The sequence below is a fragment of the Vitis riparia genome, chromosome 18 (genome assembly GCF_004353265.1).
Source record: "Vitis riparia cultivar Riparia Gloire de Montpellier isolate 1030 chromosome 18, EGFV_Vit.rip_1.0, whole genome shotgun sequence".
NCBI classification, from domain to species: domain Eukaryota; kingdom Viridiplantae; phylum Streptophyta; class Magnoliopsida; order Vitales; family Vitaceae; genus Vitis; species Vitis riparia.
In genome coordinates this window covers 11704054-11944479 of record NC_048448.1, presented here as the reverse complement: position 1 = coordinate 11944479, position 240426 = coordinate 11704054, and the positions used below count along the sequence as shown (strand labels likewise).

Below are 240426 nucleotides of genomic sequence, written 5' to 3'. Positions count from 1 at the left end.
TCTTTTTTAACCATAAATTTAATTTATAATAAAAAAAATTATTTTGCAAAATGAGTATATAAAAAAATATAAAATTGATAAAAATAAATAAATTTATGATACATTAGATATGCATATCACATATCTTAATATGTAATTAACATATCTCATTAAAAAAATTGATAATATATCTCACCATTTATTATATCCATGTTTGGTTGAACATAGGATAAGATAAGTGATTAGATAACTTATCATTATCCATCATCAACTAAACATGAGGTAAGATATAAAATATTTTCTCTTATTATGTCTTATATTATATTCGACCAATTAAACATGACTTTAAAGTAAAGGATGTGGAATAATAATGAAAAATGTGAAGTAGTAAAGGAGATCATTAAGGTAACTGAGCAAATGAAAATAATAAGGTAAAATGAAGATATAAACTTGAAAATACGTTAATTACTTTTACTTATTATTTAAAGTTATTTTTTACTTTAAGTTATACTATTAAATTATTTTACAAAATATACTTAATTTACTTAATAATTTAAATTAAGTTATTAAGTTAATTTTAAGTTATTAAAGTTGGTTTTCCAAACACCCATTAACAATTTGGTTATATTGAAATTAGGTTTTTATAATTGTTTGAATGCATATTTAAAAAAAAAAAAAACAAAAGTGATATGGTATTTTTGTTTTGGTGACAATTTATTTATTTATTGTTTGCACTATGAAAATATGAAGATCAAATATGTAACAACTAACTACAAGTACAATTAGATCTTGCTTCCACAATTTAATCAGACAAATTTTAAACTCTGGTTAAAATATCAAGATATTTGATGAAAGTGGATAGATAATTAATTTTTATGATATAGTAGATGAAACACAATCCATACAAGTACAAAAAGATCATTTGGAGAAATTTTTTACTTGTATCAATTGCAGCATAAGGCGCATGAGAAATCTTAATAAGTAAATAATGTTTAGATACATGCTTTTTATCAATTCAAGCTTCTTTCTATGGGTAAAATAGATCTTCTTTTTAATTATTTCCACTAATATTAGCTCTTAAGTCTTATTGATTAGGTGAAATTTAATTACAAAAACATTTAAGATCTTTAAGTTATAGAGAAAAAATTTTGAACCTTAATACTATAATCTGAGTATTAAATTGAATTGATTGAAGAATCAAAATATCTGAGTATCATGAAGTTGGATGAAGTAATAGGTTCTTTGCAAGTCTAAACAAAACTTCGACTAAATCATAAAAAAGTAAAATAAGAGCATGAAGATAGTTTTGAATCAAGAAAGAATGGTGAGAGTTGATAAAATGATCACATAGAAATTCTAGATTAGGCCAAAAAGGAAAATAAATAATGCTTTAACTCTAATTTAATAATTTAATTTAAGTCATTAAGTAAATTAGGTATGTTTAGTAAACTAATTTAATTGTATGACTTAGAGTCAAAAATAACTTTAACTAATAAGTAAACATAGTTAACTTATTTTTAAGTTTACATTTTTATCTCTATTTGTCCTAATTACCTTTACGATCTCTTTTGTTACTTCACAACCTCCATTCTCGACTTCTTTTGCCATAATTATAATTTATGAGGATAAATATGTTAATTTGATAATTTAAAATAAATTTTAAGTTAATTTTATCAAACAAATTTAATACTTAAAGTAAAAATTAAATAATAAGCTTAAATTAACAACTTAAATATAATTTAACTTAAAGTCAACTTAAGTCATTAAGTAATAAATATTAAGTTTTAACAAACATTCTTTTAATATCATTGCAATAGATATGAGTATTATAGGTTTGAATGCAACGCTAGAAGATCGAATCGAAAGAATCTCCATAGAATTAGTTCGAAAGTGATTATACTTAAAGCATTTTTTGGTTGTAACATTGTTATTAGTAGTATTTCTAAAAACACCTTTTTTTTAAGTATGATAATTTAATGTTTGGATATTAAAAAAAAAGGTTATGAAATGCCTGTCAAGTGATTGTTCATAAATCACAAATCACTTTAGTGAAGTTTTAGGTTTTAAAAAGTTTAAGAAGATTTTTATAATTTTTAAAATGATTTCAAAAGTTGTAACTAAGCATTCCAAGTAATAACTAATTGTTATATTCTCCTCAAAATCACTTCCAATACGTTTTGTTAGAAATTATTTTTGAAAGAAGGAATATTGGCACCACACCAAAAAAAAGAAGTTAGAAGATCATACAAGTTAAAGTTATATAATTTGCATACAATTGTAAAACACTTCTAAAAATTTAGAAAATCGCTTCATAAATTTTGAATTAGCATTTGGTGGTTACTGTTAGCATATGATTTTTCTATAATAAATTTTAATGATTAAAATACAAAATTTGACAATTTAATTGTGAGTTAAGCATTTTCTTTAAGTTTAAAGTTGTTAAAGAGATTAAAGGGAAAGTTGTGTTTGCGGTGGGCCGTTTGAAGGTAATATGGAAATCAGACCCAAAGAAACTGGAATATGGGTTTTGTCCGTTAATGACAAAACTATTATTCATTTTGTGCATTATATATTGTTTCGGTAACCTATTCCAAAATTGCCCTTTAGTTTTCCTTGTCAGCAGCCACTACGCAATTTAATAAACACTGAAATGTGAACCGGTCTCCATATCAGCAGGGCGGTGCTCAATTTTAGAAACACTAAAATGTGAAATTTGAAGTTATGAAGTTTGAAACCCAAAGCACTTGAACCGAGAAACATTTGAAACTTGAAGTTATCTCTGTTACTTTCTCTTGTTTTGCTTTAACCAGATCTCATAAAATTTCCATGTTCATAGTTCCTTTGATGCAGCCGATCTATTTATTGAGGTCTTGAGCAGGTGATGGATACCCATCTTTTGAAAGTCGGCTTCGTACCTCGGGTTTTGGGTTTTCAGAGAGTCAGGTCGGAGCCATCGTTGGTGCACCAGATCGTTATCTCGTTTATTTTTAAGGGTGAAAATGAGACTAAAATAAGGGCTTTTCTTCATATTTTCCTTTTCTATTTAATTTTTTTGGTCTTTTTTTAGGTTTCTGATGTGGACGATGAGCTGGCCCAAGGGGAAGACATTTTCAGTATGAAATAACACCTCACACTAGAGCGCATGAAATAGAGATTTTTTTTTCAATTAGTAGACATATCTTGGGTTATGTAAACTTGGGTTTTAAAAACAATATTATTTGGAAATGGCCCTCCAAAAACACAACTGTCCCAAAATTAAAAGGATCAACTTGAGAAGAAAAATCAAGATCATGACCCATGAAGGATCTAGTATATGTAAAGGCAGTGTTTAGGATCTCAAAAGTTGTAAGGTTGAGATACATTAACTAGGGAAGCATAAAAATATTTTTGAGACACATAATGATTCAAAAACTTATTCAATCGATTTCTAAATTGACTTAAATTCTTCAAATAAAAAATAAAAAAAATGATGAGAAAACCTATGCAATATAAAAGGAGTGATAATACTTTATTTTTCTGAATTTTTTTAAGCTAAGAAAATGGCATTCTTACATTAATAGAAGAATTCGGGATTTTTTTAGTCAATTGCTAGGTTGACTTGTTTGGGGGATTTTTTGGAGGTTACTGTAATTAGTCTTAAAGAGGGTAACAAAAACCTCAACCATTCAAGGATTGGTTGAACTAATAGAATTGGTTGAGTTGGAATTGAACAAAATTATGATTGTGGTTTACAAACTTAGAATAGCTTAGGTTTTACCTTAATCGGTTTAGAATCAATTAGTCGGACAACCTCAACCAATTGAGTTGTTTGTAGTCTAATGATTTCTCACAAGTGCAAGATTTCCTCAATTGTTAATACTTTAATTGATCCATGAATTGAAATTGCAACTAATTGTTAGTTTCACCGTTGTATTCCAAAACTTTAATTGAAATTCTCCAAGTTTATTTATTAATTCACCAACCTTGAAAAATCATTGCAGCATCATTTCTAACGAGTTTCAAAAGAGTTTGATGAGTGTACCAATCTTCAACTTTTAGTAAATCTTAACCCCACATGGAAAAAAAAATTCATAGCCTTTGGTTGAAGAAAACCTTGATACTAGTGGAAGAACCTTAATCTCATATTAAAGCAAAATGGCCCGAATATAAGTTACCATTAAACCACTATAAGTACTTTCTTTCTATGTCTCCATCCTTGTATTGATTTGAGTTGTATTGTATTCTCTTTTTATTTTTTATTATATCTTAATTTATCAAATTTTTTATAAAAGATACGGAAACACCCTATTCATGTCTTTTCTTAAGAGTCTGTCTAAGATTGATTAATATATTTTCAAAGTTACTTATTTCTAATATCATTTTTTATTATTTAACATATTATTGAAAATGACTAATTACATTCCCACCCTAAAAAAACTCAGTATAAATATATTAAGTCATTATTGGTTTCAAATTCATCATTAATATCCTTGTAGATGTATTTTATAAATAAAAATTTAGTTTTAAAAAAATTATTAAATACATTTATCTAAAATTTTTTCATTTAAAATATTTTTAAAAAATAAATTTTATAAATAAAATAAATTTATAGGTGTGCAGACTAACAAAATTTAAAACTAATAGTGGTTGTATTGCTTGAGTATTATTAAGGGCCACTTGCATGCATCAAATGAAAAATAATTATTAAAAATTGGAGCACAATTAAATAAATAAAAGTAAAACATAAAAAGTGTTAATTAAAAATAATAAAAAATAAAAGAAAAGAGGAGAGGAAAGACGGAAAGAAAAGGAAAGTAGTGAAGACTCGTGGAAGAGGGCAAGGCGTCGCTTTTGACTCAGGCGGGTTCGGCCTACCACAACTCGCCCTCAATTTCACTCACAAAAGAAACACAAAAACTGCCACGCTGGCAATCCTGATCTTACAGAAGCGGCCAATGAGAGACAATCACACGGATCGAGGACTTTTCAAATTAGTAGCCCCTCTTTCTAAAATGCCGTTGAAGGCCTCGGTTTCCTAATAAGCACCGACTTAATCTCTCTATATAAACCTCCCGTTATCAGCCCGTTGATTATTCTTGCATCAGGTACCCTAATCTCCTTAAGGTAACAGCCGGTCTCCTCTTCTCCTCTAGGTTTTCTCTTCCTCCATCTTCTGGTTCTTCCGGGCCGGGATGTTTTAGTTTGAAGGAAAGCGGTTCTTTTGCCGATCTGATCTTTTTATTATTTGTTTCTGCCTTGCAGATTTTGTGATTTCCCCAATTCTTTGTCGTCTATTGTGAAGCGAAATGGCTCGTACGAAGCAAACTGCTCGCAAATCAACTGGTGGGAAGGCCCCAAGGAAGCAGCTCGCTACAAAGGTGGGTTTTTTTTTTCTTGCTGCTTTTCCTCATTTGACTTCTTGTTCTCGTAATTCGTTTAATCTCTGTTTGTAAGAGATTACCTAGGATTTTTCAAAGCTTTTTTTATTACGGTTTTGAGATTTTTTTTATATGAAATTTATTTTACCCTAAAATCTAATCGTTAATCGTTCGATCTGAAATCACGGTTCTGAATTTTGGCTCCTGTGTTTATCGATGTGCAGGCTGCAAGGAAGTCTGCCCCAACGACCGGTGGAGTCAAGAAACCCCATCGTTATCGTCCCGGAACTGTCGCCCTCCGGTAATTTTTTATTTTTATTTTTTGCTTTTTTATTTTTGATATTTAATTCTAAGCATGCTTAAATGTTGTTACTTCTTTTAACAACAGAACCCTAACTCGTCTAAATTTTCAACAGTGAAATCCGTAAATACCAGAAGAGTACCGAACTCTTGATCCGCAAGCTTCCTTTCCAGCGCCTTGTCCGTGAAATCGCTCAAGATTTTAAGGTATCCCAGAACAAATTGATTCTGATTTGATCAATTCTGTGGGTTTTTACATTCATCGGATTCCTAACGTGAGTTTATTTGTCTCAGACGGACTTGAGGTTTCAGAGTCACGCAGTTCTTGCGCTTCAGGAGGCCGCAGAAGCATATCTTGTGGGGCTGTTTGAGGACACCAACCTCTGCGCTATCCATGCCAAGAGGGTGACAATCATGCCCAAGGACATCCAACTGGCCAGGCGAATCCGTGGCGAACGTGCTTGATTGTTAAATTTATTTTTCTTAGCAATGTTTAAACAAAATAGCCAGTTAAATCTGTATATAGGGTTTGCTGAACAACATTTTGTTTTTTAGTTTAGTATTATCATGTTCACAATCCTCTGAGACTGCTTGTTTCAGTAATTCATAGTTCGTTTCCTTTAAATAACTTTAATTAATATGTATTTTTGTTCGGCAGTTCATAATATTTTTGTTTAGATCATGAATTTTTCTCCGAGTTTGTCTATGGTTTCCACATCTAATTCTACTACAAGGGGCTCCTCTCTCACGTTGAGTGATGATGAAGTGGGAGGCTCATTACTATTGATCTTTGTTAGGTCCTTTTTCTGGGCTGTTAACCATGGCACTCCTCCCAGCATGGGGCGCCTCCAAGTAACAACTGTTTCATTAGGTAATAGATGTTTTAAGTTGTGTATGATCAAAGGGAATTGTTGCGAATCATTCTGCCAGAGGGAGTTGCCCCCACCAGGCAGGCCTTGATGGAAGATAATTTCATCCTGGCCTTTTGGGGCCTGTCCCTTTTTTACTCAAAAGGTAGTTAATCTTTACAGGTAACTATTTGCTCCCCAATGTGTGGGTAATGTTATCCGAATCTACCATGGTTAGGGATGTTTTCATAGTAAGAGTTTAGTAGCGTCCAGGCTGAACACGAGTTATGTGTCTTTCATAGCCGAGACTGCAGGATATCCATCCATGTTATGTGCGTATCATAAGTGAGTTTACGGTTGTGCACAACGCCTGGGGGAACTGGCATTGGTGGTGTGTATAAACTGGGTGAAACGAGGTTTCTTATGTTTGGGTAGCGATTCTGAAATCTGGTTTCTGCTCATCCACGTTTATGTGCATATGGTTAGTGATTTAGGTACGGCAACTGTGTGGGCTCAAATTTTGAACTTTGGTGTATATTTATGGGTTTCAGCTGCAACATCTCACGGAAAATCTAAATGGGCTTTTTTAGTCCAAGGTTGGACGAATTGTAGGCCTACCTCTAAATGAGTTCAAGCGAGCTGCGGCCTACAACCTGACCTTCGTTTAAGTGATTTTACCTAGCGTGGAAATTTTATGGGCCTTACAGCAGGCCAATTCACCCCAACACTATTTTCCTTGTAACCTTATCTCCCTCCGACCGTTTCATTCCCCAAACCCTAATTGATGAATTGCTCCTTCCGGTTTCAACCGCAACGCAAGATCCACATCAGACATGATGAGCAGCTTCCTTTTTGTAAGTTGTTACTTTATTTCTCTCATTATTCCCCAAACTTTGACTTTATGTTGTTTTCGTTTTTTTTTTTTTTTTGGTATTCGTCTTTTTTTCGTGAATATATCCTACTTCAATACGAGAAAGCACGCTTCTTGCGAAGAATACATATGTCGCGTTCTCTTCTATACTCGTGCTTAAGTTAAAAAGATGTCTTTGAAATTTGATTCCAGTTTCTAATTAGATATACATTTCTTTTATACAACTACTTCTCCTGATTGTTTGTTTTTATTTGTCATTAAAGATGCTAAAATTCTTCCATGAACGATTAAATTTTTATGCAATTGTTTGGTGAATATAGAGAGGGATTTAGTAGAGGACGACTTGCCCCTTTTTTTGGTAAGAAGAACCTATTTATGGAGTTCTCTTCATTGGATTCTTGTGAAATTTTTTACTTTTTATAGAACTCTTTCCTTTTGTAGTATTGATAGTTTTTTTGGCCTTGGAAACATAATCTTTGTTTTCAATATTTTTTTACACTTTACAAGACTTTTTTTGGTGTGGGGTTTTCTCTAATTGCTTGAAAGTTGTTTAGTTTGGAGTTCTTTTTGGTTGAGGTGAACCAAACTTTTAGCCCCATTGGTGCACCCCAACCTTCACTTCTTCTAGATGGAGGGCTTGAAGAGTGGAGGCTGTTTCTTGGGAAGTAGTGTTGAGCAATGATGGTTGTCTAAGCGGTTGCCTCTTGTGCTGGTCTTCCCTTTGAAAGAGGAAGCTTGAAAGGCTAAGTTGTCTGTGTCTTTTATGAGCTGTCTCAAGTTAAGTGGTTTTCTAAAGATGCTGAGCTTGCCCAAGTCGTCTAAGGAGTCATATTGGAGTGAGGAGTTCGTTTGAACTTGATTGAAAGTTGGTGTGAAGGTCTTTGCTTGAGATCGTTTGACGAGAAATATTAGATGGTTCTTGGTGGATTTATCTTAGGTTGAGGATGGTGACTTGTCCAGATCTGATTTCAAAGTAGCAGTTTTTCTTATCATTAGCCTTCTTCAACTTTCCGATTTGTACTTGGTCGTCTTCTGCTTCATTTAGGTACTTAGTATTGATACAATGGAGATGCCAAAGAGTTCAAGTCGGCTTTGCGGTGGTTTCAAATGTCGTCGTCAAAAAATTGCTTTGGGAAGTATTTGACATGTACTTGTGATGGAGCTAAGCATTCGACATGTCAGGAGATCTATTTGGAGATTGATAGGTTCCTTCTAGTGAACGAGCCTATGACTTAGCTAGACCTTAGGAAACAAGATTGAGAGTGAATGTTTGGATACTATGCCTTTGGTGGTGCCTTGTTTTAAGGATCAGGATGCAATCTGAAATGGTTCCTCTGGTGGGGAAAAAGAGCTTGATCTACCTTCATTTGAATCTTCCCTCATCCCTGAAGTACCTTGAAAAGTTATTTGCCTTTGTTGGACACTTTTGTCTCAATTGATTATTTGCCTTTGTAGGGCTTTTGCTATAGTAACCCATTGTAGCTTTTATTTTTTGTGAAAGTAGGATTCTTAATGCCTTCATTCTGTTAGTTAAATGCTTAGTTTAGGAAAAGAATGGTCGGTAGTAACCTTCTTTCCTTCTTGGCCAAGGGAGGAAGCTAGGTTGTGATCAAGTCCTCTTAGGGAGGTAAACTGGTGGAGTTTTGCCAACAGCTCCCTAGTTCAAGACATAGGGATTGATCACAACTTGAGAATGGTAGACTAGGTCAGTCCTTTTCCTTTTTGAATGTGCCAGGAGAGGTCGAGCTGTAAACCTACCTCAAGGAGAGATCTGACCAATGTTTCAAGAATAAGGGATAAAGGCTTGGTTTTTATGAATCTTTATTATGTTTGTAAAGATAAAGGTTCTGTTTGAATTGCTTACCCATTAGGCATAGTACCTCTTTACTTGTAAGTATCTTGACCTTTTGATCGTAAGTGCATCGCACATGGTTTTTTCTAGTCATTAAACAAATATCGAGCTCCTCATTTTGTGATCAAAATAAACCATAAAGTGAAAAAGAGTCCATAAAGATTGTTATCTTGAATTTTGTAAAAAAGGGATTTAAACCAATATGCCTTAACAACAAAGTGCAGAATTAGAACCAAGAAGTGATTCAATGAGTGTGAGAGATGTATTTGAAAATAAGGAGAATCATAATCTCGTTTCGCTTTCTATATGTATATGGGGTGATATCATTCATGCCATTAGAATAAAATAACATAAAATTAATGGATTAATTAGTATAACAATTAATGCTTTATAAATAGGGTTTATTGTCTTCTCAACATTCCATCAAACTTGTATCCGAGTTGTATCAAGTATTCTTGCTACATCACTTCTCATAGGGAGAAAAGGTTTGAATAGAGTTAAACTTATCAAGGCAAATTTCCCCCCACGTACTAATGTGAAAAAAAATCCAATTGGTATTCTATAAAGAGATGTCTTCCAGATTCCTAATTGGTGTGCTAACCATTAGAAGGCAGGTTTCAGATGGCCACAATAACAATTATGCCAAAAAAGGCAAAAATGTTTTCAGAAGTTGCATGTTATAAATCAGCTTCTTAGCACTACTAGAAAAAGGAAAGGCACAAGAATTATTTTCACCATGTTAATTTGCCGTTGGCTCAAGTGAAAGAAAACTAGACATCACATTGCAGCAACTGAATGTTGGTGGAAGTAGTAAGAATACACTCAGAAACTTGAAAATTAACGAGCTTTGACCAGAAGCAATTTTTTTTTTTTATGAAAAAAAAAATAATCCAGAAATTAAGGTGGTGTGTTTTTTTTTTTGGTTTTTTGTTGAAAGCAATTTGTTTTCAAAATTTAGGTCGTTTTATTTTCTACTTTTTTATAACTTATTATAAACTTTTTATTAAATAAAAAAAAAAACCAAAATATGTAGTTTTTTCTAAATAGAAAAAATAGTATATTAGTTTTTTTTTTTACTTTTTAATACTTAATAGAAATAAAATACTATAAAAACAAACAAACAAATATTTAACACTATTAATCATTAAGGTTCTATTTAGAATTAAGTAAAAAAACAAACACCACCTAAGCCTAATAACAAAATAATTGTCAATTTAATGTGTTTTCCTCATGTAAGCCTTCACATCATAAAATCGTAGTTGTTGACTAGGATTTTGAATTTTTTTTTTTAAATTGTCAAAACTATAGTCATCAACTAAGTTTATAGCCGTAGTTGGTGATTATTACTTTGATCATTTTAAAAAAGAAAAAAGTCAAAGTCGTAGTTATTAACTACAGTTTTGTCACGTAAGCCTTTATATCATAAAACTGTAGTTGATGACTATGGTTTTGAACTTGTTTCATTTGAAATATTTTAGTTAATTTTTTAAGATAAATTTAATATCATAAATTTATTATATTATTTTTATTTTCTATTTATTAATATGTAAGTGGTAAATAAACTTATGTGATTATTTTAAAATATATATATGGAATTAAATAATTGGTATTTTTAATTTGATATGAAAATATTTTTGTTTAATTTTATTAAAAAAAATTGGCATTATAAATTATTATATTAAATACATCTAATCACTTCCTAAAGGTACAAATGGACCATGAGAAATGGGATAGGGTCCTGATAGCCCGAGAATTAGATGTACTAAATTTTCTTAAGCATATACCAAATTTTCTTAAGAATGTATCAAATTTTCTTAAGAATGTACATAAGGTTCCAAAGTCTATTTCAAGGTGGGAAACGACTTCCAATAACTTCTCAAGGGTCCTTAAAAGGATAAAATGGACCATAGGAATGGATATAGGGGTCTCGGTAGCCGATGATTGAATGTACCAAATTTTCTGAAGGATGTACCTAGGGTTCCAATGTTCATTTCGACGTGGGGAATGACATCCAATCACTTCCCAACGGTTTTCAAATGGACAAATGGACCATGAGAAGAGAGATAGGGGTCCTGGTAGCCCGAGGATTGGGTGTCGAAATTTTCTTAAGGATATGCCTAGGGTTCCAAAGTCTATTTCGAGATAGAGAACAAGCTTCAATCACTTCTCAAAGGCCTCTAAAGGATCAAATGGACCATGGGAAGGGATTTAAGGGTCTGATGGCCCAATGATCATCAAATTTTCTTAAGGATGTACATTGGGTACCAAAGTTTATTCTAAAGCGAGGAACGATCTCCAATCACTTCTCAAGGGTCCCTAAAGGATCAAATGGACCATGTGAAGAGATATAGGGGTTTTGATAGCCCAATGATTTGATGTACCAAATTTTCTTAGTGATATATCAAATTTTCTTGGGGTTTCAAAGTCTATTCCGAGGTAGGGAATGACCTCCAATCGATTTTCAAGGGTCTTTAAAGGATCAAATGGACCATTGGAAGGGATATAGAGGTCTCGGTAGCCCGATGATTGGATATACCAAATTTTTTTAATGATGTATCTAAGGTTCCAATGTCTGTTATGGGGCAGGAAACAACCTCCAATCATTTCCCGAAGGTCCCCAAATGATCAAATGGACCATGGGAAGGGATATAAGGGTCTTGGTAGCCCGATGATTGAATGTACCAAATTTTCTTAAGAATATACTTAGAATTTCAAAGTCCGTTCCAAGGTAGGGAACAACATTCAATTTATTCCGAGGGCCCCCAAAGGAATATATGGACCATGATAATGGATAGGGGTCTCGATTCCCCTAGGAATGGATGTACCTAGAGTTTCAAAGTTCGCTCTAGGGTGAGGAAGGACCTTCAATCACTTACCGAGAGTCCCCAAATGAATATATGGAGAATGATAAGGGAGATAAGGGGTTTCGATTTCCATAGGAATGAATGTACCTATTTTTTATGAAATTAATATAAAAGGTTATATATAATCTTTTTAAATGAAAAACTGTATTTTATTTTATATTTTATTTTAATTAAAAATGAAAGATTTTAACCAAATAAAAAGTTAGATCTACAATCAAGTTAAAACCATAAGGAGAAAATATAAAAATATCATCATTGATTATGATTTTGATATGATAAATTTAAAATAAAAATAATATAAATCATAAAATAGTATTACAAAGATATTTTTATTTTTACATGTGATAGTATTTACAAAATAAATAAATTTTTTGTTTAGCATTAATATAAAAAAAACTCATATCATAACCTCTAAATAGTAAAATAGAAAATTTAAATTTAAACCTTAATTTATCAAACATATTATTATAATTAATATTTAAAATCATCAAGTATATTATTTGTGGGATAATATTTTTATTTTTATCCATTATATATATTTATGTTTTTATTTAATTTTTTATGTTAACTATTTATTATATATTATGATTTTAAGTTTAATATGTCCAAAAAATAATTAAAATCAATAAATATGGAGAGATTAGAGAGTGAAAAATAAAAATAAAATTAAAGAAGTTTTATAAGAGAATACATGAGCATATAATAAAAAAGTCAAAGAAAAGATAGAAAAATAACAAAACAAAATATAACATGTGAGAATGGATATAGTGGTAAAAGATGAAAAAGGAAAAAAAAAAAAAAAATAGAAACGTGGCAAGTGAGCTATAGTAGAAACGAGAGAGATAAAAAAAATAAAAAAGTGATAGATGTACTTGTCAATAGGTATTTTAAAGTGATAGGTGTACTTCTCTTTTAACTTTTGAGGATAATTTTGGAACAAATGTGAAAGCACCGTTGGAGTGCATGAATGACTAATATTTTTTCCCATTTTACACTAAAATTGAAAAGATAAAAGCAAAGTTCTAAAAACTTAATTATTTTTGGGTGATGTATGATTGCATGATTTCCCGAAGGTATAATGCATAACATAAAGAGAAATAAATCCATATTTATTACATCGTGTTATGCTTTTAAGAGTTTTATTCTAATAAGAAGATAGTCATGGTTTCCATTTGTTGTTAATGCATTCATTGTTGTTGTTTATAATGCCTAGCTTGATGGAAAATTTTGGTGTTGAACAATGGTACACTTAAATGGATTCAAACCTCATTCTTGGTCCTCTGTAATAGCTTTTCGTTCTAGCTAAGCAGGGAAAACTTAAGACTTTTTCACAAACTACGCCAAGGACAGATGCTAAAATTCTTCCATGAATGATTGAATTTTTATTCAATCATTTGGTAGTGCAAAAAGGGATTTAGAAGAGGAGCAGGACTTGTCTCCTTTGGTTGGAACTTGGAAGACGCTATTTATAGAGTTTTCTTCATGGATTTCTTACTTTTTACATGTCTTCTTTCTTTTTGCAGGATTTCTTACTGCTATCAGGGCAATCACATTAGATTTTGTAGTCATGTACATGGTGCCAGATCCCCACGTTTCAAAGACCATAAGGGGCCTGCAGAGAGAAATGAAAAGAGAGGCGCAGATGAAGCTCACTCTTAATAAATATAATCATTTCCAAATCTGAGCAGCAAAAGTGGAAACAAGAGGATAAGAAAATATAGAGATTGGGAGTAACTAGCCATCATGTGATAACGCCCCCACAAATGGTCGGTCATTTGATGATGCATACGTTTGAGGGCTTGTACAAAGGACAAGATGACAAAAAAGTTAAAAGGGCCATTTGCGTGTGTCTCTTCAAGAGGATGTCATGGACTGCAACCCCTCCTCCACAGTCCTCCCTACATATAAACACACATGCAAAGACAGGCCCGTGAACTTTGAAGCTCATGTTTTAGCCATCACCCGTGACCTCCCTCCACTCCCACTCCCAAACAAATTCCCTTTTAATGTGCTGCCCCATTTTCAACCCCCTCTTCTTCAAAGTGAACGTCCTTTCGTCTCCATATCCTTTTTCATACCTTGAAAATAAAAGGTTAATGACTCTTTATTTCATTAGTTTTCTTAAAGTTCTATAATCATCCTCATTTCCTTTTCCTTCCCATCAAATCCAAATACAGCCACACAGCCATACAGTGATAATGTTTTTAATTGGTCTCATCATCTTTGTCGTTTGCGTGTGTTCCAATCAGTTGAATGCCTCCCATCTTTCCCATCACCATCCAACGCTACTCCTCCGTTTTCATTTCTCTTTCTAGCAACCATGAAAAGTCTCCTCTTAAGCCATTCTGTGTTCAAATTGAGGAAGGGCGTAGGAGGCGCTGATGTTGTGAAACTTGTCCGCAACTGCTGATTTTAATGCTTGGGCTTTGGCAACTTGTGCCGATGCTTTTCCTATCAAATCCTTTCCCATTCACAGCCATATTCTATTAATACACAATTGTCTTAGACGTGTGATCTGAACATTCCCTAGCCCCACACAAAACGTTGCTTTTCTTTCCAGTTCAAGGCTAAAGTTGTCTTTAATTCGATGGGGTGACTGAAAAAAGTTGGAAGCAAAACCACTAGATTCATAGTAAAACTTGGCGAGGGTTTGTGAGGAACAGAGGGTTTGCAGTAAGAACGAATAACAAGGTCCCATCCTGGCATTACCTGTTGTAGAGCTGTACTGAGATTTGTCTCTTGTTTTACGCGACCTGCCTTTATTATTGGTATCAGGATTCACACTGCTTTTATAATTTTAGTATATGAATGGAGTGAAAATAAAATTACAAAATATTTGTAAAATTCCATACCTTGCTGTAAGACATAGTCGATTGGACCACTCTATGAATGCATCATTTTTAATGCATAGTGGCTTTATTTTATTTCACAAATTTAAATATTCAACGTATAATAATCCCTTTTCTTTTTCTTTTTCTTTTCTTTTTTTTTTTTTGACTGTTAACCCCCCGCCAAAAAAAAAAAAAAAATCACTGAATTTGGACCCAAATGCCCTCACTGGGAATACCTTGATGAACCACAAATAGAATATAATATCCCGATGGAGCAAGAATGGCCGAAGCCGGTGTGGTAACGGCAATGGAGAAGGTCGATTTCTCCGCATTTTTCACATTCCCACTTCCAAGCACCAGCAGTCTCTGGTTCATTGACAATGAGTGTGTGGTAAATGAAGGTGCCAGCATTGTTACTGACACCGTATCTGGATCCAAAGTTCCCGTCACAGAAAACCGAACCGTTAAGTCTTTCCCGTACCCGATTTTAGCTTGAGAAGTGGGAGATATAATGGTTGGCCGCAGATTCTTGAATCCAGAATCTAAATACTCCGGCGAGAATGCCTCCAAGCGCAGCTCTGTGGGATAAAGCACGCCGGTGAATTTGTAATAAATGTGAGGATTGCTTCCCCCAACGAGAACACGACCGTCCCGGAGAAGAATCGCCGTGGAGTGGTACATCCGGGGAATGGTGGTCGGGTTCATTACCTCGAACCGCGACCCGGTTGGTTTATCGGGTTTGTAAAGAACCGGTTTCAGAACCGGGTCTCGACCGTTCTCCCATCCGGCAGTCCCCGCGGACGCGCCGTTGATGATCAAAACGTCGCCGTTTGGGAGCAGTGTCATGTCGCCCATGACCCTAGCCAGAGGCATTGTCTCCATGACCCACTGCGGCGAACTGTCCGTGATTTTGATTCTCGCACAAGTTTTAAGAGCACCGACGAAATTACTCTTTGAGGCTTGGGTGTAGGATCCAGTGGGTGCACCTCCACACACCAGAACCTCGACTTCGATGGATGATGCTTGTAAGTTCAGTGGCAGCATGACTGCAGACCCAGTGCTCGGATAACACCGAGGATCGCCTCCGGGAATTGTTGGGAACGTCTTCACCACGACATTTTTGGCGTAATCGAACAAGATAGCTCGATTATTAGAAAAAATAAATAAATTTCCATCGGTATGAAGATAAACAAATGGATAGAGATTGTTCTCTATACCGCGGTCGTTGGTTTGTGCTAGGAATGGTAAACTGTACGCATTGCTAGCAGCGCCGGTCTTGGGATAAAACTCGTAGTTGAATTGCCTTCTGCCCCCGATTACAATTTGCCGGTCGTCGGGTAATATATGATTAGTCGCGTACCATCGCCGCGCAGCCAGTCCAAATGGAATTTCTTCCCAGTCGCAGGAAGAACACGGCTTGAAAATCCTAACCACACGGTCACCGTCGTTGAAGCCACCGGTTTGGATCAAGTTACCATTAGACATGACAGCCCCTGATGAACACCACACATCGGTTTGAACCATAAGGGCACGTATAGAGTTAGTTGCGACGTCATATTCAACAGAGTGTGCAGTGCAGTCAATGGGCAATACGGTGTCGTTTGGATCATTCCGACATTTCCCATCGGGCAAGGAAAGGTTTGATTTCCCAAAATCAGTGCGATCAAAGATGACGACACGGTCATTGTGAAGGAGCTGCATGTGCATGGCTGTAATGCCAATATTCTTGAGCAAGAGCTGCCACTCGCCGCCGGCAGCGTGGGTTAAAACCCGGCAGCATGGTCCGGGGGCAAAGAGTAGCTGCCAACAGAGAAAGGGAAAAATCAAAGTACGAATCATATGGGCTGGTGGGGTGGCCATGGTGAACTGGTGATGTCTCAACCCTGTCTGCTTTAAATCCTAGTCGAGGTCGAGGGCGGAAGTGTGTAATCCCACACGCCTGCTGGCGCGTGGATAAGCACCCGTGTAACGCGGAATGGGATATTTTGGAATCCTCAAACCATACCCTCTTCTTAGTCCTTAGTCCTTACTAATAATTCCTCTTTATTATTTTTTTAAATAAAATAAAAAAAATATTTACACATTTATTAACCGAAGAAAATTCTCATGTTCGATTAAATTAATATTTTATTTAAATAAACAATTGATGTATTATAAGTGACGTCATTTATTTAAATGTGTAAGAAAGTATATGAAGCAGATAATCATCTATGACAAAATGTAAACATCATTGAAGAATTCTACCCCCCGATCCAACTTAGCACCACGGCTCCACGCGGATAGACTGATTATTACAAAAATGAGAACTAATTTTGATCATCGATCCAGATAGGTACATGGTACTAAACTTTTCTGCGTGGGGACTCATAATATTGACACGTGTACCACTGGGAAATATTAATTGGAAATAATTGTTTTTACTAGTTCAACAAAAAAAAAAAAAAAAGGAAATTAATGAAAATGATTGGCTTTGGATGAAGCTAGGGTTTAAATGAATACAGCACAGGACAGGCCTCATGCTCAGAGCCGCCCTGTCGACTAGGCCAACACTGGCCTCATTTTAGAGAAGAGCCTTTTATTAATATTATTATATCGTTTTTCGAGCACCATTATAAATTATTTTTAATTTTTTAAAACACTTATTAATTTTAAATGTATTTAAAAGCATTTATTTAGAATAAGTGGACTTAAAAGCATCTTTAAACGTCTTTTTAAGTCCATCCTTAAATCTCACGACTTAATCTTGGATTGGTGATGGAAACTAGCAAGTTGAGTACGGGAATAGGAAATTTTAGGTGGAGTGGTGAAATGGATATAGATCGGAAAATGACACTAACGGACAAAAGCATTATATTAAATTGACATTGAATTGATTTTTTTCTTTTTAAATAATGTAAATCTGATTTTTCATGGAAAATATATTAGGGGTGAGAAGTGGGCACGGCAAAACGGAATCTTATTTAAAAATATTAGGGTTTGAAGGTGAGCTGCGAGCAGCCCTAGAGAGGACCACAACATGCCACCAACCAAAACAGCCAACCTAGAAGGTTAGAACCTTGAAGGGAGTTACAACGAAGAGCGGGTGCGGAATTTCACAAGTACACGTGGGAGAAAAAAACAGCCAACCTAGAACCTGGTCGAAATCAGCTTTTTATAATCTATCCTTTTGATCGAGTCCTCCATGTAGTGGTTGGAGACTGAAGACTGAAGAGAGAGATGAAAAGAAAAAGAGGTACAACATAACATCAGAGAGAAGGAAGATCACGTTAACGAGTGTGGTGGCCTGGTGGGTATTATGGATTTTTTAGTGTTTGGTTGACACTGCCAATCATAGGATTAGATTCTTTTTAAGCCCTTAAACCTCTTCAGCTTTATCATATAATAATCTCAACGGTTGCTTCTCTTCATCACTTAAGGGTGTGCTTTTGGCTCATTACTTGACTCTTTCTATGGTCTTTTCAGGCCAAAGCAAACGTGGGGCACTGTATTTTCTCAGGGACTAGATCAATTCAGCCCAATGTTTTGTGGTCATGACGCTTATGAATGGAAATTGAAAATTTTGATTAAGATTTTGGTAGATTTTGTGAAAACCATTTGCGAGCTACTAATTTTCTATACAAAGGTGTCAAGATGGTGGCGAAAGAGGAGAAAAAAACCAAAGAGTTTCCTAACTAATCAATGGGATTAAGCAAATACATGAAATCCATATGATATAATTGTATGTTGGGATTTTCTTAATTTCCTTGTCATGATTTCTTGTTTGTCCCTCGGACTTGACATTAGTTATGTGGGATAATCTTTTGTGATGTCATGGTGCCAAGACTAGAGCTATACAAGTCCCAATTGTCTAAGCAAGCATTTCTTGTAAGCAAATATTTCATTTCATAAATTTGTACGGTATTAGAGGATGTGTTTGGTATGTGATAAAATGAATGAAAATAAGATAAAAATAAGGATAAATCACAAAGAAAAGGAATAGGGAGAAATTAAAATCTTATTAATAAAAAGATTTAATTTCTATATTATTGAACTTTTTAATTCTTATTCCCATTTAAAAAACAATCCAAACATATTATTAAGTGACGATGAAATTAAATTTTCATTTTCATTATCTATTCCAATGTTTCAAATGTGATTTGAGACTTGTCTTCCAATGTTTCAAATGTGACATAAGATTTGTTTCGACCTGGCATAACTTTCCTCTCTAAAAAAGGTTGAGGTCAATATTATTGATATCATATGTGGCCCACACTAGAATACCATCATTTTTTTAAGTCATAGCTACCTTTAAATAGCCAAATTACGTGGAATATTGAAATAAAGGGAAAGACTTAATCAAGGTTGCGTCATTAGAAGACAATTGGAGATTGCTAAATGTACTTAAAATGTTGAAAGTTAAGCATACACATGGTGAATATAGTTTAATTCAATTTCTTGTTGATTAGCTGTACGATTTTAATTAGAAACGTTATTGCTTGATAGTCAATGAAAGCGAATTTGCCACAATTTGCAAAATTAGTCCTGATTAAGAAGGAAGACCAATTGTAATTTATTCATTATTTTTTTAATGTTTCGTGTAAGATGACAATGATCTAATAAAACCACTGGATCGGTTTTCCAAACCTGTTTTTCAAGGGGTTCAATAATTTTTTTAATGGCCCACAGACATTCGAGATTTTCAGTGGTGTCAAATATGAACACTGCAACTGGTTTATGGCATCATTTTCATTCAAAGGAAGTAGTAGCCTACTAAAGAAAGTAATAATAATAATGCCATATTGCAGTTGTACTTATTTTTATAATTGATTTGAATAGTTGAAGGGTGACATTTGTGGTGTCATTCTTTGTTTGTTTCCCCCTACAAATGTTTTGCTTATGGGACTATATGTTGTATGAGTATCAAAAGGGAGGTTATGAGCTTTACAAATGTTTTTCTGTAAGAGTCTTTGTTTCCCCTTGGGCACTTTTTATGGTATTTCTTAAATTCGTAGCAGCACTTTTTAAGGTATTTCTCAAATTGGTAGGAGTATTAAAGAAGCCTATTACCTTTCTTCCCTTTCCCCTCTCATGGATGTAGTGATTAGTGGCCAGCTTCCTCGAATGTGTTAACATGTAATTGGATTGTAATAAATTACTGTTGAAATTCTTACATGTTACCTGGAGGAACTTGGGAAGTCATTCTTGAACCTTGTGAGATGAATAGTTCATAAAGTATATTTGATACAAATACAAAAGGCTGCACACGTACAAGGAATGGATCCCAATGCAAAAGTTCATCTTATCCCATCAACATAAAATGTTGAGTTACAGGTATAAGGAACGAACCCTCAGCCAAAACTTGTCATGTCCTATCAAATGAGAAAAAGCTCCCTTCTTGGGATGGCCATTTGCCACCTAACACTCGTCTAATCAACCAATGACAAAGCCTGACATGTTTTGAGATTAGAGCAAATTCAAATAAACTTTTTTTTTGGGGCAAGGGAACTCTTGAGCGGAAAACACATCTAGTATGGTGGGATATAATTTGCCTTCATAAGAAGAAAAGGGGAAGAGTCTTTCCATTATCAATAAAGCTCTTCTGAGCATGTGGAGTTGGTGTTATACTACTGAAAAAAAGATCCTTTGGAAGCGCATCATCAATGGGAAGTATGGGGAAGAAGAAGGGGGATGGTGTTCTAAGGAGGTTAGGGAGGGGTTTGGGGTAAGTGTTTGGAAAGCTAAAAGGAATGGGGGCTTGTGAGTAGTAAAATCTCCTTCGAGGTAGGTAATGGACAAAACGTCAAATTTTGGAAGTACAAGTGTGGGATTGATCCGTGCGGGACTCTTTTCCATCTTTATTTTCCTTGGCATGTTCTAAGGATGCGTGGATGGAGAATGTTTATGACTTTTCTATCCCTAGGAAGGGGGGTTGGAGGCCCTTTTTTTCTAGACCCCTCAATGATTGGGAAGCGGAAAGTGCGCAATGAATAGGGAGGAGGAAGATAGGGTATGTTAGACAGAGACTAAGGATGAAAAGTTTATTGTGAAGTTGCTTTATATGGCTTTGGAATTGGGGACTTCGTTTTCTTTTCCTTGGAGCAATATATGGAAGGCATGAGTGCATCCTAGAGTTAGTTTCTTTGCTTTGGAGGCAACTTGGGGAAAAACCTTAACTTTGGATCAAGTCCAGAAAATGGGGTGGTATTTAGTGAATAGATGTTTTTTCTGTCATGCTAAGAAAAAATCCATAGACCATCTCCTTGTCCATTGTGTAAAGACAAGAGTCTTGTGGGAGTTGTTGTTTACCATTTTTAGGGTGTTTGGGTGTTACTTGCGTCAATTAGAAAAACTCTTCTAGGGTGACATGGGCCATTTGAGGACAAGAAGCATAGGAAGGTGTGGAAAGCCGAACCTTTATGTTTGTTTTAGATAGTGTGGAAGGCGAGAAAGAGAATCATCTTTGAGAGGAAAGAGCTCTCTATCCAAAGGCTAAAAAGTTCGTTTATTTCTTTATCTAAGATGATGTTCCTCTTAACTCTTTTTTGCTTTCTAGATTGGTTGGGTCATTGGTGAGGGCAGACTGACTGTATTTCTTTTTTTGTATCTTGGTGTTTTTTTGGTGGAGGCTAGTGGTAGTTGTATGTTTTTTGTCTACTTTGGACTGCTTTTTTGGTAGCCCTTTTTAATATATCTTCTTTTTTATCTATTAAAAAAAATTATCTGAAAATTAAAAAATAACTTAAAACAATTAAAAAATATTTTTTAATTATTATTATTACTATTTTGAAGAACAAAAAATCCTGTTAAAAAAATGGTCACAAAGAGAACCCAAGTAGCCACACGCCTCTCGTATGCGCAAATACATTGGTTTTGGGGAAGGCATACCTCAGTCGGAGGGGTGAAGCCATAACTCAAAGTTCAAGGGTTTTTTTTATCATTTAATGCTCTGATGGTTGCCAATCAAGATAAAAGAAGAAAGGAAAATAACGAGGGAGCTCAACCCCCACAATCCTGGTATTGAAGTTGGAGGGTAGGCATTTATTACGTAGCACATGATCAAGGGTTTCAATGGGACCACAGTTTCTTTAATTAGGACACCCTTACCTTTTGCTAGGAGATAATTTGTACCTTTTGGACAAGTTGAAGATGAAGATTGTAAGCAAGCACCCACTTAACCCAACACAACTTTATGCTACTCTCACAGATTTCTGCAATCACCCTGTGGTGGGTTTAAGATTTCTGTTGGGTTTTAATCAAGCTGATTGATTCCAAGGCTTTATCTTATTTTCAGGATTGAAAATGGAGGTGGAAAAGGATGGTTTAGAATCATTTCCCATTTTCTTTTCCTCCGGCTACAAGAAAACAAGAGGTGGCTCTCACAACTCAACTAAATATTGTAAATATTAATGAAGCACATGGGACCGAGAGAGATAACTACCACATTTAGCCACGTTAACATTAGAGTAGCTGGGTTCCACATCAAACGAGCAATCCCGTGATGTGACTAGGAACATACACAGGACTGCTGCCTGGCGGCTGGCTGTTTTGCTTGCCTCCGAGCATTTGTGCGTTATTTGGGTTGGCGGGATTCTTTTCTTGTGCTTCTTTTTCCTTGGCTCAAGAAATTTCCACAACCACTCATTAACATGGAAAAGAGATGAAAATGAAATTCAGGAGGGCCCTCCTAGGAAATGTCCCACAGCCATGAATGAGCTTGAAAAAGAATGATTATGGGCCTGATTTTAACTTCTCATATTAATTGTAGAGCAAATGATAATGGCACATGGTATTTTTGAGGCGGGTCTTTCAAAGGGCCTCACAAAGGTGGTGTCTCCTTTCTTTGGTGGACCACGAGTTTCAAAAACTATTCTTAAAAAATCCATTCGCTCTTCATTGTCGTTTTGTCTTCATGTTCAAACTGTTTCTCAGAAGCAAAGAGAATCTAGTCTCTTGAGAACCAAACAGGACTTGGATTGTAACTAGTACCAGTTTTTAAACCCAAACATAACTTAAAATATAGTAATAGAAACTGAGGATAATCCTCTCCATCATCTCTATACAATAAACAGGCACTATACGGAATTTTTACTACGATAAAGAAGATGCCCAGAATCAATGAAGATGCTTTACTTAATTGTAAAGAGCAAGTTCAATCTCAGAGTCAGATTTGCACCGAGAGAAACAGTCACAGCACATGTACCTCTTCAGAATTCTAGTATTTATACATACCATTCTGTCTATTAGGTTTTCAGCTGAGGAGTCTCATTCTTCATTCGGCCCCAATAACATAAAGTCTTGTTCTGATCCAATGATAATCTTTTCATCCCCAGGACGGGTAATAGAATAACACTTTGTAAGACTGCGTAATTCTCTTTGCTGCCCAGATCATTTAGGGCCCCATGCACCGATCAATTCAGCCCTGACTTACACGGAAGAGGTCCACACACCTGTTCTAGGAAGCCCACTTGTGTGTATTCAAGAGCTATTGGTTTATGAATGAATCAGAAGCATGGATCTGGTTCAGCATATTTCAGTGAGAAATTATTGGTTTACAGCCTTAAAAGCAAGGAAATAGAGTATCGATTTCAAACTTTATGCAAACCAACCTAACTGATTTAGAGCGCCGTGTAAAACACAGCAAAATTTTCCAGTCTCCAACTTTCTTTTTATACATCAAGTCCCCTTTGTATATTTCCAGCCTAGAAGAAAAACCGAAATAAATATGATCAATGTAGGTAACCCTCTTTACTGTATGTACAACACCTCAACATGAGACCCAAAATCTACTATTACATGAGTATAAAACAAAACAGAAATTAAGTGATGAAAATAAGAGAAACAAAGCATCTGGACCATGCCATTGACCACGAATCTCGCAATCCCAGCTTGGTGCATTGCAGTCTATATAATTTAAGTTCTGTATTAGGGAGGGTAAAGTTCCCACAGCGCAACTGTGGAGTCTTCTGAGGAGGAGGCCATTAGCTTGCAATCAGGTGAGAATGAGACAGCATTGCACTGCAAAAATGCAAATGTATATATTAACGTCAAGCACAAAATTGATTATGTTATGCTGTCAATCATCTAGGGATAGAGGCATTCAAAGGACAAGATGCAGCCAAGAACTCCCATCTTGAGACAATTTTCATGTTAGAAGGAACCCAATTCTAGATAATAAGATTGCAAATACTAGCCTCTTAGCTTTTCCATTTTTGTTCTCTTTTATTACCCAGAAGAACATTAAATTTGTAGGGCACAATCTAGTTATGGACCAGTAGACTAGTGCTTTAAAAGGTTCTGAAGCACACCACAATGCCAAAAATGGATTAGATTTGATGAGCCGTGCAAGTAACAGGAATGGCCTGTTTTTGACAAATCACCATAAGACGGGCTAAGTTCAAATTCTTGTAAGCAAATAAAATTAATGGGAAAGTTAAACACATGACTAAATACACCTCACTAATTATTGAAATATATTTTCATTGCATATTACACATAGGTTGCTTGCTTCCTTGAATGCCCTTTTTTTAATATACAAACATAAAATTATTAAAGAACACCTAATAATAGGGCACAGTTGAGGTACACAAAAAGTATGAAAACGGAGTAAAAAGGTGGAAAAGAAAAAGGAAAAAAGAAAAAAACAAAGGAACACCTGCCCACTAATAAATGCCCAACCAGTCAATAAAATCTAACATGTACACAGAGCCTAGATTAAGGAGCTTCTGGACCAAAGAAGCAGTCATTGAGCACTTGATTTGTGTTCCCACATCTTCAAAAGATGTACAACGTCTCTTCTGCCAAATAGTCCAAAATAACATAGCTGCATGGTTCATCAAACCTTTCTATGCATTTTGACAAGAAAGCTCCTATGTCAACACAATAAGATCTCTCTCACCAAGGAGGGAAGTACCCATACCAAACAGTGAGAACTGAAGATGCCAAAGACTACTGGCTTTTTCACAATATAAGAAAATATGGTCAGTTAATTCTCCTTCACTCTTGTAATTCGATTCATTAATGACCACCTTCTCCTTTTAAACATCATTCAAGGAAGATTAAAAAGATTTGACTGAGAACTTTCTAATCCTCAGTGTACCCCTCCAAACTAAACTATCCTTACAATTCCTCAACATCACTCCTTATTCCAGCCTCCAAAGAAATAACTCTACACTCCAACTCCCAATCATGGAACTGTCTTGGGAAGCAAAAGGATCCAATGCCTATCCCACTTGTCACCTCCCAAACATCCACGACCCAAGCATCATTACAGGCAACAATTAGCAAATTGGGGAAAGAGACACTCAAAAGCAAATCACCATGCCAAACTGCCTACCAGAACTTCACTCTATTGCCATTTCTCACTTACAAACTGGTTCTATCTTTCGAGCCTTTCTTCTCTCCTAAGAGCTATCCATAACCCTATCATATACCCTTTCCCTCCCAATACAAGAACACCAACTTTCTATTTCTTCGCTATACTTCCCTAAAATAGCTGACCTCTGCAAATAGTCCCTCTCTAATGCATCTCCAACATGACATGCCAAGTGAAGCCTTATTAAGAGAACATAAGGATATAATCCAAGCCTCTCTTTTTATCCAACCAAATGATCAACTGTTTCACCATATGTGGCTTTTTCTCAAGAGAATCAACCTCTCAAAGAAAAGCTCTATGAATCTTTTCAAGTCTCAAAAATGCACCAACCTATGAATAACTGGCTGAGACATGACATAAATTGGCATGCTGGACTACATACTCTTTAGCAATGTAAGGCTACCACCCTTCTACAGGTACCGAAACTTCTACAAAGGAAGCATTCTGTGGAACCTCTTTGCAACCACATCCCCAGCCTGTGAATACTTAAATGGGGCTCTCAAAGGGAGGCCTAAGTAAAAGGCAGGAAGCTAACCCATCCAATGCCCCAAAAGGATCTGAGATCCTCCACATTGGCACCCCTCTTACAGGGACTAATTGACTCTTATCCAGATTAATTGTCATACTTGAAGCAGCTTCAAACCAGAAAAGAATCCCACCTCGATACATCAGTTGATCCAAAAAAGCATCACAGCAGAGAAGGGAGTCCTCTTCAGAGATAACATGGGAAGACCTCCCCTCCTTCCCACATTGAGACCAGAAAACAAACCTCCACTGCCATTCCCAAGAAACAACTAAGCATCTCCATCACCAAAACAATATAGATAGGGGGAGAGGGGGTCTCCATGCCTCAATTCCCTCAAGATTTGAAAAGAATCTAGTAGGCCCATTCACTAACACAGAGAACCTCACAGTTGAGATGCACCACTTAATCTAATCAGTCCACTTGAACCCAAACCTCATTTTATCTAACACTGATACTAAGAATTTCCAATGGACATGCTCATAGGCTTTCTCCATCTCTTGCAAACCGCTTTACCTCTCGAGTCTACAACCTCAACTCTATGGCCACAATGGCAGTTAGCACCACATGAAAGATTCATCTGCCCTACATATAGGCATTCAAGGAATCAGAAGTCACCTTCACCACCACTTATTAGTCTATTAGCCAACACCATTGCTAGAAGTTTATACAAGCTCCATAGGGACTAGTAGTGTTGGAGAGAAATAGATCATTTGTAACAAATATGCATTGATTGTGTAATCACCATGTGGCCTATGTACACATCTTTTATTTTAAGATGGGTAGGAAGTTTGAGATTGGCCTATTTTGAGCCTTTGGGTTTGTTGGCTTCGACAATGCCCAAATCAGCATGGTATTTTCATGGTCTGCCAATTTAGATTTAGAAAGAACATTCTTCATTGACAGATATAACTTACATGAATGTTGCCATTCGAAATGGTTAACACTTCAACACTCCAAAAGCACAAGAAATTGCCATGTATGCCATATGCAGTTATCAAGCGTGAAAATTCTATTGCACTCAATTGCTAACTCACTTCTTGTACATATGCCTAACACTTGTAAAGGAAGTTATGATTAGTTCATAACCACCTTGTTTAGGAAACTAGTTTCATATCCCCAAATGCACACTAGATTTATGTCTTGGCATATGTACCAAGCTATCTAACCACTTTTCCATCAAGACAACCATAAATAATTTGTCTCGATGGTGTGCAAGAGCTGCAAAATCTCTTTAGACCATCTTCTCCTTCATTACATCTCTTCAATTTTTATGTAACAAAATTACGATAAATTTGTCCTCCCGAGATGTATTTCAATGTATCATTTTAATATTGTATTTTGTTAAGAAAGAATACTTTCAAAATTGTTTTTTTTTAAGGCAAATCATCGATATATTCCTTATATAGACAATGTCTAACAAAAGTGTGCATTAAAGTATACACAGTGTATACAAGGGCACCAAAAGATCACAACAAGGTGAGGGAGACACAAAAAACAACGCTCACCCACTAAATAAAGTTTGACCAATCAATAAAGCTCATCATGGACAAAAAGCCTATAATACACGAATACATTAATTTTAGCCAAAATACATGTGTTGACACGATTGATAAGGGTGCAAGTGTGAAATCCATATCGGATATGCTTATGTTGCATCAGATACGACTAACTAGCTCATGACTACTTTATCTTCTTTTTTTTTTTAAAAAAAAAGTTTAATTATACTTATATTATAGATACAACTACTTCGTTCTTATCTTTCTCTTTTCTTTTCTTTTTTTCAAATTATATATATCAGATAATAATATAAAATAAATTGTTATTTAAAAATAAAGAATTTTTAAGTTAGAAATTGAATTAATTTCTAACTCTTGTAATTGAAGAAGTGTTTTATCTTTTTATTACCAATTAATATCATATAAATTTAAAGATAAATATAATAATTAATAGCATTAAAAAACTAAAGATAAATATCAAATTAATATCTTAAAAAATCTAAAGATGAATGATAATAATTAATATATGAAGAAATATGACATAAAATATGAATTCTCTTCATTTACTAAAAAAAAAAGGAATTACACCAAAAATATATATAGGAAGCGGCTGCAACAAATCTGCCATTATTCAAGGGATGTACCCACTCACCTAATGAAGAAATCTCTCTATTAATCTAGGAAAAATAAATTAGAGATGAGATTGGGTGATAGATTGCCAAATCTTCTTATTATGGTACACAAAAAAAAAAAAAAAAAAAAAAAAAAAAAAAAAAAAAACTTAACTAAAATAACACAGCAGTTGTAAAGCACCAAGAAATCAAGACTAATTAAGAGTTGAATTTCCACACTCTCCCTCAAGTTGGGTTATAGATGTTAATCATACCTAGCTTGGAACTTAGGTCTTCAAAATTAGTCCTAGGAAAAGCATTGATGAGAATATTTGCTATTTGAAGACCTATTGGAGTGTCGATCAGATTTATTGTTCATTCCTCTATCTTTTCTTTGATGAAGTGATGGTCAATCTCCACATGTTTTGTTCTATCGTGATGAATAGGGTTCTTAGCAATGCTTATTGCGGCTTGATTGTCACAAGACATCTTCATGGACTTTTCAATGGGAATTCTCAATTCTACTAGCAACCTTTTCAGCCATATTCCTTCACATATATTGTGAGCCATGGCTCTAAACTCAACTTTTGTACTACTACATGCTACAACTGATTTTTTCTTGCTCCACCAAGAAACTAGATTTCCCCATACATAGGTACAATACCTCGAGGTCGATCTTTGATTTGTTATTGAACCAACCCAATCAGCATCAGAGAAGATTTCAATGTCATAGCTCGATGTCTTTTTGAAATATAGACCCTTGCCTAGTGTCATCTTGAGGTATTGTTGGATCCCAAACACTGCATTCATGTGCTCCTCGGTTGGGTTGTTCATGAACTAGCTCACCACACCAATGGAAAAACCAATGTCAAGTCTTGTGTGTGAGAGGTAAACGAGTTTTCCCACAAGTCTTTGATATCTCCCTTTGTCTATAGGAGCACTTCCTTCCATTGTTCCTAACTTATTCGTATGGTCCATAGGAGTATCAGCAAGCTTGCACTTGAGCATCTCTGTTTCCTTTAGCAAGTCTAGGACATACTTACGTTGAGACACAAAAATACCCTTCCTTGACCAAGCAACTTCTATGCCAAGAAAGTATTTAAGATTTCCCAAGTCTTTGATTTCAAACTCCTTAGCTAGACAACTCTTGAGTTTATACATTTCCTCCTCATAGTCCCCCATTTAGGATGACATCGTCAACATATACAATGAAAATGGTTGCCTTTCCCTTAGGTGAATGTTTGACAAATAGAGTATGGTCGGCCTGACATTAAGAATAACTATAGGTCTTTATTGCTTTTATAAACTTGTCAAACCAAGCTCGCAAGGATTGCTTGAGACCATATAATGACTTTCTAAGCTTGCAAACTTTATTAACATTTGCTTATGTCCCAAAACCCGGAGGTGTTTCCATGTAGACTTCTTCTTCCAAGTCGCCATTTAGAAAGACATTTTTGACATCTAGCTGATGAAGAGGCCAATCTAAGTTGGCTGCTAATGATAACAAAACTCAGATTGTGTTGAGTTGGGCAACTACGGCAAAAGTTTCCTAGTACTCAATTCCATAGGACTAAGTGAACCCCTTCACAACCAACCAAGCTTTGAACCTATCCATACTTTCATCTGCCTTATGTTTTATAGTGAAAATCCATTTGCATCTAACTGGATTTCTTCCGTTAGGTATTTCTGAGATTTCCCATATTCCATTCTTCTCTAAAGCCTGAATTTCTCTGAATAGCAGTCCTCCATTCTGGTAGTTTGAGAGCTTCTTGTATGTTGTTGGGAATTTGTATGTCGGTAAGATTGGTAACAAAAGCCCGAAAAGCTAGGTGACAGTCCTTTATAGGAGACAAATTGTAGATTGGGTACTTTGTACAGGATATAACTCCTTTTCTCAAGGCAATGGGCCTATCAAGATCATTGTTAGAAAGCTCATTATGGACAAATTCAGAACTAGTGTTACCTGAAGGAACTTCAATTGATTTTGAACTCATTTCAAGCTCCTGGACTTGTTGAGGAGGTGTTCATAGCTTTATTCCTTCTTAAGTCTTTGTTTTTCTTGAATGGACAATGAACTCACTGTTTTCTGCAAGTCGTGTGAAACTTAGATGTTGTGGAGGACTCGGAGGATCTGAGAAGGTGTTTAGAGGTTCAACTTGATGACTAGGAAGACTAGTTTGAAGGCTAGGAGAAGCATGTGACTCTAGTGGTTCAAATTGAGGACTGAAAGATGTGTGAATGTTTTGTGGCTTAGTGGTTTCACTCTCCCAAAACTGGTATTCCCAATTTAGAACTCACCCCCTGAATAACAGTTTTGGGGTAGTAAGGTTGATGTTCAAAAAATATCACATCCATGGAGTTATAGAACTTTTTGGTGATTGGAAAGTAACATTTATACCCCTTTTGATTTGGAGAGTACCCAAGGAATATGCACTTGATCAACCTTGGATCTAGTTTGCTTCGGTGGTGTTGTTGAATATGAACAAACACAAAGCATTTGAACAATCTAGTGGGAATAGTAGAGATGATCTGAGTACTAGGGTATGGATTGAGAAGGACTTGGCAAGGTATTTGAAATTTTAAGACTTGAGAAGGAATCCTATTAATGAGATAAGTTGTTGTAAGTATAGCCTCACCTCATAATATTTTGGAACATGAGTGGACAACATAAGTAATCTAGCAACGTCTAGGAGATGTCTATTTTCTCTCTCCGCAACTCCATTTTGTTGGGAAGTTTCAACACATGAACTTTGATGCACTATGCCCTCAGTTAATAGATAAGTACCAATGACAAATTCAAAGTACTCTATGGCATTGTCAGTTCTCAAAACTTGTATTTTGGCTTGAAATTGGGTATGAATCATGTTAAAATTTTTGAAAATCTTACCTACTTCGGATTTTTCCTTCATGAGGAATATCCAAGTAATTTTGGTGTGATCATCCACAAAAGATACAAACCATCTAGTACTTGTAACATTATCAACCCTAGAGGGTCTCCAAACATCACTATGAATAATGGTGATTTATATGATTGATTTGGATAAGAATTGCAAACATGTTTGGAAAATTGACAAATCTCACACCGAAAACACTTAAGAGCATTTATTATTGAATAATGAAGGAAAAAGTTTTCCAAGATGCAGGAAGATCATCTTTCCTGAAATTCATAATAGTTTGGGAAGAATTTAGTAATATAATTTAGTTCTCGAGTGAGTTTGCTAATAGATAGCAGGTTGCAATCCAAATTTGTAACCAAAAGTACAAAGTTAAGAGTTAGATCCTTTGAAATCATAACTGAACTTGTACCAGCCACCTTTGAGAGAGATCCATCAACAATTCAGACACTAAAATTCTTGTAACATGGGTTGTACTTACGAAAAATAGCAACATCTCCAGTCATGTGATCCGATGCTCCCAAGTCCACAATCCATGGACTCAATCTCTCTTTTTACTTTTAAGGCACTTAGAAAATTACCTTCTGTGCAGGGGATCCAGCTCCAATAATGGAGGTGACGGGACTTTGTTGTGACTAATTGAACACCTTTTGTAAGATTTCCATTTGTTCTTTACTAAAAGGACTTGGTTCAGTTGGTGTAGAATTCTCATTGACTGAGGCCAGATTGTAGTGGCTTTCTTTGTCATTTGAAGGTCGTGTTGGCTTCCAATATATCAGTTTGTTGTGAATTTTCCAGCAAGTCTCCTTGGTGTGACCAAGTTTTTGACAGTGGTCACACCATGGTCTTCCTTTCCTTTGTTTGTTATCATTAAAGTGATATTGAAGTCCTCCAGCAGCAAAGGTAGGCTTTTATATCTTTGGAGTGGTGTTTTGGGATCCCATCATTATTTTCTTTCTGTTTCCTTCTCTATGAACTTCTAAGATGGCTTCTCAAATGTTGGGAAGAGGCTTCCTTTCCAATACTCTTCCTCGTACTTCATCAAGATTCTTATTGAGTCCCAACTTAAATATTCTTTTTCTTTTCAATGATCTTCTTATACTTGATCCCATCTTCTGGACAATCCCAATCGTGTTCTTTGAACATGTCCAACTGTTGCCAACACCGAGTTAAAGTATTGGGTGACTGATAAATCTTCTTGGTGCAGGTCATGAAGAATGCTTTCTATCTCGAACAACTTCAACGTGTTTTCATTGTTTGAATAGGTCTCCTTAGTTGCATCCCATATCTACTTCCCTATTACATAGAGTAGAAAATTTTCTCCTATATCATTGTTCATAGAGTTGATTAACCATGACATTACAATGTTCTTCTTTGATTTCCACACTCTAAATCTCAGATCTCCCTTCTTTGGTGGTGTTGCAACTCCGGGAAGATAATCATCCTTCCCTTTTCTGCAAATAAACATCATTACAGATTGAGACCACTGAAGTAAGTTATGCCCATTCAGTTTGTGACCTGTAAGGAGGAGAACAGAGCCATCTGATCCTCCATTGTTGCTTGGAATGACAACTTCCTGATTAGTGACTTCGAAGGTTGAGCTTTGCCTCTTGATAGCCATCCCGTACTTTGTCATTTGAGGAATTTAGGTTTCAGAGGGTACTCTGATACCGTGAAATATGAGAGAAAATATGAATTCACTTCATTTATATTCAAAAAAGAAGGAATTACACCGAAGATATATATAAAGGCAGAGGTTGCAACAGATCTTCCATTATTCAAGGGATGTGCCCACTCACCTAATGGAGGAAATCTCTCCACTAAACTAGGAAAAATAAATCAGAGATGAGATTGGGTAATAGACTGCCAAATCTTCTTATTATGGTACACAAAAAAGACTTAACTAAAATAACACATAGCAGCTGTAAAACACCAAGAAATCAGGACTAATTAAGAGTTGAATTTCCTTAATATAAAAAATCAAAATTTTTGCAAGATAAGATGGTTGGGTAGAGGATGCGTGGGAATAGAGTAGGGAAGGGGGTGGTTGGAATACCCACTTTTTTATGCAGTTCAATGATTGGGAACTTGTGAAAGTGAAGACTTTCTCATGGAATCGCATTACTTGTCAATTAGAAGGAAAGGGGAGGAAAAATTGAGTTTGAATGAAACCAATGTGACAATTTCTCAATTAGATCTCTATATGCATCTTTAACCAAGGGAGATAGAGAACCCTTCTTGGCAAGCATAGAGTGGAGTATGTGGACACCTACAAAGGTAGGTTTCTTTGCTTGGGAAGCAACTTAGATAAAATTCTAACGCTTGTCAACTCAAAAGGAGGGGATAAATTTTGCCAAATAGGTTTCTTTTTGTGCAAAGGTGAGGAGGAAACAACAGATCACTTGCCACTTCACTGTTCCAAAGCTAGAATATTGTGGCAACTGATATTCTCTCTCTTCAGAGTGGTTTAGGTGACACACTCTTCTGTGAAAGGGAACCTTTTGGGGTGGCATAAAGTCTGGAGGGTCGCTCCATTGTACTTGTTTTAGACTTTTTGGAGGAAAAGGAACATAAGGTCATTTAATAACATTGAACAGTCAAACCAAGCAATCAAATTTGAATTTATGTATACTTTTGTATTGGGTTAGGGTGTACATAAAGAACCAATCGATATCTACGATATATCTTGTAGATTGATTTAGCTTCAAGTGAGTAGAGGGTATTTTTTTGTTTAACCTCTTCTTACTTAGATTCAACATATATTGTTTACATTGTATGCACTTTGGTATTGCCCCTCTTAGGTGCTCTTAATACTAAATCTCATTTGCCTATAAAAAAATAAAAAATTAAATATGAATCACATTTTATCAACATTTAGTACATTTGAAAACTTTTATTATAAAATTGATATAAATTTTCAAAGTTTTAAACTAATCATATTTTACTAATAATATGATATAATATTTTTTCAACGTCTTATCAAAATAAAAGGCTTATAATAAATAGGTTATTTATGTAAAATTAGTTGCAACATTAAAGTAAAATAACACTTAGCATCTTATTAAAATAGAAAACATATTTTCTAACTGCAATTAACCATTTAATATTGTAGGCAACTTATCTTATTGTGCTTATGATAGCGTTAGTTCATTTTTATTAATGTCATATACTAGGATTAAAATATCATGTATTGGTGGGCACTGAAATGATATATCCCATGGATATATTGGCGGTCAATGCGGGTCAACGTGAGGCCTTCAACATAGTCAAAGCTAAAGATTGAGCTATTTTTTTGCTGCCGTTAAAGGGGATTCAAACCCCCAACAAAAGGTTCAGCCAACACTTGTACTCTCCACTAGGGCAAGTTTGCCCTTTGATAGATAATGTGCACCAAATATATATATATATATTAAACGTTATCATATAAATAAAACATTAAAATAATATTTTAAAGAACAATTTATAATTAAATGAAAACATTTCATTTAATTGATTAGCAAAAATATAAAAATTATCATGATAATTTTCTTCATAGTGTTTTTAATATCATTGATATATTAATTAAATATTAAAAAAGTATACATTTATCATCATTTATTTTATAACATTTAATACAATTGAATTAAATATATTATAATTTTAATATTAAATATATTTTTAAATTAAACATACAATATTATTATCAAAAATGATAAATTATATCATATATATTTACATTTTTATAAATTTTGATCAATTTAAGCCCATCGATATTTTGTGTCAAAATATCTACCGATATATTTTTAATATATCCGTAAAATCGAAGTACCGATATATCCATAATTACCGATATTTTCATCCTTGATCGTATCCAAGTACCTATACTCATAGTTGATATTCTTTTCAATCAAATCCTAGTGTCCTAGGATTTTGAAACGCAAAGGATTTGACATATAGACACATACCTACACTAGACACCTATACCTGAGCCCTTGTAACATAGCAAAGAGTAATCTCTTCTATAAATTCTGACCCACTCTAAAAAATTATTCATAAATGATTGTTTGATTGTTTGATCCATTTTTTTAGCATTTTGAAACACATTTTTTTTCCTTCCATATGGTCCATAATACGCATAAAGGAGCAACTCTCCAAGCTTTCTTCCTCTTTTTCCTAACTAGTGATTTGTGTCATCTTAGGAGAACATTCTTTACTGAGGAGTGTTACTCGTTCTATTCCAAATAGAGCATAAATCAATAGCCGCTAGATGATTGCTTTTGAGTAGTAAAGGAGGGTGTAGTCAATTGTTTCTTATTCTCCTTTGCATATTTAGCATATACTCGGAAATGTTTATCCCCTTCTTTTCAGTCAATCCAGCGTAAATATCCTCCCACACATAAATTCTCAAGCAAAAAAGTTGACTCTTGACAAGACCCAAGGGTTCTAAACAACACTGAGAAGCAAGGCCTCCGTTCTTCCATTGGACAAAGAAGAGAAAAGAAATTTAACTAAAAGAATACCATCCTTCGAGTTTGCCAAGCTATTTTATCCTCTTCATCTCAATCAATTTTTTGTGCTTGCAATCTCCTAAAGAAAGCTTCCATCCTATCTAGCTCCCAATCATGGATCCATCTTGAAAAATGAGGATTCCAAACACTGCCTTCCCCTTCCTGCTAAGTCACCACACCACTTATCCTTCTAAAATTTTACTATCTCCCATTGCCTACACCTTAAAACTAGTTTTACTATTAAAGTCTCCCATCCACTTCTAATTGCCTTTTTATATTCCCACTCTATACCTTTCCTTAGCTACTCTAATGCACCATCCTCCCTCTTCCTCCCCATATTTCCCTGTAATCACCTTCTTTCAAAGGAGTCCTTCCCAAAAGGAAATCTCTAACACCATTTACTTGGAAAAGCTTTGTTGAGAATGGATAGATTTCTAATGCCCAAAACTCCCTCCCTCTTGCCTATGCAAACTATCAACCAATTTACTACATGAGGCTTATTCTCCATCGCATATCCCCCCTAAAAGAAATCTCTTTGGATTTTTTCCAACCTTAAGCTCGCCTTTCTTGGGATGACAAATAGTGACATGAAGTAAATTGGCAAGTTACAAAAGAGTACTTTTGATTAGAGTTAGCTCTCCTTTTTTTGATAAGTACCATTTAATCAATACAAAAAAGCAAGCCATAGAAATGCACCATTTAATCCACCTTATTCACTTGAAACCAAAGCCCATTTTCTTAAGATTGCCAACAAAACACCTCAATTGATATGATCACATGATTTCTTAATATTCCATTCACATATAATCCCACTTTCCACACTCTTCAATTTGAAATCAATTACTTCATTTGCTATGAGAATAGCATCCAAGATTTGTCAACTCCCCACAAAAGCATGTGGAGTTGAAACCACTTTACCCACACCTTCTTTAGTTTATTAGCTAGAACCTATGCAAGAAGCTTGTATAGTCCCCCCACCAAACTAATAAGTCTAGAAACCTTTAAATCTTCTACACCCCTTCTTTTGGAACTAGCACTATGAAAGTGGCATTTAGCTTCTTCTAAAAGAGCCTAGCTCAAAGAAGTCCACCAAAAAAGTCATTACCTCACTTTTCACAAAATCTCAACTAAACTACCAAAAAGCAATGAAGAAGACATCCGACCAAGGGTTTTATCTCCAAACAAACTTGAGTTATTGATTTTGTACCAAGTGTGTGCTTTTACGGTTAGTTTTGTAGTTGTTATGTAGCTTGCATATTTATAGTATCTTCATATACATTAAGTATGTCACTTTACTAATAAAATAAGACCTTATAATAAAGTGAAGAATTTCTGAATTCCTTTTTTGATCCTTTAGGTACACACCATACACATATATATACACAACTGACTGAATAAGAAAAAATCAATCTACCTTGATTCTCTCCTAAAATTAGGAAACTGAATCATCCTAAATGATCTCTCCTTCTTTATTCCTAAAATACTTTCTTAAATTAAAAAACCCTAACTTTGAATGCCAAATTTCAACACTCCCCCTCAAGCTGGAGAATATATATCATATAATCCCAGCTTGCAAGTTAAGTCTTCAAAGTTAGGCCTAGGTAAAGCTTTGGTGAGGATGTCTGCGGTTTGGTGCTTGGTAGGAACATAGTTCAATCTAACCGTCTCACTAGTCACCTTCTCTGTGATGAAGTGTCTGTCAATCTCAACGTGCTTGGTCCTGTCATGATGCACGGGGTTCTTTGCTATGCTTATAGCTGCCTGATTATCACACATCATCAGAATTGGAGATGAACTCGTTTGCCCCAGTTCACTAAGAACCCTTTTTATCCAAATCCCTTCACAGATTCCCTGTGCAAGAGCTCTGTACTCAGCTTCTGCACTACTTCTGGCTACAACTAATTGCTTCTTACTCCTCCAGGTAACAAGATTTCCCCAGACAAAAGAACAATATCCAGAAGTGGACCGCCTGTCAATGATGTTTCCTGCCCAATCCGCATCTGAGTATACTTCAGTGTCACGGTTCTCTATCTTTCTGAAGAATAGACCTTTCCCTGGTGTCATTTTTAAATATCTAAGAATCCTGTAGACTGCTTCCATGTGTTCCTCAGTGGGGCTGTGCATGAATTGACTTACAGCACTCACTGCAAAGCCAATATCTGGCCGAGTGTGTGAGAGATAAATCAAGCGCCCGACGAGCCGCTGATATCTCCCCCTATCTACCGGTGTACTTTCTTTCTCGATACCAAGTTTCTTCTGACTATCCATAGGAGTATCAATTGGTTTGCATCCAAGCATACCGGTCTCCTTAAGAAGATCGAGTACGTATTTTCTTTGAGAGACTACAATTCCCTTCCTTGATCTAGCCACTTCCATACCAAGGAAATATTTCAAATTTCCAAGGTCTTTAACTTCAAACTCCTCTGACAAATACTTCTTCAAATTCTGTAATTCCTCCATATCATTCCCAGATAGAATAATATCATCAACATAGACTATCAATATGGCCATTTTCCCGGCATGAGACTTCTTGACAAATAGAGTATGATCAGCCTGACCTTGTTTGTAGCCCAGCTTCAGGACTGCTTTTGTGAATCTATCAAACCAGGCTCGGGGAGATTGTTTAAGGCCGTACAAGGATTTTTGGAGTTTGCAAACCTGATTCTTTGTCATACTTCCTTCGAAACCAGGTGGTATTTCCATGTAGACTTCCTCTTCTAGGTCACCATTTAGAAACGCATTTTTTATGTCCAGTTGTTGCAAGCACCAATCTTGATTGACAGCCAATGAGAGAAGAATCCTGATAGTGTTCAGTTTTGCAACAGGAGCAAAAGTCTCCTGATAGTCTATCCCATAGGATTGTGTAAACCCTCTAGCTACCAAACGAGCCTTGAATCTCTCGACTGATCCATCTGCTTTGTATTTTATGGTGAAAATCCACTTGCACCCCACGGGCCTCTTCCCAACCGGCAAATCTGTGATAGTCCACGTCCCATTCTTCTCAAGTGCATCAATCTCATCTTGTACTGCCTTCTTCCATTCTGAAATTTTTAATGCCTCTTGTATTGTGTTGGGAACCTGAGTATCATCAAGAGAAGTAGCAAATGCTCTGTAAGATGGTGATAGCCCTTCATATGTAACATAATTCCCAATTGGGTGATCTGTACATCTCCTAACACCCTTCCTCAATGCAATCGGCAGAGTAGAATCATCAATGCTGGGAATTAACACCTCTCCAACCCTATCCTCACCTATGTTCTCTTCAGGAAGACTTGAATTGGAGTCAATATATTGGCCACATGTTGACTGTGATCCGTGCTCTAATTCCTGTCTTTTCCTCCTCCTGATGTAAACTTGTAAGTTCTCATTAGCAAGTTGTGGGGCTATAGGTTGAATAGGCATGGGAGACTGGATAGTCACAAGAGATGGCTGGACTGATGACGGTATGGGTGTGGACAACTCAGTGGGCGCGAATTGAAAAGGATTTGGTGACTCTGAGTGAAAAGAAGGTACACCCTCAAGAAGAGACTCCCAAACTTGATGTTCATTCATGCTCTCCCCCTGAACATGAGATTTGGGATAGAAGAAGACATGTTCAAAGAAAGAGACGTCCATGGTGGTGTAAAATCTTTTGTTGGTTGGAGAATAGCATTTGTACCCTTTTTGGGTTGGAGAATACCCTAGGAAAATGCACTTATTCGCTCGAGGAGCAAATTTGCTACGATTTTGAGGATACACATGAACGAATGCCGTGCAACCAAATACTTTGAGTGGTAAATCAGAAGAGGCTGCACGGGTGTGAGGAAATTGTTTTAAGAAAAGTTGACGTGGGGATTGAAAAGTAAGCACTCTGGATGGCATACAGTTAATCAAATAAGTAGCTGTGAGAATAGCTTCCCCCCAGAAATAGTTTGGAACATTAGAGGAAAACATAAGGCACCGGGCAACCTCCAAGAGATGTCTATTCTTGCGTTCAGCCACCCCATTTTGTTGTGGGGTGTCAACGCAAGAACTTATGTGGATAATGCCGTGATTTTGAAGATAAGTACTGAGACTACTAGTAAAGTATTCCTTTGCATTATCTGACTTGAGGACTCGAATTTTGGAATTGAATTGATTTTGAACCATAAGATGGAAGGTTTGAAAAATGTGCCCGACCTCTGACTTTTCTTTCATAAGGAAAACCCATGTTACCCGTGTATGATCATCAACGAATGTCACAAACCATCGAGTGCCAGAAATATTTTTTATCCGGGAGGGACCCCACACATCACTATGTACTAGAGAGAAAACAGTCGAAGGTTTGTATGGGATTTGAGGATAGACTGTTCGAGTATGCTTTGCAAACTGACAAATTTCACAGTGATAAGATGCTGGATTTTTATTGATAAATAATTTGGGAAACAATTTTGCAAGGTAAACAAAGCTAGGATGACCAAGGCGATAGTGTAACATTATAATCTCACTATCTTTATTGACCTTAGAATTTGACACAGAATTGAAAGACTCTAACATACTCTGAGACTGTACGCAACTTGCTTGAGAGACTTGGTTTGAGAATTGGCCATATGAGAGGAGGTAGAGCCCGGAACACAGTTCAGCACTGCCAATCATCTTCCCCGATTTCAAGTCCTGAAAAACACACAAGTTTGGATAAAATTTAGTAACACATTGGAGATCACGGGCCAATTTGCTAATGGACAAAAGATTACAATCCAAGTTTGGAACATGGAGAACAGAGTCAAGATATAAGTCTTTAGTAAGTTTTATAGAACCTGTCCCAGCAATTTTTGACTTTGAACCATCAGCAATATGGACGGATGAATGACCATTACTTGGCTTGTAATTTTGAAGAATGGTAGCATCTCCTGTCATGTGATCAAAAGCACCTGTGTCCACTATCCACGACTTCATTCCTCCTCGATTAGCAGTGAAGGCTACACCGGTAGTACTGTCACTGCCAACTTGGCTTAATAGTTTCTGTAGCATCTCCATCTGCTCTTTGTTGAATGAACTCGGCTCGGGAACAGATGTGCTCTCAGAGTTGGCAGCCATGTGTGCTCTGCCATCTCTGTCAGACCGTGGCTTTGGTTTCCAATCAGCCGGTTTGCCATGAAGCTTCCAGCAAGTCTCCTTATAATGGCCTGGTTTCTTACAATAATCACACCAAGGCCTATCCCGTTTCTGACGATCTCCACCACTACTATTAAATGACCGAGTCGCAAGGGCAGAGGCATCCAATGTTGGGGCAGGTTGCTCTTTGGATCCCATCATCACTTTCTTTCTACTTTCTTCACGCCTAACCTCTGAAAAAGCCTCCCTGAGACTTGGCAGGGGTTTAATGCCCATGATTCGGCCTCTAACATCATCCAATTCCCTGTTTAGTCCTAGGAAAAACTTGAACAGTCTCTTTTGTTCCACAATTTTCCTGTATGTTGCTGCATCATCAGGACATTTCCATGAGTGAGTCTCGAATAAGTCAAGGTGCTGCCAATACCTTGTGAGTGTGTTGTAATACTGAGTAACTGTCTGCTCTCCTTGGCGGAAGTCATGTAGGGCTGATTCAACCTGAAAAAGTTCTGAAATATTTTCAGAACTTGAGTAAGTTTCTTTGGCTGCATCCCATATGTCCTTTGCAGTCCTAAACAGCAAGAAATTTTCACCTATGTCATTATTCATGGAATTGATAAGCCATGACATGATCATGCTGTTTTCAATCTTCCACTTCCTGAAACCCGGTTCTGTAGTTTCTGGCATGACTGCTTCTCCAGTGAGGTACTCATCCTTTCCTTTACCGCAAATGAACAGCAACACAGATTGTGACCACTGTAAGTAGTTATGGCCATTTAATTTGTGTCCTGTGATGAGAATAGGAGAGGAATCACTACCACCAAGGTTTGGAATTTCAGATCTGCCTCCTAATTCTGGTGACGTGACGCTGGATACTTGTGATGATGCCATTCCGTATTTCGTCATGGACCGGAAAGGTAGAAGAACACTTCCCAAGGCACGTGCAGGGATTGGAGTTGAGAAAAAATAGCCGGAGGACGTCGGAAAAGCTGATCGGAGGGCTCGCGGAGGCAAAAAGACCCCAAAAGAGGCACGTGCAGAGCTTGGATGGCAGAAACAGGTACGTAGGGTGGCTGGTCGTGTCAAAATATTGTGTGAATGACCGAATACCTTGGCCTTGAGTTTTGTATATTATATATAGACTTTATAAGGATGCTTTACATGGAAAGCAAATAAAAAACAAATAAATTACAGCATGATTCTAGCCCTATACATGTAAACTATAATCTATCAAATAATATATGCTAACTGTACAGAATAATCAATGGAGAAATAAGGAAACATTGTGGGCTAAAATAAGGAAAGAAGGGTGGACTAAATTAAGGAAGGTGTGGACAGCAAGTGTGGGCTAAAATATGGAAGGTGTGGAGGGCTAAAATAAGGAAGGTGTGAAGGGCTAAAATAAGGAAGATGTGGACAACAAGTGTGGGCTAAAATATGGAAGGTGTGGAGGGCTAAAATAAGGAAGGTGTGGACAGCAAGGCTGTCCTTTGACAGCCCCCCTCAAATTGATGCAGGTTGATCAACAAGCATCAATTTGCTACTTAGCAAGCAATGTCGATGACGAGGGAGAGCCTTGGTGAAGATATCAGCTATTTGTAAGTCGGTGGAAATATGTGGAAGAGTGATAACACGAGCTTCAAAGGCTTCACGGATAGAGTGACAGTCCACTTCAATATGCTTTGTGCGCTCATGATAGACAGGATTGCCCGTGATCTGAATAGCGCTTGTATTATCGACATGTAGAGGTGTAGGATCGGTCTCAGAAAAATCTAACTCCGCAAGCAAACCTCGAAGCCAAATGATTTCAGAACAAACAAGAGACATCGCCCGGTACTCAGATTCTGTAGATGACTTAGAGACTCTGTCTTGCTTCTTACTTTTCCAAGATATCAATGCATCACCTAAGAACACACACCAACCAGTGATGGAGCGACGGGTATCCGCACAACCAGCCCAATCAGCATCACTATAAGCAGCAAGGCGAGTAGAATTGCCTGCAGGGAAGAACAAGCCACGAGTAGAAGTGCCTTGAACATAGCGTATGATCCTACGAACGGCAGCCAAATGAAGATGACGAGGAGTCTAAAGGAACTGGCTGACTTGCTGTACAGCAAAAGAAATGTCCGGTCTAGTAATGGTGAGATAAACAAGGCTACCCACCAACTTCCTGTATAAACTGGGATCAGCAAGTAAGTCGCCCTCCTCTTTGCGAAGCTTGACATTTAATTCCATGGGAGTATCAACAGAAGTAGCCCCTTGTAGACCAGCTGTAGCCACCAAGTCACTCGCATACTTATGTTGATTGAGGGAAATACCAGAGGGACTATGATGCACCTCAAGACCAAGAAAATATGTGAGAGACCCAAGATCTTTCATATGAAAGGACTCGGAGAGATGAGTTTTGAGCTGACCAAGTAAAGCAGAATCGGAACCAGTGATCACAATATCATCAACATAAACCAAAAGAACAACAATACCCATGTCTGATTTCCGAATAAACAAGGAAGTGTCATACTTGCTCTGCCTGAATGAAAATTGTAATAAAGTGGTGCGGAATTTATCAAACCAGGCTCTCGGAGCCTGTTTGAGACCATAAAGAGAGCGACGAAGCTTACACACATGTGAAGTCGGAGAGGGAAACAATCCCGGGGGTGGCTTCATATAAATACACTCTTTAAGATCCCCATGAAGAAAAGCATTTTTTACATCCATCTGATGTAGTGGCCAATCACTGGAAGCAGCAAGAGCTAGAATCGTACGAACAGTAGTCATTTTAGCCACAGGAGCAAAGGTCTCTTCATAATTGACACCATATTCCTGATTATTCCCAAGTGCAACAAGCCGAGCTTTGTAACGATCCAAACTTCCATCAGATCGGACCTTGACTGAGTAAACCCATTTGCAACCCAGAGGAACAATAGTGGGAGGACAGGGCTCAATGTCCCAAGTGTGATTGGCCTCTAGAGCGGCAATTTCTTCCTGCATAGCTTGTCGCCAACAATCATGCTTAGCAGCATGTGAGTAGCATGTGGGAATATCAAATTTGGACAATGCAGCAGTAAGGGCTAAAACAGAATTGCCAGAACTGGAAGAGGGAAATCCATACCTATTCGGAGGTACAGACACTCGAGAAGAGCGACGTACTGAAGGTGCTGCAACTGACTGCATCTGGAGCGTGGTAGGATCAGATATCGGGTGAGCCACTCAAAGAGACTGTGGGCGGGAGCGTCTCGTATACACAATACCTGGTTGAAAGCGAGAACTGACTGGATGAAGATCTGAGAACTGTTGCTCAAAGGAGGGAAGGACCACAATAGAAAAGGATGACACAGTAGAAGAGGATATAGGAAAGAAATGTTGATTTTCAAAGAAAATAACATTCCTAGAAATACGTGTACGATGTAATGTAGGATCATAGCAAACAAATCCCTTTTGACACATATTATATCCCAAGAAAGCACATCGAACAGATTGAGCAGATAATTTATGTCGCTCATGAGGAGGTAAATGAACAAAGCATACACAACCAAAAATACGAAGGTGATCATAACTAGGTTGCTTAGCAAATAAGCGGAAATAGGGAGACTCCATATGTAGGACTTGAGAAGGTAAACGATTAATCAAGTGAGTAGCAGTTTTTAGAGCCTCTACCCAAAACATGGATGGAACAGAAGATTCTAACAAGAGAGTACGTACCACATCTAAAAGATGACGATTTTTGCGTTCGGCAACTCCATTTTGTTGAGGAGTAGAGGGACATGAACGTTGATGAATAATACCCTTAGAAGCCAAGAATGCTTGAAACTCAGTAGACAAATACTCACCACCGGAATCTGTGCGTAATGTCTTAATAGAAGTAGAAAATTGATTGTCAACATACGCTAAAAACTCAGTGAAAGTACGAAAGACCTCAGATTTAGAGCGAAGAAAGTAGACCCAAGTAAATCTGCTATGATCATCAATGAAAGTCACATAATATTTAAATTTCTCATGTGAACTAACCGGGGAAGGTCCCCAAACATCACTATGGATAAGATCAAAGCAATGAGATGCTCTACTTGCATGCAAAGGGAAGGGAAGAGTTTACTTTTACCAAGTTTGCAAGAATCACACTCAAGAGATAAAGAATAACGATCCTTATTACCAGGTAAATCAGAGTTCAATACATGAGATAAGATTTGAGTATTGGGATGGCCTAAACGACGATGCCACACCATACTAAGATCTGAAACATTATTACAAGCAAAAGACTTAATAGAAGAAAGTGGAGAAAAATCTGGAACAGGTAAAAATAGTGGAAACAAGCGCCCCACTTTAGGTCCCTTTGCGATCGGCTTCCCCGTTACCTGGTCCTGCACAACACAACCATTACCAGAAAAATTAACAGCACAATTGTTATCAACTAATTGGCCAACAGAAATAAGATTCGTGGAAAGCTGAGGAGCAAGAAACACGTCAGTGAACTTAGAGGAGGCATCGCCGATAGCAGCTATGGGCAAAGAGCTGCCATTGGCAGTCTGAATGGAAGATTGACCAGCGTAGGGCCGAACATGACACAAAGCGGTGGGATTATTAGTCATGTGATTAGAGGCCCCCGAGTCCACGTACCAGAGTTTAGTAGAATTGTTACCTTGAAACCCCATTGCTGATAATGCTGAAATTAACATCTGTTGCACCATTTCTGGGGTGCAGGAGGTGCAGGAATAGAGCACGCAGCTGAAGGAGAGTCGTGTGTTGCAGAAGTTGCTACAGGAGGGATAATAACCGAAGTCTGAAATGCGTGGGCCTGACGATTCTGGAGGCGAATACGACATTCTTTGATAATGTGACCCTTCTTCTTACAATAAGAACAAAACTTCTTAGGGCAAGTGGCAGCAATATGCCCATATTCCTTGCAGCAAAAACACTGCAAGTTTTTAGAATGCATAGGTGGTCCGCGGCCTTGGGCAGCATAAGCTACAGTTGTCGTCCCGGAACTGCCATGAGATTGCTCCAAAATAGCTTGAGTACTAAGGCGTTGCTCTTCGCGAAGTAACTCACCAAAACAAATATCAAGAGAGGGAACAGGAGATCTATTCAGTAAAGAGGAGCGGACAGATTCATATTCCGGACGTAGTTTCATAAGAAACTGATCACGCCGGGTAGTCGCGTGAATAGTCTGAATAGTTGAAAGAGCAGCAATAGGAACATCCGCTGTGACCAAATCAGCATATTCATGCCAAAGAGTCAGAAATGCTGAGTAGTAGTTCTGGATGGAAAGACTACCATGTTGAAACGTGGCAATCGCATGTTCTAATTGAAAGCGACGAGCATCGTTATCCTGATGATAAACTTCTTCAAATAAGCCCACATAGATTGAGCAGAGCGATGGGGCCGCAAGTGGGTGACAATATGAGGCTCCACTGAACCAAGAAGCCAAGACATGATGCGTGCATCAAGCACAACCCATGAAGGAGAAGACCCAACATCCTGAGATTTGTCAAAAGTTGATGGTTTTCAACATCCGTGCCATCAATATGACCCCAAAGGTCTTTTCCCTTGAGAAAAAATTCAAATTGAAATGCCCAGGTAGAATAATTTATGCCTGTAAACTTAACACACAGAGGTGCGGAATCCATAGAAAATAAATAGACTTGACCGAAAAAAAAAATAGAACCCGAGACAAAAGGATGGACCAAAAAAAAATCCCAGAAGAAAACTGAACAACCACAGAAATACTGAGAAAAATGGTTGTGGTTGGGTGCAGCACGGATCAACACAGACTTGACCGAAAGATACGAGAGGCACCTCCGAAACCGAAAAGACAGAAAAGAATTTGAGGGAAGAAAAATTAGCAACCTTGCTCTGATACCATGTCAAAATATTGTGTGAATGACCGAATACCTTGGCCTTGAGTTTTGTATATTATATATAGACTTTACAAGGATGCTTTACATGGAAAGCAAATAAAAAACAAATAAATTACAGCATGATTCTAGCCCTATACATGTAAACTATAATCTATCAAATAATATATGCTAACTGTACAGAATAATCAATGGAGAAATAAGGAAACATTGTGGACTAAAATAAGGAAAGAAGGGTGGACTAAATTAAGGAAGGTGTGGACAGCAAGTGTGGGCTAAAATATGGAAGGTGTGGAGGGCTAAAATAAGGAAGGTGTGAAGGGCTAAAATAAGGAAGATGTGGACAACAAGTGTGGGCTAAAATATGGAAGGTGTGGAGGGCTAAAATAAGGAAGGTGTGGACAGCAAGGCTGTCCTTTGACAGGTCGGCATCAGGCGAGCTTGGAGTAGGAAGCGCGTCGCCGGAAAGTGGCTCACGCGCCCTCACGCGCCGGCGCGTGAGATGCAGTCGCCGGCCGGAAAAACGCGCGTGGGCGGCGCGTGGATGGTTTTCTGGCTCCGGTGTTTTTGGAAAAGTTGTAGATCTCCTCCAGACGCTCCTTGCGGTGTGAAAAAAACCGTCGCCGGAAAACTTCGCCGGAAAACTTCGCCGGCGGTGAATGTTTTTCTGACGATGATTCGACCGACCGGAAAGCGTTTTCTCCCTTGGCTCTGAGAACAGGGACTGATGACCGGAATGAGAGATGGTCGGATTGAGAAATGGCTAGAGAGATTTGGCCGGAATGAATGATGGCCTGAATACGAGGTGGCCAGAAGGGATTAGGGTTTCAGAAAACTGGCTCTGATACCATGAAGAATTTCTGAATTCCTTTTTTGATCCTTTAGGTACACACCATACACATATATATACACAACTGACTGAATAAGAAAAAATCAATCTACCTTGATTCTCTCCTAAAATTAGGAAACTGAATCATCCTAAATGATCTCTCCTTCTTTATTCCTAAAATACTTTCTTAAATTAAAAAACCCTAACTTTGAATGTCAAATTTCAACATAAAGAAAGGAAAAGGTTCCAAGCAAAATGATTGTTACCAAGTAAAAGTTAATATTTTCCTTCAAAAAATGCTTTCATTTCAAGCAGTATATAACACATAATGGCAAGCTTCTGTTGAGGCATGTATCTAGAAACAAGGTTTAAATACACCTAAAATAATAATCTCAACTCCAACAACCAAACAAAGAAAAGGTGTACCGTGGCACGATGATACTTTAATATTGCCAAAGCGCTTCCTTTACGATAATTAAATATCCTTATTCTGTCATCAGAGAGGAAAAAGGAAAGTATTAGAAGCCAAACTTCCATAAAAATTCATTCATACAAACTTTTTTCTCAACTACTGATATACGAAGACCACATTAAGTCAAAAGAGAGCACATCAAGAGGATCAAATATGAGAATTATCCTGGTTAAACAAAAATGCTAGTAAAAGTATAACATTTAATTACTCAACAAAATCAAGTATTTGATGAATTCTGGTGCTGCTAGGATATTTGCAGCATCTGATTCTCTTAGCATGATGTTAAGACATTTTCCTATGTAGTGTAGATAAAACCTGGATTACTTATACTGATGGATTAATGGGACAACTAATGTACTCCCATAAAACTTGAAAATGAAAAAGAAAACCTTTTTAAGTTCAAAAAATGCAAATACTAACCTATGGTCCCAGCCAGCAGTTGCAGCAATTTTGCCATCCGATCGAACTGAGGTGCCTGATATGCCAGGCCGCTCCAAACTAATTTCTTTCTTGACTACACACGAACCCTATGTCAAATATCAAACAAGATAAAAATAAATAAGGATAATAAAACGCTAAAATACCAAACCTCCATAAACATGACGTACACAGGCAACTGCATATGGAAAGAGAAAGGCAGCTTTGGTGTGATTTCATATTTCTAGCCAGTGAATCAATGAACACCAACTGGTGACTTCACATTCTCCGCAGGGATCACAGCCAAATAACATCTATTGGTACTAGATTGACTTAGCTGTCATCTATAGCCTGTAGGCCATTGCTCATGTATTTTTTGACAGGCCAATTGCCCAAGTCATATTCAGAAAGTCAATGTTTTCTTTAAATGCGAATTTTGTTTCTGCCCACCCAAAAGATGCATATTGATGCGTTGACACCATAACAAGGTTATGTAATTGCTGTCCTAAGCTTTAAACTTCAGGAAGGCAAATCCGAACATGATGAAAGCTAAAATCTTCCATTTTTAATCAATATAGATAAATTTGTTATGAGCCACTTATAATGATGTTTATGCCTTCAAATTGCCAGGTCACTTTGATTAAACACTTGACAATCAAATGGCAGAACCAAATGGCCCAAAGAAACAATGAAAAGAAAAGAGAGATCCAAATTACTCAAAGCCATTAGCATATTCTCTCAACATAACAGGATCTCATAGTCATTTGGCTGTTAATGTCACTATTTGTCCCAGTAAGAATAAAAGTAAAAAACAAATACTAGTCAACACAAATAAGGCCATTGTATCAATGAGGAACTCTACGAACTTAAATAACTTCTCAGGGACACCACAAGTCCTTATCAGGTTATGTCAACATTTTAACATTAGGAGAAAAGATGAAATGAAGAAGTACATGTCACAATTACAGTTACCATCGGATTATCTAGACCAAATATCACAATTTTGTTATCTGCAGCTCCAGAGATTCCCCCACTGCATGACCCGTCAAGGCATATGCTTAAAACTGTACAGAAAATGCAATTTATCATAACCACGTTTTAAAGAAGGCAAGGAAACAAAAATGAAGTAATATAGGACTATGGGTGGAAGAAACTCCAAAGAGTGGATCTCACTCACTTGGCTCCAAATGAAACTTTACAGAAGTTATAGGAATCCCTGGATTCCTTATATCCCACCAAACCATGGTTCCATCCTCATAACTGCCACAGAAAATAATAGATCAGAATTATTGAGTATACATTTAAATAAATCTTTTGTCGACCTATGAACAATATGACAAATATCAGTTAGTACATCTCATCTTAAGGGATGAAGAAATGCCATCAGTACCAAATTAGGTTACAATTGCAATTCCAAAAACCCAACACAGGGAAGGTCTAGGTAAGAAGCGGTCAAAATATTACACCAAAATCTTCACTTCAACCCTAAAGAATGATTATACCAATTTTGCATGCACATTTTTTTCAACAGAAACGATAAAATAGCATATATTGATAAAAAGAGTAAGAGGATGAGGGATCCTCCCCACAAAATACAAGAATCCAATCAAAATGTAACATAAACTCCTCCTCCATACAAGGAAACCTATACAGAATCTAATTACAAGCCAAACACCAATTAAGTTTAATAACATTGAGGGGGATGCCTTTAAAAGCAGTAGTACAAGAACCTCATAAGGAGGAATAGAAATGAAGTAAATCCCACAGTGTCTCTACCATCCTCCACTTTTCCTCAAAGATCTTAGTATTTTTCATTCACCACACAATCCAAAGGCAAAGTGAAGCAAGCAATTTGCCATAGGGTCTTGTTTCTCACGAAACACCCAAAACCTCTAAAAGAGACGGTCATCATGTTGCATATGCTCCTGGGTTGTGAACATTAAGGTCAATTTCCCCACCACAAAGCCTCCCAAAAACAAATCTTTTCCTCATCGCCCACCACAAAACGGATATGTGGAGAAAAATATTGGAAAACTTGTGCAATGATCTTCTAAGGACACTCATCCCATCCATTAGGATGTATCCCATAAATAATTGAAATAACCTACTGCCAAAGGATAGACCTTACCTTAGGGAACCTCCAAAGCCACTTCCCTAATAGAGCATAATTTCGTGGAACAGTCTACCCTAACCCCAAACCTCCCGACTCCTTTAGCCCACACACTATGTCCCAACTAATGAGATGATCTTTTTTACTCTCCTCTATCCTCAACCACAGAAAATCCCTTTGCAATTTCACAATCTTTGAAACCATTGATGCTAGAATCTTGAAAAGTGATAAAAAATAACAAGGGATATGAGACAAACAAGACTAATTAAAGTTATTCTTCCCCCCAAAGGAAAAAAAGCTTTTTTCCACCCATCCATTCTCCTTCAAATGCTATCAACCACTAGATCCCAAAATCTGCTTGCCAACAAATTCCCTCCTAAAGGAAGATCTAGATAAGATAAAGGTCACTCTGAAACTTTATAGCCTAGCATCAAAGACAAACTAAAGACCTAATCCTAACTTGTATTGATACCAGAGATAGAGCTTTTATCTAAATTAACCCTTAACCCTTAAATTTGCCCAAATATCAACAGAATTAACTTCAAGTTTTGCAAGTCATCCACAGACATTAGAGAAGAGAATGGTGTCATCTGCAAATTGTAAAAAGGAAACTCTAATCCTATCCCTGCCCACCATAAAGCCCACTAACAAACCACATCTTCCACTTTGAGCATCATTCTACTTAAAACATCTATTGAAAATTATTATAGTTGGTAGAAGATATACAACTGTAATATAGAGTTGTGTAAGTTATATAGTTGTGGGTACAACTATATATATATAATCCCTAATTTGTAGGGATTCTTCCCTATTCTTTCTTTTCTTCTTTTTTCTTTCTTTTTCTTTCCTTTCTGCTATTGTATATATATTTCATTGGTTGTCTACTTCCAAGATGTGAAAAGAAATACAATTTTTCTCCATATGGTATCAGATCCAAATCAAGCTCCTTCAGGTTTCTAATTTTTTCAGCCTTCATTACTTGTTTTTTTTTTAAAAACTTGGAGAAATTTGGTTTTTGGGCAGAACTTTTGCTCTATTTTCTTGTTGTGGCCTGCATTGCTGCAATCCTTAACTTTATTTGATTTCTTCCACTTCTGCCCAAAAAATGTCTGAGGTTTCAGAATCTACCAATCAGCAAGTCTCTAATCCAACATCAACAAATGACGTCATCAACACCCCAGTATGTATATACAAGGGCAAGGGAGGATAGACTACCTGACCAGAGACAAGAAGGCACCAAGAAAAGAGGATCTAACTTGTGCTACCTAGGATACCAAGAACTCCATGGTTATGATGTGGCTTGTTAATTCCATGGATGAAGACATTAGCTCCAATTATATGTGTTATCCCACAGCCAAAGAATTTGGGATAACATTAACCAAATGTACTCTGATTTGGGAAATCAGTCTCAAATTTTTGAGTTGAAACTAAAACTTGGAGAAATTCAACAGGGTAAGGACTCTGTCACCAAGTATTTTAACTCACTAAAAAGGTTGTAGCAAGACCTGGATTTATACAATGATTATGAATGGAAATCCCTAGAAGATTACAATCACCACAAGAAAACAGTGGAGGACGATCGGATTTAAAAGTTTCTTGCTGGACTTAATGTCAAGTTTGATGAAGTGAGGGGCAAAATTATTGGTAGATCTCCTCTTCCCTCTATCAGTGCAGTTTTTTCTGAAGTTCGGAGAGAGGAAAGTCATAAACTTGTCATGTTAGGAAAAAAGACTATTGATGAGCCATTTGAAAATTCTGCTTTGGCTACTGCAGATGCTACTGCCAACAAGGCCAACAATTATAAGCACGGGATGGATGAGAAGCCTCGGGTTTGGTGTGATCACTGTAATCAGCCACGCCATACTCGAGAAACATCCTGGAAAATTCATGGCAAGCCTGCAAATTGGAAAAACAACAAACCGAAATAGAGGATTTCTCATGTACCTCCATTAGCCAATGAAGCAAACTTTGGACCCTTCAGCAAAGAGCTGATGGATCACCTTCTAAAACTACTAAAATCTAATCCCTTATCTAGTATTCTTAGTGTTTCTTTGGCACAAACATGTTTTAATTCTAATGCCCTATCCTGTTCAAATTCTGCTCCCTGGATCATAGATTCTAGAGCATCTAACCATATGACAAGTTTTTCTAATCTTTTTAGTTCTTACTCACCTTGTTCTAGTAGTGAAAAAATTTGTATTGTCAATGGTAGTTTCTCACCTATTGTAGGAAAAGGGCTAATAAAAATTTCTAAGAATATAATTCTTAAATCTATTCTTCACGTCCCAAAACTTGCTTGTAATCTTTTGTCTATGAGTAAATTATCCAAAGATGTTAATTGTCATGTCACCTTCTTTGAATCTCATTGTGAATTTCAGGACCAGAGCTCGAGGAGGAGGATTGCCAATGCTAGAATGATCGAAGGGGTTTACTATTTTGATGAACTTTCCTCTAGTAATAAAAAAGCTCAAGGCTTTTAATAGTACAAGTTCAAATTATGTTTGTGAACAAATAATGTTGTGGCATTGTAGACTAGGACATCCTAGTTTTCCTTATTCTAAACACTTACTTCCTTTTTTATTTAAAAATATTGATTGTTCATTTTTTCATTGTGAAAGTTGTTATTTATCAAAGAGCCAGCATGCTACATATTTATCCAAACCTTATTTTGCCACCAAACCATTTTATCTAATACATAGTGATGTTTAGGGACCATCTCGGGTTACTACTAGTACTAGAAAAAAAATGGATTATGACGTGTATTGATGATTACACTCGTTTGTGCTAGATATATTTGATGAGTGAAAATCTGAAGTTGAGAAATTATTTAAAGATTTTTACACCATGGTTGAAAACCAATTTCAAGAAAAATATGTATCCTTCATTCTAGTAATGGAGCAAAGTATTTTAATGAGCTCTTGGGAAATTTTTTGAAAGAAAAAGGAATTCAGTATCAATCTACATGTCGAGATACCCCTCAACAAAATGGTATTGTTGAGCATAAAAACAAAAATTTACTCAAAGTAGCACGTGCCATAATGTTTTATATGAATGTTCCAAAATATTAATGGGGTGATTTGTTTTAACCGCTTGCTATTTGATTAACAGGATGTCGACTTGTGTTTGAAAGTACATGACACTTCTCAGGTGTTTTAAAAAAAAAATTTCCTAACACGAATATACTCTGATTTGCCTCTAAAGGCCTTTGGTTGTACTGTTTTTGTTCACATACCTAGTAAATTTCAATCTAAGCCTATCCCTTGGGCTGAAAAATGTGTTTTTGTGGGCTATGCTCCAAACCAAATATGATACAAGTGTTATAATCCACAAACCAGAAAATTTCATGTCAATATTGATGTTTCTTTTTTAGAAAATCAACCTTACTTTCACAAAAAATTTCTTCAAGGGGAGAATCAAGAAGTAGAAGATAATTTTTAGGATATTTTTGTCACTTTACCGAATACTATTTTACTAGAGTATCCTTCGCCTAATAATTTAAAAACTTAGACTAAGGAATTAAATATTCCAGATACTGGAAATATACAAAATCCTAGTTTATCCTTGCCTAGTATAGATGTTTCACAAACATAGGGAGAAGTACTATAGAAGAATGTAAATCATTTGAATTTTGGGTTTCATTTTTATACTACAAGGAAACTTCATCATCAAACAAAAGACCCAACTATCATACCAGCACAGGATCGTTCAAACACTTCGGGAGATGGTTATCTAAATATTTCAAGTACTTCAATCGTCCTATTTCTTCATCTATTTCTTCTAATACCATACCTTTGGATCTAGATGTGCCCATAGCAATTACGAAAGGAACCCACTCCTGTACTATGCATCCTATCACCAAATATATCTCTTATACGAAACTGTCAAAAAATCATAGAGCCTTTATCTCTAGGATCTCTCACTTGATTGTTCCGAGAAATATACAAGAAGCCCTTAGTGATCTGAATTGGAAATTAGCAGTTATGGAAGAGATGAATGAGCTAGAAGAAGTGGTACATAGGAAATTGTCAATTTGCCAAGAGACAAAAAAATGGTGGACTGCAAATAGGAGTTTACCATGAAGTTCAAATCTGATGGAAGCATAGAAAGGTACAAGGCAAGGCTTGTGGCAAAAGGCTTTACACAGACTTATGGAATTGACTATCAGGAAATGTTTTCTCCTGTTGTAAAAATAAACTCTATTAGAGTTCTATTGTCCTTAGTAGTTTACTCCAATTGGATGTAAACCATGCCTTTCTCAATGGCGATTTAGAAAAAGAAGTGTTCATGAGTTAATCACCAAGCTTTGAGAAGAAACTTAGGAGTGACAAAGTCTGCAGATTAAGAAAGTCCTTATATGGGCTTAAGCAGTCCTCGAGAGCTCGGTTTGAACGCTTTGGAAAAACTGTGACCAGCAATGGTTTTCAGTTCAAGAAGACCATACTTTGTTCTATAAACTCTCAAAGGAAAAATGCAATTTTAATTGTTTCTGTTGATGACATGATTCTGACAGGTGATGATATCGACGAACTAGAAAGGCTTGAGAAAAGAGTTGCAAAAGACTTTGAGATCAAGGACTTAGGTACGTTGAAATATTTCCTTGGAATGGAGTTTCCAAGATCTAAGGAAGGTATCTTTGTTAATCAGAGGAAATATGTACTTGATATGCTTGGTGAGACAGGCTTACTTGGTTGCAAAGTAGCTAAAACTCCCATTAAGCCTAACTTGAAGTTACAAGGTGCCAGACCTAAGTATGTGAAAAATATAGAACAATACCAAAGACTAGTTTGAAGGTTTATCTACTTGTCTCATACACGCCCGATTGATGGGGGAAAGCCTTTTAAAGTTTATTCAAGGAAGAAAGGGAAGACCTAAGTAAACTTTAAGTAGGATTAATATTAATTAGAATTGAATAGGGATTGGTATTTGTTGGAGTCTAATTAGGATTAGCTAGTTGAGTTATAATATAATTAGAATTTGAGTCATGATAGGTTATTAGAGTCTTAGTAGAATTGGTTATTAGAGTCCTAGTAGAATAGGTTATTAGAGTCCTAGTAGACTTTGGATTTCTTAGAGAAGCCTATAAATAGGCTAATCAATGTAAATCAAAGGAATGAATTTTGATGAATAATATTATACTTTCTTTCATTGCAAGGTTGCAACCCTCAATGGTGAGACTCCATTGATTTTCTTCTAGGTGAGACTCCTAGAAGGCCTTAGTGAGACTCTAAGGTTTTCCATCTTTTCTTCATTGTTTCTTCTTTCTCTCTATTTCTTATCTTATAATTTTCTCTACCATAAAGTTTATTCCTTGTTCCTCTCCTTACACCCTAAAAATAAAACCCTAGCCCACCTACCCTTGAGTGTAGGCAACCATCCTAGGGTTGTCCTACATCAATTTTGGTATCAGAGCCAAAATTCTTGGCTTGAAGGCATATGCAATTAAGGAGCGGAGCAACTTATGCAAGCATGAGTTCCAAAAAAACTTCTAGCAATCAAGATGCCGCTACAATACGCTTGGAGGAAATTTCAGCCACACAACAATCCCATCAAGATGCTATAATACAACTAAATAGCAAACTTGATGAGATCATGAAGTTATTAGAAAAGAGCCAAGAAAAACGACCAATTGAAGAGGAGATCGCAAGTCATCAATTTAGACAATCGCCAAATCGATCACGCGAAGAACAAGACAATTTTATGATGGGGAATCAAAGAAGGGCCAAACTTTTTGAGCTAGATGATGATGTGACAAAAAAGGTACGTCTTGAAGTTGCTGAATTTTATGGAAAACTAAATCCAACAGCTTTTCTTGATTGGATTATGTCAATGGAAGATTACTTTGATTGGTATGCAATGCCCGAAAATAGAAAAGTTCGTTTTGTGAAGGCAAAGTTGAAAGGAGCAGCACGTCTATGGTGGCATAATATTGAGAATCAAGCTCATAGAACTGGCCAACCGCCTATTGACACATGGGACGAGATGAAGTTGAAGATGAAGGAGCACTTTCTCCCAACTGATTATGAACAACTTATGTATACAAAATTGTTTTCCCTTAAACAAGGTCCCAAGTCCGTTGAAGAATATACAGAAGAATTCCATGAATTGAGCATTCGAAATCAAGTGCGGGAAAGTGATGCTCAACTTGCAGCCCGCTACAAAGCTGGACTTCGAATGGAGATTCAACTTGAGATGATAGCTGCACACACTTATACCGTAGATGACGTTTATCAACTAGCCCTCAAAATAGAAGAAGGCCTCAAATTCCGGGTTTCCAGGCGTCCAAGTTCACAAATTGGGAGCACTTTCTCCAACAGGACAGCAAGCAAACCTTTAAGCACATCAAACTTCAGAACTCCTAATCATGTGAATGGTGGGGGCAACACTCAACAAACTTCGAATGTGGCTTATAAGAATGGTAATAAGGGGCAAAATTCAACGAGTAATGGAGATAGAAAAGTAGACGTGACTCCTTTATGCTTTAAGTGTGGTGGGCATGGTCATTATGCTGTTGTATGCCCAACCAAAAGTTTACACTTTTGTGTTGAAGAACCAGAATCTGAATTGGAAAGTTACCCAAAGGAAGAAGAGACCTACAATGAAGATGAAGTTAGTGAAGAATTTGACTACTATGATGGTATGACGGAAGGACATAGTCTTGTAGTACGACCTTTATTAACCGTTCCAAAAGTAAAAGGAGAAGAAGATTGGCGGCGTACTAGCATTTTCCAAACACGTATTTCTTGCCAAGGGAGATTATGCACCATGATCATTGATGGAGGTAGCAGTTTGAACATAGCTTCACAAGAACTTGTTGAGAAGCTAAACCTTAAAACAGAGAGACATCCAAATCCATTCAGAGTAGCATGGGTTAATGACACCTCTATCCCGGTAAGTTTTCGTTGTTTAGTGACATTCCTTTTTGGTAAGGACTTTGAAGAGTCTGTATGGTGTGAGGTCTTACCCATTAAAGTAAGTCATATTTTACTTGGAAGACCTTGGCTCTTTGATAGAAAAGTTCAACATGACGGCTATGAAAATACATATGCTCTCATACACAACGGACGTAAGAAGATCCTTCGTCCAATGAAAGAAGTCCCTCCAATTAAGAAGTCAGATGAGAATGCACAACCAAAAAAGGTACTTACTATGTGTCAATTTGAAAATGAGAGCAAGGAAACTAAAGTTATTTTTGCTTTAATGGCTCGGAAAGTGGAAGAATTTAAAGAGCAAGACAAGGAATATCCAGCAAACGCACGTAAAATCCTTGATGACTTTTCTGACTTGTGGCCTGCAGAGTTACCTAATGAACTCCCTCCTATGCGTGACATACAACATGCCATTGATTTGATTCCTGGTGCATCATTACCAAATTTACCAGCCTACAGAATGAATCCAACAGAGCATGCTGAATTGAAAAGGCAAGTTGATGAATTACTTACTAAAGGCTTTATTCGTGAAAGCCTAAGTCCTTGTGGAGTTCCTGCCCTACTAACACCAAAGAAGGATGGATCATGGCGGATGTGTGTGGATAGTCGTGCAATCAACAAAATCACAATCAAGTATCGATTTCCAATTCCAAGACTTGATGACATGCTAGATATGATGGTTGGATCAGTAATCTTCTCAAAGATTGATCTAAGAAGTGGATATCATCAAATACGTATTAGACCAGGGGATGAATGGAAGACATCTTTCAAAACTAAGGATGGATTGTATGAGTGGTTAGTCATGCCGTTTGGACTAACCAATGCTCCAAGTACCTTCATGCGGATTATGACGCAGGTATTAAAACCTTTTATTGGACGGTTTGTTGTTGTCTATTTTGATGATATTCTTATCTATAGTCGATCTTGTGAAGATCATGAGGAACACTTGAAGCAAGTAATGCGCACTCTTAGGGCTGAAAAGTTTTACATTAATTTGAAAAAATGTACTTTCATGAGCCCTAGTGTTGTATTTCTTGGCTTTGTTGTGTCTTCTAAGGGTGTTGAAACAGATCCGGAGAATATCAAAGCTATTGTTGATTGGCCAGTACCAACAAATATCCATGAGGTGCGAAGCTTCCATGGAATGGCTACATTCTATCGACGATTTATTCGAAATTTCAGCTCTATTATGGCCCCAATTACTGAATGCATGAAACCTGGTTTATTTATTTGGACCAAGGCAGCCAACAAGGCATTTGAAGAAATCAAATCCAAGATGGTGAACCCCCTATCCTATGCCTACCAGACTTTGAGAAAGTATTTGAGGTGGCCTGTGATGCTTCCCATGTGGGAATTGGAGCAATCCTTAGCCAAGAGGGACATCCTGTGGCTTTCTTTAGTGAGAAGCTCAATGGGGCAAAGAAAAAATACTCCACATATGATCTTGAATTCTATGCAGTGGTGCAAGCAATTAGGCATTGGCAACATTATCTCAGTTACAAGGAGTTTGTTTTGTATTCAGATCATGAAGCCTTGCGATATCTTAATTCTCAAAAGAAGCTTAACTCTCGACATGCAAAATGGAGTAGTTTTCTTCAACTGTTTACCTTTAATTTAAGGCATTGTGCAGGAATTGAAAATAAAGTAGCTGATACCCTTAGTAGGAAGGCCCTTCTCTTAGTAAACATGTCAACCACTACAATTGGATTTGAAGAATTGAAGCATTGCTATGACAATGATGCTGATTTTGGAGATGTTTATTCCTCTCTTTTGAGTGGTTCAAAAGCAACATGTATTGATTTCCAAATTTTAGAAGGGTACTTGTTTTATAAAAATCGTTTATGCTTACCAAGGACTTCTCTACGTGATCATGTCATATGGGAACTTCATGGAGGCGGAATGGGTGGACATTTTGGACAAGATAAGACCATTGCTTTGGTGGAAGATCGCTTCTTTTGGCCTAGTTTAAAGAAGGATGTTTGGAAGGTTATCAAACAATGTCGAGCATGTCAAGTAGGAAAAGGTTCAAAGCAAAATACGGGGTTATATACGCCATTACCAGTTCCTTCCAAACCTTGGAAGACTTGAGCATGGATTTTGTACTTGGATTACCAAGGACACAACGGGGCTTTGATTCTATATTTGTTGTGGTTGATAGATTTTCCAAAATGGCACATTTTATCCCATGTAAGAAGGCTTCGGATGCTTCTTATGTTGCTGCCTTATTCTTTAAAGAAGTAGTTCGATTGCATGGATTACCACAATCCATTGTTTCTGATCGCGATGTCAAGTTTATGAGCTATTTTTGGAAAACCTTGTGGGCCAAGCTAGGTACTCAATTAAAATTTTCAAGTTCTTTTCATCCTCAAACTGATGGACAAACAGAAGTTGTCAATCGCAGTCTTGGCAATCTTTTGAGATGCATTGTGAGAGATCAGTTGAGAAATTGGGATAATGTCTTACCACAAGCCGAATTTGCTTTCAATAGTTCCACTAATCGTACTACTGGGTACTCACCTTTTGAAGTGGCATATGGGCTGAAACCTAAGCAACCTGTTGATCTTATACCATTACCTACTTCTGTCCGCACCAGCCAAGATGGTGATGCATTTGCACGTCATATACGAGATATACATGAAAAGGTACGAGAAAAAATCAAGATCAGCAATGAGAACTATAAAGAGGCAGCAGATGCACATCGAAGATATATTCAGTTTCAAGAAGGTGATCTAGTGATGGTTCGTTTACGACCAGAAAGATTTCATCCGAACACATATCAAAAGCTTCAAGCTAAGAAAGCGGGTCCATTTCGGGTACTAAAGCGGTTGGGTGAGAATGCTTATTTGTTAGAGCTCCTTCAAACTTGCATTTTAGTCCAATATTTAATGTGGAAGATTTGTATATCTACCATGGCCATCACAACGATGTAAGTGAAGAGTTGGATCTTCAATTACCACCTACTCTTAGCCCACGTCCTGAGATCGAGTATGTTCTTGATGATCAACTTGTGTCTACTCGACAAGGTGGATACCAAAAATTTTTGGTGAAATGGCGAGGCAAACCACATTTGAGAATACATGGATTACGACAACGGATTTTCAGAAGATTAACCCCGATCTCTATGAATTGTATCAAGCATCTAACTCGTCGGAGCCGAGTTCTTTCAAGCCGGGGAGAATTGATGGGGGAAAGCCTTTTAAAGTTTATTCAAGGAAGAAAGGGAAGACCTAAGTAAACTTTAAGTAGGATTAATATTAATTAGAATTGAATAGGGATTGGTATTTGTTGGAGTCTAATTAGGATTAGCTAGTTGAGTTATAATATAATTAGAATTTGAGTCATGATAGGTTATTAGAGTCCTAGTAGAATTGGTTATTAGAGTCCTAGTAGAATAGGTTATTAGAGTCCTAGTAGACTTTGGATTTCTTAGAGAAGCCTATAAATAGGCTAATCAATGTAAATCAAAGGAATGAATTTTGATGAATAATATTATACTTTCTTTCATTGCAAGGTTGCAACCCTCAATGGTGAGACTCCATTGATTTTCTTCTAGGTGAGACTCCTAGAAGGCCTTAGTGAGACTCTAAGGTTTTCCATCTTTTCTTCATTGTTTCTTCTTTCTCTCTATTTCTTATCTTATAATTTTCTCTACCATAAAGTTTATTCCTTGTTCCTCTCCTTACACCCTAAAAATAAAACCCTAGCCCACCTACCCTTGAGTGTAGGCAACCATCCTAGGGTTGTCCTACATCACCAAACATAGCCTTTGCAGTTAGCATGGTGAGCTAGTTTATGCACTCTCCAGGACCAGAACATTTTAATGTTGTTTATAGGATTTTAAGATACTTAAAAAGGACTCCAGGAAGAGGGTTATTATTTAGAAAACATGCCCACTTACAAGTTGAAGTCTATACTGATGCAGATTGGGCGGGAAATATTATGGATAGAAGATCAACATCAAGTTATTATACCTTTGTTGGAGGTAAACTGGTCACAAGGCAAAGCAAAAAACAAGATGTGGTGGCCAAAAGCAAGGTTGAGGTAGAATTTAGGTCTCTTGCACATGGGATTTGTTAAGTAAAGTGGATCAAAAGGATATTTGAAGAGTTGAAGATTCCTAGTCCATCTCCTATGAAAGCTTACTGTGATAATAAAGCAACTATCTCAATATCACACAATCCAGTTCTTCATGACAGAACTAAGCATGTAGAAGTGGATAAGTACTTTATCAAAGAAAAGCTTGACAGTGGCTTGATTTGCATGATGGTACATTCCAACAACTGAACAAGTTGCTAATATACTGACAAAGGGACTACATGAAAGCAATTTAACAGTTAAGTTGGCAAGCTGGCTATGGAAGATATTTTCAAACCAACTTGAGGTGGAGTGTTGAAAAATTGAAGATTCAATTCAATTAACTGAGATTTGAGAGATATGATAGTTGTAGCATACATTTTTGTATTTATGTTGTTTAGTCAATCCTGTAAATTAGGGATATTAGCTAGATAGCAGTTATTCTTTCCTAAGTTTGTGCATTAGACTTTCCTATAAGAAGGAAACGTGTATGGTTATTTAAATAATTTTCATCTTTGTTAAGAAAAGAAATATTCTTTTTCTTCAAGAGGTAACACCTAATTTAAAATATCATGAAAGTAATGTTCCTATTGTTGATGATTATGATCTTCTTGAGCAATTAGAAAGGGTGTTAAGGAGCGTACTCAACAGCCTGCATGTCCATTGTCTCACTTTATGTCCAATGAGAAGTTGTCTAGTGGTCATAAAAGTTTTCTTATCCACCTTAACACTATTACAATCCCAAAAATTGTCTCTGAAGCATTGAGTATTAGAGAGCAGAAGGAAACTATGAAGGTTGAGATGGGTGCACTTGAGAAAACAAAACATGGGACTTGGTGGAACTACCTCCAAGAAAGAAGTTAGTGGGATGTAAATGCGTCTTCACTGTGAAACATAAAGCAGATGGATCACTTGAATGTTACAAGACAAGAATAGTGGCTAAGGGGTATACTCAAACTTATGGAATAGATTATCCTAAAACATTTGTTCTAGTTGCAAAATTGAATCCTATAAGAATCCTATTATCTTTAGCAGCTAATCGTGGATGAAGTTTGCAGCAATTTGACATAAAGAACGTCTTTTTACATGGTGATCTTGATGAAGAAATCTATATGGAGGTTCCTACAGGGTTTGAATCAAAGAAGACTAAAGTGTGCAGGTTGAAAAAAGCATTTTATGGCTTAAAACACTCCCAAGGCTTGGTTTGGTAGGTTCACTAGAGAAATGAAAGCTTTGGGTTACAAACAATGTCAGGGTCATCACACATTGTTTATTATACATTCCACTTCAAGAGGAGTTACAATTTTATTAGTTTATGTAGATGACATAGTGGTAACAGGAGATGACTAACAAGGAATGGAGGCATTGAAAAGGTGTTTATTACAAGAATTTGAGCTTAAAGAACTTGGTAGGTTAAAATACTTCCTTGGCATTGAAGTGGCTCATTGTCAACATTGTATCTTTATATCCCAACAGAAATATGTGCTAGATTTATTAATTGAAACAAGGAAACTAGGGTGTAAACCAGTGGAGACACCCATTGAACAAAATCACAAGCTATGTGAGGCTTAAGAAGATGTGAAGGTAGATAAAAAATCCTATTAGAGATTAGTTGACAAACTAATCTATCTTTCTCATACCAGGCCAGACATAGCTTGTGCTATAGGAGTGGTGAGTCAAGTTATGCACAACCTAAAAGTACATCTTCAAGTAGCACATCGAATTCTACAATACTTAAAAGGTACTCCAAGAAAGGGAGTGTTGTTTAAAAGAGGTAATGAATTGACATTGAAAGCATACACGGATGCAGGTTATGTTAGATTAATTGGTGACACAAGATCGACTTAAGGCTATTGTACATTCCTCAGAGGTAACCATGTAATGTGGAGAAGCAAGAAGTTGACTGTAGTTGCAAGGTCAAGTGCAGAAGCTGAGTTTAGAGCTATGGCATTAGGAGTTTGTGAGCTTCTATGGTTGAAAATAATTTTGGAAGATCATCTAAAGATTACATGGAAAGGACCTATGAAGCTATATTATAATAAAAAGCCAACAATTGATATTGCACATAACCCTATCCAACATGATCGCACCAAGCATGTAGAAGTAGACAAACATTTTATAAAAGAGAAATTAGATAGCGAACTAATTTGTACCCCATTTATGTCAACTGAGGGTCAACTTGCAGATGTGTTAACTAAAAAGATAACTAAAAGATTGAGTGCTACCGCATTTCAATCTATCATTGGCAAGCTGAGAATAGATAATATCTATTCACCAGCTTGAAGGAAAGTGTTGAAGATTATTATGGTTGGTAGAAGGTATACATTTGTAATATACAACTGTGTAAGTTGTACAGTTGTGTGTGTGTATATATATATATATAAGCATTGCATGGGCAAGAAAGAAATGTGGAAAATTTTGTGCTTGTGACACCTGCCTTGGTTGAGCCTTCTCACGGTCCTACTCAGAGAGCTCTAAGTAGACATCCTAAAAAGTGTGAGCAAACACCCTAAGAACTCTAAGTAAACTTACAGTGCACAAGGCACCCCCCACAACCTTGCTTAGGTAGCTCTAGGCAAGATGTTTGAGCAACACATGGGCAACAGACACAACCTTATTCAGGAAGCTTAAGCAAGTCCATAAGCAAGCCTATTGTCACGGACTTAGTCGTTCACTAAGCTCGTGCGGCACTTAGACAAGCCAAGACACTTGATCTTGCTAAGTCAGCCTTCCTCCCAATGCTTAGCTTGCTAGGCTAAGACGCTCGCGACCCAAAAGCTTAAGAAGCTTGGTAGGCAACTCCTTAAAGAATGGAAGCTTTCTATTACTCAAAGAAACCTTTACAAGTGCTTGGATGCTCACTTGCTTGGTGCCTTGGCCAAATGAGGCTCTCACCTATTTATAGGCACCAATGGAACTCTCTGGAACCTTGGAGGGTTCCTTACATCTCAAGACTATTCTAGAATGTCCTACACCATTCTAGTTACAAGCCTATATACAAGTATATACAAGAGTCTTCTAGATTTCTCTAGAAAGCCCCGGACTCCTCTCGTGCCTTCCACCATGGTGTAGAATTGTGTGGATTCCTCCAGGCTTCTCTAGAACCTTCCACACTCTTCCCACTTCTAGGAGTCTCCAGAAGCTTCCTGGCTCTATATAAGGCCATGGGGAGGCTCATTTGAGTAAGCTTGTGACACTCTCCCCCACCTATGCCGCAGACGTCCTCGTCGCGCCTTCTGCCCGGAACTGCTCGATCTGCTCCTGGAACTGCCATAGTGCCTCTGCTGGCTCCCAGCTAGCCTCGCTTTCTGGTAGTCCCTTCCATTTTACTAAGTATTCCGTAGCAGGAGGTACCCCTCGTCTCCTGATGACCCGATCTGCGAGGACGTGTTCTACCTCCTTATCATAAGAGGTCACGACCGCTGTAGGTGCCCTCTTAGATAACCCTCGGCTTGGATCATCCTTGTCTCCGTGATAGGGCTTCAAGTAGCTTGCGTGGAAGACAGGATGAATCTTCAACCTCGGGGGCAGCTCGACTCTATAGGACACCTTGCCAACCTTCCCAAGTATGGGGAAGGGTCCTTCATATCTCCTCACAAGGCCCTTATGCACCGGCCTTAGGGACTTGAATTGTTGAGGAAGGAGCTTGACAAGCACCATGTCCCCGACCTTATACTCCGTGTGTCGTCGCTTCTTGTCAGCCCACTTCTTCATTTTCTTAGCGGCCTTGTCCAAGTATGAGCGTGCTATGTCAGCTTGCTCATGCCACCCTTTTGCGAACTTGAAAGCCGCCGGACTTCTCCCCGTATAGCCAATCGTTAGAGTGTGAGGAGTTAATGGTTGCTGTCCTGTGGCTAGCTCGAACGGACTCTTGTTGGTCGCTTCACTCCTTTGCAGGTTGTATGAGAACTGGGCTATATCTAGCAACTTAGCCCAATCCTTCTGGTTGGCACTCACGAAGTGCCTCAAGTAGAGCTCCAATAAAGCGTTCACCCTCTCGGTCTGCCCATCCGTCTGTGGGTGAAAGCTTGTGGAGAAGTGAAGCTCCGACCCCATCAGCTTGAAGAGCTCCGTCCAAAACTTCCCAGTGAAGCGTGGGTCGCGATCACTGATGATGAACTTTGGCAACCCCCAATACTTGACTACGTGTTTTAGGAATAGCCTCGCCGTCTCTTCCGCAGTGCAGTCAGTCGGGGCTGCTATGAAGGTCGCGTACTTAGAGAACCTGTCCACTACCACTATGATCGTCCCACTGTCCTCCGACTTAGGTAACCCAATGATGAAGTCCATGGTGACGCTGTCCCATGGGCGCTCTGCTATGGGTAGTGGCTCCAACAGGCCTCTAGGTTGTCGCTGTTCCACCTTGTCTTGTTGGCACACAAGACAAGTCCTCACATAGGCCTCAACCTCGTCCCGTATCTGAGGCCAATAGTAAGCCGACTCAAGTAGTGCCCTTGTGTGTCGTTGCCCAGGGTGCCCAGCCCACTTAGTGTCATGGCACTCCTTTATTAAGTTCCTTCTTATGTTCCCCCACTTAGGCACGTAGAGTCGTCTCCCCTTAGTGTAGAGTAGGCCGTCCTCCACCCAAAACCGCTTGGTCTTCCCTTCATGAGTCAGGGCGATGAGACTCTTAGCCATTGGATCATGTTGCAGTCCTTCCCTTAGAAGATCCATTATGTCTCCTTGGGGCTGACTCGTCATGGACGCTAGCTCGGCTTTGCGGCTTAGGGCGTCGGCCACATGATTAGCACTTCCTGGCTTATACTCCAGTGTATAGTCGAACTCAGCCAGGAAGTCTTGCCACCTAGCTTGTTTAGGACTTAGCTTCTTCTGTGTCTGGAAGTAGCTAGTGGCAACATTGTCGGTCTTCGCTATGAAGTGAGACCCCAGAAGATAATGCCTCCAAGTGCGCAAGCAGTGGACGATGGCAGTCATCTCCTTTTCCTGCACCGTGTAACGCCTCTCTGTGTCGTTTAGCTTGCGACTCTCAAATGCGATTGGGTGCCTTTCTTGCATAAGTACTCCCCCAATAGCGAAGTCTGAGGCATCTGTGTGTATCTCAAAGACCTTGGTGTGGTCGGGTAGTGCCAACACCGGCTCCTCAGTCACAACCTTCTTCAGATCCTCAAAGGCTTGTTGGCACCTTTCATCCCATTCCCATGCCTTATTTTTCTTAAGAAATCAGTGAGTGGAGCGGCCCTTGCCGAATAACCCTTTATGAACCGCCGGTAGTAATTAATTAAACCAAGGAAAGATTTGAGTTGTGGTACCTTGGTTGGTGGATCCCATTCTTGGATGGCCTTCACCTTGCTATCATCCATCATCAGCTTGCCATCTCTGATGCGATGCCCTAGGAAGCTCACCTCTTCCTTAGCAAATGAGCACTTCTCCTTCTTCACATATAGCTCGTTCTGCCTCAAGATCTTGAAGACCTTCCTTAAGTGCTCTATGTGCTCCTTTAGAGTGTTACTATAGATGACTATGTCATCCAAGTATACCACCACAAACTTGTCTAAGTATGGGTGGAAGATCTTGTTCATGAGGGTGCAGAACGTTGCTGGGGCATTGGTGAGTCCGAAAGGCATCACTAAGAACTCATATGAGCCATACCTGGTCACACATGTAGTCTTTGGCTCATCTCCCTCCGCAATCCTGACTTGGTAGTAGCCTGACCTTAAGTCCAGCTTGGTGAAGTACCTTGCCCTTCCTAGTTGATCGAACAAGTCAGCAATGAGCGGGATGGGATACTTGTTCTTCACCGTCACCTTGTTGAGTGCCCGGTAATCTATACACATTCGTAGGGACCCATCATGCTTCTTCTGAAATAGGACCGGCGCGCCATAGGGAGCCTTGGATGGTTGGATGAACCCCGCATCTAGCAACTCCTTGAGTTGTCTCCTTAGCTCCTCCAACTCAGGTGGTGCCATCCTATATGGCCCCATAGCAGGGGGCTTGGCTCCCGGCTCCAGCTTAATCTTGTGATCTTCCTCTCTCCTAGGAGGAAGTCTCTTGGGCAACTCGGGCGGCATCACGTCCTTGAACTCATCAAGGACCCCCTCGATTTCCTTAGGCATGGGTTCTCCCGACCCATCATCCCTTTCTTCCTTAAGGGTGGCGAGGTAGGTCACCTCTTCCCTCTTTAACCCCTTCTTTACTTGCATAGTGGATAGCATAGGGGTCTTGAGCGTACCTTCAGTGACCGTAGGGACCATGCATGGCTTCTCCTCCTCTAGGATAGCCATTGAGCGTAAGAAAGGTAGTGGCACAGCCTTGACCTTTCTGTAGGAAGTCCATTCCTAGCACCATCTTGAAGTCGTCCATGGGTGCCACTGTGAAGTCGACCCTTCCTTCCCACAAGCCGATGTGCATAGTCACCCCACGAGCTACTCCATGTGATGGCTTGGCAGCTGAATTGACTGCCTTGAGCCATCCTCCTTCCTTAGATGCTTGGAGCTCCAACCTTCTTGCCTCATCCTCCGAGACAAAGTTGTGAGTGGCACCTGTGTCCACCAGGGCCTTGGTGGCCTTCCCATTGACAAGGGCTTCCACATACATCAGCCCTTTGCTTTGAGGCGTCTTAGGCAACGGCTTGGCCTTAAGGGCATTTAGGAGCTGCAACGATCCCACCTTAGCATCGCCTTCCTGCTCCTTTTCCTCAATCATAGCATTTAAAGCCTTTCTCTTAGGGCAGTCCCGTGCCCAATGTGGACCGTCGCACAGGAAGCAATTGGTCCTGGGCGTGAACTCCTTCCGCTTGTCTTTGCCTTTGCCATCCTTACCACTAGGGCCCTTGCTTGACCTTTCCTTAGAAGTATGGCCTTGCGACCTCTTGTCTCCCCCACCTTTGGCCTGGTTACCCTTTGGTGGTGGTTTGGGCTTGGAGGAGTCTCCCCTTCTATAATCCACCAAGGACTCGGCTACTGCCATGGCCGTGGCTAGGTCTTGGACACCACGTCTCCTCAACTCTTGCTCGGCCCAGCTTTGTAAGTTGTCCATGAAATTAAACAGTAGCTCCTCCTCAGCCATGTTAGGTATCTCAAGCATAAGCGTAGAGAACTCCTTGACATACTCACGGATCGAGCCCGTGTGCTTGAGACGCTTTAGACTCTTCCTTGCTAGGTAAGCCACGTCTTCGGGATAGAATTGCCTCTTGATCTCTCTCTTAAAGGCGTCCCATGTGTCTATGGTGCACGTCCCTCTCTCTATGTCGGCAAACCGTCGACGCCACCATAGAGTAGCATTATCAGTGAGGTAAAGGATCGCGGTGCGTACCTTAGTGGCTTCATCCATCAATGCAATTGCCTCAAAGTAACGCTCCATGTGCCACAAGAAGTTGTCCAGCTCCTTAGCATCCCTCTTGCCACTGAACGTGTGTGGCTTGGGCACCTCCACCCTTGGTGCCTCATGAGTGGCCATGACTCGTGCTGACACCGCAATCTTGTAGATGGCCAGCTCTTGACGAATTTCTTGGTCTCGGGCATCCATGCGTGCAGCCAAGGCCTCCATCCTTGACTCCACACTAGCGAACATGGTCATGACCTTGTCTTGGAAGGACATGAACTCCTCGTGTGACACCGGCTGAACTTGTGAACCTAGCACGCCCTCGCGAAGGTCTTGGATCTGCTCTCTTAGATCCTCTAGGCCCTTCTCCATGCCTTGCTCGATCAAGTCCACCCCTTCCCGGGTGTCTGCCATGGCTAGCTCCACCTTGGCTAGCCTTGCCTCCATGTTGGCTAAGGCGTCACGAGACTTATCCTTCCTACCTCGGCCCCATGCAGTATGCTCGGTCTCCCTCCCACGGGTTTGCTCGCTAGTCTCCTCCACGTTAGAGCCCGACATGCTTCCTTTGATATGCCCACCTCTTAACCGTGCTCTGATACCACTTGTCACGAACTTAGTCGTTCACTAAGCTCGTGCGGCACTTAGACAAGCCAAGACACTTGATCTTGCTAAGTCAGCCTTCCTCCCAATGCTTAGCTTGCTAGGCTAAGACGCTCGCGACCCAAAAGCTTAAGAAGCTTGGTAGGCAACTCCTTAAAGAATGGAAGCTTTCTATTACTCAAAGAAACCTTTACAAGTGCTTGGATGCTCACTTGCTTGGTGCCTTGGCCAAATGAGGCCCTCACCTATTTATAGGCACCAATGGAACTCTCTGGAACCTTGGAGGGTTCCTTACATCTCAAGACTATTCTAGAATGTCCTACACCATTCTAGTTACAAGCCTATATACAAGTATATACAAGAGTCTTCTAGATTTCTCTAGAAAGCCCCGGACTCCTCTCGTGCCTTCCACCATGGTGTAGAATTGTGTGGATTCCTCCAGGCTTCTCTAGAACCTTCCACACTCTTCCCACTTCTAGGAGTCTCCAGAAGCTTCCTGGCTCTATATAAGGCCATGGGGAGGCTCATTTGAGTAAGCTTGTGACACTATGCACACCTGGGTGTCACGAAATTTCAAACTTCTGAGCCCCTTCAAAGCCGCCACATGGCAAGAGCCATGCTCCCTACATCTTTGCGCCTTAACTGTGCCCCTAACAAGAGTGACTACTATTGCATTCCTACTCCACGTCAACATTTGGGTATGGGCAAAAGCATGGGTTGATTAAAGCAAGAACATTTGGGGAAAGTTGTTGGCAGCTGACATCTCTCCTTGATTTGGCTGGTTTTGATTGCTCACCTTGAGTGGAAAATTTTGGTATATAAGCGGTAGAGCGGGATCTTCTATTACCTTATCTTCGTCTTTTTATATTTTTAGTTTTAGGAGTAGGAATAGGAGTAAGATTAACTTAGTTTAGTTTAATTTAGTTTCAATTTTAATTCCTTTTCTGTAATCTTTCCTTAATTTTCCACTGTAATAAACCTTTAATTTCCAATTAATTTTAGTTTCAAAGTTCAGTTTTAATTCTAGCTTTCTTGCACTTGAAATTTCCATAAATTTCAATTCTTTGCACCTTTACTTTCTTGAAACTTTACATTTCCAGCTTGCCTTCCATTTTTAGCATGTTTAGTTAGTTTTTACAACACCAATGGTGAGTGAAGTTAAGATTCTTCCATATCTCAACTTAGCTCTCCGATGGTTTAAATGTGTGCAAAGCCCAAGTGGATCTAAGCTATAGCAATGGTTGCAAGGACCAAAGCAAAGCAATCATGGGAGCAAAAGTTTGCAGCAATAGTTGCAACAACCAAAAGAGAGCAACTTAGGGAGCAAGTCTGAGCATTGTTGAAATGGCCTTCCTTGAGCAAAGCACAAACCTACAAGGTTGAACTGAAACCCATTTGCAACAACGGGTTGCAAGGAGCTAAAAGGAGCAAAGCATTGTTGAGGTGGTTCTCATTCCTTCTGAGTAGAAACCTTTTTGTGTGAATCCACAACCTGAACCTTGAGCCATAAGCTCTAGTTTAGTGCCTTGGAGAACTTAGGTTGGGAGTGGTGATCTCAATAGATCTCTATTCTTGTTGTTTGCTTTCCTTTAATTTTTATTGGTTTATTTTCTTATTTTTACCCATTACCTTCATAACCATTTTTTTAGTGCTTCTTACCAGCAGTTATATTTCATTTCCATTACGTCTAATACCACCATATAGGATTCCCTATGGAGACGATATTAGTACTCCTAGGATACCATAATTGAAGTCCTTGAGCTTGGGGACTTGACACTCTTGAATTGCAAAATCTATATATTCAAACTCAAACCCAAACACATACAAGCATGAAGTTCGTCAGTTTGTGTCCTTTATTAATGATTGTTCTTGTGTCACTTGGTTGAACCTTTTTAAAAATGAAATCTTGTAAGAGTCTCAAAAGGCAAAACCTGTCATCTTCTTAAAGTAACCCATGCCTTCTTATTTGAGAAAAATGTGCCTAAATAAAATTAGAGGAAAGCAATATTAACCATTGCCTACTCAATCAATTAATTACCCTCTAAAGAGTTGGGAAACATAGCCCCAGTAAATGTTTCCTCAACTCTTTCCTAATTTTCATAGTTTGCAAGATCTCATCTAAAGTGTTCGAATGTGTTGCCTTCATCCATATTCATGCTCAAAATCACGGTAAACTTGATCATTAGGCTCTTAAATGTATCTTTATTACTTATTCACCAACAAAGGGATACAAATGTTATCACCCTATTTCCAAGAAAATTCTCATTTCTATGCTAACAAGAGGCAGTAATGTAGTTTCATATGCTAACAACTCTTGAGAAATGTTTTTAACCACCAAGGCCAACATTAAGCTTGAGTTCCGCCCTTCTTTCTCAAACTCTTTTTTGTTTCAAAATATGAATGTTTTGCTTCTTAAAGGTTTGAGTAGTAATTTTAGGTGTTTGAGATAACAAACCATTGAGTGGATTAATGATCTAGACTGTGGCTTAGTAAGGTGTTGTTTGGATACAGTTCTTGTTTTCTATCTTAAAAATAGAAAATAATGGTAATTTTTATATAAAACGCAAGAACTTTTTGAGACTTACCTTAAAAAGATTACAGTTTTTAAAAACTATTTAAAAAAAAAAAAAAAAAAAAGGTATTAAAAAACTTTTACTACCTCAAAATTTAAAAGTAATTTTTAAAGACATAAAATAAGTTTATACTTTTTATATAAAGAGTTACTATATTTTTTTTTATAGAAGTTACCACTATTTTCCATTTTTTTAAAACAGAAAACATAAAGTGTATCCAAACAAGCATTAAACTTTAGCACGGGTTTAGCAAGATTCAATAAATAGACTTAACATCATATTGCAATTGATAAGTGTTTTTTACAAAGATGAAGACTACTAATTTCAAGGTTATTTTAAGCATTAGACAAGAAGGATAAAAGGGACTGTGATTTACATCAAATTAGGATTCCTATTTTTATTTAAATTAAGAATTTTATCATTATTAGGAGTTTTATAATTTTATTATTATCATTTTAATATTTTATTTTATATAGGCTTCTTGAATTGCTCATATAAGTAAGGCTAAAGACATTAAGGAAAGAACCATTGTTATTGTTGTAAATATCAAAATTTTGGTGAGCCCAAATCACCACATCAAAATTTGTGTGAATCATAAAAGGTGACACTCATCAAGAGAAGACCAAAAAAATAAGTTTAAAAAAATAAAATAAAGTCTAAGTCAAAAAATAATCAAATCTATATATATATATGGCAAATTTTACAAAGGAAATACATATTTCTAAAATCAATGAGTCAAATTCCTAGAATAGGAGAGATAAAATTTTAGGATACCAAATTAATACCCTAATTCCACCTAGAAATACAAGTGTTCTCTTTTAGTACACAGGCTTTCGAAAAATAAGAAGAGGAGAGTCTAAATGTCCTAATCTAGAAAAGAAATTTACAATTCAGGACCATACTTCAAACGCTCTTCAATAAATCTATGGAAGAATATCAAGAACAACATCGATACTCTTCATCCACCTCAAAAGCCGAAGAACACTACAAACATTTTTTAATCTGTTTAGGCATTCTAGGGAGCAAAAGGAAATACTATACATGTTTACTTGAGAACAAATGTATTTGGTGTCTGTAGAGTGAACTCTAATTCAACAACACATATCTACAATCAAATACATGATCAAATTAAAGTATATCCACTACATAAAATTTGACCTACATTATTTTGATTGAAATTAATACAATCGATTTTGTTTGTTATTTTTCCTATAGACTTGATCTACAGGACCCAAAATTGATTTGTGCAAATCTCCATAATTATACTCAAGACAACTTTTCATCTTTTTCCTTTTTCTCATTTGATTTCAAAAAAAAAATCTTATGTCAATAAAAAATTTCTCATTTCCAATTTTCTCTTCTTTTCTTCCAAGAGATTTTCCTTCTATTTTTATTTGGTGTCAAAGGAAGTTCTCGTGTCAATAAGAAATTTTCCTATTTCCTTTCCTTTATTTGGAGTTCCTCTATCTATATGCCATTAATTAATATATAGAGTGAGAAAAATGAGAACTTAAAATGAAAGTTTATGACGCATTACAATTCCTTTATGAGAAACCTTGGATCCTGAATCACATTGTATTATTTCAATATTTTAATCATGTCTTTGACAAGTCAATTTTGCTCTATGAGCTCGTGATCTTGCAGTAAGACTCACTCAAGGATACCAACAGTTTGATCACTTCCATAGAAAAAAATTGTGTGCCCTTAAGTAAAACTCACTAGTCAATGGTATGTGATTTAGAGCATATGATCAACTAACACCAAAGCAATACAATCGAGGATCTAAGGCTTCTCATAAAGGACTTGTGGTGTATCATAAGTCATCCTAAGCTCTCATCCTCCCTATATATAAAAATAATAATAATTTACAAAAAGAGGAAACTCAAATTACAAGAAAAAAGAAAATTTTCCATCGATATGAAAACGTTCTTTGATGCCAAAAAAGAAAAGAAGGAAAATATCCCTTGAAAGAAAGGAAAAGAATACAATAAGAAAATTTTCTATTGGCACAAGAATCTACCTCTAAAATCAAATGAGGAATATATATCTGTATAAGTTGTCTTAAATACAATTTTTGAAATTTGTATGCACGAGCCATGTAACCTATCAAGTGGACAAGAAAAATAGGGAACAAAATTGAATGTATTAATTTTAATAAAAAGAGTACTAGTACAATTCTTTGTGGTGTATGCAAAAGAATATAGATCTCCTTTGATCCAACTGCTTACTTGATTTTGATCCAAAGATGGCTCACGCATGTTCCTAAATAGTAGTTCATTTGAAAGTCAACAAGGACTTGTTCTCAAGTAAACTTGCAATAATTCCCTTATGTACTTTTTTGTATATCCAAAGGGAGATTTGTTGTGAGCACAATAATTCCCTTCTGTACTCTAGAACACCTAAGAAAATTAAAAAAAATGTTTATGTCTTGAGTATAGTGCTTGATATTCTTCTCGGCTTATTGAAGAACATTTAAATTTTGGTCGTAACTTGTGAAACTTTTTGTGGATTGAAATTTCTAGAGTCTCTTTTTCTTTTCTTTTTTTTCAAAGGCCATGTACTAAAAAAAAACATATGTATTTACAGCTGGAGTTAGGTCATCTTAACATTTGATCTACCTAATTCAAGGAATTAGTTTTCTTGATTTCAAAAAATCTCTCTTGAATTTGCAATCAAGAGAACATAATTTTCTAATCATCTTTTTGATTTTATTTTATTTTATGTTGTAAGATTCAACTATGTGGTTTTCCAAGAGTCGACATATATCACTTATTATCTCCACATAAATTCCAATGTGATGATTTAAGTCCACCAAACTCTTCATGTTACAATTGTGATTCAAAAATTTTGCTATTTTTCTTTCTCTTCCTGCTCTCTTATATTTTGCATCTAATTTCTCTTCTTCTTTTTTTCCCATCTATCTTCTTTTCTTTTCTCCTTTTAGGTACCCATATTTCTCTCTACCTCAAAAGAATTGTTTGTACTATTCCACATCAGTTTTCTCTACCATAATGGGTGATGGCAAAGTCATATATTGAAGGACAACCTAAAAGAATTTTAAATATAAAAAATGTACTTATGCTCCCACTTATTGCATCTATCATAATGGATAAAATCCAGTGCATAATATTTTTGTACATGTCATCAATTGCCAATTCTTCTTCAACACCATCTCCTAAACGAAACAACGAGTTTAGAGGTGCATTCACTGTCATCACCTTCTTGTAAATATACAGGCTCTTATTCTAAGGTTAGGGTGCAAGGTGTACAACATGAAGTTTGTGCAATCCCTACCATAATAGAATGACACTGTATGCTAGAGCTGCTAGACTCAATTACTAAAAACATTCTCTACACCTATAACTGCTTACTCTGACTAATTTTGTCACTTCTACGACCAGACTAGTTTAGACACCACTACCAATTCTCATATTGTTTCATGCCCTATCATGACATAAACCTCAAGACTAATCAGATTCCTTGGCTTGAGATGTCACATATCTTTCATTTACAAGTCAATAGACATATACAAACCAAAAGGCATCCATTAGAATAACTCATCTCCTCCATCTTAAAATCAATGAGGATCAAGACTGCCTATTTCAAGTTTATTATAGGTGTAGTCGAAGGGGATTAATTTTTGTTTACATCATAATTAGAATTCCAATCATAAACTTCGGATTAATTTCTATTTCTTATCACTATACTTTTCCTATTTCAATCAACTATTATCATATTTCCTTTAGGCTTCGTGAATTGCTTATATATTAATAGAGTTCATTACAGTAATAGAAAAAGACGGTTATTACTATTATTCAAAATTATTTAGAGAATTTGCAACTCTTTTCTCTCTTCACACTCTCTAGTATTTTCTCATCTAATTTCTATTTTTCTTCCTGTTCTCATCTGATTCCCTTGTTACCCATACTTTTGTCTTCCCTAAAAGGAGAAAAGAACAAAAAAAATGCTCATGCTGTTCTAGAGACTTTATGACAGCCCAAATGATGGAAAAATCCTCCCCTACTCCTCTAAATTCCCCCAAATCTAACAGGTTTCCACTACAGCCAACTATATCCTAAAGACTTTAGAAGCAGACTAGTTTTTGTTTGAGCAAATTAAGAATTTAAGTCCTTGACATTTATTAGAACTAAGAAACTATAAATAAGAAGGGAAAAAGAACCCATGACAAAAGTAAGTGTCACAATTTAACATTGAAAATAGAGTAAGTTGACATAACAAGCTTTGATAGAACTAGAATAGGATGGATGACATGAGGAAGTGTATCAGAAAATTGTTGATCCCTGGATATCTATAAAAATAAAATGAAAATTTTGTAAGATATAGCTACAAGAAACTCCCTACGCTTAACTGTGCCAAATGGTGGGCAATCAAGAAACAATATGTCCATAAAATGGGCTATTGAGCAGCAAAAACATGGATTGAGGGATGTTACTGCATGAAGGACAAGATCCAACTGAAGCTCAATTAATCTGAATATTTAAGTAGCAGGCCTAAACTTCTTGTTAGTAACATGTAAATTCACAAGATTGCCAAAGTATCAGCTAATTTATGAAAGTGCAAAACACTTCCTACCTCCTTGTTGAGAAACATTTACAAAGTTTTTTAGTACAATCAACAAAAGTACAACTGACAAAGCTACCAAAAGTGCGAAAGAAAGGGACAAACCCACTCAAGATGTTTAGGAAACCCTGTGATTCAGATGGTAAAAATGCCTGAACAGCCATGCACATTCCTGGCAAGAAACAATTAGTTATGCATCAAACTAAAGCATAAAAGAAAGAATAAGTCAAATAATCCAGATCATAACTTATCCCATGACAATAAAATGTACAAACACAATTTAACTGAAACAGCGAATAGAATAACCCAAGAGCAAAGGTTGTGAAATCTTCAGGAGATTTCTGATTTTCTAAAATGGGTTTCTAGTGTTAAATTATTCAAAGCTTAAGGAATCATCATACCATGCATTTTCAAAGACAAAAACTATATCATGAAATCCTCAGGCATTACACTGCAAGCAAATATGCATATAGGCAGATGTGGCTTATTGATTCCTAGACTTCATAAATATACATTACAGACTGATTGCAACTGATAGACCATTTAACTGAAACAACTACTAGAATCATCCAAGAGCAAAGGTTGTGAAACCTTCAAGGAGCTTTCTGATTTTCTGAAATAGGCATTAAATTTCTAGTGTTAGATTCTTCAAAGCCTAAGAAATCTTCATATCATGAACTTCCAAGACAAAACTATATCCTGCAATCCTCAAGCATTACACCGCAATATCCAAATATGGAAAAAAAAAACAACTACATCATAAGTCAAACAGTGATAAATATCAGAATCTGACCTCTTGATTTTGTACAATAATTTGAGGATCCACCAAGGCACTTTTGAGGTAATTGTGCAATCCTTTCTGCAGTATTGAGATCCCAAATCTCAACCTTCGCAAATCAATTTATCATATTGCAAATAAATAGTATGAACAATATGAAAAAAAAACACAAAAAAACAAAATCACAATAAAAAATAACAATAAAGATATTAAGTGCAATGTACTAACCTCAGAAGACTGTTCCCCCGCTATTGCAACATATTTTGGCCCTTCAGCATGTGCAGCATCTGATTTTCAAAACATAGAAATAAAAAACAAAACATCACCCCACGTTCTTCTAAATTATCTATTAGCTAAATGATAAAGACTTAAAACAAGTGGGGAGCCAGAGCAACCAGCATGATAAATGAATAGCACAAGGTACTACCGCAATCCAGTAAGGTATTGTTACTAGTTCCAATGTAAAATTGCAATTTTCAAATATATAAATGTTTAATTCCAAATTATCATCCCATAGCATACGCCAGTACATTTACTTGTGATAAAAAGATCACTGAGACCAACCGTCATAACTCCAAAAACAAGTTTCTTTTCTCAAAGCAAAATCCTAGCCACTATTGGAAGACCTTCTAACAACAATACCTATCAGGACATTACTGATCAAAAAAAAAAAAAACAATACCTATCAGGACATTCTGATTCTGCTACATTACTCCAACCAAACACCATCCCACCACAAATTCAAACATAAGAAACATCACATATGTAACTCACAGCCCATAACTACAGGTAGAAACTCACAAAACCCAGACTTTAAACTCTCAGGATAAAGATCTTTATTTAACCCAAAGATATATAAGAATTTCTATGCTTAAAACTTACTCTAAATAAACCTTTGAGCTTACCAGAACACTCTGTCAGACTTTCTTGAGCCTTTCCACTGCTATCATTCAGCATTTCAGCATCAACTGTGTCCTTGACATCCATATCATGATAATGCTTAGGCCCTTCAGCTTGCCTTGCACAGGCACAAGGCTTCTTCATTAAGGAAAGCTTGCAAAAGTGGTAAGCATTTGTTTTGATTGTAAGAGAAGGAGACCTGTTGTCAAAATTGAAAATCAAGCTAAACAGCACCAGATGGATTAAATTTTGTAAGGAATAATACTTAAACATAAGTTAACCAATACCAACAATTAATCTTTACCATGAACTAAATCGCACTCAAAAGAAAGCTTACAAGGTAAAATGCTTCGATGAAGCTAATCATGTCAACTGTTTTATTCAACTCATGTAATATATCCACTCTAGATCTCTAGCCATCTATTTTTTGGAATTATCAGTTTTTTTTTAAAGAGTGTGGAAGACAATACATTGAGTGAGGAGGATCAACGGCTTGATTATGCTATCTACTTCTAGCAAACAAAAAATTCAGCATGTAGGATTCCAAGCCACATCCATGATGCAGCTAGCAAGTAACAAGTCAACTCAATATTGCACATCATAGCAGTTTCATAACATGCCTTTGAAAGGTCGTTCAGAAAGAATTGGAAACTAAGAAATTTCTAATAAAATAAAAGCATGACATAATAAAAAAAAAAAATGATTCTTAAAAACATCAGACAGGGCCATGCAGTCTCCAACATTATCAAAGGCATCATATGACACCTATAAGGCTTTCAATAGTCATTCAAAATAGCAAGATACTATCTAAAAAAAATTCCGAGAATTGCCATCAAATGATATTTGGATATACAAAAAGTATTTTAATATTTTATAGAATTCACTAAGTATGTGAAAAGAGTTCTCCCTCAGTTTCATCAGGAGTTAGGACATTGTATGAGAACCTTCTTGGTGGTGATGGCTCCCAGTCTCCCACCACCACCATACTATCTCTATATTACAAGAAATTCCTTAACAATAAAAGCTCTCCATATAATCAAAAAATAGAACTGTTAATCCTCTTCATTGCAATTTTTTTCCTACAGCAAGATCTAACATTGACATATTGTATAAATTGTGTGTCCTTGGTGCACCTTTCGCTTAGGCTCTGTTAATATATATTTCTTTTTTGCCTAGCAAAACAAGGAAAAAAAAAAGATCTAGCTTTGACATATAATTCATAAAAAACTCCCCACTAATAATAGCGACCATCAATTAACCTTTCAACCCGGATTTTTAATATTCAGACATATGCTGAATTGACAGGAGTCTCACTTCCCTAATGAAGCACAGCATTAATAGCTTGACATGTCCTTGAATGTATTCATTTTCCCAATGCTCCAGCATGCTGATGAAGTATGTTTTGCAAGCAAGCAGACTTGCTAAGCTTTTATGACAACCACTAAGCCTAGTACTAGCAAATTTGGTGATCAAACTGACCTGGGTTATATTGGTAGGAATCATCATGATCACTCTATCAACATATGAAAGCATGCAAAAATCCTACTGAACTGTTAATGACCAAGCCTAATTAATGAATAATGGTGAGTACCTTGACAGACCTCCCTCCTCGATATCCCAGTACTTAACGGTTCCATCCCTACCCTGGCTACATGCATCAGAACATAAAAAAGCATTAGCTGACCTGAATCACTTCAATTCGAATTTGTGGCAAAGCATGCATCAAATCTCAGCTTGTATATGGTAACAAATTCAAAATTTCAAGAATGCTTCACAACAGGAATATTTTGGAACATGGCAGTCATTTTGCCTATAAGAAAAGGGCATTCAAGGTCATTCCATAAGAACATATCATTCAAGAATTATTCATAAAATTCACGATTTTTAGTTCTCAGGAATCACTAAGATATGCTACTTGGTGTTTCCTCCTTCGCTGCAAGGGGAAAAAAGACGCAGATAAATTCAGGAAATTTAAGAATGATCTAAAAATCTGTATTACCACGGGGTTTTGAAATAAAAACTCTATTCACACAAAACAATCGAGAAATCACCTGACAAGTTTGTTGTCTCCAATTAAAGGACTAGCGGCAACACAGACAACGCCGTGTGCCGCGCTGTGCACCCTGTAATTGAAGCATTCACGTCACTCCTCTGTCACATTTGTAATCAGCATAAAAATTCAAGGAAAAAGAAAAGAGAGGGAGAGGTTGAAATGAATACCAGGCGGATGATACTGTCCGGTGCTGTACTGTATCCCATATCCGCAACTCCCCGTCTGAAGAACTGCGAGCATAGAATAAAAATTGAGTATATAAGAATGTTTTGAAAAATTGAATGAAAAGTGGATATATATATATATATACCCTGTGAAAAGTATAGAATTGGAGGGATGAAAGCAGACGTCGGTGACAGAAGCGCGGTGACCCCTCAGCACCGCCACGGGATCAGGCGGAGGTCTCTTGCTCATTCTTTCTTCTAGTTCACCAAAGTTGTACCGATACTCCCATTTTATGCTTTCCTACAGGCCCCACCCTCTCTTTCCTTCTGCCCTTTTTAATTGATTAATTAAAACACGCATGTAAAATCCCCATTCTGCCCTCTTGTTCCTCCTCCATCTCAACCCCCCTTAAAACCCTAACCCTACCTTCACTTACAGTCCCGCCCTCATTTTCCCCTTTTCCTTCTCTTTTTGTTGGTTTATTTCCCCGCTAGATAATTTTTTTTTTTTTTTTGACAAGGAGCTGAGAATTGACCGTTGCATTCGCCATGTCTTGTTTCCAAATGTTTTCAAAAAGATATCTCTTCCAGATGACGTACCTACTTTTAAGATTTTGTTGAAATTAAAGGGATATCCTTCTCAAAATTCGAATTTCTAAATAACACAACCATCCTAATTCATTAACGGCCGAAAAAATGATATTGTACAAAAAGTATAAATTATTTTAAAAAAATATTTAAATTTTAAATAGCAAAAAAAAATTCCTTCCTTAACCTTTTAAATAACATTTTAAAATTATTATACATTGAACTCTTATATCTTACATAAGAATTACTACTGTTTTTTTAATCTAAAAAGCATAAAATAAAAAGCATAACCAAAATAATGCTTAATATTTAAATATAAACTAAAAAATATTTTAATAATGTTTTTATATTTTTTTTAATAACAAAGAAAATGGTTTTTAAAAAGATCAATTATAAATAATTGTTTAATAATCATTTTAAATGATTCTTTAAATGTTTACAAATAGTTTTTATCAATTTATTAAGTATCTAATTCTTAAAAAACAATCAATCATTAAAAAACACTTTGAATTATTTTAAATATATAAATAAAAGTTAAAAATTTGTTTGAAAACGGTTATTTATAAAAGTTTTCTGTTTTTTGAAACAAAAAATATAAAAATTACATTTGATGATAAAAATTATTTTCTGTTTTTTTATTTAATAATAAAAAAATAGAATGTTTTCAAATAATATATTTTAATTATTTTTTATTTTTTATTATTTTTTATCATTGTTTTAAAAATAATTATATAAATATATAAAATAATTAAAAATAAAATATTATGTATAAAAAATAATTTTAAAATATTTTAAATTTCTAAATATATTTTTATTTTATTAAAAGCTGTTTTTAAAATTTGTTTTTTGGAAGTATTTTCTAAATAGTGCCTGAAAAGGCCGGACACTAGGCTTTACGGAGACATTGATAAACCCTATATGGTCATATCTATGATACTAGATCGCATGGGTATGGTCCGGGCAACAGTGTTAGACTCTCACATGGTGGTCCCAGTTTGGCGACTTAGACTTTAGGTTTATCAGTGACCTCGAATTGTCGCATTCTCTCAAAAATAATAAGAAATGACATTGTGTACCACGTGTGAGTATGTTTTAAGAAAAAAAAAACCATTTTAAATCAACTCAAGATTTTCAATAATTAAAAAAAAAAAAAAAGCTTCCATTTGATAATTTAAAAAATAGACTTTATTGTTTGAGTTTTCATCTTCTTATCTCTTGACTAATCAAGTCGAAATCAAATCATTGTTCTAAAACTTTCATATTTTATAACGGTAATTATTCAATATTTGATGAATTTTATATTTATTATTATTATATATATATATATATATATATATTATAGAATTTGTTAAAATAATTTATTATATTTTGTACTATAATATTTAAATGTATTTTTAAACTTTAAGCTAAAATTATATTTAATTATTTTTAAAAACAAATTAAATTTAAGATCTAAATTAACTTGTATTTAGTTAATCTTCTAAATCGAAAAGCCTTGTTTGATTCAAAAATTTTGTTACTAAAAGTTTAGTTTAGATTTGATTCAAATATAAAATCAATTATGTTGATTCAATCACATTTTTCTTTTAAAAACAACCAAATCACACATTTTTCATATGGGAAGGCAGTTTGGCGATTGGCTCCAATTGGTCTATTTTGGTGTATTTAGGGAGAGCGCAACTAAAGGATTTTCAAATATGAAAAATTGTCGGACCAAAGGCTAAGAGTTATCTTTTTCAAATTCCTTATGAAATTGTCAAAACGGTTGTTGGACTCGGAAATTCCTTCTCATTTTAATTTTCTAAAGTCTCTTTATAGTGACTAATTTTTTTGTTTTTTTTTCTAAATTTCTTCTTTCTTTTATGACGCCTGATTTTTTTTTTTGTGCATACTATCTATATACATAGGGTGTGCTCCAATTCTTTGGCACTTCCTAATACAAACTTTTGTCCTAAAAAGATTTTTTAAAAAAATACACCTTTTCAAACTCATTGCAAAATGAGATCAACCACACCTTTATGAGATGGAGCATGGATGTATATTGGAGCTTAGCACCACCATATCATGATTCAATTAATGCAATTTGTGAGTGCATTGATGCTGGTTGTGCTCTGTTCATAAAATAAACAAAACTCGTGTAGCAATAAACATTTATAACTATTAAATCATAGGTTCTTCTAATTGAGTTTTAATGATTACAAAACAAATGTTTACAATTTATTAATAATTTAAATCAAATAAAGTTTCAGAGACAATCTCAAAACAAATTTTGTAAAATGAATCCTTAAAGATTCAAAAAGTTTATGATAATTTTGTAAAATGAATCTCTTAGATGCATTTTGAATTAAACGGTCTTTTTTTATACACTTTCATTGCATCCATTCGTACTTGGTCTTTCTTAAAAATGACCTTAAATGTTTAAAATTGAATGCATACACTTTATCATATCGAAACCTTAGGTTAAATTATTATTTCAAAAGTATTCTATGAAGGTTTGTAAATGAATTGCCCAAATTATTCGAAGGTTATAATTGAAAAGATAAAAATTTTAGATTGTTTTAGTCTCAATCAATCAAGGGAACTCTGAACTAGTCGAATCGGTTAGAAAACTAGTTCAATCTATTAGGCTTTTTTGGTTGAGGACTAGTTAAGCACGTGTAAAATTTTTTATCTTTTCCTAAACCTTAGTGCTACCAACAGAGGTCTTGGTATTTCCAATCGAGACTTAAAAGGACGAAGGGTCACATGTTGAGCATTAATTGTCCCAAAGGCTAGTTAACTGACTGAAATGGAGCTTAATCGATTAAAGTTTATTTTTATTATTTTAGGTATCCGATATTGTTTTTTATAAATTGAAGACTCATATACATTTATTGATAAGATAACACTTGTATTAACCAAGTTACCTATCATTTTCTATCATTAAAAGCTTTCAATTCAAATGCTTTTATTCTTCACCTGCAAATTCATTAACTGTACCATTTTAATTTCATCGTTTTATTTATTTATTTGTATTGAGGCAAAATTGTTTATTGATTAAAGGTTGATTGATTGAGTTTTCAAGTTGCCATTGAACTTAAAGAAATCATAGTGCCAAATAGAGTTGTGAATTCAAGTGTATAAGATTGAAGACTTAGTTTGAAACTTTGACAGATGAAAGCCTCACTTGAAAAGGAGATCAAGGGGAGTAGACAAAGGTGGAATTGCCAAAACATTAAAGGTATTATCACTTCCCTATTTTATTTACTTATTTGTTTCAATTGTTATTTATTTATGATATATTTTGATTAACTTTACAAAATTAACCTCCATACAAACCCTAAAATTTTCATAGAAAAAGGCATTTTCTAAGTTGTTAATCTCCATCCATACAAAAAATATGAATGTGAAACTTGTACCATAAGAAACAAAAATTGATTGACCAAGAGGTTGTCCATCCTCTTCCCACTTGATTTAGTGTTTATAGAGAGAGAAAAAAAGTAGGGGGAAAAGATGAGAGTAAAATGGAGTCATGTATGTGGATTTGTCCACACAAGTGAAGTGCACTCTTAAAAAAAGGGGCTCCCCTCTTTGATTTTTTGTTTCCAAACGCACCCCATCACCCAATTACACAGCGTCGTCTATCTCTCTCCGTGCCGGGCATAAAGCCCATGTAAATACGTTGGTTATAAAATATATTTATTTTGTCTTTCTGAGGGCAGTATTTAGGGCGGACCCTCTGAATTGCAGAAAAATAGCCAAGGCGCGCACATCACTGACCTCGATAAAATCCACTAACGCCTACTTGTCACTGCTTCAACACACAGGTACGATTCGCATAACCCTTCTCATTCTCAGCTTTGTTTGTTTGTTTTTTTTTTTTTTTTTAATTCCTTTATTTCTGTTTCGGCTTTGGTAAATCTTTTGGAAACCCTAGTTCTTTTATTCAATTGATTTTAGAAGCCATTGGCAATACATGCAGAAGAGCTTACTGTTTGATAGAAAATTTATTGGGCTGGTTTTCGATGTATTTTATGCATATCTGGGGTTTGATGAGTATTGGGTTAGGTTCAATTTCGTTGTTTGTGGCTTTCAATGGCTGAAAACCAATTCTGAGTGTTGTTTTTTTTTTTATAATAGAGAACGGGAGGTTATGGTTCGGATTGCAAATCGGTTCAAGGGTTGCATGGTGGGTCGGGCATTGAAGCTGGGATAGGGCTAAACATACTTTCATCGTGTAGGATTGAGAAGATGGATGATGAGGAGAAGAAGTCCGGTTCTAAACGGAGATTGAAGCATGTAGAGATTGGATTTGATTCAGATGATGATGAGCCTATTGGGTCTATATTTAAGTTGAGGAGGCAGACAAACCCTAAGAAGGTAAAGTTGGGATTGGACAGTGGTGGTAAGACTGGGGAGAAGTTGAAGAGTGTTGAAGCTAGGGCAGAGAAATTGGTGGGGGAAGATGAGGAGTTGGGGGGAATGGATGATACATTGGCGAGCTTTAGGAAGAAACTAAGAGGTCCAAAGAAAGATACTGGATCTGGAACAGCAGTGGTTAGGGGATCAAATTTGAATGTGGTGGAACTGAAGGATGTGGAGGAAGGTAGAGGAATTCGCGATTATGGATCTGATGTGACTATGGACAAAGGGTTAGAAAAGAAGTTGAAAAGAAAATCTAAGAGATCCAAGATTGTTTCCACAAAGAAGAAAACTGGACATTCAGTGTGTCAAGGGTCAGAGGGTTCATCAATACAGGATCAAAAAGAGATGGGCTTATGGCTTGAGAAAGGTTCAAATCATTCTTCAGATGAAAACTTGGAAGATTCGCTGTCTGCATTTGTCCGAAAGGCACAATCTGGTTTGATTAGGAGATCTCGCACTTCTTGTTCGAAAAAGAAAAGGGGGCCTCAGGGTTTGGAGGATGGATTGAGCCATAGATGTGAAGGTGTATCAGAGGATTCTCACGCTGTGGTTGTAAAGATACCTCGCTCCTCATCTGGTTCAAGGCTGATGCACGAAAATCTGACATCCAAAGATAGTTTGCACCCAGTTTCTGATAGAGGTCTAGTAGATTTGGGTCCTGAAAAAACTAAAACAGTAGAAAATCTGAGGCCCGGTGATGGCTCTGGTGAAGTTTTCAACCACATAAAGAAAATTCTACAATCTGTTGATCCAATTAAAGGGGTTTCTTCTGTTCCAGGGGCTACTGATGACATTTCAAGATCTAGTGATGACAGAGTTGATCAATCTTCTGAATCAATTATGGAGGATACAAATCATATTACTGCTCTGCAACAACCTCATTCTCACTTGGTGGCATATTCCAACAGGAGTATAGAACACCAATACAGTGAATCCAATAGATTAACAGAAAGGGTTCAGGAGGAAAACACAATGGTTCCTTGTGACTCAAACCAATTCTGTGATGGAGATTCTGAAGAGTTCCTTCATAAGCAAATGAAAGAAAATTCTTCTGCTTCTATACATAAGACCAAGTTGGACACTCAGAATTTGAAAGATGTGTTGAGGCATTGTTCAATGGGGAAAACAACTGATTTGGTGCATGGTGCTGTTCAAAAGCATGTTGCTGTCGCAAAACAGGGGAGAGAAATCCATGGATCTGATGAAGGTCAATCGAGTGTAGGGTTCAATGATGCATTGACACAACAACATGAAGGTGTTGCGACAATCTACCATTCAAGTGCAGACCAGAAGGCTTGTTCTTCTTTGTCTGAAAAGGGAACTGTGGCCCATTGCTTTGATGATAATCTCTTAAAAAGACCAAATGAGACTGTATCTAAGGGGACTCATAAACAGATCCCTGGAAATAGCTTGGAGGTCTCCTTAAAATCCCCATCCTGGAACTCCTTGCCTGGACATGTGAAGATCGAGGACCCTTCAAAATCTGAAACTGGGCTTGATTTTGATAAATCTTCCCAGAATGCTGAACTTCATTCAGCTTACTCTGTCTTGAATTCAAGGAAGATGGGAGGAACTTCCAGTGATAGTGATAGTCCAAATCAGATTCCTTTTACCTCCATTGAGGAGCCTGATTGTGCTTCAGTGGATTTGGAAAAGGAGGAAGATGCCTTAATACCTGATGCAGGGCTATCTTCCATTGCTCCAACCTCAGCTGGAGTTCATGAATCTGGGTTTGCTTCCCAGATGGATTGTCGGGAGAAATCTGTAGAAACCGATCATCTGGATGAGTCTTTCCCCTTAATCCAGAAGTGCGACTCTGATTTTCATCAAAATCAACCTTCTCATGATGCATCAAGGGGGGATCATGTTCCAATTCATGATTATCTTTCTGCCAGTGAAGAGGCCAATGGAGCCTCTTCTCCATCCGTAACTCCAGACAAAAATGACGCCTATCCAGAAGATGCTGGATCCATGCCTGATCCTGAAATCCAGGATAATAAGTCATCATCAGCTCAGCGCACGTTGCGCAAGCCTAAGAAGCATAGGCAGAGGGACATGGCTTATGAGGGGGATGCTGATTGGGAGATTCTGATACATGAGCAAAGTTTTCCTCAAAGTCACCTGGTTGAAGATACTGACCAGCCCTTAAGAACAAGAGGGAAGTTTGATTCCTCTCTAAATATGGTTTCAGGGACTGATAATGGTGGGGCAGCAGCAGTATCAGTTGGGCTGAAAGCTCGTGCAGTTGGTCCAGTTGAAAAGATAAAGTTTAAGGAGGTCTTGAAGCGGAAAGGTGGGCTTCAAGAATACTTGGAATGCAGGTGGGTTACCATTTCTAAAAACTTGATGTACATTTGTTTGCAGTGTTGTGTTTCGAGTGTTTGGCATTATTGTGCATTGGGTATTGTGCTTGAGAATAGCCCTTTTTCTCAATAATCCTTAATGATTTTTCCCTTATAAGTTGTTAAGACATATTTCATTGATTATGGCACATGATATCTAGGTTTGTTGTGGTTCTTTATCCACAACCCCTATCATGTTATGTTAGTCTATGTTTTAAGTTATTAAAATTGTTTATCGATATATCTAAGATTTACAATCGGTATTGAGGAGGTTATTATGGTATAACTTCATGATCATTTTGGGCAATGGTTTTTCTCCCTTGTGGATGCATTTAAAGCAATCTAAAACTTTGTTTTTTAGGATAACTTGATTAATTGGGAGATACTGACAAAGAGCCAAAGGAGCCAAACTTACAAATTACACCCTTAGGCATCTCCTGAAAAGAAAGAAAAATTTTGTACTGTGTTCAACAATCTCCAAGATGGGACATAAGCATATGTCTATTTTTTATGATTTGGCTTCTGGTCACAAGTCAAAGAATTCTTTTAGCCTCCACCTTATGCAAATAAAACGTTTAAGATGATCATGAGATAGCTTTTAAGCTGGCTGTTGTGGCGGGCTTTCCAGCTCCCCATAGTAGAAAGCAAATGGTTTTTTGACATCATAGTCCAGTTACATGTTAGCATAAAAGAGATTTAAACTTTCCTTGAGAATCTTTTCAACACATACATGCACAATTTGTGCAAGTTGGTATAAAGGGTTGATATAAAGACTTTCTTCCATAGCAGTTATTGAGATTATTTAGAATTATTAGCCCCTTTGTATTTGCACTTTCTGACTAAACTTCACTGTTGAGCCTTTAAACAGTATTCCCTTGGATGGAATGAGGTGGTGTCAGTTCTATGCTCAAGGTGACTACATCATTGAAAGGAAGAATTTTTACGAATGCAAGGATTATATTTCATTTGACTGTGTAGAAAAATGTCTATAGATTTTGGTTTACTTTTTCTTCCTATTATCAAAGTATTTGCTATTAAGAGGATTATATTCAATATAAACTTCTTTAATCCCTGACATTTCCTCAACTTGGTCCTTTTTAATGCTCTCCGTATCATTAGTGCCCATTGTTTGGCTGAGGATCTGCACATTCATTTTACTTTATGTTTTTTATTATTATGTGTTTGATGGTGACTAATTCACTTGTTTCCTACATTGTTTTGAAATTGGGTTAGAATTATTTTATTTTTTGTTGGTAGGATCTAATATCATCACACTTAAACTTCTGTGTTATTTGAAGGACAATTATTTGCCATCAAGATTCCAATTTGTATCCTATTAGCTTCTTGCAAAGTCATGATATGATGAATAGTGTTTGGCACTAGAAATTTTTTTATTTTTGAGCTTGGAAAGCAAGCTAGATGTTATTTTGGCCATTACACAGAACTGTTTTATTTTGTTTTATCGGTTAGAAAAAATCAAGTGTTTTGTCATTTTTAAAACTATTAAATTTTGATTTTTTACTTCAATGAGTTCTACCTTGTCCAATGGAAGTTAATTTTTTGGTCTAATGCAGGAATCTTATCTTGGGTCTTTGGGGTAAAGATATGAGCCGCATTTTGCCCCTTGCAGACTGTGGAGTGGCTGATACGCCTTCCAAGGATGAACCACCACGTGCTTCCCTAATAAGGGAGATCTATGTGTTTCTTGATCACAGAGTGAGTTTGTTTTGCTTTTATGTTTACCCTTGAGAATTCTGAGGAGGTTCTACTTTGTGGAAATGCTATTTAATGGAAATTTGCCTTTACCTGGTCACAACCTAAAAGCCATTGGTTTCATGAGTTCCAATTTTGGATTTCATTATCTTTGTCAAAATTGTTTCTTTACAATTTCATTCATTCTCATTTGGATTTTCATCTTCCTTTCCTTTCTGTAGGTTTAACATTTATGTTATTAAAACCAATAAAAAGAAAAAACATTTATGTTATTAAAATTTTCAAGTTCAATAGTTTTTCACTAAGGAGTTGCATTGACCTTTCCATTTGGTCTGTCTTTTTTTTTGGTTCAAATGTCAACTTCTTGACAGGGTTATATAAATGTTGGAATTGCTTCTGAAAAGGAGAAAGCAGATCCTGATTCTAAGCATAATTACAAACTTCTAAAAGAGAAAAACTTTGGGGCAAAGTCTGGAATTGCTATTGCTGATTCAGAGGATGGAGTTTCGTTTATCCTAGGTCAGGGCAGGAGTTCTGAAACTTCCACAGAGGCAAAGAGTGGCCTTGTATTTGATGATGAAAACAAGGCATCGGATGGAGCTGTTGTTGATCTAAGGACGTTGGAGCCATCCACTCTGGTTGAACCCAAAGAATGCCTGGCAGATGATTACCAGGAACATGGTTGCATGGATGCAAATGAATTCAACAGAAAAGTCAATTTGGATGTTTCGGAGTCATCATGCAGAATAGATGACAGTGGAACAATTCCTACTATAGCTCCAGAGTTGATGAATGAGTCATGTGGTGTTGAATCTGCCTCAATGGATAGTGCCAAGAGGGATCACAATGTGCAGTTTGATTCAGATGTCAGAAAAAAAATCATTGTTGTTGGAGCTGGTCCTGCTGGCTTAACTGCAGCACGCCACTTGCAACGCCATGGTTTTTCTGTCACTGTGCTGGAGGCTAGGAGTAGAATAGGGGGTCGTGTTTATACAGACCACTCATCTCTTTCAGTTCCTGTGGATCTTGGAGCTAGCATCATTACAGGTGTTGAGGCTGATGTAGATACTGAAAGAAGGCCAGATCCTTCCTCATTAGTTTGTGCTCAGTTGGGACTTGAGTTAACTGTCTTGAACAGTGACTGCCCACTGTATGATATTGTAACAGGTCAGAAAGTCCCTGCGGATTTGGATGAAGCTTTGGAAGCTGAATACAACAGTCTCCTTGATGACATGGTACTCATTGTTGCACAAAAGGGGGAACATGCAATGAAAATGTCTCTCGAGGAGGGTTTAGAATATGCCCTTAAAAGGCGTCGTATGCCTCGATTGGGATCAGATTATACAGAAAATGAACTGCAGAATTTGGATAAGCCTTCCCTTGATTCTGAAAAAATTATTGTTGATAGAAAAATGCTTGAGAGGAATAGTTCTAAAGAGGAGGTTTTGAGTCCTATTGAGAGGAGGGTTATGGATTGGCATTTTGCTCACTTAGAGTATGGTTGTGCCGCGTTGCTCAAAGAAGTATCTCTTCCTTACTGGAATCAGGATGATGTCTATGGGGGGTTTGGAGGTGCTCATTGTATGATTAAAGGTGGTTACAGCTCTGTCATTGAATCTTTAGGAGAAGGGCTTCACATCCTTTTGAACCAGGTGGTTACGGATGTATCATATGGCTCAAAGGACGCTGGAGGGACGGGTAGCCAGTGTAAAAAGGTGAAGGTTTCCACATCAAATGGCAGTGAATTTTCAGGAGATGCAGTCCTGATTACAGTGCCACTTGGATGCTTAAAAGCAGAAGCTATCAAGTTTTTGCCACCATTACCCCAATGGAAACATTCTTCCATACAGCGCCTTGGCTTTGGAGTGCTCAATAAAGTAGTTCTGGAGTTTCCAGAAGTATTTTGGGATGACTCGGTGGATTACTTTGGAGCTACTTCTGAGCAACGGAACTGGAGGGGGCAGTGTTTTATGTTCTGGAATGTCAAGAAAACGGTTGGGGCTCCTGTTCTTATAGCCTTAGTGGTTGGTAAGGCAGCTATAGATCATCAGGATTTGAGCTCTTCTGATCATGTAAACCATGCCTTGTCGGTCCTCCGTAAACTTTTTGGGGAGACTTCAGTACCTGATCCGGTTGCTTCAGTAGTGACAAACTGGGGGAAGGATCCTTTTAGTTATGGTGCCTACTCTTATGTTGCTGTAGGAGCATCTGGGGAAGACTATGATATATTGGGAAGGCCTGTGGAGAACTGCTTATTTTTTGCTGGTGAAGCTACTTGCAAGGAGCACCCAGACACGGTTGGTGGTGCAATGATGAGTGGGCTACGTGAGGCTGTGCGCATAATTGACATACTGACTACAGGAAATGATTATACAGCAGAAGTAGAAGCAATGGAGGCTGCACAGAGGCATTCAGAAGGAGAAAGGAATGAAGTTAGGGACATACTGAAGAGACTTGAAGCAGTTGAACTCTCAAATGTCCTGTACAAGAGCTCTTTGGATGGGGACCTGATTTTGACCAGAGAAGCTTTACTCCAGGACATGTTTTCAAATGCAAAAACCACAGCTGGACGATTGCATCTGGCCAAAGAGTTGTTGACTTTTCCTGTTGAAGCTCTGAAGTCCTTTGCTGGGACCAAAGAAGGGCTTTGCACACTCAACTCATGGATACTGGTACTATTACATCCCGTAGTTTATTATTCTGTCATCAAATTAAATTTTAGTATGGAACTTGTAGAAGTAATGTTATGTTCTTTGGCTTTTACTGAATCCTTATATTAAACTGAATTGCTGAGGAAGCATTTCTTATCATTTATGACAGGATTCAATGGGGAAGGATGGGACTCAACTCTTACGTCATTGCGTTCGTCTTCTTGTGCTTGTTTCAACAGATCTAATTGCAGTCCGCTTGTCAGGTGTCTATTCTTTTTCCTGGTTACAGTAACTAGAATTTTAAAGAAGGGATTATATTAGAAAATAACTTGCTTGAATTTATGCTTCTATCTCTGGATTGTATGCTTCTAGGGTTATCGGAATCATCTTTCTGGAAGAATTCTTTTTCTTGGGTGTTTGGAACATATATATATATATATATATATATATATCCTGTTTCATTACCTTAATGGAAAAAAAATTGAAGGTGAACTTTTGTAATGTAAAAAATTTCTTCTGATTTTATCTCTTTCAAACAACAAATCATACTTGTCTAGAAAGCATTTAGCTGTTTTTTTCTTGGAAATTTTTTTATCATGGCTTGGTTTTCTTTGAATTATTTGAATGGCAAAATTACTAGAATTATGTAACTCAGACATGCTGAAGTTAATTTGCATTGGAGCTCAGTGCAAACATGTAACCTGAAAGTTTGATTGGAAAACATCTTTCCACCCAGATGCATCTGTACGCATGCATGCATTTAAACACATGCCCCATTTTTAATTGTCACTGCTAGGGGGACTTCTTCTTTTAATTATAAAGCAACATGATCTCAATTCTGGTGACTGAATGAATTATGTGCCTGGCCATTGTATTTTACCATATCTAATTCTGTTGAAGGTGGACTTATTCATTTTAGAAGTAGCATGATATCAATTGTGGTGACTGAATGAGATATGTGGCCTGCGCATTGTATTTTATACGTTCACTGTTGGTGTAGGTATTGGTAAAACTGTGAAAGAAAAAGTTTGTGTACATACTAGCCGTGACATACGTGCCATAGCAAGCCAGCTGGTAAATGTGTGGATTGAAGTTTTCCGCAAGGAAAAAGCTTCTAATGGTGGACTCAAGTTACTGAAACAAACAACTGCCTCAAACTCTGCAAAGGGCAAATCTTTCAAGGATCTGGCTTCAGGAAAGCCACCTATACGTATGCATCATGGTGCACTAGATTTTAAAGGAAGTTCACAGGTTTCTGCATCTGCTCGAAGCCATTCTCCTTCCAGTGCAAGTATTAAGAAAGATAATGGGAAGCCAGTCAAGTTGGAAAGCATGACTAACTCCAAACCAGATGGTAATCAATCAAGGTCACCAGGATCGGTAGGCAGAATGGATGTTGAGGGGGAGGAGGGCAATAATTTAATGTCTGAAGAAGAAAAGGTTGCCTTTGCTGCGGCTGAAGCAGCCCGTGCTGCTGCTCTTGCAGCTGCTGAGGTTTGTTCCCAACAACCATTTTATGGATCCCACCATGCAACTGCCTAAATCATGGTTTAAAACTGTTTTCGCAAAAATCTTTTAGGTTTTGAAACCATGAATGTTATAGAGTGTTTTCTGGTACAAAATTTGCTGTCTCTGATGATATTCTGAGATTCCCTTTTATTTCAACCTGGGGTCTAATTTCTGTCAAAAACAAGATATAAGACATGCCCTTGATTAACCGGTAAAAATGTTATGACACAGAAATCTTATACTTATGTCTGGAGTTGACCTTTTCTTTTATACTCTGTAAAAGGTACAACAAGATCTGAATGTTTGATATGTGTATTTTGATATTATTGTCTTGGAAATTGCTCAATTGGTAATAGCCATTAATTGTGTTGATATTTAACTTGGCCTCGGTGTCCATAGCACTTGAAATCTAATAATCCGAGTTGTGCTATCAGATTTTATTTTCTGTTCCTCCTACCCATCCACCCATTCCCCTCCACACAAATGCACAAACTTGGTGGGGTTCATGGTCTGTTTCCTTCTGCATGTTTCTTTTCTCCTTTTCCTCCCTGTTCTGATTATAAGGCTTTTAAAGAAGTCGGTGGTTATGTTGCAGGCTTATGCATCTGAAGCCAAGTGCAACACATCACTGCAGCTTCCTAAGATACCCTCATTTCACAAATTTGCTAGAAGGGAGCAATATGCACAAATGGATGAGTCTGATCTTAGAAGGAAGTGGTCTGGTGGTGTTTCAGGAAGACAAGATTGTATATCAGAAATAGACTCTAGGAACTGTAGGGTTAGGAATTGGTCTGTTGATTTTCCTGCCGCTTGTGTCAACCTTGAAAGTTCGAGAATGTCAGCTGATAACCACTCGCAACGGAGCCATTCAAATGATATTGCATGCCCGTTGAACTTTAGAGAGCACTCTGGAGAAAGTGCAGCCGTGGACAGTAGTTTATTTACAAAAGCATGGGTTGATTCTGCTGGTAGTGTGGGGATAAAGGACTATCATGCCATAGAAAGATGGCAATCTCAAGCAGCAGCGGCTGATTCTGATTTCTACCAGTCGACTGGGCACATACGGGATGAGGAAGATTCTAACACAATTTCACAACCACCAACCTGGAAGCATGATAGACAGGCAAATGAAAGCTCTGTTTCTCATGTTACAGTAAACAAGGAGTTGGTGAAAAATCAACCTAGAGGAGCAGAGAACATAAAACAGGCTGTGGTGGATTATGTTGGATCATTGCTCATGCCTCTTTATAAAGCAAGAAAAATTGATAAGGAAGGATATAAGTCAATAATGAAGAAAAGTGCAACTAAGGTTAAATTTTCTTCTATTTTCTTTTTACTTTTCTTCTGTTTTTCACTCATTTATTATTCAATTCTCTGCTTTGGGTATGCATAAGAGCCCTATCAGCTATCTTACTTTCATGACCCTACATTTCATTGGTTTGAATTTCAGGTTATGGAGCAGGCCACAGATGTGGAGAAAACTATGGCTGTTTCTGAGTTTCTTGATTTCAAACGCAGGAATAAGGTGTGCATTCTATTTGTTTATGTTGTATTGAATTTAGGTCTGTTCCCTTCAATGTTCCAACTTCTGATGGAAATTCATTTTTTTAGACTCCACTTTCTTTCTTTCTTGCTTTTTTTTTTTTCCAAAGTAACTTTTGTTTATGATAATCTCTTCTAAGCTGAAAGTTCACTTTGTGGGGTTAGCTCCAAGATTGAGATCTTCATTTTGGTGAAATTTCAAATAACATATCATAGTCTCTCTTTTTTTTTTTTTTAAATAGGTAAAGAAGTTAGATTAAGAGAGTGTCAAAAAGGCTGCAACCCAACATATCATATTGTCCGTTATCTTATTGCTCATTTTTTTTTTCATAAAATATTGACAGAAGTTGTCTAACTTCTTGTCCAACAAGAAGTTTCCAGTGATAAAACATTGCTGGAGTTGTTTTTATTTGCAATCAAACTTATTGCTGTAAGATGCAAATCATAACATATATTCATGTTAAACAAATGGAACCTGATTTCTATTGTGTAATGTTTAATTTCTCTTTGAACTGGGTTTTCTATGGATGCCTGTTAATATTTTTTTCTTCTTCTCCTTTTTAAATAAATGAGCAGATACGTTCATTTGTGGACAAGTTGATTGAGAGGCACATGGCGATGAACCCAGTTGGAAATCCTTGATGATCTTGAAGATTTAGCTGGGCATTTTATTATTCTTGGATGCCCTCCTGTATAGCCATTTGTTGTAAGTGGTAGGACACCAAAGGGTAGCCTCAGATTGTGTTTCTCTGTTCACAGTGCTTCGTACAAACTGCTAATTTGCTGCTAGTGATCGAGAAGGTGCAGTTCAATGAGGGAGATGGTTCCTTGTAAGCATCTACCTAAATCGTAATTGGCAGGGTTCCATTTTGCATTGCTCAAAACCTTTGGTGGCTTCTTGCGATTTTGATCAAAATTCAAAATGCAGTATAAGATTGAAGATCATTTTGGGGCTTCAAAGAACTTACTGTTCTTGCAAACGAGCTCAATGGAAGCATTGTAGATCTGGACATCTTGATCCTGGCATCAGCTCAATTCTAAGTTAACATCGGTTAGTTGCGGCAATTGGTTCGCATCAAGGTTGTACTTTTAAGGGTAGAAAATTAGACCCCTATTTTTATTCAGGGATCCGCACAGAGGAGACAGTTAATGTTTTTGACCTTTTCTTTCTTTTTCTCAATATTTGTACAGCTTAGGATTGGTTTTTTCAACAAGAATACAGAACATTTTTCTCCAATCCCCTATGAAGTAATTGAATGTTATCCTCATTTTCTGAAGTTGAACATCAATCCTTAACTTATTTTGTTATTCTTGAAAAATTGAATGAAGGAATGGGATTTTCATTCATAGCTGAGTTTTTGGGGTCTCTAGGTTCCATGTTCATCCTTTTGCTCTTCTTTTGTGCAGTCCTGCATAATGTGGAGCTTGTGTTCCAGTGCTTAACAGCTATGAACATCACATGCTAGTTAACAAATAGTCAAGGCATCTATATGAATAAATGCTAGGCTTGGTTTTTCCATGTACTCTTAAGTTATGCAAGATCTCTTGCTGTAGTTTTGTGCTAATTTGCATTGACGTGAATTTGTGGTATTGTGGAGCTTACCCTCCATTGCAGAACGGCCCTGGGCATATTGTACTGATTAATGAGGTGAGTAATGGGGGCATCTCTATGACTCCGATGCACGTCATTCAAACCTATTTAAGATGGTGAGGCGCCTTTTGAGTTAATTGTTTAGAAAACTTCTCCATTTCTAGAAGATGCAACTTAACAATTTCATCTTTGTAACATTGCAGAGTACAAACTACATGTGCCATCTGTCATGTTATCTATGCATTTGAAATAGTAGTTTGAAGCTCCCTCCCCCCAACCCTTGTTTCATCCCTTGTTTATGTTTTACCTTACGTCTGTTTTGGATTCTTGCCAGGTTGGGATGATGATGACCTGTTTTGGCAACCAGAGGTATGCTCTTCAATTCCATGCCCTTGTAGCAGTTCTGCTTATGACTTGAGTATGTTATGTTCCACAGCTGTACTGCTATTGTCTTATTCTTTCCCTACATATTAGTGCTTCACATTTAAAACTCGAGAAGCTTGATGCTGCCAAGCGGTTGATCAATGACTGTGGGGTACAAGAATCACAGACAGATCATATTCTTCATGAATTATAAATACCAAAGGTGATCAATATCTTCCCATTCTTTGCCTGGATACCCAGTTTATTTCATTTTATTTGGTATTGGGTTTGTTGGTGGGGAGGCAATGGGGAAGAGAGAGAGGGCTAAGTTATTCAATTGTCATGTTGTTGGGTGGGTCTGGTGATGAGCCAAGAGATTCTAATTGACAGGGTTGTTACTGGGAAGGATCGGATCTTTATTCTGTTACTCAGAAAATAATTTTCTTGCCTGCCTGATCTGTGCGGGTTGCGTTTTTGTTCAACAAGGTTCTTTACATGTTAAACTCCTAACTTGGATTATCAGACTGCAGCATGAAAAAAGAGAAAAAAAAGGAAAAAGGGAAATCCATGAAAGTAGTTGGTTTGCGGTGAACTGAGGAAGGAATGGCCGGACATCAAATTGATACAAATGTGTTCTTGGCATAGCAGTTGGAAGTTGACATTTTACTTGTCCTTTTTCCCAGTATTATGTTGTGGACTTTGTTTTGAATATCTAGAAACACATTACTGGGTTTCATATCTTCTCTACAGGTATAAGCTAATTTCAATTACTCTTCAGCATCTGCTTTATTTGATTTGTGCTTCTAAATTCAACAGAAAAGGTAATCGTTTTATACCGGGTTTAGCATCGAAATAAAGTAGCTGTATTTCTTCAGACAATCAGTAGTAGCACACTTGTACTGTGATTAGGCAAATGATAAACCTTGTTCTGGTTTCTTTATGTTAAGACAGCCATGTGATCCTTGGCGTATGCACAATACAGCCACGTAGCAGACCACCCGGGATGGCATCGTTCCTTCTCTTCACTGCCACCGAAGCCTTTATCATGGCACTTATTATCACCATTCACGCACCTTATCTGTTGTCTTGTAACCAATAGACTCGTGCAGCTCCCTTTTCTGTTAGTGGGATTACTCTATTTCACAAATCAATTGCTTGGGATGGAAAGTATGCTAGTTTAAGGCTCCACCACTGTTTCTGTAGTGGGAAGTTTGAGCGAAATTATGGGTGGAGGATGTAAATAGAGAAAAAACAAGTCAACGACGGATAACAATTAGTTTAAATTCAATAATTATTTTTTACAAAAATACTTCAAAAAATATAAATAGTTTCTAAATAAGGTTTGTTATATTTTATGTTGTTCTTATATTGTTTAGGGCAAATTAAATTCTTCTCTACTTTTTCCCCCCTGATTCAAATCTATAAGCAATGGTCTGTTGCTAATATTTGGCAGGTGATGAAATGTCAGTTCGCTTTTATGCTTCAACCAGGTTAAAATGATGTAATCAGGATTTCGATTAAATGCTTGCTGGCTTAATCTTTTTGGGTCTGTTTGGATGTCAATGACGCAATTTTTTTTCTTTTTGTTTGTTTAAAGAACAAAACTTTCTCGAAACGCATCGATTTACCGTTTACCGCATTTTTCTTTATTGGTGCTGGGGTGTGTTAAGTTCAGTCAAGGAGTTTGGTTTTGTTTGCCATTTTTTGTTGCTACGCACTCGTTGAATCTTTTAGCTTTTCTACGAGCTTTCTACCTAACAAATCAAGAAGGAAAAGGGGAACAAAAACCTTCAAATTGGGACATCTGTGTCTTTGTCTATCGAGAACCAAGAAAGTGGCCCACTGGACTGAATCAGCTGAATTATTTCAGCATGTCTAGGAAAATTCCAGGAAGTTTCTTGTAGTTGCACGCCGTGCGGGGCCTTGATAAGAGAAATATACAAAGACCAACATTATTTCAGGGAGGTCTAAGATCAGCTGGTTAAAGTTTTCAATTACTTCATTATTCAATATATTTTAATGGAGATGTACAAAAAAATTCATGAGTATAAAACAAAGGCACAGCAGAGAGGGGTAATTATAGGATTCACGTTATTGTCTTATTTTAAAACATGGATCACGTGATGTTTCCGTCTAACCCACTGGGCTACGGCAAAAGCCCAATTAGTTTACCACCTCTAGTCGAAGGGTAAAGCTGTAATTCTTTAGAGGTTCTTTTTTTTTTTTTTTTTTAATCATTTTCGAGACCCAGACAAATAAGAGAGGGATCGAGAAGGGAAAAGGAAACTACGCTGCAGAGAAAAGGGAAGATAAATTTTCTCAGATCCGGTCCGTTTCTCTGCAAAATCGAACACGAGAAGATGACTACCTTCAGCGGCGATGAGACTGCTCCATTCTTCGGCTTCCTCGGCGCTGCTGCCGCCCTTGTTTTCTCCTGTAAGACCTGAACTCTAACCCTAATTTTCGATTCGTTTTGGTTTTGGTTTTATAATTTTCTGTTTTTTTTTTTCTTTTTGAATTATTTTTTGTTTGGTTGCTGAGAAAAATTGAGAACCGTAAGATTCCCTATGTTATTTCGTTCTCTTTTTTTTTTCCTTGAATTTTCTCAGCAACCAAACCGAGGTTAATGTCCGTCCGTCTTGGGTTTGGATTTGGATCTAGGGCTTTTCAAACGTGAATCTGATTTTTGATTCGGGATCTCAGGTATGGGAGCTGCATATGGAACCGCAAAGAGCGGGGTTGGTGTGGCCTCCATGGGTGTGATGAGACCAGAGCTTGTTATGAAGTCGATCGTTCCAGTTGTTATGGCTGGAGTGTTGGGTATTTATGGTTTGATTATTGCTGTTATCATTAGTACTGGTATTAACCCTAAGGCCAAATCCTATTATCTTTTTGATGGTTACGCTCACCTTTCTTCTGGTCTGGCTTGCGGCCTCGCTGGCCTTTCTGCTGGAATGGCCATTGGGATCGTCGGTGATGCTGGTGTGAGGTATATTGCTCTCTGCCTTGATTCTGATTTATAAGGTTGCTTAACAACGCTCAATTGTTGTGCCATTGTGAATTTGGGTTATACTTTATTGCATTTTGTAATTTCCATGTCGTGATTTGCTTGGGAACTTAAGTTGCTGATTTCTCTGGATTCTTGTTTATGTTGGTTCTTGCGATGGATAACTTGTTTGGAATCTTTGGATTGTTATGACGCGTTTGGGTGCTGGGAAAGAGGAAATATATTATTAGTATAAAGAAGTAATGTTATTGTTTATAGAATCTTATTCTAAGAATGAAAATAAGCCACTTCAAGTTTATTTTTCTGTTATCCTTGCACCATCTAAGATATTGTGCTCCTTATGTTGCTGTTAATATTTGAAACAGGATTTTAAGTTATGTAATTCATAAATGGCTTTTGTGTTCCTATCAAATGTGGAAATGTGGTGTTTTGGCTCTTAGGGCCTTTTCTCTTAACAAATATTGGTTTCTAGGAAGCTTGGAGCTTCTGTAAGATTTCAGGATCTTTGGTGTATATGTGGGGTTATGACTGAGAGTTTTCCAGTGTTTTAGGTTAACTTGAAAGAAGCTAAGGTGTGCATTTTTGAATTGTTAGAGATGATACACTAGGGAGGGATGGGAGGGAAAAGCTGAGAATTGGGTGGCCAAATGAACAAGTTTCCATTCCTTGATTGGGTGGACTTAATATCTTGTTGTCCATTCAAAATGGGAATAACAATCAGTCATCAGTCAATTAACACCCCAAGATTAAGGTTTTCTGGTTCCTTGTGAAACGGATATTTGAAGGAACCGTTAGTTTTTATATTACAGTGGATTATTGCCTGGTTGTCATGAGATGCTAGGCTTCTCTCTGACCACCATTTGTTCAAAGTAGTGGCACCAACTTTGGTTCTGGTACTTTTTCATATTAGGACTTCTGCCTTTGCCTTTTTACATCTATTCAATTCTATTTATTTCCTTTAAGAGTATGTTTTTGTCTGAATTGTTGTTATATTTGCAGAGCCAATGCTCAGCAGCCAAAGCTTTTTGTTGGAATGATCCTCATTCTCATCTTTGCTGAAGCTCTTGCCCTGTATGGACTTATTGTTGGCATCATCCTATCATCTCGAGCTGGTCAATCAAGAGCTGAATAGAGGAAGGCGCCCTGGTCGGTGGTTGTGCGGGTTGTTGCTGCCCTTTAAGAATTATTTTTGTGTTCTCTCTGGCTACAGATGGTGGTTCTGCTCAGGATGAAGTGCTGTTTTCTTCAAAATTCTTATATGCGGGTGTGATTGTGGATCGAGCAGTAGAATGTGGAATTAGGAATTAGTTTCTCGCTGGGCTCTGAATAAGTTTTTAAGTTGTTTCTTTTTCATTTATCCAATGATGTATTTTGCAGATACCAGTTCGGATTTGTTTAGAAACACTCGCATGTACTATTTTATGAGATTCCTGCTGCCTACATTTTTCATTGTTTTTTCTTCTGCAAAGTCTTTGGCATTGGTAAGGTAACCTAGCTGGTGCTGCCTACAATGACGGTTGGACAATTCAACGTTTCACTCTTTAAGATTCTATTAAAATGGAATGACCATGGAGGTGTTATAAAAAGAATTAAAATTTTGATAAAGAGTAAATTTTCTATTTTTATAATTTTCTTATCTATGTCTAGTAAGTAAATTAAAAGTAGCAATGGATGGAAAAGGGATTTATATGCTTATCCCAGGCTCAAAACTCCTTATGCTCAGTTGAGACGGGGCCGGCTGTCGTATTCTGCACATGATTGTTTCAAATTTATTAGCTTATTTTTGTAGGGATCATCAAATTTCAATGCCTTCCATAGGTGTAGGGATCAGGGTAAGATTCAAACCATTGAATTGCGCTTTACCAGGCCCCGAGTCCATGACTATATTTGTGGGTTGTAGACCCCCCCCCCCCCCCCCCCCCGGTTGGTTAGGACCCCAAGGCAAAGTATGGTTTTTATTATTTTTTATTATGAGAGTGGGTGAGATGGGAAAGAATGGAGGTGGGGGTTGTTGGTGGCAGGAAGGGTGGCAGAGAACAAGGGGCAGGGAAAGAAAAAAAAAAGGAAAGAGAAGGAGGAGTTACACAGGAGGGGGGGGTCCGGAGCTTGAGCGGGGGGTTTTTTTTGAAGAAGTGACAAGAGAGGGATTTTTGTGGGAGGATAGAGGGGGGCGTCTCAAGCTGAGTTGAGGAGAAGCTGCTACTGGAGAGAGGTATTTCCAGGTACGATTACTAAGGCTCCATGTTCTCCTATTTTCAGATTGTTTCCTTTTGGTTTCTGCATATTATTTTGTTGGCTGAATCTGAATATCAGAAACCATCATGTTATTGTTGAGCCTGAGATTGTTTTTATGCCTCCACTGTTTGGGTTATGCTCTGGTTTCTTTGTCTCTGTTTTATACCAGATTTGCAGCATTTAGAGGTATTATTTACATTCCTATTTTGGACCCCATTGTGAGGTTTATGTACATTGGCTCTCAAGTTCACTGGTAACTCATGAAGTACAGATTCACTTATTGACCCAATGATTTACGTTTATGTCTTGTTTCTATGGTTGTTATTTTTGCTGTGATTTTCCTATGTTCCTGTTGACTGTCCATGGTGTGCATCAAGTGGTGCGCTTCCACCTAGGGCTGCTCTGATTTGTTGGATAACATACCATTAATTCGAGGAGCTGTGAAAAGAAAAGAAATTTGGATCAGTTACAAAATGTTTGGAAAAGGCTAGTTACAATTGGGTTGAAGTTCCAGGGCATGTAAGTTACTCCATGTCTAGGAATTATTATATGGCAGGAGGACTTTTGGTGGGCCATATTGGGGCATACATGCCCATTTTCCTTTTTTTAAAAGCCTTTACGCTCACACGTTTCCACCAATCTTTTTTTTTTAATAAAAAAATCAACTTTCAAAATTCTTGATTTTCAATCACTTCAATCTTTAAATTAATTTTTCAAAAATTCAATCTTCAAATGACACTTCAAAATTCAGTTTTTTTTAACGTTTAATTCCAATTTTCTGAAAATTCCAATATTCACATTAATTTATTTAATTATTATTATTATTTTATTTATTCATTCCAAAATTCCATTTTAAAACAATTTATTGAAATTTTCGACTTTTCGATTTTAATTTCTAATTCCAATATTTCCATTAATCTGTTTAATTATTTTATTCTATTTATTTATTCAAAAATTCCATTTTAAACAATTCATTAAAATTTCTGATTATCGAATTAAATTCCAAAAATTCCAATATTTCCATTAATCTATTTAATTATTTTATTCTATTTATTTATTCAAAAATTCCATTTTAAACAATTCATTAAAATTTCTGATTACCGAATTAAATTCCAAAAATTCCAATATTTCCATTAATCTATTTAATTATTTTATTCTATTTATTTATTCTAAAATTCCATTTTAAACAATTCATTAAAATTTCTGATTACCGAATTAAATTCCAAAAATTCCAATATTTCCATTAATCTATTTAATTATTTTATTCTATTTATTTATTCTAAAATTCCATTTTAAACAATTCATTAAAATTTCTGATTACCGAATTAAATTCCAAAAATTCCAATATTTCCATTAATCTATTTAATTATTTTATTTTATTTATTTATTCTAAAAATTCCATTTTAAACAATTCATTAAAACTTTCGATTTCTATTTCTGAAAATTCCAATATTTCCATTAATCTATTTAATTATTATTATTTTAGTTATTTTGAAATTCCATTTTAAACAATTCTTCAAAATTCCAATTTCTGAACTTAATTTCCAATTTCCAAAATTCTAATTTCTTCTAAATTTAATTTCCAAAATTCCAATTATTAAATTTAATTCCTAATACTCCAATTTTCAAACAAATTTCAAAAATCCGGTCTTCACTCGAACAATCTTAATTCCATTCCGGTTTTCAAATAATCTTTTGTTCCTCTTGACTTTATATAAGCATGAATGTCATTTTCATAATTTCAGAATAATGGAATTTGTGAGATTAATTCGTGCAAGATCAATCGGGCTTTGGTGGGGGCCCCACATAAGTGAATTTATAATTGATTGATTTAATTGCCATGAATGATAGATTTTATTATGCCCTGTGATATATCTCGTGATTGTTATTATGCACTAACCTCCTTTCTTGATAGCGCATGGTGGCTCGTTGCCCAGGTACGCATCCACATCCGCTCAGGTCATTTTCTGTATGCATGTTTAGATTCTCGCATGTGCATGATCACTCTGAGTATTCATTGATTCCCTCATCAATTGCCATGATTGCTTCATTTTATTAGTAGAGACCCGACTTTAGGGACTTAAAGGGGTGCTACGGTTTGTACCGTACCTTCCCGATAAGTAACCTGACCCCCGAACCCGATCCGGTTTTTCCCGCAGACAACCTTTTCCAAAATAAGGAGTCACACTTAGGGTTTTTCTTTTTTATTTTGTTTACCCTTTTAAAAATAAAACAAAAATAAGTGGCGACTCCAAGTCATTTTCTTAACCAAATAAAATCAATTTTTCAAAAATAAAAATCGAGCTCGCCATCGAGTGGGAAACGCATTGAGCCGAAATGCGGGGTCCACAGGGTGTTTATAATTGTTTGCTTTATTTATTTGTTTATTTTTTAGGGGATTAATTGACTGGTAAATTTAAATGGAAAGCTTTAGTGTGTTCAATTGGTTCACCTTTCTTATTTTGGGGATTGTTCCTTAGGTACTACCTTAATAGTCCTTAGGTACCAGCTTAATCTACCTTAGGTACTACCTTAACGGAGCTTAGGTACTACCTTAGTTAAACTTGGGCACTATTTGTCCGAAGCTTGGGAACTTCAATTTTAGACATTACTTACTTCATTTGTGACCCTTAGAGCATTGTCACAGACTTAGTCTTTTTCTAAACTCGTGCGACACTTAGACAAGAACCTTACTCATGATGCCTAACTTGTTAGGCTAAGATGCTCACGACTTGAAAGTTTTAGAAGGCATAATAGACAACTTTTGAAGAATAAAAACTTTTATTACTCAAAGGAAGCTTTACAAGTGCTTTGGATCTCACTTGCTTGGTTAGGAAGTGGTTTGGGTGGTGCTTTGGCCAAATGAAGCCTTAACTTATTTATAAGCACCTTAGGAAGTCTCTAGAACCTTGAAGGGTTCCTTACAAATCAAGAATAATCTACAAGCTCCTACACTGGTCTATGTACAAAGGTATGTACAAGATGACTTTGGAAGATTCTAGAACACCTCATACTATTCTAATGCTCTCCTAGCTAAGTGTAGAGATGTGTGGACATCTCTAGCTCTCTCTAAAAGCTTCCATACTCTTCCACTTTGTTGTGAAATGTAGATGTCTCTAGAGGTCTCTAGAAGCTTCTCATGGGGAAGGTCATTTGAAGCATCTTGTGACACTCTCCCCCACCCATGTCATTGATGTCCCCATCGTTGCTTCTTCTTGAAACCTCTTGATGTGTTTCCAGAACCTTTTCAAGGAATCCACATGTTCCCAGTTTACTTGTCTCTTAGGTAGTCATTTCCATTGAACTAGATACTCTATCACAGGAGGGACCCCTTGTCTCTTGGTGACCTGTTCAGCTAGGATATTCTTCACCTCCTTCTCCCGTAAGGCCTTGAATGGATGTAGACACCTGCACTTTCGATGCGGAGTGTTGCTTCCTCTTGCCCATCAAGTTCACCTTTCCCTTGGTGACCTTGTCCATGTGTGTCAGGGCTACCTTAGCTCGCTCTCCTTTTGCCTCATTTACTTGCACCCTTGATAGTAGGGAGGTCTTAGGCATACTAGGCTTTGGGTTGACTTGGAGGGCACCTAGTAGCTGCATCGAGCCCATATGTGCTTCGTCTTCCTGTTCCATTTCCTTAATCATGCCACTAAGCGCCTTATTCTTTGGATAATCCTATGCCCAATATGGATCGTCACATAGGAAACATTTGATTTTAGGCATAAATTCCTTCATTTTCGCCTTACCCTTTCTTTCTCAGACGTTAGGTGTCTTGCCTGATCCATTTTAAGAGCATTATGGTCCTTTGAAACCTGATCCCCCCCATTCGTGGTGTGACTATCCTCCAAAGACTCAACCTTGGAGAAGTCCCCTCTCTTGTAATCCATTAAAAACTCTGCTACTGCCATAGTAGTGGCTAAGTCTTGAACACCTCAGCGTCTTAATTTTTGCTCGGCCTACTCTTGTAGGTTATCCATGAAGTTGAATAGTAACTTTTCCTCAGTCATGTTAGGAATCTCAAGCATAAGCGAAGAGAATTCCTTAACATAGTTGCGTATCAAGTCTGTGTGCTTGAGACGCATCATGTTTTTCCTAGCCAGGTAAGCTACGTTCTTGGGGTAGAACTAACTGCCTCTTAATCTCCCTCTTGAAGTCCTCCCATGTCTCTATAGTGTAAATGCCTTTCTCCATATTAGCAAACCTTTGATGCCACCATAGAGTAGTTGTGTTGATAAGGTAGAGGGTTGTAGTTCTTACCTTAGCCGCCTCATTAGTCAGTGTGATAACCTCGAAGTATCGCTACATATGTCATAAGAAGTTGTCCAACTCCTTGGCATTCCGCTTGCCACTAAACCTTTGTGGCTTCGGCACCTCCACTTTAGATGCCCCCTGTGTGGCCATGACCCGTGCCGACACAACAACCTAGTAAATGACCAACTCCTGCCTAACCTCCTTGTCTTGGGACTCCATTCACGTAGCCAAGGCCTCCATCCTTGACTCCATGCTAGCAAGTATGCTCAAGACCTTTTCTTGGAAGGACACAAACTCCTCATGCGACATTGATTGAACTTGTGAGACTAGCATCCCCTCACGAAGGTCTTGGATTTGTTCCTTAAGATCCTTCATTCCTTTCTCCATGCCTTACTCGATCAAGTCCAACCTTCTCAAGTGTCCACCATGACTAGGTCTACCTTGGCTAACTGTGCCTCCATGTTAGCAAGGACATCACGAGATTTATCCTTTCTGCCCCTACCCGGTATAGCAGGCTCGGTCTCCCTCTCACAGGTTTGCTCACTAGTCTCATCCATGTTGGAACCCGACATGCTTTCTTCACAATGCCCGCTTCACAATCGTGCTCTGATACCAACTGTCACGGACTTAGTCTTTTCCTAAACTTATGTGACACTTAGACAAGTTAAGACACTTGATCTTGCTAAGCCAACCTTACTCCTAATGCTTAGCTTGTTAGGCTAAGATGCTCACGACTTGGAAGCTTTAGAAGGTGTAGTAGGCAACTCTCGAAGAATGGAAGCTTTTATTGCTCAAAGAAAGCTTTACAAGTGTTTTAGAACTCATTTGCTTGGTTAGGAAATGGTTTAGGTGGTGCCTTGGCCAAATGATGCCTTAACCTATTTATAAGCACTTTAGGAAGTCTCTAGAACCTTGAAGGGTTCCTTACAAATCAAGAATAATCTAGAAGCTCCTACACTAGTCTATGTACAAGGGTATGTACAAGATGACTTTGGAAGATTCAAGAACACCCCACACTATTCCAATGCTCTCCTAGCCAAGTGTAGAGATGTGTGGACATCTCTAGCCCTCTCTAAAAACTTCCATATTCTTCCATTTTGTAGCTAAGTGTAGATGTCTCCAGAAGCTTCCCACTTTCTATATAAGCCCATGGGGAGGGTCATTTGAAGCATCTTGCGACGACATGTTATTATGTGATTATTTAGTGTGGTCAATTGGTTCAACTTTTTTATTTTGGGGACTGTTCCTTAGGTACTATCTTAGTTAAACTTGGGAACTACCTGTTCGAAGCCTCAAAACTTCAATTATGGACATTACTTACTTCATTTGTGGCCTTTAGAGCATGCTATTATATGATTATTTGGTGTAGTCAATTTGTTCACCTTTCTTATTTTGGGCACTGTTCCTTAGGTACTACCTTAGTAGCCCTTAGGTATCACCTTAATCTACCTTAGGTGCTATCTTAGTTAAACTTGGGAACTACCTATCTGAAGCCTCGTAACTTCAATTGTGGACATTACTTACTTCATTAATTACATAATGACATGCGCTAAGGGTCGCAACTGAAGTAAGTAATGTCCACAATTGAAGTTTTGAGGCTTTGGACAAGTAGTACTCAAGTTTAACAAAGGTAGTATCTAAGCTCCGTTAAGGTAGTACCTAAGGTAGATTAAGGTAATGTCTAAGAGCTTTAAGGTAGTACCTAATGAACAATCTCCAAAATAAGAAAGGTGAACCAATTGACCACACTAAATAATCACATAATGACATGTTTTAAGGATCACAAATGAAGTAAATAATGTCCACAATTGAAGTTCCTAGGCTTTGGACAGGTTGTTCCCAAGTTTAACTAAGGTAGTACCTAAGGTAGATTAAGGTGGTACTTAAGAGCTATTAAGGTATAGTCCCCAAAATAAGAAAAGTGAACCAATTGACCACACTAAATAATCATATAATGGTATGTTCTAAGGGTCACAAATGAAGTAAGTAATGTCCACAATTGAAGTTTTGAGGCTTCGGATATGTAGTACCCAAGTTTAACTAAGGTAGTACCTAAGGTATATTAAGGTGGTACCTAAAGGCTATTAAGGTAGTACCTAAGAAACAGTCCCCAAAATAAGAAAAGTGAACCAATTGACCACATTAAACCAATTGACCAGGCGGTCAACCAATTGGCTACCAATCGACGATTTGTCGGGTTGAGAATTTATAAAATCATTCCCGCGCTTCTATTTCTACCACGTCTTCTTTATTCTTTAATGGGTTTTATTGGTTTTGGGTTCAGAGACAAATTTTGGTGCGTTTCGAACTGATTGAACTAATTTTTGGAGAAATTTGAGGGCTTTCAAGGCTAAGGTTTCGGATTTGGATCGTTTTATCCTCGTTTCATGCGTCACAAGCAACTCTACTGTTGATCCATTTCCATTTTTGTTCGTTAAGGCTTCAAGTGTGAGCTTCTACCATTTTCTCCTCTCCTCGTTGCTCTATCTCCATCTTCTATGGCTTCCAGATGAGTGCCCACAACTTTTAGGGCATAGGGCAAGCACCTAGCAGAGCCATTTCAGGCGGAGAGACGACGAAAGGTGTGTTTTGACATCGCCCTGTTTAGTAGCGTATACGAGTTTCCCTACTTTTGGTTCTCAGGTTGGGTTTCTTTGTGTTCCAACTTTGAGAATTAGTTCAAGTTTCATATTGTTCTGTTGACATGTAGAGGACTTGTTGATGACATGAAGAAATTTGGGGGCAATATGGGAAGAGGAAAAGTAAACAAGACATAGTGCACGTTTTCGATATTATTCTGCCCATTAATAGTTGGATCTCATATTTCATATATTTGAGTTTCCAAAAGCATAGGGTCTGTTTGGTTCCTGTTTTCTGTTCTTAAAAACAAAAAACACAAAAAACTTGTTTAGGGAAGATGGTGTGTTTTTGTTTTTTGTGTTCTCAAAAACCACTTTTTTGATAACAATAAAAAAATATTTTCATTGTTTTTTCACTGTTCAAAGAGTAGATTGTTTTTCGTGTTTTTTTTTTTTTGTGTTTCCACAAAGATGAGCTCCACCCAACCACCACACCCTCACCCATAAACCCTTTCTTATTCCTTACATTATTGAAATTAATATACTTATATATGGTGACAAAGTCATCATTTATTTAAAAAAATTATAACTGGTGTAAAAATTTCAAAATGGAATATTTTTTTTTAATTTAAATGAATTGTGCATATAAAAATTATTTATATATTTATAATATCAAGTTAATGGAAGAAAATACTTTATTAATTAAAAAAAATAACTTTCAAACATATTTTTTGTTTATTTTAAAAAACCTTTTCATTAACTCAACCAAACATGTTTTTTTTTTTTTGTTTTTTTGGAGAACAAAAACTGTTTTCCAGAATTCAGTTTTCAAACATAATTTTTTTCTTTCTTTCTTTCTGAAAACACAAAAAACTGTTCTTAAAAATTATTTTCAAAAATTATTTTTTAGAATAGTTTTTAAAAACAATAACCAAACAGATCATATATTTTCTATATCCGAGTGCCAAAACACAAGTTTCCAAAAAAAAAAAAAAAAATGGAAATGTCTTGGTGCACAAGTTATTGGCTTGTTGGGTTGGAGAGACTGAGAGGCGGGTGCGACTAGAATTTGGACCTGGAATCCTGGTGTATTTTCCTGTCATCCGCGTGCGTCACAGCAAACGTAACAAAACCGTGCGTAAAAAGAAAACAATACATAATGGTGAGGCCGCCGTTGACCGTGTAACGGGTTTATATGTGTATAAAGGCAGGCGCAGGCTGCGCAGCAACTATAGGCCGTTGGAAAGGCTTTTGACACTACAATCTATATTCATCACCCTAAAAACTTGGCAATTACGGTGTATGAGCTATCGTTTCGTTCGGTGGTCGAGGATGGCGGAAGAGATGACTAAGGCGGAGCTTGGATCCTCCTCCTCAACTACTAAATCCAGATCTTTGTGGCCTTCTCTTTTCCGTTGGATCCCTACCTCTACCGATCATATCATCGACGCCGAAAAGCGTCTTCTCTCCTTAGTCAAGTACATATCTCTCCTAATCCTATTTTCTTACGCTGAGGAAACTAGTTTCCTCTCTCTTTCTCATTCTTTTCCAGAACCCTACGGAGCGCTAGATTGCATAATAATTCTGAATTTCTATAATATTCAATAATCTTGCATCATAATTTGGCTCAACAATAAAAATTGCCCTATTTTTTGTGTCTTTCTTTCGATAAAACCCTAGAATACCGTTATTTGAAGATTCCTGTTTTGTGTATAATGAGCCGATGGATAAATGCTCCCAGCGCTTATTTTCTTAATTTTTTTAAAATTTCAATTTGTAATTTGATTGTAAATTTGGAATTGAAATTCCCGCAAAATAACTGGGTTCTGATGAAATTCAGTTTTGATTTCTATTACTTATCCATTGCCTGTTTCTCTTCTGTTGTCATGGGTGTATGGATGAATTTCAGGACTCCTTATGTTCAAGAACAGGTTAATATAGGGTCTGGGCCACCTGGGTCCAAAGTCAGGTGGTTTCGGTCTGCCAGCAATGAACCAAGGTTTATCAACACAGTTACTTTTGACAGCAAAGATGATTCTCCTACTCTTGTAATGGTTCATGGATATGGTGCTTCTCAAGGTTTCTTTTTCCGGAATTTTGATGCTCTTGCTAGACGATTCAGGGTCATCGCCATTGATCAACTAGGGTGAGAATATTTGCACTTACTATAACTGATGTTAAAAGTCTTTCTGATCCTTATATATAAAGCCTATTATGTTCCTTTAAGCTGGAGTTTTGGTGTTGATCAGTGATCATTTTCTTGTACAGAAAATGTATTTTTATTTCATATTTTGAACTCTTGATATTGCTGCTCTCTTAGATCTGTTTTCAGTAAGAACTTACATTGTTGATGGTGCACTTCCTTACTTGAATTTTCTCTGCAGTTGGGGTGGATCAAGCAGGCCTGACTTCACTTGCAAAAGTACCGAAGGTTAGTCATGGTTTATTTAATTTGTCACTATAATATAGGTCATTATTTATGTATATAAGTATGGGTAATTCTACTACATTTGAATATATACATAATTGTTTTTCAGCTGTCGGTACCTTGAACTATCCAAAGCATAATTTGAATATCTCTCTCTATATGAATATATTATGATTGTATGGTACTGTTATTTCCTGAAGTTCTTATTTTTTAGTAGACATCAGAAGATTCCTTCACTTTCTGATATTATTTAAACCCTTCTGCTGAGAAGGGATATCAATTTAGTTGACCTTGTTTATTGGTTAATGTACAGGCAACTTTCGTAGGTTCACATTTGATATAAAGGCAAATCCTCTCTGTCTCTATGCATGCATACACACACACATTCTATAATATATATTTGTTGTATGATCCACTCATGGGTGTTGTTTCATTCTGTTCTAATTCATATTTTAGTTATGTTGAATTCCATGTTTCAATTATCTTGTAATTTGTAACACAGAGACTGAGGCTTGGTTCATTGATTCCTTTGAGGAGTGGCGTAAAGCCAAAAACCTTAGCAACTTTATATTGCTTGGGCACTCTGTCGGGGGCTATGTTGCAGCTAAATATGCTCTCAAGGTGATTGCTTTGTCATCTTGACATCTAACTTTTGGGAGAAAAATGGTGGTGTTTTTCTTTTTATTTATATTAATTTATTATTTATGATATAGCATCCTGAGCACATTCAGCACTTGATTTTGGTGGGACCTGCTGGATTTTCATTGGAATCAGATGGTAAGTCAGAGTGGCTTACACGGTTCAGAGCAACATGGAAAGGAGCTGTTCTGAACCATTTGTGGGAATCTAATTTTACTCCTCAGAAGCTTGTCAGGTAAAATATTTTCATCCTTATGCTTCAAAATCTGATCTTTAAAACTCTACTTCATGTAATATATCTGTGTCAGTAGTCACCTATTGTCATTGCATAATCTACATAGTTCAGGCCCTTGAATGCATATGGGCATTTGTGGCCTTTATGCTTAATTAAGCATATAGAATGTTCAATAATTTTACTACAAAATGTTAGAACTTGAAGACCACATGATATAAATTAAAATACGAGACCCTAAGGATCTGCCTTGAGGGTTATGCCTCAGAGTGGGCTCTTATTGTTTTTTTTCTTACTTGTATCTAGGGTTCTACTTCAATAAATGGGCTCCATAGTGATTGTTAGGAAGTAAAAAAATTATTCGTTACTTTCTTTTTCAACAAACATGTTGTTTGTGTTTCGACACCGAGTGAAATTTATGTCTTTATTGGACAATCCCGTAGCAGTGGCCATATAATCAATAGGTTCCTCTTGTTCGTAGAAGGGCACAATGATAGAATGCATAATCCATATTGATTAAAGCAATCATCAAACTGTAGGAGCTTCCAAAAACCTTCTTTTCCCACAGTTGTGTTAGAGGGAAGTAAACTACCCTAGGGTACTATTACCCAGTGACTTCTCTTTCCTGCTTTTGCTCCAATGAAAGTGTTGGAAGTGCTGTATGTGTCTGTATATTTAGTATATGCGCATGTATGTATATAGAATTTGATGATTAAAAAAAAAATACAAAAACCAAAGAGATCTTGCTGCTGAGCTTCCTGATTGGGAACATGATGCCAATTCCTTGTGCCCTTTATGCTTAATTAAACATCTAGAATGTTCAATATTTCTACTATAAAATGTCAGAACTTGAAGACCACATGATGTAAATTAAAATATGATGCCCTAAGGATCTGCCTCGAGGCTTATGCTTTAGAGTGGGCTCCTATTGTTTTATTTCTGACTTATGTCTAGGGCATCTAACTTCTACTTCTACAAATGGGCTCAATAGTCATTGTTAGGAAATAAAAAATTTATTTGTTACTTTCTTTTTCAACAAACACGTTTGTTCTCTTAGGTTTAAGTTGTTTGGTTTTCCTGATACTATATCTGACATCAAAGGTCAAATCATAGTGATGGTTTCAGAAATCTCATGTCATTGCCTATAAAGTATTTTCCACGAGGACTTTTCATTGTTTGTTGGAATAGGGGTTGACTAATGTATCTTGTTGGAAGAGAGTGTGAAAACTTTAGGTAGATTGGCTATTTTGTTTCAGAATTCCTATGTATACTCCTAGCTTGTCTCTTTCAAACTCATCCCTTTGACTACTTGCCTATTCAAATTGAAGATGGTCTGAGGTTGTGGATAAACATAATTAAATCAACTAAGTTTTTTAGATTCTGATTATTTTGGTTAAATTTTGTAATAGAAAATCATAAGGTGTATTGTAGTCTCAGTCATAGACTCTGAAGGTCTTGAGGCATATTGGTTTCCATATCTCAGATTGGTATTAAGCGATTTGTACAATAAGACAATTATGAAGTTCAAAAAATTATAAGAAAATATTTATAATTAAATGGGCTTCAAAACTAATAAAACAAACTTCTATCACATTGAGCATTGTTTAAATTGTCATAGAAGTTTGCGCTTAAACTTCTTCATAGTGGAAATTTTCTATCGCTATTATGCCCATAGTTTTATCTTTTCGGTGATTTTTCATGTTAAATCCTTGTATGATTGCTTTCTTCTTTCTATTTCTTCATTTGATTATCTCTATCAGCTTATTTATGCTTATGAAGTTCAAATTACTATAATGGATTGGGTGGTTGATAATGTTGACTGAATGTTATGAGTTGTGCTTAGGAAAGAGTTGAAATAATTTCAGATTTATCTAAGGAACTTGAATATTTGATGCTTGTTGAAAGGTTCAGTTGCTTTTGATTGGGGAGTATTGGTGCATTAATGCATGTGTTTTGATTGTTTACTAAAAATATTGGAAAGTAAAAAACGAAAAAAAAAAAAACAAAACAAAAAAAAAAAACAGGGGAACAATGGTCTTTCAGTGGGAGCCATCTCTAAGTTGAAAAGACACCCATTCAAACCCCCCACACCCAAGGTATAATCCATAAGCCGAGATTCATCTATAGAGTGTTGATTGATGAAACATTGATCATCCTTTTTTTTTTTCTTTCTTTTTTTTTTTGAATGGTTGGTAAATTATGATGCATCTATTCACATATATTTAGATCACTTACTGATTTGAATATTTCTACCAATTTCCCATGCTAATAAAATATTTGTAATTTAAAAATGGGAAGATTTTTGAGATTTCAAGCCCTACCCTTGAGGTCTATGCATTGCATATAAAGAGCTTTTTAGCACCTTGTAACCTTGTTATCCTTCTAACCTTGCTATCTACCCAATCCACCAAACTGATTAAAACAAACTTCTTGTTTAAAATCGAAATAATATTTTAAGATGAAGTAGAATTGTAATAAATTTGAATAATTAAAAAATAATAGCAATTAATTTATTACTAATCATGTTAAATTCAGATTGCTGGTTGGAAAGCCGAGTCTGAGATCATTTCTCTTAGTTGATTCAGATTTCAATGACCTATTAACCTTGTGTTGGTAAAGTCCCACCAAACCATGTAATATCAGGTGGTTTGGTCCAAGGTTAGGAAATTGCTAGCGCAAGTCAATAATGTCATTGATTCCCCGCCCCCCTCTTTTTGTTATTTACCCTTGCAATTCCATTGCGCGTCTTACCATCACAGATTCATTAATCAGATTTGCAGTTGCTTACAAATTGAGTGGTTCAAGTGGAGTCTTGGCAGATTATTTGTCCTTATGCATTACTTTATACTGGTTGATTGTATTTTTGGTGGAAGTCTTTGTCTATGTATGGAAGGATCTGAGACTCGTATAATTGATTATGTCATGCTCATATGGATCAGATTCTCTTTATAAATTTCTGATTTGGTTATTAGAACCTGTTGTTTATTTGGTAAATGCTTTTAGTTGCTATTTAAAGATATTGATTCTATTAAATTGTCCTAATTTATCTACTGACCTCCTGAAATTATGCAGAGGTATTGGCCCTTGGGGTCCAGATCTTGTACGCAAGTATACAAGTGCTAGATTTAGTTCATATTCAACTGGTGATTTGTTAACTGAAGAGGAGTCCAAGTTACTCACAGGTAGCCTTAAGATAAATTTGTTGCTATACTGCATATATGAACTAGCAGATTTCTGATTATTACAATTTCAATGTTAGATTATGTGTACCATACTGTAGCAGCCAAAGCTAGTGGAGAGCTGTGCTTGAAATACATATTTTCATTTGGAGCATTTGCTCGGTTGCCCCTTCTGCACAGGTTTGTTGGTCCTATCTTTAATGTTGTTTCTTGAGTCAGAAAAAGAATTTCTGATCTGTGACGTGAATTAATATCGTGGATTCTGCATTCCTTCAACTGTAACAAATGCTAAGTATCACACTTGGGTCACTGATGCATTAATGTGAGGCCATCATCCATTGCACCTCATACTTGAGTTGCATGTCACTAAGTTTTCTTCACAATGATGATCTAGCCCTACAGGTCCTTCATGGATTGCTTGCCTTTTTGGTATATGCATTAAAAGGACTACTATTTAACCTCATTTTCTTGAATGAGGGTGAGCCTCCTTCTAGGTAATAACTCTTGAAACTTCAAATTCTTAAGCATAGGATTTAGTTAAAAAATGGACCAATGTTTGGAATTGAAGTTGAGCGTTCTAGGCGGTGAACCCAAACATCCAACAACACAATAAAATTCTACCTGTAGCTGGTGATATAATGCATTTACAGCCACTCATCTCTTTTCTGTACAGCGCATCAGAATGGAAAGTGCCAACCACTTTTATATATGGCTTTGAAGATTGGATGAACTACCAAGGAGCCCAAGAAGCTCGCAAGCAAATGAAGGTCCCATGTGAAATTATTAGGGTCCCCCAGGTCTCTCTCTCTCTCTCTCTCTCTCTCTGGAGAAAAATAAATAGAAAAACATATAATTCATCATGTTTAACAGAATTCTGCTGAAATATGATTGCAGGCTGGGCATTTTGTATTCATAGACAATCCCTCTGGGTTCCACTCGGCTGTATTGTATGCTTGCCGCAGATTTCTCTTGCCTGACCCTGATAGTCAATCCCTTCCTGAAGGCTTGACATCTGCCTAAAAATAGAGTAGGCTATAAATTGTAAATTGATAGCCTATGTATTAAAAAAAAAAATAAAACATTCTTTCTGCGAAGTTTGTTGATTCATACATCCTTCTGTAGTTGATGACTTCATAAGAAAATTCCATTGTTCCTCAGAGAAGCTATATTCTGAACGCATGCATAATTTAATTCAGTTGTTATGAGCGGTTGAATTTGCCACCAGATCTTCAACAAATTTCTTAAATGCTATTTATGAGTAAATCTGAATTTGAGGGTACCTTGTACATGCATTGTGACTGAAGTAAAATTCGGGTTGCCCTTCCTTGTACCTCTGCATGAGAGCCATGAAGAGATTTATAATTTTGGTTTATGCCCTTCATTGTAGAAAAGTTCACTGTTGGTATAATTAATGCCGCCCTCACTTGCAGCTCTGCATATGAGGGAGGAGGTATTTACATTTTTGGTTCTTCCGCTTGTATATCATAGAAAGCTTCACTGTACTTAGTTTCTGATGTATTTCCAAATAAGGTGCCAGTTCCTTGGCTTATTTTTGCCAGGGTGCCTCACTTTTGATATATTCTGACTGATGATTAAGGTGTGTGCGAGCCCAGGGAAAACAAGAACAGGCTTGAGCCTTTACTTGTTGAGAACCCATTTCTCACCTTAGTTGAACAGGATTGGGGCCCCACATAAGAATGCTTTGTTGCTGCTTAATGTGCTGAGATGGAGAAACACTGGGTTCTTCTTGTTTCAACTTTTTAAGGACGGATGAAGCAAAAGTTTATCAGAAATGAAGGCATTCTACAACAGAGTCCCACGCTTTGCGGGCGTCGAGCCCTGAGCGGCACCATCACCACTTTTAATGTTCACTGCTTTGCCTTTTTTGGCATTGCTTTCAATCTAATTATAAAGAATCTGGCATAGAACTAAATGTGGTATGATTAAAATCTGACTCTTTACCCATTTTCCCTTGAGACTTTAACCATGATATGGTTTTACAACTTTTCCTCCTCTTCCCTAAGAATTTTACCAAGCTACTGTCCTTTGCAAGGACCCACTATCTCTCCACCCTGCTCAATGAGTGAAGGGGTTGCTTTAACCACCGTCACACTTACCATCATGCACTGCAGTCAGATGAGTTATTGGACACTGGCAACGAGACATCACAATCGGACATCACATTGCTACTGAAAAATTGATTTCGTTACCTGCCTATTTTCATGACTTCCCTAGTAAATGCAGTGGGAGTCCAGCCAGTCGGGGTCTCACGACTCACTCACAACACCCATTAACACAGTCACACACTCAGTCGCTTTTAATTTTACTGCTGCCATCATCTCTCCCAGTTGGAATCTGGAGAGATTGTGGCCTGGTTCCATGGTTTGGGGGAGTTGGGACCCAGGAGAGCCATTGATACAAGTTATACAACTTCCGTGCCCCTCTTGTAATTATTGCTTCACAACAATAGTACTAGGGCTGGACCCCACTCCCAGTCAAAACTGGAATTCCGTAAAACCCGACGTGGTGGGCGTGAGAATCTATAACCCCTTAAAAAGACCCCACACTCCGACAAGACTCACGGATCCTGACGCCACTCTCTCTTTCCTCTTTTCCAACAAAAAACAACCCAAGAAAAAGACAAATTGCACTAAGCCTCCGTATCCACGTTAACGGCTACTTTCCCCCCTCTTCCTACACCGCCACGTGGCTAAATTCCCTGGCTTTGGCGGGAATCCATTGTATGTACGTTGCAGTGTTTCACCAGCAAAAGAATCCAACAAATGTAAATTCAAGTTAGAATTAAAAATGGAAAATTGTTTAAACAACTAATTGGCTTCCTTCACACGGGGGAGGGGAGGGAGGTTGGATCAGCTGAGGATGGAATATCTGGTCCAACCCGGCAACCTTCAAGCATGAATACGATGTCTGACATGGAGGGTCTATCAAGCGGGTCGGGTGCTGTGCATAGCAACCCAACTTTCACCCCCAATAAGAATTCTTCCCATTCAGATGACTCCGGGTCGATTTCCAGCAACCCCGGTTCCAGTAATTCTGAAATTTGACCACTTTGTAACTGTTTTTTCACCCATTTTACAATGTCTTCGTCTTGTGTGAACATCACTGGTTTCCTACCTGTCAATATCTCTAGCAATACGATTCCGAAACTGTACACGTCAGCTTCTTTCGTTGCTTCTCCGGTCAATGCCGCCTCCGGTGAAACATAGCCTAGTGACCCAATTGGGGTTGTGGAGGAGGAAGGTTCAGCCGGTGTTGGTATGGTTAATCGGTCTAACCCGAAATCAGAGAGATGGGCTTCGAAATCCGCATCAAAGAGGACGTTTTGTGGCTTCACATCTCCATGAACCATTGAAACTGAGTGGAGGAAGGATAGGCCACGGGCAATGCCAAGTGCAATCAGATGGCGCATTGGCCAATTGAGGACGTGCCCATCTTGGTGAGAGGCTTCCTGGAGCAGGGTGGCCAGATTTCCATTAGGCATGTAGTCGTAAACGAGGAGCCTGACGTCCGGTGGTCCTGCATAGTAGCCGCGTAGGACTGTTAGGTTTCTGTGCTTCACTTTGCCCAGTGATTCTGCTTCTTTACGGAAGGTGTTCTCTTCGATGGACCCATCTGGAAGGCGGCGGATTGATAGGACCATGCCATCTTGGAAAGAGGCCTTGAATACAAGTCCATATCTTCCCCTGCTCAAGACATTTTCCTCGTCAAATTGTCTGGTTGCCTCTAATGTTTCCGCGTAGGTTATTTTGTTGTTGAACATAACGAGTTTTGGCCCTCCATTTTCACCGCTCCCACGGCCTCTTTCTCCTCCAGAGCTTGGGGCTGGGCTCCGCTTCTTCTCCCCGGCTGCCCCTTCTCTAAGTTTCTTACGCCAACGCAATAGACTGAAAATATAGCCACAACAACACAATGCCAGAAGGGTGGCTCCACCAACAGCCACACAAACTAAAAGAATCAGTTTCCTCCTTTTTCTCTTGGTCACGCCCTCGCATTCCTCTTTCAATGGCTTTCCGCATAACTTTGGATTCATTGCAAAAACTGAAGGATCTGTAAATTGAGAACCCAGCATTTTAGGAATTTCTCCTTCCAGGTTGTTCTGTGAAAGGTTCAAGTATTTCAAGGTAGAGATGCCTGAAAAGTTCACTGGAATGACTCCACTGAATCTGTTTGAAGACAGATTCAGCATTGTTAGATTTGATAATTTAGACAACGAATCCGGTATGGGGCCTGAAAGATGATTGGCATCCAGCAGCAGAGAAGTCATAGAGGAGCACTTAGATATATCTTCTGGGATTTCACCTGTCAAATTATTCTGACCCAGATCGAGTTCCTTCAAATGGGATAGACGAGAGAGTTCACCGGGGATTTCACCGCTCAATCGATTGGACCGGAGCTCAAGTGCTTCCAGATCAGAACAATTACCAAGCTCTGATGGAATTACACTGGAAACATGATTTTGAGACAATGAGAGAACAACTAAGGACTGAAGAAATCCAAAGGTAGCCGGAACCTCGCCGGAAAAGGCATTAGAGGATAGATTCAGATAGCGCATACTAAGTAAACTGCTGAAGCCTTCGGGAACATCCCCAGAAAACAGATTCTCTTGAAGAGCAACAACTTGCAAATTTGGCAACCCAAAAATCTCTAATGGCAATTCACCAGACATATTTTGCTTACTCAAATCCAAAGTAGCAAGTTTCATCAAACTTCCAATGCTCTTAGGAAGTCTTCCTGAAAAGCCACAACCGCTCATGTTCAACTCCTGCAAGCTACTCAAGTCCCCGATATTTGACCATACTTCCCCATAAAATTTGTTGAAGCTTAGGTTTAAGATACTCAAATTGCTAAGAAGCAATAGCTCTTCGAGTACGTCCCCAATCAAGTTATTTTCGCTCAGATTCAATACTTCCAACTGTGAGAGGTTCCGAAAACTTGCTGGAATGGAACCTGAGAAATGGTTTCTCCCTAGAGATAACGTCTTCAAGCTCGTTAATGCGCCCAAAAATGGAGGAAGTTGACCTGAAAATCGATTTCCTTCCAGATCAAGAACCTGTAACAAACTGCATTTCTGAATCTCACGAGGAACCTCACCCTGTAGCGAATTATTAGCAACTCTCAACTCCTCCAGTCTCAGGAGATTTCCGATTTCAATGGGTAGAACACCAGAGAAGAAGTTTCCAGAAAGATCTAGAATTCTTAGCGTGGATACTTCTGTCAACCAAGATGGGAACACACCATGAATGTGATTCTCTTGAAGGTCCAAAACCTCCAAAACGCTGAAAAAAGTTGCGTTTTGCGGCTTCAAAATGCCCGTGAAGGCATTAAACCCCAACTGTACGATCACTAGCGTGGGAGGATTGGCCGAGACGTTGCAGAACATAGATGCAGGGACCGAACCAGAGAGTTCATTGCGGGAAAGCGAAAGCACTCGAAGTTTCGGAATCGCTCCGAGCGTTGCCGGAATCAGACCCTTGAGCGCATTGTCTTCGGCACTCAAATGTAGGAGTGATGAACAGTTGGATATCGCAGAAGGGATGGTTCCGTACAACTGGTTCGAGTCCAACCACAGATACTGAAGCTGTTGAAGCTCTCCGATGCTAGCCGGAACCCCACCGGAGAACTGGTTGAACGAAAGGTTGATGAGCTGAAGCGAAGAAGCCACAGAAAAGTTAGCTGGAATATCGCCGGAGAAGGCGTTTGAAGAAAGGTCGAGATAGCGGAGATTCCTCGGGAGGTTCCCGGGGATTCCACCAGAGAGAAAGTTGTGGGCAACATTGAGCACTTGAAGGTTGGTGAGGTTGGTGAGAGCCGGCGGGAGACCACCGGAAAATGAGTTGTAATGTAAATAAACGGCGCGTAGAAGAGAGCACTGGGAGAGAGAAGGAGGAACAGAGCCGTTAAAGGCGTTAGAGTGAAGACTTAACTTGCGAAGTTGGCGAAGGTTAGAGAGTTGGTCAGTGAGTCGGCCACCGAGTTGGAGACGAGGCAAGCGAAGTTCCCAAACTCGGCCATTGTAACAGAGAATGCCCCGCCAGTCACAAGGAGCGGAAGGGGTCGACGAGTTCCAGCCGTCCAATGCGCCAAGCGGATCGTGTAGATTGAGTTTGAAGGCCGTCAAGGCTTTGATTTCAGGCAAGGCATCGGCGCTCCGCTGGGCGCAGGTCAGCGTTGGGGCGAAGAGAAGCAAGGAGAGGTAGAGAAAAATAGCCGTTAGCATTGCAGAAGGTGGTGGAGATGGTGGTGGTGGTGGGTGTAGTGTTAAGGTTAAGGTGGTGGCCTTGGATTATGAAAATTATGGTGGGGTGGAGTTTTGGAAGTGTACTTGGGGAGCGTATGGTGGTAGCAGGGTTGGCCTGGAAAGAGGAGTTGACAGAAGCGTCGCCATATGCTTTGCCCCAACTGTTGTTTATGTTTTCTTCTCTCTTCCTCTGTCTTCCCTGTTCCCCAAAAAGGCCCAGATCTTTTATTAACTTTAATAAACTTTCACTCTCTCTTTTGGTCCTTTCCTCCTCTCTACGCCCTTTTTAAAACCCCCCTCATGTGACCCTGTGGCTTCGCTTCCTCTCTACATCATTGACCCCCGCACAGGGGTCTTCATAGTCTCACCTCACTGTCACTATCACTGCCCACCTCCTCAGTAACCGGCTGGAAAGTAACCCATGCAACTTGACAGCTATATCTATATACTTTATATATTTTAATATAGTTAAGTAATTAACTATACAAATAAAATATAATTTTCATGTGTAAAAGAAAAGGCATATAATACAATCTCCTTGCTTCATCCAATAGTAATAGCTAGCTTAGGAATGCGATCCGCTCTCCATAGTCCATCCACATTCCACACCCTATCATAATTTACAAGAAATTATATGCAGATGTCAATTAATAGTCCAACGTCTTTAGGCCAAAAAGCTATGAGAAGACGAGAGAGAGAATAATACCAAGGTTTCTGCTCTTATATCAAGATTCAAAACCAGTTCCCTTTCCCTTATATTATTTAAGGATAGCGTGTTATAGCGCAAGTAATGCCTGGATGGATAAATACATGGCAGGTAAGCAACAAGGGCCAAATTTAATTCGTGACCAGCGTGGGATTACATGCATTTCGGTTTGAAATCAAGAATTAGAAATCAAAGTGGCAGTCAGTCAGACAAAAGAATGTAAATTTTTCGTGGGTTAAAACTCTTGGCTGTCTTAACTCCTTCAAACTCCTGACAAAGAAGACACGTTGCTTCTCCAGCTGTAGGACCTCCGGGTCATGGGTTTAGGTGAGAAGCTGAGTCCAAAAATCTCCTGGGGCGCCTCACTGGGCACTATGAACCCAGCTAACTTAGCAACAAGGGCAGCACTCTCCCTAATGTGGTTCATGTCTCTGATGTCACTCCAAATACGTTGTACCAATTGTAACTTCCTCTGCTTTGAGTCCAAATCGATACCCCACTTCTGGTAAATCGTCTCCATCTCCTTTCTGGAGAACCGCTTCTGCACTTGCTTGATCAACATTTCCCTCTCGCTATTCAGAGCCCTCTTGCTGTCATCCAAGAAATGTATGACTAATAATATTAACAGAAGAATATTGTGCAATGAAAACTCTGGGGGTATAGAAGATGATAATACCTTGAAGCCAGAGTGAGAGGTTGATCATCTTTCACAGCTCCACTTCCATGAGAAAATGACTCCTTAAGAAAATACAACCTTCTTAGCTCTACCTCCATGTAAACAGAGTCTAATTTATTACCCTTGAAGAGCAGGAAGAAATAGGTTCTATGAACCAAAGGTACATTGCATGTATCCCAAAGTGCAATTATCTCTCTCTGTTGCCTTTTAAATTCTAAGGCCCAACTTAAAGATTTAGAAGCATTCTGCTTAGTATCCCGGTCAACTTTATTTTTCCCTGCAGTGTCGTCAGCATCTGGTGTCGTCTCCATGACCTACCAAACACAACCATTCCATTGTAAAACAAACGATATTGACCAAAAATATTCCTAAAAGAAGCTATGCTAGCCAGGTTGCCAATGTTTTCAATCTAGATATCACAGGCCTTCGACCCCAACTGCCCCTTCCTGTGGAGTAGTTCCTGGGTCAGAGTCTTCGCACTGTTTGGTAATTGTTGCTTAAAACAGTTTTCTATGAAAAAAAGACACACCACGTTTGCCAATCATAAAAAATAAAATCTCTTCTTTTTCTAAAAAAGGAAAATAGGATGTTCTCATTAATTGTTTTTAATTAAAAAAAAAATTATATAGAAATAAAAAAATCATTAAAAATAAAATATTACATATAAAAGTTATTTTTAAAACATAAAAAATAGATTAAGAAAATTTTAGGTTCTAAAATAAACTTTTATTTTATAAAACATTGAAATCATTCTTAAAAACAATTTATTAGAACTATTGTCGAAAACACTTTCCAAATAAAGCTTTCATTACCCACCAAACACAACTCTTATCGTTGGGGAGGGAGCCAGGCCTAGGCAACGCTGAGCATTCCAATTACCAAATTTTCTTTCTCTGAAAAAAAAAACACTACTTTTCCTATCATTTCATGAAGATGTCCATCGCAAGATTTTTCTTGGAATTGAGTATGTGTATAGATCAAGCTAGTTGTGATTAAACAAAGAACTGAAAGAAGTAAGCCCTAGACATGGTGGAGTGGCAAATCAAGATTCATGTGGCTGACCTATATGGCTGGAATTGTTGACTACGATGAGTAAACATGATTGATTATATGATGAAGATCAGCCATCTTGATGTGCACCAGTTACATACCAAAACCATTATTGCAATAATCTTGAGCATGATAGATTAGATGCTAAAAGTGAAAATTAAAATGCATTGTTTCTATAACGTGTGTGCCATAATTTGTAGTCGATATGGTTCAAGTGATATATCAAAGTGAAAAATGATAGTACTTATGAAGAAATAAGAAACAGAAATTCTGACCAAAAAGAAATGGATTGCACCAGAACCAAGACTATCAAATGTAAATGAAAAGTGGGGAGAGAGAGTGAGTTGCATTCTAACCGTATCATCACCAAGTTCCATTGCAGACTGAACTTCGGCCATTTCATTCAATTTTGCAACAAAATATTGGGCACTATTGGTATCCCATTCACCCGATGTCTTGACATTCTGTGCTTTTTCATCCATGGAAACACTTCTAACAGAAGTTCGAGAATCTTGTCTGGAAAATTTTTTCATGCCATCACCAAACTCCATTTCAGCAAGCTTTGGCAGGAAGCCTTCTGGTCTTCCAGGGAAATCTTCGTCTAAACCATTTGGCAGTATGCTCTCACCCTGTTCTGCCTCATCAAACAATGGAGATTGGATAGTCATGATAACTGATCTACAACTTCTGCTTCTATTCAACCTCAAGCTTCTGGAACTAGACTTGTCTGCCTCAGTGAAACAAAGAGATGGTTCTAGAGGAAACATACTGAAAAGGCTCTCAATGGTCTTTTTCATGTCCTGAATTTTTTGCTCCAAAGAACCATGAGATGATATCGCATCTGTATCCCCAGCCACCGTCAAAGCTAACTTTCCATCTTTCTCTTCAGGACAAGGTAAAGAAGTATCATCTTCTGTGTTCCTATCCAGTCCCTGAATGGTCTTCTCCCACCCCTGACATGGATTGGGCCCAACAAATATTGGAGTATTCGTTGACAGTATTGAAGAAGCATCATCGGATGGAAAGTGGTTTTCAGAATTCTCAGGAAGCTGTAGGCTGTCCCCTCTGGAATTAAGGCCATTGTCGTGGTCAGAATACTGAGATGAGCTGCATGTTGTGAGATCCAAATCCAGGCAATGGGAATTAGGCATATCTGATGATTCTGATGCTGAAGGTTCATCTGACCATGTATTTTGCACTTGGTGTTCTGAAATCTGATCAGATTCCATCTAAAAATAGCAAGGAACCAAAAATCAGAATGAAATATCAAGATGCACTTTAATTCAATGACAAGACTGTTAGTTGATAACAACTCTAAATACCGATTGTTTTGATTGATCTTCTCCAATTGATTTTAGCAAATCCTCAATTTGAGAGTAAGCAAGATCGCGTTGTTGAGTTAAATCTTTTATCTCTTTATCCATCTGCTTTATGAGACAGAAACAAGGTAAACACTAAATTAAAATTTTTTCTGCTTGCGATTCATGAAATGAAATAGGCGCCATGTCTTGAGTATACATGCATGGACTAAAGCTTCAAGTATGGTTGCAATATGTTGGAGCAAGTGCATGTAAAATGCCACCAGCTCAATTCTCAGGCACATAGAAAATAAAAGCCAATCAGGTAGGCACAAAACAACTATTATTCAACAAAATCCATTGAATTAGTGACCTATGAATCAATAAGGGCTGGACTGACACATGAATCTTGCTGTAAGGACCTTTTCATTTCGCCTGGTGCAGGAAATATCTCAACGATCACAAATTCCAATGATTTTAAATTCCAAAGGCACTTTGAACACTTCCAGAAGTACTGTTTTCTCTCTATGCGCAAGGCACAATAAAGGAAAATAATAGGAGTTGCTTTTATATATTTGTAGAATTCCTTTTTTGCATCCACAAGCTATTCTGAAAAAAAAATTATAGTGGATGCCACGAAGTTAACTCAGAGGTAAAGCCATTGAACCTAGCTTTGAATGCCAAAAAGATTTCATGCCACAGGAAAATATGATTGGTCCAGATGACCTAGTTTTGTTTACAAGTGATGACCATATTTTGTAGTGTTGGGAGTTGAGTAAAAGAAAATTATTTTTGTCACCTTTTCAATCAGAAGCTCTTTCTCCTTCAGTAGTCCGGTAGAATCATTGGCAGCATGATTTAATTCTAAACTTCTCAACTCACTCTCCAGTCTAGCCAATTCTCTCTGCAAATGCTTTACCAATATCTTATCTGACATCACTACATTGACATGCGCATTTGTTGACACCTCTTTAGCACAACTTGCAAACAAGAGAGTGTTTCTTGATTGCTCAATATGACTGCGTGCAGGGCTCATAGTGCAAATGATGGCAGTTCTAGCATTGCCTCCTAAGGAGTTCTGTAGAATGCGTGTCAGCTTAGAGTCTCTATATGGTATGTGCACATTTCTTCCTTTGCTGCAACCAATTGTAACAATAAATTTACAATTAAAAGATAATTATATTATATTGATATTGTTGGTATTATCATGTCTAAAATAGACAAAGAAAATAAGAGACATTTTACAAAGGAAACAAGAAAAAGGTTTTATATATTTTAGAAAGGAATAAGAAAAAGGTTCTACTCTGGAAACCAAGCCCAAACTAAAGAAGACAGTCAAGTCAGGTTATATAGAAACACTGTAAAATCCTGATCTGAAATAAGATGCCATTGAGGATTTGAAAGGAAAAATGAAATACAAGTGACTGAACCAAATGATGTTTGATCTTCAAGATGCTACAGGCCTAGAGCATGACATGACCAGGCTCAAGGTTCAAGCAGGATCAAATGGAGGAGTTTTTGAGGCAATCAGCATTTTACGATACCTAGGTCATGAAACCAAAAGGCATTTTCCACATTGTGGAAACGGAATGAAACTGAACCAGCCAATCTGACCATTTAGGAGGACAAAGCTTCAAGTAGCATATAGAAAATTGAGATGCTCTACCCTAGTTCAGTCATTTGGACCACCATATATCATTTTTCATCAACAGAAAGATCGATTAAATGAAAATCATCAAAAGAATGTAGGAAGGTCAAAATGAGTAGTAAAGAATAAAAAGTCTGCCATGGAAAATCTCAAAGCTAGCAACATCTAGTCATTTAAACCAATCTTTTAGCTATCAAACAAGTCCTTCAACTTAGTTTTTCTTAGTTCAGTTAGAAAATTTTAAGTCTTCTACGTGATAGAGTTTGATAGAACTTATATAGATAGAATATTGGGTGCTACTTAGTCCAACCCGACATTACTAAATTTTCAGATATCGCATACAATGCAGATTGAAAGAGGTAACATGATAAAAGAAAAAAAATATAATGAACCTTAATTTGCGAATAACAGTTCCCAGGGTTAGTAAACTGCGATTTATGTGGCAACCTTCTTTCAATCTTGTACCCTCTGATAATGTCTGAGAAGCACGTTCACTTCCCGCAAGATCAACAAAACTCTGCATAAACAACCCAATGTCAACTTTTTCCTCTTTCATTTTCACATATGTTTAGAATAAGAACAATTTCACCAGATCTATAAAGATACTTATTGACTGGTCACTAATAAAGGAAAACAAATAATTCATACCACAGTAGCTGCAAGACTGCTTGAGTTCTCAGCTCCTACAAATTTACGAGCAGAACTTTCAATTGTCTGCAGGGAACATATTTTGGTAAGAAAGAAAATTGGGGAATTAAGAGCTGGTCCCAAATATAATAGAGGAAATAGGTGCTCCATAAAATGGCAGGCATACCAATCGGAGAATTTGATGAGATCTGGAGCTTGTTTCATTCAGGGCAGTCTCCCCTATCTGTCTTTGGGCTGCAAGAATGCAAAATCACATACGAGGATCTAGTGTCATTTTTTCCATTGAAATACAGACTAGTTCAAGTACCCTTACCTTCACATATGGAAAGGAGCTCCTGTAGATGGTTCCTATCCCTCAGAGTCTCCTCCGTAAGTTTGTCAACAACAGTCCCTCTCTGTCAAAGTACAAACAAAAGTGAATCTTGGAGTGTTTATCCTCCTCCAGTTGAACTTTAGATGCACTTCCATCAAATACAATATTCACCTCTGGATCATCTAGAAGTCTGAGTGGAGCACTATCTGAGCTGAGTAGGTCTCTGAGAGCTTCATTGTAGATCTCCATGGCAGAGAACTTCAATTTAAATTCTCTATCTCTATGCTAAACATAAGAAAAATAGTTTATGTTATACTAAAAGAGGCAGAAATCCAAGACACATATAGAACCAAAGATGAAACTTTGAAAAAGTGATGTCAAGCAAGTAAATTACCCTCTCCACGTAGTCATATATATCTGATACTGCACATTCAGTAATTCCAGTCATGGTGTATGTTTTTCCGCTACTTGTTTGCCCATATGCAAAAATGCTTGCTGGAGAAATAATTCACCAATTAAAAATTCCACAAGCTGAAGTAGTAATAGAATATCAAAAAATAGAAAACAAGGACAAGAAGATTACTCACAGTTAATACCATTGACAACTGAAAGAGCAACTTCTTTGGCTCCTTCATCATACACTTGCCTTGTCGAGCAGTTTTGTCCAAATACTCTGTCTATCATCAATCCATTGACCAAAAGAATAAAGAGGGAAGACAAGGATAATAAACTATTCAGTAAACCTAAACAATCATCTCACTAATCTTGGAGTTATAACAAAAAATGGTTATTTGGGAAAATTGCTTTGAATCTAAGATGCCAGCTACCATCGCTGGCATGATCTGTCCAGTTTTGTACTGTAGACCAGGTTTCAGTCTCAGCACATGAACAACTTCTCACCTAACACATTCATTCACAAGTTTCTTCAAAACCTGAATTCCAATACAGAAACACCCCCTTCTGGTTTAAGAGCTCTAAATAAATGGATCTATTTCAAAATGTTCTAAAAAAAGGAAACAAAATTGAAATCAAATTCAAGAAAAATACTCAGAGAACCATCAAAGGAGGAACTGGGTTTAAAAAAAATACTAACTACAACCAAAGCATGACAGGCCCCACGGAACCTCTATTTCTCCAAGCTAACTTATAAACTAACACAATCAACTAAGAAGTTAAAATCATATATAAACTGAGAAAGCATTATACCAAATGAAAGGAAAGCAATTTCTTACCAAAGGTATAGGCAATTGGAAACTGGGACCGTTCAGGTAAGCTGAGGCTGTTCTTGTATATAATGGTGTTCACATTGATGCATTCCCAATCTGAGACATGGTACCTTGAATTTTCTTTGACGTCCAAAGGCCTCAACCTCACTGAGACTAAAATCTTCTCCTCTTGTCCCTTTGCGTTCCAATGCCCTGGTTCCTCACCACCAATATCCCCCATCTCTCACTCTCCTCTGTTTTCTTCTCAAATCCAACCCCCAATTCACTCAAAGACAATAAACAGAGGCTCTCACGATTCTGTGATAAACAAATGCAAAACTCCTCCGCCACATTCAAACCCTTGAAATCCCATTAACAAATCAATCACGGTTCAAAATTCAATAATAACATCACCAAATGCAGTAAAGAACTGGCTTGTCTGAAGAAATTGCCAGACTTCTCAAACGAAATGCCTTCTGTTTCTTTCCACCTCCAAGTTCAAAGGAGTCGAATTATTAAAAGGAAAAAAAAAACACAATCAGATTAAAAAAAATTCCAAATCCTTTACCTCTATGGGATCCAATTCGTATTTCTAACCATTAACAATCAAAGATACTGAGAAGTAAAGAAAAGAAGAAGAGAGAGATGGTCGACCTGAATGGTGATATTGTTAGAGAGATCGGGGATTGGAAGGCTCTGCAACAGCGGAACCGTTCCTCTCCTTCTCCCTGGGACTCGGGTGAGTACCGACCTTTGAAATGCAACCGCCATTTCCCATTAAAACTTAAAACTAAAACCGGGGCATTGAACTTACGGTTTTGACCTCACCTCTCCCTCGACTCGATTCCAACGCGCCCAACCGCTAACCGTTGGCTGACGTTTGTGGTAGGGCCCGCTCTTTACATCTTATTAAGTTATTAGCCATTAAACCATGTGGTGGGACTGGCAAGAGTAGATCATTTGCTGCCGGACGATGATTCCCCTTTCTTATTCCTCTTTCAATTATTCAATCCATGTGTCCACCTTTGTGTTATGCTGCCCCAGCCCCCACTTCACAAGAATATTTATATATAAACCTAATTTAATATTATCATTTGTATAACCATATAATTAAGACATTATTTTTACATTTTTTCAAGAATTCCTAAACACCCAAATAAAAATTTTAGAATTTTTGAAGATATACAAATAAAGGACAATGGTATTTGAATATAAATTATTGTTTATATTAGGGTCACACATTAATTCGATACAATTCGTCAATACGACACAAATTCAACATGTCTTTGTGTAGGTATTGATTGAATATAAATGAGTTTTGGTCAAATTCATATTAACTTGTATAACATGTTTAATGATGGACTCATTTAATAATCACGTTATTAACCTAATTATATTTTAAAACCATTTAAGCTATATTTAGCTCATTTTAAATTTATTTATAAATAAATATTTGAATTGAGTGATAAACATATTTGGTTTACACATTAATCCTATAAATATCTATGTGTATATATATATATAAGATTTGATAGAATCTAATTATTAAATAAGAGGGTCTGATTATTAAATGGGTTAAATAGGTTACACAATGTGTTACTTGTTTAATAATTAAATAATATTTGAGTTTATGTTTTTGACATTATTATTATTTATATTAGGTTTGAACTTAATTATATAATAGAATACCTAAACTTTGACACGACACGAAAACAACCCACTAACACGAAATGTCATCCCTAATTCTTATACATAAAAATTCTTTCTATTACTAGATTTTAAACATTTCATTTTTTTTAAAGACATAAATTTTGTATGTATTTGTATTCTTTATATTTGAAATCATTTTTTTAAAATTTGAAAAATTTTAAAATATGCTTACATTTATATAATTCTCTTACAATTTTATATAAAACTTTTTGTTTTTAAAAACACAAAATAGAAAATATACCCGATCCCAAATATTTAGGAACAAAATTGAAATGTAGGGCCAGTAAAAGCAACAGTAATTCTGATATAATCACAAAATCTAAATCACGTCCATTAATTTTTATCTTTTTTTTATTTTTATTTTTATAAATTTGATGGATCACATCGCCATTGCAGAGGATATGAACCCACTACCCTGCTCAGCCTCCACCCATTTTGCAGGAACAAAGGTCTTTCTCACTATATATATACTGTATGTAGATGTGCATTTGGCAATCCAAGATACTGAATCCACATATGGCAATCCGGCCCTACCGGATAGCATCACTCTAGGGGCACATTGTCCCCAATGACATGTGAATCTCATAGAAGGAGCGTGGCGGCCCTAGCCATCTTTAGCTTACCAATCCAAGAGAATGACAAAGAGTTTAATGCCCCCCACGGTGCAAATGTCCGTTGCACCCCAAGCATGCCATCTTGTCCCCTTGAACAAGCCATAACCATAGCTCCATGTGGATGACCCCAACTACTCTGGAGAAGTATCATCTATGAAACAAATCCCCAATAGTTTAAAGGGGGTAAGACATTCAAAATTTCTCTTGTTGTTTTGAGTTTATGGGTGTTATTTCCTTCCTCACTTCAATATTAGGAACTCTGTGGCCTATAAGGGTCAGGTGGCTTAATTTTTTTTTTCTTCTTTGTGCAAGGAGATTTGAAGCAAGTCTAGGAACCTAGATGGAAATGGGATTGGAGAGGCGTCATCTATGGGAACAAACTAAAGGTCAAAGTGTTAGAACGGGATTATGGGTGCATGCATGTAAGATCTTATGACTACCATATCTAAGTACAAGCGGAAACATGTGCAATTTTTCAAAAAAAACCTCATATCTATGTGTTAAAAGACATGCCTTTAGATTTGAATGTTCTCACATCTTATTCCAATCGATGTAGGGAGCTCAAGAACTTGGTATATCTTCCACCCAATTACTTTGTCATTACTCCTTGGCACCAATGTAACATGGCTACACAATCTTGAGAGTGAAGGTGGCTAGGGTTTTATCTAGAAAATTAGAAATTGAAAAGATGAATAGATAAATAGATGACTAATCCTAAACCCAAATAGAATCTATTTAGTCTCTTTTATGGGATAAAGTGACTTAAGCCCACAACTTGCTCAATCACTCAATCTAGCCCACAAGATCCTTATTAATGACCCTAACAAGCTCTAATAAATTAATTAGTTCAATCCAAAAAAACTTAAAATAAATTATCATAAGTTCCTATACAACTTTGCATTTTTTTTATCAAAACAACACCCTTATGCACACATATAATTAATTAAACTCATTTTCTCTCAAATATTTGTGCCAATAAAGATTGTGAGCTTGAGCAACGAGATCCATATGAAAAAACCAACTTCCTTAGAATCTAATTCTAAGTTCGCTCAGCATACTATTAATGGCACTTCAATACCCAATGATATTATATTGAAATAAAATCGATTAAATCCAATTTAATTAATTTCTCTAGTTTATGACTTACTATCAATACATGTAGGCTCCTGATGAATTGGTATATGTAATCTAATGAGGTAATGATTATCAAACTTTCAAAATTACCTCTACAACTATCGAGTCTCGGATTCTCTTATTTTGTAATCAATTGATATACGGTAGTCTACAAAGAACATATATCAAATGTCATTTAAGAAATTATTGTAGTCGCGGATTCGACAATCACAAGTCCTCAGGATCACCCAAAGGGACATATTATCTCAATCTTATAAGATATCATAGTGTGTTTTTTAAGAATACTTATTATCACTTGCCTTAAGTAACAATAGCTCAATCCATAGAAACTATATAACCACCTTAGAGTCTCACTCATAGGTCAAAGCCACTGAAGATTTCAACTCTAGTTTAATATTTTCTCAAAGTTAAAAGTCTATGTAGTATAGTAGCCTGTTGATGTCAAACTACTTGATAACCAATGTCATGACTCATCATAGGTCCTATCCAATGTGCGACCAAACATACACACTAGTGCATTTACCATAGGAAACTCATCTTGATAACCCCAACAAATTATCCTTTTAATCAAGTGGTAGTACACTATAGCCTTAGATTATTTAAGTCCATAAACCAGTTATGAACAACTTATTACTTAAATAATTCGTATAACTCTAATACACCCAAATCATGTATAATGTAAGTGATATAAGTTTGAATTTGTAGCTAAGTAATAATGTGATCATAAACAGAAAAGTAGAAACTAAAATCATAATATAAATATATTGATGAAATCCATTTTGTTACATCAGGCATGCTTAAAGCACGATCCCAATATAAAGATGACCTAAACTCACAACAATGGATATGTTGACAAGGAGTGACTAATCGCATAGTCCTAACAGGAGCAACTAACTACAATGAAGTGTCATTGGAGTGAAGAACGAGAATGCACCCACCAACAAATGGAAGAGTTCATAAAGCGAAGTGTGCACCTTACCTAGGAAAATGTGGTGTTAAAAGCCAAGATAAATGAGCATTTTCAAATAAATGATGGTATTGAACAAGGAAATGACCAACTCATATGTAAGGATTTTTGTCCAACCTATAACAACATTGTTTTGGTTCCACTAATTACCACTTGAATGAAAATGAGACTTTGAGAGCCTAGGGATGTTGGTCAATGCATGTACTTGGTCAAATAGAAGAAAAGCTTAGAAACCTTTTTAAAAGTACGAAAAGCTCTTAATGAGTCACTAAAAAAGCTATATTTGGAGATTTGACCTTAAAGTCACATATGTTGACGGATATAGTAAGGCTAATGTGCTTCTCTTCTTGTTTGATATATCACACTCCCTAAGAAAGAAGCCACTAGTAATGTTGGAGTAGTTATTTACTAAAGCCAAGAATTATATTGCACTTGAAGAGGACACGAGGATAGCCATTCCCAAGCCCGTCGTCTTCGCTAACACCATAGTTGTTAGAACAACTAAGGGAGGAGTGACAACTTATGAAAAAGAAGAAGACGAGAAAGGGTGTTGGGAAAAAGCTTAAGATAGAAACAATAAATGATTAAGGAGATGACCTTGGCCAGGTAGAACTCTAAAAGGATTGAAAGGCATAGTACACATTATTAAATGTGTCATACGACACAATCTTGCAAAAGATCCAAAGGATGAAAAGGTACATGAAACCAATACTACTTCCTAAGGACACTAGGTACCACGACTCAAACTGATATTGTGAATACCATAAGGAAATAGTGTATTAGACAAATGACTATAAAAGCCTAAAGAAACTAGTGATAGATCTCTTGAAATGGGAACAAATCTAGGACCCTCTCTCCAATTCCATCATCATCGAGTCTACATGCGCAATACCCCCACATAAGAATCTATCACCTTTTGAATCTTACTAAGGGCAACATCCTTCACTTTTAAGGCCAACTTCATGTTAACAATTTCCTCCTACACCAAATGGTGGCAATGGGCATAAAGAATTGAAAGAAAAGGAAAAGTCAGAATGCTTAAAACTTTAAAACAATTGCAAATGAAAACAATAAGAAAATTAGCGAATGAAGTGAACCATGTCAACAACAACAAATAATGGTTGTTGAGAGAGTTACTCTAATACAAAGGGGCATACGAGATAAATGGGAGGTTCTAGCTCATTCAAGTTGAAGGTCTTATAGAGGAGTGGCAACCTCACTAGGAGCTTTCCCTTTCTCAAATATAGAAAAGGCAAAGCCAAGACAACTAACAAACTAAAACAAGTTAGGATGGTTGTAGGAAAATGAGATAATGGGTTGGGTTGGCAACATGATCACCCATAGATTGGCAGGGGCTAACTTATTTACAACGACAATTTCTTAAGATACAACGGAGTCGAGTTGGCTAGAGTGACTAACCAACACACAATAGAATGGGCTATTGGTATTGCACTCTTTACTAAACTTGGTTTACCCTCCTCTAGAGTGTGCTCCATAGTACAAAGTGATACAAAAGGAGTAGATACAAAAGGAGGAGGGTGACATCAAAGAGGAATCTACAATGCAAGAATGGCCTACAGATTCAGAATTTAGGAGTTTGCCATTTATGCTAAAGAATCCCCATTCTCCTAATGCTCTTGAAATTCTCTTGAAATTTTATAATTGAGTAGATGATATATGAGAGTTGCCTTAACTTGAATAATCTCTTCGAAAAACACTTGTAAAGGAGAATCGTCACCAGGATGGGATCCCAACGATAGAGGTTGTCTAAAGCTTACTGAAGCAAGTGTCTTGCAGGTGGAATGAAAATAGGTGTGCTCTAAGGTGCATGACTCCTATCAAATGATTGAAGCAATACAATGAGAGACAATTAGCCAAGCAACCACAAAAGGTTGCATACAAAGAAGAAAATATCATAAGAAAATGACAATGACGAGTGAAAAAAGGTAGAAAAAGTCAGGGAAAAGAGCAAACAATAAGAGTAATTGAACACCTTGATCATTTAGCCCAAGAAAAACCTTAAAAATTGGTCCCTGACATGATCTAAACCTTCATATTGACTAAAAATCAACATACAACCTTTCTTTTCCTATCATTTGTCGAGTTAGGAAGATCAAGCACCAATCCTTTGGTACCTACATTAGATGAAAATGCTAATTACAATTTTTATGCAACTTAATTGGTAAAGGAACAAGGTCTCCCCAAGAAAATACATTGATCCTCTATTGAGTTTAGCATGGCCATAGTCATCAACAAATGAATAACATTATGGTGGACCTTAGATGAGAGGACTCTAACAAAACCATAAAAGTGACAAATTGGAGGTGACAAAAGCAAACAAAACCTTGCCTTAAAATGAGCTACAAAAAAAGAGACATTGTCTCCCCTTGAAAGAATACGTTCGTAAGAGAACATACCTCTCAAGATGACACCATTCAATATCTAAAACTCCCTGGAACATTTAACCGAAAATTCCCTTCCCTTAGGCATAGTAGAGATAAGGAAAGGCAACCCTAGGAGAGCATAAAAAGGAAGAAAGAAGAAAGGTGACAAAAGAGATAAGAAGGGAAAGTAATATTTGCCCATATGAGAAGTGAAGATCCCACAAGTACAACAATGTCAAAAGAAATTCGATGAGGCGTGAGAAGAGGGAACGTACTTCCCTTAATTCCGTAGCCTATTGCCCTTTCAAATTCAAAAGCAATCTCCCCCAAGCAGCTCCATGTGGAAGGACAAGAGACTTTTTCCCGCAAATGCAAAATGAGGGAATATGTGGGGAGACATTGGACCCTAGTGACACATGGATCCCAGAGAAGCAACCCGGCCACCCTAGCCATCATTTGCCTATGAATCCAAAGCCATCCACGGGATTTAGAATGACAAGCATTGAATGTGCATCTAGTGGCCCCCATGCAACGAATGAAAGTAACAACCCAAGCATGCTATCTTGCCCCATCGAACAAGCCATAGCCATACCTTCATGTAGATGACCCAACTAATTCCCAAAAGCATCATCTATAAAAGGAATCCTTGACAGTCCAAAAGAGGTGGAACATTCAAAATCCCTCTTGCCATTCTGAGTTTGTCAGTGTTGTTCTCTCTCACTGAAGCATTGAAAACCCTGTGGTTTGCAAGGGCCAGAGGACTTGACTCCTTGTTCCTTTTTGTAAAGAAGGTTTGAAGTGATGGGACTGATGATCACAGTCCACGCCAAAATATTTCATCTCTGGAATCATCTTGAAAAATTATTTAACTTCACAAACAAGCCCCTCATTAACATACTCCTGAGACCATTACATTCCACAATAACAAAATTTTCAAAGGGAATCTTGATTAAAACCCTGTTGTGCGCTTTATCAATTGTAGTACATCCTTCTTTACAGTTCACCAAGTGTTATTCACAGACAATGAAAAATCCCGGCCATGGCTTGCTTCTGTGAATAGAAATTGATGTCAGCAAATTCCTCAAAAAAACCTAGCATTAACTCAAGAATTAAGAACAATCGTGCACGTAAATTCATCCACCTAAATTTCCCAAAAATGAATCTTTAACCTTCCTCTGTTTCGATTAGGGGGAAAAAAACATGGCGCGCATACCTCTGACAAATTTCTTGTCATCTCATCAACAAACTAACAGCAGCATCAGCTTCATCATTCCACAAACATGAAATAATTGGGACTTCAATAATCCAGCATGATCCCACGAAACAAACAAGGTTCCTGCGACCACATCTTGTTCAGTAATTTCATCGAATACTTGGCATGCATAGACAAGACCGGGGGATTCACAGCAGAAACGGACATAACGGTCGAGAATGCGGCCAAGGCACTTGAACCCACAAGCCATAAGGTGGGTGTAAAAGGTACCGGCAATGGAACAAGAGAATGGAGTCAGGGAACAGCGCCGTTGCGGTTGGGCTGTCCACCGCATTACTTACCTTATAATAACCAACAAAAAATCATGATTTTCTCAGCAGAATAGAGCCGTTGAGACTGGAGAGAGAAAAATAGAATCCACAGCCGAAAGGAGGTTTCTAATAATTAACGGTAGGAAGTATATAAAAAAGGACTATGGCTTTATTTGCAAACCACGTGAATCCAGGTCATGGTCTCACAGATCATGGCTCACGTGTCATCCGACCCTTTTTGCTAATGATCATCCTTCTAATTCGGTTTAAATAATAATAATAATAATTTTTAAATTTGCATTAAAAATATTTCAAAATCTTTTGGGGTTTACATTTGATGTCACAAGGATAATGACATTTGATAAATTGTATCATGAAAAGTTGCCTATTTTAATATAAATATAGTTAATTAATCATATGATGTAAAATGATTTTTTAGAAAAGAAAAGGTAGGATTGAAAGACACGTGTTTGGAAAAAGAAAAAGAAATTAAAATAATGGAAGAAATTAGATTTCAATTTTATATATATAAAAAAAAAAGATATTAGTAATTTTTATATAAAATGTAAAAAAAAACTTTTAAAGGTATATATTAAAATAATCATTGATTTTGAAAATTATTTAAAAATTGAGGTATAATAATGATTTTAGAAAAGAAATAGTAGGATTTTAAGACCATTGGGAAAGATAAAAATAAAATAAAAATGGAAATGAGATTTTAAATTTATATAAAAATATTAGTAATCTCTATATAAAATATAAAAAAACTTTTAAAGGCATATATTAAAATAATAATTGAATTGAGGTATATTAAATGATGATGTAAAAATAATGTACATTAGAAAGAGATATTTGTTTGGAAAATGTTAGTCAGGCCAGAGTATCATGTCAAGCCAAACTCATGTGTGGTTTGCTCCTCCGCGTAAAGAGTGGTTATAAAAAATATGAAAAGGGAATTCCTCCCTTTCAATGAAAACCACACTCTATATCTCAAAATTTTGCAAAAAAATAAAATAAAAATGAGATTTTAAATTTATATAAAAATATTAATAATTTTTATATAAAATATAAAAAAAAAAAACTTTTAAAGGTATATATTAAAATGATCATTGATTTTGAAAATTATTTAAAATTTGAGGTATAATAGGTAGGATTTTAAGACAAGTGTTCGGGAAAGATAAAAAAATTAAAATTAAAAAAAACTTTTAAAGGCATATATTAAAATGATAATTGATTTTAAATATTTTAAAAAAAAATTGAGGTATATTAAATGGTGATGTAAAAATAATGTACATTAAAAGGATATATTTGTTTGGAAAATGTTAGTATGACAAAAGTATCATCTTAACTCACTATCGTTAGGTCAAGTTAAGCTCATGACTTGATCCACATATTACCACTCTAACATTTAGCAAAAAGCATGCAAATAACCTACAAAAATTTACAAAAAAAAAAAAAAAAAAAAAAATGTCAACCTCTTCACAAGGATGGCTTGCTCCTTCGCGTGAAGAGTAACTATAAAAACCATGAAAAATGTATTCCTTCGTTTCAATGTCGTATCTTTTGCAAAAAAAAAAATTGTAGAAAATTTTATCTCTATATCAAACTCTTTCATTTTATTTTCTAAAGATTTTACTTGAGGATTTTGAGCATCTTCAATAATGATTTTAGAAAAGAAAAAGTAGGATTTTAAGACGAGAGTTTGGAAAAAGATAAAAAAAATAAAATGAGATTTTAAATTTCTAAAAAAATAATGATAATTTTTATATAAAATATAAAAAACTTTTAAAGGTGTATATTAAAATGATCATTGATTTTGAAAATTATTTAAAAATCGAGGTATAATAATGATTTTAGAAAAGAAAAGATGGGACTTTAAGACACAATTTATATAAAAATATTAGTAATCTCTATATAAAATATAAAAAAACTTTTAAAGGCATAGATTAAAATGATAATTGATTTTAAATATTTTTATAAAAAAATTAAGGTATATTAAATGGTAATGTAAAGATAATGTACATTAATAAGGAAATATTTGTTTAGAAGATATTAGTCTGATAAAAGTATCATCTTAACTCACTATCGTCAGATCAAGTCAAGCTCATGATCTGGCCGTCATTACCATTTTAACATTTAGTAAAAAGCTTGTAAATAACCTACAAAAAATTTACAAAAAAAGTCAATTTCTTCACAAGGATGATTTGCTCCTTCACGTGAAGAGTGGTTATAAAAAAACATGAAAAAGGTATTCCTCCCTTTCAATGAAAACCACATTTAGTATATCAAAATTTTGCAACAATAAAACCTATAGAAAATTTTACCTCTATATCAAATTCTTTCATTTTTTTTTTTTTTTAAAGATTTTTCTCGAGGATTTTGAGCATATTCAATAATGATTTTAGAAAAGAAAATGTAGGATTTTAAGATGAGTGTTTGGAAAAAGATAAAATAAAATAAATTAAAGAAAAAAAAAAGAGATTTCAAATTTATATAAAAATATTAATAATTTTTTATATTTTCTTTTAAAGGCATATATTAAAATGATAATTGATTTTAGATTTTTTTTTTAAATTGAGGTATAGAAATATTTTTATTGCATACATATTTAAAAAATTTTAAAGATATAAAATAACTTCATCTTTTTGTACAAGAGTTATTATCATTTATATAATTATAAAAATTTCATTCAATTGAATTGCCTTAAAATCCAATATTGCATTGGCCCATCCGTTATATGCCATCACATTCAAGAAGCATCAAATGAACTGAAAAATTAATTATCCCAAGACAATAAATGATAAAAATTAAGAAAGAAGCAATAAAGCTCATTAATTAATAAACATGAAGTATTTTTCTTCAGTTGAGATGATAACCATTTAAAACTCAATTGAAAAACCACGAGAATCCGTGAAGAGAAAATTTGGAATCAGTCTTCCATTATGTTAACAAAAGGTGAAACTAAAGGGAGAGGAATAAAGCAAAAAACTTGGGGGGGAAAAGGACAGGTGAGAAGGGGACTGGATAAGCGCCCATCAAGGCTTTAAAGACGTCCAACAATGGCAATCAATTTACAAAACCCTCTTTCCTTTTTCTTTTCTTTTCTAGTTGTCATGGGAGATGGTAACTAAATGGAAAAAGGAAAGATATAATAGAATGGTTTTAGGTATAATTTCTAGTGTGAAAGGGGGTAGGCTGTACAGGAAGGAGAAACAGGGGACACCCACTTCCAACCGAAGGCATTAATGCCTGGCAACAACTACAAACAAATTTTAGGAGTTTTTTTTTTTAAATAGAGGAAATTGAACATGAAATCTGATTAAAGGGGGGAGGTTTCTTTGTGGGGTGTCTTCAGAGCCCACCACTGGCTTCAATCATCACAGCCATAAAAAAATATAAAGGGAAAAAAAAGAGAAAAGAAAAAAAGAAGAGGGGAGCCTGCTGCTTTGTTGTGTTGTTCATTTTGTTTGAATTCCTAGATCCAATGAGAATAAGGGAAAATAAATCCATTGAGAGAAGCCTTGAAATGAAACCCCATTTATAGTTCGAAAGAGGGTTCCAGGTTTTTTTGTTGCTTGGGTCTCTTATCTGCTCAGAGGCCTCTGCTGAAGTAGAAAAGGAAGAGGAAAAAGAAAGAAGGGAAACTATGGCAACGAGGGGAAGCAGATCAGAGAAGGTGAAGAGGATATTTCAGCAATTCGATGTCAACTGTGATGGGGGTCTCAATAGAGATGAAATGGCGGATTTGGTGGTGGCAGTGAACCCTAGGGTTAAGTTCAGCGATGCCCAAATCAGTGCGATTCTGGATGAGGTTTTCCGTACATACGGTGAGTTCATCGACGGCGAGAAGGGGCTCACCTACGACGGCTTATTGAGGACTTACGATGACGGGGCTGGGGACGTCGACCGCGATTTCGACGCGCTTGGGCTGGAGCTGAATTCGGATGACAACAAGGGGAAGTCGGCGGCATCTTCGTCGTCGATTGCGGACGAGAGGGTGTTGGAGCCGCACAAGAAGCAGAGGACGGCAGCGTGGGCGGCGTCGCCGAACCACGGCATTGTGTTCGACGAGACGTGGAAAGTGGTGGACGATTTGGAGATATTGATCAAGAGGTTGAAGGCAAAGCAGGTGAAGGATGGGAAAATGAAAGGTGATAATTTTGATGCATATTCAGATCCGGGATGGTCGAGAGAGTTGGGACCGTCCGCGGAGATGTCAGAGAAAAGGGTAGTTTGGGAAGAGTCTGGGCATGATTATGCTCTGTTTGTGAAGGAATTGGGGGTTTTGAGGACTAAGGCTGATGGGGCAAGGTCAAGAGAGGAAGCATTTGATGGGCATATGGCAATAGGAAGGGTTTTGTATGAGCATCAGTTGTTTAAGGAAGCATTGGTGAGTTTCAAGAGGGCTTGTGAGTTGCATCCTGTAGATGTAAGGTCACATTTTAGAGCTGGGAATTGTTTGTATGTTCTTGGGAGACATGGGGAGGCAAAGGAGGAGTTCACATTGGCGCTTGAGGCTGCTGAGAATGGGGGGAATCAGTCGGCTTATTTGCTTCCGCAGATTCATGTGAATCTCGGGATTGCGCTTGAAGGTGAAGGGATGGTTATGAGTGCTTGTGAGCATTATAGAGAAGCTGCAATTCTTTGTCCAACTCATTTTAGGGCTTTGAAACTCTTGGGTAGTGCTCTGTTTGGTGTAGGTGAATATAGGGCAGCGGTTAAGGCATTAGAAGAGGCTATTTTTATGAAAGCAGATTATGCAGATGCGCATTGTGACTTGGCTTCGGCTTTGCATGCTATGGGTGAGGGTGAGAAGGCAATTCCAGTGTTTCAAAAGGCTATTGATTTGAAACCTGGTCATGTGGATGCTTTGTACAATTTGGGCGGGCTTTATATGGACATGGGTAGGTTTCAGAGAGCTTCAGAGATGTATACCAGGGTTTTAGCTGTTTGTCCAAACCATTGGAGGGCCCAGCTAAACAAGGCTGTTTCCCTGTTGGGGGCCGGTGAAGCAGAGGAAGCCAAGAAAGCTTTGAAAGAAGCATTAAAAATGACAAACAGGGTAGAATTGCATGATGCGATATCTCACTTGAAGCAGCTGCAGAAGAAGAAGGTGAAGCCTAATGGGAGTGCCAATGGGGAGGGGCTTTTTCTATTGTGGAACCCTCAAAATTTAAGACAGTGGGTGAGAAGACTGCATTGAGGCCAGAATTGGCCAATACTCTTGAAATTAGGGCTTTTCAAAGGATCACCAGGTTGAGAGGTTGTGATGTGGATCTTCTGAAGAAGGAAATGACTGAAAATGATGTGCCAGTGTCCTATTCTGGTGGTGGTGTACCTGAGAAATCCATACGCAAGCCCAATTTGGAGGTGATTCTCCGCAGGTTACTCCAGTTTTTGAAGCCTGAAACATTTCAAGGAGCTGTTAAAGCTATAAACGAGAGGATCCTTTCTGTTTTGGATGAAACTGGCTCTGGGAGGGTGGATTTGGGCATGTTTTTTTCTGTTCTTGCACCCATTTGTGGTGGTTCACCAGACAAGCGAAAACGGGTGGCCTATGATGCACTTTTGTGGCGACCTGTGAATGAAGGTAGTGCTCAAATAAGAAAGCCTGATGCTCTTAAATATATCAAACTGTTGAGGGCCATATACATTCCTTCTCATGGGGTTAGTGAAATGCTAGAAGTACATGGAGAAGCAGATGTTTCAATGGTGTCCTTGTCCGAGTTTCTTTTGATGTTTGATGATCCTGATTGGGGTTTCGGTATCATGTCCAGTCTGGTGAAGCTTGAAACTGGGGATAGGACTCGCCATGGTCGCTATGCTTGCTCAGTTTGCCGCTACCCCATTATTGGGTCCCGCTTCAAGGAGATGAAATCACATTTTAGTCTGTGCAATCAATGCTACAGTGAAGGAAAGGTGCCTTCTACTTTCAAGCAAGAAGAGTATAGATTCAAAGAGTATGGTAGCGAGTCTGAAGCTATGAAAGATAAGTGCCTGTGCTTTAATTTGCAATCTAAGAGCTCCTCTTATAATGATCCATAGCTAGTCAGACTTTTTGTTTTTGATGATCCTGTAATATCCCATCATGTTATTCTAGTTGTTCAGTGTGAAATATATAGCTCAGGGATGTGTTTGTTGGGCATCTTAAGCCCTTGTATAATAAATCCTTTCTATTGGTGTTTCTGCATTCTTTGTTTTGTAGCAGCTTTTTGTAGAGATTCATTCCTTTATCTTAAAACACTTGAAGTGGTGTATACTACCTTTTCTACACAGAGATCCTTTATGTAGAGCTCATTTTGAATCACTGTTCCAAGTTGTATTAAGGGTTTCTTTTGATTTAGAATATATTGTATCACTTTTTTATGAGATATGAGAAGGTTACCCTGCTCCTTCTCTGCATTTGGGGCTAACTTATTCCATGTGATTTGCAGCCTAGATTAGAACATTGAATTGAGGATGTGGTTATGGTATTCTTAGTCTCCAAATTTGAAAATCAGTAAATAGGGGATTTCTTTGAATTTCTAAGAATAGAACACATGTCAGTCTGGAAATGGTGTTTTTCTTTGATAATATTAAAATCCACTAAATGGTTGAATCCACCAGCATGCTTCACAGGATGCAGAAGATTATGGAATTATGAACCCTCTCCAAGAGCCTCATTTCGGTCATTGGAAAAGGTATATTTTCCTTAAGACAGTCATGCATGCAGACTAGTTTTTGTTGCGGTTGAACTAGAAGGAGAGGGAATTGAGGTTAGATGTTTAGAATTGCTCTATAGTAAAAAACCCCTATAAAATAATACTCTTCGGATCAAGAGAAATTATTATGTTAGCGGAGTTATTTAATTTATGGATAAATGAATAATTTAGTAATTTAGTAATTTATCGATGAATGAATATTTATTAATTTATAAAGAGGATTATGTTTATATTGTCCAGTACTTGTACTTATATGACTTACAAATCTAAGAACAATGGATGTGGTAAAAAATTTACATAGAATCCTAAAAGACTCAAAAAAATAAAAGATGGTTATAAATTGTAAAAAATAGAAAGATTCCTAAAAAGAAGAGATGTGGTGTAAAAATTAATGCCCTAAAAGATAAAAGAGGTTTCAAGTATATGATGATTTCAAGAACGAGTGACTTGAAAAAATAGAAGTTATAAAAAGTTACTCAATACTATTTATATTATGTCATTCATCAATTATTAATTTATATTTCCTTTAGTCCCTAGACTTCTAAAAATATTATTATCTTATGTATTTAGTAATGTTATTAATTTACTACACTGACCCAAGTTGGGATGAGAAGATTTTATTATTTAACCAAGGTTATTAATTTATCAAACATCCATTTATCAAGGTTTTGCTGTATTTGAGATATGTGCAAATACAACCTTAAACCCTAAACTAGTAACCCAGAATATTGCTGATAATAGGTTAGATGTCAAACTGCTGGCTGGAGGTGGTGAAAGGAACTGAAGTTAGATGTCAAACTGCTTTATTCAAGATGTTTCTAAATATATCCTTAAAGCCTGAGTCACTGAGATACAGAAAAGGGGAGGGAGGTGGAGGGGTGGGCTGGTAAAACTACTCCATTTGAGATGTTTCCAGATATATTCTTGGTGAACTTTATACTAATTAGAGAGAGAGAGAGAGAGAGAGAGAGAGAGAGAGAGAGAGAGAGAGGGTCCAAAAGGCTATATTCTTTTCATGTTCCTTCAGTCTGTTCCTTCTTCCTTTTGGGTCTCCATGTGATCTGATGATGTGTGAGCTCTTCCTACTTTGCTGGAGCTTGTTCTAAGTTGCAAGCGCAGTTTGCTTGTCCATGAGGGCATACCTCGAGAATCTTTAATTTCTACCAAAAACTTGCTGGCCATGTGGACCCTTGTTTGTTCAATATCAATCATCAATATTGTTTCTTGAAACATAATTAATTACAAAGACCTCTTCCCTAAGTAACTAATTATGTATTCTTGCTGAATTCTGATTTGAACTGTGAAATATACCAACAAACAGAAGGCGTGTATTGAGTTGAGGCACTGGAGGTTTAAGGTTCTTTTGGTAAAAAATCTACCAGAACACCAATAGTTTTGCTAACTGCTGTTGGGCTTTTGAAGCTATATTCTTATTTAAAAAATTAAAATAAATCAACAGATTGGGTATCATGGGCTTTTGACTGAATGGGGTTTTATGTGTTTGGAGTCATTGGGCCTCAGGTAGAATTTAAATTACATAAAATAAAAGTTGCCCTTAATGTCAAATCCGTTGTAGTCTAGTTGGTTAGGATACTCGGCTCTCACCCGAGAGACCCGGGTTCAAGTCCCGGCAACGGAAAACAGTTTTGTTCATTTTTTTAAATCAACCCATTGACAATCATACAGGAATGTCGTAATCTGAAATAGGTTGTGTCCATTGTTTACATCATAATGATAGTAACAGGTTCTCAATATTGCAACGGCATCTATAACTTGTTACAGTTGAAACCACATGCAAGAACCATGAGAAAAGTCATCCACGAAGCGTGACAGGCACTGCTCACTGCCCTCTTCTCTCTTGTTAATGTTTAGCTAAAGCCAGCTAGCTATACATGAGAGAGACATCAACCACAGCTCAAGCATACCATGACAGTGAGGTTAGTTATGCATGTCCAGTGCCTGATAACCCTCGTTATAGTCATGATAATGACTCTGACCGCAACCCTGTTAACATCATCATCTCTTCTTCCCTCCCCATCTTCCCAACAACAATATTATCAGATTCAGCAAACAGATTTCCAAGGAGAGGACTATGGGTTTTGGAATCCTACACCCCATCACAGCGGTGGGGGAGATGGGGCTCCTATTCCTCATGCCCAAGCGGCATGCTGAGTTTCTAACTCCTCCAGATTCCTTCTATACCACAATGGAGACTCAGAGCAAGGTAAACTGCTCACTTGAATGTAAAGATGCACTCAATTGCATCAATACATTAATCGTATGATGTTTTTTCCACTACCTTAAAGATGGTGATCTGCAATTTGTATGATATTTGCACTGGCCTCATTGACTTGAGATTGGGCACCAATTTTGTATTTACTTGATAACATAAAAAAGGTATTAGGAGATAGAAACCCAGGCAGGCACCAACACATCGTTCCCTCAAGCAAAGTCTTTCATCAATTACACAAGGTTTTTTTTTTTTTAATCATAATTACACAAGGTTCAGCGCTTTTCATTGTATTTCATTCCCTTTAACAATCTCAAAGAATTAAGGACAACAGTATACACTCAAACATATTAGAGAGGTAAAATCAACCACAAATCATGAAAGTAGTCAAATTGATCTTTTGCATGTCTCGACAAAAAAGGAAAGGACCTGTGTGGTATTAAAAGCCCAAGCAGTGCTGCATTACATAGGACTCTTCTGTTTCATCTCCCATTCCACATAGCAGCAGAGAATATCAACCACTAACCAACCACATTAGAAACTAAAACAAAAGTAAAACACCAAGGTGCTCAACTCCAGAAGGGAGAGCAACACATCAAGAGCCAAATGTTCGGGTTGCTTTAATGCAGGCCATTGGAGTGAGATTACTGCAGTTACATTGCTTGAAGCCATGCTTTGTTGGGGGACCAAAATTGTCTGAATACTCAGATGATGATAAATTACCTGCTTGAAAAAAGAGGGAAACAGAAAACAAAACAAGCTTAATCATCAGATGACACTACTAGATTATTATTGTTTTTCCTAATTTTTTTATTCAGATTCATCAATGGGATTTTTTTTAAGTCCCAAAGGAAATTGAAAGAGCTATTTGACATTCAAAACAGATGTGATCTTAGCTCATTGTGTTTTTCACACCACTGAACCATAAGTAATATCATTTATCTCACTCAGGTTATTATGGTCCATTACAGTGTCAAACTGTGCATTCCATTACTAAAAAGAGATAAACTGGGATAATCTTTATTAGACTATCACAAATCAAACAAACTGCCTACAATAGTGAACTCAAACCATCCACACATAAGCTATTCACATAATTTTTCAATATATGAGAAATGACAAGATTGGTTCATCTTTAGCATATTATTTGCCAGACTTCTGCCAATGCAAGCAAAAGTTTCCAAATACCGATTCAGATATATAAATAAGTTTGCAGTATGAGCCTACCAAAAAGATAGAAAACCTTTGAGCATAAATATAAACTAGATAAAATTGGAAGAGACCTGATCCCTATGAATATTATATATACACATTCACACACACATACATATCATGGGAACCCAGATTGGTGGTATTTGGATCATTTATGATGCATTGATCCAATTTTACAAAGCAAGTAATTGAATGATCAACACACTTACGAAAGATGAATTGAAGATGGGCCAGAAATAGCAGCAACTCTTTGAGCACGCTGGGTTTCAGACTTGTACATCTCCTTTGTTTCCTTTTTCACACGCCGTGCCTCTCGCCGTTCCTCTTTTACAGCAGCCTGCATATTAACTGCAATGTCATTGTCGAACCATAGAAAGGGACAAGCTATAGAATAATATAAATCAATGAATGATATTTTCTTTTATGATAGGTATAAATCAATGAATGATATCACAAAGCATCATAAGCACAAATCACTTAAATGTCAATATTTCTTCTGTCTTTGGTGATTGTGAGTAACAGACTGAAGGATGTATTTTATGTTTTATCAGCCAAAAAAAGGTAAGCTGAAACAAACAGCAAGTGAGATACCTTTCGTTCTTTCTTTTCTTTCTTTTCCTCCTGACCAATTTTCTTCCTCTTCTGCTGCTCAGTTCTCAGGCTACTCACATCCTTAGCCTTCTCTGTAGAAGGTTTTTTGCCACGAGGCAAAAAGTCAACAGGGAGCTTCTCTTTCCCTCGAAGGGGTATTACATGATTGGTGGCACTCAAGGGTCCAGAGACAGTTTCAACCAACTTTTTCTTTCTAGTTATTTCTGGGGCTTCAATTTTTCCTGGGTGATTATCAAGATTTGAATATGTAGAAACGATAGTTTCACAATCCCACCCTCCGGATTCATCACTACTTTCCTCTAGAACAACAACATCTTCATTTGGGTCTTCATTTTCATACTTTTCAGCATATTCCACACAACGACGAATCACATCAGCAGATGAGTCCAATGACCCTGAATCTTTTAGTCCCTCTTTGTCACGCAATAAATCTGCAGGAACCCTATATTTTTCATCAAGTTCCAAGTCATCTGTCGCATGGTCCTTAAGAGCATGATTTAGCTTGTCTGCAAGAGATTCATAATCCTCAGCTACAGAACCGCCGTAATCATCATCACTTTCTGTGCCATATTCCATACGCTCAAGCTGTAACAAACAATGGTTTAAGAAATTTTAATACATTTAGCATATAACACAGAAAGCAGAATATACAACAAGAGAGTAGCTCCAGTTAACAGACGAGAATGGAGACTGTCAGGATTTCAATGAGGCCCAACCAGGCCTACTAACTACTGTCGGTAGACTAAAATGGAGTCAGGCCTACTGTAGACAAATCTTGTTATCAGCCTTGAGTCCCTCCACAATAGCCTGAAACCTGCTGTACAAGATGAAGGTAATCTATAGATAGTAGCCATCCCAGCATTACAATTAATCAAATCCATTCATGGTGTTGTGCAACACCAACAGGGAAGATTAAAATAATAATAGTTACTAAGAGAAGCATCTGGGTTCAAAAATCCAAATAATACCAGATGTTCATATATTTTCTTTCACAAAAACCTAGGTAGGAACCCAATTTGATAATGAACTTCCCAAAACCAAAGAATGAACAAGCACATCGTGCATATAGAGGGAATCACGATGATAAGTAAATCATTCTTCCACACAGCACAGGTATAAGACCAATAAACAATATAACACCCACTCACCTACGAAAACTAACTTGATTAATACTGTGAATAGGTATAAAGTGCCTGTTGCTTTACTAAGTGCCCAGTAATGTAAAAAGATATTAGAACATTAAAATTGTCTCCTTTTCTTGGATCGATTCTCCCCTTTTCTTGGAAAAAATTATATGCTGTAATTTATAAGCATTCAATGGAACAGCTGTGGCACAAAATATCATTTACAAGGCAGCAATAAAAATTAAAAATATTTGGAACCTGTTGTGCCAGCAGTCAGGCATTCATACCATATATCGATTAAAATGGTAACTTCCAGACTGTGTCAAGTGATTAAGTTTAGTCATGTCCTAACTCTAAAACAGAGGCATCCTCAAAGGCTTTACTTGATGCATTTATATGAATTTTACAGACAGAAATAGCATTGTATAAGTCTTATTTCCTAAACTCCATGCCTAATAATCTAGAAGGATCATGATTCATGTCCAATCTCAAAAACCACCATTGTTTGAAATAGATGAAAGATACTTTCTTTTCATGACCAATCATGAGTTCTTTGTGTATATAATATACCTTTTTGATAGGCTATGCGAGATAATATATTAAAAGTGCCTGAAAAAGGATGCACCAAAGTACACATGATGTATATTATATATATACATATATAGAAGAAAGTAACCTGATCAAATTGCTCATCCAAAAGACGGTGAACTCTTGGCTCCTCGCTAATAATATTGTCATCTCCAGCTCCTACAAATTGGTTTCTTATTTCATCATGACCAACAAATTCAACCAGGTCTTCTTGTGGTTCTTGGGTGCAAGATTCATCAACATCTTCTTTTGTTAATTTCTTACCAATGAAATCATCCTTCCCTTCTTCATGAATATTAGCCTGAATAACAAAATCCTCTTCCAAATCCTCTACATCAGAACCAAGCACAGAATCATTGGAATCTAACAATGCAGCCACTTCAGGATCAACTGCTTTCTGAAGCCTCACACCGACAGTCTTCTCTGCAACACTGTAAAGGGCCTTCTCATCCGGGTCTCTTTTCACATCTCCAATATGAACTCTTGAAGCATCATATCCCTTAGATAACAACAAGAAAACAAAACACAAATTGTGAATATCCCTAAGTGAAAAACACTAAAGAATAGTTGCCATAAAATCTGGGAAAATTAAAACTAAAATTCTTTAATTCTTAACGTTTCGCTGTTTAAACCAAACAAGAATAGATCAAACAAGTTTCCTTTTTAATCTTTACCAAGTAGGAGCCTCAGTAGAGTTCTTCAAGATCCTATATCTTGAATTTTTGTGCCCTTCGTCGAGTTTTTACCGATCAAAAAAAAGGTAAAGAATAACAAAAATAACTAACCTTGACATCGAGGGGAAGCTGATCAAGCCTGGCCTTACTGTTATGATAAAACGCCGAACCGCCTCCAGTATTCTTGATCTCCCTTAAATGAGTCAAATAGTTATAGCCATCATCAGGAAACCCTAGCTCCAAAATCTCTCTCCTCACATGATCCGGCAACGGCACCGCCGCCGCCGCCGTCGCACCAATTGACAGCTGCGATGAACTCTGCTTCCCAAAAACCCGATCATCTTCTTCGCCGTCGTTTTCGTCGTCGGGTGCGTCGGCGAAGATAGAATCAGGGTCGTCGGCGTAATGGCTAGGCCCGGAAAGGTCGTCGCTTTCGTGGAAGATACCGTCGACTGAATATGGATTGCTGTCAACCCTAATGAAGACTCGATCATGACCTGGTGAATCTTGGTAATTGGGATCGGATGAGTCGCGAGCGAGTAACTGGAATGTTGCGGATTTTTTCTTGTCGATGAACTTCTTCTTCCCCATTTAATTGAAATTGGAGACCAAATATACCAGAGAATGGAGGAACTTCAAAGCAGAAACCCAAGACAGTCACCGGACTTCAAAATCGAAACACTGAATAAACCCTAAACCCTAAAAAGGAGAATCCAAATAAACCCCAAAATGAACGAAGGGAGAATTAAGAATTTATAAGTATTATTATTATTATTATTTTATTTTTTATCTTTTTTTTTAAATAATATGATTTACGCTATTTTTTATTATTTTATAAATTTATAATATTTTAAATATAGACATTTAATATTTTTATAATTATATGTAATATTTTAAATATGAATGTTACTTAAAATTAATAAAAATAAATATTAGCTAAAATTAATGTGATAAAATTTTAAATTATTAAATAAAAATATTTTTTACCACTATCAATCCAAGTTTAAAAAAATAAGGTTAGGTTGGGTTTGGATTTAGTACTTCATGTTAGAGTTCGAGTTGAGTTAGATGATAGTTTCTTAATTCATAATAGTTTCAAATTAGCCATCAACTCAACTAAATATCAAATTTTATTTAAATTATATTTTAAAATATATAACTTAGGGGAAAATAATTAGAAGCGCAACTATCACATGTGAATAAAGGAGAAATAATACAAATAAATTTAATATTATCCAGTATAATTAATAATTAAAGATGTATTCATTATAAATAGTAAAAGCTTTTATTAGGATATTTATAAATTTATAGTCAAATAATAAAACCATGAAATATAAGGATAAAAAGCCAAAGATATGATAGGAATATTTTGGGATATGAATAGGTGGTATTGAGTAACAAAGGATAAAACAAGAGCTAATACGATGGTATTTATAATAAATGATAAAAATATTTATTTATTATGTGTAGGCATCAAAATTTTAGTGGATTAAATTATCAATAAATTGATCATCAAAATTGTGATTTATTAGTTCAACAAGATTTAAATTTGACAAATTATGTGTTATACACATTGGACGTGTGACATGTATTCAAAATATGACATATGGCAAAATTTGTAAAATTACAAAATTAAGTCATGCAAATAAAATCAAATCAAGCCATTGAATAAAAGATAATTAAAAATAAATATTATTTTGTAGGCAAATTTCTTTAAGGAATAAGACAATATGTTAAAATCAAAGAGTTGAATTCTTTGAATTAAGCAAATCAAATATTGGGAATTTCAATGGAGATGATTAACAAAACAACTTCATATAGAAAAAGAGGTTTTATAACGAGAAAAATGACATACATGTTTTTCACCATTCAATGGATTCACTCAAAAACATGTTGTTTTAGACATTAGATTGATCTTAAAAAATCAAGAAAACACTTTCGTAGTCGTCATTCAAATTGTGATAAGAGTAAATGAATTATAGAGAAGATATTATTTTGTAAAATTTATTATATTTGAGTCTATAAACCATAATTATTTTTTTTTAGTACAAGTTTTGCTAATATATATATATATTTTCTATAGTTTTGATTGTCTTGTAAAACTTCCCGAAATTTGTGCGTACAAATTTATGATACGCTAGGTGGGATATCTTTGTTTTTCATCTATTTTGTTAAAAAAATGATCACTATTAAGATTATAACATCCAAAAAGACTTAAGTTTCGCATGTCGATGAGGCAATGGCAAGACTGACATTGTTTCATCGACATCAACACCTAGTACCTCTATGGGCCCCATAATTTGTAGTAAAATAAAATAAACTATTGCACTTTTAACAAAATAAACAAGTGAACATACTTATTTCCTAAAACCAAAAGGGACGCACAATAAGTATCAGTTGTTCATCACCTTGGCTTCTTTTGGGGCAAAGGGCCAAAGATCTTATAATAGGGAAAAACACCCTTTAGCATTGAAGAACTTTGGGATAAGTCCCCATACTCTGTTGCCAATGCCAAATCTAACACTGTCTCACACTCTAAATTACCATATGGGATGTTAAATAAGGAAAACTCCTTCAACCATTATGATTCTTTTACATTTTTATTCTCAATGAATATGCCACTAATGACAACAAACACTACATTTGTAGAAAAATAATTAGTTAAGATGACTCATGTCATTATCAAACTTACCAAAACTATCGAGTAGGAAGGTTTGCAAATAATCTCCCTCACGAACAAGGTTGAGATACAAATACAAAATATGATTGAGTCAAGCTAAGGACTCACTCACCCTCTAAAATTTGTTTTTCCAATTGATGGACCACATATGTCCAAGCCAGTGGGATGGAAAGGCAAATTGTTGAATTTGCCTCAATAATGTCACTATCGGTCCAACAACTTTAAGACATGATAATTAATACCGTCAGAGTGTAGTATAATGGGTCATTATAAAGTACACTTATGTACTCCAAGTCTCGTACTAGGAGGATTGATATAACATGTATATGCTTGTAAGTTATCAACTTAAAATTTTTTAATCATTTGATGGAAAGGGAAATCTGAAACAACATGTTGCTCGCTTCATTGAAACTTATAACAATATAAACACAAAGGGCAACTTCTTAGTCAAACAATTTGTTTGTTCCTACTGAGGGAACACGTTTAATTGATACATAAACCTTGTGCTTGAGTGAATTGACATTTGTGAATAAAAAATGTCACAATATTAATGTTGGGTGGTATCATCATGTTACTTTTAGATAAATAAAAAAATCTATATTTTAGTATTTTTTATTCAACCAAAAAAACAAACACCATAAATTATTTTGACTTAATATTTAAAGTTACTTTTTACTTTAACAAGTCATAATATTAATTTATTTTACTAATCATGATTAATCTAATTATAACTTAAAGCACCTTTGATAATATTTAAAGTACTTTTAGTGAAAATAAAAACTTTAAAGGTGATTTCTATATTTCTTTGAAAGTGCTTCTTATGCTAAAAGTGCTCTATAAAAGCATTGAAAAATTAAATTAAGTTGTTAAATGAATTACCTTTCATGTTTAGTTAATGATGAGATAAGATAAGTTATCTCATCATTTATTTTGTTATATGTTTAACCTAATATGAGATAGGATTAGTAGTTAGATATATTATCCATCTTCATTTTTATATTTCCTCTTAATCTCAAGTTAAAATACAAGATATACATATATCATGTATCATATTTTTTTTTATCATTTTTTTATTTTTTAAATACTTCTTTTACAAAATAATTTTTTATTATAAAATTAAATTAAAATTATTATAAAGTTTAGTTGCAGGCTATTAGCACCTTGAAGTTTGGTTCCCATGGAGAATCCTAAAAATTTGACCATGGAAGGTTATGTGGTTATTATACGTAGATAATTTTAAATATTTTAATCACTAATATTATTAAATATAAGAGAAATTTTATATCTTTTTAAATTGAAAATATTATAATGTAATGTAATTTTTATTTTAAATATTGAAAAATAATATATATATATATATATATATATTTATTTATTTTTTTTATTCATATTATAAATTAAATATAACATAAGGATATCATATTTATTAAATTTAATATGCAAAGATCTCGTATTTCATTTCTTATAGAATGAAATACAACATCTATCATATATCTTATCATATATCCCGGGAAAATGCACAATTTAATATAAAGAATGATGATATTTCAATGTTGGAAAAAAAGGAAAAATAAATAAAAAATCCCATAAGCTGGTCCGACTGAGCCGTGGACCCACGCAACCGCGGGGCTACATCTTTAGCCGACAGCCACGTGTCCGATTGGAGTGATCGTCTAGGGCACATTGTCCAGCCTCTACTATAAATTGCTCCCAAAAATGCACAAATAGACGAACAAATCCACTGCTATCGGCGTGAAGGTGTAGAAGCTCAGAGGTTCGTGAATCTTTCTCATCCTCTATGTCATACCTGTGTAAACATTCATTCATGGTCGTCTAGGGTTGGGTTGGTTTATTTAATCTTGGATCCAGGTTCTGCTGAATACTTCACCCTAGGGTTTATTTATTTATTTATTATTTTTTCTCTCTCTCACTCTCTTTTGAAATTAAGAATTCGAAGGATTAGGGCTTTTCTAGGGTTCGTGCAAAATGAAAAACGCCTTATGTGCAATCAATACGTTTCTGGAAATGATGGAAAATTATTGGATTGCCATGTTATATTTATGATCTGACACAAATTTTTTGAATCTATGAATGTTGCTTCGTATTTGCACTTGTAAGCATACTGCATATCTGAAAGTGTGGTTCAGGCACTTCACATCACAGATATTCAGATGATAATATACGAAAAATTTAGATGGCAAGGATGTTGCATTCCCAGGAATTTTTGGTATTTTTTCCATTCAGGTTGGTCCCATGGAAAACAGAGAGTGAGAAATGGAAAAGGCAATTCTTAGGTGAAGTGAAGAAAAGAGAATGCTCTCATTCTCATAATTTGCCCTTACTGTAGTGTTTGTGGCTGGAAGATACGAATTTGTTATGAAAGTTATTTGAGTATAATTGTTGTTGCTTATGCTGTATTTGCATACACCTTAGTTGTTATTTGAGTATGAAACTTAATTAATTGTGTGCGAACCTCAGTTCTAAACCCACCCTTTGGGTAGCCTTTTCTTGCTTCAGCAGGGCCTATTGTAGGAGCCAGGAAAAAAAAATCTCTCTATTTTCTTTTGTTGTTATCGCTCTTATATGCATTGTTATATGTTCCTTCCCCTTTTAAAGTAGTGTGGCTATGCTTTTTAGTTGGTGAGATCCATTGTCCTATTACATGACATAACTGTGGAGTTGTTATAAGGGTTCAACCTTAGTCAATCCAGACTTCTGACAAGTAAATTCAATCTTCTCAGTTTCAAGCTACATTTTCCCTCTATTGCTTTTGGTTGACTTCCATTAAGGTTTCTTAGTTCTAGTTATCTTGCTTTTCTCTTCCTGTTTTTGTGTTTCAAGTTTATAAGTGTGTTTTAATTGTGATGAAAAATTAGGATAAGGCGTCCCATGGTGTTTGTTAGGGTTAGGAGTGTAATAAGGCTTAGTCTGGTCTGTTCTTGGAGAAAAAATTGGCCAAATCAACATGATTGGTTTATACTTCAATTGAATTGAACCTAAGTTCTAATCATGAAAAAACTGAATTAAACCAAACTTGTTGAGGTCAATTTGATTCAGTTTAGATGGATCATGGATCAATTGGACCTAAACCAATTTGGGCCTTTGCCTGATATTTAAAGATTGCTTAAAACGTATTTGGTTTTGAAGTTCAAAACATAATGGTTGTATTTAAAAATCATTTTGAGCCATAACCCAAGAACAATGAAGTATTTTAATAGAATTCGTATAATATACACGGTAATGAATATAAACAAACGCTTCAAACATTAAGCAATCATAAATCACTAAAAAATACGTCTTGAAGTATCAGTTTTATTTGTTAGAAGATAAGGAAATTTCAAGCTGTGCCAACCAGGACAATTTCCACAATTCCCAAGCCACAGTGAGCTTCATGTTGTTGAAAGTTGAACCAATTTGATTTGTACTAATTGGGTTGGGTCAGTTTTTAGCACTTTTTTTTTTTTTTTAGTTTCTGCTCACATGAAATTATTTCTGCCATTTGGTTCTGTCTAGAGTTGCTTTTATGATTCATGTTCATTTGGTGTACCATATGTTTTATGTTTGTCCTCTACCAACCACAATACTCATGCTTTATCTGTGCCTGGATCTACTATGTAAAGATAACATGTTAGATGTGACACAGGCCAAGTTATAGCATTCTTTAACTTGTGATGAGAAATCCTAGTCAATGACTATTAGAAGTTAAGAGCAGTCAGGGGAGAAGCTGGTGGAGGAAAGGAAAGGAGGAGACTCTGCCCTTAGGTCTTGGGAAGTTTAAGGTTCAGTTCATGTAAGAAATAGTATATATGTACATATACAGAGGGGTAGGAATTTATCAAATGAAACATCCTTCATATAAGTTTGGATCAATGAAATACACACTCGTGTGTGTGTATGCCCCCTCAGAAAAGACAAAGTACAGTTTTCAATTTCTCTTGACAGAAAAAAATTCTCAATATTTAATTGCAATCGGTCATTGGTTGCTAATCAGCTATCTTACAAATTGAATTAAGCTAATTGGTTTCTTTGATATACAAGGGTTTGTTGTGGAACAGCCCTAGTAGAAAAATCTGTTTGAGCATGTAGCACCGAAATCAGATGAAGACTGGGGCCATATGGAAAAGTAAACCCATAAGAAATCAGTTTTATGTTGATGAGGAATGCAATTATCAACTACTACTTTTACTATTAATGCCTGTCACTCACGGTTATGTGCACATATATTAATGATCTTATTGTTGATTTTTTTTTTCCTTCTAATGTAAACATCCTTCTCTGCCTCCTTTTCTTGCCATTATTAACTAAATTTTGGGTCTTCCATGAATCTCTTCATGTGAAAATGGAAAGGGATATGTGAAAACATGGAGGAGGGGCCTGCTTCTTCTGTGGGTGGATTTGTTGTTTGGTTGGAGTTAAGGCTATTGTGTATTATCATGTCTAGGCACTGACAGCATTTACCTGGTATTTTGTTATTTGCAAGAGGTATATAGTTCTCCTTGGAGGCTGTGTTTTAGTTGAAGAAAAGTGTTCCTTTACAGCAAATATGGTATGGTGTGGGATATAGTGATTTGTAACTAGACTGGTGGTTGTTTGTTGGACGAGGATTTTGTTATAGTGTTGGAATTTGGTGTTTCTGTTTGAAGGTTAAGATAGGAGTATGAGGTGGATTAAGGAAGATAATTCGATGTATGATTAATGTTGACAGGGAAGCTGCAGAAGCTGTGGTGGTGGTGGAGGTGGTGTATCTGTGGATCGGTGTTGGTTGACGTGGGTTGGAGGAGGTTTGAACATGAGTTCACGTAGCACCAGCAGGAGCAGGAGTCAGAGTCGGAGCCGGAGCAGGAGTCCACGAGATCGCAGGATCCGATCTCAACGCTTGTCCTATCGTGATGCTCCTTATAGGAGAGAGTCACGTAGGGGTTTCAGGTTATTTGGTTTTTGATTGATATTTTCTTTCATGTTGTTTGTCGCTTCAGGAAGGAAGAGAGAATGAAAACATAAAACAAGATAGCACTGTTTCATATCACATGGACAGACTTTGATGACATGTGTGTTTGCTCAAAGAGATCTCACTGAGATGCATCCCTTAGAATGGATATTCCATGTTTGTGGTTTTGGTTGTGATAATATATATATTTTTTCTGATACTTGCACCTAGGAGCTTTATGCATAATCAACAATTCTTACCAAATGGTATATTTGGGATTGAAGTAGCAATTTATTGCTTATTTTTTTGGTTTTCAATTTGATAGCAATTGTGTACTTCATGTTATAAACTGCTCTTCTTCTTTCTTTTTTGGATATGGGACGTGAGTGAATTATCATGCATCTAGCATATTTCTTTCTTAATAAATTTGAACACCTATTCAAAATACCCAATTCTTGTTGAAACTATGGCAATTTATGCCTTATGCAATATTGTCGATTCCAGTCCCAGGTGGGAAAAATGATTTGGTTTCACACAATGCTACTGCCAAAATTTTTGTTTTCAAGTTCTGAAAGGTTTTTATCTTTAAATAGGTTTGAGGGCGTAGTGAATGCATATTTCATTGTTCGTATGCCATCAAAGCATATTTTGCACCCCACTCGAAATTCTTCGTCGCTGTATGTGGAATCTAACTTGTAGATGAGCAAACATGTGCTCCATATGTTGGTCATCATGTGTTTACCTGTTTAAAATTTTGTGGAAATTGCTGCCTAGAATTGAATTCATAACAAGGGTTGACTTGTTTGATGTATTGTTCTCTCTCTCTCTCTCTCTCTCTCTCTCTCTTTTAGAATTGAGTTCATAACAAGGGTTGAATTGTTTGATGTATGGCTTTCTCTTCCTCTCCCTCTCCCTCTCCCTCTCCCCTTTATAACATATATGGTTGTGGAGTTTGGGAAGCTTTGTAGTAGGTTGTTTTTGGATGACTATGGCGGACATCACCATGTACATGCTTTTGATTTGGCTTGTTAGGTTTGAGATAGTTTTTAGATGTCAAACTAGTGTATTTGATTTCAAATTATATTATTATCTACAGAGGTTAGAAAAGAGAGAAATTTACTAACACACTTAAACTTATTGTTTGGGAATTATCTTGGCATGTGTGAAAACTGTTGATCAAAATTTCTCTGGCTACTTCTTTCTCAATTCTCTTTTACATTTGAAGCATGCTGCTTTTATTTTATTGATAATCATTATGCACATCATATATTTTCCTGTTGCCTTCTTGCTTTGCTACTCTGTGCTTTTTCTCTAGCCTCTTGTGGATTCACTAAGTTGGAGGTTATGCTGTTAAGCTATTGAGTTGAGTGGGGTTCTAAGGGTTATGCATATATATTATAAGGAAAGCTGTATTGCTACTGTGATTTTATCAGAATATGTTGGATTCACCATGAATTATATGGAAAATTGAGTGGGTATTCCATGGACGTTAGGGTTACATTGCATGAATACCAATAGACGGCCAGGATTTAATTGCCTTTTTCATCAGCTTTTGAAAAATGACATTTCTCTTGGACTTCCAGTGGATTCAGGCCTTCATAGAATATAACTTCTTGGCTGGATTTTGATGTGCTTATCTTTTAGTTTCACTATATAGTGTATTTCCTGTCAAAAATTGAGATCCTTAAACGGGCATTTTTTTCTTAGGTTATGGTATAGACTTCTGGAATTTTTTGAAGGGCATGAATTGTTCTTTTTTATTCTAAAGGATTTATGAATATAAAGCATGGAGTCAAATGATTATTATTGTATGATCTGGATGATTATTATTTAGATTATTTGTAAACTTGTCACATTAATTTATGTGGGTTATGTGCCAGCCAAGGCAATCTGTGCAACAACTGCAAGCGGCCAGGTCACTTTGCAAGAGAATGCCCTAATGTGGCTATTTGTAACAACTGTAACCTTCCTGGGTAATGAATCCTCCATACATTACAACCATATTTATGACACAGAAGTCTTCTCTACTGTAATGGATTATTTTACCCATACCATCAACATTTTGCTCACAGGCACATTGCATCAGAGTGCACCACACAATCATTATGTTGGAATTGTCGAGAACCAGGTCACATGGCCAACAACTGTCCCAATGAGGGAATCTGCCATTCGTGCAATAAGACTGGTCATCGTGCCAGAGACTGCCCAACTCCTGGGTTGCCATCTGGGGACTTGAGGTTGTGCAATAACTGCTACAAGCAAGGCCATATTGCAGCTGACTGTACAAATGATAAGGCATGCAAGAACTGCAGGAAGACTGGCCACATAGCACGTGACTGTCAGAACGAACCAGTTTGCAACTTGTGCAACATAGCTGGGCATGTGGCTAGGCAATGCCCAAAGGCCGAGATTTTTGGAGAGAGGGGTGGTGGGGGTCGCAACACTGGTTTTCGAGATGTTATCTGCAGGAGCTGCAACCAGGTGGGTCATATGAGCAGGGATTGCATGGTTTCCTTGGTCATATGTAATAACTGCGGTGGTAGGGGCCATATGGCATTTGAATGCCCATCAGGAAGATTTATGGACCGTATGCCTCGCCGGTACTGAATTAACAGAACTACAGGTCTGTCTGTCTACTGCGCAATTCAGATGGGAGCTTATAGTACTTTAAACATATGTTTTATCCTGAGTTCTTTTATTTGGTTTTATTATAATAATTTTCGAACAGCCTGGAGCCATTTTTATGGTGGTTCTTAGTTCTGAATGTTTGTATGGGTACTCGAGAATTGTGGAAATTGGCCATGCCATGGTGCTTAATTGCTACAGTTATGTGGATATGGACCAGTTTTCTTGAAGTGATATCAAGGAAGATTGACTTCTTATTGCAGAGTCCATAACAAATGGTTTGGATTACTTTACCTTTTCTTAGATCAGGTATCACCTTCATGAGTAAGTTGCTTTTGCTTTACTAGGCACTAGTCGAAGAGCTGTACTATTCTTGAAATCTCACCAAGAACCACCTCAGTGTCGCCAACAGCAGATTTTCCCTTTATTTTTATCTTTTGTCTTTTATTTTTCATTAGTTTTTGGGTTATTTACAAAAGCCCAGCATTTCATCAGGCTTATTAATATCCTGAATAATGGATTGGAGGATATTACAATTAGAATTTAGTCACTTAGAATCATGTGTGGGTGAATTATAAAAGTTGTAATTTGCACGAGTTCATTGAATAAAGTCCTACTGGACCCTTCTTTGTGGGAGTCCCTTTGATCAGGTAGACTAGCTTGTAAATGAATGAGGTCTGAAACCTATTTATAGGCAACTGATTGGTATCTATCAGAAGAAGATTGATTATATGGGAGTGGAGGACTTAATAAGCCTCACAGATGGGGTTGGGATGGTTATTTTATGTCTGGAACTTGGGCCCTTAAGAGGGAGATCTCTGTCTGATGGTGAGGATTAAGTCACAGATGGAGAGCCTGTGCAAAATTCTTGCTCAAGTAGCCATTTGTTCATTTGTGTGACAAGCTTGACTGTGAAGGTAGAAACCTTGACAGCATGAAGAACATATATTACAATGCATTCGCTGATTGCTCATCTCAAATGCTTTTATGATCAACACAACTCCACCCTCTGTAACATAGCTACTTGCTGTACCATAACTTCCTATAGCTTGATCCTCAACTGGGTCAAGCAGAAGCAGCACCTTTATTTGGAAGGCCGGTTGCCTAATACTCATGTTAAGGTACAAGCTCTTTGTCTCTAAGTGTATGGTTGTCTCCCTCTCAGGTATTGGACAGGGAACCTGTTGCCAAGTGTTGGGCGAACACTCTTTTTAACATATTCAAATCCTTTCCTCTCCCTTTGGAAGCATGTGAAGACCCTCAACAATGCATTTTCTTTATATGACAGTGCGCACATATTGTATGATTTATAATATGGTTTGGCACTTTGGCTGTTGGGGTTGAACCGATTGTCTTGTTTTCTTGGAGGTTTACGTGGGATTCTAGTCCTTGTTCTGTTCTTTTCGTTGGCTTTTGAAATGTTATAAGGATATGATCTTAGTTACTAGGGGACAAACCACAAAGAAAGGAGACAATGCTCCTGGCAAGATGCTTAATCAGCTCAAGAACAAAGGTGGATGTTTGGTTGGGAATTTCACATGGTACTTTTTACTTTTGTTAAAGCCTTAGAAAAGGGGTTGGGAGATGCTTATAACAAAATGATGGGTCTGTAGTTAAGCCTAGAAGAAGTAGAGTAGGCAATACGATATTGGGGAGGAGGTGGCGCATGTCATGCAAGTTGGCGGGGATTCTGATAGTTGATGATTGCACAGTGAAACACTTGCTGCATGCCTCAATTATCTCTGCAATTGCAGATGGGGACAAAGTGCATCACAAGGCATCTTGCTCTCATTGTTTTGGTTAGCTTTGAGATGTGGAACAAGTGGGAGTGGGGATAGCAGTCTAGCTGCCAAGATTTCAGTACAATATTTTAATTACGAGAGTGGATAGTATAAAGGAAGGCATATATGTTATACCTGAAACCACCAATAGATGGCTACAACAAGAAGAGGCGTTTGGGCCATCTTGTTTCTGGTGATTGCAGCTGCTAGGGTCAGAGGCGATGTGTTGGGAAATAGCAGCCTTGAAGCTCAAACCAATGCCACTTCTTTAAGGGTTCCACAACGAAAGGGAGCTTACAATGAAGTTGTGATCAACAGCAAGAACAAACACTTAGGTGGTGGAGGGGGAGGTGGAGGGGGTGGTGGTGGTGGTGGAGGAGGGGGAGGAGGAGGAGGAGGAGGAGGAGGAGGAGGAGGTGGTGGTGGTGGTGGTGGGTATGGATGGGGATGGGGTGGCGGAGGTGGAGGAGGAGGGGGTGGTAGCAGATGGGGATGGGGAGGTGGTGGGGGTGGTGGTTGGTGGGGATGGGGATGTGGTGGTCAAACCAAGTCCAATGGAGGAAGAGGAAGAGGTACAAAACACAAGCTCTGGCACCGGAATAGAGTTTTCAAGAATCAAGAATATGTAATGGGAGAGTTTGCGCAATGCATGGTTAGAGGACGGTGTAAAGGCATGAGATTGGATTGTCCACTTCACTGTGGTGGACCTTGCCTTTATGACTGCCAGCACATGTGCAAAGCTCACTGTCGACGCCCCTGATCACTCATCAACCCCCCTCATCTTCTACTAAATTACTAATCCTCACGTCCTTCCCCCTTTCCTCAAATCTTTTATTCCTCAGCCATTCCCACCTCCTTGTAAGATTTGCTTCAATTAACTTGGAACCCTTATTTCTATGGCTTTGGGAAAAGAAAAAGTTTCCATGATTCCTTCTTTATTAATGTTGCTGAGCTGTTGATAATGCATAATCATATTACCGTTTGGCATGAGGTCTTGTTTATCCTTATATCTTCCAATATCCAAATGGCCAGTGGGTTAGGGGAGTGCAGCCCTAGACCCTTGTATTTTTTATTGCAGGCATGCTTCCCTCAACACTCAACAGGTTGGTTGGAGTGACTGACCTTTTATTAGACAAGTGGTTACTTTGAGACATATTTTATGAAAAGCAGTTAGAAGGTTTGTTTTTGGTAGTTGAATGCAGATAGCTTCTTGGGCAAACCAATTGAGTCCATTCTGCAAATAGCTTGAGTCATGTCCCCCCGTTATCATTGTCCAAATATAATACATGGCAATCATACTCATGGAACATCAATGGCTGCACTCAATAACAGTGCCTTCTTCAAAATTAATTATCACTTTATTCGCTTTGAATTTTAAATTAAAAATAAAAAATGAAAAAAGATAAAATAGGTATTTAATAAAATTTTAAAATTTATGAGAATTAGACATATTTAACCGAAGCTTCGGGAGGTAAATGAAATTAATCATTTTTCAATATTACTGAATGAATAGGATGAGAAAAATTGGAATTTGAGAGTAACCATTCCTTCTAAAGCCCATTTAAGAAGCGAAGGAAGGAATCGCAATTTTGTTTTCAAAACATGCTTTGAAAACTTCTCCTCCACAAAGTAGAAAATAAAACCAAATCCCATGAAATCATCACACCCGGTGCTTTTTCCATAACTTTTTCTCCCAACATGGCAAGACGTGACTAACACCCTACAATAAACCTCGCCAATAGACAGCTTCCACGTGTCACTCCCGCTCCTTTCGACTTCGCGACTCAAAAAGCCCCTGCATCTTGTGTTGAGTGGTATAAATTTAAAACAACATTTTTATTTTGAGAAACAGTTTTTCAAAAACGTTTCGATTTTGAATTTTGAAAATTCGTTTCTGTTGCCAAATATTTGGGAGTTGAAGTCCTCGACCTTTTTCATTCTCTTGAATGGAAGCAATCAGGAAGCAAGCCACAAAGATTATAGACCAGGTCGCAAAGCAACAGCAGGTATTAAAGAAACCCTAACGCCCCGTTTGGTTGCCGAGAAAATGTGGGAAAAAGGATGTGAAATATTTGAATATTTTTAAAACTTGTTAAGGCTAAAGTGGCTGTTGTAAGATTCTGAATTTTCTTTGTGCTGTATTTTCATATATTTTTTCTGATTCTTGTGCGCCTCTTGTTTATATGTTCTGTGCGATAGACTTTCTTAGCAGGTTGAAGCTTTCTATTTATATGATGAGATTATCTTTGTCTTCATTTCAGTAGTGGTGACCTGTGTCATGATTTAATATATTCTTTGTAGTCTAGCTGTTGAAGCATTTAAAGGTGGTATACAGTTTTGAATGTTATAACTGTGCTGTCTAGGGTTTGGAGATTGGTATTGGGATGTGATTTGTTTTTTCTTTATTACTTCATGGAACATGGGTGTTGTGTTCTTTGTCTTGTAAATTTGAAATGAAAATTTTGATATTTGTGGATTTTAAATTCATTCAAGACTGGTGATGCGGGAGAGTTGGAATAAAAGGATAATGTTTGGATTTGTAATTTACACTTCCAGTAACACATGGGTTTTACTATTTTCAGAAGCAAATGAACTGAATCGAACCAGTGGTTCAGTAGACAGGATATATCATGATTTGACCTAAATAGTAAACAAACGTTTGATATAATATCAAATTTTTGTACTAAACCTTTACATGGATTCTTGGTTATGATGTATAATGCACATGCACACATGCACTAGCTCAATTTTTATACACTTACTATTTTCTTTTTCTGCATCAAAGAAATTTATTTGGTGCATAGTGTCTTGATGTGTTAACAAACACTTTGTTCTGTTGTTCCTCTGGTTTTCTCTTGCAGTAAAATTCAGTAGGTTAGTGTCGATTGGAAGTGTATTATTTCTTGAAAGGTCTTCTAAATACATGCCTAGGATCAATATGTTTCAATGCAACATTTCCTGAAAGATTTTCATTATTTTTTCCATAAGTCTGTAGCTATGTCAATGGTTATCTGACCTTGAAGTTTCCCTAAGCTTTATTATGTATTTTAAGGTTGCTTTGGGAAAATATTTGTTTACATCCGAACTTTGTGTAATCTGAGGAAAAGTTTCATCCATAGAAACAAATGAATTCTTGGTTCCTCTCCTCCCCTACACATGGTACCTTATGCACTCTGCTTACTTGGTTTTACAATTGAAATTTGGATAAGTTATCTATATTATTTTCTCGTACTGTTGCCTATTGAAAAAAATTATTTTCTCATAACATCAAACTAAAATATGCAAGTATGAAATAATGCCTTTGCCTTCATCTTAGGACTGGCATGCCACACAAGCAACATTCAAGTTAGAAATGCAGTTCTTCTTGATCTGCCTGGTCTTATGCTCAACTTGTGCAAATGAGCATGAACATGCAGTTCCATTTATTACTTGTTCAAATAATGCAGTCTGAGATCCATGGCTTCTTATGTATTGGTTTCATGGCCATGTGTTCCTGTCCTATTGATTGTTGTGTCAGTATCGACGGGTCTTGTATTTTCTGTCCACCCCCTCCTGTTGCTATCTGGTGATGTGATGCTTCTCCTGGAAATTTGTTTGGATGTGATGGCCTTTTATCTGTTTTATGTACATTTCTTATTAGTTTTTGACTCGTCTTTATATTCATTTGTTGCCACTTCACCAGTTTAATTAGTTCCTCGTCTCTATGGTTATACTTTTTCAAATGTATATGAGTTTCTGAGGTTTACTTGGTGGCTTTGCCGAAAATTATGATTGATGTTGAATTTTGATGCCAGGCTGTTCTCAAGCAGTTTTCTGGTGGTGGTTATGGTGGCCCAGATAATGTCCTCACTGATGAGTCAGAACTTCAGCAACATCAAAAACTTGAGAAACTTTACATATCAACCCGTGCTGGGAAGGTTACACAATGCCTCTTACTTCTATGTAACTGTCCTGTATATTTCTTCTTAACCTTTGTATATCCTTTTCTCTCACTAGCATTTCCAAAGGGATATTGTCCGTGGTGTGGAAGGTTTCATAGTTACTGGGTCCAAGCAAGTTGAAATAGGTGAGCTGCTGAGACTCTGTTTTTCCTTTATTGGTATTTCATTTCATGCTGCTTTTTCATTTACGTACAATCTTTATAACAGGTACCAAGTTGTCAGAAGACAGCAGAAAATATGGTGTTGAAAACACTTGTACCAGTGGCAGTACCTTATCTAAAGCTGCATTAAGCTTTGCTAGAGCTCGTGCTCAAATGGAAAAGGAGCGTGGAAATCTACTGAAAGCTCTTGGCACCAAGGTTTGATCTGATGTTATTGTGACACTCATAAGTAAAAATATGCATGCGCAAAATATGTATTTAACAAGAAACAAAATGCCTGCTAGATTTAGTCCAAATTGTTGGAAATTATGTTGTTGAACATGTAGCACTACTTCCCTTGTAATTACAAAATCAAAACTATTAAATGATATTGGAAACATCTCATTCCACTAGATCTCTTACTGGGGGTTGCCCTACTCAAATCCACTTCATTATGGCCATGGTTGCTATTACATTGCTTCCATTATGTCGCATCATTTTTCTACCTCAACTTAAGTTATTATGAGTTATTTTCTCATTTCAATACGTTTGTCTTGGACTTTGTCACTTTCTCTGTATATAAGCCTTGTCAAAAAAGCCATTTGATTCATTAATCATTTTGGAGTTTAGAGCATGTACTGGGTGTATTGCATCTGAAGCTTGATTTGAAAGCATATTGCAGTTTGATGGAGGTTTGCGTTATTATTCTTTATAATTATGGATTATTTTTTACATGAACTACTGAATCAAATCGATTAAGACATATTTACATTATCATTCTAAATTCTCCATTTAATAGTCAGTTTTTCACCTTTGATAAAACAAAGGCTATAAATAATTAAGGAAAATACCCAAAAGGGGGGGTGAATTGGGTTTTTCAAAATCTTTTTCCACACAATAATATATGCACAAAATAAATAAAGGAAAGAGATAAAGTTAGAGAATTCAAACTCGGGTTTATAGTGGTTCGGCCCTCCCTTGCCTACGTCCACTCTTCTCAATCTCCTAACCGAGTGAGGGTTCCACTAACTTGAAGTTTCAATCAAGCTTTCAATCGTCTTACACTTGGATTCCGGCTCCAATGGGCTCTCACACAATCTCTTCAAGATTTGAACCACTTGAAGGCTTTCACACTCAGTTTATACAAGGATGAAACTCTCAACCTAGCTTAAGGATGGCTCAAATACAAGAGAAAGCTAGGATGAATTGCAAGAGTGCACTAAGAATATGCAAGTGATGGTTTGATGCACTTAGAAAGAAAATGAGAGCTTTTTGATCAAGAACAGGTAGGTGGGCTTTGAATGCAATTGTTCTCTTCCTCATAAATGAAGAGGAGCTCTTTATTTATAGGTTTCTAAGCTTGGGAGACAAAAACAGCAGAAAAGTAGCCTCGACCGGACGAGCAAAGGGTCAACCGAATCACTAGCCGTTGGTGCATTTAATGCATGGCAGGTTACCGTTGCCTCGACCGGACATCGACCGGACAAGGGTGAGGCTTGACCGAGAAGAGAAAGCTACTGGGAGAGAGAGAAAATTTTGTGTCTCCCTCGACTGGACAAGGGCAACCGGTCGACCGGTTCCCCAACCGGTTGAGCCGATTGGCCATAGCCACGACCGGTTGAGCCTTTTGGCCCCGAAAACCTATCCTTTTTTATTTCTTTCTTTTCCAATACTTAGACAAAGTCTTTAGGTGAGTTAATATGCCAATTTTGAATCAATTTGCCTAAGGTATATTTGATAAAACTTGGGTTTTAAAGAAAATCAAGTTTTAGAGAATAAACCGAGTTTTCTAAGATGCATGAAAAGGTATGAACATCCTAAGTGCACTCATGCTATCATCTTACATTCATTTCCTATGATTACAAGTCTTCCAAATGATCTCGATCCCGTATTCGTTTGGTCCTTGATGAATTTTTGAGATTAAGCCTGAGATTCTTAACAGTTTAAAACAATTAGTCACTTAACCATGGTTTGTTATCATCAAAACCTCATTAGGAGAACCCTTGGGCTAACAACCTTTATAATGTGTAGTTATCCAGTGTTTGATTCTTTATTTCCAGGTTGGAGAACCCTTAAGAGCAATGGTAATGGGAGCTCCCTTGGAGGATGCTCGACATCTTGCTCAACGATATGAGAGAATGCGAATGGAAGCTGAAGCTCAGGTAACGTTAGATATGAGACATTTCTTTATATCTGCAGTCTGCTGGATGCATCTTCCATTTCTTACCAAAATTTGAGCGATTCATTTCATTGTCATATTCCTGTTATTTCCATTTCAGTTTTATTATAGATGATTCTCAATAATGATTTTCAGTTTGGACCTATGAATCCCAAGTTCATGATGGCATTTTGGTACACTGTAAAACCTCTAAATAAATCTTAGTAGAAAAATGTAGATTACATGGAATTTTAAACTTACCTGAGATGACTCCTCCAAGATTGTCTTTACATTCTACTTTTCACCCAGACAGGCTATAGAAGTTTCCAAACGTCAAATTAAGGCGAGGGAATCCATGGGCAATCCTGATAATGTTTTGAAGCTGGAGGCTGCTGAAGCCAAGCTTCATGAGCTGAAGTCAAACACAGCAATATTAGGTAAAGAAGCGGTCTCCGCAATGGCAGCTGTAGAAGGCCAACAACAAAGGTTGACTCTTCAGCGAATTATTGCCATGGTAATACAGATTTTTTATTTTTATTTTTTCAGTATGAGGACTTGTCCAAGTCTAGCTCAAATATGGATAATTGGAAATTGGAGTTGGAAAATTGTTTTTTCTATTATTTTAATTTTGTTCTACTTAGTATCCATTAGGATATACTTTCTATTCTTTGTTTTTAAAATCATAAACTTCTATGTAAAAGTAGAACATTTTGTACAAAAAGTTTAGATTTATCTTATATCTTTAAAAATCACTCTCAAACATTTTAAAATTTGAGGTAGTACAATTTTTTTGAGACCTTAATTTTTTTTAAACGGTTCTTAAAACCACCACTTTTTTAATATATGCATGTTAGAGTTCTTGTATCTTATATAAAAGTTCCTACTATTTTCTAATTTTAAAAACAAAAACAGGAAGTGTATTCAAACATATTCTTAGTTATTTATTTATTTTTTTGCATTGAAGGTTGAATCAGAGCGCAGTTATCATCAAAGTGTCCTGCAGATACTTGATCAGCTAGAAAGTGAGGTATGTATTAATTTTTCAAGTTCCTTTATGGTACTATAGCATCTCTTTTCAGTTCAGTTGCATTCATGTGTTGCTTTTGTACAAGGGTTTTTGAGTACATATTTTGCATGAAAAAACATATTAGTTTGATTCTTAATCTGAATTTTTGTATGAAGAATTGTATGACTTGGAAGAAGAAGCTTGACCATGATAGTGCATGTAAAACACAATGTATGCTATTGGAAGAGGTTTCTTTTTTTTTTTTTTTTCTATTTATCTTTCTTATTTCGTTTTGGAATCATATCATTTTTTTATTAATGTGAAATAGTTGTATGTTATTGTGCCCATGCTTCTTGCAAATGTGTAGGTCATGTATATAACAAAAATAAATTGTTTTAGAAAATTAGAATTTTGAACACATCCATGAAGTGTCCAATACATGTCATGGAGTGTAAGAATGTGAGGTTCAGCCTAGACATGGCTCCTCTCTGCTGATCTGGATGGCAGTGAAGCCCAACCCCCTCCCCGCAATCTACCGCCTGAGCTAAGGGTCGGGGCCTGGATTTCTGTATGAACAATATTTTGCTGTTCCAAGTGGTGATGACATGCATTTTTTGTTGTTGACAACAGATGCTGGCAGAGCGTCAACGAATTGAAGCTTTTCCTAGTCCAACTGCAAATAATGCCATGCCTCCTCCCCCATCATATGATGAAGTGAACAATGTCTTTGCTTCTCAAACATACGGTGAATCAACAGGCAGCGTGGGCTATTTCTTAGGAGAAGTAACTATCTTTCTTGTCATCCATTTGTAATTATGATACAGAGTCCATACTTCTTGACTATTCTGCTATATATTATTTCATTTCCTTTTACTGTAGGTCATGCATTCATTTCAAGCTGAATCTGATGTGGAGTTGAATTTGTCAGTTGGTGATCATGTTGTGATACGAAAGGTTTTTCACCTTAGACTCCTCTTCTCATGGATACATTGATGCTTGCATATATTTGGAATTGAAGGGTAATTGTAACTTTTATCAGGACTTGATATAAAATATTCACTTCACAAGTTGTTCACTGAGACTCCATGGGTGTATGGATGAACACACAAACACAAAAGGTTCCTCTAATTGGTACTTCCAAAACAATCTTCTGCAATTCCTCTGTCATTCATCCCACCTACCATCTGGGGCACCCAACTGTCAGTCCTGTGGTCACATCTTAAGGGCTTTTTTGTTGTTTGGTTTGTGAATTGCTAAATGCACTCTATTTTTATGTTGATGTTAGCATCCTTTGTCCCACTGTGATCTTCATTTAGTGGTGACAATTTGATTAGAGGATTCTTGGAAAAAAGGATTGAAGAATAACTGTGACAGGATTAGATTCTGATCCTGGGTGATGGAATCAGATTGTATGTGTATGAACCAAAGTATTCTCCTTCTCAAATTTCTTTTCATGTCATTTATGTTAGAATTATTTGGTAAAGGCTTGCAATCTTCTGATTTGGATTGGTATTTTTGAACTCAAAACCATGGCACCTAAGTTAAGTTTAATGGCCCTCCCCACTCCCTTTTATTATTATTATTATTATTATTTTATTTTAAATTTGGCAGCTGTTTTCCTTTTCCCTCTAATATGGGAAATTAAAACTTTATGGATACATTGCTTTATTGGATACCTCAATCCACCCAATGATAAAGTTTGCATTATATTTGTTCCATTGTCCTTTTCTTTTCCTTTTTGCAGTATATGTTGCTTATTCTTAGCATGTTTGGATTTGGTTATCTTTTATCCCAGTTCTTTTACAAGATCTGTTCACTTTCTGTGCTTGGCAGGTGTCAAACAGTGGCTGGGCAGAAGGTGAATGCAGAGGAAAAGCAGGTTGGTTCCCAGTTGGATACATAGAAAGACGAGAACGCGTTCTTGCAAGCAAGTTGGTGTAAGTCTTTCAAATCTTTTTCAAGTCTATGTTTCTCTTGCGCTTGACATACGTGGGATTAGAGCATTCATATCTTCTTTAAGTGGGATATGGTTTTTGGGTTATTTGTTCTTTGTCCATGGGCTGTAGTTGTTTGTGCTGCTTTTAATCTTATTCCCCATCAATGTAGATGTTTATATATCACAATGAAAGGAATGATTAAATCTTGTTTTTCTTTGATTCCTATACCTTGTTATTGTTCCTTGTTTAGTCATTTGGATTCCTTGTCCATTTATTTTGTGAAAGATTCCTTTCTTGTACATCCTTTTACTCCTGATACTATCTGAAGTGTGTATCTGTCAAGGGCATAGTTTCCAATATTGGTTCTATGTATTGCCTGAATGATTATATGATGAATTAACAACTCATTGAGATTTTAAAGGAAAGGAAAAAGAAAAATTCTTAAATTCATCAAGTCGTGAATTAAAATCATGGAATTCAAAAAATGGAAAATTATCGAAAAGGGCTGTAAATGTACAAGAAGCACTTATATTTTAATATTGTCTTCAAAAATTCACCTAACAGTCAATTCATTAGACAAAAGTGTAAAAATAGAAAAATATGAAGACCATTTTTTTTTTTCTGAAAAATTGATTTAAAAGGCTTGCAGGTTTTACATCATACATCCTTACTCATGAGCAATTTTCCCTTAAAAAGTTGAAAACCTGCAGTGTTGGTTGAACTGCTTTAATATGAAGGATTTGTCGCCGTTCTGCTCAGTTGCTGGAAATAGTAGGAGGAAGGCTGACTCAATTAATTAATGTAGTCTGTTTTATGATGTCAGCCCTCGATGTGAATGATTGATTCTGATCCTAGTCGATAGAATATTTTATTCGGCGTTATGTTATCTATAGTATCTAGACATTGTATTGGGTTTTGGGTGGGTTAGACCCCTTCAAATTGCATCCGTAATATGAAGTAATAAAACATATCTCTATCATAATTGGACCCTAATTATGCTCCATTTTGTTTTGTTTTGCTTTGCTCTCTATTCAAAGATGGAAGAAGGATTTAGTTTGAGTTGATATTATTCATAAATTTATTTCTCATGCAAAGCGTGAAAAATGTATGAATAAATTAGTTATGATATAAATTCAATGAAGTGATCATGTTTTCATGACTAGAAGAAAAGTGAAGTTAGGGGGAGGATCACTGAAAAGCAGGCACGCCTCAATGGTCTTTTATCACCTTGAACACACGTATGTAGATCAATAATAATAATAATAATAATAATAAGAGAATGATTAGATGCACGAACTAAATTATAGTTGAACAGGTTACTTCATTTTTATCTTCTTTGTGAAGACAAATGTTGTGGGTGATGAGATTTCATATATAGTAGGTGGCCTCCAGCTAGTAAGGTCTGTAGAGAAGTTTTAGAGAGAATATTGAAAGATATTTTGACAGGGGGTCTGAGGATTGGGTAGCGTTTTGAATGTTGGTTTGATAATTGATATACCCAAAAAATGTTGGCCACTAGGCTTGAGACAATCCGGATGAACTGGAAACTGGGTCCATGGATGGGATGATCTATCTCTGTTTGTTAATTGTCCTTTTTTCCCTTTTAACCTTAATCTGGTTTTCTGATGATCTCTCCCAACATGGATGCCAGATTCTCCACTGGAGAGTGGAGTCACTACTCCCAATTTGATTGGGGTGGGCTCCACGCTGTTAACCAATTGAATGAGTCTGTGGGAAGTGGGAATAATCAAGATTAGTTAAAGAAATCTGACGTCGATGGGTTCCTGTCTATCTTTGCCATTTATGTAATTATTACGTTTATGTGGTGGTCAAATATTTTTTTGTCATGCGTTCAAGAGGCATACAAGATGGATAAGCTTTAAAATTCTATCCATGGAAAGCCAGAATACTAACTTTTTTTTTTTTTTTTTTACCTTTCTGTTAAGCTTTAAAATTCTATATATCATGTTATAAAAGTCAAAATACAGTCTTATTGGAACTTTTTTTGTCCTTATTTGCATTTAATATTTATCAAACTGTCACAACATATTCTCAATGCATTGTTCATACCCCTTTCCCCACTCCAATCACAGACACCTGTTCCCTACCCATTCCAATAAACCTTTGCAAAGCGAAAAAGAAAGAACCAGACCTCAACATTTAATTTCCTAGAAAATTCAGGCTGGAAGGTAGGTGTGATTGAGAAATGGGGGAGATGTATAGAAGAAGAGCGTAAATGAAGAGAATCAGAAAGCTCTCTGAACTCCAAGGTCTAGTTAAAAGTTAAAAAAAAATATATATATATATATATATATATTATAATTTTTATTAAACAAATAAAATATATACATATATAATATCAATTTTATTATAAAGGGGTAGATTATTTGATATTGTTGCTGCCCCAGGGAAATCACTCTCACATCCTTTTCGCACAGTTCTTTCCATTGTAGATTTTCTTAACCAATGCTAATAATGCTTTTTGACTTTTTGTAAACAACCACTTCTAATTTTATATGAACTTATATTATGTGTTGTTTGAATAATGGGAAGTTTTAAAAAAAGCCAAAAACGAAAGGTCCATCAAATGACCGAGTTGACTCGGGTGTATGTTAAGATGTGTAATGAAGATCCAAGACGTGTGGTCAAGATGTATGATAGAGGTGCGCAACGTTCGTGAATGCCTTGAATTTTCTTATGACGAAGCCGAGTTAAAATCAAGGATTATTTAATTAAAAAGGTCATTAAAAACTCAAATTTAAAAATTTAATCGACTTTATTTTAACAAAAAAAAATATATTTTTTGAAATATATTATAAATACTTAAAATAATAAAAGATATGTAAAAAAATGAGCTATTCTTCAAACAAAAACATGAAAATGAATATGAAAAGTATTTCATCCATTTTTTATTTCAAATAAAAAGTTTTATATTTTTTTAAGCAACTTCAAAATATGGAAAAATATTAATAATTTATTAATTTTATTTTTAATTTTTTTACCTATTATATTGTCATTTATTTCTAATATTTTTAAAAATAAAAAAAAAATTAAAATTTACTTTTATATTTTTGACCTTTAAAAGTAATAACTCCATCCATAATCTCCAAACCTTTAAAAGACTATTAAAACAAAAAGGCGAGTTATTTAGGACGATTTTATAATAATTTTCCAAAAAAAAAACATCCTCCGTCAATTAATAAAGTTTTCATTTCAGATAGCTTTTTGTTTGCGTTTTTATTAGAAGCCACAAGTATGAGCCATGATTTAACATTTTCTTAACCGGTTTGAATATATATATATATAAAAGATTTAAAATTTATTTTATACCTAATTAAAATATTTATCTAATAATAAATTAGCCTCACCAAAAAAATAAATATTTTTATATTTTGTGATTTAATTGTAATAAATAATAATAGAAAATAAATAGCAATTAAATATCACCTATAAATAAAAATTAGATGTAAATTAATAAATAAATTTAAAATTGATTTGTTTAGAATTAAAAGATGTCATATTTGAAATTTTAATTTTTTTTTTAATAAAGTAGCACAAAGTTTTCCATACTTACATGAAATTAAAATTAAAGTCATAATTTAAAAGATAAAATTAATTTCATGAAAATTTTATTAAACACAAGAAAATCATTTTTTTTTTTATTTATAAGAATTAAGAAGTAATATTTTTTTAATTTTTATATTAAATTATTAACGAAAAGACATAAGCTATTTGTGCTTTGAAAAGCACGACAAAGTCCTTTTTATTAAAAAGTAAAACTTTTTGTAATTCAAAAGTCAAATAAAAAAAGGTTTGAGCTGTTTTAAGAAAGCATAAGCATATATAATCAAAATTTATTTGTCTTAAAACGGAGGTAATAGGTTCCCAAAAGCGGATCCAATTATGCCTGAAAGAGGGAGGTGACGTGGAGGAGGAGGGAGGTGAGAAGCTGAGTTGGAAGGTGGCAAACCCAAACCTGGCGCACCAGCTTGGAAAGATCAAAGATGCCTAATGAAAACAGAAAAATAAAAAATAAAAACAAAAACAAAATTTTGTTTTGAAAAGAAAATGATGGAATGGTAGCAAACGTCCCCACGCAACGGCAGGTCCTCAGCAAATTCCGAATTCGACAAAACCAGACCATCCCCATCCCATCTCCCTCTTATCCGATCAATCATCTTCGTCTTCTTTCTCTCTCTCTCTGCTTTCTGCTATATCTCATGATACATCCCCTCCACCCAAACTAGAAAACGACTTTGTTGTGCTTTTGAACCCCACTTTGTTCATTTCCTCTCTCTCAGTTTTCTACAGTGTACTTTCATCTGATATTCCGCCAAAAATTTGTTATTTTCCTTTTTGAATAAAAATTTTCTGACTTCATTCATGGGATGGAAGGAAAAAGCTATCTGGGTTTCATACATATTTACAAAGGAAGATAACTTGCAGCTTGCAAGTACATGTCCATGGAAAAAGGTGAAAAGGCAAAAGGATGGACTGAACCTGAGTTGAAGAACATTGGAAGCAAAATTAAAGCAAGAGGGGAAAAAAACGAAAACCAGATCGGTTCAAAAAGAAACAAAAAAAGAAAAAAAAATGGGCATCAGACTTAGTGGTGATACGACCAGAAAGATCTAGATCTCTTGGAGCCTACAGATGGAGGGCTGATCTGTGGAACTGTAAAAACATCGTCTCCCCACTTTTTGCTGTTGGGTTTCATGGTTGTAGCTTCCTTGGACTCTTTCAACCCAATCTGCCCACCCATGAATGACGAATATTGAGAAGGATGGAGAGGAGTGGGAGCTTGAGGAACCCAAACCCCCAAATTTTCTGACGAGAAGCTACTCAGATTGTTGTCAAGATCCGCATCAAGAAGATAAGGTAGTACATCATCACCAGCACTCTACAAAAGCGAAAGCAAAGTTCAGATCACTTGATAATCGGCTTGGATAAAAAGAGATGGGCTATCCTCTTTTTATTATTAAAAAATAAATAAAAGAATTTTATATACAGCAAGAAAGATGAACGCAAACCTTACAGAAACCAGAAGGAGCAGAAGTGGAATCCAAAAAATCCTCAACATGCCAGCCTGGTAACATCTCGATCAAGTACTCTGATATACTACTGGTTGAAACACCTTCACTTGTTAGAGAAGCATCCCCACCCTTGTTTATGCTGTTTATGGCGGTTGTTGGCGATGAAGTCTTGGTGATGGACGGTGGATGGGAGATCTCAGGAGGCACCGACTCGGGCTTCTTGAGAGAGGACTGAGACTTGTGATCGGAAACAGAATCTGCGACGCTGGTGGTAGAGGAGTAGAGCGCAGAAGTGGCAGAAAGCTTGATGCCAGTGAGAAGGAACCTGTTGTGCTTCTGGGTGTGCTCGTTGGCGGTGTGAATTGGAAGATCGCAGTCTCTACATAGAATTGCTCGGTCCTGCTGACAGAATAGGAAAGCTCTCTTCTCCTACCAATGACAACAACAACTCATAATCAAAAAACCGAATCATCAAAAACGAAAAAGGAAAAAAAAAAGTGTGAAATTCACCTGGCATACGTCGCAGAGAGGGACCTGCTTAGGGGAGGGGTGGAGAAGAGAGAAGCGCTGGTGCTTGGAGGCGAGCTTGTTGGCGTGGTGGACCCGGTGGTCGCAGGCGTCGCAGAGAGCTGCCTCGTCGGCGGTGCAAAACACCGTCGCTTCTTCTCTACTACAGACGTCGCAGTGGATCTTCATTTGTTGGCAATCAGATCAAGAGATGGTGGGCTCTGGAACTTGGAATAGAAGGCAAAGAGAGAGAAAGAGGAGAGAGAGAGAGAGAGAAGAGGAGAGGACTACAAGGCAGTAGGTAAGAGATACAAGTGGCAGCAGTGTGTAGCATAAAGAAATGAGGGAGAGGAGTGGGGGTGGGATTTGATGCTCACCATATCAGGATTCACAAACAAAAAGCTGGGTTAGTAGAAAAGAGATGATGGGAGGGGGGCCGTGTCCATGGAGACAATATGCTCTAGTCCCGGCGGAGGATCCCTTCATCCTTACTTTTTGTTGCTTTACTTATGGAAACAGTTGGAACTCCTTCTTGATCTATGAATTTATTGGCCTTTCACACACTCCCACCCAATAACACTAAACCCCTCATTGCTTTGCTTTTTCATACTCACCTTCCTCAATCAAAACGGGATTGAATTTTAAAATCAGAATACCATTTATTCAACTAACTATCGCACAAGTGAACAGGCTTTGATGCTAAATACCAGTGTCGATATGAACGAAAAATGTTCTACTCCAAGAACCCACTTCACCAAATATACACATATATTCCTCCTATTCAATTACAAAATTAAAGCTGAGCACGCCTCTCTCTGTCAATCGCTCTCGTTATAAATTTTCTCTTCCAATCTCTCTCGTTATAAATTCTTCAATTTTTGCTGAATGGGAAAGGAAGAAGAGGCCAAACGAAGAGAGAGGGTCGAGAATTTTTGGTGAATAGGAAAGGAAGAAGAGGCCAAACGAAGAGGAAGTCTCTCGACCCTCGTCCCTTAATGCAGGTCATGGGCATTCACTCCTTGTTGCTTTCGTCTACATTTCCTCTCTCTCCTCTCCCATCCACCTCGGTTTATTATTATTTTTACAATGACCTTTCCACGTTCGTACTTGGCGGTTATAATTTAACAAATTAATCTACTACACAAACGATGAAACGGAGAGCTCTAGGAGTAGACAAAATCAGAGCCATCCATTCTGCAAATCTTATTACATAAAGTCATAATTAATCAATTGAAACAGTTTTGAAGCAGGACAAAGCTTGATTGGATGCCGACATTACAAAATATTTTATCATTGATTAATGCTATAAACATCTGAATAAACAGGAAGCCGCACCCCACAAAACCGAAATAAAGGCCCCGAAACACCACAAGGGGCCCAAGCTTTTATACATTAATGGTTTGTTTAACTTCCCAACAATATGGGTTTCTTCGCTGGCACTGCTTTTGAGCGATCATGGAAATCCACATCCTTTGTCTCCCCTTCCCACTCACCAGCCATATTAAAAAAATCAGTACTTCAGTTGGAGGACTTAGAGCATGTAGTGGGGGAGAATGTAGAAAATGCCTCATTGAATTCTTACTTTCCTCCTTCATATAGTGGGGGAGAATGTAGAAAATGCCTCATTGAATTCCTACTTTCCTCCTGGATATGTATGTATACACAACATGGGCATATGTATGTCTAGGATTTCTACTGATCTGTCATTTGATTATTTAAAAATTGTCAATCATGTTACACTGATCCAAGCCATGGATGATGGGGGTTATTAAAAATGAAGCTCAGATTCAAATGAAATATTATTTTATGGGGTGAGCCCATGAGGGGATTAAATTAAGAAGATATAGCTGTGAAGAAATCTGAAGAAAATGGATTGAAAAAGGAAAAGGGGTGGGGTTAACAGTTACACTAGAAGACAAGAGGGCACTTTTTTCTGGGGGGAAGAATGATGCTACATAATGCTTAAAGAATCTTAAGAAAAGCATGAGAGGGGAAGTCTTGTCGGCATCGCACTGTGAGGTGATAAGGCACACGAATATTTTCTCATTCTTTGATTCCAATACCATTAATGTGGACTGGATCTTTGGGCTTCGGATGGCTGTTCCGATTATCCCCTCCCTACCCAAAATATCAACCGACCCAAAAATTGGAACATAAGAGGGTTACTGCTGTTAGTCCAATAATTGATACATATGATTGCTCTAATCCATTTTGAAAATAGAAGGGCGGAGAGTGACAGAGAAGGTACGGTGGGGGAAGTGGGCGATAGTGGGTGAGAAGTGACGAAGGCATGGGGAACAAGGTGAAGGCTGGTCAACATCTCCAACAATAGTGAAAGAGTGTACATGGGAGATGAGGTTCACCCATTTGGATGTGATAAGCCCCTTTTTTGTCCGGACGATTTCCACTTGTAAGGATGTCTTTTTGCCTATTCCAGGGATCGTTTGGACTTTGGATTATGGTTTTTTTAAGGTTTGGATTTTGGGCCTCCATCTGGAAACTCCATTCAGTCTCCAGTTGAAAACGTGCTTCGTATTGTCAACACTCTAAGCTGCCGCTTAGAAACAAAGAGACGCTTTTGTTTCTCTTTTCATCCTTCAAGATGGAAGGTGGAAGGGAGGATTAAGCTGGTGATGAATTTGGACTTTGGACTTGTGGAGGTAAAATAAAATGTTTTACTTTTTACGGTGCAACAACTACTTTGCGAGGAGGAGGAGGAGGAGGAGGAGGCGGAAGAAGAGGACCACTGGTCTCGCATTTAAGAGGGAAGAAAAGTGAATAGAGAGAGAAGTGCTTTTTTACGAAAGTGGAAGCTTAACAATGTTATGTAGGAGCCCAAGTGGTCCTTCACGTGTGAAGGACCACAAATAAAATTAGGCAGCGCTATAAGGACGGCGCCACTCCCTTCCTTTGCAAAGATTTTTTTTTTTACACAATTTGCATTTAAAAAAAAAAGTTATTATCATTAATTTATTTTATTTTTTTTAAAGAAATTGCTTGCATCTAAACCCCGGGACAGGCGTCTCATCTCGTAACAATCAAAATAAATTCAGGACATCATCGATTCGTCTCGTAACAATCAAAATAAATTCAGGACATCATCGATACCAGGATTGGAATCTAATACCATATATCACTTATCGATATTACACTCTTCAGTATTGATATGATTAATAGAATTTGTATTTAAAAAAAAAACAGTTATTATCATTATTTTTTTATTTTTTTAAAAAAGAAATTGTTTGCATCTAAACCTTCGGACAATCAGCTCGTAACAATCAAAGTAAATTTAGGACATGATCTATACCAAGATTGGAATCTAAGAACATGCATCACTTATTAATACCATATTTTTCAGTATTCATATGATCAATAGAATTACACTAATAGGTAATAATAATCAATTTTTTTTAATAAATAAAATATCTGAACTTTTCCATAGTGTAATATGTCTAAATTGGAGGGAGAATTAGATAATATTCTAAGGTTCCATTTAATAGGGTTATAAATATTTTTGGAATATTCGGTTGGGTTTGAGTTCAAACAGTGGTCCCTCCTCTGGGAGAGTTGGGCCTTTGGGATTTGTTGATACGAATAGACTCTCAAAATCATAACAGCGACTCAGCAAAATGGCCCTTTAAGTTTCATCAGTCCATTAGTGTCTCTGATTTGGGCCATTGGGCCCATGCCCATCCTCAAATTGCTACATTTTTTGGGCCAATACGGGCCCGGTAGTCGTGGCATATGCTTCACGTGGTGTCCATTGAAATTGAAAATGAGTTATTTTCTAGTCAATTTTCTGATTGGTTCTAAGAAGTCAAAAGGTTGTTTTAAAAGCTTATGACTTAAGAAAAGGAACCTTAACCTGAAACTTAAAAAAAAAAAAAAAAATTATTTTTTATTTTGACTCATATAAGAAATTATCTTTTAATTTATGTTCACCTAAAGGCCTTTGTTTATTTGCTTGGTAAATAAAATAGCAAACTATATAATAATATTTTTTTGAAATAGCTAAAATTCCAACCTATGAATAAAAAATAAACTTGGAGGACTAGAAAGTCTCACTCGAATAAACTATCTAGACAATAATAGGAATGACAACGGGACGGATCGCCCCCATTCCAACCCCATCCCATTTATTAAACACAATTTTCATCCCCATCCAATTTAAAAAATTAAATGGGGCGGGGGTATGAGAAATTCTCATGCCCGCCCCGCCCCGCCCCGCCCCGTCCCATCCCGTTTAGTTTTTTTTTTTTAAAAAAAAAAAAAATTAATTTTTTTTAATTACTTTTAAATTTTTTAATTACATTAAAATAAATATATTTTATAAATAATAAAATTATTATATTTTTTATAACTTATTTTATTAAATTTTTTTATTATTATCTATATATTAAAAATAGTAAAATTAAATTAATTTTATATGTAAACGGGACGCGGATGGGGCAATACCCAAACCCGTCCTGGGTTTAAAAAAATATTCTCATACCCGTCCCAAATCAGTTTATTAAATTTAAACCGTCCCATTAGGAGTGGGACGGGTACCCGAAAAAACCCGTCCCATTGTCATCCCTAGACAATATAGCAGGTCAATGTAGATTACTCTAATCATTAAAGGATTTGCCGAAACAAAGATCTGAGGTGTGAGGAAAGTTGCCGAGGGGAGCGTTGTTGACCACCATCCACCAATAAATACATATGACATGGTTACGAAATTTAACTTTAGAAGACTAGTCGTAATAGTACAAGTCATTCCAGTATAGAAGGGGAGTAGGTCAAAGAGGCAGAGCACGTTGAAGATTTTAAACGCACATGGAGGAGGAGGCGGTGCATTGGAAATCTCCAGCTTTTGAAGAAAATTTTTGCCACAATCCTTGGGAGTAGGATCTTATCCACCGCTCCACAGCCCCAGCCGCAGCCCCAGCCCCTTCTCCCCCTCTTTCTTCAACTCCACTTTTCCGCAGTTAATACAATATTTATGAGTAATGTTAAGGTCTCGTTTGATGCAATATTTTATTTGCGAGATACTCCCCTTTTTGTTGAATATTAAATTCTGGTCAATGAAAAAATTGTTACAAGTGATTAAATTGACTTCCATAACACTGCAATGTATGCTTATCATCCAAAGTGGGGGGAAATTTAGAACCGTTGATACAGATTATTATAAATGATATTAAAATTAATCTTAATTTCAATATGGGGATTTGTTTTGTCCCGTAAGGTGTTTATTTGATTTACCTCATAATTTTACGGGATATAACAAAAACGTCATGTTTGTATAGAAAATGTTTATGATCTTTTATATTGGATATGAGAGAGAATTGTTGACACTGTAACTATGAATCTCTTTTAATTTTGTAGATATGTTTAAAAGTCATGTATCCCTTATTATACTAAGGGAAGAAAAATAATTTTTATTGTAAAAAATATTAAAGAAACTCAAATATAATTAAAATTAGTTAAAATTTTATATATTTTAAAATTATTTAATTATTGTATTAAAAAGTTAAAAAAAATAAAAATAAAGTATTATATAAAAATAATATATTATATTTAAATCTATTTTGATTTTTCTTCGGTTTTTTCTTTCTTTTTATGATTTCAAGCATAACCGAAAGATGAAATATGAAACAATTTTTTCTTTGTGTTCACTTTGAATCTCAAAATATGAAATATGAAAAATGACAATTGTTTCAAGATATACTTTTGTTCTCATTTATATTTTTGGTGGCAACATAACTGGAAAAAAAAAACTGTTTTCTGTCTAAAAAAATTGTCAAATATGAAAAATAATCTTATCATTTTTAAAAACAAAAAAATAAAATAAAATAAAATTGAAAAACAGATGTAAATATGCTCTAAAATTCTTGCTACTTTTGTCATATCTCTTAGCCTCCAAGCTCAAGAGGATTGTGCCCTCCAATAACATAAAACAGAAGAGTAGGAGAAATTGAAATGTGAGTTGCACAGATGATATGATGCCGTGGACTTCAGTGGATCTATAGATATATACCTTTTTCTAAGCCCTATGGGATTGAGTGCCTAAAATTCTTACAATCAACCAGGGACTTCTGAGTCCCACCTTGACAAAAGAAGAAACTATTAGGGCACCGATACAAACAATTGTCCACCAGGCTCACGTTAGCATAACCGGGTTTCAGAAACATTAGTGGACCGGGTATCGGCCCGAATAAGTAGTTACCACCCAGCAACAGCCTCTCAAACGACGCCGTTCCACCCCCTCCACCAACCACTGTCTTCAATGCATACTGAGACGGTATCATCCCTGTGAACTTGTTGTGCTCCAATGACACCGCCGACAGGTTCGGCATCGACGCTATGAACGCCGGCAACAGTCCTCCAAGTTGGTTGTAGCTCAGATCAAGAGCTATCAATTTACTACCCTCACCCATGTTGCTCGGCACTTGCAACAAGGAGAAGTTGTTGTGAGAGAGTGTGAGCTGTTGCAGTGATGGGTGGTCGAACACGATCCATGATATCACCCCGGAGAGTTTGTTGTCGCTCATATCCATTACCTGCAGATACTTCAAACTCCCTAATCTATGTGGTAGCTTTCCTTCCAAGTTGTTGTTTCGGATGGAGAGCTCCACCAGGGACGCCGGTAAAGCAGTTGTGACTTGGCCGGAGATTTGGTTATCGCTGGCGTCCAAAAAATAGAGGTTTTTGAGCGAACCCAGATCCGGAAAAGCGCCCGACAGGGCGTTTTCTTGAAGTTCTAACTTTTTCAAGCTTATCAGACCGTTAATGCTGGCTGGAATGGGACCTTGGAGATGGTTGTTATCGAGATAGAGTTCCTCGAGGTTAGGGAGAGAACCGAGGGAGTTGGGTATCTCCCCGGAGAAGGAGTTTCGAGAGAGAGTGAGGCGGCGGAGACGAGTGAGGTTGGAGAAGGAGTCGGGTATGGAGCCGGAGAAGGAGTTATCAGAGAGGTCGAGAAATTGCAGAAAAGGGAGGTTCCAGGTGGAGGAAGAGAGTGTGCCGGTGTAACCAGCCTGGTCGAGGGTGATCTCGGTAACCCGGCTGACGCCGGCGACGAGGCGGTCGCACCTGAAGCCACAAGTGAAGCGGTCGCTGAATAAGTAATCGCATGGATCCACAGAGAAGTCCCAGGAGCTCAAGCAAGAGCCGGGGGTGATGGAACCAGGGTTGAGCCCATTTTTAAAATCTTTGAGAACCTGAATATCTCCTGAATGGGTTCTTGAATCTCCTGTAATCACCACTTCCGAAACCGTAATCACCGCAAGTAGACAAGATAAACAGAACCCCAGGCTACCTACTTCTCGCCTCATTCTCAATTCTCTCTCTGAATTTTTGGATCCACCCAGTTTTCGACGATATGATCTGATAATGAGATGGTTGAACCGTACGGTCGACCTGCAACAAGACTAATTTATTTGCCTTGCTGAGAGGAGGATGACAGGCCTTATCTTTTCATTGAGATACTTCTACTAAACAAATCAATATTTAAATGGTTCAAGTTTTATCGAAGAATGGGAAATCTGATACAACCTCCTTTCGACTTATAGTGAGAACATGGGCGAGAAAACCAAATTATTTTCTATTGTAACTTTCGGCCTACCATACTTTTGGAGTCAATATATTGCATTTTTGGCCGAAAAAGGCTAGCTTGTTCATAAAAATTCGATCCACAGAACCATCTCCTCGATAACGGTTCAGTTCCAAGGAGTATTGTCTCTTTCTTCCGTCTCTAGCAATTTTGACTGGTGCAAAAGAAATTAACTCCTCAGGACATTTGCCGGGCGCAATGAACTCCATTGCATTTGAATAGTAACTGAATTGAATTCCATCCCAATCTCGCCATTACATAGACAAATTTCAAAACAAATCTATATCACAAAAACGCCAAGCTTTCAGAGTGGGAAGTGTATTTTCTGATCAAATTACACAACTGCGTCAGTGGTAAAACAAGAACTCCAAATAGAAGAAAATGACCTATCATATAAAAACAAGTCATTTACAAAGCATTCTGTGGCTGCCAAATCGAAATCATTCACATCTGACATCTTGTATCAGCATTGTCCAGCAAAATTCCGCAGGTGGGGTGGTTACCGAGCTCCTTCATGGGTGATGCAATCGCTTAGACGCAACCCCATATACCCTATATATGTCCTGCCGAATGTTGTGAGCTTTCTAGAAGATGTTCTATCATATGGTAGCTCTATTCTAACACTGGGAAACAGGAAACAGATGCTAGTCTTGCCTTCTAAAAGAAATAAATACATACAACAGATGGGCTGTAGTACACCCATGAAACCCAGAAAGTGCAGTAAAAAGGAGCACCTTCTGATAGCACTCCAACGGATTGAGCCTAATCAACTCTTCAAGCTTTATGCTCTGGGGTTTGGCTTTCCCTGCTAATGTTATCCGCATACAGCTTGACACGAGTTTTGATTAGTTTCAAATATGAAAGGCATTCCCCTTATCTGCAAATTTACCATTTTCAGTAAATAAGTCAAGATCACAGATAGTGCAAAAGCCATACTAATATTTTACAAGCAAAAATACATACGCTGGGCATCAACGTATTAATATTTTAATCTGTTGCAACATACAGTTATAGTTGGGTATTGTAATTAAAAAGGAATCTCACAGAACTCATGTTCAAATATCTTCAAAATTGTATAGCCATTAGTCTTTGAAATTGTTGCCATGGGCTCCTTCTATCCAAACACTCCTACATAAATACTGATGTTCAACATTCTAGATGCAAAACAAGATGATTCCGAAGTTCGTAACTTAAATCATATTAAAATACAGAAAATGCATGCAAACCGCTATCCTACATCTAGTATTGACAGCATAAGCAGAAAGTAGTAGGAATAAATGTATATCTTTAAAATATGTTACAGCACTATACAAATGTACCTCCTATCGATGAGGCTCTAGTCCTTTGAAATGAAAAATGAGAATGAATCATATAAAGGTGGGAAAGCAACTACTTTAGAGAGCAACTACCTTAGAGAGAAAAAAAGATCCATCATGTACTGATAGATAATTTAAGTGTGCATTTGTTCATAGGGATATTGGAACTATTCTCCTCTGCAGAAGTACAAATAAAATTACGCACACACACATACAAACAGATGTGAAAGTAACAGAAGCAAAGTTTATTTAAATCCCGCATAAGAAATTTCACTAATTGATAACAGAAAAAAGTCATAGTTACTTGATGAAACACAAGCCTAACACCTTCGTCCAGCCTGAATTATGCTCATCCTTTCTATTGCGTTTTTCTCTTTATTTCTACTTCCTATATGATTAAAAGTATGGTAATAACTGACAAGAATACAACCTAACCATCACTAGGAGTATTGCTCTTGATAATGTTGACATCGTATGCATAGACTACAATAAATAGAATATCGATGCAGGGACAGAAGAATTAGGTCCAACACCAACACAGTTGAGAAGATACGTCATAATTTGCACCTAGCAATATTTAAGAACTCTGAAGAAATTCCACAACAAAGCAAATGAAACCCAATTACTGTGCCCATAGTTGAGAAGGAAAAGCAGGAACATACCTCAATCAAACAGCCACAAGTAAGGCTTACACTCTCACCAGGGGCTACGTCCTTGCCATTCATTAAGATGGCCCGCTTGCCAAGATTTTTTAGAGAGAATGATCCACCTCTTTCCATTTTTATGATTGCCTAAATAAAATGGAAGAAAAAAAATTTTACTTCAGGTTAGGGTAGAATGTGTGATCCACAGTGGGCTGCTACCAAACAAAGATGACAGCAGAATGTAAAACATGTCTAACAAGCTGGAAAGTGCTCCTGCTGAAGCTAAAAGAAGCAATAAACAGTATCATTCTCAAACCAGACTGCAAGCACATTAAAAAATTATAACTGTAAAAAAATTAAATATGGCAACAAATGTCATTCTGGAAGTAACTAAAATTTCTTAAGAATATCTGGAATAGATCCGACTTTCATCAATCAGAGAAAATAACATAATTAACTAGAAAACTCTACCAATGGCGAAGCTGAAATTAACTAGCATTCCAGAAAATATCATCCTTCTTCTCTCCCACTAAGAGCACTTATGCTCATATCAATCTACATTATCTCTACTTAATTCTGGGAGAAAACCTCCCCCTTCAACCACACTAAACAAATCCTCCCTCATGCACATATCCTGCAGAAATCATATTAATTCAGGAATTTTAATATCATTCATATGTTTGAAAATGGGTCTAATCCAAAAAATAGTAAAAAAACAGTCATCAATGTTAAATAAAAAGGTCAAATTAGCAATGCAAGTATCTAAAGATGAAACAAACAACAGATTTGTCTTATTACACAGCAGATATTTTAGTGCAGCCTTCTCTCAGCCTTTTTAGAACTCTGACACCATTGTGGATATGGTAGCCAAAACGGCTGTCTTTCATCAATATCAACTGTAAATCCTCATAAATGAAGATTATACAGTCAATTAAAGTTTTCTTTGTTTTGATGCTTCTGATTTCTAAGGTACCATATAAATGGTAATACCACCTGTCTAGTTCATCTAATACTTGAGAAGCCACTAGCAAATACAAGAAGTTACAGCGAGTTTTGAGGGGAAATTTTGTTCATAGAGGTACAGGCATTATAATAATACTTGTCTTGAGGCCCTTGCTCCTCTCAGTATCAAAGGGATGAACCTCTTTTTCATGGCACAAATATCACTGGAGATGTAACGCATTGTGGAATGGGGCTTTTCTTGTTGGATCCTCAGATATTTGTTCACTCATGGTTCTTTTACCACTTCTATGAATAAAGGCATGCTATTACAGACACAGCAAATGAAAAAGAAAATGTCAAAAAGGAAAGAAAAAGATGTGGAAGAAATCTTTTCATTGATGTATTAGATGAAACATGTTAACACCATTCCTACCATGTTTACATAGATTAAGGTGGCCAAGGTAACCTTACCTGCCGACGAGATATTTTATTTGCGCAGCCTTCTCTTCCCAAGTCAATGTCAACAGTAACATCTTCTGTGGCTCTACCGAGTAGAACCTACAAGGTCAAATGCAATTCATTCAGAAAGAGGCAGCTCCGAAACTCCATGCAAATCATCCAACTATTTCATATCATTGATTTTCAAAACAGCATCACCTGATAATTAGCTGACTTAACACAGAATTTGCACCATACTTTTCCATCAACTTACATCCTGATATAGAGCAGATAAAAATCTTTTCCAACTTGGGAATTAAGGTCCACAGAGGATAAGCACAAGGTAAGTGACTAGGAATTTGCACCACATTCAGGTTTTTTCTTTTCTTTTAATCTAAATAAGTTCTATATGATGTTCTAAAAGTTCCCAAGAAACTAGGGATGTAATCAAAACCCAGTCCTGGCCCAACAGCCTGAACTGGGTCTGAGGTCCCTCCCCTCCTCTTATTAACTGCCAAGCCTACCAGCTCCATTTTTAGAAACTAAAAGGGTTACGCTGGAATGAGACTTATAAAAATAAGCCACCCAACCCAAGCCCCTTAAAAAACAGCCTGAGGAGCCAGACTGGGCTGGGAAACAACCCGACCCTCCCTGAGCATGAGCCTAGAGAAACTGGTTCCAGACCAGCCCTTTTACACTTATGCATATAGCCAAGCTTCTTTCGGAGTTTAATTCCAATTTTTTTTAACTGCATTTATAAAATGTTTCTATCAGGGTTCAAAATCTCAGCTGTGATCAGTATGACTCAGCTGAGGCAAAAACGGTGGAGAAAATCAAAAGCCACAAAAATGAAGAACTTAGGAAGGAAAGTTCAGAGTCTTGGCCTCAATTTGCATCTTCATCCTAAAGACCTAAGCTTTTGCATCCTCCTATGGCTGATTTATCTCTAGTTTAATGTCTTCAAACCTCTGAGATGATGTGAAAAGTAGTTGGTTGAGAGGTGAAATGGGTATTGTGCAGAGAAGATGAAACGGGTATTTTCCAAACAAATGGGTATCATGGAGAGATGGTGCGAGAAGTTGTCGACTGAGAGGTGAAATGGGTATTTTTTTTAAAAATGGATGTGTTGTAGAGAAATGGTAGAGTGAGGCTTTTGATTGAGTATTTGGGATTATATGAAATGATTATGAATATTAAGGTATATATGAAATAAATAGGGTATTAATCTCAATATAATAATTCAAAATTAATTGATAGAAGTACTATAAAATATATTTATCTTTTAAATTTTATTTATTTAAATGAAAATAAAATTAATAAAAAATCTTGTTTTTTTATAATGGTTTTATTTAGAATATATTTGATAAAAAAAATGATATTTATATTTTTAAAGGTGATTCATGGTCATTTTTTAATGATTGAAAATATTTTTTAAAATTTTTCTTTTTTAATTGGTTTTATCTAATATTTAGTATGAGGTGATAAATAAAAGACTTTTAAATTTATTTCAACCAAGGTTCAAAATATTGACCGAGTTCAGCATGACTTAGCCAAGTCGTATCCGCCTCGACACTTGCCGCGACAAGTCCGATACCACATATGATCCTATGCACAAACTCGACACTAAATCAACAAGACTCGGTTGAATCGGTTGAGATTCCAAGTTAACTCGATCAAATTGATTAAATTACATAAATTTTTCCTCAAAACGAAGATCACAATAAAGTGTTAGAAAATTTTCATAAAAATCAAAGATTCCCCTTCAAACTTTCAGCCCATCAATCCCATCCACCATGATGAAGATCAAAGAAAAAGAAAAAAAAAACAAATTAAGCCCTACCTATGACTATTTTGGAAGTCTATAAGAGGAGAAACCACCAAAGGAATGAGGGCATTCACTTAACACACCACAATCGTGTACAATGGAGTGCAGGACTGATTCTTTCACCAGTGAGGTTGGCGACCATGGCTCAAAGTGGTAGGTCTTGCAGTGGTGGTAAAAGTGAGTAAGGTGGGTCTTACAATCACTACTTGCTCTCCCCTCCCAAAAAGGGTCTTGACTCTTGTCATGGAAGTGTGGGTGGCTGCTTGCTCACCTCTCCCGTTGTGCATCTTGACTCTTTCAGAGGTAGGGTGGGAATTCAAAGCCTCAAAGATTGAGAAAGTGGGAGTTGACTTACCAATTGGTCAAGTAAAATGTTTTTTTTTTATATGTGGCAAGGAACTTAATGGTAATAATATAGATTACATAAAATGCATTTATATAGTGTGTTTTTATATAGAGATTATATTTTAAATTTATTACATCATATAAATTTTTTTATCATATATTATTCTAGAATTAAATTATATTATGAAATCAATAATTACTTAGAACAATTTCTTTTTTAAGAGAATCATAATTATAAAAGTAATTATTTAATAACATATTTACATTAGGAAATTAATAAAATTATTTTGTATGGTATAAAGATTATATTTTTATTGAACATGAAATTGATTATTGAATTGTATGTCTTTAGTAAAAGTATCATTATATTTGAAATAAAATAATTTTCAATTCTTAGCATTATCATAAAAAACTTTCGGCAAATACTTTTATAACTATATTAACAATGTTAAATGTGAAACAATTTTGTTTAATTTTTTTAGCTTATTTAATTATACCTATTTTTTTTATAATTTACATAATATTTTTATAATTTTTTGAACTTTCTAACTATTTTATTTTGCAAATCGCTTGATACCAACCCGAGACGTCGAGACCAATGCGCCTCCAAACCCTCCGAGTCAATGACCAAAACCATGACTTTGAACCATGATTCTAATATGCTTCTATCACTATATAGATAATGTTTTCTCTCTATATATATATTTTAGTCTATGTGATTGTATTTGTTTTTGTGATCATTTTAACAATTCTTTTAAAAAAAATTGGAATTCTTAAATTAACATATTTTAAGTATCATTTGATACCGATCTAAGATACCGAAACCAATGTCTCTGAAGACCTCCTAAGTCAATGACCGATACAACAACTTTGAACCATGGTTTCTATAGCAACCAGATCCACCCCTAAAACAAAACTTTAAAGAATGAGAAGTCTACAACTTACTAGTAAATATGCCACTAACTATAGAGGAATCCAACAAAACATGACTATTGTACTTATTCCCAAATAATCTGAGTTAAGGCTTTGTTGAGTTAAAATACCTCTGGTTTCTTAATATAATGCTTTGAATGGCGTCCATATAAAACAGCAAATGCCCCATGGGTTGCAATGGTTCTTTGCATATAAGAATGGACACCCTGCTCCAGCCTTATGATAGCCCTCTTAGTGTTCTCATACTGGTATCTTGAGACTGCAAACAGAGATCAACAGAATCAACTGAAAATTGCATAATATATACAAAAAATAATTTACATGCTACTTGTTCAAGGATTGCACAGGTAAATTGTACGCACAACTCAACATAGCTTTTATTTACACCATTTGGAATGTTACAAATGAGATAACAGAAAATTAACAAGAAAAATAAGATGTATGGATGCTCACAAAAGTAGTGACTGGATGCACCATAAATGCCTGGATTCAGGATATGCATCATGTAAATTTGATCAATATATTGAGACCAAAATTTCATGCCACACAAAATACCATGAACACTACAAGTGTCCCATTTCTCTGCTATTTGTAATTTTACTTTCATTTTGTGTTCTTGCCCTTTGAACTTGTTCTATGATAGAACAAGTTTTCATATTAAACATTGTCTGTGTTCGATCTTCATAAGTTAGTCATCCATAGATCAGTACCTGTAAAAGATTGTGGATTTTCATTCAATTTGATTTAGGGTTGTGTTTGAATCTGAAAAAAATACCTCATTCAATGAAATTTAGTATAAGGGTATATTCATTGATGTTTTACCTAGTTTATATATTACAATTATTCCCCCCACCGCCCCACCTGACAAAAAAAAGAGAGAAAAAAAAGGAGGGCTTGATCTACACCCCATTGCTTAATATTTCATTGTTGGAAAGTTAAACTTGATTTAGAAACTTTATGAATATCATAATTAGATTTAGTTTCTAAAAGTCAAGGGAGAATATTTTATGGTGAGTGATTATTTTAGTTTCTATTTTTGAGTTGTCAAGTCCTAGAAGGTTCCTATATTTTATTATTAGGATTTTCTATTTGTTAAGTGTGAACATCTGTAAACAAGAGATTATATAATATTTGAATAAGAGTGAGTGGTGGAATACAATAGAAAGCAATTCACAAATAACTACTATATCATCTACAAGATTCATGAAACATTAAAAACCATCAACATGTCAAATACAATCATGCATAGTGTATTCTTTCATTTTATTCTGTGTATCTTTGTCACTGCTATTTCCTATCCCAAAAAAAAAGGGTCAGTGTACAAACATATACATTATGAACAATTAGTCATTACAAGAATTCTAGCTAGATCAAGATTTACCTTCCCCACGGCAATACTCTTGGTCATCTGGATCCAAGTCCATATCAAGTATCTGGAAAAAAAAAAAAAGCCAAGGAAGCAAGAAAAGCAGTGACAAATAAATCCAAAAGGAGGAACAGAACAATGGTCATTCAAACTAACAGGTTGATATTTAACATGTACCATTGCTTCAATATCAGAAACATATGGTATGTCATCATCACTCTCAATAGGTTGTTCTTCCTGATCAGGTGATGAGGGGTTCACTACTGGGTCCAGTGCAGCAAAATCTAATGCTTGATGGTTCTGAGCTGTAGATATAGCATCTACTTCCTGTTTAATGCCACAAGCATTTGTCTGGGGATAGCTTCTAAAGCCATCAAAACCATGAACCGGCTTCTCCATGAAAGAATCAGTTGAGTTGTAGCTCATTTGCCTAGCTGGTTTAATTTCTTTAGTCTCTTCCTTCAGCATTTTAGGAAGAGGAGTGTGTGCTTTAACATTAACTGGGTTGAGACTTGAATTGCCACAAACAAGACCTGCACTTCTAGATGCCATGTGTGTGGAGTCGCTTTCAGTCAACTCAAATTTAATGTCACAATCACCAACTGGATGGTTTAGACCTATTTTGCTCAACGCCTGTGATCCTTTCATCCGGGAAGATACATGGGATTGTCCAGGGCTTTTCAGTTCTCTCTTAAGCAGGCTTGGGCATCTTTCACTACTCTTTTGATTATCTGTGAAATCCTTAACAGCTGAAGAAGTTGGGTTATTAGCTTCATGAAAACTTAGTTGGGCTGCAGATGAAAGAGGTGATAAGGGAATCTGATTAGGCAGAAAAACATCATCATTGCATGGAATATCTGGGTCCTCAGTGTTTAATGCGCAGCAAATAACTCCATTACACATCTCAGGAAATTGAGGGTTTAAATCCACTGCAGTTGATAGCATTGGTGCCTCTGGATTGCAATCAGCATGTCCATCACCACAATGGATGCTCCCATTGTTATCTAGTTCCCCAGCGCAGGCACCCTGAGGAATCACTAGATATGCATCTGGACCTACTGATGCTTCAGGTTCGGTTATATCAGGCACATGATCTTGATTACTGTCAGTAGGAGAACTCAACAAAAGTGAGTTCAAACCATCATAGTAAGATTTATCAATTATATCTTTTCCATCAACATCCATGAAAAGGAGCTCATCATTGGGAAAGTCCAAAAGAGAATTGGATAGTTCCGCTAAATAACCGTCTGGGCTAGAATTGTTCAATTGGTCACATGGCATTGAGTTTTTTAACTTGGTTTCTGAGGGCACAACATCATATCCGGATACACTATTGATCTTAGCATGACCATCATTAGGAAGTGCAAATGTATCTTCTGTATGGTGATCTTTTTTTCCAAGGCTTGCATCAACTGGAATATCCGGGGCTGAAATACCCTCAACCGTGTCCCAGATTGGCATCCCAGGAAGTGGAGATGAATACCCTAAATTGTCAAATGAAGCACCACAATCTGAACCTGGCAAGTCGAAGGCCTGGTTTCCTCCAAATTCAGAGCACACATTGCCAAGATCACTATTAATTAGATCAAAAGTAGAGGGAGGTTTTGCCTCTAAATCATCAGCTTCAAACAGGTTGCAGGCAAGCAATTCTTTTGGTTCACCTAATTCATCAATCCCAGAGCAATTCCCAGTATGAGGCAAGTTTTCTCCAAGAATTTGAGGAATCTCTTTATGTATAGAGTTCTGCTCAATAGGAAGATCTTCTTTTACTGGATTCTGGACTGCTGCATGAAATCCATGGGCACTGGTTCCAGCACCACTGGCAGCAGCATTATCTGTCACCATTTGAGGAAAAGCACAATGCATGATATCCAAGCTTGGTTCCTGAGTTCTGAAATGATTTGATATTGGATCTTCGAGCATGTAATTTGGAGATACAGGCTCATCTCCATTTCCAACACAATTACTGTTACTGGGAGCAACCAGAAAACTTAGATCCATAGAGTTAAAAGGCTCGTTGCAGATCCTTTTACGCAAGGCATAGTAGCAACTACGGATAGTTTCAGCTTTTCTCTTCCCAGGAACACATTTGTTTTCTTTTGAATTTCCAAATCTATTAAATTTTGATGGAAGAGTTGAAGCAGAACGTTCAAATTCAATCATGCGAGCAGAAGCTTCTCCAGAAAGAACAGGATCATAGAGGAGAGAATGCCACCGATCTTGCAGTTCCCGAACTGTAAATCGTCGAGAAAATTGCACTGCACCTTTAGCAAGTGATTCCAAGGATGCACCAGCCTGCAAACCCAGTGGGGAAATGCCCCCAAAAAAACCATGGATTACAGAGCAGAACAGAAAATCCAATTGGCTTTCATTAATCGACATTTGTATGAAAGGATCCAAAGTCGCATTAACGTCCATTGGTAATTCAGGAATATATGGCATTTGAGATTTCTGAATTTTTTTGTCATAGCTTCTATGAATAATGGTGCACAAAACAATGGAAAAAGATTAAAATCGACTGCACTAGCCTCGAACAGTTAATTGGAAACAGAACAGTAAAAATCAGCAAGGATACTGCCACATCAAAGATATCATTTGGACTCTTATCTGATGCTTATCCTGTCAAAATAAAGTGCTTATAAAGTATATAAGAGAGATAGTAGTCAGCAATGAATCCAGAGCTACTTTACTCATCAAAAAGTCCAGTGTTCCCTATTCATAAATCAGCATTATCCTTGCAGTGTATCATCCCCACAACAGTCAACAAACAACAGGTAGTAAATGATATCCCAACAATCAAGTATTATATTCCAAAACATGAGTTTTCTAAATAGCAACACATGAGAGAACTTAACCTTTTTGGTATGATGTCTAAAATTACTTTCATTATTACAAAATCGCCCTGTTTCTTGTAAAATTTTGAAACACAAGCTAAACTCTCATAAAATATTAAAGTGACAAAAAAAGCTCTCCATCAAGCATTAGTTTGTTTAACTCAAAAGACAATTTTTCATAGGAAAATAAATATATTTAAGGCCACCTAACAAACAGGGTTGCAACCAAAGTTCAGAGAAGGTACACTGAGCATGTGAACAGAAAAAAAGGATAGTAAAAGGCAAGAAAAGAAGCTACAAGGGTTTCAAGCCCTACCCCTACCCAAACCATCGACAGAATCAAACCAAAATACATATCAGGCCCCAAGGGGAACCTTGACCAATCAAAAGGGGTTTTGAGGAAAGCTTCCTTCAGCAACTGATTCAAGTGGACATTCTCCTTAAAGACTTTCATTACAGTCCCTCCAAATGCACCAAAACAAGCAAAGAGGGGACATCCTCCACACTGTTCTCAGCCTCTTTTCCAAACCTCTACCATGCCAATCCAGCGGTAACTCAAAAGAGAATTAGAAATGCCTCACCCTAGAGTGTCTAACATCATTTCATTTTCTTCAATAGTGGTAAAATGGAAGAGAAAAGTAACGAGAAAAACACAAAATATTGGTATGACCTAATCAATGCAAAGAAAATCAAAATATTATAGAATGAAATGATGATGCAAAAAGAAAGTCGAACTAAGTAATTGAAACAAAATATCAATAACTAAGAAAGCATTACAAACGTTGAACAGGAAAAAGTATGTTGAAATGGCCGTGTTTTCCATGAAACCTTTGCAACCTTGAAAAGCACCAGCACAATCCATCTTCCCTCATAAAAGTTCTCTCTTAATGAATAACCATTACTATTTGAACCAGGTTTCTCATGGAAGATTTTGACCAATGTGGCTGTAACAATCTCCCCAATTTCAAACTATTGGCTTTCTCGACAAGACAACAGATTTTAACTTCTATATTCAATTTGTTCAAGGCCTCCATTTGTTTTTTATGAATCCGTACGGCTAGGAAAGAAAGTGACAGAGAGAGAGAGAGAGAGAGAGATAATGAACCTTAAGCAATTTTCCTTTTTTCATGTTCTCCTCCATTTATGCCACACTACCATAATTTAATGGAATATGTCCAAAATTATTTAAATCTTAAATGACAAATCGCTATTGCAGTCTTACCCATTTACGTAAGTACAAGAGTACCGTCAATATCTAATCAAGGAGGCAGCAATGAAAGTGATCATATATACATAAGTTGTGATCGATAAGGTTCAGATCATCAAAACACCAAACCATCCAATGTAAATGCAGTTTTTAGTGCTAGTTATCAAGTTACAGAAGCGACCACAAAGGCTTTCACTTTCAAGTCTCTTTAAAATTATAGTCATAGCAAAATCTTGGTTTATATTTAATCATCGAGACTCCCAAGTACATGAATTATCTAAAGATAGCAATTGAACATTCAAGGCTTGTTATTCAATAGTACAACATGACTTATACCCGCCAAGGTAGCCCAATTGGTCATGGCAAACACTCAGAAGTGTGATCCTAGTAAGTGGCACATGGTCCTGAGTTTGAAACCTATCATTGATGATACCTTGAATTTACTCAGTACTGGTTATTGTGAGGCAGTCAGCACCTGAGGTTTGGGTCCCCATGGAGAGTCTTAAGGGCTTGGCCATGGAAGCTTCCTCAATTATAAAAAATAAAAAATAAAAAAATAGTACAACATGACTTATATGCCAATATCAACATCCACAGATATATTTATAATTTATTTATATCTATCATAATCTTTTTATGAATGAATAAAGTGAGTTACAAAAAGATAATACAAATTTATATACGCATGATTTCAATATAATAATGGGATGCCTGGTCCTCTAAATCCGGAACTAGTTTTTTTGTATAGGTAAAAACACAATATTATATATAAAGAGAAAAAGGCACCCAAAGGCTGGCCCAAAGCATCAGAGAGTATACAATAGGGACCTAAAGGCAAAAACAAAAAAGAAGGGGGGCTACAGAAAACTTCACCCGCCCTTACCCGGAACTAGTAGGATAGAGTAAATAATTTCTTTGTTAAAAAAAATAGTTAAAGAATCCCTTCCTAAGTTGTGCTTACCTTTTTTTATTTTTTGTTTGATCAGATGCTTACCTTTTTTATTGCACATAGCTTTCCCTATGCATACATCTAAAACCTAGCTCCTTCCCTAGACATGAATCTAAGAAAGTCAATTACTAAGTTGATTCAACCATTACAAATTAAAACTTCCTAGAAGAGCATTTCAAAGTAGAGATGAACAAACTTTTTTTTCTTTTTTGGCATTTTACATTTACATGGTTTCATAACCAATTATTCATCATTAGCTAGATCTATGATACAAATAATATCAAAATACTAAAACACTACATTTCTAACCTTTGTGAAGTAGAAGAAACTCTAGGTGAATCAAAGGAGTTCAAAAAAGCACATATAGTACTTTCGTATTTATTACCGAAGTTCTATCACAAGAAAGTCCAAGCATATATTTTATTCGATACAAACACTTCTTCTTTTCAGGGTTCAGTGTGATAATGAGAAATATTCCTATACATGCAGAAATTAGTTACTATCATAATTTGATGAATTGCCAAGTTACAAATGGGATGCCCTAAGACATTACAAAATCTCACTTTAGCCAAAGATCCAATCACATGAATGATTGAAACTATAGTATCGAACTTTTAAATAGCATTATCCATTATAAATGCATTTTCTAGCATTTGACTCCGTACCACTAAAGGATTTAATCACAGTCTTGAAAGATAGCCCTATCACATCACAAATGCCTATAAATACAAAACATCATATTTATACAATAGAAAGTACCATCAATCAAATTTATAATAGAAAATACTATTTTATATTTATTCCCAAAAATTTAGAAAACATATGAGCCTTAGAATTTGAGTAACACTTGACATGATAAGGTGTTTTTTCTTTTAATGAAGGATGCTACATAAGTACATATTGTTTGGATAGATTGCACCGGTGCACTAATAATTTAAAAGTAAAAGGCCTCAATGCTTCTATTATATGGACATACAATTCATAAAATTACAACAAGGACTACATTTTGACTTACCTTCCATGCTCGTTGGAGAAATAAAAAATGAAGGTCTAGAAAGCTCTATTTCTTTAATAGGCTAAAAGCATGTAATTTATGATACTGGAGAAATACAAAATAACCAAGAGATGGTGTACCAAAAGGGGAAAGATGAAATAATAATGATAAAATTTGACAAGAACAAAGCTATACAAAATAAATATTATTGTCTCACCATATGAAAAAACTTGCAATAGCCTCATTAGAAATTGAAACGAGTGATATGTCTTTTACTTACTTTTTTTTTTTATAAGTAAAGAGAAGTATATTTAAATGAAAGAGGAGACACCAAACTAGTGCCCTCTAGGTATATAGGGAGTATACAAAAGCAGTAAACCAAGGTAGCGGGCCGAAACCCCTACCTATAACTAAAGCCTAGCCACTCAAAAAAGCTAACAAGAAACCGCGGGCTCAAAACTATAAACACCCTAACCCATGACCACAGATTACATATAAAAGAATGTTTCAACCTTTGGATTGACAACACCTCATTCCCAAAAGCCAACAAATTTCTTTCCTTCCAAACTGACCAAAATATACATAAGGGGGTCATTTTCCACGCCTTTTTATGGATTTTCCCCACAAATGCTCCATACCACCCAAGGAGAGTTTCCTTAACTATACCAAAGAGAACCCACTCCACACCAAAGAGAGAAAAAAGAAGATTCCACAATGCCCTCGTCATAACACAATGGAGTAAAAGATGATCCACCGTTTCTGCTTCAGCAAGCCAAAGAAAACACCTATTTGTCAAAGAATAACCTCTCCTCTGGAGTTGGTCCAAAGTTAAGATTTTGCCCCAGGAAGCTTCCCAAGCGAAAAAAGCTACCTTTGGAGGCACACACGCTCTCCAAATACCAACATAAGGGAACAAAGCAGAACCACCAGGCTCCAGAGTAGAGTAGAGCGACTTGATTGAGAAAACACCACTTCTAGATGTTGTCCAAACCATCTTATCCTCGTTCTCCCTTTGCACCCTAAAAGCTTAGATTTTTAGCATAAACTGTTCCATCATCTCAATTTCCCAGTCATTAAGCGCCCTTGAGAAAATAGGGGTCCAACCATTCCCTACACCATCTGGGTTCCACACTTCCGAAACCCAGGCGTCTTTAGCCCGGTAAATGGCAAAAAGAGAAGGGAATGACTCGTAGAGAGGCTCATCTCCACACCACTTATCCTTCCAGAATCTCTCTCTCCGACCATTGCCCACACGGAAGGCTAAACTGCTATACATACCCAACCACTCCTTTCTAATAGCTTTCCACAGCCCTACAACATGCCTCCCTCTTTCGACTCGAGTACACCAACCCCCCTCCTCTACACCATATTTGTGACTAATCACTTGCTTCCACAAAGCCTCACTTTCACTGGCAAAACGCCAATTCCACTTACCCAAGAGAGCTTTATTCATCAACGCTAAGTTTCTTACCCCCAAACCACCTTTCTTTCTTTCCAGACAAACCAGATTCCACCTAACAAGATGAGGCCTCTGATCAAGCACACCTCCCCCCCACAAGAAGTCCCTTTGAATCTTCTCCAACCGCATCCTTACTTTTCTGGGCAAAAGGAAAAGCGACATGAAGTAAACCGGCAAATTGGAAAGAGTGCTCCGAATTAGGGTGAGTCTTCCCCCTTTGCAAATATACTGTCTCTTCCACATAGCCAACCTTTTCCTAAACCTCTCTTCAACACTATCCCATACCACCTCTGATTTGAAAGGTGCCCCCAAAGGCAATTCCAAATAACTGGAAGGCAGACCACCCACCTTACAACCCAACTCCAGAGCCAAATCCTCTATATCATTCACCCTCCCCACAGTAATAAGCTCACTCTTCTCCAAGTTAACTTTCAACCCTGAGCAAATCTCAAACCCATGCCAGCTTAGATACGTCAACTGATCCTGAGACTCGTCACAAAACACCAAGGTGTCGTCCGCAAAAAGCAAATGAGATATCAGAATCCCTTCTCCACCCCTACCTCTAGCCCTCCATCTAGATAAAAAGCCCCCACTGATGGCTATTCTCATTAAGCAACTAAACACCTCCATAGCTATCACGAACAGGTAAGGGGATAGAGGGTCACCTTGTCTCAAACCCCTTCAGCTTTGGAAGAATCCGGAAGGAGAGCCATTTATAAGAACAGAGTATCTTATAGTTGAAATACACCACTCTATCCACTTAATCCATCTCTCCCCAAATCCCATTTGCTTTAGCACATCCAACAAGAACTTCCAGCCGACATGATCATAGGCCTTCTCTATATCCAATTTGCACATCACGCCCCCTTGATTGCTTTTCAATCTGGAATCCACAACCTCATTAGCTATCAAAACCGCATCAAGAATTTGTCTACCCTCCACAAAGGCATTTTGGGGTTCCGAAATCACTTTTCCCATTACCTTCTTGATTCTATTTGCCAACACCTTGGCCAACAACTTGTAAAGGCTTCCCATAAGGCTAATCGGTCTGAAATCTTTCAAATCTTCTGCACCTCTCTTCTTAGGGACTAAAACCAAGAAGGTTGCATTTAGGGATTTTACAAATCTGCCCCTTTCATGGAATTCTCTAAAAAAGCCCATAATTTCAAACTTCACCACATCCCACCCAAAAAGCCAGAACGCCATTGTAAAGCCATCCGGCCCCGAGGCTTTGTCTTTGCCTAGGTCCGTAAGAGCTGCTAACACCTCTTCCTCCAAGAAAGGGTTCTCCAACCCCTCAGCCTCACTGTTATCTAACCTCATAAAAGAGATCCCGTCGACACTAGGGCGCCACCCCTCTTCCTCCTGGTACAGCTCTTGAAACGCCCCCACCACACTGTTTCTTAAGTTATTTTCCTCTGAATGCCAACAACCATTAACTTTCAACTTAGACAGCTAGTTTCTTCTACTATGAGCATTCGCCATCCTATGAAAGAATCTGGTATTATTGTCCCCCTTCTTCAACCACAACTCCCTAGACTTCTGCCTCCAGAAAATCTCTTCCTTTATCACCCAAGACTTGTAGGACTCCCTTGCTCCATTTCTTGCTTCACAATCTTCCATATTTAAAGTTGCATATTTCTCCTTTTCATCCCAATACTCAACTTGCTTAAGAGCTTCACCCTTTTTAGCCTCAACTAACCCAAACTCTTCTTTATTCCAAATCTTCAGAATATTTTTAAGGGCCCTCAATTTAGCATCTAAAATGTAGCTGGATGACCCAATAAAATTTAAACTTCCCCACCACGTCTTCATCTTGTCTTTAAAACCCTCCTCCTCCAACCACATGTTCTCAAATCTGAAAGGGGAAGGTCCCCTCTTCAGCCCTCCTCCTTCTAGGAGGATTGGGAAGTGATCCGAGACTAGTCTGGGAGAATACCCTGCATAGCACCATTGAACAGATTATCCCAGTTATCCGTCACTAAGAACCTATCTAGCCTAGATTGGACCTGGTTATTCAAACCTCCTCTCCAAGTAAACGGACCCCCCCTCAAAGGATGGTCCCTGAGCTCCAAATCCTCTAACACTTCTAAGAATCTCCTCATAGAAGCTGTAAGACCACCTCCCCTACTACACTCCTCTGGAAACCTTACCAAATTGAAATCCCCTCCCACACACCAAGGGTCACTCCATAACCCTTTAATTGACCTAAGTTCCTCCCAAAACTCCTCTCTATCACCACTGCAAACCGGCCCATACACACCAGTAAACACCCACACAACACCATCCACACAATTTTTGAACCGGCACGAAATTGAGAACACTCCTTCTTCCCATCCCACCAGCTCCACCAACCTATTGTCCCAATACACCAAAATACCCCCAGCTGCACCCCTAGAGTTGACTACTCTCCACTCTATATTTCTTCCCACCCCCAAACTTCAAACAAGCCTCGTAGTCATTTCTTTAATTTTAGTTTCCTGTACACAAACCACATCTACTCTCTGGGATTTAATAACTGACTTGATAATCCTCCTTTTATCCCTATCATTAGCCCCTCTAACATTCCACACAGAATTCTTATCTTCATTTACACCCTGATCCTGAAGCCCCTCTAAAAATACCCGCGCTAGATCCCATTTTTGCCTTTTTGTAGCTAACAGTCCACTCCAACTTCTTGAGTTCCCTACTGGATTTTGAAGATTTTAAACTCGTCTTCCTAGTCACCCCTTCCTTGCCCTTTTGCTCAATTCTCCCCTTCATTCTCCTTAAGAGATATAAGATCTCCTCTTCTAAGCCTTCCATGGGCATCCCCAAATAGCGATTGAACCTCGCAAGGCTACTAGAACTCCACCCTTCCCCACTTCCCCCTTCTTCTATGTGACAGGCACCCTCTTCCTCACAAAGACTCATAAAAACCACCCCAACTGGTACAAGAGCTAACTCCTTCCCTCTTTCAGCGTCACCCGAGTCCCAAAAATGTCCACTCCAATCTCCGCAGGCCGACGCGGCTCTGTTTCTCCCCATTCTAGTCTCATAACTACCCAACTCCCCTTTTGCTCCGAAAGTCGACCCCTCCGAAGCCCCTACAGCCTCGGCGTTGCCCCAAAAAGAAGAAGAAAAAGAGTAGGAGTATCCCCGATGCCCCAACTCAGAAGGAGGAAAAGGACCAGCGTAATACCTAGAAGCCTCCTCCATGAGAGCCGTGACCCTCCACCGACGCGGCGTCAACTCGATGGCAGCTTTAACTTGGACAGCCATGAGCTCCGATTCCATCCCCCCTTCAACCTCCGTGGGAACTGAAGAAGCCCTAGCCGAGGAGGACCACTCCACAAAACCCATACCAGAAGTGGGCTTAGAAGCCCGCCCCCCCCCCCCCCCCCCAGCCCGCCTTTTTAAAACTAACGAGTAGTGGGCCTTTGGCCCAAAACATTTCCTCACTTAAGCCCAAGTCTTCATTTCCTTTTAAAACTTGCCCTTTTCTTTTCTGGGCCCAAACCCACCATTAGAAGGGCCCAAATCACCTGCAAAAGGCCTCCTTCCCTCTGCACCTGCCACCTCACCTTGCCCTCTGCCACACTCAAACTGCTCTCCTGTCCCCCGAGCCTGCAACACACTTTTACCATTTTGAAACACTCTCACGCTGCCACTGGCACGTGAATCCCCCCCTCCCTCATCCCTGACCTCCCGCCTCTCCTCATTAAACCAGGCTGATCTTGCTACCACCTCTGAAAACCATGGAGGATTTTCCCACCAGAGACTCACCATCCAACAACAATTCCCGGCTACCACCTGCAACGTACCCTATCTAAACTTCCAGGGGCTCTCACCAAAATACAAGCCCACTGCAGATCGGAGAAAAAGGTTGTATCCTCATCCACAGCTATGAATCCCCCGCACCTCTCTCCTATACTCTTGAACACTTCTCTACTCCAAAGGTGAAGTGGTAGACCGACTACTTTCACCCACACTTCCTTTGGGTGGCTTCCATTTCTGCAACAACCCACTTCAGGTCCCCATTTATGCAAGAAAAACTCTCTCATCTGAAGACTTCTACTACCCCTTAATAGCACCCACTCCGCTTCCACTTTATCTTCAAATTCAAACAACACTAAGGCTCCACCCAAACGGGAGATTTTTAAACCTCCCTTGACAAACCACCTTTCATATGCCCACTCCTTCAATAAGGACAAAGCCGGAACGGCCTCAACACTATCACCAAAACGTCCTACCAAGCAGCGACTAAGCTACTCTTCCCTATTGATCAAGTCCTGCTCACCAACATGCACCCATAAAGCTTCCCTTAATTCCCATGTCTCCATTCTCACGGCATCTGAAAAAACTCCTTTCCTGTACCTCTATGATCCTCCTTTATAGAGGTGGAAGTGCCCAGATCAACATTCCTCATGGCTTGATTAGTAATTCCAAGGGCTCTTAGCTTCTGAGCCAGCATAAACCACCCTCCTACTAAGCCCTTACCTTCTGGGAAAACTAGACAAAACCTCTTCGCCTCCAAGTCCCTCACCGAACATAGCAGATACCTACCTGCAACATTTGAACGACACTCCAACCTATATTTCCTTCCTCCTTCTTCAAAAACTCTAAGGCGCCTCGAGCTTGATTCTTCTCTGCACCAGTCTTCCACTCCTTCCAACAGAGAACTAAAGTTCTTTTCACCAAATTTTATCCAAGAAGAGAATCCTTTGCTTCTTTCCAGAATAACCCCCCTCAGTTTGCCTCGAATCTCTTCAATGGAGATCTCAAATGTCTTTGATTCCACCGCAAACCAGCTCTTACCCCCCTTCGGAGCTCCTCTCCCCTCCAAGAAAGCAGCCATTCCTTTTCCTAACTCTTTAATCTCAAACTCCTTGGTCAAGCATCAAAAAAAGAGAAATTGAAAAGAGCTATATGAAATCAATATTATTGTCTCATCATGTGAGAAAACTTGCAATAGCCTCATTAAAAATTGAAAAGTAATGAACTCTTCAAGGAATTTGTTTGTGACCTTGAACCAGAGTGGGGTGAAGAACAAGTAGCAAATTCATATCATTAATAGAAAAAACTTTCATAGTCTCATAATAAGTTGAAAAACTGGGTTGATAATGAAATCTTCAAGAATTGATTTGCATCCTTGTTTCAAAGCTGGGGCTATGGCATTATGAATTGCTAGAAGTTGAGGTGGCAACTCTCTAGGGAGTTTTGTTTGAGTTATGCATTGTCAAAGTTGGGTGGCAATTTTATGATTAAGAGTCTCTTTTCAATTATACATAGCTAAAGTTGGGGTGGCAATTTCCCACCAAGCCTTTCACCACATCCCAAACCTAATTCATAACTCAACCCAACCCATTCTAGTTTGATAGGTTTGAGAATCAGATCTGACTGGTTATGAACTACCACTAGTATATAAGGAAAAACAAATTCAAAGGGCCTCCATTTTATAATGGCCAATAGAGCATGGAAAATAGAAACTTTTCTGATGATTTCCTCCTTTAGAAATTTACTTATCAAAAAAAAAGGATGGAAAATAGAAACTTAATTACATTCTAATGAGAACTACAAATCATAAGTAATACTCGATGTTTAGTTTAATTTTATATTGGCAATCCAAATTCAATTTGTTTACAGAGCTTTTTTATAATAATAATTCATGACCTCTTAGACACTTCTAATATATTTTCTTATTTGTCGATCCAAAAAAAATCATGATCTAATACTAAATACATATTTAATCACCCATAAAAATAGTATAAAATGAAAAACATAGAATCACTTCCTCCCCCAAACTTAAATGTAATTTTCTAGTTTTATAGCTAATAGTTAAACAATGTCAATTCACAAGCTTTCACAAACCCACAATTTTTTTATTTTCTTATTTTGAGTGCCACATGATAGAAGAACCATCCAACCAACCCTAAACTCCACCTAAACCTTACAATAGGCAGGCATTACCACAACCTATGTCACTAATGTTTATAAGGAGTTAGTCCATCCAAAAAAGTTGTTTATAAGTAGTTATAAACTCTAAAACTCTTCAAATTGAGGTCTCACAATGCCCATACGAGTAAACCAATAGGCCATTTGTAATCACGAGCTCTTTTGGTCCCCAATCATTTTAATTTCTTTTTTTCTTTTGGTCCTCATTCATTTCCAACAAATCAGAGAAGAAACAAACAAACAAATGGCAACCAAGGGAGGATTGTCAATTTTTTATTGGTTTGCACATCATTAGGCATATAAGGCTTTCTTTAATGCTCACCCAAAGGAGAGATCATTAAGTTTCATTCCTTCGCATTAAGATTTCCATCCCATGCTTAGAAACCATCTAATATCTCATTCTTGAACATCACACATAAATCAAAAACAGGATTTTCATCTATAAGTTTGAAATTTGACATTTTCTATTTTGTTCTTAGGTTTTGCTTTTCAATCTTCTACTAGCTAGCTAGCAATATTTACAAGATCACTACTAGCATTTTACTTTTTATTTTCTTACAGCTAGCACTACAGTATCTCAATCATACTATTTGTAGTTCATAAAACACTTTTGAGGCAACATTTCTTTGTACGAATTTTAAGGCCACAGTTGATCATTAAAAATTGTTTCAGAATGTCCTCATTCTCCAAACAGGCTCTTTTGGGCCTTCTCAGGAAAGGTATATCTCACGAATCATAATTGGCTGGATGCACCAGGTTCATTTCATTGGTGTTATATTAATTTTTCAATCCTTATAGCTTAGTGATTAACAATCTCAACGAGGAGCAGCCTTGATCATCAGCACTAATGCATTACTTAACAAACAAAGCCATAAAGGATTTAACAAACTGGAGTTCAAGAATGGACTATGACGTATCACCATATAACCTGCAGTATTTCTTCCATAACTTTTTTTTCTCCATTTTTTGTGATCTACAACTCAGTAAATGAAAAAACTGCATGCCTCCAAGCATAAAGCTTCAACCATGAATTATTCAAGGACCCAATTGTTCTCATAAGACTTTTGCCACTGAACACACCATTCTTTATGAATCATTTCATATTGTTACAAGTTCTAACTTTTAAAAGAAAATGAAGGAACAACCTGTGATGTGTAAGAGGACACTTCTGCCCATCGACAAGTGGCATGTCAAACACTTGTCAGAATGACACTTGTGCTTACACATGCCGATAACTGGTTCGGAGACTTATAAATTGTCCACATATAATTACCTCCAAAGCATTATTACGCCTTTATGCTACTGAACCTGTTAGGAAGTCATTCCCTTCTCTTCTATTTTATACTTTCTCAATACTTCACTCTTGGAATTCTTAATTAACAAGTGAAAGCATAAACAACCATGTCTAGTATAAAAATTTTGGGATGTTATGGGTCCAGCATCCCATGCCCCATGTCAAAATGTAAATCATGTGTTCATGTAGAATCATAATGGAACTTACAATTTATGGTTAGGTTTTAACCCAAAGCTTTGCATATTATTTCAAATTTAAAAAAAAAAAACCTGTCTCCATGCATGCCAGAAACATGAATTTATTATTAACACATCTTCGGTTCATACTCCAAAACATAATTTTACTTTACATAAGACATTCTAACCAACTAGAAACCTGACTTTTTTTTTTTTTTGGGTTAAAAATGGTATTGAGTTCATTCTGCTCCTGCCCTACTCCATGACCCAGCCCTTTGACACATGGAGAGGACATGTCAACATAACTTTACATCTATGGTTTCTGGAGGCAGGACATCATGCAATTAGTTTCAGGATTTTCTATGTATTCCCTAAGTATGACACTCCCTTTATACTCCAACAGCTCATGTTTAGCTAAATAATGGCTTTAGGAAAACTGACCTACTGACCCAAGCTCTCAAACATAACTAACCTCGTTCTGGCTGGAGATGGGAAGCCCACACCCCAAAACCTCCATAAACTAATCATACTAATAGCCTTATACCCAATTTTGAAAAGCCCTATCTTTGTCATAGCTTATTCTTTAACCAAAAAAACCAAGGATTCCAACCCCCCACAACATGAAGTATGGAAAGTGCTAAACAATCAGCACAGTTAACCCAACCCAGAAGAACACACTCTGCAAAGCCAAACAAAGGAATCAATTTCTCTGCTTCTTCAAAATATAGAAACAACCCATTTTCAGTTGCAAGCACAAGGTTTTATTTCAAACTTAAAAATACAAAAATTAGAAAAAAAAAAATGGAAAAGAAGCACAATAGGGTGAAAAAAGGGAACCCGGTTAGTGAAATCGGGTCAAGAAAGAGACGGAATCTTTGAAAACTATTGAAGAAAAGGACATGGGTGATGTGTAAAAAAAAAAAAACCGCTTACCTCAACTGCGTTCTTTAACAAAAGATCATCTTCAGGTTTCCATGGCGTGATAGGAGCAAGAGCACCCATATTTTCTGAACCACTGTTTCTCTCTCTCCCTCTAGAACGGTGTCTCTCTCAGAGAACGAGACATGGAAGTAACCTGGAAAAAGCGTGGGCTTCTACACTTTACAGAAAACCTAATGAATTGGGAGGACAAGCTGTAAACTTTTGAAACGTGGGCAACAAGTCGGCCCTCTTTGTTTAGGGTGACGGCCGATTTCATGGAAGTTTCATGAAATCAAGGTCTGCCTATGGCGCGTGCTTCCCAATCCGCTGTTGGGTCTTTCGCCTGATTGAAACGGGACTTGCAGGTTTGTCAGCCTAGGCTCTTCCTTCTTTACTTGAGTTGACCATTGACCCATGAGTCTACTGCCTTCCATATAAATAAATCATGTTTTTAAAATAATTAATTATAAAGCTCCGTAGATTACCCTCACCACCTCCTTCACCGCTGGATTTTGCACTTCATTTAGACTTTTTAACCGACAAAAAAAATTAGGAAAGAAAATAAGTTTTTAAAAAATATAGAAAAGATAGGAAAGAGAGTGATCAAACCGATGAGGTGATACCGATTCTTCCCGTGAAATAAAGAATGTAATTTCTAAATTTATAAAAAAAAGAGTCCTCAAAAAATAAAATAAAGAAAGTATTTTGTTAATGGACATACGATAATATAGAATTTTAATGAGAGATATTTTCGTTGAGTTTAAAAAATATTTTTAAAAATTATTATCAAATTAGTTTTTTTAGCATAAAAATATTTTTAACTTGTATTTTATATTTTTAAATATATTTTAAAAGTAATTTTTATATGAGTATTGTGTTTTTTTTAAATAATTAAAAGATGTTTTTTTATTTTTTATTTTTTATTTTTAATAAGTTTCTTATTAAAATTGTTTTTGTGTTCCTAATTGTCAAATATATCTGTTGGTTTCTTATTATAAAAAATATAAAATTACTTTTAAAAATTATCATTAAATGTCTTTTTTAACTATTTTCAAATATAGAACAAAAATATGTTTAAAAATCTAAAATATTTTTAATTTATTTTAAATATATTCCATTTTTTAACTTAAAAGAATAACTCATTTTTTATATAAATGCATTTCAATGTTTTCATTATTTATGTGTATTTTAAAAGAAATTGTTATTTTTAAAAGAAAAATGGGATAATTTTATTTTTTTTTTAAATATAGGAGGTTAGATTTGTAATTTCATATTTCTTTTGTGTCTTTTAATTGGTTATTCCTTGTTTTTAATCATTTTTATATAATTATATTTTTAAACAATCCTAAAAAAATATTATATGAAAATAACATATTTTTTTGTTTTTAAAACATAAAATAATTTGTGACTATCAAACGATATTTTTTAAAAAAAAAAATGTTTTAAATGATACCAAACTATTATTAAAAACAATTGTCAGATAGACCCTAAATAGAGCACCGAATTGAGAAAAAAAAATTCAAAATATGAATTTTGTGTCAAATTGACATTTTATGGGAAAAAAAATATATCAAATCATATTTTGAAAATATAACTAAACTTATTTTTAAAATACAGTTTCAAATAAATCAAAAGAAAAATAATGAAAAAGATAGAGACCATCGTGAATAAAAATTTACCCAAAAAAAAATTCAAAATAGACAAATCTTGAGGAAAAGATAAAAGAAAATAGACTTGATACTTGCAATGGTAAAACAGAATTTGTAAAATTGATACCATTTAAAAAAAAAACGAAGAGAGTGAAAGTAAAGAGGCATGCCTCAATAGATCTCGACCTTTTTTTTTCTCCTTTTAAAGAGAGACACAAAGTAATTAATTTCATTACAACTAGCAGAGAAAACTCCACATGAGACCAAGTGGTTTTCTTATATGGGCATACGATAATAACATTATGGAAGAGACTTAAGGTTTGAGTTGGTAAAATCTACTTGATCAGAATATTGACTTTAAAAATTTTGTTGCTTTGCATGTTGGGAATGAAGTGGTTGCCTTGTGAGTATGCATTATCCAATGCCTTTCGGATGAAAAGTTATGGAATCAGGCCGACATCATTTCATGCGGATCATGTGGTAGACCATCTTAAAATATAGGATTTTTATTTTTATTAATTTTCATAAAAACACTCGACCATCTTAAACTATCATTGAAGGAGATACTAGTAGTAAAGTTTAAATTTAATTTTAGTAGTAAAATTTCCATGTTATTTTAGATGGGATAATATAATAATATTGTAAATGTCATCAAATTTAAAATTGCACCAAATAATAAAAATGATAACAAATTGAAGAAACATTTAAGAATATCTTTAAATTAAAAGTCAAATTTTACTTACTTTTCTCGAGGTTTAAGGTAAACACGCATGTTCATCATAAATTAGAAATTTATTATATTTTTATATTTTTATGGAATATTAATATTAGGGTTATAACTTGTATAAGTCATTTGAGTTAATAATTAATTTAAGTCCAACCTAATCCAACCTATAACAAGAGATATTCAACATAAATGCAATCCAACTTTATTTCTCTAATTTCGGATTGAATTTAAATTGATTGAGTTAAAATCGGGTTAATCGGTTTGATTGTATAATTCAAAGAATCAAAATATATCCATATTATTTTTAAATTTTTTTTATATATATTTAATTGAAATTTTAAATAATAAATAAGAAATAAATTCAAGAAAATAACAATTAAGTAAAAACAAATTTATATATTTAAAAAAAGTATACCATATAAGTTAATATTTTTTTTCTTAAAAAAAAGTTATTATACAAGATAATATAAATTATAAATATTATAAAATCATTAAACTATACTTAGGTTAAATAAAATTGAGTGTAGATTATAATAAAAAATAAAAAATAAACATAATCAGAACCTAATATGAATATTAGAAACGATAGTCTAAACTCACCCAAATGTGGAATTGCCCAAACTACACCCTTAATTAACACCAATGCATCAAATGAAAGGCAAAATCAAAACACATGTTAAGCTCGAGAAGGCGTTTTTGTTATTCAATAAATAATAAAATAGTTAAAAAAACATTTAATGAAATGAAATGAAATGAAATTCATTTGTTTATGCAACCAAACATTTGACTAAATCGAATTTAGTCCACTTCAACATAAGGAAGCAGTGGAGCAATTTAAGCTTCCAGAAATTAAATGCAGAATCTAACAGGTTCCAGAAAGAACGAAGCATTCACGAAATTCTCACACCATTACACCGACGATGAAAAGAACATAAGTTCAATGAAACCTCCCGCTATCAAGTTACAGCTAGAAGAGCGACGATAATAATGGTGACGAAGAGGTAAAAACTCAACATGTCCATTAGATGACACCAGTTTGATTAATCAGTTCTATCGTTCCTAATAAAATCTCGATGATTGTTTGCCTGGGAATGATGCGTGGGTTCAGTTGCTACTCGAGCAAAGTAAAGGTCAAATCAGAGCCCACACCTGAGTGAAGATCATTAGGCGGGTTAGGCTGCAAGCTTAGGGCAAATACCGGAGAGCTTCCATTTGAGAATCCAAGAACAGATTCGTAATCCCCTCCATTGTCCACTAGCCCATAGTATTGATCTCTGTCCCTTGCATCCTTATTCAAATGAATGGTTCAATCATATAAGCTATATTCCCCATTATTTAAAAGGCCTGACAAATGAAAAAATCAAAAAACAAACCAAAAGAGAAGATGGAGCATATGCTTACAAATTCATGTAGGAGATTTTTGTGTATTTGTTCCACATTCCTTACCTGCAATCGTGTCAGAAGAGAGCAGCATCCCTGGTTTATCAAAATCTTAAAAATAAAACTTGCAGAAACAGACAGATGTCTGTGCATTGTAAAAAATAGATGTACCTTTTTCTTGAAAGTTTCAATCTGATTATTGATCACCTGGTACTGTTTTTAATTATAAAATTTGACGGTGTCAGAACAAATAATATTAGAAATGGTTAACAAAATGCTCACTGCAAAATTTTCTAGTACTATTATTAATGGATTTCCAACCACTACAATTAATGGAAAAGACAAAATGTGAAAGAAATTAATATGAGTGAACATAAGAATTGAACTGGACGACACTACTGGTAAGATACACACAGGTTAAATAAGAAAAAATAGATGATTTTAATATGATTGGAACCAATGTGAGCAAATCAATACTCGATAATACACTAATCAGATAAACATAAAAAAAAGTTATAATGATGATCTCTGTACCCAAAGAGCACACCAATACTTAATAATTCACTAATCAAACAAAGATAAAAAGCTTTCTCCTCAATTGTAGTCACACACTGTTTCTTTTTACTCACTTACAAAATTCACAATCATATATAAATTATAGGGAGCAAAATCATCATTCAATAAATAAATAAAAATTTCTTGCTTCAAACTTCACAATTCAATATGTGGTGTTACAACTAATTACGTGATCCCATTTAATCCCTCTTCCAAAAAAGATAAAAGGTTCCATGCAATATATCTCATCGTCTATTTTACCAATCGCCTTCATGTTTTACATAGGAGTAGATGATGTATCTTGTATTTGTAAAAATATATTTATTCCAATTTTTATCAATTGAAAAATCATGCCATGAGGACTCATACTTAACCCAACAAAATAAAATTTGTCTGATGATAAGCAGATCATCCAAAATTATAAATCATTTACAACTACCACTAAGGCTTTTTGGAAGTTAGATTTTACCATAGATATTACAAAGTTTGGTTTTAAGGATTATTATGTGCATATTTCAATTGTATTTGTATTTATAGATATTTTGTTTTGTAATTTCTCTCCATAAAAAAAAAAAACCAAAAAAAGCACTCAATTGTGTTGTGGAATTCTAAGGATCAAATCTACCAACGCCCTTTGGCAAAAAGGTGACATCCTTCCCATTGTATCATTTGGGATTTGGTGGGATGAGACATTAGCAAGAAATAAAATAAACCCTAGAATCACTATGGAGTTTTGTTGAAATATTACCTATATATATATATATATGGACTATGCACTCTACATGATAAAATCGTAGTTCTTATTGGAAATAACTTCCTATTTTTTATTTTATTGTAAAATTGAATTTGAAGTCAATGTCATAATTTTTAGAAAGTAATATCAATATTGTAAAATTTTTATTGTGAAAAATTGTATAAGAAGTATCATTCTTAATTTTTATATTAAGTTTTTTTAAAAAAAATATATAAATTATTTGAATAACATTACTCAAACATGAATAAAAGCTCTTACCATGCTTTTCCAAAGTTGATTAAAACAGTACGTTAATATCTACTTATGAATTAACTTCATGTTTGCAAATCAAGCATTCCCAAATGATAATATTGTTGGTTGCCAGTAAAATAATGAACAATAATGGTCTTCAATTCCTAATCCTAGGAGATAAATTTTATCCCATAACTAGTAGGTTGCAATCTGGTTGACACTAGGAAAGACTTAAAATCTTAATAATATATCCTATTCTACCAATCTCTTTACCTCCATTTATCCCTAGGTGCAGCCTCTTGAAAAACAAAGCAATACACATTATTTTCTATATTAAGAGTCCCACTTACTCCATGCTTTGGAGTTTTTATGTAGGTGCTTTTTTAGGTTTTTTATATGAAATATTCTATATCAAAATGAATTTATTTTTAAGAAGATTTCTTTTTGTCTTGTTTCTTGGACAATGTTTGTATACTTCAAGTGTATTTTTCTTATTGTTTCTAGGCGTATCTAAAAAAAGCTCTTACTTACCTATAAAAAACAATATATATATATATATCTAAGAAAATGAATGGTGTTATAGAAGTGTTTGCATAAAATTATATTATCCGAACAATTTTCTACCATTAAGATTATCAAGACTTTTGATTATGTAATTAAATAAAAAAAAAAAGTAGACAAATAATTGTTTGGCTTGTTGTATAAAAAAAAACACAAGTTTAATAGAATTAATAATAAAACTATCATATAACTCTTTACAAAATGAAATTTTTGAAGAGAACAATTATAGATGTATTGAATCTAATATTAAAATTAATACTTAATTTTTTATATTTATTATTAATTTTTTTATAGATAAGATGATATAATTTTTAATAAATAATAATTTAAGTTGTTTATTTTTATACAAGGTAACCTATTTTAGTATAGCCCTCCTAAAATTGGGTTAACTTTGGATTAGCTTGAACCAAGCCTAATTAAATTGGACCTCAGAGTGGCATGCTAAATTAGCACAAAAGCTCAAGTGAAAATGAGAATTAGAAAAAATATTTCAATGTTAAACATTACAAAAGTATAATTTAAACATAAAGATGATATAAAAGATTTAGGAGTTACAACAAATAAAAGGATTATAAAAGGAATTTTCATTGAAAATGAACTTAATCAAGTCGTTTAGATTTGCAAAAATTCACTAAAAGACAACTAGTAAGTGTTCATGTTTTGTACATGCATGATTTTGGAAGATTGAGTAGTACAACCCTAGAATTGGAGAGAGATATTGGAGTTTATACCAAAAATATCCCCTTTAAAAATAAAAATCCAAAATCTAGATTGGTTCCAAAATCATTTTTAATCTAGTGCATTTCTATCATATAAACATCCATTTTATGAACGGGCGAATTGATTATGACTTTAAATTTAAGTTTAAAATTATAGTTAGTAACTATGGTTTTGAATTCAATTTTAAAATGTTGTTTCATTTAAAATATTTTAGTTTATTTTTTAAAATAAATTTAATATCCTGGATTTATTACATTATTTTTATTTATTAAACTTAGATGACTATTTAAAAAAAAAAGTGAAATTAAATAATTAATATTTTTAATTTGATATAAAAATATTTTTGTTAGTTTTATTAAAAATTACTAACCACTTATACATTAATAAATAGAAAATAAAAATAATATAATAAATTCATGATATTAAGTTTATTTTACAAAATAAACAAAAATATTTTAAATGAAATAATATAATTTTATATATATATATATATAATTTAAGTCAAAACTGTAGTCACTTACTAGGTTTTAAGCTTAAATTTAAAACTGTAAATGTATAAACTTAAAACCTAGTAAATGACGGAATGTTTTGACATTTTAAAAAAAAATCAAAACTCATAAAAATATGGATGCTTATGTGGTAAAAATGCATTAAATTGAGAATGATTTTGCAACCAAATCTAGTTTGTGGATCAAAGGGATTGTTTTTAGTCAAAAACTCAAGAAATTGGATGTTGATTCAATATTCCTCACTTAAAATGAAAATTTATAATACATGTAATTTATATAAGTTCCCAAATAAATTATAAAGAGCAATTGGCTCAACAGTAAATTGTGACTTTGAAACATATTTCTTTTAGTAGAGAATCTTATATAGAATATTTTGTAGGTCAGTGTTTCCCATGAAAATATATTTGCTTCTCAAATAACCAAAGAAAAAATGTCAAAAATATTCAGGGTAATGTGAGAAAAGACTGGGACTATTTCAAAGCCCAAGGTTTGTATTTTAGTTCATTTTTTAAGTATTTCCTTGGGCAGAATCGGTGTTCTCCAGTCCAAGGAGATATAGATTGTTGGTTCAACCATGTTAAAAGTCAAAACAACCTATAGTTTTGCTCCAGGTTCCTATTAAGTCTAATATTTTATTATACACCTTCTCTTCAATAATCCATTTTTGTTAAATATATAGTTTGGTAGAAGACTCCACCTTTGGTAATAGTAATGACTCTTAAAATTTTTAAGTATTTCGTATTTTTCTCTCACCCGCGTGCGAAGTTTATCTAAAGAACCCCAAAGAATTTGCATGTTTGATACCTCCACCATCCCCCAAAAAAAATAAACAAAAGGAAAAAGGATATATCTCAGAAGCTTAAAATCTGAAGTTAAATCAAACCTTCCTATCACGAACCATCTTCAAAGAACTCTCCATCTCTTGTTCAAGATCTCGCAGTTCCTCAACGCTCAAATCGCTCAAATGTTCACCCATCCTCTGCCTATCAATAATTCCCAACCAAATGTCATCAAACAAAAAGTAATAGTCCGCATGTGTGGGATGGAAGAGCTCATATATCGCAATTACCTAATCTCCTTCCTGAGATTCTTGTTCACATCTTTCAGTTTCTTCAGGTTTTCTTGCATTCTCTGCATAGGGACCATGCATCAAACACACATAAATTAATATTGAAAAGAAGAAAACTTAAATATTACTTCTAAAAGAACAAGCGCAGAAAGAAAGTAACCTCATAGTGATAGCTCCATAGATCCACTCCTAGAGTGTTCTGGTACTGATCAAATATTTGTTTCGTTCTGAATGTAAAACACAATAACAGTCAGGCAAAAGCTTCATCTCAAGCAAGCAAACTATGTTTCGTGGAGTCAAAGGGGAAAACCCTAACACTCTGTTTGGTTGCTGGAAAAATGGAAGAAAAGAAAAAAAAAAGCAAAAAATCTGAATAATGTTTTTTTCGCCTATTTCTTATAGAAGATGAAAAAACTGGAAAAGCTCAACTCATCTGAGCAAAGTAATTGAAAAGCCTCGCTATATATATATATATACCGGAAAGTTTAAGCTTATATGAAACGGTTTCACTTTTCTGATTTTCCTGCATTTTCTCAGCAACCGTAGTAACCTTCACTAATTTCAAGCGATCTGAGGTAAGGTTTGAGAGAGACATACGTAGTGGAAGGACTGATGTATTCATGGAGCTTTCCAGTACTGGAGAGCATGATGATAGAAACCTTAGCATCGCAAAGAACAGTGAGCTCACTGGCCTTCTTGAAGATACCATTTCGTCTCTTGGAGTAGGTGACCTGCCTGTTCGTCGAGTTCTCTATCCTCTTGATCTCAATCTTTCCTCTAGCCATCGCTCCCTCTCTTCTCCCTCCGATTTCCAGATCGCTTCTGTTTCATAAGATTCCACTACAGAACAAAGAAGAAAGATCAAAGCAGAACAACTCCAACTTCATACCATTAACGGAAATATTTGCTCATTTCGTCAAGGTTTGCAGGGGATCGATGACGTCGCTAACCGCATTTCAGTCATGGGGACAACAGCTTTCCGTCCTTCTCCGTTACGCCCGTTAAGTTATTATCTCAACGGCTCAGATCGAGATGGGAATTTTTACAAGCATCAGACGGTGTAGATGTGCAGAAAGTATGGGAATTGGCTCGGGCTTGCGCTTTGGAAACTACGAAGTTTCGCAGGTACTAAAGTGATAACGTTGCTGAGCCTCAAAATGTAACGTCTTTTCCTTTCTCTCGCATGTCCAATCATGATTTAAATTGATCCTCGAAGGAGTGAAGTTATAGAAACCGATAAGCATGATTTCAGAAGTGATTTTCTTACTTCTAATAGTTAATAAAATGAAAACAGTTTTTTGCTTTAAAAAGCAATAATACCTTCGAAATGCTAATAAAACGATACCGTGTGGCTTTTACCCTACCCATTTTCCACCAAATTATTATCATGTTCCTGAAAAACGAGGCGGACTCCGCAGTTGCACCATGGACAAAGATGGGCTTCTCTTCTGCCATCATTGGGCTCTCCATATATCCAATTTTGTGGCTTGGCCCATGGTCAACCTTATTTTGCATGTCCTGAATCCTGATTTATCTATTTATTTTAAACAATGTTTAGCGGCTAAGGTACTACGTAGATTTCTGGTTATATGCAAGCAAGATTTAATTTTGACGTATCTTTGTCCAATTTGAGGTAGGCAAGAACGTAGGTGAGCCGAGAAAAAGCTGGGGTTCTTTTGTATTCAATTTTGAAAATTCCTAATCTTTATGATTTTGACAGGCTTAGTTAATTACACTTTTGTTTTTTCCTTTTGCGATAGAGAACTACGCTGGTCCAACTTACTGACTCGACGACAGCTTGCATTTTGGCAGTCACATTTGTCCTCTTTTTGATTTCTGATTCCATATTCTTATTTTTATCTAGACCATATGACTCTTACTTCTTGTGTGCCATTGGTCAAAGGATGTTAAATTGGCAACTAGAAGACAAAACAAAACAACTAAGTTCATGGGTGTAAACCACCGGATTCAAGTCATTTTCTTTAATCGTGGTCCATTACATAACATTAATCACATATTAAGAAGCACGTGACATCACTTCAATTCGATTAATCTCTTACTAACATATTCAAGGAGCTTAATGTGCGGATCATTAAGTTATTGGCAAATGAACAGAAAGACAAACGATGGGATCGTCGTCCGGTAAAAGCATTCTGGAGTTGAATGCAGTGAGGAGGGTCAAGCTCACGAAGACTAGAACAGAGAGTGCGGTTAGAAGGAGCATGAGACCACGTGCGATGCCAGTCTTCACCTCTTCTGCATAGTCGGTGGCAGCTAGGGCCAGGATGGTTACTGGAAAAGAGTAAGCCCACCATGCAATACTAAATCTCATCATTGATTTCTTGAACAGGGTTGGCCTGCAAAGCTGTTTCGATCCAGGAAAATAAGTAAGGCCCAGAACTAGAAGTAGGGAAGGACTCAAATTAATTGGCGGTGCATTTTAATGTCACCTCATACATAAGTTATCATCAGTACAAAATAAATAAATAAAACACCCTGCTTTTGCGATTTAATGCTCAATTTCTCTATTCGATAACATGTAGTTTCTTTTTGGTAACAGTATAATATTGCTTGACTGGACCATCCAATTTGTTTCCTAGAACACGTGTAGAGTAACTGATTAGGAAAAAGTTTACATTAGTCACTTTACCGTAAAACTTTTATTTTTATGAATACATATATATATATATATAATATATATATATAGATGATAATTTAACAAAATCTGCCATGTTGGTAAATGGCTGATCCATGTTGGTGGACATTTTAGTATCAACCGTCCAAATTTCTCATCCGCCACTGCACGGAATGTACGGAAACATGGAACTGAATGGTGTCTGCGCCACCATATTAATTATGGTATGATAATGAAGATAAATAAAACAAATTAATAACGTCAATGAATCGGCGAGTCCCTACTTAAAATACTTTCAAACAAGGTCGCTTTCTTAATCCTAATTTTCAAGCCAGTTAACATTACCAGAGACGCGAAGAGGAACAGCGACAGAAACAACAGCATCTTCGATGCCGTATCGAAGCGTCCAGCTATGGATTCCCAAGCCAAGCTCGCCATGCTCGGCGCTGCAACGAACAGAGAGAAAACCGGCCGCAGAGTCGCCGGGAGACGGTCGCCTCCGGGCAATCTCTGGTAAAGAGTTACGAAAAGCACCAAGTAGTGAACCATTCCAAGCGAGAACAAGCAAACAGCGCTCTCTTTCCACCCCATCTGAGCTGCCGCTCGTGCCCCTACCAGGTTTCCGATGACCGACAACTGACTCGTCGGATTCGCCACCAGGGTCAGAAACTGCTTTCCTTTGGTAAACCACTGTCCGTAGATTTTCACGTCCAGCGTCACGACCGGAACTGCGAAAACCCACCACAGAACCAGATAGGAAACTGTATTTGGAGCAACGAAAGGGGCAGATTGGAGCAGGAGGAACCACGAAATCCAAGGGGCAAAAAAGTAGTTAACCCCAACATGGTGCAAGAACTCTGCCTCCACCATGCGAAATCGAAAGAAGCATCTGGAAATGTAAAGAAGAGAGAGTAAAACATTAGTGAAGAGTGCCAGAGACCACAAGAGAATGAAACCCAGGGGAGAGAGTGTTTGGAGCAGACGCCAAGGAGGGTTTGAGCCATGAGATGGATCGATAAGCGTCTTCCATAGCAAGGTTTGACCACCCAGAGAGAGACTTATTCTGAAGTAACCTGCATGGAACCTGGTTAAGACGGACGATATGGATCGTTTTGCGACGATGATGAAGAGGCGACGGTGTTCTTGCGCAGCAACGGGGGATGCGTCGACCACAATCTCGATCTCGGATTGAGTGCTGGCCATTGATAATAAAAAACTGGGACACATTGATGGAAATCACCGAGTTTATACACAGATTTACGCCAACGAGCCCGACAAAGAAAAAATTAATAATTAAAGAATAAATAAAAAATGTATTAAAGTATTAATTAGTACATTACGTATTTTTACAAATTCTAATACATTTTAAGAAATAAAATAAAAATATTAGAAACTTTGACAGAAAAAAAATAAAATTACTGAATTATAATAAAAAAATATATAAGACTAATGTCATTATGATCATCATTTATTAAATAAACACTCAATTATAATACCAGCTAAATTGGAGCATCTTGAAAAAAAATGAAAGGATTACCAATTTGGAGATAGCATTTTATAGTTTAAATTTGAAAAGAAGCTTGGGCCAACTAAAAGTCCAAAACACTTAATTAAGTGTATGGGCCCTGGTTTAACAGCCCAATTGAAGAAAAGGGCCGTGCAAAAGACGTCCAATTCTACATCAACAAAATTTAAGGAGCGCCACCGATTACGATGTGATAATTAGTCAAATTGGGTAAATACCAATAAGGAATTTGGTCTCGTACTAAGACGAAAGTGTTCTCAGACCAAATATATGACGCCAGCGATATCAAAGTTTCCATGGATCAACGTCATAAAAATACTTGGAACAGAATTTCCGGGAAAATAATTTTCATTATCATTTGTTGAAAAAATTTGTGGAAAAAAAGAAAAAGAAAAAGGGGAGAATAATAAATTTCCCTCACTTAGGTTGAAACTTGCTTCGCAATTCCGCACCCAAACGTAAAAAGAAATTAAGAATTGAGAAGCATAACAGGAAGCTGACTCGCTTTTAGCACATTCGCATTTTACAGGAACCGGCGAGAGGGGCCAGATCCGCAAGACGATCCTCATTCTCTATTTTTCCTTTCTTTGTAGAATCTCCCTGATCTGTGGTCTAGCCTTAAGCTGCACCCCTCCCTGCTTGTCCTACGCTCCCCTGACCGACGATTTCCCATTTGTCTCTCGTTGTCGGCGGTTGACGCGGCGATGTTCGGTTCCTCTTGATCCACCGACATCCTTTTCAGATCTGAGGTATAATTTTCATTTTCTTTAATGAATTGTGCGCATTTGAGAGATTTTGATCTCTCTGTAGGAGTCCATTGCTTAGGGCTTTGGATCGGTAATTTTATGATTCATTTGGTTGGAGAGAAAATGGGAAAAAAAGAGAGGAAATTTTCTACATAGATAAGTCGAGGTCTTAGTTGTCTGAGATCGCAAATGAAGAAAATTCGGAATTTCAATTGTTGTCTTCTCCTTCGTTTTCTTTAGCTGTCAAACGGGGCATTAGATACGTTTTCAATCAAGTGTGGATCCACGATTTGAACTCGGTTCATTGAGAGGTTTTGATTGATTTATGATGGTTTTCCTTTTTGTACAGAGTTTGAGATTTGATTTGAAACGATGTTGACGAAATTCGAGACGAAGAGTAATAGAGTTAAGGGTCTGAGTTTTCACACTAAGAGGCCATGGATCCTTGCGAGTCTTCACAGCGGTGTGATCCAGCTATGGGATTACAGAATGGGGACTCTTATTGACAGATTTGATGAGCACGATGGACCAGTGCGTGGTGTGCATTTCCACAAATCTCAGCCGCTGTTTGTTTCTGGAGGTATAAATTTCTGTCAAACCAATCTGTTTGTTTGTGAATACCTCTATAGTTTCACCATTTTGATCATGCGTACACTCCTGTGGGCGTATTAAGTATTATTGATTTCTATCTTTTTCGGATCTTGAACTCATTGGAGTTTCGCTTTTATTTCACAAGGTGGTGGAATTATTAAGTAGCATCGGTGAGTGTTGTATTTCAATAGACATGATGGGCATAGTGCATTTCTTTTTTGAACACCATTCAATGCCTAATATTTTGCAAATAACAATTAAAATATTCTATACTACAAATACATACAACTTAAAGTGGAGTTGTGAGTTTGAAATGGAATTCAGAAAGGTGGTAGTCATCATTTCGCTTTCAAATGGAATTCAGAATTGGAACTGTGTTTCTAGCCTAGGTTTCTCTCTCTTCCCTTTTTTCTTGGGTGCTATTTTATGCTTTTTTTTTCCTGATTGCTGTAAATCATAAAGATCAGTTATATTTGTAACTTTTATGAATGCAACTATATATCCATGCAGGATTCTAATGGAAGTAATTTTTGTTGGGCCAAAAAAAGCCTACCATGTGTCCATAATGCAATCTTCAAAGCCAAAGCATTCAAATGTATATCAAGAAGTGTAAGAGATACTATATGAAATATTGTTAAAAGAACAACCAAGTACTAGAACATCATGATTTATAGAATAACCTGTCAATGAAGAAAGAAAAACCACAGAGCGAATGTGATTGTAATTCACTATATCAGAAATAATGAATTACAACTTTGGAAAAGATACAAGCGGTACCTCATCAGATGTTCACAAATAAATAATTCTTCACCAAATGAAACTTCCAACCACCAAGTTGAACGAATCAAATTCTCAAAAGGTAAACCCTGTAGCCATATCTGTATTGATGGTGGGAGAAGCAAATCAAGCCTTAGAGAAGACCAATCTCTCTTCTTGTATTTTCTTTTTTCCCTTTCTATTGATCACAAACAACTGCCACCTAGAATGAGAAAAAGTCAAAGCTAACTTATTTCTCTTCTTTTCTCTTTTAAGTAAGAGGAATTTTATGGGGCTGGACCCATAAGATAATATATTTGTGTGCCTGTGTGTATCAATTTTTGGTTTATGCAAATGATGGTTTTTTGGTTATTTTTTCAGGAGATGATTACAAGATCAAGGTGTGGAATTATAAGTTACATAGGTGTTTATTTACCCTTTTTGGACACCTTGATTACATCCGCACAGTTCAGTTTCACCATGAGTATCCTTGGATTGTTAGTGCAAGTGATGACCAGACTATTAGAATATGGAACTGGCAGTCCCGCACTTTAATGTCTGTATTAACCGGACATAATCATTATGTCATGTGTGCCTCATTCCATCCCAAAGAGGACCTGGTTGTATCAGCCTCCTTAGATCAGACCGTTCGTGTTTGGGATATTGGTGCCTTGAGGAAGAAAACAAGTTCCCCTGCAGATGATATCCTGCGCTTGAGTCAAATGAACACAGATTTCTTTGGTGGAGTTGATGCTGTTGTTAAGTATGTTTTGGAGGGTCATGACCGAGGAGTGAATTGGGCTTCATTCCATCCCACTCTTCCTCTTATAGTCTCAGGAGCAGATGATCGCCAAGTGAAACTTTGGAGAATGAACGGTATGTGTGCAAAGGTCTCATATCTTTTCTCTCTAAATCTTTAATTTGTTCCTTGTGGATTTTTATTTATTTATTTTTCTGTAGAAAATTGTATTGAAATATTGGTTTTAAGCAAACAACACTGCTATGTCTTTGCATGCACTTCTCTCTGCATATATACAAAAGCAGGAAAACAATTTCTTGCCAATCTTCTCAACTTTTTCTGAAATGAAATTCAAATCGAACAATCGTAAACATGGACCATGCTGAAAAAGAATACAAATAAATAAATTTCTAGCTTCATATCAAAGAAACCCAAGGCCTGGCTCAAGTGCCAGGGATTGGGGTGGGGATATCGGAGGTTCTAAGTTCAAGGAACAAAAAAAGGAGAAAAAGAATGTTACCTATCAAAAGAAAAGGGTAGCAACCTGAAACATGATTTTTTTGCCCTGGCTTCTCACTTCCATAGAAATAAATGGACTGTTAATTTCATCCATTTGTTAATCGTATTTTCTTTTTGTTAGGGTTATAGAACTTTGTAGAATTGAACTAGCTAATGGTTTGCAACTTACCTTTTCTACTTTCAGACACAAAGGCTTGGGAAGTAGATACTTTGAGGGGGCACATGAATAATGTTTCATGTGTCTTCTTTCATGCAAGGCAGGATGTGATTGTGTCGAATTCAGAGGATAAAAGTATTCGTGTTTGGGATGCAACAAAGCGAACTGGTATTCAGACATTTCGAAGGGAACATGACAGGTTCTGGATTCTTACGGCACATCCTGAAATGAACCTTCTTGCAGCTGGTCATGATAGTGGCATGATTGTCTTTAAGTTGGAGAGAGAACGTCCTGCCTTTTCTGTGAGTGGTGATTGTCTGTACTATGTCAAAGACCGCTTTCTCCGCTTGTACGAATTCTCAACTCAGAAGGACGCTCAGGTGATTCCAATTCGCAGGCCTGGTTCTGCTGCCTTGAATCAAGGCCCAAGAACTCTTTCTTACAGCCCTACAGAAAATGCTGTTTTGATTTGTTCAGATGTGGACGGGGGGTCATATGAACTCTATATTGTGCCCAGAGATAGCATTGGCAGGGGGGATACGGTTCAGGATGCAAAAAGAGGGGTTGGAGGGTCAGCAGTTTTTGTGGCTCGAAACAGGTTTGCTGTACTAGAAAAGAGCAGCAACCAAGTGTTAGTCAAGAACCTTAAAAATGAGATCGTGAAGAAGAGTGTTCTTCCTGTTGCTGCTGATGCAATATTTTATGCTGGAACTGGGAACCTGCTGTGCAGGGCAGAGGATAGAGTCGTTGTCTTTGATCTCCAGCAGAGGCTTGTTCTTGGGGAACTTCAAACATCTTTCATCAGGTATGTTGTTTGGTCAAACGACATGGAGAATGTTGCTTTGCTGAGCAAGCATACTATCATAATAGCCAGTAAGAAACTCGAGCACCGGTGCACACTTCATGAGACAATCCGTGTAAAGAGTGGAGCCTGGGATGATAACGGGGTCTTCATATATACAACCCTGAATCACATTAAATATTGTCTTCCTAATGGTGATAATGGTATCATCAGGACCCTCGATGTCCCAGTATACATAACAAAAGTATCTCAAAACACTGTCTATTGCTTGGATCGAGATGGAAAAAACCTTGCTGTTGCAATCGATGCAACTGAATATGTCTTCAAGCTGTCCCTCCTGAAGAAGAGATTTGACCAGGTAATGAGCATGATCAGGAGCTCGGAGCTTTGTGGGCAGGCCATGATTGCTTACCTCCAGCAAAAGGGTTTCCCAGAGGTTGCTCTTCATTTTGTGAAGGATGAAAGGACTCGTTTCAACCTGGCACTAGAAAGTGGCAATATCCAGATCGCCGTTGCTTCTGCAAAGGAAATTGATAAGAAAGATCACTGGTATAGGTTGGGAGTGGAGGCCCTCCGTCAGGGTAATGCAGGCATTGTAGAATATGCATACCAAAGGACAAAGAACTTTGAGAGGTTATCCTTCCTCTATCTTGTAACAGGTAATATAGATAAATTGTCTAAAATGCTGAAAATTGCTGAAGTAAAGAATGATGTTATGGGCCAATTTCACAATGCCCTATACTTGGGTGATATTAGGGAGCGCGTCAAGATCTTGGAAAATGCTGGCCATTTGCCCCTTGCTTACATCACTGCTGCTGTCCATGGGCTCCATGACATTGCAGAACGTCTGGCTGCTGACCTTGGAGATAATGTCCCTTCTTTGCCTGAGGGAAAATCACATTCTCTTTTGATTCCTCCAAGTCCTATCATGTGTGGTGGAGATTGGCCCTTGTTGAGGGTCATGAAAGGAATATTTGAGGGTGGTCTTGATAATGTGGGCAGGAATGCTCAGGAAGAGGATGAAGAGGCTGCAGATGCTGATTGGGGTGAGGATTTGGATATTGTTGATGGGGAAAACATGCAGAATGGAGACATTGGTATGGTGCTGGAGGATGGGGAAGTGCATGAAGAAAATGAAGAGGGAGGATGGGATCTTGAGGATCTTGAACTTCCTCCTGAGCTTGATACTCCAAAGACTAGCAGCCATGCTCGCTCATCAGTTTTTATTGCCCCAACTCCTGGTATGCCTGTAAATCTAATTTGGACCCAAAGATCATCTCTTGCTGCAGAGCATGCTGCAGCTGGCAATTTTGATACTGCAATGCGTTTGCTGAGCCGGCAGCTTGGTATAAGGAATTTTGCTCCCTTGAAACCACTATTTTTTGATCTACACATGGGTAGCCACACTTACTTGCGTGCCCTTCCTTCATCGCCGGTGATCTCAGTAGCAGTTGAGAGGGGATGGAGCGAATCCTCCAGCCCTAATGTGAGGGGTCCACCTGCACTTGTGTTCAAATTCTCACAGTTGGAAGAAAAGCTAAAGGCTGGTTACAGGGCAACAACTGCTGGGAAATTTACAGAGGCTCTACGGATTTTTCTCAGTATTCTCCATACCATTCCTCTGATTGTGGTTGAATCAAGGAGGGAAGTAGATGAGGTCAAGGAATTGATCATCATTGTGAAAGAGTATGCTCTGGGTTTGCAAATGGAAGTTAAAAGGAGGGAAGTAAAGGATGATCCAGTTCGCCAGCAGGAACTGGCTGCTTACTTTACTCACTCTAACCTTCAATTGCCTCACCTGAGACTGGCATTGTTAAATGCCATGACTGTTTGCTATAAGGCACGCAATCTTAACACAGCAGCAAACTTTGCCCGGCGACTGTTGGAGACTAATCCCACCAATGAAAACCATGCCAAAACAGCCCGGCAAGTCCTGCAGGCTGCCGAGAGGAACATGACAGATGCATCGCCGCTGAATTATGACTTCAGAAACCCATTTGTTGTTTGTGGGGCAACGTACGTCCCCATATACCGCGGACAGAAGGATGTGTCGTGCCCTTTCTGCAGTTCGCGATTCGTTCCTTCACAGGAAGGGCAGCTTTGTACTGTTTGTGATCTTGCAGTTATTGGATCTGATGCATCTGGATTGCTCTGTTCTCCTTCCCAGATAAGGTGATTTGAGCTGCTGCTCAATCAGGAGCAATTTTCAAATTCAGCAGTAGCACTGATTATGCTAGCTGTTTCTTCTCGACAGGTAAAGGTAGGAACTTTAAACAAAGAGTTGAGTTCCATTAGATTGTATTTTTTTTTATTTTTTGTTTTCAAAAATTTTTATTGCCAGGCTTCATCTCTTCCTCTTCCCCAACACCTTTTAATTTTCATGTTCATGATTTTCACTGTAATAAGCTACTTAAGAATTTTGGATTAGGCTCTTCATGCGACTTGTGGGAATTAGTGTATCTTGTTGAGGTGACTGATTCGATGCTTTCACAGTCCGCTAGTTGCGAGTTTTTGTTAAGGTGTGACCACCATCATTCGGTATAAGTTAATGAAGTAGGAAACTGGTTGGGAACCATTTTGAGCCATTGGACAAGAGGGATTTATTAGGAGCTCCAATTGTTTCTCTTTTATATATATTTTTATTAGACAAGAAAAAGTGTTGCATTAGGAGTACGAAAGCGCAGTCCCTATGAGTTACGCTCTCGAATTTTAGACCAAAAAAAAAAAGGATATGTTCAGTAAGTGCCAGCTGTGATTAACTCAGCAATTTAAATATTTCTAGTACCACAAATTTCCGTATATGAGAAAACAATACAGAAATGAACTACTGACAAGCATGTAGCTTTTCTGCAGTAACCATAACTTTCTAAGATGTCAAAAGAAATTTATTGTCCTGACTGACATCCTTTCTATGAAGTATAAATCGTGAAATGAGAGAATGTGGCGATCGTACTATAGAAATGGTGAAAAAAGAGTTAAAGAGTTGATGGACGATAAAAATTATATGGTGTTCACTTTACCCTTTATTCCTATGATTCAGCAATATCCCTGGTTCTTTTGAGTTTACTTCCAAAAAATTAGCCGTCGGAGAGTGTAATTGATTTTAAGTTTATTTCACGTGGTGCTAGTGGTAAACCGTCGGGCCACAAAATACAACTGCCTTTCATACGTTGCATCTTGTGTAGGAACAAACAAATAGGAGAATCTAGAGATAAATCCGACTAATTAATGAATTGGCTGAAAAAAATAAAAACACAAATAGGTATACACTACTGCGCATCTGTCAATGCCATATTGGTGTTGGGGTCTGGCAGTGGCAGGTGAGATTATATGATGGGGTCTGAGCCACTGCGTATTGTTATGGACCTTGAATTTGATTGGGTCACATTTAACTGTGCTGGGCCAAGTTCGTTGCTCCCATGTAGACTTTTGTCCAGGCATGCAGTGGAGGCTGGTTGGGCTTCTACTTAGAAGCCTAGTGTGGAATCGAAGTGGAAAGTTGCTGATGAGTGGATAAAGGCTAGTGGCCCGCGTGCACATGGGGACTGGAGTGGATCTTGTTTGAACAGTTAATTGGGCCCAACTAATTCCGAAGTTAGGTGGAGGAACCCACATGCATAAGTTACTACTTTAGTTTCAACTGTTCATTCCACTGACTGACACGTTACTATTCATCAGAGAGTACTCATCCATTCATTTGTCGCCTTGTCATTTCTGAATTTTTTCGAAACCAACTCTTGGAATTTGAAACAAACTTCTCTATCGAGAAAATTCAAAGTTGCAGAATCGGTTCTAGCAGCTTTAGGCACAATGTACTGTCAAAATCAAGGGGCTTCTATGGTCTAGGTTATATGGATTTCTCTTCCTTCCATTCTTGCTACTATTATTAAATAAACCCAGTAAAATTTACTATCCCCGCTCATCCCAAAACATCTGATGATCGTATTCATGTTGAAGTTTAAGAGAGTTCCCTCCTATTTAGTTGGACCTCTAAAGGGGCACAAAGGAGGAGAGTTTAGGAAGGATGAAATAAAGCAGGTGGGGGCTTGAGGGTGGGATTAAGAGGAAATTTGGTTGTCAAAAGGGGTAGCAGGCACATGGTTGTAAAGTCCTGTGACCTTTCTTGAGACATAATGACAATGTAACGGCCAACACCCCAATAGTATACTCAAAGGGAAACCCTATCCTCTATAAATTCAGTCTATCTACAGAAATATAATAATAAATATAATAAAAATTCTAATCATGTCACGCACATGCAGGTCCAGTGGGACCAGCACCGCCGATAGGGCTTCAATTGGACCCACCCCTATGATTGGGACCATCTCAATCCCTAGGGACCCCTATTCCCTTTCATTATTAATTACCTAATTTTTTATTTTTTATTTTAAAAGGAGGAGAAAAAAAAAAAAACCAAAAGTTTCGTGTGCATTGTGACATGTGAACATATCCCCATTGATTGATTGTAATTATGATGAAAATGGTGTCCACAGTGAAGCCAGGCCACATCGTATCGTAATGAAAATATATATATGGTTGTTCTCAACAAACGTACTTTGTTGAGTGATGCGGTATACGGTGTTGCCACGGTTGCTGATTGAGGGCAGCGTCACGTGAGTGCCTCAAAAGTTCAGTGATAGCCTACATGGGCAGAGGGAACATCACCCACCCAAGTAGCTGATACGCTGCATGGTTCCCCTTTATCACAGTGTCTCCCCCATGCTCCCACTGTACATTTCCTTCCCCTCTTATTTATTAATATAATCTCATACCCAAATATTAAAGAAAATAACAATCATGAATCATCAGCTTTTACAATCCATGAAATGAAATATTTCTGATTTAAAGTGGAAATGAGGAATCAACTATTTCTTGTGATGTATGTGATGGTAAGTGTACCATCAAAAAAAGAGATTCTCCATTATGTGAAAAAAAAAATTTGTACTGTCCACTGTGAAGATTCACTCCTTTCTTTTTTGACTCCTTTTCCATGTTCAATTACCACCGGCGTACATGTATTAGACGAATGGAAGGGTGAAAAAGTAGATTCTTCTTTATCAAAATGGTGAAACATTAATTTTAATAGCCGTAGGGATCGAAAATGTAAAAATTAGACCTTATAGATTTGAACCCCGTAGAATGGAGCCCACTCCCTCTTGGGACTCCATTAGGACCATTACACTGCCACCACCTTTATATCGTGAGGTATTAGAACAGATGGGAGGTGCAGGATCACCAGCTGAGGGTGCATCCACCAGAACCCTACTCCATAAAAATAAATAATAACAATAATAATGAGAAGGAGGAGGAGGAGGAGGATTTATTAGAGGACGCCGAGAGAAAGAGGGAGAGAGAGAGAGTCAACTGAAGAAAGCGAGCGCAGGGCTCGAGAGTGAAAGAAAGGGACACAATTATTGGGACTCGCACACACAACACCATCCACCCACCCAATCACTCCTCTTTTTACCCCCCTCCCCATCTTCACCCTCTCATTTTGTTCCCAAAAAGGTTTGCCTCCCCTCGCCATTTCAATTTCCCCCTTTTTCTCAACCCTCTAAACTTAATGTCACATCACCACTTGTGTCTTAATTCCATGCCCTAATTTGAATTCAAAAACACCAACAAATATGTATGTAACACGCTCCCTGCAAATATTATTTTTTATTTTATTTTTTTTCAAAATCATATTAGTCAACCTTTCCTATGTATGTCATATACGACCCAAACAAAAAATCATATACCCAAATGCCTTAAATGCTTCATTGAAATCTTTGAAGAGGCGTAGGAAAGTGGATACGACAATCTTTGATATTTATTGTAAGGAATTTTCGTGTGAAACGGGTAACTTCCCATACCATCACGTTCTTAAAAAAAAAAATTTGAAATAAGGGACTGAAGTTCGTCAAAAGTAAAGGCACCTTATTTGACACCAATCAGAGAAATCAATAAAATAAAAAAGAAAAAGAAAATGAGGCGAATCCAGCAAAAGGGAGGCTTTGCCTCGGGCCCCTAATGATATTTCTTTAATATTATTAATAATTATTAGTATTTTCATTGAATTTCTGTGCCTGCCTATCATTGCTGTGGAAATTATTATTTTTAGCGTGAATTTAGAGCTATAATTTTATAATAATACCAAGACTTTTTCTATGGCACGCAAAACCAATTTTGTCAAGGGGTTCTTGTACGGCGCGGTTTAGGCTGCCGGGGCCGTACGAGTTTATTATTGAAATACATTAAATAAGCCTCAGTTCTTTGAACTCTTCACGTGATTTCTCAATCTTGCCACGTCTCCCGCCTTAAAGTTTCCTAATGATCGTCCATCCACCCTCCATCCATGGTTTTTTTTTTATACTAGTGGAACTGCCACGTCATATTATAACTTTATTTCTACAAAAATATCAAATCCTCAAATTGCATCCTAAAAAAGACTAAATTATAGAGTAACGCCACCAAATTTTTTTTAATAAATAAACAAATTGTAAAAGAGTGTTTGGTTAATACTTAATGATTTAAATTAATTTTTAATTAAATTATATTTAAATTGATAATTTGAAACCTATTATTTAATTCTTACCTTAAATTATTTAATAAAATTAACTTAAAATTTATTCTTAATTATCAAATTAATATATTTATCCTCGTAAATTATAATTAAAGCAAAGTAGATTAAGTAATAATGAAAGTTATGGAATAACAAAAAAGATGGTATAAATAACTAGAACAAATAAGAATAAAAATAAAAAAGATGAACTTAAAAATAATAAGTTAGTTCTTTTTACTTATTACTTAAAATTATTTTTTATTTTAAATTATAATATTAAATTATTTTATCAAACATACTTGATTTACTTATCAACTTAAATTAAGTTATTAAGGTTGTATTTTGTTATTTGACTAAATAAAAAAACCTAAAATATTTAGTTTTTTTTTATTAAGTTAAAAGTAATTTATTGATATCAATTAATATAATTAAAGTGAACTTGTTGTGGATAAATTTAATGTAGTTATGATGATTGATATCAAAATATTACTTTTAACTAAATAAAAAAAAACTTAATATTTTTATTTTTTATATTCAGTAAAAAAACATACACCACTTAAGTCAATTTATCAAACACCTACTAAGTTTAAACCTTTATAATATGTTCTCATTGACCCTAATTTATCATTTCTAATAGAAGTTCATTTGATTCTTAATTTATTAGCATGTTTGAATATTTTTTAATGAAAATAAGAAAAAAATTCATCAACATGAAAATCAAATTCAATTCTCATTAAAGTTTCAATTCCTTTGTTCGTGGTAACATTGTGATTCACTTTTATTTGTATCCTATTTTCATTCTTGTTTCTACATACTAGTTTTATTCTAGTATTTTAAGTCGAGTGACATATGATTATATTATATTAATGTTTGATTTGTATAAAAAAAAATAGAATAGAAAATATATTTAGTGTTTCATATTTATTTAAAATATAAATTACATTGCATTTTAACTTTTGACATTAAAAAAAAGTAATAAATATTATTCATATTTAATATTATTTGAAATTTGTTTAACAATTTGTCATATATTAAGTCATTTTTATTTCTTTATTAGTAATATTCATTATTAGAAAATTTAAAATATATTTATTATATTATTTGATCAATATCTGAAAACACTTTATATATATATATATATATATTAAATATTATATTAAATTTTATGTTGCATTTTATAATAATTTTTTAGATATTTTATTTTTCAAACTATAATTTGAACTTATTAATCAAAATTATAACGATTAAGACATGTATATCTCGACTTAAAATTATCTTCTTCTAACACTTCTTTCATCATATATTTATTTTATTCTACCGTATAGAATAGGTCATCTCATTTTTAAACAAATACGAAATCCTAGGATATTATATATAAGACACAAACATTGAATTTGATAGCAAGTGATATATGTCAAGCATATCATATCTAATAAAATATATTATATTATCCCAATGTTTTGTTTTATAAGGAATGCAAAACGTAATAGAAAATATATTCAAAGTTTGTATAAAATAAAATCATATTATATTTTAATATTTGTTACTAAAAAAATATGAAATCTCTCCTGCATTTAGTATTGGTTGGAAATTATTCTATAATTTATCATTTAAAATAATTTTTATTTATTTGTTAATAATATTCATGATTAAAACATTTAAAATTTATAAATAAAAAATATTACGTTACTAAATATATAAAAACACAAAACATTGCATATATATATATATAAAAATATTAGTGTTTTTTGTATTTTATATATTTTATTGAATTATAATTATAATGTTTTGTGTTTCAAAACAATCAATGTAAAAATTTTAAATATAAAAAAGATTTATATGAGAATAATAAATTTATGATCTATAGATTGTGTATATCTTACTTTATGCATCGTATAAGTAATTATTATAGGCAATAAAGGGAATGTAAAGATGCACACGAAGATTAGTTTGCAGTCTTTATTCAAGCATTTTATATTTGACATATTGGATCACATGAATTTCCACTAACATTGTGTATACTTTCTTACACATCGTCTATTAAAGATCCATTACACACAAATATATGCGTACACATTTCGAACGAAGTTATTATGTAAATCAACCTCCTTTTTGTAAAAATGATTATATGACTTAACGTAATGTGTACATGCACTTAGGTGGAATAACGTAAAATCTAAAATCAATTTTAATAATTAATAAAATTATATAATGTTTGAATTGAATTTGAAATAAATTAGACACGTTAACCTTAAAATTTCAAATTATAATTTTACTAATAATTTTTTCTTTGACTTTTTACCATAATTACATAGCATGCTAGGTCATTTGAGTTTGTTACATATCTTTGATCTCAAAATAGGATTATTATATTACATTCATTGTACATATCCTTCTATTTGATTATTTCACCAGGATAATTTATCCTATCTTATTGTCAATTAAAAACATAAAATACGATATATCATCTCAATTATAAGCAAAGATATAAAACAATAAGGTTCACAAATAATTTGGACAAAGAAAAAAAAGGTGATTTGGACGTAAAGAGTTTATACCCATTGCCAAAATAAAAGGAAATTGAGAAATTTAAATGATCATGTCATACTTTTCTATGAGACGCCAAATAAATAGAGTTTTAACAGCAAAGAAAAGACATAAAAACAAATCATCCGATGGAAATCGAAAGGGGAGTGCTCAATATTTAATTTCTGAAAATGTTGGGAGTGATGTCCTGTGAAGAGAATAAAAGGGAAAGAAGGTGTTCATATCTCGCATGTCCTTTATGAAATATTGGAGGTACAATATGAGTGTTAATTTTGTTCATACCTTATCCCATTATTATAATTTACACGGTACTTTATATTTGGCACTACATGTATGGCTGTGTATTGCCAGTCGACAAAGACACATGCAGTGCCCTAGTTGAGACGCAGGCGTGCAGAGATTGGAGTGTCCAGCGTTCACTTGGTATTCAGAATTCAGAGTCATACGCATGGAGATATAAGACGGTGTTGACCTCCTGATTTGGAAACCCAATATGGTGAATTAGTAAATAATTGAATCGATTTATTGAGAACCTAAGCAGAGAAATAAGTCAAAAATTTAATAATTAGGGGAAGAATTTGAGGGGAATACGAGGCATTCAACGTGAAAACAATACGAGGTGAGTCGGAGCGCAACACACTGCAGAATATCGCACGAAATTCGATAACAGTGTTGGGGGGAGTTGGTGACGATTGGCGTCACAGGCGCTGCGCCGACCGTCGGATGGTGATGGGACGAGTGTGATGGGTGATGGAGGCGTCGGTCAGAAATAATTGTGACGGGCACATGTGATGCAGTGATGGGGCGGTTTATGGTTTCATGGGTAGACTTCAGTGATTAAAAATTAATAAAATCAACTTAATTATAGGAGGAGGGGAGAGTCAGAAAAAGTAGAAGCGTGTTTTCCGGTGCAAAGAAGAATATGCAAAAGAAGGGGGGTGATGAGACACGTGGGGGGCGGGGGGCCGTAGGATGGGCATGCAAGGGCCGTGATTGAGTCAGCATTGATGAGATTAATTGTAAGTAACTGGGAGAGAACTGGAGAGGTGGCTTTGAGAGATAGATTTTTCAGTTGCTCTCTACCTCATCAAGGTACAACAAAACCAGCAGTGGGGAAGTGAGAGGGAAGAGGGTGTGGGGGGGTTTTTGGGATAAATGAGGGTGCAGAGGTGTAGCAGTATCCATGGCGGCGTTGCAGAGCTCTAATTCCGTGCTATTATTGCTTGAAAGTTGAAACAATAGAAAGAGAATTGAAGTGAGTCAAGAGAGGATTCACCGTTTCTCTATAAGGAATCAGATTATTGTTTGGAAAAGCTGCAAAACCCCATCACAACAACAAAAGACTCTCAGAATGCACAACCCCCACAGAAAGAGTCAGAATCAGAAGGACCCAGAAATAGCAACCACTGATCCTTGAATTTTCCATAGCCGCTTCTCTCAAGTAAGCTTCTGCTATGGATTTTCTCTCCGAATTGAGGCTAACATCAGTTTTCGGGTTGACGCAATGGCTGGGTACTTCTCACTAGGTGGGCGAGAGAGGGTGAATCTACGGGAAGAAGGAGAAGAAGAGAAGGTTGTGCACAACCCTGGAAACGAAATCCCCTCGAATAGCTTGTTTTTGTATAGAAACGAGGAGATCTACAACAAGGGTTTCGAGCTATGGCAACAGTACTGTCATCAACGGCTGCATCAACCGCAAAATATAGTATTCTCCTCCTCTGCAACATTCGGAGTCAGCACTCCTAGTGGAAGAACATACAACCTGTCTGATGAGTCGTGTAGATCGGGATTCACGGTGATGAGGCAAGGTGGAGGAGGAGGTGGCATGAATTGCCAGGACTGCGGCAACCAAGCCAAGAAGGACTGCATCCATATGAGATGCAGGACTTGCTGCAAGAGCCGAGGGTTTCCGTGCCCGACCCACGTCAAGAGTACTTGGGTTCCTGCTGCCAAAAGGCGTGAGAGGCAACTACAACTCGCTGCTTTCCAACAACAGCAGCAGCAGCAGCAGCAACAACAGGAACAACAACACCAACAACAGCAGATCCGAGGAGAGAATCAGAAAAGGCAGAGAGAGAATCCAGTTGCTCCCGCTCTAGCTACCACCACGTCAGGTAAACTTGTTGTTTACAATACAAACAAAGAAATATGGAATACAAAGAATTGATAGGTTTTGGACTGAAATTTAGGATGGTATATGAAGAAATCTCCAGGACTATGTGTATCTGTGATGCTGGAGTCTTTTGTGAGGAAAGATAAACAGGAATTTTCAACACTTGCTGTACTACTACCCAACAAAACCCTATCGTTTGCGTGATCAAGTCTTCCTCCACAGTCACCAACCCACCTCCTTTTCTTTCCCTTTTCTTTTCTTCCTTCTTTTTTCTACACTACTGTTGCTAAGTAAGACTGACGAAAAAGGGTTCATGGAATTAGTAAAAATGCTTGATCTTTCTCTCTTTCTTTCTGTTTGTTCAGTAAAATGTTTTGCTTTGATTTATTCTCAACTTTCTGCAAATGATTAGGGTTGGAAGTGGGACACTTTCCCTCTGAAGTTAATTCTCCGGCCTACTTCCGCTGCGTAAGAGTAAGCGCCATGGATGAGGCAGACGAGCAGTTGGCGTATCAGACTGCTGTTAACATCGGAGGGCATGTTTTCAAGGGAATTCTCTATGATCACGGCCCTGAAAGTCGTTATGGGGGCGAGAGCTCCTCCGGTGGCGGCAGCGGCAGTCAACAACACAATCTTATCACTGCACCCCCCGGCGTAACTACTACAAGCAACCAAGCTACCACATTGCTTGATCCTTCTTTATACCCAGCTCCACTCAACGTTTTCATGGCGGGTACGCAATTCTTCCCACCCCCAAGACCTTAAACAACCCTCTCTAAGCTTCTTTCCTTCTAACCAGTCTTGAATTCTATATTGTTCCTAATGTTATTGTGGTGGTAGCCAGTGCTATTTTAACGCTCTCTGAAGTAGAGAGTAAATGAAAAGAGAAATGACAAATGAGGATGATATGACTTGGGGATGTTGGTTTTGTTCAAATTTCAATGCAAAATTTTCATAGTTATTTGATCTTTATTGGTAACCCATTAAGCTTCCTGTTATCATTTTGAGTGTATCCCTTTGAGTCTTTGACCATGTGGATGTGTGCAGTTTTTGATATGATGTATCTTCTTTCCCCCTAAAAATCAGGGTTCTTCTTTGCTTATCGTTTTTCTCATTTGGGCTGATATTCAATTCGCTTTCTGGCTTGTCTCGAAGTCGAAGCTGCTTTTTTTCCCGTTTCCCCGTTTACTTGCCGGATGAAAATGTGGAATGAAATAATAGCTTTCGTGTTTGGTTAAGCAAAGAATTTTGAAGTCCTTCTGTATTTTGTTTTTTTACTAATCATTTTTTTTTTCCTTCCTTTTTTAAAAGAGAAAATTTGGGGCATGGTCGCTTGGGGGTCCAGCTTTTGAAGTGTTCCCATGCATTGCCAAATGTTGTCATTCAAATCCAGAAGATAAAACCCATGAAGAATCCCCTCATTTTCTCTTTGTGGACATGGGGATAACGTTGGCATTCATATCACTTGTTTACGAAAGAAAACAAAGCAAAACAAGAGAACAGAAAATCGATCAAGTACATGATATGGACATGCATGGATGTGACCTCCTGGTAGAATGGAAACTGAGGCCCATTAGTTGATGATGATGCTCAAGTTGGGTGCTTCAGAAACCATATGCATACTTGCTACATATTTGAGTGTGTAAGATTTAAATATCGATATCATTGTTATGGTACATAGGATATGATGAGATGAACATAGCCGAAAGGGAAAAGAATGACATTTCATAGGGTTAGAGATACCTTTTTAGACTGCCTGATTTAGTAAAGGGATTAGGAAAATTTCCTGAGTTTGAAATTTCTTATCCCCAACCAAATTCTTATTTCTTATCTAAGTAAAACATTAACTTATGATGAATACTCAATTTTGTGACATCCATCTTTCTCATCTTCTTGCAATGAAGCCTAGCCAGTTGAGGAGTTTCAAAACTTGAAGCTAGCTTCCATATATTTTATTGCCTCCTCAAATACATAACCTACCTATTAGGTAAACCTGCCTGTTAGACTTTTAAGTCCTGAGAGGAGTTGAGAACCCAGGTGATTCAATGGTCAGTGCCTAGCTATTTGGTTGTAGAGGGGAACAAGTGGCCTATAAACCACTGAGGGATCAAATTAATGGGCTTGGAAGTGAGTACTGTTGCCTCCGTGTAACAAATGCTACATGAGTTTACACATGTAGGGAGGGAATAGTGATCAAAAGTACTATTTGTATATTTGACTGAGTCAGTAAAAATGAGAATTAAATATCCCATTTTTCATTGGTTTTTATTACTGAGTGTTTTGCCATGCGTAATTAATTGTGTTTCATGTGGCATTTGATTGGCATGGATTGCTCCTCATGCCATTTTAAGGAGACATGTGATTTTACCTGAATTGGTTAAAAATGAGGTCGTCATATTGCAATAGCTACTAGCATCATTCCATCTTTCTTGGTAATTATGTCTTTGTGATCCTACTGGTGATTTCATTTCATAGAAGGAACTTGTGCGTACAAATTAGGCAAAGCACAATGGAATCATTTCACCTCCATTTGATATTTAAAGTGCCCCTTAGGAGCTAGGGTGCAAATTCTATGTAAAATAGACATTTGAATGAACATTTATTGGCATACATATACACGAAAATTAAGTAAGAAATGTCTCAGCTTCAAAAAAGCAGCAGGAACAGTCCATGGAGCCTGTGCACACAGCTTTAAACGAAGTATGGATTTTGAGTGTGTTCCTGGATGCATTTTCATGGTGGAGAAGGCTATTCATTGGATATAAAAGCATATATGATAGCAACTTTATACTGGATTCCTTGTATTTTCTTTAACAATCATAGGCCAGTTGTCATAATTCCATGTTCTTTTGTCCAATATATAACACACTGAATTGTTACACAGTAAATATTTAAATTCCATGTAAATGCATATTGATTACTTCTAGGACATAACCCATCTCTTTTCCTTTGGTTTGGGTTCCGCATTGAGACAAGGAAGGAACTATTATTTCAAATAATTCCAGGAATCTTCCTTTTTCTGTTCGTTTGCAGCTTGTGTGGAACTAAGAAATTGTTTCCCACCTCTCAGCTGTGAAACACAGTGGTTTGCTATTGTTTCTTTCCATTACTGCAATTCATATTTCCATTTTGCTCAAGCTATGAAATTTGTACGCCGAAACTGAACCGAGAAGGGAAAGAAAAATTCCTGAAACTTGTGTCATATCCTTTCTTTGTCGATGCCAAATTGCTTTGATTTGTGATAATTTATTTAACCCACTATTGCTTCTGCTGAGAAAGCCAAATACAAGGGACATTATTCACTGTTCCTTGTTGGTTTCCTTTCCTTTTCTGCACTTATCAATTTAATTGCAAACAGTATGCCGAGCCTCATATGGTTAGGCTAATGAGACCATTTATTATTTCCAGATCTACCAGTTGTAGGAGATCTCTTCCTAGACTTACCTGAATTGGGCTCCGCTGTCGTACTCATTGAAACTTCAAGTTGTCTTACTTTTCCATTCTCTTATTCGAATAGTAAAACTCAAAGCAGTTACGGAAAACGTTCTTACCAAAGTGCAATAAAATAAATAGAACAAGAAGTAAAGGTGATCAAGCATGGAATGAAGTGAAGGCCTTTGAACCGTTTGAAGGCACTGCATATGGTAGTGCCCACTGCCCAGTTAAGCTAGTAGGGGACGACATCATGTAGTAGGGCGAGGTCGGGTGGGGGAATAGCTCGTAGGTGGTAAGGTAAGACTGAGGCTATCAAAGCTAAAGAAGCATTAACTTTTAGGTGGTGTAGACGGATTTCAATTCCAACGAGGATTATGCTTTTTGGCTTGGAGGAAACTTAAAAATGATTTTTAAAATGATTCCCAATTGTTTTTAAAAATAAAATTCTATCTGCAAAATCAGATACGAAAAGCAATTTAATTCTAAAAAGGTTTTTAAATATTTTTATTTTTTCTTTTATTTGTCATAATACTTGAGATTTATTCTAAAAAATAATTTATTTTCTATAAAAATTTGTTGTTAATTTTTCTCGAAAACTATTTTTAATAAACAAACATATTTTTAATTTGAACTTTTGATTTTTGTTATAACAAGCAAAAAATTATTTTAAAAAAAATAATAAAAAACTCCAAACATGCTCCCTTTAATCTACTCAGATCACTAAATCCATGCGTGGAGAAAATGTAAAACCTCCCTTATAATTTAAACTTTAATGGGCATGTCTT

At 36.6% G+C, this 240426-nt stretch overlaps 19 protein-coding genes, 3 long non-coding RNA genes and 1 other non-coding gene across 35 annotated transcripts; 11 read left to right on the top strand and 12 right to left on the bottom strand.

Moving 5' to 3' along the window:
* The first annotated feature begins 4980 nt into the window (after window positions 1-4980).
* On the top strand, window positions 4981-6318 carry LOC117906770 (histone H3.3). Its single transcript, XM_034819955.1, has 5 exons — window positions 4981-5082; window positions 5221-5336; window positions 5561-5637; window positions 5753-5843; window positions 5931-6318. Exons 2-5 carry the CDS (start codon window positions 5265-5267, stop codon window positions 6099-6101), a joined length of 411 nt encoding a protein of 136 aa, XP_034675846.1. The 5' UTR covers window positions 4981-5082; window positions 5221-5264; the 3' UTR covers window positions 6102-6318.
* Window positions 6319-14891: 8573 nt separating this feature from the next.
* On the bottom strand, window positions 14892-16777 carry LOC117906769 (aldehyde oxidase GLOX-like). Its single transcript, XM_034819954.1, has one exon. It carries the CDS (start codon window positions 16760-16762, stop codon window positions 15101-15103), a length of 1662 nt encoding a protein of 553 aa, XP_034675845.1. The 5' UTR covers window positions 16763-16777; the 3' UTR covers window positions 14892-15100.
* A 6216-nt stretch (window positions 16778-22993) lies between these two features.
* LOC117905353 (protein DECREASED SIZE EXCLUSION LIMIT 1) lies at window positions 22994-80324 on the bottom strand. 2 transcript variants are annotated; one of them, XM_034818266.1, is made up of 13 exons: window positions 80091-80324; window positions 79948-80010; window positions 79779-79850; window positions 79319-79375; window positions 77733-77950; window positions 77056-77114; window positions 76843-76936; window positions 76155-76221; window positions 49082-49164; window positions 48877-48968; window positions 47908-48014; window positions 47442-47505; window positions 22994-23896 (listed from the first exon to the last, which is right to left on the bottom strand). In XM_034818266.1, the coding sequence occupies exons 1-13, from the start codon at window positions 80192-80194 to the stop codon at window positions 23804-23806; spliced, it is 1173 nt and encodes a 390-aa protein (XP_034674157.1). In that variant the 5' UTR covers window positions 80195-80324; the 3' UTR covers window positions 22994-23803. The 2 variants fall into 2 exon arrangements, with proteins under 2 accessions (XP_034674157.1, XP_034674158.1); XM_034818267.1 differs by having other exon boundaries at window positions 77733-77926; window positions 80091-80322.
* LOC117905354 lies at window positions 44462-45580 on the bottom strand. The gene is made up of 2 exons (XR_004649727.1): window positions 44971-45580; window positions 44462-44692 (listed from the first exon to the last, which is right to left on the bottom strand). It is a non-coding gene; the product is annotated as an uncharacterized LOC117905354 (long non-coding RNA).
* A 3752-nt stretch (window positions 80325-84076) lies between the features above and the next one.
* On the top strand, window positions 84077-97383 carry LOC117907054 (lysine-specific histone demethylase 1 homolog 3). Of its 4 annotated transcripts, XR_004649940.1 has the most exons (11): window positions 84077-84338; window positions 84652-87257; window positions 88853-88994; window positions 89363-91663; window positions 91812-91905; window positions 92643-93136; window positions 93747-94460; window positions 94602-94676; window positions 95270-96400; window positions 96619-96653; window positions 96759-97383. XR_004649940.1 is itself a non-coding variant. In XM_034820411.1 (9 exons), exons 2-9 carry the CDS (start codon window positions 84763-84765, stop codon window positions 95333-95335), a joined length of 6381 nt encoding a protein of 2126 aa, XP_034676302.1. In that variant the 5' UTR covers window positions 84077-84338; window positions 84652-84762; the 3' UTR covers window positions 95336-97383. The 4 variants fall into 4 exon arrangements, 1 of the variants encoding a protein (XP_034676302.1); XR_004649938.1 differs by having other exon boundaries at window positions 96619-97383; XR_004649939.1 differs by having other exon boundaries at window positions 95270-96653.
* Window positions 97384-98905: 1522 nt separating this feature from the next.
* LOC117907055 (V-type proton ATPase subunit c1-like) lies at window positions 98906-101105 on the top strand. Its single transcript, XM_034820412.1, has 3 exons — window positions 98906-99083; window positions 99351-99636; window positions 100654-101105. The coding sequence occupies exons 1-3, from the start codon at window positions 99008-99010 to the stop codon at window positions 100784-100786; spliced, it is 495 nt and encodes a 164-aa protein (XP_034676303.1). The 5' UTR covers window positions 98906-99007; the 3' UTR covers window positions 100787-101105.
* A 719-nt stretch (window positions 101106-101824) lies between these two features.
* Window positions 101825-102172, top strand: LOC117906475. Its single transcript, XR_004649829.1, has 2 exons — window positions 101825-101876; window positions 102059-102172. It is a non-coding gene; the product is annotated as an uncharacterized LOC117906475 (long non-coding RNA).
* Window positions 102173-109905: 7733 nt separating this feature from the next.
* LOC117906652 (1-acylglycerol-3-phosphate O-acyltransferase) lies at window positions 109906-116418 on the top strand. Its single transcript, XM_034819769.1, has 9 exons — window positions 109906-110197; window positions 110629-110865; window positions 111104-111150; window positions 111650-111768; window positions 111861-112021; window positions 115091-115200; window positions 115278-115377; window positions 115871-115994; window positions 116092-116418. The coding sequence occupies exons 1-9, from the start codon at window positions 110022-110024 to the stop codon at window positions 116215-116217; spliced, it is 1200 nt and encodes a 399-aa protein (XP_034675660.1). The 5' UTR covers window positions 109906-110021; the 3' UTR covers window positions 116218-116418.
* Window positions 116419-117135: 717 nt separating this feature from the next.
* On the bottom strand, window positions 117136-121697 carry LOC117906651 (probable LRR receptor-like serine/threonine-protein kinase At4g36180). Its single transcript, XM_034819768.1, has one exon. The coding sequence runs from the start codon at window positions 121433-121435 to the stop codon at window positions 118040-118042; it is 3396 nt and encodes a 1131-aa protein (XP_034675659.1). The 5' UTR covers window positions 121436-121697; the 3' UTR covers window positions 117136-118039.
* Window positions 121698-122134: 437 nt separating this feature from the next.
* On the bottom strand, window positions 122135-129763 carry LOC117906048 (kinesin-like protein KIN-7E). 5 transcript variants are annotated; one of them, XM_034818985.1, is made up of 14 exons: window positions 129655-129763; window positions 129028-129490; window positions 128383-128472; window positions 128190-128290; window positions 127967-128080; window positions 127796-127877; window positions 127649-127716; window positions 127483-127548; window positions 127227-127351; window positions 125986-126322; window positions 125211-125312; window positions 124245-125117; window positions 122839-123152; window positions 122135-122752 (listed from the first exon to the last, which is right to left on the bottom strand). In XM_034818985.1, the coding sequence occupies exons 2-14, from the start codon at window positions 129239-129241 to the stop codon at window positions 122425-122427; spliced, it is 2814 nt and encodes a 937-aa protein (XP_034674876.1). In that variant the 5' UTR covers window positions 129242-129490; window positions 129655-129763; the 3' UTR covers window positions 122135-122424. The 5 variants fall into 5 exon arrangements, with proteins under 5 accessions (XP_034674876.1, XP_034674878.1, XP_034674877.1 ...); XM_034818987.1 differs by having other exon boundaries at window positions 129028-129476; XM_034818986.1 differs by having other exon boundaries at window positions 129569-129655.
* A 5841-nt stretch (window positions 129764-135604) lies between these two features.
* LOC117906334 lies at window positions 135605-137497 on the bottom strand. The gene is made up of 2 exons (XR_004649794.1): window positions 137023-137497; window positions 135605-136859 (listed from the first exon to the last, which is right to left on the bottom strand). It is a non-coding gene; the product is annotated as an uncharacterized LOC117906334 (long non-coding RNA).
* A 2974-nt stretch (window positions 137498-140471) lies between these two features.
* On the top strand, window positions 140472-143699 carry LOC117907031 (uncharacterized TPR repeat-containing protein At1g05150-like). Its single transcript, XM_034820360.1, is given in 2 exon segments — window positions 140472-142477; window positions 142480-143699. Coding segments are annotated over 2 exon segments (2397 nt in total). The 5' UTR covers window positions 140472-140979; the 3' UTR covers window positions 143379-143699.
* A 1901-nt stretch (window positions 143700-145600) lies between these two features.
* TRNAE-CUC lies at window positions 145601-145673 on the top strand. Its single transcript has one exon. It is a non-coding gene; the product is annotated as a tRNA-Glu (tRNA).
* A 939-nt stretch (window positions 145674-146612) lies between these two features.
* LOC117907251 (protein LTV1 homolog) lies at window positions 146613-151180 on the bottom strand. The gene is made up of 5 exons (XM_034820727.1): window positions 150586-151180; window positions 149889-150299; window positions 148068-148673; window positions 147686-147813; window positions 146613-146987 (listed from the first exon to the last, which is right to left on the bottom strand). Exons 1-5 carry the CDS (start codon window positions 151063-151065, stop codon window positions 146984-146986), a joined length of 1629 nt encoding a protein of 542 aa, XP_034676618.1. The 5' UTR covers window positions 151066-151180; the 3' UTR covers window positions 146613-146983.
* A 3650-nt stretch (window positions 151181-154830) lies between these two features.
* On the top strand, window positions 154831-161355 carry LOC117906663 (zinc finger protein GIS2-like). Of its 2 annotated transcripts, XM_034819785.1 has the most exons (4): window positions 154831-154928; window positions 157860-158080; window positions 159962-160054; window positions 160154-161355. In XM_034819785.1, exons 2-4 carry the CDS (start codon window positions 157944-157946, stop codon window positions 160686-160688), a joined length of 765 nt encoding a protein of 254 aa, XP_034675676.1. In that variant the 5' UTR covers window positions 154831-154928; window positions 157860-157943; the 3' UTR covers window positions 160689-161355. The 2 variants fall into 2 exon arrangements, with proteins under 2 accessions (XP_034675676.1, XP_034675677.1); XM_034819786.1 differs by lacking the exon at window positions 157860-158080 and having other exon boundaries at window positions 154905-154928.
* Window positions 161356-164145: 2790 nt separating this feature from the next.
* On the top strand, window positions 164146-171894 carry LOC117905966 (SH3 domain-containing protein 2-like). 2 transcript variants are annotated; one of them, XM_034818866.1, is made up of 10 exons: window positions 164146-164493; window positions 166282-166404; window positions 166484-166553; window positions 166636-166787; window positions 168629-168730; window positions 169040-169240; window positions 169691-169753; window positions 170363-170515; window positions 170612-170751; window positions 171566-171650. In XM_034818866.1, the coding sequence occupies exons 1-9, from the start codon at window positions 164434-164436 to the stop codon at window positions 170723-170725; spliced, it is 1038 nt and encodes a 345-aa protein (XP_034674757.1). In that variant the 5' UTR covers window positions 164146-164433; the 3' UTR covers window positions 170726-170751; window positions 171566-171650. The 2 variants fall into 2 exon arrangements, with proteins under 2 accessions (XP_034674757.1, XP_034674756.1); XM_034818865.1 differs by having other exon boundaries at window positions 164154-164493; window positions 170612-170686; window positions 171566-171894.
* A 4159-nt stretch (window positions 171895-176053) lies between these two features.
* Window positions 176054-178183, bottom strand: LOC117907855 (B-box zinc finger protein 21). The gene is made up of 3 exons (XM_034821517.1): window positions 177213-178183; window positions 176700-177131; window positions 176054-176569 (listed from the first exon to the last, which is right to left on the bottom strand). Exons 1-3 carry the CDS (start codon window positions 177396-177398, stop codon window positions 176276-176278), a joined length of 912 nt encoding a protein of 303 aa, XP_034677408.1. The 5' UTR covers window positions 177399-178183; the 3' UTR covers window positions 176054-176275.
* A 4877-nt stretch (window positions 178184-183060) lies between these two features.
* LOC117907108 (LRR receptor-like serine/threonine-protein kinase GHR1) lies at window positions 183061-184983 on the bottom strand. The gene has a single exon (XM_034820489.1). It carries the CDS (start codon window positions 184520-184522, stop codon window positions 183239-183241), a length of 1284 nt encoding a protein of 427 aa, XP_034676380.1. The 5' UTR covers window positions 184523-184983; the 3' UTR covers window positions 183061-183238.
* A 189-nt stretch (window positions 184984-185172) lies between these two features.
* On the bottom strand, window positions 185173-208754 carry LOC117907107. 3 transcript variants are annotated; one of them, XM_034820488.1, is made up of 8 exons: window positions 208390-208753; window positions 192787-194904; window positions 192625-192676; window positions 191354-191502; window positions 188174-188260; window positions 186779-186907; window positions 185845-185928; window positions 185173-185677 (listed from the first exon to the last, which is right to left on the bottom strand). In XM_034820488.1, the coding sequence occupies exons 1-7, from the start codon at window positions 208456-208458 to the stop codon at window positions 185866-185868; spliced, it is 2667 nt and encodes an 888-aa protein (XP_034676379.1). In that variant the 5' UTR covers window positions 208459-208753; the 3' UTR covers window positions 185173-185677; window positions 185845-185865. The 3 variants fall into 3 exon arrangements, 2 of the variants coding, with proteins under 2 accessions (XP_034676379.1, XP_034676378.1); XM_034820487.1 differs by lacking the exon at window positions 185845-185928 and having other exon boundaries at window positions 208390-208752; XR_004649943.1 differs by lacking the exons at window positions 185173-185677; window positions 185845-185928 and adding an exon at window positions 187232-187394 and having other exon boundaries at window positions 186816-186907; window positions 208390-208754.
* A 2824-nt stretch (window positions 208755-211578) lies between these two features.
* Window positions 211579-217454, bottom strand: LOC117907362 (agamous-like MADS-box protein AP3). Its single transcript, XM_034820875.1, has 7 exons — window positions 217130-217454; window positions 216693-216759; window positions 216533-216594; window positions 216347-216446; window positions 212305-212346; window positions 212155-212199; window positions 211579-212041 (listed from the first exon to the last, which is right to left on the bottom strand). Exons 1-7 carry the CDS (start codon window positions 217315-217317, stop codon window positions 211865-211867), a joined length of 681 nt encoding a protein of 226 aa, XP_034676766.1. The 5' UTR covers window positions 217318-217454; the 3' UTR covers window positions 211579-211864.
* A 1003-nt stretch (window positions 217455-218457) lies between these two features.
* LOC117905403 (S-type anion channel SLAH1-like) lies at window positions 218458-220370 on the bottom strand. The gene is made up of 2 exons (XM_034818332.1): window positions 219513-220370; window positions 218458-218897 (listed from the first exon to the last, which is right to left on the bottom strand). The coding sequence occupies exons 1-2, from the start codon at window positions 220368-220370 to the stop codon at window positions 218625-218627; spliced, it is 1131 nt and encodes a 376-aa protein (XP_034674223.1). The 3' UTR covers window positions 218458-218624.
* A 727-nt stretch (window positions 220371-221097) lies between these two features.
* Window positions 221098-227575, top strand: LOC117906566 (coatomer subunit alpha-1-like). The gene is made up of 4 exons (XM_034819629.1): window positions 221098-221441; window positions 221788-222018; window positions 223167-223661; window positions 224228-227575. Exons 2-4 carry the CDS (start codon window positions 221811-221813, stop codon window positions 227176-227178), a joined length of 3654 nt encoding a protein of 1217 aa, XP_034675520.1. The 5' UTR covers window positions 221098-221441; window positions 221788-221810; the 3' UTR covers window positions 227179-227575.
* Window positions 227576-235299: 7724 nt separating this feature from the next.
* Window positions 235300-237462, top strand: LOC117906174 (protein EXPRESSION OF TERPENOIDS 1-like). The gene is made up of 2 exons (XM_034819134.1): window positions 235300-236207; window positions 236619-237462. Exons 1-2 carry the CDS (start codon window positions 235598-235600, stop codon window positions 236969-236971), a joined length of 963 nt encoding a protein of 320 aa, XP_034675025.1. The 5' UTR covers window positions 235300-235597; the 3' UTR covers window positions 236972-237462.
* The last annotated feature ends 2964 nt before the right edge of the window (window positions 237463-240426 follow it).

Coding starts and splice junctions, on each gene's coding strand:
- LOC117906770 (XM_034819955.1), top strand. CDS start 5,265: ATGGCTCGTACGAAGCAAACTGCTCGCAAATCAACTGGTGGGAAGGCC. Junction 5,638..5,752: donor CCCGGAACTGTCGCCCTCCG/GTAATTTTTTAT, acceptor AATTTTCAACAG/TGAAATCCGTAAATACCAGA. Junction 5,844..5,930: donor AAATCGCTCAAGATTTTAAG/GTATCCCAGAAC, acceptor TATTTGTCTCAG/ACGGACTTGAGGTTTCAGAG.
- LOC117906769 (XM_034819954.1), bottom strand. CDS start 16,762: ATGGCCACCCCACCAGCCCATATGATTCGTACTTTGATTTTTCCCTTT.
- LOC117905353 (XM_034818266.1), bottom strand. CDS start 80,194: ATGAGCAAGAGACCTCCGCCTGATCCCGTGGCGGTGCTGAGGGGTCAC. Junction 48,015..48,876: donor TTGGTCTAGATAATCCGATG/GTAACTGTAATT, acceptor TATTTGACATAG/GGTTCGTGTGTAGTCAAGAA. Junction 23,897..47,441: donor TAAAGTATCATCGTGCCACG/GTACACCTTTTC, acceptor GCATTTTTGCAG/TGCAATGCTGTCTCATTCTC.
- LOC117907054 (XM_034820411.1), top strand. CDS start 84,763: ATGGATGATGAGGAGAAGAAGTCCGGTTCTAAACGGAGATTGAAGCAT. Junction 88,995..89,362: donor ATGTGTTTCTTGATCACAGA/GTGAGTTTGTTT, acceptor ACTTCTTGACAG/GGTTATATAAATGTTGGAAT. Junction 91,906..92,642: donor AATTGCAGTCCGCTTGTCAG/GTGTCTATTCTT, acceptor CTGTTGGTGTAG/GTATTGGTAAAACTGTGAAA.
- LOC117907055 (XM_034820412.1), top strand. CDS start 99,008: ATGACTACCTTCAGCGGCGATGAGACTGCTCCATTCTTCGGCTTCCTC. Junction 99,084..99,350: donor TGCCGCCCTTGTTTTCTCCT/GTAAGACCTGAA, acceptor TCGGGATCTCAG/GTATGGGAGCTGCATATGGA. Junction 99,637..100,653: donor GTCGGTGATGCTGGTGTGAG/GTATATTGCTCT, acceptor TTATATTTGCAG/AGCCAATGCTCAGCAGCCAA.
- LOC117906652 (XM_034819769.1), top strand. CDS start 110,022: ATGAGCTATCGTTTCGTTCGGTGGTCGAGGATGGCGGAAGAGATGACT. Junction 111,151..111,649: donor CACTTGCAAAAGTACCGAAG/GTTAGTCATGGT, acceptor TTTGTAACACAG/AGACTGAGGCTTGGTTCATT. Junction 115,995..116,091: donor AAATTATTAGGGTCCCCCAG/GTCTCTCTCTCT, acceptor ATATGATTGCAG/GCTGGGCATTTTGTATTCAT.
- LOC117906651 (XM_034819768.1), bottom strand. CDS start 121,435: ATGCTAACGGCTATTTTTCTCTACCTCTCCTTGCTTCTCTTCGCCCCA.
- LOC117906048 (XM_034818985.1), bottom strand. CDS start 129,241: ATGGGGGATATTGGTGGTGAGGAACCAGGGCATTGGAACGCAAAGGGA. Junction 128,081..128,189: donor TATATGACTACGTGGAGAGG/GTAATTTACTTG, acceptor TCTTATGTTTAG/CATAGAGATAGAGAATTTAA. Junction 127,878..127,966: donor GACTTCTAGATGATCCAGAG/GTGAATATTGTA, acceptor GTACTTTGACAG/AGAGGGACTGTTGTTGACAA.
- LOC117907251 (XM_034820727.1), bottom strand. CDS start 151,065: ATGGGGAAGAAGAAGTTCATCGACAAGAAAAAATCCGCAACATTCCAG. Junction 150,300..150,585: donor AGCTTCCCCTCGATGTCAAG/GTTAGTTATTTT, acceptor TTGTTATCTAAG/GGATATGATGCTTCAAGAGT. Junction 148,674..149,888: donor TGGATGAGCAATTTGATCAG/GTTACTTTCTTC, acceptor TGTTTGTTACAG/CTTGAGCGTATGGAATATGG.
- LOC117906663 (XM_034819785.1), top strand. CDS start 157,944: ATGAGTTCACGTAGCACCAGCAGGAGCAGGAGTCAGAGTCGGAGCCGG. Junction 158,081..159,961: donor GAGTCACGTAGGGGTTTCAG/GTTATTTGGTTT, acceptor GTTATGTGCCAG/CCAAGGCAATCTGTGCAACA. Junction 160,055..160,153: donor AACAACTGTAACCTTCCTGG/GTAATGAATCCT, acceptor TTTTGCTCACAG/GCACATTGCATCAGAGTGCA.
- LOC117905966 (XM_034818865.1), top strand. CDS start 164,434: ATGGAAGCAATCAGGAAGCAAGCCACAAAGATTATAGACCAGGTCGCA. Junction 169,241..169,690: donor TTCAGCGAATTATTGCCATG/GTAATACAGATT, acceptor TTTGCATTGAAG/GTTGAATCAGAGCGCAGTTA. Junction 170,687..171,565: donor ATCATGTTGTGATACGAAAG/GTTTTTCACCTT, acceptor TGTGCTTGGCAG/GTGTCAAACAGTGGCTGGGC.
- LOC117907855 (XM_034821517.1), bottom strand. CDS start 177,398: ATGAAGATCCACTGCGACGTCTGTAGTAGAGAAGAAGCGACGGTGTTT. Junction 177,132..177,212: donor CTCTCTGCGACGTATGCCAG/GTGAATTTCACA, acceptor TGTCATTGGTAG/GAGAAGAGAGCTTTCCTATT. Junction 176,570..176,699: donor CTCCTTCTGGTTTCTGTAAG/GTTTGCGTTCAT, acceptor TCGCTTTTGTAG/AGTGCTGGTGATGATGTACT.
- LOC117907108 (XM_034820489.1), bottom strand. CDS start 184,522: ATGAGGCGAGAAGTAGGTAGCCTGGGGTTCTGTTTATCTTGTCTACTT.
- LOC117907107 (XM_034820488.1), bottom strand. CDS start 208,458: ATGGGTGCTCTTGCTCCTATCACGCCATGGAAACCTGAAGATGATCTT. Junction 194,905..208,389: donor TGTTAAAGAACGCAGTTGAG/GTAAGCGGTTTT, acceptor CTGGGTTTGCAG/GCTGGTGCATCCTTGGAATC. Junction 188,261..191,353: donor ATTATATTAAGAAACCAGAG/GTATTTTAACTC, acceptor TTGACCTTGTAG/GTTCTACTCGGTAGAGCCAC.
- LOC117907362 (XM_034820875.1), bottom strand. CDS start 217,317: ATGGCTAGAGGAAAGATTGAGATCAAGAGGATAGAGAACTCGACGAAC. Junction 216,760..217,129: donor TACATCAGTCCTTCCACTAC/GTATGTCTCTCT, acceptor TTTTACATTCAG/AACGAAACAAATATTTGATC. Junction 216,447..216,532: donor AATCTCAGGAAGGAGATTAG/GTAATTGCGATA, acceptor AATTATTGATAG/GCAGAGGATGGGTGAACATT.
- LOC117905403 (XM_034818332.1), bottom strand. CDS start 220,370: ATGGCCAGCACTCAATCCGAGATCGAGATTGTGGTCGACGCATCCCCC. Junction 218,898..219,512: donor TGTTCCTCTTCGCGTCTCTG/GTAATGTTAACT, acceptor GGATCGAAACAG/CTTTGCAGGCCAACCCTGTT.
- LOC117906566 (XM_034819629.1), top strand. CDS start 221,811: ATGTTGACGAAATTCGAGACGAAGAGTAATAGAGTTAAGGGTCTGAGT. Junction 222,019..223,166: donor GCCGCTGTTTGTTTCTGGAG/GTATAAATTTCT, acceptor TTATTTTTTCAG/GAGATGATTACAAGATCAAG. Junction 223,662..224,227: donor GAAACTTTGGAGAATGAACG/GTATGTGTGCAA, acceptor TTCTACTTTCAG/ACACAAAGGCTTGGGAAGTA.
- LOC117906174 (XM_034819134.1), top strand. CDS start 235,598: ATGGCTGGGTACTTCTCACTAGGTGGGCGAGAGAGGGTGAATCTACGG. Junction 236,208..236,618: donor TCTAGCTACCACCACGTCAG/GTAAACTTGTTG, acceptor GCAAATGATTAG/GGTTGGAAGTGGGACACTTT.